The 287,619-nt window shown below is 43.0% G+C and overlaps 4 protein-coding genes across 11 annotated transcripts; 2 read left to right on the top strand and 2 right to left on the bottom strand.

The window, feature by feature from the left end:
• Positions 1-16,153: 16,153 nt before the first annotated feature.
• Adamts8 (ADAM metallopeptidase with thrombospondin type 1 motif 8) lies at positions 16,154-38,192 on the top strand. Its single transcript, XM_048340949.1, has 9 exons — positions 16,154-16,900; positions 24,327-24,566; positions 25,638-25,773; positions 26,488-26,655; positions 27,936-28,237; positions 31,351-31,534; positions 33,714-33,886; positions 33,999-34,174; positions 36,992-38,192. Exons 1-9 carry the CDS (start codon positions 16,154-16,156, stop codon positions 37,560-37,562), a joined length of 2,697 nt encoding a protein of 898 aa, XP_048196906.1. The 3' UTR covers positions 37,563-38,192.
• Positions 38,193-92,981: 54,789 nt separating this feature from the next.
• Zbtb44 (zinc finger and BTB domain containing 44) lies at positions 92,982-133,105 on the top strand. 5 transcript variants are annotated; one of them, XM_048343621.1, is made up of 6 exons: positions 92,982-93,490; positions 111,123-112,198; positions 124,683-124,767; positions 127,432-127,541; positions 129,349-129,649; positions 131,927-133,105. In XM_048343621.1, exons 2-6 carry the CDS (start codon positions 111,181-111,183, stop codon positions 132,207-132,209), a joined length of 1,797 nt encoding a protein of 598 aa, XP_048199578.1. In that variant the 5' UTR covers positions 92,982-93,490; positions 111,123-111,180; the 3' UTR covers positions 132,210-133,105. The 5 variants fall into 5 exon arrangements, with proteins under 5 accessions (XP_048199578.1, XP_048199577.1, XP_048199575.1 ...); XM_048343620.1 differs by having other exon boundaries at positions 127,429-127,541; XM_048343618.1 differs by having other exon boundaries at positions 92,984-93,490; positions 127,378-127,541.
• A 21,081-nt stretch (positions 133,106-154,186) lies between these two features.
• St14 (ST14 transmembrane serine protease matriptase) lies at positions 154,187-193,550 on the bottom strand. The gene is made up of 19 exons (XM_048343617.1): positions 193,290-193,550; positions 172,228-172,387; positions 171,820-171,947; positions 171,529-171,599; positions 170,403-170,560; positions 170,190-170,225; positions 169,693-169,933; positions 165,600-165,739; positions 164,900-164,997; positions 163,025-163,134; positions 162,776-162,906; positions 161,517-161,621; positions 160,799-160,909; positions 160,585-160,698; positions 160,091-160,213; positions 158,758-158,944; positions 156,220-156,494; positions 155,107-155,243; positions 154,187-154,815 (listed from the first exon to the last, which is right to left on the bottom strand). Exons 1-19 carry the CDS (start codon positions 193,368-193,370, stop codon positions 154,654-154,656), a joined length of 2,568 nt encoding a protein of 855 aa, XP_048199574.1. The 5' UTR covers positions 193,371-193,550; the 3' UTR covers positions 154,187-154,653.
• A 20,557-nt stretch (positions 193,551-214,107) lies between these two features.
• On the bottom strand, positions 214,108-285,406 carry Aplp2 (amyloid beta precursor like protein 2). 4 transcript variants are annotated; one of them, XM_048343612.1, is made up of 18 exons: positions 285,182-285,405; positions 251,256-251,429; positions 249,756-249,879; positions 241,995-242,107; positions 240,368-240,573; positions 239,763-239,998; positions 238,387-238,554; positions 234,046-234,176; positions 233,266-233,340; positions 230,768-230,926; positions 229,400-229,528; positions 225,820-225,919; positions 223,601-223,753; positions 221,758-221,793; positions 218,070-218,155; positions 217,228-217,302; positions 216,724-216,879; positions 214,108-215,517 (listed from the first exon to the last, which is right to left on the bottom strand). In XM_048343612.1, exons 1-18 carry the CDS (start codon positions 285,284-285,286, stop codon positions 215,416-215,418), a joined length of 2,328 nt encoding a protein of 775 aa, XP_048199569.1. In that variant the 5' UTR covers positions 285,287-285,405; the 3' UTR covers positions 214,108-215,415. The 4 variants fall into 4 exon arrangements, with proteins under 4 accessions (XP_048199569.1, XP_048199571.1, XP_048199570.1 ...); XM_048343614.1 differs by lacking the exon at positions 238,387-238,554 and having other exon boundaries at positions 285,182-285,406; XM_048343613.1 differs by lacking the exon at positions 221,758-221,793.
• Positions 285,407-287,619: the final 2,213 nt, after the last annotated feature.

Below are 287,619 nucleotides of genomic sequence, written 5' to 3'. Positions count from 1 at the left end.
GAATCCCCAGTTCAGGCAATTATTTTCTAGTTTTACATATATGTACCTCAATGACTGTCTGGCATAGAACCGCACTTTCAGCCTTTGGCTGGTGGAGGAGGAATGCCTATAATGGAGATTAAATGAAAGCTAAACCCTTAACTCCTACCTAGAGATTTAGGAAACAATTCAGTGTTTCTGCCAAACAAATTTCTATCTCTTTCCATTATCATCAGCATCCCCAATAGTGTCTTTGAGATTGAACTTGCCCTTGAGCCTCCATTCCACCTCAGTCAATAATCAAGGATCACCTCCAGACTCCAACATAAAATTCATCGTTTTCCCCATAGCATGGCTTCTTCCATAGGTTCATTCTCCTTCCTAATAAAAAAAACACCTGGCACATACAGATTTTCCTATAATTTGTACACGAGTTTGTTCATACTGTCTCATCTTGTCCCCATGAATATTCTTGGTGAGAGGACTGGTGGGACAATTATTAACACCTCTACCATGAAAATGGTAGGTGCTTGTGGTTCACACCTGTAACCCTAGCTACTCAAAAAGAAGAAATCTGAGTATCTGAGGATCATGGTTTGAAGCCAATCCGGGCAGAAAAGTCTGTGAGACTCTTATCTTCAATTAATCACCAAAAACCCCGAAGTGGTGGATTGGCTCCAGGGGTAGAACACCAGTGTGAGACAAAAAGACAAATGAGAATACAAAGCCCTGAGTTCAAGCCCCACTACTAACACAAAAATACATGAATTTAAAAAAATGAACTAAGACTCCAAGAGTTTGAATGACCAGACAACATCCTGTGAGCGAGCAGCAAGATGAAGGTTAAGCCACCCATCCATATTAAGATCTATCCCTGCCTAGGAATTTCTCAGCACAATCAACCTATTTCCCTTTCAGTTCCTCACTATCCATCCTATTGTATTATCCTAGCCATAAACAGATTTTGGGGGGGTCGGGGGGTCATGGGGCTTGAATCCGCAGCCTGGGTTCAAGAGCTGTCCTGAGCTCTTTTTGCTCAAGGCTAGGATTCTACCACTTTTGAGTCACAACACCATTTCTGATTTTCTGGTGGTTAATTAGAGATATGAGTGATGGACTTTCCTGCCTGGTCTGGTTTTGAACCGCAATGCTCAGATCTCAGACTCCTGCATAGCTAGGATAATAGATATGAGCCACCAGCAGCTGACTATACACAGATCTTCATATTCCACAGTCTCTCCACACATTCTGAACTCATGCCAACTAATTTAAATAGAATTTGTAAGAATTCTGTGAGTTCCCTTTCATAGGCCTTCTCCCGGTCCTCAATTAATGTGGCAGCCCTGAAGTAATTCAATCTATTCCTGTCTTTGGATAAATCTACACAAATCAGAGAATCTCCTAGCAGAGTAGCCAACTTACTTTGTATTAAAAAATACGTGCTATGGTATATAATACTGCAATAAACATGGCTGTGCTGGTAGCTTTAGTATGGCCTTGTTTGTGATCATTTGAGTAAATGCCCAGAAGTGGGGTTGCTGGGTCTTAGGGGAGCTCTATGTTTAGTCCTTTGAACAACCTCCATACTGCTTTCCAGAGTGGTTGAACAAGTTTGCACTCCCACCAACTGTGTAGTAGCATTCATTTTTGGCCACATCCCCACCAGCACCTGTTGTTGTTTGTTTTCTTGATAATGGCCATTCTAACTGGGATGAGGTGGAATCTCAATGTTGTTTTGATTTGCACTTCTTTTATGGCCAAAGATGTTGAGCATTTCTTCATGGGTCTATTGGCCCTTCTTATTTCCTCTTCAGAGAAGTCTCTCTTTAAGTTGTTAACCCACTTACTAATAGGGCAGTTGTTTCTTTGAGATTTTTTGAAGGGATTTAGCATATCTTAGACCATCAGTAGATGAATGGATCAAGAAAAATGTGGTATATATACACAATGGAATTCCGTGCTTCCATCAGAAAGAATGATGGTACCTCAGTCTTAAGGAAATGGAATGACTTGGAAAAAACCATATTAAGTGAAGTAAGCCAGACCCAAAGAAACATAGAGTACATGGTTCCCCTCTTTGGTAATAATTAGTATATGTCTAGGATAGTCCTAGCAGAGGATCAGAATAGCTCAATAGCTATGTACATATGATCATATAAGATAATGCTAAGCAAAATGAACTCCAAGATGTGGAAACAAGAGGTTTTTTATTGTTGTTGTTATTTTTAGTGTACTATGTGAGATCATTTCTTTTTTTCTTTCATTTGTCTTTCCTATGGTTTATCCCCCATTGTCACTGCATTTGATTTTGGTGCCCTAAGTATTGCATATATATTTGTCTGAATTAAGGAAGGGAAGGAGAACATCAAAATGGCGAGACAAAGGACAAAGGGCAAACCAATTGCAACAGCAATACTCACAAGATACTATGTTGGAAATTCACTGTATAACTTGGAAGGAGGAGGGACAGTGGGAGAAAAATGAGGGAGAGGGTAACAAGTTTGACAAGAAATGTACTCACTACCTTACATATGTAACTGTAATCCCTCTGTATATCACCTTGACAATAAAATTAATTTTTTTAAGTGCATGCTTCCTGAGGCAGTGACTTTTCTTTCCCTTCCCTATGAGCTGTGGTGCTGAGCCGCTGAACTCGCTGGAGACCAGCATAGATCACCTGAGCTCTTGTGAAATGATTCTTAGTCAATGTTATAAACCCCAGGGAGCCCCTAATCAAGAAACACCAAGATAGACACACAAAACCTTGCTCATAGCTTTGAGAGTTGTGTGACATCTCAGAGGCCCAGGCTTCAACATCTAGAAGGTTAGCCACCCCTGCCAATTCCAAAAGAAAAAGAAAGGTCTCTTCCCCCAAGTGAATAAGTTGGTTTGTTTGTTTGTTTGTTTAAAAAAAAAAGGAAAGTCATCTGAGTGCTGGTGGCTCATATCTGTAACTCTAGCTACTCAAGAGGCTAAGAAGGGAGGATAGAGTTTTGAAACCCATCTGGGCTGGAAAAATGCTTATCTACAGTTAACCACCAAAAGGCCAAAAGTGGAGGTATGGCTCAAGTGGTAGAGGGCCAGCCTTGAGAAAAAAAATAGCTAAGGGACAGCACCCAGTACCAGCATAAAGAAAAGAGGAATTGGAAGAGGAAGCGGAGAAGGTAGTGAAGGAGGAAGAAAGGAAAAGGACAAGAAGAAAGGGAAGGAAAAGGGACAGGGGAAGGAGAAGAAAGAAGAGGAGAAGGAGAAGAAGAAACTTGAAAGTCACAAAGGACACTTCCAGGCCCAAGGTGGACACTCCAACCACTCCACAATGTCACAAACAAGAGCAGACAGCAGACCAACCCATTGTCTAACTGCAGGTTAGCAAGCTGGGGCTCAGTCCACTCTGATGTTAGGATGCCAACTAAACCACCAAGACTTCTAGAGTTTTGAAACCTTTATTCATTTGAGAGGAAGAGTATTTTAATTATTGTGAATAATGACACATGGAGCCTGAGAGTGAATGCCATCATTTGGGACGCTTGTAATTAGGAAGCATGGTACAATTCTCACTTCAGGAGTTTGCAATTTATTTGATTTGTTCCGCCAAGAACATCTGAAGTTGAGTTGCAAGCTCCATGCTCTTCATTTAGGAGGAATTAAGAGATAGGCAGATAGCTTATACAAACCCAGAGGTAGTAAGGCCTTCCTGTCCTTACCTCCTTCCTCCACTCTTGTCTCCCCCTAGCACTCCCCTCCCCTCTCCATCAACACCATGCTTTTTGCTCTTCTGCAAAATTCTTCCCCCACAGCCTCACTCCCTGCCCTCAATACTTGTTGCCAGCATTTCCTTCACACCAAGATGAAAGTAACTGATAACAGCTCTAAAATGTTTCCCATCGGTGCATATTTACACCTTCAAAAGACCAAAAACTTTTTTCAAAACTAAGTTCCAGGATGGTAGACTTTGAGGGAGAAGCCAGCAAAGGTAGTCTTAACAGAGAGTAGGAGGACCAGGAATCTGTGGCTCATACCTATAATCCTAGCTACTCATGAGGTTAAGATGGAGGTTTGAAGCTGGATAAGTCCTTGAAACTCTCAGCTGCAGTTAACAAGCAAAAAGGCAGAACCAGAAGTGTGTCTCAAGTGGTAGAAAACAGCCATGAGCAAAAAACAAAAAGCTCAAGGACCTGAGTTCAAGTCCCAGTACCCCTTCTCCCAAAAAAATATCCTAAAAGGAGAGGAGAGAGAAAAAAAATTCTCCCAGCAGGGTTGCCATTGAAAGGTATATGTGTTGTGCAGAGCTCAGCCCTAAGGGCCACAATTCTCATCCATGAGGACCCCCAGAAACACAACACATGCAACGGCAACTGAGTGCATGTGCTAACCCTGCTCCCATCCACCAGGCCTTTCCCTGACCCCAACACGGTTAGGATGCAAGGCTTTCCTCTCCGTGAGCTGCTGGCTTCATACTGTTGTGGTGTGGCCACCCCTCAGTTTGAATAGCTTAGTCACATTGTGTCTTCAGGCTTCTCCATTTATCCTGGAAGCAGGGCTTGTGGGCATGAGTCCTCTCTGGTCCTCAGAGAAATCAAGGGCTGTCCACCTAGAGTGTTTCCAAGAAAATATAGAACTAGCCACTGGATCGAGCTAGTCAAGGGAAAACATCTGCTTCTGTCCACCTGGTTCCTCCCCTACGTTCAGGGCCCCCACATAGAGCTCTGGGTGGCCAACATGCTCAGCTCTTCTTCCATGGTGGGCTCCCCAGCTCTGCTGCAAAGCAAGATGTCATCTGCTCCAGTGCAGGCTGTATGCTCTGCCATCCCTGCTTCTTCCCTGCCCCGCCCCCACCCTGCTGAGCAGCCTCCCAGTCCTGGTGGACTCAATAATCTTACCTCTTCACAAACATGGCAGAAACAGCCTAGCAACTTCTCTTCAGGGCTTTCAAGTCATGGTGGGTGAGATTCCAAACTTCCAGTCACCCTAAGTAAAGATTCTTCCCTCCCTGCCTCTCCTGTTCCTCCTCAAACTAGCCAGGCGTCTCCTCCTTCCCCTCTGAATGTCCAGGGTCTGACAAGTGGTCTCAACTGACAGAACAACAGGAAGACAGCATAGGGATCACAGAGCCCAGCTGCCAGGGACAAGCACTGCGTTCCACAAAGGAATCAGGGTAGCTACTGGCCCTGGAAGGACTCTAGGTATGGGGTAAGAAGAGACAGCCAAAAATGTGACTGGATGGGCAGATCTCAAATGTGCTCTTGGAAATGTGACAACAAAGGAAAAGCAGAGACATGGAGAACACTGAGAAGATAAGGAGATGTTTGGTTGTTTTGGTTGTGCTGGTCCTGGGGCTTGAACTCTGATACCTGGGTGCTAGCCTTTAGCTTTTTTGCTCAAGGCTAGTGCTCTACCACTTATGCCACAGCTCCACTTCTGGCTTTTTGCTGGTTAATTGGAGATAAGAATCTCCTGGACTTCCTTGCCCAGGCTGGTTTGGAGCCCCATTCTACAGATCTCAGCCCCTTCATAGCTACAATTACAGGAGTGAGCCACCAGAACCCAGTTCAGGGCCAGTTTTTGAAGAACACAAATAGAAGCCCAAATTTCAACTTTCTCCTTGCCAGCACTTGGCTCCCAAAGCCCCATGTCTAGCCCTCACCATTGCCTGGGCTTCATTGTATATAGTCATCTCCACCTAGACATCCTAGGGGGGTCCCTAAGCATCTCCCTACGTCCCCCTGTGCACCTACCCCAAACCACACACAGATATGAATAGACATATCTTCCCCATCCTGTTTAACCCATGGAGCCACCAGTACATCTCTTCTCCACACGCCTCAACTCTGCTCTTGGCTCCATAATAGATCACCAGGTGTCAGCAGTGCTAACTCCAAGGTGCGCTGGTGTGTTTCTCTCCTCCATTGCTATCTTGTCAGTTCAAGCTAGTGTTCTCTCCTGCAGTCATGATCCAGTAGGTCTCGGTCACCAATCTGTTCCTTCATGGAGTCCCTAGCCAATATATTGCTAGAGTTGACAAGGATGAATGTCATCATGTCACTTCTTATCTAATTGGGCATATGAGTATCATAGGCTTTCCCGGCCCGGGCTCGCTTTAAACCTTGATCCTCAGATCTCAGCATCCTGAATAGTAAGGACTACAGGCTTACGTGAGCCACTGGTGCCTGGCATGTCATATAGTTTTGGCACACCATGCCAACTAGCTTTTTCAGCTAGGTTGCTGCCACTCTTCAGAAGCTACTGAATCCCTTTCTTTTCTTTTCCCTAAGATGTCTTCTCTCTGTGCTCAGGTATGCTTGTGTATATGCATGTGTATATATCTCTGCCTTACTTTTTTTCCCTCCTGTGCCTGATGAACTCCTTCCTAGTCATTCGTTAAAGTCCAACAAAAACACCAGTCTAGTGGAATCCTTCCCAATCTTCTCCCTGCCCATCAAAACACAGCTATTACTACTTTCCCTGGGCTTTCATGCCTTACTACTTAATTCAATTAACACGTTTGTTGAACAACTCTAAACACCAGGCTCTTCTCAGATAGCTTTGTTCTTACACTGGCAATCCCCTGTGATAGTTTTGCAGGTATTCCACTTGCTCTTGCACCAGACTAGGAACTGTCTTGATGGGCCATTGATTAGGACATAAGAACTGCCTTTTGCATTTCTTTGTTTGTGTTTCCAGGGCTATCTCTGGCCCATAGTAAATTTACAAAACACCTAAAGGTGATGTGACAGGAAATGGAGGAGGGAGAGGCATGAGAAAGGGGAAGGGCACAGGGGAGGGGAGTGAGAAAGGAAAGGAAAAAAAAATTGAGGAAACAATGTTCATCGCAGCACAATTTGTAATAGCTAGAATCTGGAACCAACCCAGATGCCCCTCAGTAGACGAATGGATCAGGAAAATGTGGTACATATACACAATGAAATTTTATGCCTCTATCAGAAAGAATGACATTGCCCCATTCATAAGGAAATGGAAGGACTTGGAAAAACTTATACTAAGTGAAGTGAGCCAGACCCAAAGAAACATGGACTCTATGGTCTCCCTTATAGGAAATAATTAGCACAGGTTTAGACAAGTCACAGCAGAGGATCACAAGAGCCCAATAGCTATACCCTTCTGAACACATAAGATGATGCTAAGTGAAATGAACTTCATGTTATGGAAATGATTGTTATATCACAGTTGTAACTACTTTCAATGCGCTATGTGTAACTGTAGCTTCTATTACTGATGATCTTCTTGTATCCGCTTCCTGTGGTTGTACCTCCACTATCTCTGTATCTTATCTGAATATACTGGAAACCGTGTATACTGGTATTAGAACTAGGAAATTGAAAGGGAATACCAAATTTGAGAGACACAGGGTAAAAAAAAGACAAACAACTACAAAAGCAATACTTGCAAAACTGTTTGGTGTAAATGAACTGAACAACTCATGGGGGGGAGGAAAAAGGGGAGGGGGAACGAGGGATGAGATAACAAACAGTACAAGAAATGTATCCAATGCCTAAGGTATAAAACTGTAACCTCCCTGTAATTCAGTGTGATAATAAAAAAAAAATTTGAAGAAGAAAGAAAATGAGTAAATCCAAGGGAAAAAAGAGAGAGGACTGCAGTGAGAACAGGAGAGATAGAGCAAAGGAAGAGCATGAGAAAGAAGAGAAGCAGAAAAGTAGGCCATATTGTCTATTATCACCAGAACAAGTATGTGTAGGTGGGTGGGTGAGATACGGAGCAAAGCCTTCAACATTTGAAACCTCAGTACTAATGAAAACAGATGTGCCACCTCTGTCCCCACCTCCTCCTTCCTCTGCCACTGGCTGGTCTAAATGTCACTCTTTCCTAAGTTGTCAGGCCTTCTTTCTTAGCATTAGAGCTAAATGGACGATATATTTACATTCTTAAATCAGTTCGCCCAAGGTAAAACAAACAGTCCTTCATAAGTCTCTAAATGTGACTAGATTCCGAGTACTTTGAATTCTTCCATAATGTAAAATTGTCTTACTGAAGGAAAGGGAACATCCGAAGAAAGAGGTCTGAATAAAAACAGCATGATCTATTGTGTTAGGGAACAGGCTGGAGTATGCCAGTCACCCAGACTCTACTGCCTGGAGACAGCCGGGCGTCCTCAGCCGTCCCATGTTCAGATCTAGTTCCATCAGGAGACAGAGAAACTAGACGTGACACAGCGAGAACCCTGGGCCAAGAACTCAAGGTCTAACCCAGAGTCTCCCGTCACCTAGCTACATGGATCTGGTTGAAGGACGTCCACATTATCTTAATTCCACATCTATAAAGCCAAAAGTCAGAGAAGAGGGATCTCTAAGATCTCATTTCTATCGAATATCTATGTCCTTCTTTAAAGTTCTCTAATGACAAGACACAAAATGGGACTCCAAAGTGGGCAATTGGGGGGGGGGGGATGAAAGAATCCATGTAATCTAAGCAAAGGGAGTAGACAAGCTGAAAATTTTGCTCTAAGCGTGTGAGTGCGTGCACACACACACACACACACACACACACACACACACCTGAGTTTCTTATCCCGAATTTTTTTTTAATCCTCCATTACTCAAAGATATTTGAAAATTAGAACAGATAAGGACTCAAAAGCTTTGTAGAATCATCTCTCTTCCACTCCAGGAATCTTCTTTTCTTAACTCCAAGTCATTTTTCTCAAACACTTCCACTGACAGAAAGTTCTACCTGCTGAGTTCAACAGGGTGAAGGAAATATGGTAGCATATTTCTGAGAGTCTTGCATGTGGCCCTGGCCTCTCTTGTTCTAGAGTCATGGAGTTTAAAGTTATTTAATTCTCTTAGTTCTTCTTCCTCTGGTCTCACATTTTGAACATTCTTTGTAGTAACTGACATTAAGCCCAAAGTACTCATGATTTATTGGATTCCCTCCTGCTTCTGAAAGCTGAAGTCAGATGAGAGCCTTAGGCAACCCTAGAAGATGATAAACTTCGTGGGTAGAGTGACTGATGATAATGACAATGAAGACTGCGAAGACGACCACTACCACGACAATGACAATGAGTCTACAGACCACAATGACAGGAAACATCAAACATCTATAAATGCTTACCTATGCCAGGCACTGTGCTTAGCACTTCACATCCTAACTCATTTGTACCTTTACAAAGACTAGAACATTTTCACATCAAGTCCCTGGTGACCTTCCCAGTGCCTTGTCTGCTCTGAGAAATCACTCTCAATCTGAAAGAGCTCTGCCTTTCTTCTATCTATTTTTCCTTCTAATAAAAGAATAACTAAGAGCGATTTTGCACACTGATTTTGTGTGTGTATGAATATATGTTCACATAAATGGAATAGTTAAATGGCAATGAGGCCCATTACCAGTGAGATTGTGCACCCTTTTTTGTATCTGCTATGGAAAGTAAATGCGACAAGACCTCCATCTGGTGGTTAGAATCAATAGTGAAGATTTGGGCAGCAATGTAAAGTTTGCATTAATAATTAACGGACTGTACAGAATCCAAGGCATTCTCATGATTGAAGAGGTCCCAGATGATAAGGACATGTAGATTTAGCCAGCTCTCTTAGGCTGCCTGAAAGTTGAGTGAAGAGGCTAGTCTTATGAAAACCAGAAATCAAGGTAGAAGAAGTTGCATAATTTTACGCGCAATGATGACATAATACCATCTTCAATGACTGGCTGTAAGAGCCTAATGAACACTCAACTTTTTATCTGCATAAACTGAATGACTGTTTTCTTTTTTATTGTTATTATAAAGGTGATACACAGAGGGGTTACAGTTACATAAGTCAGGTAAAGAGTACATTTCTTTTGAACAATGTCACCCCTTCCCTCGCTCTCTCCCAGTTTTTCCCTCCCATCTCCATTCACAATTTGTATAGTTCATTTTCAACATAATATCTAGCGAGTACCACTGTTGGATTAGTTCACCCTTTGTCCTACCATTTCTGTGCCCCCTTTCTTTAGCCTCCCAAAGACAGATAAAAGAACAAACAAGACAAAAAGAAAACAATAACAAAAAAAAAAAGAACTTGTTTTCATTTCCTGGAGTTCATTTCAGTAACTATTATTTTATGTGATCAGAGACACATAAGCATTACGCCTTTGTGTTCCTCTCCTAAGAGTATCCTCCTTTGATCTTGCTATGTATAAATGCCTAGCGTCCTGTATAATTTATCATGCCCCAGTGTATTTTAGATGAAGTTTCTGCATTTGAGAGATAACATGCACCATTTGTCTCTAAATTTGGCTTACCTCACTTAACATGGTTTGTTCTAAGCCCATCCATTTCCCTACAAATGACATCATCTTATTCTTTCTAATGGCTATGTAAATTTTCATTGTGTACACTTATTGGATCTACTCATCTATTATAGTGTATCTTGACTGTTTCCACAACTTGACTATTGTGAATAGTACAGCAATGAACCTAAATGTGCAAGTGTGTTTATGATATCCTGGCTTGTGATGTTCTAGGTAGATGCCCAGGAGTGGTATGGATGAGTTGTTCAAAGGTCTGTGTTTACTCTTTTGAGGAGCCTCCAGCTGCTATCTGGAGTGTTTGTACTAGTTTACATTCCCATCCACAGGGCAATAGGGTTCCCTTTTCCTCACATCCCCACTAACATTTGTTGTTCAAATTCACTATGTTGGCCAATTTAACTAGGGTGAGATAGAATCTCAGAGTTGTTTTTGATTTGCATTTCCTTTATGGCTAGGTATGGTAAGCATTTCCTCAAGTTTCTGTGTCATTCTTATTCCTTCTGAAGCTCCACTGCCCATTTAATGATTGGTTTGTTAGTTTTGAGAGCGGTTTGTTGAGCTCCTTGTATATTTTGGATATTAAACCTCTGTCCAGTGTATTGCTGGTAAAGATCTTCTTCCAATCTGTTGGCTGTTTTTCTAGTCTAAGAACTGTTTTCTTACATGACATGCTACATTGAGTTTATGGGAAAGTTGCCTTGGAGATAAATACCAAGTTCCAAACAGTGTCCCCTTCTGGCTGCATGTGGAATGACAAGTAGGATCTACCTTCTCACTATATTATCTCATAACAGTCAAATATAAGTAACCCATTTACATGGTAATAGTAGATTGTAACCACAGATTCATTCCACATAAAATCCAGGCAACTTTTTCTCTTGCCCATATACTCTTCCGTTCCTCCATTAGACTGTAACTTGGAAGGCCTGAATCATCTCTTATGATACTTTGGGTACCCTGTGCTAGACAATCACTACAAATGAAAATTGAAGAGCAAAAGGGATTGCTGGTGCTTTTGCTTGTCAGTGCCTTAAAATTAGTCAAAATCTTGTTAGCAAACAAGTCAATGTCAATATTATAGTAAAGTCTTCACTCAATCTGCTTCACAGTGATACAGGCAACAAGTTTGAGAGCGTGCCCCACCCGGGCTAGATCTATAAACACCAGAACAACCATGTGATGTTAAAGTTAAGATGACCTCAAGAAGATGAATGAATAGTTTTCTCAATACAAAGTGATGTTCCAACGGCTTGAATAAAGAGACTATTTAGGACTAGGGAGGAAGTAAACAGATTTTTTAAATGCACAGGAAAGCTTGCATGTGCACAGGTGGCTATCACAGAAAAGCTGTGTGTCCAAGAGAATAGAAAATGAATGTTAGTACAAAAGTGATGCTAAGAATCGAACTCCATCTGCCTGGGATATGTGCTCAGTAATCTGATAGAGAAGAACCAGGAGATCTTTTTCTGTTATAAATAATGCAGTTTTCTGTTATAAATAATGCAGAGTGGTGGTCATTGCACAACCAGTAAGATTACAGAAAATGGCCATGAGTTGTGACACAAAAGGGTCAGATTTTGTTTTAAAAGGAAGAATTCTGTGTATAGTCAAATGCCATAAGACTGAGGGGGGTGCAAGAGCAGATGCTTATTTATTTCTTGAGACTTTTGGTTTTTTTTATTTGTTTGTTTTGTGTGTGTGTGTGTGTGTGTGAGAGAGAGAGAGAGAGAGAGAGAGAGAAAGAGAGAGAGAGAGAGAGAGAGAGAGAGAGAGAGAGAGAGAGAGAGAGAGAGAGAGCTGGTCCTGGGGCTTGACCTCAGAGCCTGAGCACTGTCCCTGAGCTCTTTTGCTCAAGGCCAGGGCTCTGTGCTCTACCACTAGAGCCACAGCTCCACTTCTGGCTTTTTTTCTAGTTAATTGGAGAAAAGAGTGTCATGGAAGTTCCTGCCTAATTTGGCTTCAAACTATGGTCCTCAGATCTCAGCCTCCTGAGTAGCTAGGATTACAGGTGTGAGCCATCAGTGCCTGGCTTCCTTCTCAAGACTTAAGGAAGAGTCCATCTTCTCTGGAAGAAAGTGACTTCTTAGCCTCCTTCCAAAGAAGGAGACTGACCCAATGAATTCCTATGCTATGTTCTAGTTCGGCAATACCATGGCTTAATCCTTGGTTCTGCTCAAAGAACACAAATTCCTTATAGGACATTCTCTGAAAAAGAAATTATATTTAATTAGCAGTTTATGCATTTGATTTTGGTTAAGAATCCTCCCTCTGAAGAGACAAATCGAAAGAGGAAGGGTGGGCAACTATTGTAATCATATTCTACGTACATATGTCAAAATAGAACCAGGTAACTTGAGCAGATAGGTGGGGTTGGGACAGATGGGGGAGAATGATAAAAGGGGTAATGTTGATCAAGATGCATTGTATTCATAAATTGATAAGGTGAGAATAACATACACTGTGCCTAACTAGCTCTATATGCCAAATTTGAGGAATCCAAATTAAAGCGTCTTTATATTTAGACAAATAACTTTTTTTTAGAAGAGCCAGGCAGTAATTACCATAGGCTCCCTCAGCTCTGCCCTCCCAGCTCACAAGCCGCCTGAGTGACCTGCCACATGCCAGTAAGACTTCTTTGTGGACACTGAAATTTGAATTTCATGCCATTTCCAAGTTATCTTGAAATAGCAATAACCATTCCAATCATTTTTAGTTTACCACTTAAAAATGTGTAGCACATGTGCGTGCACATATACACATATAGTATTTAGCGTATGGGCTATAGTTTGCCAGCTCCTTGTTAGTGTATATTTGGGTAAAGAGGGTAGTGATATAGGAAATCCAGAATTGTCAAGATGCCCATTTGGAATTTTACTGGCTAGCATGTTTATATTGGTGTTTGTATCACAGTGATGGTTCCTTTCCTTTTTTCATGTGTGTGTTACATACACACTCATGCTTTGGTTATGGAGTTTGAACCCAGTACCTTGGATTTTTTTTCTTTTTTTTCTTTTTTTTTTTTTTTTTTTTTTGCTCGAGAGTCTACTCCACCACTGGAGCCACAGCTCCATTTCTGTCTTTTTGCTGGTTAATTGGAAGTAAGAAGACTCAAAGACATTTTTGCCCATGGCTGGGTTTGGAACATGATCCTCAGATCTCAACCTCCTGTGTAGTTAAAATGATAGGCATGAGCTCCCAGCTGATGCTGGTTTCAGCTGTTTCATCTCTTAAAGAGCTTCCGCTAAAAATTCACGTCTTTGGGGCATCAAAGGGCTACGGCTAAGCATAGCTAAGGTAAGCCTGACACCTTGTGGTCACATTTCAAATGACAGGTGTTTCCCTGAAAGTTACAGGCTGACATCCTCTGAGGAAGGAGGAGGATAGCACTGAGGGACAGCTTGCCAGGCAATAGTTGGATACAAATGTTGTTTGTGTGGTTGTGGTTATAGTATAGGCTGTTGAAATGAGGCAAGATGAAACCCACTATCTAATTCTCCCATAATGAACTCCCAAAGGTTGTGCTTGGGTGCATTTCTATTTAAAAAAAAAAAAAAAAAAAAAAAAACAGCAGCAACTTTCCGAGCCTTCACAACTGAGGTTTCAGGAGCATTCAAGATGTTCCCTGGTCTGATTAAATCTCTCACTTCTAGCCATGTATAGACATCCAGGAGGAGGGGAGGGGGGAACTGAGGACTCTACAAAAATAATCACAAAGGAGAAAGGAGATAATCCAGAGGTCCTAACAGCTAATAAAACCCCAGAGTTTAAAGCCTGGTGGGGTGATGCATGCCTGTCATCCTAGAAATTAGGAGGCTGAAGGGCAAGGATGGCAAGTTTGAGAGCAGCCTGGGCAACACAGCATTTCCAGGCTAGCCTAGACTTTATAGCAAGGTGCAATGTCAAGAAAGAACCAAAAAGAGTGAGAGTTATAGACAGAGACTTGTGATTGAAGTGTTCACAACCACCCTGAAACAAAAAGAGATTACTCATCATAGGGTCAAGCTATCCTAAGATTATTGACTGTTGTAGGACAAAGGCTTTTGCTCATTTTTGGAAAAGAATTGAAAGAGACAATTCTGTCCATCCCCTGCCTCTAGGAAGTATCTCCCCCAAACAACCTATCTTGTAAGAGATTCTGCATCATGCTAAATTGGGAAGTTCAGCTTCCCATCTATTCCCCAACCATCCCTTTTGTGTTGCTGGGAAAGCAGAAACAGAAGGCACTTGGCGCAGTGGGTTAACGATGTTTCTCTGGGTTTTATGGTCCCCAGAGTAGTTATATCACTGCAGAAGCCTCCTGCCTGCTGATCTTTCATAGCTACAGAAAGGAATTGGTGGGCTAAAATAAGCAGGGATAGCTTCCATTGTTGCTATGCCCAATGTAAGCAGAAAGGAGGAGAGGTATTAGGTGAGATGGCCAAGGATTATAAGGCCTGATTCTGAGCATCCCAATAGGTCCTCCATCGTCAAACCCTGAAAAGGGGCATAAAGTGGTGGAATCCAGAGCTGATTGAATAAAATAATAAAATAAATCAACCTCCTTTACAACTGTACTCGGAGCTGAGTGGGGGGGGTTGGGAGGAGGGAGGGACAGCCACCTTTCCTTGAGTCTCTAAGTCAACTAGCTGTGTACTATTGCACCGCAAAAGACCAGATTCCCTTCTGAGGAAACGTTGCCTCTCCCTCCGGGGTGAGTCTAGTTAGCTGGTAATTTCCCATGGAACTAGGATGTACCCCACTATCCCCGGAACAGCAGTAGCAGAGGCCTTGGTGACTCGTAGGTCAGTGGTCTTCTCTCTACCGGAGAGGAGGATCTTAGCGGCCTTTCCCGCCTCCCTCTTGTCATTTTACAATGAAGAAGCCCAGGAGCCGCCTCCAAAGACCTCTCTTCTTGCACAATCGGATCTTTGCAAGGACTTGAGCACTATCTCTGAGACCGGTGCAGGAGCTTCTCGCTATGATGTGATCTGGCGCGGGGCCCTGGCACGGAGGAGGGCGAGGCTGGGGTTCTCCTGAGGACTGCGCCGCCGCCGCCACCGCCGCCACCGCCGGCCGGGGTGTGGGGGGGGGGCGGGGAGGGAGGCCAGCTTTACAGGAGTTAACACGGAGCTCACATGGGCCCGCGTGAAAAGGGAAGGTGAGGGGGGGAAGTGCAGTTGACACTTCACTTGGGAGGAGGGGCTCACTGATTCCTGATTGGTTTTGCATTTCATCCAATCCCCCCCCCGTTTCTCCCTCCTCCCCCCCCGTTTCTCCCTCCTCCCCCCCGTTTCTCCCTCCTCCCCCCCGTTTCTCCCTCCTTCCCCCCTTCCTCTCTCTCCCTCTCCCTCTCTCCTCTCTCTCTCTCTCTCTCCTCTCTCTCTCCTCTCTTCTCTCTCTCTCTCCTCTCTCTCTCTCTCTCTCTCTCTCTCTCTCTCTCTCTCTCTCTCTCTCTCTCTCTCTCTCTGACCCCAGGGGAGGGGAAACGGGAATAGTGAGCGATCAAAAATAAACCTCTTATGTCAAAGCTGGGGAGGAAGTATAAATACGAAGGGCTCAGCAACCCACTCGGTGCTTCCCAGGGCACGGAGGAGACCGGAGCCGGCTGCGCTGCGAGCGGGCGCGGGGAGCGCGCGGAGGGCGAGCGCACGCGGGCCGGGACGCCAGCTGCTCGCGCTCGGCGTGGAGGGGCGGGCGGGCGCCGGCGGCGCGGGCTGCGGGAACCCGAGGGGCCGCCAGGGGAGCGCCGTCGCCTGCGGCCGCTGGTGCAGCGAGCCCTGCATCTGACTCTGATCTTTTTCTTTTTTTTTTTTTCCTGGAGAGAGGAGAGAGAGTCCGGGCTGCGCTCGAGTCGCTAGCACCTGCCCGCGCCGGGCGAGCGAGCTTCTTCCCGGTTCCCGCGCGCCCCGCCCGCCTCGAAGCCCCCATGCACCCGGTCCTCGCCGCCACCCGGTGGCCGCCGCTCCTGCTGCTGCTCCTGCTGCGGCCGCCGCTGGCTGGCGGCGCCCCGGCGGGGCCGGGAAGTGGGGGGCAGGCCTCGGACGTGGTGGTGCCCACGCGGTTGCCGGGCAGCAACGCAGGCGAGCTCGTGCTCCACCTGTCCGCCTTCGGCGAGGGCTTCGAGCTGCGCCTGGCGCCCGACGCCAGCTTCCTGGCTCCCGAGTTCAAGATCGAGCACGTCGGGGGCTCCGGCGGGGAGGCCGGGGGCGAGCAGGGACTGCGCGGCTGCTTCTTCTCGGGCACCGTGAACGGGGAGCCCGAATCGCTGGCCGCCGTCAGCCTGTGTCGCGGGCTGAGCGGCTCCTTCTTGGTGGCCGGCGAGGAGTTCGCCATCCACCCGCGGGGCGCAGGGGACTCCCTGGACCAGCCGCACGTCCTGCAGCGCTGGGGGCTCGCGGGGCGCCGCGGGGATCCCGAGCTCGCCCTGGACGAAGCCCTTCCCCTCCCTCAAGGACCCGACTGGGAGGTGGAGATGGGGAAGGAACAGAGTCAGGAGAGAGGAGACGGCGAGGACGAAGAGGAGGAGCGCAAAGGGGCAGAAGGCGCCAGGGAACGGCCGCCACCCTTGCGAAGCACCAGTAGGACCAAGCGCTTCGTGTCGGAGGCGCGCTTCGTGGAAACCCTGCTGGTGGCCGATGCGTCCATGGCTTCCTTCTATGGGGCCGATCTGCAGGTAGGATCCGAGTCTGTGTGAAGGCCCCTCGACGCCTCCCAGCCCCAGCCTCTCCATTCTTTCCCAATCCCTCCGAGGAAAACCCCTTGCTCTCCCAAGCCTACTGCCAAGCAGGATTCTCTCTCCTTTCTTCACTTCTGTTCTGCCTTCCTCATTCTCCAACACTTGCCCAAAATCCCTTCCAGTTTTTAAGACTGGAAGCTGTTTCTCCCATCCCCGATCTCTCACAGCCAATGACTAATGGAACTGAATTGAGGGTTGGAGCACACCCCACTAAGCACCTACCTCTCCCAACAGATAAAAATTGAACATCCTGCAAGAGTAACACACACACACACACACACACACACACACACACACACACACACACTTCCCTCCCTCCCTCAGCTGGCTACTGCCTCCTGATCTGAGAGATTTCCAGGGAAAGGCAGCCGAGCTGGAAAGAAGTGTAGGTTTGACTCCTTTGGGTACAGAACTGAGGTTGCAGTAAGTAGAAGACATTGTCTGGAGGGAACTGAACCTGGAAAGGGGTTGCTTAACTTCTGTGCGCCCAGCTGGTTCTGATCAAGGGGGCATAGACTACCTTGCCAACCTGGCTCTCAGCCCTGGCAGAACTTGGCAATGCCAGTATCCAGCCCAAGAAGGGAGGAGAATAGAATTTCTGCCTCGGGACTCAGCCTGGATATCTGAAGTATCATGAAAAGGGGGGGGGGGGGTAGGTGAAGATGAACCTGTACAGTTTAATGTCTCTGGAGGAGCCTGAGCTGGACTCCATCCACCCAGTGGAGCCTAGACTCAGCTTTCAATTCAGGGGGACAGAAAAACTGAGCCCAAGAGATTGCTACTGTCACTGGACTATTTCTAAGCAGATGGAAAGATGGTAGTTGACTTGGCATGAGGTGCCAAAATACCTCCCTGCAATGACTGCACAAAGGTCTTCCCAAAAGGAAAAAGGATGCTGGTATGAGGGGAGAGCTGTATTCTCTCTCTCTCTCTCTCTCTCTCTCTCTCTCTCTCTCTCTCTCTCTCTCTCTCTCTCTCTCTTCTTTCTTTCTAGGGAGCTAGAAATGTGCCAGCTAGACAACTGCCCTGCTTAAAGGTCACTGCTTCCTGAAACAGGGATCTTGGCAGCACAGAAGCTCAGTTAATTTTTGAAGTGATGGCATCCTGGGCCAGGAACCTCAATCTAGATTGAGGCTTGCACAGTTGAGTGTAGTAAGGGCATCAGCACCACCTTTGCAGAACATGTCACGCCAACGGCAAAAGGCCTGATCTTCCCACCTTCTGTGACTGGGAATGAAAGTTTCATGAAAAATCGATGGAGAAGCACTGTGGGAGAGAGATCTGTCTCATTGTTCCTCCAGCTACTGCAGATTCCCCTGCTTGCTTTTGTGGTACTGGTTTTCCCAGAGCATGGCAAGGCAACGCTGAGCTATCAGGGCAGTCAGAGGACTGAGGTGTGAATCTGCTTTGATTTCCTACGTGCTTCTCTGCCCTAGCCTGCGAGCAGAAAAAGGCACCAGCTGACTCCATTTCCCCCAGAAAAGTGCTAGAGAGAGGGTGTGGGAGAAGAGTGAGGAAAGATTGCACCTGTCTTATTAGGACCACCACACCCAGCTCCAGGAGGCTCCTCCAAAAAGAAGTGGAGATCCATGCATTGTGAACCCAGGGATGAAATCTGTGTTTGTTTCCCTGGCATAGACAAGTTTCTGGCAGCTACATAAGACCCAAGAGGTAGGAAAGCCACCAAGAACGTGGGGAAGTGGCAGGACAAGTCAGCTTTCCAAGCTTCAGAGCCAACATGTCCTCCCTAACATCTCACTCTGTCAGCTCATCACCTACACTCCAGAGATGCCAAGCATGTCCCTCAGGGACATCCCAGCTGTCCACTGGCAGCCAAGCTCCAGACCCAGGCTCCAGCATTCCCAAGCCACTGAAACAGGACAGATGGTCCATGGACCTTATTTAGTTCACTTCTTGAGACCCAGGTTTGCGGCTCCATGGTAGACTTCTATCTTCATGGAACACCTAGTTGGACAGCTTGGTTCATGCTTGTCCCATCCACTCCCCTTCCATATAGGTAGGCTTCTGGACCACCTAACTGGCCAGCTTGGAAAGAGAGAATATCAGAACAGATACCAGACATATGAGACTCCTGTGTTCTTCCCCCAGAAGATCTCCTCTTCACTCAGGTGGACCATTTTGAATTCCTTCCCTTTGGTCTCATTATGTCCCAGCCCATCTGCACTCCAGTTTATGCCTACGTGGAAAAGGGAGCAGCTAAGGCACAGCTATTTCTATAATTATTTGCTGGCCCCTTGGACCAGCCATTGAGATTCTCCTGTCCCCTGGGCTTCCTAAAAGGGGTCCATGAGTTCAACAGAGAAAAGAGTGAAAATCAAATCTTGGTGCCCCAAGACCTGGCCAGCTCTTTCCACATAACTTGCAGAGTCTCCTGGGGATTCCATTCACACAGATGGAAGGTACTTTGGGGGTGTCTTAGACTAATCAGGAAAGGGGGTAATTAGAGCAAAAAGGGACTCTAACCATCTAAGGAGTAGCAAATCACCCAGACCAGGTAACTGTGAGGTTGCTTCATGATGAGTTCATATGCTGGATGGTGTAGACACTATTTGAGGATGTTCAATGCACAGAATAGTTTTACTTGCATAAAGTCAATGGAAATGCCTGAGAGGGAAGCAGAGGGAAAACACACAGCTCACAGAAGACATGTGACTTCCCCTGCTAGTCACATAGCTAGTAATTGATGGGCTGTATTTGCAACTCAACGATTGAGTCCAACATTCTTTGTTATTGTACCATGATGCGTCTTGGCACAGGAGGGTTTGCGACTATTTACCCTCTTGCATCTGTCTATGTTGTGGGATAGGTCCTTAAATCCAGCAGTTCCAAAATGCCCAACCAAAGTGTAAAGCCCTATTCTGGGAAGAAACTATCTTTGCCTTCAAAGCTGCAAGAAAGAATTAGCTATGCTTGAGGCAGGTGTCACTGCTAAGCAACAGTGAAGTTTTCCAGAACTCTATACAATTGAGTTCACTTAATCCCTTGACAAAAGAGGCCTCTGCCTTCCACCTTCTTATCGGGTGTCACAGTTAAGGAGTTCAGACAAAGGGGGCTTTTCTGAAAGGAGAGACCACCTTGGAAGAGTCTATTAACTCTGTCTACATCTGGCCTCTGCTAATTGTCCTCTGAGTGAACCTGGAGCAAGACAGAATGTCAGGCTGAACAGTTCCCCAGGTTTGGTTTACTCCCAATATCTCAGCAGTAAGCAGAGCTTTGAATTTCTTAGCACAGAGGGTCTAGGGATGGCACTCATCTTCTCCAAAGCAGACTGGAGCATTCCCAGATGTCAGGCTCCTAGGGGCTCATTTCAGGGAACAGCTGTCATAGTAACCTCATTTCCCCCTTATCTCTGTCCTCTGGGACAAATACCAGTTAAAAGCTTTATGACTACAGTGATCCTATAGCCTGGTACTCCTAGCATTGTCCCAATTCATGACTAGTGAAACATTAGTATTGTCATTTTTCAATGCCAAGAGTGTCCTGGTTTGGGTGATAAACAGATACAGGCCCCACTAGTTGTATAGTTATGATAAAAGACAGGGTTACATGTGCCTTAATTCCATTCATCTCTCCAGCAAATGAATGAGACCTTTCCCTCCTTTGTCTCCCACAATCAGGATGACCAAAGACATTGAATATTCCCAAAGAATATATCCAAATATCCAGAAGTGGGGATGTGCATAGACAATAAACAGGAGGAGCGGCCTTACTTGCATGCTTTGGGTTTGTTTTGGCTCCACTTCACAGATATATCAGCAAAGATGGGGGATAGTGTGATGACTTTGAAGTGAAATAGAGGAGAGAGAGAGAGAGAGAGAGAGAGAGAGAGAGAGAGATTTATATATCACTTTATACCTCAGTTTCCTCACCAACAAAATAGAAGTTACACCCAAGTTATAGCACTGTGTTGAAGATTTAGCAAAGTACGGAAAGCACCTGACTCAGTACCTGGTACAAAGTAGGCAGCTTTTAAATGCAGTTCCCTTTGGTGATGGAATCCATTTGTTAGAATGAATGGGACTAATGATGTCACCACACAAACTGAAATGACAGCTATTGCTTTTTGGCTTTGTTGTCTTATGTAGCAGAGAGACCTTCTTTTTTGTTTTTGTTGGCAGTATGATGGTTGTGGGGCTTGAACTCAGGGCCTGAGCGCTGTCCCTAACCTCTTTTGCTCAAGGATAACATGGTACCACTTTGAGTTACAGCTTCACTTCCAGTTTTTGAGTAGTTAATTGGAGATAAGAATCTCATGGGGATTTTTCTACCTTGGCTGGCTTCAACCTGTGATCCTCACATCTCAGCCTCTGAGTAGCTAGGATTACAGGCGTGAGCCACCAGTGCCACACAAGACCTTTTTCATCTTTCTCAGTTCCAAGTGTTTAAGGCTGAGTTCTTGTAGTTCGATGTAAGGGAATGCATTAGAGAGGTGGCATTGCCCTTTGCTGTGTGGAGAACTGGACAAGGTAAAGCATTGCCTAGTCCTTCTGGCGCTTTCCTCCTCTCACTTCTGTCCTTTCCTTTGCTTCTGCCTCCACCTCCTCCCTGTCACTGTCCCAGGCTCTAAAGCAATTCCAGGAGTGAGGGTGGCTGTGCAGATCCTGGGTTCCCACCAAAACTGATGTCACTTCGGGAGGTTGCCTACTGTATGAGGTTCCATTCACATGCTGGAGCACACAGCCTGTCCTTGCGTAATGAGCAGAGAGGTAAAAATAGGTACCAAGTGGTGGAGCAAGCCATCTGACCTTTCCCTTGGCTGGCTTCTAGTCCTGCTATCCAGATGACTACAAGCCCAAGGAACAAGTGGGGAAGTCAGTGTTTAGAGGACTCAAGTTTGCATGCCTTGTCCCCACTCCCTGGTCCTCCCCACTGCAGAACTGAGTATCGCTCCAATGCAAAGTTCCTATATTTCTATTTCTCAGAAGAGCTAATGAGGAGCAGGAGAGGTTGAAGATAGCAGGGCTTCTGATCAAGACTACTAGAGTTAAGGGGAGGTCAACTGGAGTGAGGTTCTGAAAGGAGCATGGGACACAGAATACTTGTAGCTCTTACCACATAGATTATCTCCTGAGATAGTTGGCGGCCAGGGAAAAATTCAGATGTCTTCATATCTAATCATCACCTTGAAAGAAAATTGGCTGTCCAGCCAGCTTAGCCTGACAGCTGTGCAGTATCTAAAGAAAATCATATGAGTTCCCTAAACTGTGAATGGAGGAGGCTCCCTAGAAACCTTAGTGCTGGAAACTCCTAAGGTTAGACTGCCTCAGCCTGGCCTTAATGAGCAATCCATACCAGTTCTTGCTTTCCTCTGAGTGACCATCCCCTGGTCGTTCACTCAGCCTTAGTCTGACCTGGTCAGTGTGGGCCTACAGAACACTCTCAAACCTCAAGTCTTCACTTCTCGTGATGAGCTCTCTCAGTCCAGTGCCTCCAGGCTGGCATCTCTTGGTTTTACAGTCTTTGAGAAGACTTCATTCATCCCAATTTTCAGATTGTAGAATTGGGACTCAACAGGAAGAAGTCAAGTCCTGTGAGAATAGGGTTGGTTGTTCTGATTGTAGGCTTGCAAGTAGACCTCAGGAGAAATTCCAGGGGTTGGTTTTCTTTCTGTCTGCCCTGGCCCTTCCTAGACAGACCAAAAGACTCTAGCCTATGGAAACAGTTAAAGAAAAAAAGAAAAAGAAAAAAACCTAGCCAGGAATTTGCCTCCCAAGCTTCTGTTCCTCAGGGCTCACCCCTAGTTGCATAATGATGTGATTGCTTTTGTTCCCCCTTAGGAATCCAACTCCAGGAGCAAATGCCAAGTTTCAGCTTTGCTGATAAGAAGTGTAACATCAGCCTAAACATGGCTGGAGTTCAGGATGTGCCAAGTAGCCTGGGCTTAGTAACCCTACAACTTCTGTTTGTAAGACTAACAAAATACCTGGCTTGTTGCCTGTGAGATAAACAATCAGGTCCCATTCACAAATAATGGGATTCATCTGGAACTCCCACACAAGGCCTCCTCCAATGGAATGTCCCCACCCCCAGTCTTTCCTTCCATTCCCACCTTCCAGACTACTGGAGGACAGAGAGAGGCTGAAGGAGGTGGTGTACCCCAGGGAACAGAGACAGAGGGGGCAAATAGCAGCTCAGCTAGCCATGTTGTAGGCACAAGACTAGCTTGTCTCTGCACCTTTGTCTTTGCCTCTGCAAAAGAATCCAGGAAGGCAACTTCGTGAGGACCCAAGGCAGGAGTGTGAGCTCCCATCTGGCCTCCCGTCAAGGCCTAGGAATCTATCAGGGGAACTGTTGGCAGCCTAAGGACAGAACAGATGCCAAACAGTGAGGTAGGCTTCTTTAGCAGGCCTGGGTGGAACTGAAAACAGGTGGGACCCCAAGCTTATGGATCTTATTAGCCCTGCTATACATCCAAGCCCCAGGCAGAAGGGAATTATACCCTCCGGGGCTATCCAGGAAACCAAACTCTGGGAGACTTGATGAGAAGAATGTAGACCTCAAGTAGACGCTTGGGCTGGCATCCTGGCTTGAAGAACAATATGACCTTTGACAAGTTATTGAACTCACATGACCCTCCATTTCCTCCTTGATGAAACAGGGATTGCAATGCCTGCTTCATAGGGTTATTGTGAGAATTTAATGATGTGTCAAATGTGTCCAGTAGCTGGTACAGAATAGCTATTGCTAAGAATGGTTATGAGTGTGAAATTTCCAGGGTTAACCTTTCCCACCCTGGAAAGGAAAAGCTACCCCAGCAGACACATCAGGAACAGGAGTAATTCTAAAGGAATATTTCTCTAACTTAAGCATTCAGAACACTACTTCTGGGCTCAAGCTAGGCAAGGAAGGGGTAGTGAGAAGGGAGAGAAATGGTGTCCAATTAAGGCAGAAATAACCCATGTAGCTCCAAAAGAACTTTCTGTCTGTTTCTAGTACAGAAGCCACAAGCCATATATGGCTACTGGTGGCCAGTATGACAGAAGAACTGTCTATTCTAATGGGATTCAAATTCAAAAGCATTAGAGTAGAATTCCGATAGCCACATGTAGTGTGTCAAATACACATGCTTTAGAGGCAGGCAGATCTGGGTTCCTGTGCTCATAGTACACTCATTAGCTCTATGATCCTGGGCCCGTTACTGAACCTTGGGTTTCTTCTGTAGGAAAGGAAGGGAAATACCACCAAGCCCCTGAGGGATTTCCTGAGGCCTTGGTAAGATGCTTCAGAGCTAGGGCTCAGCCTGGAGCCTGGTATGAACAAACCAAACGCCTCATAAGAAGAGACGTTGATAGCGGAAAGTCCGGAGCCCTGAGAATGATCGCTTTGCTCTTCCTCCAAACAGAACCATGTCCTCACCCTGATGTCCATGGCAGCCCACATCTACAAGCACCCCAGCATCAGGAATTCCATCAGCCTCATGGTGGTCAAAGTACTGATTGTGGAAGATGAGAAACAGGGCCCAGAGGTGTCTGATAATGGTGGGCTTACGTTGCGTAACTTCTGCAGCTGGCAGCGACACTTCAACAAACCCAGTGACCGACACCCAGAGCACTATGACACAGCCATCCTGCTCACCAGACAGGTGTGTGCACTGGGTGCTGAAGCCAGGAAGGAGACAGGGGATAGAATAAGTAGCTCCAAGGGAAGGCCACGAGGCCTGCCCAAACATGGGAACTGTCTCCCTGCTGGCCTCAGCTGGAATGAGGAGGAGGAGGTCATGTGGGAGGACAAGTGTGAGGTATTTGTAAGGGAAGGAGAAGAATCCCATAAGGGCTCTTTTCCAAAAGTTTGTGACCAGCTGTCTGCTGAGGTCATCGTGAGAGGAAACAGCTTGAACCATCCAGTGAGAGAACAGGGAGTTGGAAGTGGGAGATAGGTTCTGTCTCCAGTCATGGTTAAAGGGGCAAGTAAGCAGGGGATCTCTGGAGTTTCTTCCACAACAAGAGGATGTCTCTCCTATCTGGTGCAATTCATTCAGACAACTTCCTAAAGGCAAGGGCATATCGTAAAGCAATCCAGGCCCTGTCCACCCCTTGAGTCTCACAGGCAACAAGAGCCCCACAGGGAATCGTGACATGATTTCCACTTTACAACTGAGACACAGGAAGCCACACAGTGACAGAGCCCAGAGTCAATCCCAGATATTCTCCTGTGGGGCTGTAGGGTTGTGCACTGTAAAGTCCTGGCCAGCCTGGGATACTACAGTCCAATAAGGAAAAGGCTTCATTGCATGAGCAGCCTGTAGGAAGTCACAGGGAGATTTTTAAGTTCAATTAATCTGGAAGGGAGGGGGGCTCATGCCTGTAATCTTGGCTACTCAGAATACTGAGATATGAGAATGTTGGTTCAAAGCCAGCCTGAGCAATAAAGTCAGTGAGACTCTTATATTCAGTTAACCAGCAAAAAGCTAGAAGTAGAAGTGTGACTCAAGTGGCAGAATGCCAGCCTTGAGTTCAGAAGCTAAGGGAGAGTGTTCTGGCCCTGAGTTCAAGCCACAGTACTGGCACAAGAAAAGAAAAGAGAAACTCAGTAAGCACAGGCCAGCAGTTGGTGTCTCACAGAAGATTCGATGGAGAAATGTCATATAGGAGAGGACATCTCCTTCTCATCCTGATGTTGGTCCTCAAAATGGTGTTCTCTCTCTACCAAACAGAACTTCTGTGGGAAAGAGGGGCAATGTGACACACTGGGTGTGGCAGACATCGGCACCATCTGTGACCCCAGCAAGAGCTGCTCTGTGATCAAGGATGAAGGGCTCCAAGCGGCCTACACGCTGGCCCATGAACTAGGTAAGACTGGCCATGCCAAAGCCTGTTTCATGGCCTCAAAGGAAACTAGCTGCCTCTTCCTCATCCAAAATGCCCTAAGCCTAAAATGAGATAGAGGGGAGAAAGAGAGGTCACACTTAACCATTATCTGCTCATAGCTTTAACTGAGCAGTTATATGCAAATATGGTACTTGGTATTGCTAACTGTACTTCCCTGAGCACATGAACAAAACACAGAAGTACTGTCCTGGCCAGAAGTGTGGTCCTGCAGAGTACTCTGGTAGCATGATGCTATACAAGCCCAGCAGTAAGGACCTGGGAGAGATGGATTATGGAGAGAATACCATATTAGTGATATTAGTGAATAGGAGAGGTATGAGTTTCAGACTGACAGGACAGAAAATAGAGGCATATTGGCGTTCCTCTCTCACCTGAGAAGACATCCTGGAAGGGAAAAGCCCAAGATGGGGCCAGAAACAAAAGTCTCAGCGATTCTGAGGCAAATATGGTTCTTACATAGTGGTATTCTACTTGTATCCAAAATACTGTATTAATTAAAATTTTATTATGTTCAAAAAAAAAGTCTCAGCGAGTCAAAGTGTCTGTACCCAGAGCTGGTGATGGGGCAAGCACCACCTAGGCCATAACACCATTGGCCATGTGAGGAGCACTGGAGCAGGACAGGTGGCTAGAGGGAGGAGAGAGGAGATAAAGCAGGGCTCTTTGTTTCCACAGGGCACGTTCTCAGCATGCCCCATGATGACTCTAAGCCCTGTGCAAGGCTCTTTGGGCCCATGAGTAAGCACCACATGATGGCACCGCTCTTCGTCCACCTGAATCAGACGATACCCTGGTCTCCCTGCAGTGCCATGTACCTCACGGAGCTCCTGGATGATGGCCACGGTAGGCCCCACTCTGTCCCTCCCAGCCAGCTGCCCATGGGGCCTCCTCGGCAGTTCTTGGCACCTGCTCTGACCAGGGGACTCCCTGCAGCTGTGCTTCCTCACAAAGCTTGGGGTGGGGAAAGACTTCAGAGACATGTCATTCTAGAAAGGCATTCCAAACATCCGCCCCACAGTACCCGTCTGTGCCCCATCTGCTCTGGGCTCGTTTAGATTTATTCATCAGAAAGCAGGTGGAATTAGTCCCGAGAAGGTTGTCTGGAAGAAGGTGAGTTTGAACAGAGCTTAACAGAATGGAAGAATGTAGTGTTTGGGGAGAGAAGAGAATGTTCCAGGCTGGAGTGATGGATCCTTGATAGCTCTGAAATAGCAAAGAGGCACTGAACAGGCCATGTGAGAACAAGAAGTGAGTGGTGGGGGCTGGGGATGCTCCGTTAAGGCAGTTAAACTGCTGGACAGCGAAGTGATATGGATTCTTCTTCGTTAAAGAAAGCAGAGACATGAGCAATTATGCCAATGTAATTCTTACGATTTTGAAGTGTAACTGTACATCTCCCTAAATGTATATTGTGATGAGATTTATTAGCTGGCATACTCAGTACACACTGAAGTTCACAGAGATTGCATCCTAGATGTTCTGGGCAGAAAAGTAAAATCAGACCAGAGGAAAACAATGCTATTATTAGTCAAAATTAAATACTTATCTAGGTTGCTGATTGGGTGTTGACAGTGTTTAGACTGAGATCAAGAAAGTCATGATGTCTGTATCTGAAATTGTTTCCTGGCCAGGCACAGGTGGCTCAGGTCTATAATCCTGGCTACTCACGAGGATGAGATTTGAGGATCATAGTTCAAAACCACCCAGGAACGAAAATTTTTAATTCTAATTGTGCACCAAAAAGCCAGAAGTGAAACTGGGGGAAAGTGAAGGAGGAATGGCATAGTCCAAAAAGAATTATACTCCTTACCTGACTTATGAAATGGTAACCGCTCTGTACCACACCTTAATAATAACAACAAAATTATATATTTTTAAAAAGCCAGAAGTAGAGCTGTGGCTCAAATGGTAGAGCACCAGCTTTGAGCAAAGAAAAAAGCCAAGGGACAGCACCAAGGCCCTGAGCTTAAGTCCGACTACCAGCACACACATGCACGCAAACACACACACACACACACACACACACACACACACACAATCATGTGCTGCAGAATTGGAGCACAATGTAGGAGGCTAGGGAGGTCTTGTTTCTTGTTTTTATTCCTCTTCTTCTCCATTCTTAGGAGACTGCCTCCTGGATGCTCCCACCTCAGTTCTGCCCCTTCCTACGGACCTACCAGGCAGCAAGGGGCTCTATGCACTGGACCAACAGTGTAAGCAGATGTTTGGGCCTGGTTTCCGCCATTGCCCCAACACTCCTCCACAGGACATCTGTGCCCAGCTCTGGTGCAACACCGAGACTGATGAGCCCCTTTGCCACACGAAGAATGGCAGCCTACCATGGGCTGATGGCACACCCTGCGGACCTGAGCACCTCTGCTTAGATGGCAGCTGTCTGCCCAAGGAGGAAGTAGAGAAGCCCAAGGTGAGGAAGATGGAAGAAAGAGAAGGGGAAGGGAGGGAAACAGGAAAAGGAAGAAGAGGGCTTAGTCAGGGATTAAGTCATACTGCAATGTGTGGCTTCTAAGTTTTATTTACATTTACGTGTGTGTGTGTGTGTGTGTGTGTGTGTGTGTTAATACTAGGTATAAACTCAGGGCCTTGTATTCTCCCTTAGCTTTTTTGCTCACAACTGGCACTTTACCACTTGAACCATACTTCTACTTATGGCTTCTTGGCTGGTTAATCGGAGACAAGAGTTGTGGGAATTTAAGTGCCTAGACTGGTTTTGAATGACAATCCTCAGATATCGGCCTTCCTGAGTACTTAGTATGAGCTACCTGTGCCTGGCTTACATTCATCTTTTAAAACAAACCAACTACACAGTGCAGTCTATACCAGCTATACTCAGACAATCAGATACTGCCATTGCTCCAGATTCTTCTGTAACTTTTTTTTAAATTTTTTTTTATTGTTGTTGGATGTGGGGCTTGAACTTAGGGCATGGGCACTGTTGCTGAGCTCTTTTGCTAAAGGTTAGCACTCTACCACTTTGAGCTACTGCACCACTTCTGGTTTTTGAGTGGTTAATTGGAGATAAGAGTCTCATAGTGACTTTTTTGCCTGGGCTGGCTTCGAACCACGACCCTCAGATATCAGCTTCCTGAGTAGCTAGGATTGCAGGCATGAGCTACCGGCACCCAGCTGTAACTCCCTTTTTGAACTTATTTGGAGCTGACTGAAGGCTTGCACAAACTAATAAGTCTGAAGACCAGTCTGAAATCCTCTATTAATAGAGTGATATGAGATCAGAACATTTCATCAAGGATTGAGTGAGAAATATTCACAGCCTACCTACATCTGAGATGAATTCCCAATTAGAGATCAGGGAATGAGAGTAATAGGAATCCCAGACTACTCCAAGAGGAGGAGGAGAGAAGGCATCAGAGCTGCCTCTGTCCAGGCAGAGAAAACTTGGCCCAGTACAGAGGAAACTTGCACGAAACTCCAAGGCAATGCCAGCACGAGTTTTTAAGTGACTCACTTCTTTGCCCTGCTCTTAGTATGTGCAAACTTCAAGGCTGATCACATTTCCCTTATTGCAAGTCACAGAGCCATTGGAATGAAATGGCATCTACTGAGTTCCACAGCCTGGTCCCTACCCAACACTGAGTTGTGCTCCATAAAGCTGACCTTGGTGGTATGTCTTTTGCATTGAGCCTCAGGAATCTCCTTAGGCAGGATAAGGCATACACTGTCATCCAAAGTTGAACTGGCACAGGATTCATAGATTCCTGCTCAGCCAACTCCCAATCTCTTCATTCATTCTCTTCCCTCATAATTCAGGGGCAAGGAGAAGGGTCCATGTGCTCATTCACTTAGGAGTGGCAAGACCAAGCTAGCTTCAGGGAGAGAAGAATGTGAGTTGATCATGAGATAATAGTGTTTCATCTTTTTGTTTGTTTGTTTGTTTTTTATGCCAGGACTGGGGCTTGAACTGAGGGCCTGGGCTCTGTCCCTTAGCCTTTTCACTCAGGCTATTAACGCTAGCACTCTACCACTTGATTGACTGTTTCATTCCCAGCATTTTGGTGGTTAACTGAAAATGAAAGTCTCCTAGACGTTCCTGCCTGGGCTGGCTCTGATCCATAATCTTTAGATCTCAGCCTTTTGAGTAGCTATGGTTACAGACATGAGCCAATGGCACCTGGCTTCTTGGGTATTTTTAAGGGGAAAAAAAGGAAGGACATGATTTTTATATACAGAATCATTGCTTGGTAAACTGAGAAAGCTCCACATCGTTATCCTAGCAATGATTTTAACTAGGCATAGTATATTTGAAAAGCATTACTTCTTTTTTCTTAATACTGTTCCATCATTTTATTTTTATAGGAATTAAGGTTGCTTTTATAATTCTTTTTTTTTCCAGTCCTGGGGCTTGAACTCAGGGCCTGAGCACTATCCCTGTCTTCGTTTTGCTCAAGGCTAGCACTCTACCACTTGAGCCACAGCACCACTTCTGGCTTTTTCTATATATGTGGTACTGAGGAATCAAACCCAGGGCTTCATGTATGCATGGCAAGAACTCTACCACTAGGCCATATTCCCAGCCCCTTATAATTATTGAAGTTCATCTTGAACCCTTCTCAATAAAGCAATCAAAGGAAAAGATTTATTCTTTTAAGTCAAGTGGTAAACTTGAGCTTCTGCTTGTTTCCCAGCATTATTTTAGCCATGAACCAAGAGTTGCTAACGCTGGTAATACCTCTTGGTGGGTTGTAGTTTTTTTGTCTGGTTTTTTGGTTTTTTTGGTTTTGTTTTAGTTGGTCGTGAGGCTTGAACTAAGGGCCTAGCCACTGTTCCTGAGTTCTTTGATCAAGGCTAACGCTCTACCACCTTGAACCACAACACCACTTCTGTTTTTCTGATGGTTTATTGGAGATAAGAGTGTCATAGACTTTCCTGCCTGGGCTGCCTTTGAACCATGATCCTCAGATCTCAGCCTCCTGAGTAGCTATGATTACAGGCATGAGCCACCAGCCCCTGACACCTCTTGGTGATTTTTAGAATAAGGTTTCTCAACACTGGCACTAGTGACTTGGGGGTGAGGAGAGGAACTAGAAAAAGGCTTTCTTGAGGGCCTGTGTGCTCTTGAATATTTAGTATCATTTGTGATCTCTACATACTAGATACGGGTAGTAAAGACCCTCCCAGCTGAACAATCACAGTCTCTCCAAACATTGCCAAATGTCCCATAGAGGACAGCATATGATACCAATGGAGAGCCACTGTATTCAACCCAACCTTATTGTGATGAGAGACTCATTCATTGAGCAGGTTGTCTATTGAGCATCTCAGTAGGTAAAGACACTATTTTAAACATCAACTAGTCAGCAGTGAAGGACCCTAACACAGCCTCTGGGCTCACAAAGCTACTGCCAAGCAGACCACATCATCATTATGCCACTGATTAGGTGAACTCTGTGCCCCTAGATAAGAGTAACTAGATGAGGAAGTCAGGCCCACAGTCACCAGGTGGCACAGACAACTGAAGCCCCATCCCCTTCCCTCCTGATTGAGTGCCATTATGTGTTTCAGGCTGTGGTAGATGGAGGCTGGGGCTTGTGGGGACCCTGGGGTGAATGCTCTCGGACCTGTGGAGGAGGAGTCCAGTTTTCATACCGTGAATGCAACAACCCCGAGCCTCAGAATGGAGGAAGATACTGCCTGGGTCGGAGAGCCAAGTACCAGTCGTGCCACACAGAGGAATGTCCCTATAATGGTAATCACCACTTAGGGCCACGCCTGCCAGAACAGCTGCTATTTGTTGCAATAGATCCATAAAGCAGGAGAAGGGTGGGTCTCCTGAGATGCCAGAGATTCAAACTTAAATGAGCACTGCAAGACACCAAGCTTGGAAACAGTCCTCAGGGACCCGGGGTAGCTCTCACATGTAAAGAGATGAGCCTAGTCCTTAGAGATGGAGAGACACAGCCTGTCACTTTCAGCCAAACCTACCTCCACACAGGGATTCACTTCTAGATAGTAATCCTCCCAGAGGCATCCGAACCCTTGTCCGTGTGCAGAATGAAAAGTGTTTTCTGAAGCTAGTGTCAGCACCAAACCTCCAAGGTCTTTTTAGCCAACATTTGGCCCGGGGAGAAGGGAGAACTTCTGACTCTGATTCCTGCACATTCCTTCCACGAAGAGTTGCCCTTCTTCCCTCGAGGCTTGACAACAGAAACTTCCAAGAAAACAGTGTCACTCTTACCTCACTTTGTCCTAGTCCTATTCCCTAGGACAAGCTAGAAAGCAACACATTAATGTGAAGGTGATAAGGGCCAGTAGCAACCTTATGAAAAAAATCTTTAGAGGGGTATTTTTTTGTTTTCGTTATTGTTGTTCCCCTTTTTCCATCCCACCCAGCTCCCCTTGGTCAGCTCAAGGAAGTATTGGCGATATGAAATGACAAGCAAAACTTTAGGAGAAATTCATCCATGCGCCCAGGTGGCCTGGCATTGGATTGACATCTAATAGGGAAATCTGTAGCTCTGCAGGTTTGCACAATAGGAAGGATCAGCAATGGCACGAGGCTCTAGAAACTTTGCTTTGGAATTGTAAGTTTGCCAGTCATCCAGGCTGAGACACTCCAGGGAAAGGAAGACAGAGATGATATAAGGTACAAGGTAGGCATGGATGAGAGCTGATACAATGATTTCAGCTACATCAAGACCTGCCATTTCCATCAAGTATTAGTACCTCTGTGTAACTAGAGGTAGAATAGATGTTAATAAGGACATAAAAGATGCCCAAGGGATGGTCCCTGTCCTCAAGGATCTTGCAGTCTCTCAATCTTTTACACAGCAGTTAGGGCTTAATATATAAGGCACAGATCCTGGGCTAGTGAGTTGCTTAGAGAAGGAAAAACCCTAGACAAGGCAGGGAGTTGAACCAAGGAGATCTCAAAGGCCTGAGATGATACGGGTATGAGAAGCACTATCATTGCTTAGGTGAAGTCATTCCCAACATACTAGCAAGCCAGTTCCAGACCGTCATTGTCCTTGAAAGCTGAAATAATATCTAAAGTTTATGACAAATTTTCCACCAAGTTTAAAGAAGCTTCCCCAAACAGGCCTGAACTCTCAGCTTACTGACTCAGAATCTCATCTGTGACTATAGGTCATTCAAATACACAGCTAGAGTAGAGAAGCATGGTAGAAAGAGAAAGTCTGGGGTTCTGTGTAGTAAGAGGGAAGAGGAAACCATTGCATATAGGAGGCCAGTATTGGGCATTGGGTCCCCAGGGGTGCTACAAGGCCTTAGCATAGAATGGCGAGAGTGGCATGCAGTCATTGAAAATCACAAAATATAGTGGATAACTTGATTCCAGACTAGAATAATGGGAAGTGACACTCAAATATTCAGGAGATATGAGGATACACAGTAAGGTCACCAAGGGAAAATCTTATCAACTGTTAGAAGGACTGGATGGTACTTGGCATTGCTAAGTTGGAGGCAATTCTGGTATATGCAAATAGAGATTTCCATAGACATTTAGAATTGTAGAAAATGAGATATAGAGGCAAGATCAGAGATAGAAATAGAAGTTTGAAACTCTTTGGCCACATGTCTAGTGTCACTGAGGAAATTATGATAAAACATAATTAGCAGAATTCTGATTCTATGCTTTCCACAGTGTCTGAATTTTCTCTATTTCACCTAAGTTTATCTGTCAGATAGAATTAGTATCTTCCCCCAATGTTTATCCCAGAATGCTCAACATAGAGACAATTAACACTTTTCCTTGTTATTTTAAGTAAGACTCCCACATGTACCCAGGTGAGTCTAGAAATGTTGGGCTCCAATGCCACTGTGCCTTGGCTCTAGGTCCAGGAATTCTCAAGCTATGGCATCCCTGCTTTAGCAATGTGTTACCTCGATGCTATTTCTTACTCTTTCAGAAAAAAGCTTCAGGGAGCAGCAGTGTGAGAAATACAATGCCTACAATTACACTGACCTAGATGGGAATCCTTTGCAGTGGGTCCCTAAATATTCAGGGGTGTCTCCTCGAGACCGCTGCAAGTTGTTCTGCCGAGCCCGGGGGAGGAGTGAATTCAAAGTGTTTGAAGCCAAGGTAAGAATCCCCCTGGCTATAGATCAGAAAGTGGGGGAATGCAGCCTGTGGCCACCTCACCTAGGGGTTGCTTCTGTCCTCCACAAGCCCTTTTTTATGTTTCCTTCCCCAGGTGATCGATGGCACTCTATGTGGCCCTGAGACCCTGTCCATCTGTGTCAAGGGCCAGTGTGCCAAGGCTGGCTGTGACCACGTGGTGGACTCCCCTAGGAAGGTGGACAAATGTGGGGTGTGTGGGGGCAAAGGCACTTCATGCAGAAAGGTCTCCGGTTCATTCATCCCCACCAGGTGAGTGTCTCCAGTAGTAGAATATAGACTAAAGAGTGTAAAAGGCTTTGGACTCCACTTAGCCCCAGCTTGAATTGTGGCTGCTACTTCATGATTCAGAAGATTGTGCAAGTTATATAAGTGTTCTGAGCTTCTGTTTGTCTGTTTTTGTTTTGTTTTGTTTTTGTTTTGTTTTGTTTTGTTTGGCCAGTCCTGGGCCTTGGACTCAGGGCCTGAGCACTGTCCCTGGCTTCCTTTTTGCTCAAGGCTAGCACTCTGCCACTTGAGCCACAGCGCCACTTCTGGCCATTTTCTGTATATGTGGTGCTGGGGAATCGAACCCATACGAGGCAAGCTCTTTCGCCACTAGGCCATATCCCCAGCCCCGCTTCTGTTTGTCTGAAGTAGTCATCTCCAACTCAATCATTGTAAGGATTTCCTAGGATGTGTGGTACATTTTGCACAGGATCTGGCCATAGGAAGGATAGTACCTAAGGAACCAGCTTTGTGTTATTAGAGCTGGAAGCCACATGGATAGGGATGTATCAGCTCTGAGTCAATCAGCAGAAGCGCTACTCTGAATAGTCAGGACCTTTGCCAGTAAACAGTTTGTCTAGGACCCATATGTCTAGCTCCTAGTGAGATAAGACTGAAAGACCAGGATCTGAATAGCAGGTGATATATATATGCACATATACAATATTTTATATATATATATACATATTTCACATCCTTTGAGCTTAAAGTTGAAAAGACTCCAAAGTTGCCTGTTATGGGCTAGTTCTGTTCATTGAAATTAGTAAGATGAGAGATATATACATGTGTGCATATACATTTATATAAATATTTAATATATGTTTTACACATATGGTATATAAAAGAAAGGAAATAAATGAATGAATGTGGGGTAGGGCAGAGCAAACTTCCTTACATAGAATACTAAGAAGACAAACTGAGGATAGGGGTAGTGGGAGCAGGTTTAGATGCTCATATAGGTACCAGAAAAAATAGGTATATATTATACTAGATTCCAGAGTGACAAAAAAGAAAAACCCCGACCTTGCCCTTCCTCTACAAGAAGCACAAGAAATGGCAGAAAATTAGCAATGCTTTAGTACTTAAAAACTCGTTTCTCTTTCTGGTTACCATTAACTGTCAATAGAATCTTCAAGAGTCAATCATTGTGTGCTTTAGTGTCTTCATCTGTAACATAAGGTATAACAGTACTGGTTTTGCTCAGCTTTTATTTTATGAATGGAGACCATGGAAGTGAAGCACTTTGGAAAATACTAGGAGCTCTATGAATGTAGGCACTTGGACATGAGAAGAAAGGTCCTTAGTCCTCAGATTCATGAGGCTGCTGAGACCACTCCTGTATATTCCCTTCCCTGAATATCCATCTGCAGAAAGGACAAGGTTCACTGGCCTTAAGAGTAAGATGCTCTTCCCATAACAGACCTGGCACTGTCCACTGGCAAAGGCCTTGAATGCTCAGAGAGCTCTCCTGCTGATTGACTTAGAGCTAAGGCATCCCCATCCATATGGCCTCCAGCTTGAATAAAACAGCAGCTGCTCTTGGGTTCCATCCTTTCTATGGCCAGAGTAGCAACTACCCTTAGTTTAGTATACAACACAGGTAGCAAAGAACCCAACTGACTGTCCCCTTCAATCATCTTCACTATTTCCCCAGCCTGTGAAACCTAGATTCCTGCCAGAGATCGGAGGACTAAACTTTCTCCATTCTATACAAACCTTTATGCCTATGTAATAGACTTGAAACTTTTTTTTTGCCCATCTTGGGGCTTGAACTCAGGGCCTGGGCACTATCCCTGAGCCTCTTTGTGCTCAAGGGTAGTACTCTACCACTTGACCACAGCACCACTTCTAGTTTTTAAGTGGTTAATTAGAGGTCAGAATCTCATGGGGACTTTTCTGCCTGGGTTGACTTCAAACTGAAATCCTCAGTTCTCAGCCTCCTGAGTAACTAGGATTATAGCCATGAACCACCAGCGCCTGGCTGACCTGAAACATTTTAAAAACAGTATCCATCATGGGCTGGGGATATAGCCTAGTGGCAAGAGTGCCTGCCTCGGATACACGAGGCCCTAGGTTCGATTCCCCAGCACCACATATACAGAAAACGGCCAGAAGTGGCGCTGTGGCTCAAGTGGCAGAGTGCTGGCCTTGAGCGGGAAGAAGCCAGGGACAGTGCTCAGGCCCTGAGTCCAAGGCCCAGGACTGGCCAAAAAAAAAAAAAAAACAGTATCCATCAGAAGCTCAGCACTCTTGCTGTCTGGGCACACTTGGAAGGTGGCTCCAAAGAGGTAACATTTAATTCCTAGTCCTTTCTTGAGTCCATATCAATGCACAATATTGCTTGACTCAAAGAGGTAGTGTGAGACTTCCCTCCTAGGTGGTTCTGGAATGGGTGAGGAAATCATATTTTCCATGGAGTTTGAGCTCTGGCTGTGGAGACTGAAAAGCTTAGTTTGAACACAGTAAATGGGAACTAATGTATTGGATATCTTACTTGAGCCAAGAGATACCAAGTTTGGCTGCACCAGCGCAGCTTTTCAACTTCCCTGTGAGCTCTTCTGGCTGTGCTGTTGTTAAAATCCACTCAGACTTGTGCAATAGAAATGCCAGATAAAGCAGAAACCCTTGGAAATGAATCCCAATGTTCAAGACAGTTCTGTTTCATTCATACATTACTTGCTTGTTAATTTGTCGGCCCACCACAAGCACCTGAACTGCCTACTCTGTCTCTCAAACACCTATGGTACCTAGGCTATATAACCACTCTCTAGCTCTAACAGTGTCTTTCTGTCTCTATCATAGTTATGGCTACAATGACATTGTCACCATCCCTGCTGGTGCCACAAACATTGATGTGAAACAACGAAGTCACCCAGGGGTTCGGAATGATGGCAGCTACCTGGCATTGAAGACAGTTGATGGGCAGTACCTGCTTAATGGCAATCTGGCTATCTCTGCCATGGAGCAGGACATCTTGGTGAAAGGGACCATCCTAAAGTACAGTGGCTCCATCGCTACCCTAGAGAGGCTTCAAAGCTTCCGGGCCCTGCCTGAACCTCTGACAGTGCAGCTTCTGACTGTCCCTGGTGAGGTCTTCCCTCCCAAAGTCAGATATACCTTCTTTGTTCCCAATGACACGGACTTCGGCAAGCAGAACAACAAAGAGAGAGCAACCACCAACTTCATACAGCCACTGCTCCATGCACACTGGGTGCTGGGGGACTGGTCCGAGTGCTCAGTCACGTGCGGAGCTGGCTGGCAGAGGCGGACCGTGGAATGCAGAGACTCCTCTAGCCAGGCCTCCACCACCTGTGACAAGGATTTGAAACCTGAGGATGCCAAACCCTGTGAAAGCCAGCCATGTCCCCTGTGATCCTATGGTGGGACAGTCTTGTGCTCATGAACTTCGGGTGCTGGGTTATAGACAAAGGTCCCCTCTGGGGTGACCCTGGGGATCGAAGTGGCATGGTTTGCCTGGGTCTCCCATTGAGCAGCCCTTGGGTACTGCCTGAGTGCATAAGGAGGAAGAAAAGGAGGGAAGAGAAAGACAAATGCTAATGTTGACTGTCTAGCAGACTGGACCTTGCTCAGGTTCAAGTAGAGGACATAGGTTAAAAGGTAAAAGTGCACTTATTGACTCAAAAGGGAGATGTCAGAGCCAGCCTTATTTTCAAAGGACTAGTAAAGTTAAATGAGAAAAAGAAAAGTTCTTTTCTATTTGGTTTCCCTGATAAATAATCTACCTCACAGGGGGAAAAAAATTAGTTCAGGAGAGATATGGGGCCTGAGTCAATAGTAGATAGCAAAGCAAGTTGCTCTCAGAGCTGGCTTTGGAAATGATCACAACTATCTTCAGTGTTAAAATCCATTGTCTAAAGGGTCACAGTGTCTGTCACAGGGTTGTAGAGAGCCACATGTTCTCAGGCTGCCACCTCCTGAGGTAGACCCATTTCAAGTATTTATGCAAATGTGTCTCTGAACTAAAGTGTGATCTTGTGCCCATCAAGTGATCTAGTCTGGTTCATTATTCCTTAAAAAAATAAAAAAAGGTTGGGCTGGTAGGGGCGGGGAGGCACCCAAAGCCCAAAGATGAAAGCTAGAACTAAGTTAGCTCACCTCAAACACACACGTGCAGTTGTGAGGTCTCTTTAGACCTCTATAAGATGGCAACGGCTGGGGTTCTAGCAATCCTACTGAACCCACCTCATGCAGAGGACGAATCGTGTGTATTATCTACACCAGTGTTTCTCAAACCAGTATGCAGTGGGAGCATCATCTAAAAGGACATAGTCAAACCTAGATTTCTGGGTCCAGTGGATAGAGTGCAGCCCAAGAATCTACATTTCTAACAATTACCCAGGAGCTGTGGAGGCTGTTGATCTGGGGACCCACATAGAGAAACCTTGTGGTAGAGGAAATTGCAATTCAGAGGTAAGAGAAGTATATAGTGACTCTGGATTCATCATTCTTAAGAAAGATTATCCCATTCTGCTTATAAGCTGTCTCATCATTGCACTTACACACTGGCCTGCCTCATTTAAGCCAATCACAAAAGATCTGGGGATCTTAGAATCCCAGATATTCTTGCCCTGTGTTTAGGTAACCCAGTAACTTCAGAGCCAGCTGGTCATCTGCCACATATCACAACCCTTTTGGCCTAAGAAACATACAACAGTCCCACTGAGCCCTGTTAGTCTAGAATGGGATTTCCCACCAGATGCCTAAAATCTCCCCAGTAACTTCCAAAATCCCCTCCTTTGTTCTATATCTCCTCATCTCTCTTGTGGCTCCAAACACTTCAGTCTCCCACACAGGAAACTCAGTCCTTGGTCATAAATGGGTGAGGAGAACTGGAGAACAAGAAGAAATGATATTTTAGCAATAGGAGGACAATACCTCAACTTGCATCTCCTTGCTTTTACCTCCTGCCAGTTTCTTTCAAAATGTGGAGATATGCCCCTACTGGACTTCTACCCTAGCAGAGATAGGATTCTAGATGGAGCATGGGTGGGGCATAAGGTAAAGCCAATAGGATGGAGAATCTGTTCTTCCACTTAGCTGCTCTCTATATGACAGTTGATGGCTTTTCTGTATTTGCCTTGCCTCTGCAGTGAGTGGGAGGCCAGGCTTACCTAAACATAAGCAAATACATGCAGGCATGTTGTTGACAAGTAGAACAGACTTCCCCTTGGTGTGCCCTAGTTTGTTGAAACTGATCGATGTTTGAAGCAAGTCTTCATCTCCTTCCATTTCTCATTCTCCCCCAAATAATCAAGGCAAAGTCTTTCCCCATTAGCTGCCCATGTCAGGCCAGCTGTGCCATCCCAACTGCCTGCATCATTACTAGGCCCAGCGTTTGCCCTGGAGTTCAGTTGGCAATAGAGCTACTGATGTGCAAAGCAGAAAGGAATCCAGCTTGGCCCTCCCTTACTGTGTGGGCTCGGCAAGGCTCATAGAATACATACTTGTTTGTGTCTGGAAATTCAACAGCTGCAGCTCTGGGACTCAGGAAACAGAGCTGCAGTGGGAGACCACACCACTATTTGCCCCAGCCAACCACAACCACCCATTTCGTCCAGTGAAGTAAAGGCTAGGTTTCCTCTGCTCAGAGCTTGCGTTACTGTCCAGTTATGGCTCCTGATGGAAACTAGTACTGGTACCTCTGAATGGAAGTCCCTCCACCCTCACTACACAGGTAACTTGGTCGTTAATCTGAATACTCAGGGCAGCTTCCTGAGTATTTAAAGTTGGTACGTGAGCATGAAGGTTCCTGTCCAATTTTACATCCTTAAGTGAATTCTTTTTTCTTTTTTCTTTTTTTTTTTTTTTTTTTTTTGGCCAGTCCTGGGCCTTGGACTCAGGGCCTGAGCACTGTCCCTGGCTTCTTCCCGCTCAAGACTAGCACTCTGCCACCTGAGCCACAGCGCCCCTGCTGGCCGTTTTCCATATATGTGGTGCTTAGGGAATCGAACCAAGAGCTTCATGTGTAGGAGGCAAGTGCTCTTGCCACTAGGCCATATTCCCAGCCCCTTAAGTGAATTCTTGTCTAGAGTTTACTCTCCACCTTTTATTCCCCTATAACTGACCAGAGGATTTGGTGAATTGGGGGAGGGAATTCTCTAAATAAGAGAAGTATATCCCTGCCTAGAAATCCTCACTCACAGCTCTACCACTGGCTCGACTGTCAGCCACCTCCAAGGCCCCAAGCACACACCACCCAGGGTGCTTGTGTCCTTGAGGAAGATAATCAGGAGTCTGCTCTTCTTTGGTGGCCTGGGACAGGAGCTCAGTATGTCTCTATGAGGAAAGAGTTCCCCTAGTAAAGCACATTTTCCCATCTGTGGTCCTCCTCCCAGCTTACAACCCCACATGGGGGGAGAGAAATTCTAAGAACTACAACATAATAGAGACGGGCAGTGGGGCTGGGAATATGGCCTAGTGGCAAAAGTGCTTGCCTCGTATATATGAAGCCCTGGGTTCGATTCCCAAGCACCACATATATAGAAAACAGGCAGAAATGGCGCTGTGGCTCAAGTGGCAGAGTACTAGCCTTGAGCAAAAAGAAGCCAGGGACAGTGCTCAGGCCCTGAGTCCAAGGCCCAGGACTGGCAAAAGAGAGAGAGGGGGGGGCACTAAACATTGGAGGATTGAGTGAGCTAAGTGCCTGAATTGGGATTCCCGTGCTTTGTATCTACTCCGCCCCCTGCCAGACACCTGTCTGCCTTCTAGACAGACCAACACCTTGAATGGCCTAGAAGCCTTACCAAAGTAGATGTGTCCCGTGACAATTTGCCTCGTTATGTTTCTTCAAAGGGGGAGATTCTCTAACATTTGAATTAGGAAGAAGTGGAAAATCCAGACACATCCAACCAAACAAGATAAAGGGGCTCCTCACAGCCATGACTCAAGTGTAGGGAAGAGATGTCACCCCACATATAAGTACAGCCCAGGCTGCAAAGCTAATGTTGGTGGGGGGTGGGGGGAGGCACCTCTCTCACTCAGAACATACTGTCCCTCAGACCTTGGGCTCAGCAAGGAGGGACAGGAACATTCCAGCTAGTCTTCCAGCCCCAAGGGTTGCCCAGCATACCCGTGGCAAAAGCACAATTGCCCCAGGAAAGGAGAAAGCAAACACGCCTTCCTCAGACCTCACCGTTCCTCATTCCAAGCATCTTGTAAGTCTCAGGGGTATATTGAACAAGTTCGTCCTCCGCCAAACACAACTTCCTGCTTCTAAGAAAGGGAAGGGGGAAAAAAAAAAGTTGAAAGGATTTTTGGACAGTCGGACATTCTGAGTTTCCGTAAACGCAAATGAATCAGACACATGTGGAATAAATTTCTCCGGAAGTAAGAAAAGATGCTGAGTTCCTCCTCTTGCTGGACCAAAAACTGGGAAAAGAGGAAGGCAGATTCATCAGATGCTGGAAGGAGAAAGAGAAGCCATGTAAATGTTGGATCAAAGAAAGGGTCCCCGTGATGACAAGGGTCAACGAGGCCCCTCCCGAGACCACTTCCTGGCTTGCTGATTACTCAGAACTTCTCCACCTCTGAAGTCATAAATTCAAGACGGCTACTCCTGACCACAACTTCCCATCCTTCCAGATCTTTCACTAGTTCCCACTAAACATCTTGCCTCATCCTCAAGGTCCCTAGGTCCTTGACTACCCCCACATAAGTATTTTCCCCACCTGCCTTGACTTTTTCCTCTGCTTCTACTCCTTCCTCTAAGCTATTCAGACTCCATGTTCTAGCCCCACACCTCCATCTGATCCTTGCCAATACTATTAACATCCTTGCCCACTGAATTTCCACCCCAGCTCAGTCTTTATCCCAAATGACCCACTCCCCTGACCTACATGGTCCCCACAAGTGAGAGGTTGTTCCCCTTGGAGACCGGCGGTAGATCTGAGTAAAACCCAAGGTAAGATTCACATTCTGTCCTCTAGATTTCCTTTTATTATCTTTGAGTAGTTGGGCAAAGGGATTTCAATTCAACATATCAATTTATGAGCAAAATGCGTCTTTATCAATATCACCCCTTTCCTCTAGATTTTCAAGGTTCAGTGAACTTTCTAGATGCTGCTGGAACTCAAGTGCTTACTAAGCATGGCCTTATCTCTCACAACAAATCCATTTCAGAGTACTCACCTTACCCACATACTCAAAGAGTGTCCCTCTTCTCGGTCGTCTGTTGTATTTCCAAAAGCCAAATTCTGCTTTCTTAGTCTATAAATGTGCTATATCTCAGGAATCGGGATAAGGTAGAAAAAAGAAAAGTGCCTGACCCACAAGAAAATAAAAGTCATCATAGAACTCTGCTCATTTCTTGCCATCAGGCCTAGCATCTTGCCTATGAATATACCCATCCACTCTAAATTTTACTGTTTCCCCCTCTGATTCTACTTGTCAAACCTAGTCCCTTCTATATACCAGACCTCCTACCTTCACAAGGTCCTCAGGCCATCAAGCACCACTTCCTCCCTGAGGATGTTGCTCTTCCTCCCTCCCAATACCTCCTATCACAGTGCTACCCCACCCTCTCACCCCTGTCCTTTTACCGTCATCACTCCCTACTCTGCCCCCACAGTCCTACAAAGTACATGCTTTTTCACCCTCCAGTTATTCATGTATGTTCCTACCTCCTCCCAGAATATTCCTTGTTCTCTTTTTCCTCTGTCAGCTTCAACACACCTCTAATTATTCTTTAAGTCCCAGATTAAAGGCTAATGTCATCCTTCAGCACTACCCCCAGGATAGGCCATGAATTGTAGAACATGCTTGTAATTCCAGCTGCACAGGAGGTGGAGCTGGGAAGATCACGGTCAGAGGCCAAACCTAGGGAAAACATGAGGACTTACAAGAAGAATAAATTATAGGCAAAATGAAGCCTGGTGCCAGTGACTCACACCTATAATCTTAGCTTCTCAAGAGGCTGAGATCTAAGGATCAAGAGTCAAAGCCACCCCGGTAAAGAAAGTCCATGAAACTTTCATCTCTAGTTAACCAGCTAAAAGCCAGAAGTGGAGCTGCGATTTAAGTGATAAAGTATTAACCTTGAGGAAAAAGCTAAGGAATAGTCCCCAGACCCTGAGTTCAAGCCCCAGGACCAGCACAATACATTTATTGATTTAATTGATTTTTTTTAAATAAAACAAAAGCAAAAAAGGGCAGGGATGACTGCTTGGCTAGTTTGAATCCCAGTTCCACCAAGAAAAAAAGAAAGAAAGAAAAAAGAAACAGACCAGAATAGGTTAAACACCCCCGCGTTGGTGTGCATTGTTTTTTAAACATTCAGCCCAGGGCTGGGAATGTGGCTTGGGGGTAGAATACTTGCCTAGCATGCATGAAGGCCTGAGTTTGATTCCTCAGCTCCACATAAACAGAAAAGGCCAGAAGTGGCACTGTGGGTTAAGTGGTAGAGTGCTAGCCTTCAGCCAAAGAAGCCAGGAACAATGTTCAGGCCCTGAGTTCAAGCCCCAGGACTGGCAAAATAAATAAATAAACAAACACTCAGCACATTGGGTTCTTTTTGGTCTTTACTACTACATCATACAGTCTGTGAGTTGTGGTCTGCAGCTCATGTTCATTTGCATTACTGACTCTAGCTTAGAACTTGTCATTCAGAGAAAACAAATGATGTTTGTTTCCTTCCATCTTTAAAAATATGTGAACACTTCCCCTGAATCCCTCTGCTACCTCTCTGCTCCTCCCACAGCCCACTGAGAGAAGTTTCCCCTCTCAGAACCCCTAATGAGCCAGTTCTTGCAACTGCCCACAGAGCTTGCTTGCCAGCTGTCAATGACCTTGTGCTAAATCCAGCAGACATTCCTCAGTCTTATAGCCTAAGTCTTGGCCCTCCTTCTTATGTTGTGTCCGTCTTATTATCCCTCAGCCCAGGCATTCCTCCAGGTTCCACCTCACCTTTCCTGGTGGATCTCATCTGCCCCCCGGGTTTCTACTTTTCCTTCAGTTTAAATCCTGAGACGGAGTGGCAATAGCTCCCAGGAACACCTCATCACTTAGTCGCTAAAACGACTCTAGAATGTAGTTACTCTCTGGGTAGAATTTGTTATAGTAATACAGTAAGCACAAGCGGCTGCCTCATAAGAGACAATGCAGCCTTCCTTTATGATACTCCCCTCTCATAAAGGGCATTTCAGAGCTTACTCTTCACAGTCACAAAAGGACAATTAAGCCAGGTGCCAATGGCTCACGCCTGTAATCCTATCTGCTCAGGAGGCTGAGATCTGACAATTCAGGTTCAAAGCCAGCCGGGGGGAAGGAAAGTCTGTGAGACTCTTATCTCCAATTAACCACCAGAAAACTGGAGGTGGTGCTGTGGCACAAAGTGGTAGAGCGCTAGCCTTGAGCACAAAGAGCTCAGGGACAGTGCCCAAGCCCCAAGTTCAAGCCCCCACAACTGCTGAAAAAAGACAGCAGCACATGTGTAATGTCTCTGCCTAAGAGACCTACTACAGACTCAGGGCCCAAGGTCTCAATGAGGGTTCATGTTGTCCCCTTCTGTTTAGTGCCACCAACAGTCTAGATTTCCAGAAGGAAAGTAGGCTGTTAGCACCTGCTTTCAGTCATATGTTTACTCGAATAATCTAGCTATGGGCACCCCCACCTTTTTAGTTAACTACTAACTTGTTGACCCTCTGAGAACCCTGTTCTCCCTTTGCAGGAAAGTGATTCTGAGGACAGCAGAACTGCTGGGTTGACTCCTTTCTTCACAAGCCCGGTATGTTTCCAACTTCCCACCAGACTCAAAGCGCTCAGTCAAACTCACCTCTTCCTCCCAGCACTGGTACCTACAGCCAATCTTCTGTTTTCCTCTCCCACCCATCCTGCTCAGTGGCTATCAAATGCCAGCCTTTCTTTCCATTCCCACCACTGTCACCTTCAGAAAATTTTGGCTGCACCTCTCTGTTCTCATTCCCATGACATCCCTTCAAACCCATTCTCACCTTACTTAGAGTGATTTTACGAATATTAAAATCAGCTCATTCCACTTCCAGCCCAAAACACTTTAATAGCTAATGAAATAAGAATAACAATCCAACTTCTTAGCAAGAACAAGTCCTCATGGGAACTTGTCTGCCAGCTTCCAGTCTCACTTTGCATCCCTTTCTTCCTCTGGTGACATATTCTCTTGTCAGTTTTCCAGGCCTTGCTGATTTAAGAGCTCTTCACACCTGCTATATGTCCCAAGCCTGGGATTCTTCTTCCCCTATGTATGGCCTGTCTTCCTTTAGCTCTGGTCCTGTGATGACCCAGCCACCAATTCTCTCTCTAAGGTCACTAGGCAGCACCTCTATTGTTCATCTTCCTCTGCAGGAGCTTGCTATTGTTTCCCTCTTCTTGATAGCACCTACTTCTATGGGACTCTCAGCAGCTCTCTTCAGCACAAATGGCAGCTACAGAATCAGTGCATGCTAGAAGACACGTTAAAGAAAAATAGCAAGACCACTACAAATTTGTGACCAGAAGCTGAGGAAGCAAATCCATCCTGACAGAGTAAAGAGCCACATGTATAGAGCTTTTTTATCTAAGTCTTCAGAGAGAAGTCCCAGAACCTATGTATCACTCAGCCCTGGCCTTACTGATCTTGAGTCCCTTGCCTGCCCCTGGGAATTCCTCCCATCTCCCTGGTAGAGCATCACAAGACCTTGTGTGAACCAGCACAGCCTCGTTATAGCTCTGTGAGTACCTGACCCAAGTTCTGTGGGCAATTTGTAGCAAAGCCTAATAATGAACAGTAGGCTTTCTGAATGTATACATTCTATTCTTCTCTTCCTGTTGCCCTAATTTCAAGCCCATCCCATGACTTCCATATTAGACATAAGCCTCCTGGCCAGAGGCTTCCAGCCTGGCTCTTGCCCCAGGATAACTGAAAATCAATTCAATGAAATACTATGCAGCTATAAAAAGAGGTTAAAAAACCCAGTAAGGTGTTGAACAAAACCTATACATGCTAGTAATGGTAGAAAAATCTAATATTGTCCTAATTGTATACTGCCACTACCCCAGGAGATCACTGTGGATAGCAGACCCAGACTTCCTCTTGTCTGAGTAGCTTCATCTTATAGGTTGATGAGAATGAAATCTGGAAAAGAATGTGCTAGAATTTCAACCCTCGTACTAGAGGTGCCGCTCAGGAGTAGAGCACTTGCCTAGCAAACCTGAAGCTCTGAGTTCACATTCCAGTGCTGTCCAAAAGTTAAAATGAAGCATTTCAGCCTTTCACCCACTTCCAAATGGAATTCTGACTTTGCTGTCATACATGACAAAAGAAACATGGTAGATGAAAAGGTAGATAGGCAAGTTTCAAGTTTTGGCTGATATTTATCAACTGGATTGGTCTTAGGCAAACTACACGATCTCAGTTAATTCATCCAGAAAATATTCCAGTAGTCTCAAAAAGTCTGTGTGAAAAGAGAGAGAGAAAAAAAAGACAGGAGGGAGGGAGGGAGGGAGGGAGGGAGGGAGGGAGAGAAGAAGGGAAGGAAGGAAGGAAGAAAGAAAGGAAGGAAGGAAGGAAGGAAGGAAGGAAGGAAGGAAGGAAGGAAGGAAGGAAGGTTGCACTGGTGGTTCACATCGATAATCTTAGCTACTCAGAAGGCTGAGATCTAAGGATCATAATTCGAAGCCAGCCCAGGCAGAAAAGTCCACACGACTCATCTCCAATTAACCACCAAAAAACCAGAAGTGGAGCTGTGGCTCAAAGTGGTTGAGCACTAGCCTTAAACAAAAGAAGCTCAGGGACAGAGCCTGGGCCAGAGTTCAAGCCCCAGGACTGGCAGGAAATAAAGAAAACAAAACAAAACAAATATAAAACTGTTATACAAAGCTACTCTACAGATCACAACACATGACACAATGGAGGGAATTCCATACTTGACATCAGAGATTGGCAGAATTACTTACCACAACAGAATCTTAGCCTAAAAAAAAAAAAAAAAGTACAGGTTGTAGGCAGGGGAGGAGATAAAGGAGTATAATTGTACCTAATTTAGTAAGCTAAACTGGTCACATAAATTCTGTTCCTGACAGCAAAAGTAGGGGCACAGAAAGCATACTTGCATGTGTCTGACCCAGTAGTATAGAATCTGAATCCAGTTCCTTAAACTTAGGGCTGTGTACTTGCCCAGCATACACTCTGCATGTAAGCCATGCCTCCAGCCATTTTGCTTTAGGGTTTTGGGGTGTTATTTTTTTAATAGAGTGTCATGTGAACCTCCTATTTATACTTCCCATGCAGTTGGGAAAACAGAAGCACACCATCATAGTCAACTTTTGGTTGAGATAGAGTCCCATTCACATTTTGCCGGGGCTGACTTCTAATCATAATCTTCCCAATCTCCGTATCTTGAATGGCTAGGATTCTAGGCATGAGCCCCTACACTCAGCCTCGGTGGTTTGTTTGTTTGTTTGTTTGTTTGTTTTTCCATCCCTCAGGGCCTGAGCACTGTCCCGGGCTTCTTTTACTCAAGGCCAGCACTCTACCATGTGAGCCACAGCACCACTTCTGGCTTTTTCTGTATATTTGATGCAGAGGAATTGAACTCAGGGCTTCATGCATGCAAGGCAAGCACTCTACCACTAAGCCACATTCCGGGCCCTCAGTGTTATTTTTTTATGATTGCAAAAGACTGGGGACAATCGGATGCCCTTCTAAGATTGGTTAATTATAGAAATTCACAATGAAATACGATGTAGCTACCGAAAAAATGATGAAATGAGGTGAAAGTACTGAATAAAATACTTAGCATGTTACTGATGCTGGGGAAAAAAAGAATGTGAGCATATGGATGCATGTATTCCCTTGTGTTCACATGAAATATGTTGGAAAAGAAGCAGAGATCCTTAAACACTGGCTACGACTACAGAGAGAAACTAAAGATGGCAGCAAGGGTGGGGGAAACTTTTCAGTGTGTGTGTGTGTGTGTGTGTGTGTTCCAGTACTGGGGCTCAGGGGCTGGGGATATGGCCTAGTGGCAAGAGCGCTTGCCTTGTATACATGAGGCCCTGGGTTCAATTCCCTAGCACCACATATACAGAAAACGGTCAGAGGTGGCGCTGTGGCTCAAGTGGCAGAGTGCTAGCCTTGAGCAAAAAGAAGCCAGGGACAGTGCTCAGGCCGAGTTCAAGCCCCAGGACTGGCCAAAAAAAAAAAAAAAACCAGTACTGGGGCTCAAATTCATAATCTTGAGATTTTGCTCTGCTTACTTGCTTACAGCTCAACCACTCATACCTAGCATCTTGCTGTTTGGTTGGAGATGAAATCTCATAGACTTTGCTTTTTGCCTGGGCTGGTTTCAAACCACAGGCCTCCAGGTCTCAGCCTCCTGAATAGCTGAGGTTATAGGGGTGAGCTACCAGGACTTCACAACTTTCTTTTGTTGTTGGAGGTAGACTGGGATTTTAACTAAGACCCTTGTGCTTACAAGTTGAACCTATCACTTGAGCCAATCCCCCAGTCCCACTATATGACATTTTGCACCTTTTGGGTAGAAACTGTATGACTTTAAGACCTATGAATTTCCTATTTATACCTCCCACACAGTTGGAATAACAGATGTGCACCACCAGACTCAGTTTTCTTAGAAACAGAGAGAGGCACGCAGAGAGAGAGAGAGACAGACAGAGACAGAGACAGAGACAGACAGAGAGACAGAGAGACAGACAGAGAGATTGAGGTTGTTGGGCTAGATAACATTTGGACCTACTTGCTAATATTTAGATCTGTCCCCCAAAATTCAGGCCCTGAGGTTTGCACAATGGGCTAGAAAAGCCAGACAGTGAAGAAGGATCAGAGCCACAGAACACATGCTGTCCACCCAAGAGAAATACAACAGAGGGCCTGAAGAGCAGCAAGCTCCCTTTCCTATCCATCCATGGGAAGAGAGGAAATGGCAGGCCATCCAAACAGACCCTGTTTATATTGTAGCAATGTGCAGAACAGGACAATAAGCCTCCTCCTGAAAGCACGAGACAAGTTAATGTCCAGTGCAGATGTAAAAGCTGGAGCCCATGTGTGGACCATGGTGCTGGGGAGGTGAGAAGAAGCCAAGAGTCTGGGAGGCTGAGCTCCAGGCTTATAAGAAGGAATAGTACTGTCCAGATCTCATGGATCACACACTTTTGTAAAGACCAGAAAATGAGAGGGTGGAACCCAGTGGGACCCAGACATTTTATATGGTGTTCATTAGTGAGATTGAAGTGGAAAGGGGACATAACCTTTGGTCTTGCACAATTAGCAAGGATGCTGATGGTGGGGAGACAATGACAGACCTTCACCAGAGCATGATTCAGTCCAGTTTTAAGGAAGCCCCTCCCTTTCCTGATCCCTCACCATCCTCCTCTGCATTCCCTGCCCCCACATTTAGAAAATTCCCTTCGTTTGCCTTTCCAGTGTTCTGTTTTACATTTGGCTTTGTTCAACAGCAGCCTCTGCTTAGCCAAATTTCTGCTGAGGAGCCAAAGCGCCAAGAAACTACACAAGAAGACAGGGTCTGGACAGGATCAGCAAATGCCAGAGGTTTTGCCACCAAGCCCCATCCACCAAGACTGCCAGGAGAGCTTTGCAAATGGAATCAATCTGAATGTGGCTGATGAGAAACATCTGAATGAAAGAAGCCAGGACAAACAGAGATCGCTGAGTTTCCCACTGCCTTGGGCTGAAATGGCTTCCCCAGAGTTCCTATGTGTAGTGTTTGGCCTCCCTATCACAAGAAAGGGGATTCCTGGGAATAGATGGTGCTGGTGGATCCCGGCCTCTGAAATCAAATTTCCCTCCATTCCCTGCTAGTCATTTGTGTCCCAGTCTGCCCAGTGCTCATGGGGACTTGTGTTGGATACATTTTAATGAGAGACAGGTGGAAGGGAGAGTGTAACCACAATGTGATGCCTTCTTTTTCTTAGAATCTGAAAAGATCAAAAGCTTCATGCACTGATCCCAAACAAATGACCAGATACCTTCCCAAGGCAGTCAGAGTTTGGGACATTGTACCATGATTTTCTCAGGGAAGCATGCATGATAGCAAACAGACTATCATTCATCCTAGTTCATCTCCAAGTACATTGTAATAAAGGATGAGGATTCTCTGTTTTCAACTGAAGAAAAAAGGAGTTAGATAGAATTTTTTTTCCTAGTCCTGGAGCTTGGGACTCAGGGCCTGAGCACTGTCCCTGGCTTCTTTTTGCTCAAGGCTAGCACGCTACCTCTTAAGCCACAGCACCACTTCTAGTTGTTTTCTGTATATGTGGTGCTGAGCAATTGAACCCAGGGCTTCATTCATGCTAGACAAGCACTCTACCACTAAGCCACCTTCTCAGCCCCTAGGCAGGAAATCTTGAATGATAATCATCTTGCAAATCCCAAGGGAGAAACACCTTCTAACTAATAACTGCTACTGGACTCTAGGCTGCCGTGTTTCATAGTTTAAAAAAAAAATCTCTAAGCAATACTAACTTTAGGTAAGATTACCTGTGTCCAATTTCTTCTTCCTTATTGTATTTTAACCACATGAGATTTTTCTATTTTTCTTCAGATGAGTTATCCAGCAGCAAGCACCCAGGCACAGAGCGGCAGTTAGCTGTCATGAGCCTGCGTGAATCTGGGCAAATGTCATCAAGAGGTCTGGCATCTGCAAAGCTTTGGTTCAGTCCTGGGAGCAATGGTGATTGATGGTTCTGTGATTTGATAGTTCGGAACTGCCAAGCCACTCGGCCAGAAACAATTAAGCTGTTGGTCAAAGAGTTGCCCTGCTTCTAAGTTTCTTTGAAGGATAATGTAGCTTTGTGTTACAGTGAGCATAAACATTATACTGACCTTGATCCAGGAATTTAAACAGTGTCATTTAATGTAAACGCTAACAAATACCTTCTTGCTGAAGTGATCCATTTTCAGGATGGGTTACAGTTTCTTCTCTACCAAAGTACTTTGGATTTTTTTCCTTTGGCTTGACAGATAATAATTGTACATTTTTATAGGGGTACAATGTGATGTTGTGGTACATTTATACATTGTATAATGAACAACTCAGTATATTTAAATTATCTATCATCTCAAGCATTTATCATTTCTTTCTGATGAGAACATTCGAAATCCTCTCCTAGCTATTTTGAATTATAGGATACAACATTGTTGACTGTAGTTCCCCTTCTGTGTAACAGAACACCAGCACTTATTCCTCCTATCTGGCTAGGACATGTACCATTAACCAGTCTCTCGCATCCACCCTACACCCTGCACCCCTTCCTCAGCCTCAGTAACCTCTATTCTGTTCTATTCTTCTATGAGTTCAGCATTTCAAGATTCCACATATGAGTGAAATCATATGGTATTTATCTTTCTGTGTCTGGCTTATTTCACTTAACATTATGATCTTCAAGATCTAGAACAAGAATACCCACATTTGCTACTTCTGTTCAACACAATACTAGAAGCCCTAGATTGAGAGTGATTAGGCAAAAGAAAAAAAATGAAAGGCATGCAAATTTGCTTGTATGAAAAAGATATAATAAATGAAGAGAAAAATCTTAAAGACTCAGGCCAAAAAAAAAAATCTGTTCAAATTCAGTAAATTTGCAGCATTGAAAACATGTAAAGCCATGTGCCAGTGGCTCATTCCTGTAATTATAGCTACTCAGGAGTTTGAGATCTGAGGACTGAAGTTTGAAGCTAGCTCAAGCAGGAAAGTTCATGAGACTGTTTAATTAGCCAGCACAAAGCCAGAAGTAAACTGTGTCTCAAGTGGTAGGGCACCAGCCTTGAACAACAAGGCTAAGGTACAGTGCCCAAGCCCTGAGGAGTTCAAGCCCTAGCACGCACACGCGCGCGCGCACGCGCGCGCACACACACACACACACACAGAGAACTAACATGTAAAATCAGTGGTGTTTCTATAAACAATAGCAAACTGTTAGCCAAGAAAAAAAAAAAAACACTAATAGCAAAGAAAAGAAAAACCACCCCAAAGATAAAATACTAAGAAATAAATTTAACCAAGCAAGTAAAAAAAACCTCTACAATGCAAACAATAAAACATTGACAGAAGAAACTGAAGAGGACACAAAAATAGAAAGATATTCTGTGGTTTATGCATTGGAAGAATTAATACTGTTAAAATGCCTGCACTGCCAAAAGTGATGTGCACATTTAGTACAATCCTTCTCAAAATACTAGTATCAGACTTCACTGAAACAGAAAGAACCATCCTAAAATTCATATAGCCATTGGATTTTAAATTCACAGTCATATCTGCAAACTTCCATTTACTTTGGTTAGCTGTCCCTACTCTATGAGGTTCTAAGGTTGAGGGAGCCCTCTGCTGATGGCTCAGCTGTAACTTCTTAGCACATAGTGAGGAAGCTAAAGGACTCTTGAATCAGAGATCTGTAATCTATCTCTAGACCTAGAGCTGTCATCTGTGAAAAGCCAGGCTCTTGAAATGGTAAATGAAAAGTGAAATGAAAGTATCCACATTTCTTCAGATGTATTCCTTCAGATAAGAGGAAGGAGGTTTCAGATTTGGAAAGAAGTTTATATACCATTCATTAAAATGCCACATGTCTGTATACATACATATGTGTATAGTTACGTTCCTGTAGTCACACACATGCCTATATACACAGGTACCTGTTTGGGTTTTTTTGTTTTTGTTTTTTGGGTTGTTTTTGTAAATTCTCTCCACCACCACCCTACTCTCTCTCTGTAACATCAGCATCATTGAACATGTCCCATCACAGAACACTGCTCTATGTGTACATGTCCTGGAATTAAGGATAAAAGTGAGATAGCAGCTGATACCTGTAACCCCAGCTACACAAGAGGCTAATAGGCTCGTAGTTCAGACTCAGCCTAGGCAGGAAAATCTGTGAGACTAATTGCCAATTAACCACCAAAAAGCTGGATGTGGAGACATGGCTCAATTGATAGAGGACAAATCTTGTTCAAAAAAAGCTAGTTGGCATCTGGGTGCTGGTGGCTCGTGCCTATAAATCTCACTACTCAGAAGGCTGAGATTTGAGAATTGGGGTTCAAAGGCAGCACAGGTAGAAAAGCCCAAGAGACTTTTATCTCCAGTTAACTACCAGGAAGCCAGAAATGAAGCTCTCTCAAAGTGGCAGAGCACAAAGTGAGCACAAAAGTTCAGGAATAGTACCCCCAGGCTCTGAGGTCAAACAGGATTGGCACACAAAAAAATAAAAAATGCTAAGGGACAGCACCAAGGTACTGGCACAAATTATAATAGGAATCACAACAACAACAACAAAATAAAGAAGAGGAAGTAGTCACCAAGTTACATAACTGATTTCCATAATCATGGAACTAAAGAACCATTTACCCTTTGTGGTTTGTCCAGCAGAAGGACTCTGATGTGGCCACAGGTTGAGAGAGAGAAATTCTCCCTAGCAGCTATGGCCTTGATACTAGAGGTTAACAGCTTAACACCAAGGTGTGGTGCCAGATTCTGAACTCTGGAAATTAATGATGATAAGGGTGGGCTGCCTGCCAAGACCTATGGTGTGAATCCCAAGAGAAACACCTTCTATTTTGAGATCTCTCAATCCACGCATGGCGAGCTGTTCTGTGCTTTGATGCATGTCCCTCCTCTCCATCTGTATGCTTTCTTTTTCCAACTATTTTATTCCTAAACTCCCTTGGGTGTTCAATCCATGGACCATCCTAACAACTTATTCTATCCTTTCTGACTCACCAAAAAGAAAGTTATGTGTGGTCATCTGGATCAAATACTTGACCCAGGCACCAATAAAAAGGATTAATGGCATAACCTTCCCTTCTCTTGCCAAAAGTGTCCAATGGAAGGGGAAAAAACAGAAAATGGGAAGGTCATTTTCCTTGAGCACACTCTCCTGGAAAGGCAAAATAAAAGTGCTATAGCATACTGCAGCGCACAGCCAACACTGCCAAATGGCTCCATATGCACAAGGAACCATCAGCATTTCTACTCCCTTGTTCAAAAACCTTCCTTGAGAGCTGGGAATGTGGTTTAGTGGTAGAGTGCTTGCCTAGCATGCACAAAGCCCTGGGTTCAATTCCTCAGCACCACATAAACAGAAAAAGCCAGAAAGTGGCGCTGTGGTTCAAGATGTACAATGCTATCCTTGAGCAAAAAGAAGCCAGGGACAGTGCTCAAGCCCTGGGTCCAAGCCCCAGGACTAGCAAAAAGAAAAAGCAAAAGCCTTCCTTGACTGCCAGTGCCCTTAGGAAATCTAAAGTCTTTAAGAGGGCACTCAAAGGTCTTTACCCCTCTTGCCACAATCCCTTCCTCTGTTCCTACCAGTTTCATCCTACTGTGAATTGAGACCTCCCTCTCACCTTAACTATTAGCTTCCAGCTTTAGCTCCAACTCCTTCAGATAGAATTAATTCTTCTCCCAACTTCCCAAGTACCCAAAAGGGCTTACTTATGTACCCTACCATTGTAATTTGAACTCTTCTAGTTTAGAAATCTAACTTAGAAATCAATTTAGAGATCAAGGCCTACATCTTACTCAGGTTTTTTTTTGTTTCCTTTGGATTCCTACCTCTCCATCCTTTATTCCCCATTTCTCATAACTATCCCTCACGTTGAGAGTCTACCAAATATCTTCCAGGAAATGCAGGCATCATTCTATTAAGCTAAATTAATACCTAAGATTAGATGAGAATACAATTCACCCAAGAGAAAGGATGTCAGCACCAAAATACAAGGCAAATTGGGGCATCATACCCAATCTTAAATAATGAATTGTCACTGTCAGTTCCAATATGGCACATCTAGAAGCTTCTCAACCCTTTTAATCCCTTTAGTTTAATGTTCTTGCCTTATACATGAAACCAAGGAGCTTCAAGAATTACAACATGCCCTCCTCAAGATATATTACTTTGCCAAGTGCTGTTGGCTCAATCCTATCATCTTAGCGACTCAGAAGTCTGAGACCTGAGTATCATGGTTTGAAGCCATTTATCCAGTCCAGCTAACATTTTGAATATTGAGTGCTTAAATGGCTCACTCATAACAAATGCTCAGATGTAGCAACTGTTATTGGCAGAAAGCTTCTAAAATATGTTAATATATTTTGGCAGGTTTTCTTTTAGACTTACTTTGAAAGTCCTTTTAGAAACCATAAACAAAAATTATGGGATTTTTGTTTTTATTTGTTATTTTGTGCTAATGTGATAATGCCATATTTGAGTTTCTATTTTATTAGTCAGATGTAGCTAAAAATAATATTATGATGTTCACAAAAATCAAATCCAGTGTTTAATAAAATAGTTTTTCAACCACTGTCTAGATGTGTCAGGTACTTAGGGAAATTCAAAGGTATTGCTCAAAAACTATGTTTGAGGGGGTTGAAGATGTCTAGCCTTAGTGAGGCCTTGGGTTCAATCCTTAGCAACACACACAAACACACACACACACACACACACACACACACACACAAAACTGAATTTCATTTTAAAAAAAAAAACCTTTGCATCTTACACAAATATTCCAGACAATATTTAAAAAACCAATAAAAGACCATTGTTCTTTCCATTCAAGTCATCAAAAGTGCAATAAACATGAAAATGACTAAAAGATGATCCATTGAAGAGACTCTATAAGAAGCTTAACTCTAAAGAAACCTAAATCTCTGGAAACAATCCAACCCAGAAGCTAAATTATCTGAGTTTTACTAGCATTGTGGATGGCTCATGGTGTTTCAGTATAGCCATACTCTCTTGGATCTCTTCTGGCCCTGAGAATGACTTTAATTATTGCTTCTAATACCAATTTTCCAGTGCTTATGCAGAGAATGTCCCTGAAAGGTCACTGGATTCCCTAATAAGTGCTGTAGATTCTGCTTTGTTCAAGAGTGGATTGCCATTCAATTTAATCAACAAGCATTTTCTGGCTCCTCTCATGCATACAACATAAATATTCATCACTTTAGGAATTATGGAAATAACACAGTCCACTGACCTTATTGGGAGAATACTAGACTTCCAATCTAAAGTCAGTCTACCAGAATCAGTATATAAGATGATAAAGAATGTATAATAAGTAATAAGATTATTCATTGAGAGAAGAAGAAGAAGAAGAAGAAGAAGAAGAAGAAGAAGAAGAAGAAGAAGAAGAAGAAGAAGAAGAAGAGAAGAAGACAATATATGGTATAGAAAGAAAGACACGTGTGAATAGGAATGGTGGAGACCTGGAATAACTTCAGCCTTAATGGGTGGAAAAGCTCTCACTAGGCAGAGAGAAGGGAAAATAATCTATAAGAGATGACTATAATAATGATATGATATACATAATCTTGGAAAACAGAAAGTAGACCAATCTTCATTTACATAAAAGCTGAAGTAGGGGTGCAGTTGCTTATAAAATCAGATAGTTCAGGATCAGACAATTAAGTCATACTTCACACTTTATTCTACATACTTCTCCAAGATATAACTCTCAAATGGCACTTGGTAGGAGCTGGACAAGGGATACAGAAGTGCAGATTTTTTTTTTCTTCAGTGGATACCTTTCACATCACCTCTATATTTCAAGAGGTCACAGGGGAGCCAAGTCTGAATCTCCTGTATTAAAAAGAAGTCAGCTGAGCACGAGTGGCTCAAGCCTGTAATCCTAGCTACTCAGGAGGCTGAGACCTGAGGATCATAGTTTGAAGCCAGCCCAGACTAGCTTAATTACAGAAAAAGCCAGAGGTGAAGATGTGGCTCAAGTGGTAGAGTGCTAGCCTTGAGCAAAAGGAGCTCAGGTACCTCACTCAGGCCCAGAGTTCAAGCCCTAGGAGTGACAAAAAAAGAAAAAAGAAAAAGTCAGTGATGTTCAGTCTTCCATGCTCACCTGGCCTGGCTGAACATGGGTCTTCAAGAGCAGACAGTTGAAGCAGGAAAGGCAAAGCTCAGACCTGCTGGTGGCTGGAAAGTTGTTCCTGGCAGGGAAACCTGCCTGTCTGTGGCTGGGATCAAGCAGTGGGATTAGGTGGCTTGCTGGGCCCCATGGCATGGTCTGTAGGGCTGTCAGCAGCTTTTAATCAAAACATGACAGTGTAGCACACAGTGGTGGCTGGTTTATGTTCTGGATATTAAATGCAGGCTTACGTGTCCCTCTATTTATACATACACCCAGGCCTGCTGGATGACTGCCATTCCATTCAAAGGAGGTAAAATAAAACCCTCCTGTGTAGCACGCGGAGACACACGCCACACATTCCTGGAAGCATCAGGCAAGAAAAGGGTTGACCTCCAACCACAAAAGGGAGTCCAGTGGGGGAAACCACACAGTGGCCTCAAAGACCACAAAGAGAAATCCATCTCCAGAGTGTGGAGAGCTGAGTTTGGTAAAGTAATGGCTGGGATTTTCAAATAAACCACATCAGTTTTGAAAGATGGTAAGGCAACACAAAGGGCTCTGGGAGCCACCTGCCTGCCTTCGCATCAGCTTTATTGTCAAATTTGTCAAAAACCCAAACCACTTGGGGAACCACTCGCTTCATTTCTAATTCACCGAGCACACCTTTCAGCAGTTACTCCCTGGAGACTAAGACAGTTCCAACCCAAGGAAAGAAGATTACATGAGTTCACATGACTAGTCGGGAACTTGAGAATTTGTCAAGCTGAGTTTTGAGGCCCATATAGAAACCACGGGTAGGCCAGGCACCCAGTGGCTCACACCTTAATCCTAGCTACTCAGAAGGAAGATCACAATTCAAAGCCAGGCTAGGGGGAAAAAAAGTCTGTTAGTCTCCATCTCCAATTAAGCAGCAAATGCTGGACTGGGGGTATGGCTCAAGTGGTGGTGCACCTGCCACAAGCAGGATAATTGGAGACCGAGTTTAAGCTGAGTAGTGGCACAGAGAGAGAGAGAGACAGAGAGACAGAGAGAGAAAGAGAGACAGAGAGACAGAGAGATAGTGGGCTGCTTTTACTGCCATCCTCTACTCCTCAGATCTTTCCTTGGGTACTACCAGGCTCCTGTTGCTCCTATGCCACTCCCTTGAGCATTTATAGACAGACCCATATGTTGTTTTCTTGGCCGCCTCCTTTCTAACACTTCTCCAGATTACTAGAACTGAATGCTGCTTCTTTAAAACTTTTTAAAATCTCATAGCATCACACTTTCTCTGGTTATTCACAGACACAGCCATCTCCCAACATCTCCTAAACATCAGTGATATGCCCACAAAGTCTGTTAAAAAACATATAAGAAAGTTTTTCAAAGCTCAGTAGATATTCAATAAATGTTACTGACTCTATTTGTTGACTTTTAGAGCAAGGTGGCACATTTCACCAAAGCACAAAGCTCCCCAAAGTAGGATCATGATGTACATATAGTTATGCCCCCCCTTACACATAGAAAATATTGTCTAAGACCCCTTAGGAGGTCCTTGAAAACTTGTCTACTACCAAGCCTTATACTGCTTTTTTTCCAAAGCATAGATATCTGTGATAAAGTTAAATTTATAAATTTAGCACAACAATTGATCAATAATAACTAAGAATACAATGGAAGAATCATGACAATATACTGTAATACAACTTATGTGACTGTGAGACCCCCAATATCTCCCACACTGTGAAGCTAAGGACGGAACTGTACCATTGGCCTATATCCCCAGCCCTTGGTACTTTGTAGCCTAAGCCTGGCTCCTGCCTTTGCCTCTAGAGTGCTGGGATGATAGGCATGCCCCACCACACCTGGCCATTAACATCTGCCTGTTCTCTTCTTGTGATGACATGAGATGATACAAGGCCCATGTGATACGATGAAGTGAGGTGAATTCCTAGGCACTGTGATGTAGCATTAGGTGACTCTATAATCACTTAATAATTGAAACATCTACTAAGTGCTAATGGGTGGGCAGTGTCTAAAGGATAGAAAGGCTAAACAGATAGGATGCTTCATGTTCTAAGTAGGACAACGGAGATCTCATTATTTTACTCAGAAGGGTGCATAATTTAAAGTTGATGAGTTGTTTCTAGAATTTTCCATTTAATGTTCAGATCATAGTTGTCCATGGATGAATGAAACCTCAGGGAATAAAACTGGACAAGGGAAGGCTACTATAGCATCATTGTTTAGTCAACCTCTGACTTGCTCTGAAAAGATAATCAAATGTTAAAAAGTGGCTGACTGACTAGTGGCAGTCAGGCTTTTGAGAAGTAGCCACCAACCTTAAGGAAGGAGAAAAGCATGAGGTTTCTTCCTCCAGCTTCCTTCACCTCACCCCTTCCAGTTCACCGCCACCACCACTCCCAGTCATATTCCTGGCCATAAAGGAAACGCAGATCAAAACAACATGGAGATTCCATCTCACTCCATGCAAAATGGTCTTCATACAGAATATAAACAAGTGGTAGCAAGGCAGCAGGGGACAAAGAACCCCCCCCCCCAATACACGATTGTTGTGATAATACAACCACAAGGCAATACAGAGATTCCTCAAAAAACTAAAACTAGAACCACCTTAGGATCCAGTGATACCACTCTTGAGCATTTATCCAAAATTGAGTCAGGATCCAATAAAGATGCCTACACACCCATGTTCATAAAAAACAGCAGATAAATGGATAGACAAAGTATAGTATACACAAATATATATGAATTGTATTCACCTATCAGTAAGAATACTGTGTCATTTTCTGGGAAATGTATGGACCTGGAAAAGAATCATGTTGAGTGAAGTAAGCCAGATTAAGAGAGATAGAGAGCACATGTTGTCTTCATAAGTAGAAGTTAGACATAAAATATAAACATATGAAAATACACACAGGGCCATAGGTATATATACACAATCAATCTGACTAAAATGTAATATGCACAAGAGTGGGTTTCCATGGCATAACCCCTTTGAATAACTAATAAATGCAAATATAAGGGAAAATGGAACTAGGAAGCTTTAGGAGACAGGAATGAGATAAATGGGTGGGGGAGATGATGGAAGGGGTAAATGATGGCCACAAGATGGTCAAGGCATGTTGGACACATAAATAGACATGTTAAATTGAAATCTCTTCATACAAATATTTGAAGATACAAATAATATTTTGTTAAAGTAGATCCCAGAAAGTAGCAGTGTGCCAATGTCCTTCTGCCTACTAGCCATAATGCTGGGATCTCTTTAGTTGGTGGCTCCCTGGTCTTGGCTCAGAACCTACAAATGGTAATTCTGAGGACAAGCTTCATCTTTTTGTCTCTGGCAAATGACCACTGAAACACTGCAAGTCCCTGGGCTCCACTGGAGAGGCCGGCAACAGGTGAAAAGACCCGAAGGTCCTAGCTTCTAGGGACAGCTGGACCCAGGCTTAGGAGTGGCCTGAGGCTCAATCAATAGAATGACCATGACTAAACAAGAGGATTCTAATACAAGCCTACTCTCAGGAAAGTTCTGACAAATGTTTTCACAATTTGATTTGTGAGAATGGCAGTTGCTGATGAAAAGCCTAGGGAGAAGATAATAGCTATTAACACCTCTTGGGCTGAACCCTACAATTCTTTTGGCAGTCTTTTCCTGTATGTTAGACAAGAAAGCTTTACAAACTGATACTGATCAGACAGCAGTGGGGGAATAAGGAGGCAGTTCTCATGCACCCTCTTTAATAGGTAATAAGCTAAATTAGTTTGCACCATTGTCTCCCTAATTGTAGAGTGAGGGAGTTCCAGAATTGGGACTGCTGTGCTTCTGCAAAATAGCAGATCTATAATCTGGCTGCAGGCCAGAAATCCTCAAGCCACAGTGGCCTGGTTGGAACCCTACAAAGAGAACATGTGAATCCCCCTCCCTGGATAAGAGACTACCTTCTCTCACCACACCTGGCTTCCTCAGTAGCCCCAGGGCATATAATCAATGGTTGCTCCCCTCTCACAGTGCCCACCAGGACATTAGGTTCTCCTGCTGGCTGCCCCACTGAGCTCTTGCTCCAGGCCTCACAATCGCTTGGCTATAGACAAACAGGAAACCTATTCTTCCCAGTCTCTCTGGCTGTCCTTTGATATCCAAGGGGATGGATTCCAACACCTCCAACACAAAATCCATGCATACTCAAGTCCCTTACCTAAAATGGCCTATAGCCCGGTGGTGGCTCACACCTGTAAACCTAGCTGCTCAGGAGGCTGAGATCTGAGGATCAATGTTCAAAGCTAGCCCAAACAGAAAAATCCCCATGAGACTCTTATCTCCAATACACTACTCAAAACAGCCAGAAGGGGCACTGTGGCTCAAGTGGTTGAGCACTATGCTTGAGCATAAAGAGGTTCAGAGACAGTGCCCAGCCCCTGAGTTCAAACCCCAGGACCAGCAAAAAAAAAAAAAAGGGGGGGGTGGGGGGGGCTATTATCGCATATAACTTATGCCCAACCTTCCTTGCACTTAAAACCATCTCTAGATTGTTTATAATACCCAAAATAATGGAAATGCTAGGTAAAGAGGTGACATGTGCATGTATGCAGAGAATAATGATAGGAAAAAGTCTATGCGTTCAGTACAGACTCAATTTTTAAAACGTATTTCAGTCTACAGTTGGTTGAATCCATGGTTATAGAACCTAAAGATACTCAGAACCAACTTACTACATTCTCAAGTCAAATCTCATCCTAGGACATTGATCAACCTAGCATTCATGTTATACACACCCTTGATTGACAACTTCAATTGACTGATTGCTATAACTCATTAAAGTTTCCTATAAGATTGGGGTAAAAGACCACTTGAAAAACCTTTTACAATGTCATAATATGACTAAGGTGTTGTTATCTTGATGATAAATAAAACTGATGGCACAGGAGTTTTGAACTCAGGTCCTTACTCTACCACTTCCTTCTGCTTTTATTTTTCACATAGAATCTCACTTTTTTTCCCATGACTAAACTCAGATCAGAATCCTTTAACCTCTCTACCTTTCATATAGCTGGCATTACATTTATGTGCCACCACATTTGGCAATGATGAAGAAATTTGTTTTATGTGTTCTGATACTGGGACTTCAATTCAGGGCCTGGGTGCTTAGCTTTTTTGCTCAAGGCTGGAGCTGTACTACTTGAGACAGATCAATTCCCAGGGCGGGGTGTTGGTGGTTAATTAGAGGTAAGAGTTTCATGAACTTTCCTGCCAGGGCTGGCTTTGAACGTCAATCCTCAAATCTCAGCCTCCTGAGTAGCATAGACGTAAGCCACCAACACCCAGACAATATAGAAATTTTTAAAATACAACTGCCATGCATTCATTATGCATGCATTCATTACCAATCGACCTATATTTCCTTGGCCTTCTCAAATGTATCTTTTTATTGGTGATTTGTTTCAAAGCTGGATCTAAATAAGGTTCTCACATAGTATTTGGTTGTTACCTCTTCTCATTCTATTTTGTCCTTGAAAAATCACTCCTTCCTTTTTCTGTAATGTCAGTTTAGTCAGAGAATAATGGATAATTGTTGCAGAGATTGGGTCATTTTTCCTGTAGAATGGCTCACATTTTTAATGTAGCTGAACACATCCTTATCACTTAAATAACTCTTCTATTTTTTTTTTGTATTCCCTGTATACTAATAGCAAGTTCTAAAGACTTGAAACCATCAGTTATAATTTCTAAAGGCAAAAGAAAGTCCTAAGTGATGTTTCTTATTAAATTACCCCCTGTGGCACAAAGTGTTTAGAATGTCCTACTTGTAAGAAGGCTAAGATTGATCATGGGGTACATGGTCAGCCCAGTGGTTCCATTATGAAGTCTCCCAATGACATCCCAACTAATGATTTTAGATTCCTTAATGAATATTATCTGAATCAATTATTTCATTACAATCAAAATGAAAATGATGCAGGTGTTTTTTAAAGTCTATCATGCCTTCTGCATTTAGTAATTACAATTCTTCTACATAGACAGGGCCTGCTTTTCTCACCTACTTTTCTTGAAATACAGATGGCAAAGAAGCACAAAGTAAATGCCTTTTCATTATTTGGTATTTTCAGAATGATAAATTATTATTCTAGGAATGAGGATAATAATTTATCCTAAAAGCTTGCCTCCAGTGGCGAGCCATTAGTCTTCTTAGAGTTTGTTGTTGTTGTTTTAAGTATCATTATAAAGTCATTATTTTTATATGTCTGGTATTTTATAATCTATTGCATTACTGTTCTTTTTTATTCACAAATCAGATCATTTTGGTCTTTGGGAGTTCCCTCAAAGTGGTTCCTAGGTTGTTTGGACATAACTCCAAATAGTCTTAAAGGCCTTCCTTGCCTCCTATCCAAAATTCATTGTTAGAGTTTAGATCTGGGATAGCCCCCAAAGCCCTTATATTAATGGATTGGTCTCCAGTCCATGATGCTTTGGATGCTTTAAAAAGAGAAATATCATGGAAGAAAGTGAGGTCACCACAAGCATCCTTTGGAGGGAATCTCAGGACCCCGTCCTCTTGCTATCTCTCTTTGCTTAATGGCATCGGTGAGGTGAACAGGGCTCCTCCACCATGCTATCTTATCAAAATGAACTGTGCTGCCATGAGGCCAAAGGTTTTTTTTCATGGAGACAGCTTAATACAAACATCATATGTACTTATTCCTCCAGACTCAGTATCAGCCATTTCACCAATTTAAGTGATCTTTAGAGATCTGTTTCAGGTTTGTTGATGTTGTTGTGGTTGTTTTGTGCCAGTTCTGGGGCTTGAACTCAGGGACTGGGCCCTATCTCTGAGCTTCTGTGCTCAAGGCTAGCACTCTACCACTTGAACCACAGCTCCACTTTGGCTTTTTTGGTGTTTGATTGGAGTCTCATGGACTTCCTTGCCTAGGCTGGCTTTGAACTTCAAGCCTCAGACCTCAGTCTCCTGAGAAGCTAAGATTATAGAGTGAGCCATTGGTGTTTTTTTTTTTTTTTATAAAGTATTTTTGGCTTTTCTTTTCCTTAATTTAGTTTTATTGTCAATGTGATGCCCAGAGGGGTTACAGCTACATATGTAAGGTAATGAGTACATTTCTTGTCCAACATTTTCACCCCCTCCCTTGTTTTTTTCCCACTTCCCCACCCCCAAGTTGTAAAGTTCATTTCCAACATAGTGTCTTGTATCACTGTTGCATTGGTTCCCCCTTTGTCCTTTGTCTCATCATTTTGTTGCTCCCCTTCCCTTCTCCAATTCAGATAAACGTATATATAAGACACAAGGTACCAAAATCAAATACAGAGATGAGAGACGATAAACCAAAGGAAAAATAAATGAAAGAAAAAAGAAATAACTTCACACAGAACATTAAAAACAAAAAAAAAATCTCTTGGAGCTGGGGATATGGCCTAGTGGCAAGAGTGCTTGCCTTGTATACATGAGGCCCTGGGTTCAATTCCCCAGCACCACATATACAGAAAACAGCCAGAAGTGGCGCTGTAGCTCAAGTGGCAGAGGGCTAGCCTTGAGCAAAAAGAAGCCAGGGACAGTGCTCAGGCCCTGAGTTCAAGCCCCACGACTGGCCAAAAAAAAAAAAATCTCTTGTTTCCATATCTTGGAGTTAATTTCACTTAGCATCATCTTATATGGTCATATGTACATAGCTATTGGGCTACTGTGATCTTGTTCTAGGACTATCCTAGACATACCAATTTTACAAATTAGGGAAACCATAGAGTCTGTGCTTCTTTGGGTCTGGCTTACTTCACTTAATATGATTTTTTTCAAGTCTTTCCATTTCCTTATGAATGGGGCAATGCCATTCTTTCTGATGGAAGCATAGAATTCCACTGTGTATATATACAACATTTTTGTGATCCATTCATCTACTGAGGGGCATCTGGTTTGGTATCTTAGCTTTGGTAAATAATGTTGCAATGAACATGGTTGTGCTGGTAGTTTTCATATGGCCTTGTTTGTAGTCATTTGAGTAAGTGCCCAGGAGTGGAATTGCTGGGTTATAGGGGAGCTCTATGTTTAGTCTTTTGAAAAGCCTCCATACTACTTTCCAGAGTGGTTGAACAAGTTCGCATTCTCATCAGCAGGATTGTAGCCTTCCCTTTTGGCCACAACCCGCCAGCATCTGTTATTAGATTTCTTGATAATGGCCATTCTAACTGGGGTGGCATCTCAATATTGTTTTGGTTTGCATTTCCTTTGTGGCCAGAGATATTGAGCATTTCTTCATGTGTCTACTGATCATTCTTATATCCTCCTCAGAGGAGCCTCTCTTTAAGTCTTTAGCCCACTTATTAATGGGGTGGTTGTTTCTACCCTGAAAATAGTACAGAAAGGAATAGGAGAAACACTGGGGCTCCTTAGCACAAGTTGAAACTTTCTTAATAATGACCCAGAAACACAACAAATCAAAGAAAGGTTGGACAAATGGGATTGCATTAAACTGCAGAGCTTCTACATGGCAAAAGACACAGCTAGCAAGATAAATAGAAAGTCCACAGATTGGGAGATCTTCACTAGCCATATAATAGACAAGAGCTTCATATCTAAAATATATTTAGAACTCAAAAAACTTAAATCCCCCAAAAACAAATCCTCAAAGAAACAACCACCCCAGTCAGGTTGTTTAAATTAAGCATTCTAATCAATTGAGACTTCCTGTTGAGACATATCTCTGATTTCATTGCCTTCCATTTACTGATTAAGCCTCCTCATGAACATATTATTCATCATCCTTCTTCCTTTTTTATTCTTTTGCTATATATTTTGTATATATGCATTGAAATTGTATTGTTTTGCAGATGTTTGATCATTATGAAGTTGTATTATTTTCTATATAACTTATTACTACCAGAGTTTTTGCCATACAATACTATTTCATACTTCCCTGCAGAGTATTGGTAGCTATATTTGCTAGTGCTTTTTTGTGTGTGTTTTTCTATGTGGTGTGCTGCATGTTATTCTACAAATATAAATGAATATACTACAAGGATTTTTTTCCTGTTGACAAATCCTATGAGTTTTCTAAGTTTTCTATTAACAAACAATTCTAATTTATTTTTGGTGGGAAAGCTGTATTGAGGACTGAACCCAGGGCCTCCACTCAAGCTGGGCAAACAGTCTAGCTTGTTTGTTGTTTGTTTGTTTGTTTGTTTGTTTAGACAGGGTCTCGCTAACTGCCAGGGCTGGCCTCAAAATCATACTCTTCCTTCTCTCCTCCAGAGTATCTGGGAGTACAGGTATAAGCCACCATTCCTAAGTGCTCTACAACTTGTCTTTTTCCTTTTTTTTTTTTTTTTGTAATGCTTGTTGTCACTGAAGAAAATAAAATGCATTTTATGGTTTGTGTTTTGATATATAGTGTAAGAAATCTTTCTATACTCCAAGCTCATAAAAATACTCTTTACCATATATTTTCTTCTCATAACATTTCTGTTTCACTTTTCACTTGTAGGGTTTTTATTCCACTTGAATGTAAGAGATTCAGTTTTGTATTTTTTCACTTGGATAACCAATTTTCCAAACACTGTTTTATTAAACAGTCTATGATTTTATTATTGATTTGTACTTATAACCTTTATCATATATGAAGAATCCAGATGTGAATGAATGTGTTTCTTGGTTTCCTGTCTTGATTCATTGATATATTTTCCAATCCTTACAACATCGATTATATCCTAGTTTCTATAGCTTTAAAATAATTCTTAGTATTTTATAAGCTAAGTCCTACTATCTTTAAAAAAGAAATAGAGTCTAGTATTCTTTTTTTTTCAAATTTTTATTATCAAACTGATATACAGAGAGGTTACAGTTTCATACGTTAGGCATTGGATACATTTCTTGTACTGTTTGTTACCCTGTCCCTCACACCCCACTCCCTCCTCCCCCTTTCCCTTCCCCCCACCCCAGGTGTTCAGTTCACTTTCACCAAACAGTTTTGTAAGTATTGCTTTTGTAGTTGTTTGTCTTTTTTTACCCTGTGTCTCTCAATTTTGGTATTCCCTTTCAATTTCCTACTTCTAATACCAGTATACACGGTTTCCAAAATACTCAGATAAGATTACAGAGATAGTGTAGGTACAACCACTGGAAGGTGATACAAGAACATTAGAGTCTAGTATTCTTTTTTTTTTTTTTTTTTTTTTGGCCAGTCCTGGGCCTTGGACTCAGGGCCTGAGCACTGTCCCTGGCTTCTTCCCGCTCAAGGCTAGCACTCTGCCACTTGAGCCACAGAGCCGCTTCTGGCCGTTTTCTGTATATGTGGTGCTGGGGAATCGAACCTAGGGCCTCGTGTATCCGAGGCAGGCACTCTTGCCACTAGGCTATATCCCCAGCCCTAGAGTCTAGTATTCTTAACTGCTCTTCTATGATCTCTTGGAGCTTGGAGACATAGAAGTCTCATAGACTTTTCTGCTTAGGCTGGCTTCAAACCATGATCCTCAGATCTCAGCTTCCTGAGTTGCTAGGATTATAGGCAGGAGCTACCCATACCTGGCCCTCATTTTATTTTGTTTGGCCAACAAATGTTATTCATTTTTACAGACTCTTGGAGAACCATCAGCACCTTCCATTTCAAATTCACATGGTTCTAATCAATAGATTTGACCGTGACATCCAAGTGCAAGGATGAAAGTTCCCCAGTCCTGGCCAGTCAGCAGGGTTAATTCTCCTCCACCATGACTGGTGAGGACAACATAAATTGGTCCAAAAAGAATCAATTTTGGTATTTCCATTTGCTGTTTACTACCAAAAGGGCAAGAAGGAGATTAATCTGAAGCTTAAGCACCCACAGAAAAAGACCACAGATATAGACAGAAGAGACCAAGTCTTGAAGATATTTTTGAGCCCTGACATGCTGAAGCAATTCTTTCCAAGATCTTTCAGTTATATGAGCCAATAAAAATTTTTGTTCAAGACAATTTGAGTTAGATTTTCTGTTACTTGCACTCAAATGAGTCTTGACAATGAATTTATAGCATTTCTTCTATTTTAGTCTCTAGCTTGCTGTGGAGTCATGCAAACCCTTTTCTTGTCTGATACATTTCCTAACTTTATTAGGAAGAAACATGGCCTAATATTTGATCAATGGCTAATGGAAATTGCTGAGACATTATCACTCTCTGGGAATATAAAACTCAAATCTTTTCTGTCAAAATGAATGGTTATTTTTTTCCCCTCTCAGAATGGGAAGGAGCTGATATTTAGGTAGGTCTCTGCTTTTGTTCTCCAAACTCTGAGAAAGGTTGCTATTCAAAAGCAACCCAACAATTGAAAGCTGTTGGATGTGAGAATGACAAGCTTGGCTGCTATGCAGTACTATACAGCTGAGATGATTATTCTCAATTAATGGACAAACATTACACAATTGCCTCTTTCAAGTTTGGCATGCTAATATATAATACACAATCAGAGGGCATTGTATATTGAAATATAATTCATTATCCCATGTCAGTTCTCTACCACCTAGAAATAAAATAGTCTGTTACCTGTGAAAGCTGCCTTTTGAGTCTTTTATATTTGTAGCTCTAGCTCAGGTAAGGATTCAAATTGGGAAAGAATTCAAATAGAATTGGAAATAGGCATTCCAGTTGGAATTCATTACTAAGACAAAAATCATTGGTTAGTAAAATAGGAGCTAGAGGAATGAGGTAGAAGGTAAACTTTGACCTCCCATACCTCTCAAGTCAAGAACCTTAGACAAATCGGGCTGAGGTGGAATCTGGCCCTTATGAGGGACATCTTAGAATGGACATGTCCCTGAGTGACTGCCCAGTGAATACCAAATGCATTGGGTCATTTTACTCAAACCTGGAGGACTTGGCTGCCCAAGCACATGCTCTGTAGATGAACTCACTTATGCTTTAGTCTCACATAGCCGCTGAAGTATGAACAGCTCAGACAGAGAAGACAAGAACACAGGGCGGATGATCAGAGAAATCTAAGGAAGGGGATTGAGTTACTGTCAGATCAGAGAGTGTGAGAGACTCTGGTCACGTTGATGGAAGAATCTAGCTGGCTGGCAGAAAACTAAGAACTGCCACAGTCTTCTATGGTAAGCCAGCTGCCTTGTGAATTCTGCATGCGAAATACAGGCTAACCGGGCAAGAGGAAATCCTAACATTCACCACAAACACCCAGCAGCACACCAGCTCAGTCAATTGGAAAAGAGCATGCCTCTGAACTCCCATACTCCTAAAGAGTTCTCTACAGTGTTATCCAGTCTATTGTTGCATAGGGCGTGTCTCTACTGGTCTCTATAAAACATTTATCAAGAGCCTTCCAAATATCAGGCACTGGATGTGAGGGCGATCTGGCTGCGACATCTGTCACCCCATTGATCGCCAGGGTTGATTCGGACGACCATCCCCGATAGAGGAGGACCGGTCTTCGGTCAAGGGTATAGGAGTAGCTGCGCTCCCCTGCTAGAACCTCCAAACAAGCTCTCAAATATCAGGCACTGTGCTAGTTATGGAGAAAATATGTGCAATATTTCCCCCTAAGGAGCTCCCATCTAGTAAACAACTACAAAAAGAGGAAAGGTGAAGTAGGAGCTGAAAGAGAGAACAAGCATAGACAAAATGGACCAAAGTTCTGGCAAGTTTACACTCTAGTGGTGGTCAGGGAGACGTTTCAAGAAAGATATTTAAGCACAGCTGTGAAAAATGTGAGGGAGGGAGCCTTGTCCGTATCTGGCATTATAGTTATAGGTTAATAGCAAACATTGTTTGCTATTCATTTGCTATTAACATTTTCCCTCAAGGAGATGACAAAACTTTACATATGTGCATACATAGCCCTATACTTGCTCCTTACTACTGCAAACTACCATAAGGTTGTGTCCTGCCTATGACATTTCTGGGAATAAAAGGTTTGAACAGAGCAAACTGTCAATGGAATAAACTTGCTCTGACCTCTAGTGACCAAGGACACAGTAGACATTTGCTAAGCTCCTGATTCAGATGCATGTGTAAACTTCTAGTCTTAGGAGCGTTATTCTCTTTCCAAATGAAGCTAAACGGTTCATAAAGTTAAAGTGCTGACCTTTCAGTAGCACATTCTACCAACCAGATTAAAACAACACACTGAAAAAGAAAAGCACCCGAGGTATAAAAACAGAAACAGAGTACAGACACAGAGAAGACATGCATTAAGTTATCACAAATCCCGAATGGCCATAGGGGAAATTGTTACCACGTTGAGGTCATGGTCAAGAGACTGGATGAGATAAGAGAAAACTATGAGGCAGGCTTGACAGAACATGTGGCATTTAAAGGGTAGTACATGTGGATAAAGACATAAACTCTTTATCTTTAGATCATCACTTCATGATTTAGTGCCTATTTCTGGGCAGCGTTCCTAGAACAGTGGCTGATACTATTTGGTGACCAGAGAGGGGTTGGACATTAGACCTAAGTAAGGAAATATAATCTTCCCGTGGAATGATATCTGAGTGAGGAGAGAAAAGGCATTTTCTGTTAAAAAATTATTAAGCTGGGAGATAAGTTTTTTAGGTCCTCTTAGTTAAAATATAAATTAAAGCTGCACGATAATAAAGCTAAAGCAAAACAAAGCAGAGCCAAGAGACAGAACAGGAGAGTTCTGATGGCTTCCTTTGGGTCTTTGGGTTCAACCTTACCCAAAAAAAGAATGCCCTTCAGATAGTCAGAAACTAAAGTTTATAAGTTCAAATGTTGTCCAGTTGGTTGGATTTTTTTTAAATTGTTGTTGTTCAGTTGAAATTTTTAGTTTGTTTTGGTAAGCTAGTTCAATGTAGACCCTTCGTAATTTACAATCAAAAGAGAAAGCAAGGGGAGGGTGATATTGTGCAAAAGGAAATGTACTCTTTACCTGACTTACATAACTGTAACTCCTCTGTAATCACCTTTATAATAACAACTCAAAATTTAAAAAAATAAATCTAGCTCTCTTTAGTGGATATTATTTTCCTCACATTATCAATGAAGAAGCAGGCTGGGAAAGATTAAATCCAGTCCCAATTGTAAATTATACACCATTCTTGTTCCTCTTAGCTCTTGCTTTCCACATTGTACCACTGGCAGCTCATCATTCCCTATACCACATAACAGTAGTGGATCAGAAGATTTGCTAATGATGATTAGGAAGAAAGGTTGGCTAAAAGCCTAGAAGCTGGTTCTTATCTCTCAAATAGCTAAGACTCTAAATTACATCCGCCCATTCCTGTTCTTCAGCCTTTCTTTCCCTGTATCCAAGTCAAAACCCCAGTTAACAATACTGTTAACAATATGGTCAAGATCGTGGCTTTATCCTCCATGTCTTTGGCTAGCAATATATTAAAAGTCATTATTCAACTGTGACCTCTCTGTACATCAGTTTGATAATAAAAATTTGAAAAAAAAAAAGTCATTCTAATGATGTCATAAGTCAGTCCCAGAACTTCTTTTCAAACTGAGAAATGTGGTTTTCTAAATTCATGTTTTAAAAAATCGCTCATAGTTACCATCTGGATTAGATTATACCTAGAAAACAAAAATATTCTAAGTCCTATAAAAATTATTTTTCCTATGGAACAGTTAACATGTAGTTTTACAATTAGACTTTTTTCCTTTTAGTTTGAAAAATAAACTTCTGTGGAAAGGCAAATAGCCCATGGGAAGGTTTACACTTAAGTTTTATTGGCCATGTCCATCTTTGTGTGAATTCACTTAGCAGATTGATTCCATGGGGCTTATTTTCACTGAGGAAGCAAGAGGTAAAAGAAGTCATAAAGAAAAAGGGGAAGAAATTGGGAAAGCATGGAAAAGAGTGCAAAAATGGTGACAATTCAAAGGCTTATTTCCCCCAAGTCACTTCAGGTATCACTGTAGACCACAGGCCTGACTGGGGAGACTGGTATAAAAAGTGCCATTTGGAATGAAGTGAATTAGACAGGTTCTCTGAACTCTGAGGGGAGACTCTAATATGGTGCCAGAACCAGTCATCTCATTCTTTTCACATATTATTCTGCTTGGTCATTCTTCTGGCATTGCTCAAGACCATTCATGAGCAGGAATTAAATTTGCATCCAGAAATCAGATCCAACCATTCATAGCATGCAGCTGTCCTACACTGTCAGCAAGCACCAGCTCCCTGAGCAATTTACTACCTGGACAGAACTGCATTTCGCAAGTCTGTTTTCAACTGTCACCAATATCTTTATAGGTTACTCTGTAAAATTTCAACTCCCCAATCAAGTTCTTATTCCAAGTCGCTTTATGGAGATTAAGATTGCTTGTGTTCCCACCATTATTGTGTGATTGCACATATACCTTCATTTAGGTTACATGTCAGGATCTCTGGTGTCCTTTGGTGACAGTTCAAGTGAAGAGGAAAGAGGCAGCACAAAGCAGCTCCAAGCACTCAGTGCCAATTCAATGTTACCATCATTTTTAGCATTATTGTAATCAATGGGGATATCATGTTTTTTTCCAAGTCTGTTCTGAGCCTATAGTGTTTGCTTTGTAAACATGTGCATTGCATATATTCTCTATAGTTACACTGTAATGAAGTACTAGCTTGATTGATATACTCTAAACTGTCACTGGATATCAAAAGCACCAACACCAAGAGTCATGTCTCTGCATTGCCTCACTCACAATCCAGGCAAGGAAAATGGCAGGTACTGCTCAGAAAGTCTTTACCCACAGATTTCTGGGACAAAATATACATGTGAGAAAATAAAGTAGATGATTTAAGGTCTGAAGGAGAAGCTTCAATGTATCTGAGAAATTTAACACACTGAAAGTAAGACATTTGAAATTAGTCGCATAGATGAGGAGATTTAGGAACCAAGAGCATTTGAAAGTAAGGTCAGAAGAGACATGAGAAGACCTTAAGTGTTTATACCTCAAGCTGATCTCTGCATGCAAAATCAGCCACTTTCTGCCATATGCATACATACCAAAACTATGACTATGAGCCAAGAAACAGGCACTGACCAGACATCAAATCTCATGGCACTAAAACTCTTGGCTGGAAAGTAGGATATATTATTTTTATTTTACTTTTCATTTATCATACCATGTTATAGTATAATGAACAGACTAAAGCAAATGATTAATACAATTAGAATATCAAAAAGTGCCAAATTTTGAAGCTCTGAAGTATAAAAATTAAAATGAACATTTCAGGAAAAGGATTCAACAGCATATCTGACCAAGCAGAAGGAAGAATCAGAAAATTTACACATAGATCTGTTAAAACTATAGATTTTGAAAAACAGAGGAAAAGTGATCAGTACCTAGGAGATATTATGGAAGTCTCAATGGTAGAACATATGATGGAGACTGGACAGTGGAACTGATTTCTGGGTAGAGTTTCAGGGGACCTGCTGTCTCACTCCAGCAACAGATCCAGAGGGTCCTGTAAACAGGGCTTTTATTCATTATCAAACAGGAGAGTACATGCAGAAAACAAGGTAGCCATCTTTAAGAGATAAGGGCACCACGGGGGGGGGGGGGGGAACAATCCTAGGATTAGTGACTTCCTGAAAACAGGACGAGAAGATGAACAGTAAACAGCCAATTTGCATAGGACACCTGCAAGCTCCAAGGTTCAGTGAAGATCTGGCAGAAACTGTGGCCATTGTACTGCTATGCACAATAGGTCTTGCTAGTGCCGCCCTCAGCATTCTGAGTGACAGAGCATGGCCTTCCAATTCTCTAAGGCCGACCTTATGGCTCTGCATTTGCGGGTTCCCACAATGAGGCCACAATGGAATGAAGTGGCCAATAATCCAATATGATTGGGATCCTAATCAAAAGGGGAATGGGGGGGGGGGGAGCACCGAAGGAGATTGCTGTATGAAGGATCGGGGTGAAAGTAGTTATCAAGGTATCATCTTCACAAGCCAAGAAATCAAAGGTTGTCAGGAGATCAAGGAACCGATTCAGAGTGGCTCAGAAGAAAACAACCTTATTGACTTCTTGATCTCCAAACAGTGAGATCACAAATTTCTCATGTTTATGTCTCCTAACTTGTGTTAGTTTGTTACAAAAGACAATATAGGAAAACTAGTACAGGCTCATAATAAATAAAGATGTAATTTACAATATCAACAACGTAAAGTGAGAAGGGAGGACAGAGTTCTATAGGGGTAGAGTTCTACACAAAGTTGATGCCAATTAAAATTAGATTGCTGTAACTTCAAGATGTTACATAAAATCACTAGAGTAGCCACAAAAATATATCTATAAAATACACACAAAAGGAAATAAATGCTTATCTGTCAAGCATTATGCTCTGGATTCAAGAGAGGGAGGATGGGAAGAACAAAGGTAAAAAGAAAGTAAGGAAAAGGGGAGAAAAGAAGGAAAGAGGGAATGGAAACATGCTGGAAAGAGCTTCAGATGGTTTCCTGTTAAATATATTTTACCACAATAAAAAAAAAACTACATAGAAGCTAAAATACTTTTCATAGCCCTCTCAAACTACCCCTTACGTATCATTTGATTTTTTCATTTATTCAACTAAAAATGTTTTACTATTAACAAAATATAAACTCTCTTATAGGTCTTTGACTTTCAGAGACACCTAAAATATAAAAGGTCTTATAAAATAAGGTCTTTTTATGAGATGTTAAAATCTTCTCAGAAAGGCATAGAAAAAATTAGCAGACAAGACCATGTGACTGGTATTATTATAACATTGGGAAGCACATAGATGGGGAATTTAGCTTAAGAAAAGAAATCTAGAACCCTTTTGAGACAATGTTAGTGACTGAGCTGAGTATGAAAGAACATGAATGAGGAAAAATGGAAAAAATAAGAGGAGCAGTGAGTAAAGAGACACAGACAACAAAGAGAACATGAGACTGGGAAAAATATGAGAATATATGAAATTGGTGGGAATGAGACAAATATTGGAGAGCTACACAAGGTTCATAAAACTAAGACCCTGTATGATATGGGATTTGTAATTTATCTTGAGGGCAAGGAGAACCCACTGCAAAAGAGCCCAAAACAGGAGTCAACCATATATTTAAAATAGGCCTCCCTACTAAGCAACTCATGGGTGGGAATGGGAAGGAAGGAATGAAGGAATAAGTAAAGGAAGGAACAGATGTTGCTAAACAAAAAGAACATAATGTACATATCATCCGAAATAAAGTGATTTTATTGTTAACGTTCATAGACTTCATTAGCTATGGAGAGTAGAACAATTTTCATCATTGTGAAAGTTAAAATATATACTGTGAAATATATGTAATAACTTAACCCCCCCCCAAAAAAATAGGCCTCCCTGAGCATATGATGAGGCCAGTGAGAACAGAAGCTCAACTCTCAAATCATGTAATTGAGAACTGATGAAGAGCAGGAGTTAAGGTATGCAATCAATCCAAGTGCCCCTCAATGGACAAATGGATCAAGAAAATGTGGTATATAATCACGATGGAATTTTAATCATCCATTGGAGTGATACTATACCTATATATTGTACTTACAAGTAAGTACACTGGGTGATATGCAATTGTATGTATTGACTGAAATATGGTACATTCAAGATCCAAGAAAGAACTCAAATAGTGTTCTCAAATAATTCCTTTCTTTTTTCTTTCTTTCTTTCTTTCTTTCTTTCTTTCTTTCTTTTTTTTTTTTTTTGCCAGTCCTGGAGCTTGAACTCAGGGCCTGAGTGCTGTCCCTGGCTTCTTTTTGCTCAAGGCTGGCACTCTATCATTTGAGCCATAGTGCCACTTTGGCTATTTCTGTATATATGGTGCTTAGGAATCAAACCCAGGGTTTCATGCATGCTAGGCAAGCACTCTACCACTAAGCATCCAAGAGTGTAATTTCTTAAAAAGGCAATGTTCAACAAAATAAGCATCCGAAAGTGCATACTTGAAAGGGCTGAGGTGGTGTCAAGAGGGAAAAGGTAGAGAAATGAAGAGGGGAAGAATGTAGTCAAAAATTCAATGTACATCCTACAAAATTAAGACAGAGGGGAGGGAAGTAAGAAGGGATAAGTGAGAGAAAATGAGGGATGGGGTAACAGTGTTTAAAAACAAATAAATGTACTCATTACCTTACTTATGTAATTGTAACTCCCCTGCTCATTACCTTTTCAATAAAGATTTTTTTTTAAAGGAGTGAGGGAAAGGGTGGGTAGAGGAGTGATAGATGAGAATGTTGAAAGGGGTGACATTGACTGATATGTATTGTATTCATAAACTGCTTTGTTAAATGGCAACTCCTTTGTACAACTACTTAAAATAATAAAAAATAATAATATATTTTTAAAGATATGGCAATGACCTAGAAAGTAGTCGAATTAAAAAATGTTAGGGATAAAAACAATGGTGAGTGATTTGATGTGGGAATACTGATGTCTAGCTGGGGAAGTTTGGTAACTGAGTGAAATAATTCACTGAAATTAGAAACTCAGAAGGAGATATTGGTCCAGGGTAGGAGAGCTAAGTTCTGTCCAATACTACTTAGGTGTAGAATGTGCAGATGTAGATTGGAGGGGTCACTGTAAAAAAAAGGAGGATTTTCCTTAAAAAGTCATTTAAAAATGAATGTTGAAATGTTAGAATTAAGGATATTCTTTCCACCTCCGTGTAATTTAAAAGATGGAACAGCTCCTCTATATAACATCAAAATCAAACCATATGGGCAGTTGCCCACTCATCTTTGCATATAATAAATCTTTTGAGAATAAATTAACTAAAGATAAATCTGGAAACCTTCCAAGATGGTTTTCATTTTGAAGCAAAAAGAGACCATATGTATATAATAATAATATATATATATATACACAGAGAGAGAGAGAGAGAGAGAGAGAGAGAGAGAGACCAAAATTATAAATCTCAACCCATACCAGTAGCTCATGCCTGTAATGCCTGTAACCTTAGCCACTCAGAAGGCTGAGATCTAAAGATCAAGTTGCAAAGCCAGCCCAGGACAGAAAGTATGTGAGACTCTTCTTTCCAATTAACCAGCAAAAAAGCCAGAAGTAGAACTGTGGCTCCAGTAGTAGAGCACTACCCTTGAGCAACAAAGCTCAGGGACAGAACCCAGGCCCTGAATTCAAGCCCCAGAACCGACACTAAAACTAAATTCTATATCTCTTTGTATTTGAGATAATCTTTTGCAATTAGAAATCTTGTCAACAACTAGAAAAGAGTAGCTAGTAAACCAAACAAAATAAAAACAAAGCAAGTGTTACCGTGATGGTATTTATTTATTTATTTGTTTGTTTATTTTAATCAGGCTGGGGCTTGAATTCTGGGCTTGGGCGCTATCCTTGAGCTCTTCAGCTCAAGGCTAGCACTCTACCACTTGAGCCACAGCACCACTTACAGCTTTCTGATGGGTAACTGGAGATGACAGTCTCAGGGACTTTCCTGCCCGGGCTGGCTTTGTATGGCAATCCTCAGACCTTAGCCTCCTGAGTAGCTAGGATTACAGGTGTGAGCCACTGGCACTCAGCTGATATGCTATATATATTATATTTTTATAAAATGGGCATTTATCATCTACTTCCTCATGTCTGTCTTTTCCCTCTGCTGCTAACATTCTTTATAGCTGTTGGATTCTATGGTCAGAATTCCTACAATGTTAGATCACATCTTATATGAAAGAAGACTGGACTTCACAGCAAGAAAATCCTGAGTTTAAATCCTGTTTCACCATTCATTGATGTGACACAGCCATGACAGTGACATTGGTCATTGACATTTAATTCACCAATTCTTTAGTCATACAAAAAACACATACAGGAACACATTCTATATGATACATCTTGTCCTATGTGCATAAACTAGTGAAACAAAAATTGCATAGTTCTTCACAGACTAGTTAGAAGGCAAATTTTCCAACAAAGAACTACTAAGGAATGTTAAGTGCTAGAAAAGGAAAAGATTGTGCATTTTAGAAGAGCTTTACTGAAAACTTGAAATAGAAGAGTACATTTCAGGTGGTAAAGGTGATCGAGATTAAAGAATCTTGAGAGACATGGCTAGCAAGATAAATAGAAACCCCACAGAGTGGGAGAAGCTATGCATCAGATAAGGGCCTCATATCTAAAATATACCTAGAGCTCAAAAAATTAAACCCCCCTCCCAAAACAAATCCTCAAAAAAACAACAACTTCATTAATAAGTGGACTAAAGACTTGAGAAACTTCTCCGAAGAAGAAATAAGAATGGGCAATAGACACATGAAAAGATGTTCAACAGCTCTGGAAATAAAAGAAATGCAAATCAAAACAACATTGAGATTCCACCTAACCCCATTTAGAATAGCCATTATCAGGAAAATAAATAACAACAGATGCTGGCAGGGATGTGGCCAAAAGAAAACATAACCAGATGGTTGGTAGGAATGTAAACTTGTTCAACCATTCTAGAAAGAATATTGAGGTTCCTCAAAAGACTAAACATAGAGTTTCCCTATGAGCCAGCAATCCCACTCCTAAAGCCACCAGCACAACTCTGTTAATTACAGCATTATTTACCACAGCTAAGATATAGAATCAACCCAGATGCCTCTCAGTGGATGAATGGACCAAGAAAATGTGGTATATATACTCAATGGAATTCCATGCTTCCCTCAGAAAGAATGGCATTGCCCCATTCATAAGAAAATGGAAGGCTTGGGAAAAGATTATATTAAGCAAAGTAAGTCAGACCCAAAGAAACATAGACTGCACACTTTCCCTCATTTGTAATAACTAGAATATGTCTAGGATATTCTTAGGAGATGAGCACGATGGCTCAATAGCTATGTTCATATGACCATTTAAATAATGCTTATCAAAATGAATTCCAAGAACTGGAAACAAAAGGAATTTTTTTATTATTATTAGACTGTTTGCAGTTATTTCTTGTTTTTCCTTTGGTCTATTCCCTGTTGTCACTGTTTTTTATTTTTGTACCTTTTGTTTTGTATGTAAGTTTACCTGCTTTGGGGAAGGGAAGGAGAAATCACAGAAATGGTAGAACTAGGGCTGGGAATATGGCCTAGTGGTAAAGTGCTCACTTCCTATACATGAAGCCCTGGGTTCGATTCCTTAGCACCACATATATAGAAAAAAGCTGGAAGTGTCACTGTGGCTCAAGAGGTAGAGTGCTAGCCTTGAGCAAAAAGAAGCCAGGGACAGTGCTCAGGCCCTTAGCCCACACCCCAGGACTGGCAACAAAAACAAATAAAACGAAAGAAATGGTAGAACTAAAGGTGGACCAATTCAACAGTGATACTCACTAGACACTATGTTGGAAATGAACTGTACAACTTGGAAGAGAGAGAGGTCAAGAGGACCAAAGTGGGAGAAAATGAGGGAGGGGGTAACACTGTTCAAAAACAAATGTACTCATTACAATATATATATATATATATATGATCCTTGGGAAACAGAACAAGGCAGTCCAGGTAGATAACCCATGAGGCATAAACAAGGCTTAACACACAGGCTGAGTCAAGCTCCTATGTGTTATATCTATTTTGTTGTCTAGAGGTGCTGTTGAGGCATTCCCTGTGTGCCCCACTCCAACTCTGGAAATTCTACTACTGTGGGTAAATGCAGACACGTGCTGCATGATGATTAAGTCATCATATATGATGGTGGTCCCCCAGCAATGTTGTAACTATATTAGTTTATGCAAGTATACTCTGATATTTGTACAGATAGGAAATCACCTAATGAGGCTTTTCTCAGAGCATACAAAGCAACCCATAGGACCTTGTATTTTTAATCTTATTGCTGTTTCCTACTGTCATTCAATATTTGGAGACTTTGACACTGTGCTCAAAGCACCCCCCCTAAATTCTGTAGCAGTCTATCCTATTAGTCAGGGTGCTCTGAAGAAAAGAGAACCAGTAAGATATATATGTACACACAGAGATTTAGTTTAAGGAATGACCTCATATAATTGTGGAGGCTGTCAAGTCTGAAATCTGTAGGGTATGCCAGCAGGCAGGAAACTAAGGCAGGATTTCTATGTTTCAGTCTTTACAAAGAATTTCTTCCTTGGGAAGCCTATTTTTTCCCTTAAAGCCTTCAACTAATTGTGTGAAGCCCACACACATTATGAGGATAATCTGCTTTAATTAGCTTATGTAAAAATGAAATTATAAATGTTAACCACATCTAAAATATATCTTTGATGCTTATCTACATGAACTCCAAGAAATGGGAACAAGAGGCTTTTTATTGTACTGTTTTCAGTTCTTTTTTTTCCTTCTTCCCTTTTTTCTTTTAGTTAATTCTCTTTTGTCGCTGTTGTTGATTTCTGTACCCTTTGTCTTGTATATAAGTTTATCTAATTTGAGGAGGGGAAGGAGAAACACAGAAATGGTGAGTCCAAGGGTGAACCTATCCATTAGGCACTATGTTGGAAATAAACTATACAATTTGGGAGTGGGGGATGAAAGGGGAAAAACTGGGAATAAGGGAAGGGGTGACATTGTTCAAAATGAAATATACTCATTACCTGACTTATGTAATTGCAGCCACTCTTTTTATCACCTTTACAATAAAATAAAAAAGCCAAGGTTAGCTACAGAAAAAAAATCTTTACAGAAACATCTAGACTGCTGTTTGATCAAATAACTCAGCATCACAGTGAATTTAAGTTGACACATGTAATTAACTTATATGTCCCTTGAGGCTTCAAAATGTCTGGATAGCTCAGGGAGGAGTCCAGTTGGAAGCAGAATTCACTTAGATAGATTTTATGAAAGGACTATTTCTAGATATATTGTCAGGCTTGGGGGAAAAAATAAAAATTAGACATGATAAAGTACCTCTCAAGAACAGTGAAGAATGTGAGATTTTATTCTACTTGAGAACAAGATAACCTGTTCCATGGATATTGGTAGAAGATTCATGTCCAGGTCAAAGGTGAAAGACAATTTATTATTCACAATATTATCAGTAACTAGAGCATCAGCACTTTTAAAATGTTTTGTTAGCCTGTATTAGTTATATAAACTGTGTTTTATTATATTTCCATACACACACATACACACAATGTACTTTTACCATCAGCACTTTGGTGGTACTGGGATTTGAACTCAGGGCCTCACACTTGTTGGTAGGCACTCCACCACTTAAGCTATGTCTTCATTTATTTCTTCGGCTTATAAGACAGCTTTTTCAATTTAAGAAATCAAGGTATTTATAATTACTGGGAAATCCTCAGCCCTTATGGAGCCCTGCCTCCATTTTTTTTCTATTCTATTCTCCTAGGAACTACTAATAATTTGCTTTGGATATCAATTTCAGTTTTCCTTCATATTTTCTCTCTCTTCTGCTTGTATATTCCTCGGAATAGTTGTCTTATAGCTGTGTTCTCATTCACTAACCATTATATTATATACTATATTATATATTATAACCATTATATTAGTCTATGTTAGATATAGTTGTTCACTTTCAGCTTCACTAAATATGTGTTTCATTCCTGGAAATTCTGTTATATATTCCTTTTCCTGGTATACCTTTACAAAATATTGTATTGTTCTCCCTTCTCTTTCCTTTTCCCTCCCTTTCCTCTTTTTATTTATTTATTTATTTTTATATGTTTTGAGTCAAAGTTTCATTAAGTTGCCCAGACAAGCCTTAAACTTCCCATCCTTCTACCTTAGCCCCAATACCTAGGATATCACATACACATGGCCCTGATTTTATCTCTTTAGTCATTTTTCAAGCTACTTTATTTTATAATCTTTTAAAGAGTATTCTGTAGAAATGAAGGTTTTAGCTCCTATGTAGTTTGGAATGCAGACTTTCAAAAAAAAAGATCTTGTTGTTTGGTATCAGCTTTTATACTAATATTTTCTTTTCCCTTAGTAACTACAGGATTTAGATGTAATAAATCTGAACACAGAGATGATATACATTTCCTCACAATTTCTCTGAAGATTTTCTCTCTCCCTTTTCCATTAAAGAGTGGCTCTTCAACACTCCCAAATTGATTTAGAGATCTCAGCTTCAACTTCTTTCCTTCTACCTGAAGACTCTAATCTGTCCCTATACAGTTGTCAGAAACCCAGCACCAAGCCTCTGGTGTACAATCTGCTTTGACATTTCCTTGATTGATGCAGGAGGTTTACAGATCCAGGTTTTAGTTCCTCTTTCACTTTTGGCCCTCAAGAGTGTCATTTCTATGTCCTTGAAGTGGAAAGGGATGACAGAGATCCTCACTAGCTTACTCTACCATGATGCTAATCATGATGCCATGATTGCCCATCCCCAAACATGCATGGGAGTGCATACCTAGGATCCCAGCTACTCTGGCTGAAGAGAAATACTGCAAATTCAAGGCCAGGCTTAAAATCCTATCTCAAAATTACATATTTATTATATAAGTATTTTCTACTTAATGATCAATTAGTTATACCAATATCTAATTAATAATTAATATGAGTTATATATCAATGTTTACCTATAATCAATAAAATTAATAATTGATATAACTGGTAACATTATATGAAGTCATTGATCATGCTAATTATATTAAGGATTACAATCATATGCCTATATACATACATATATATATACATGCATACATATACTCATATGCATATATGGCTGTGTATCTCAAAACTACATACACACACACAAATGTTATAGCTAAGTTATTATAGCTTAGGCACAGAGTGCTTGCCTGGCATATACAAAGCCCTGGGTTCAATCTACAGAACCACAAAAAAATAATAATCCAAAACTATTACTGATTTTGCATTGCTACTTCATTAATTTTCCAGTTGTTTTACCATATCCTCCCAGAAGCCTTACTATGTAGTGATACAGCTGTCCATATTATCTAGGATACACTGTAGTGGACCATCAAACACCCTACTTCTTAAAACCTGTCATTTCAGATCGCTTTCATTCTGCCTTACACATTGTTTAAACACTCAAGAATTGATCTAATGAAACACTATCTCTTGTATACTACACCCGTGATGAGTACAGCGCATACTGTAAGCATGGACTTTGGAGTAAACAGAGCTAAAGTCATCATAGGCAAGCTATTTAACTTCTTTAAGCCTCCATTTCTCCCTAGAAATCTCTGGATTGATGCTTCGTCCACAGATGTTTGTTAATTTCAGTGAGGCTTGGGAACTTTTCAGGTACTGCTTTCCAACTGCTCTTACAATGGAACACCATTCTTGCAATGCCACGTCCTACAAATCTGGCCGTTCTCACACTCAGTAGGTAAAATTGCTTCCTCCATTTTTTTTTTGGCTTGTCTTGGGGCTTGAACTCAGGGCCTGGGCACTGGCCCTTAGCTTCTTTTGCTCAAGGCTAGTGCTCTACCACTTAAACCACAGTGCCACACCCAACTTTTTCTGTTTATGTGGTACTGAGGAGTCAAACCCAGGGCTTCATGCATACTAGGCAAGCACTCTACCACTAAGCCACATTCCCAGACCAAAATTGTGTCCTCTTTTAATGAAGACCTTGAGAGTAACAGATTCTCCTAGTAGAAATGGGAAGGCCATAAAGAAAGTATTCCACTTTTTTGTTTGTTTTTGTTTTGGGGTTTTTTGTTTTTGTTTTTGTTTTTTGCCAGTCCCAGGCCTTGGACTCAGGGCCTGAGCCCTGTCCCTGGCATCTTTTTGCTCAAGGCTAGCACTCTGCCACTTGAGCCACAGCGCCACTTCTGGCCGTTTTCTATACATGTGGTGCTTGGGAATCGAACCCAGGGCTTCATATATACGAGGCAAGCACTTTTGCCTCTAGGCCATATTCCCAGCCCCCTATTCCACTTTTTCTAAAGTGAGTTATCATACAGATGCTCATAAAATTTTCTGGTCCTAATAATCACTATCATCCTCCTTCAGCAGGATATGATATAAAATCTAAACCAGCAATCACTGGATATTGACCTATTTTTCCAAAGTTTTTGTTCTGGGGTGTGTGTGTGTGTGTGTGTGTGTGTGTGTGTGTGTGTGTGTGTGTGTGTGTACTGGGCTTGAACTCAAGGGCCTCATGCTCTTGCTTAGCTCACTCAAGGCTGGCATTCTACCACTTGAGCCACAGCTCCTAGATTCTAGCTTTTTGGTGGTTAGAGATAAGAGTCTCGTGGACTTCCCTGCTTGGGCTGGCTTTGGACTGCAGTCCTCAGATGTCAGCCTCCTGAGTAGTTAGGATTACTGGCATGAGCCACTGGTGCCTGGCCAGGATTTTTGTCATAGTTGTTTGTTTTTTAATCATAGCTATGGGGCTGTATGTATATGCCTCGCATGTGCAAAGTCCTGAGTTCAAATCCTCAGTGCCACAAAAAATTGTGTATCCTATTTGTCTTTCATTATTTTATATTTCTTATTTCTTAGAAAAGTACAGCACACATGTATTTTATTCATGGGTTCAGGTGGGTTTGAGAGAGGAAAGCATAGGTATCATCTTCTCCAGTGAGTAACTTCCCCAAGCAGGCAGAAAATGCAAAACATCAAAGTCATCCCCTCAGTTGGTCTCCATTTCTAAGTGCCTCTCATAGTATGCTTACCTAGCAATGTAAGCCCAAGGCTAGAGTTTCTAAGTGCAAGCCGGTAACTTCTGTTGCTCAATAGTACTAAGGGCTGGAGGAGTAGCTTATGGCATTGTCACAGCTCAGTAAGCTCAAGGCCCCAAGTTCAAAACTCAGTATAGCAAAAAGAAGGCTAGAGGCATGGCTTAAGTGGTAAGGCACCACAGAGTAAATAAGCTGAGCAAGTGAGAGGCCCTGAGTTAAAACCCCCATACTCCAGAAGGGAAAAGATTACATTAGCCATATACCAGAGGCTCCTAATGAACCCCAGCTACTCAGGAGGCTGATCTTAAAGGATGCTAGTTTGAAGCTAGCATGGACAGAATAGTCTGCCAGATTCCATTTCCACTTAACCAGAAAAAATTCAGGTCGAAAGTGTGGCTCAAAGTAGTTGAATGCCAGCAGCCATAAGCAAGCAAGCTAAACTACAGTGCAAGCCCCACAGGTGAGTTCAAGCCATGACTGTAGCACATACAAAAACAATGAGGAAACTAGGCACTAATAGCTCATGTCTGTAATTCTACCTTCTCAGGAGGAGATCTGAGGACCTCGGTTTGAAGTCAGCAGAGGCAGACAAATCTGTAAAACTCTTATCTCTAACTAATTAACCAGCAAAAAGCTGGGCGTGGAGCTGTGGCTCAGGTGGTAGGACCAACCTTAAGCAAAAAAGGCAAGCAAAAATATGAGGGCAAGTTCAAGCCCCAGTACTGGCATTTAAAAGAAAATAATAATGATAATGACCAATCTATTCTAACACAGGAGGAAAAATCTAATTATGAATGGTGTTAAACTTATTGAGAGATAGCTTGTCAGCCTCCAACATGGCTCAAAAAGTAAAATATGTCATGCTTTTATGGTGATTGAGAGATCTTTAAAGATAGTTTTTACTATAAATGATTATTTTGTGATAGGCTATTTGTTGCATTATGCCAGAACTTTCTATTTAAGGAGTAGAAAATAAAATAAAAATAAGGAAGCTAGAAGAACCTGATTAGCAAACAGCATGTGAGGCATATTGAAGAGATAAAAAAATCATGAGGCATATATGTTCTGACCTACATAGACAGAGAAGGAAGGAGGTGTGCCTCAAGTGGTTGCATGCCAGCCATGGACTAGCAAGCCGAACTAGAATGTAGAAAATCGTCATAATTCAGTAAATATACATGAGACAGATTAATTTATAAGGTCTTAAGTCAGCTACTCCTATTTGATGCCACTCTGACTCCACTTACCTTTTGCCCAAAAGTACAGCTGAAACCCAGAGCTACTCATGAGGATGATTAACAAAATAGAGCTATTGGCCAGGCATACTAGTCCCCATGTGGTTCCAGTATACAAGTTTTGTGAACCTTTAATATGTTGGATTCTCTCACTCAAATGTCAACTTGGATCTTCCTAGCCATACCATGAGAGAGAAACCCTGACATAAAGGGGGGAGAAAAGAAATATAAACTTTGCATAATTTGTATTCTGGTATTTTGTTCCTTCCATCTTGCTTATATCCTACCAATGTGTGTTAAGCTACCTCTCTTTTCTCCTGCTACTTCTCACTATGTCATAAATTGTTTAATAAACTGCAACTCAAGCTCATTTTTGTATGGTTTTCCATGACTCTTACAGGATACCATTGCCCTGAGTTAATATCTCATATAAAATGAGCTGACTTCAGAATCTCTGCAAAAGAAGAAAATGTGACTGCACTATTACAGAGGTTAGTAAATTGTCTATTATCCTGTAGGCTACAAAAATATGTACAACCACATTTAAACCCAATCAACAGATTTAGGAAAACAGAGATAAATATGTTAGTAATGAAGGACGTGCCTCTCCCCTCTAGGCCCATTCTTTCTATGTATTCAAAGATGGAATATGAAGGATTGGCTCCCACCCTATTGTCCCAGGGGCATACAGATATCAGGCAAAACCTCAGGTATGTGTGAACCTGCTTTGATGTGCAGGCAGGGCAATTCTCCTAGGCCCAGCTGTAAACAATCCATTGTGGGCCCAAGGAAAAGCCACCAACTTCCTAGACCCAGTGGTGCTTTCAATAACCTCTGCCGCCATGCTCAGACCCCTTATAAGCCTGGTCCCAAATTTACCCCCTCGCACAACCTCCCAACCTATGGCGAGGTCTGTTCCCTCACTGTTCCTCAATAAACAGTCCTTCTCTGTTGATGATCGAGTCCAGCCTATTCCTTTTCTGTTCTCCAATTTCCTAACAAGTAATGTCTTTTCATTGTTTCCCATTGAGAATGCATGGTATCTGTGGTTCTCTTTGTAGAAAGAGTATTGTGTTAGACAAGAAAATTTATGAAATTAGATATAGGGAAAGAAATATGCACATGGTCAGGCATACTGGCATATGAATGTAGTTCCAGCTACTTTGGGAGATAAGGCAGGAGGATCATTTTAGGCTAGGATTTGAGACTGACTTGACAACATAGCAAGGATCCATTTCCAAAAACAAAGGGGGGGGGGTGGAAGGAAAGGAAAGAGGGTAGGGAAAGCATAAAGAATGAAGAAATACCTGTATGCTCTAGAATGAAATTGTTCACCTGCTATATGAGGCCTCTGAAAAATGCTCCTCCCTCTTCTTAGATCTGGCTTGGTAGGTGTAGCTTTTTATGATACCGCATTGTTTTGATTTCAGTTAATTAACCTGATGATCTATAGCCAACCTCAGCTAAGACAATAAAGTTTCTCTGTGATGTAGAAATCAAGTAATTAAAATCATCTCCTCTGCATTCTGTATATCTTACTTTTCCTGTGGATTGAAGTATAGAGGGATTGTTAGGATTTTTAACCTGATATCTAGGGTTTTTAAAGCCAAATTTCTTAAATCTGAATCCTAATTCTAACATTTACTACCATGTCATCCAGGAAAATATGTTCAGTTCTCTTCAGTTTATGTATCTATTAGCGATAATTGTAAAAAATCACTTTAGATGATTACAATGAATAGCAGAACAGTACTTGCACTCAATGAATGTCAGCTGTTTCTCTCTCTCTCTCTTTCTCTCTCTCTCTCCCTCCCTCCCTCTCATAGCACTAGGGTTTGAACTCACACCTTCACACTTACTAGACAGGGTGCTGTCTTTATTATTTATTAATGAGACAAAGTATTTCATTTTCCCCAAATCTGACCTCAACTCAGTGTGCACACACTTGGAATACTATATCCCAAGTATTAACTTCAGCTTAGGGGGAAAAGAATCCAAAGTAAGTGATCTTTGTGTTCATAGAAATTATAGTTCAGTGAGAAAGGAGACATTCAATGAATAATCACACAAATAAGTATAAATACACACATATATATATATGAACTATAACAAGTACTACAAATTACATGTAGGGTGATATGAGAGGATATAATTAGAATACCAACACAATCTTCTTTAGGAAGTCTGTGATTGAAAGATAATTATGAGTTAAGGGAAAGTAAGAAGAAGAAAAGGAAGGGAAAGTTGGAAAAATATTTCTGAGCAGAGGGCTTATATGCAAATATTCTGAGATGCAAAAGACCTGGGTAATTTAGAAAATGAAAACAGGCCAATATGGGAAATACAGTGGCCTGAAATAAAGCTGAAGAAATAGACAGGGACCAGTTCACACAGAACTATGCAAAGATGAGAAGGATATCAAAGAATCAAGGTCATAAATGTCAGGTTAAGAACTTTTTGTCTCTGTTGCAGCATCTGGAAATGAAGAGAACGAGTTTTAAAAAATCTTTGGTGATAAGGAAAGAATCAAGTATGTCCTATATACCATCCCACTAGGCAATCAAATGGGGGAAGAACACAATTTCCTTCTGTAGAAAGACAGAACTCCATGACCATTTAAAACTAACAAATGAATGTACCATCAATGGTAGTTGATATCACAAAAAGAAGCCAAATTTAAAATGAAAGCCAGTTTTTAATCAGTTTTTTTTTTGTTTCTTTATTTTGTGGTTTTGTGTTCTACTGCTTGTTTGCAGTACTTGGTCTACCTCTTGAACTATGCCTCTGGCCTGGATGTGATAAAACATCTATATCCTACACTCGCTTTATAGAAAAATGCAGAGAACAAGGAAGATGTTTACTGGACCACAGAGATGCAATCAAGCAACTCTGGACAGTGGTAAACACAATAAGACCAACAACCTAGTCCTTTAAAAATACTGGGGGTAAGGGGAGAAAAATAGAGAGGACTTAGCAGATATGCAAACTATGCATAGTATAGTTCCTTAACAAACTAAAATCTGACCAGGTAGATAGGTTAGTGGTGGCTTGGGGCTTAAAGATTGGTAGGAAATGGGTACATTTCTTGTACTGTTTGCTACCTCCTCCCTCATTCCCCCATCCCCCTTCACCCTTTCCTTCTCCTCCCATGAGTTGTTCAGTCGGTTTACAACAAATGGTTTTGCAAGTATTGCTTTTGGAGTTGTTTGCCTTTTTATCCTTTGTTTCTCGATTTTGATATGCCCTTTCACTTCCCTAGTTCTAACACCAGTATACAGTTTCCAGTGTACTCAGATAAGATATAGTGATAGCATGGATACAACCACAGGAAGGGGATACAAGAGGATCATCAACAAAAGAAGCTACTGTTTCACATGGCATGTTGAAAGTAATTAAAACAGTGATATAACAACAACAAAAAAAAAGATTGGTAGGAAATAGAGAAATAACTGCTAATGGGTATGGGTTTCTGTGATGGGAAAGTTTAAAAATAAAAGTAGCAATTATACACTTCATAAGGGTGAACTGGGTGGTAATTGAGTTATATAGCTCAAAAAAACGGCCACATGCATATTATATGTACATGATATACAGTATATACATTAGACATTATGCACTATAATGTGCTTTATATACAAAAATAGTATGGGCATATTATAGATGTAAGAGACCTAAGGATGGAGAGAAAATTAGCCAAAGAAAAGATTATAATGTAAGCAATGTGAGAAAGAGCATGGTATTTTACAAGTGAAGAAAATCTAGCTGCAACTGGCATTTCCTTGAAAAAAACATCAAGAGAAGCTGAAGATTTGGAAGATCTCAGATCCCAGAGTGCAGAATAGGAAGCCATTGTTGGGTCTGATGATTGCTATGCATTACAATTCTGCCTACTATGTGGAGAATAAAGAGAAGAGTTTATTTAGGAACAAGATGAGTGGTACTTTAACTCTCTAGACACAAATGATCTCATCTTATTCTAGCATGGTGCCCACACTCAGGATGGACAGATTCACCAAGACTGGTTGATGGAATTGAAATTCAGTAGAGAGTAGCAAAGCTGACCTGCCCAACTGAGAAATGGGTGAAATAGGAACACTGGAAGAGGAGCAAGTTTCAGTGTAAGACAATGAGATTAATCTTGTTTATATTGTTGAAATGATCTAATAAGGAAACAGGGTTTACTTGTGCAATAATGGACTCTCTTTGGAATGATTCAAGTCAGTCTGGAGATCTTCCTGATGAAAGCATTGCTCCTTTTGAGGTATGTTTTGAACTAAATAAGTTCTTATTCAAATGTAATGACCACAAGGAAGTGACATCCTGCCAGAATTTGGTCCCCCAAACAGCTCATGGTAAAACAAAACCCCTGAATTCTGCCTGGAGTTTGAATTCCTTAGAATCATCTGCTCCAGGTTAATAATTAAAGGTTCCTCATACTGTCTAGTTTGTTTCACCTGTGTACAGTGTTCTGATTTCACAAAAATTCTCCCAGCGTTATTATTTAGCCTAGTGGCAAAGAAAGGTGTATATATTCCTGCAACCCAAAGGCAAGTCTCTGCTAGCTCAGAAAGAAAAGACGTGGGAGGTTGCAGAAGCTACAGAAACTGTCCCTGCCCAAAGCCCAAACAGAGAAGAGGGTTCCTGCAACAGTTAATCTTCCATATATATTTTCTCACACTTTCTCCAAGCATCTAGTAAAGTGCATAAGGACCCATTTGTTGGTTAATGAATTTTTTATACCTAGGGTAGGGATGATGGACAGATAAAAATTGTTGAACTGGATGTGATAAGAGATCTATAGCCTATGATATAGAGGAATAAGAAAGGGGAGAGCAGACAAATAAGGAAAGCAATTTTTGTGTATGTGTCAGCTCTGCCTGTCTTATAATAAACGGCAGCTGCCACTGCAGTCCCCTAAGACACAATTAGTAAAGACATGCCTAATGGTCTTTTATTGACTGTCCTATTAAATGCCCTAGGATAGGTAGGCTGGATTCATTTGCTACTTTATTCCCACCAGCTTCTTCTCCAGTTGTTTACCTTGTACATTTTCACAAACACCCCAAACCTTACTAGAGCCTGGAGCTCAGGCACATCTTCCTGAGCCTTGCTTGACAGCTGTCATTCTCTCTGGGGTAAGTGTTGGCATTTCCCCTGCCTCAGGTCCTCAGCTCCTCCCATTAGCCCCCAGATCCACCCATATCTAGTGGGCCACTCCTACTCACTATTCAGACCTACCTACTTCCCCTTTAGCCCTAGAGAAGCTGCCACCTAGATACCTTGCGGCAACCATGTTGCTCCCTCTCCCTTGGGACATAGGGCCCCACTAATAAACCTCCTTATGAACCTTCTCCTCCTGTCTGTGACTATCTCCACATGGTCCCCTGGGATGGCCAGGGCATATCCTTTCAGTAAGCATTCTCCTTCAAAAATTTGGCACAAACCAGGCCTAATTTGCAACTTTCTGATTGTGATCATCATTGAAATGGGAAGAATGAAAATGGTGGTGGGAATGCATCTTATGGGTTAGGTTGCTGCAAGGATGAGAATACGTGCTAGAAAACGTTCTAGAAACTGCAAAGACTACACGAATAGAAACCAGTTTTATTGCCTTTATTTCTAAAGTAGATTTTATTGGTTAGAATTAGAAACACAGCGCTGGCTGCTTATACCTGTAATCACAGCTACCCAGAAGGCTGAGATCTTAGGATCAAGGTTGGAAGCCAGCTTGGATAAGTCGAAGAGACTCTTAACTCCAATTAACCGACCAAAAAGTTGGAAGTGGGGCTGGGGTTAAGTGCTAGAATGGTAGCCTTGAGTGGAAAAAGCTAAGGGAAAGCACCCAGGCCCTGAGTTCAAATCTCAGTACCGGCACAGGCGCGGGCCTGCACATACATTAGGGTACAGGGCATTTGGCTTCTTGTTTCTCTGGAAGAAGATTAATGAGAGATGTTGCCAAGTATTTCAGAAGAAAAATCTAATCTACAGTCTCACCCGACATCAAGCCAACTTGCACAAATTCCGTTGAACAGTTAGGCGGTTTAAAAACTGGAGGGGTAGGAAAACAAAGTAGGCAAATGCGGAGCTTACCGTCACTAAGGGCACCTTGCTGACCACCACCTTGGGGAGTACTGACAGATGCCTCCCCTCCCAGGCCCACCCCCACCCCCCAGGGTCTCACCCAAGCCTTTTGTTGTTGTTGTTGTTCTTGTTTTTAACATTTTACATGGTTTAACTTTGTAGGTGACCAAGAACTCCCCTCTAGGGCAGGCCGGGGTGACCTGCACACCCACTCCCTGAAGGCCCATGAAGTGACAGTGTACCAAAAACTACAGCCTCAAAGAGGAAAAGGGGGGAGGGGTAGCTTTATGCAATCGTCCCCAGGTTACCCCTGTGGGGAAGCCAAAGGGACAGGGGGTTGATTTTTTTCTAGTCATCTCACAATTGCATTTCCTGCCAGGTCAACCAGGAAAATGCTAGAACAATCTTAGAGCGCTTCAAGGAGGGCAGAGGAGCCGAGGCGGTAGGGAATCTGAGACACCTGGGGGGGAAGGAGGGGTTGGTGCCCGCCAAGGCAGCAGGCACCATCCCCGGCGTGTCAGCCCCTTGGGCAGGCCTCAGTTTCCACGTGTGAAAAGTGTTCATGCTATCGACTAACCTCTCTCTGAGAATGGGGTTGGGGTGTTGCAGTTTCAGGCACCGCTGCAGAAACCACACGAGGAAACCGAGTTTCTGGTCTTTAGTTCAAAGAAAGAAAGAAAAAAAAAAACACCCGTGTAGTAACACTTCCCCTGGATGCAAGAGAGGAGCAGGCTGAGACGACGGCTAGAGGAAGGACGAACTGGACAGGGCTGGTCCACCTGCATGTGTGCACGGAGGCCGAACGCTGTCAAGGCCCGCAGGATTTCCCAGTCCGGCTGCCTGCACCTTCAGCAAGACCCGGAATCGCCCCAGCGGCGAACCCAGGGCCAGGAGAGCTTGTTCTACGCTTGCGCAATAGCCGAGGTTCCGCCCCTCCTTCCCGCTCACCTCGGGCCCCGCCCCTGAGCACGCGCCGCCCCGCCCACTTCCCCTCCTCTTCCACCCAGCCCGGCCGTCCGCGCAGAGCACTGTGGGACACAAACAAAGTGCCCCCCAAACAGGCAGGAGTGAGCCGAGCGGCAACGGCGGCGGCGCCGGCCCGCACGCGCGCGCGGCGGCGGCGGCGGCGGCGGCTCCCTCCCAGCCTCCCCTCCCCTCCCCTCACTCCCCTTCCCCTTCTTCCCATCCCGCCCCGCCAGGGAAAAACGGTGAGCCGTCGCCGCGCTCCCAAAACGGCTGCCTGCCCTCGGCCTACTGGCCCCAACGGCCGCCTGCGCGCGGCTCCCCGAGCCCCCCTCGCTCCTCCCCTCAGGGCCCTCCGGACCCCGGAGGCGCCCTCCTCCCCGCGTCGCGCATCCTTCCCACCTCTCGGGCACGCCGGTGGGTTGTGCTGCCATGCCCCAGCCGCCGGCGGCTCCCGGGCCTAGGCGCGGCGGCCCGAGATAGGGTCCCTGAGCCTCCCGGGGGAGGAGAGGGAGCCCGGCGCGCGCTCCGCCCCCTCCCCCCGGGCCGCCGCCGCCGCCGCCGCCGCCGCCCCGCCGCCGCCACCGCAGCCTGGCGGGGAGGAGAAGGAGCAGCAGCAGGCCTCCGGGCCCCGGCACCGCCGCCCGCCCGCAGGTAACGGGGAGGGGAAGACAGGGAGAGCGGGGAAGGAGGGGGGTCGCCCGCCCCGGCGCGCCGCCGCCGCCGGTGCACTCGGGGCGCGCCCGCCTGGGCACGGACACCACGCGTCGCCCACCTGGCCGCTGGCGGGAGAGGAAGAGCCCGGCGTGTCACCCACCCCCGCCTCGGGAGGCCGCCCCCCCGCGGGGTCCCCCCTCACCCCCGGTGGTGGTTAAGCCTTCCGTGAGTGCCCCGCCGCGGGTCCCCCCCCGCCGTCCGGGAGCCATCGTCCGGATCTCCCCGGGGTGCTTCATTTGCACGTCTGTAACACCCGCACCGAAACCCTGGGCTTGGCGGAGGGGCTACCCACTTGGTGTTTCCGCGAGCCCAGGTGTTTGTTCAAACCTCCCCTCGCTGCTTTTTCCTCTCTGCCAGTGGAAAGGAAAAAAGATGGCACTTTTTTTTTTTTTTGTAATTTATCATTATTTTTCATTGTAAACACCCTCTTTCTTCCCTACCTGAGGATTGTTCTGCATCTAAATCCGTTTTGTTGCCTGCCTAATCCGGAAAAGGGGATGAAATGGCAAGCAGGTTAGACCTGAAGAAAGGAATTAACCTGTGTTTGAATCAATTTAGTATGAAGCCCAGTGATCCTGGACTTTCTTAGAATGTAAAGAAGATAAAAAGCTTAATTTTCTTGTTTGGCATACAAACCGACTCCTGAGATTGGGAAAATACTCACCTTAACTTCTGCTTATTTCCTAAGTGCTTTATTTGGAGACAAGCTAATACCAAAAGCAAGCTACACCGCATGTTAGATATGAAATAGTTTGGCCAGCTAAATATTTTCATGATTTTCCTTTGCCTAGAGTTTTAGTTGTAATTCCTGGATTTAAATGTATGTATGTATGTGTGTATTCATTTTTCTCCTTTTACTTCACTTTGACCTCTAATTAGGAATATCTTTCCCTTATGGAATGTGCAAATAACTCGATTACATATACACAAATTATGAAAACCAGGTTTACTTATTTTGTGCAACACTGCTAGACATTTTACACATGCAATCTTAATTCTATTACTACTTGAGTTTTATAGATGGCACAAAGTTTGTGATATTAAATAGCTTGCCTTTAGTTATGCAACTAGAGTGAAATTTGAACCCAAATATAATTCCAGTGTAGGTGTACTTTATGCTGTATTTCTCCATGGTGCAATTCTTTTACGTTAAGAAAATTTTCAGTCTTAAAGAAATTAGGGGAGAAAAATAATAAAGAATACCCCCTTATTTATTAGCCCCATGTGATTAAAGTTTTTGCTAGTTTGTTTATAGCTCTTAGGGAATTTTTGTTTTGTTTGTTCTGTTTTTTGAGGCTTGCTCACCGATCTCTGCCTCTCAAATGCTAGAATTACAGGCGTGGGCCCCTACCTTTCGTGCCTCTTAAATATTTCAGCATATGTTTACTAAAAATATATTCTGCCAATTCCAATATCAATTACAGTACTTAGGAAAATTAACATATTCAGATTTTCTGTGTCCCAAAGTGTCTTTGAAACCCTCCCCTCAGGATGTAGTCAATGGAAATGCATGCCTTTGGTGATTGCAGTAGTTACTTCCTTTTATTGCCCAGAACCCCCTGACTTTTTCCAGTACCTGATGGACCAAACCTGTAGTCTTAAAGAATACACCCACATTCTGATTTTGCTTTACCTTCCTAGTCTCCTTTACATTTCCTTCTTTCCCATTGAATTCCAAAGGAATACTTAATAGGTGGTGTTCTGTACCTCATATTTGTTGCATCAAATAGGAGATAAGTAATGCCAAGATTGCCTTACTAATAACAGTGCTAAATGTAACCAACTGGTTAAAGTGACTACCAGACCTTTAATAAAGTTTTTTTTTTTTTTGGAGGGGGGGTGTTTTTTTTTTTTTTTTGCATAAAGTTGGCTCTATCACTTAAGCCACACTTTCACTTTTAGCTTTTATGCTGGTTAGTTGGAGATGGTTCTTAGGGATATTTCCAAGAGGAGACAACTAAGAAATGGTTTTTGATTGATCATGAATTTATAGTGATGTCTTCAATTCAAATTTGGGAGAGCAGGCTTTTTCTTCTTTGATTCTATGTTTGTCTCTTGTCTCAAATGAAAATCTTGCTATGAAATATAATTAAGATGCTTATTTGCTTTCTGTCATGTACATAAATACTTTTTAAATTATGATACCAGCATTATTGCTTGAGTTGGAGATTTACTTCCTTGTATTTATTTTCATCCCTAGAATATTACACAAAAGATATATAATCAGTACTATGTTCAGAAGTTACTTAGAATGCTTATTACACTAACAATTTGATTATAGTTTGCTAGCTTCATACTTTTAAGTGCAAAAAGATTAGTTGTGTATAAGGTGTGTTACTTAGCACAGCACTACTTAGAAGTTTTACATTTAGATCTGATTCCCTTGGCAAAGAGAATGTGCTAAGTTTAATCTTCAAAAATTACCAAAAACATAGATTTTAAGCTTGTTTTGCAGATGTCATATTCTTAAATAAAACTTACATAAAAGTAGAACTGCAACTTTTATTGGAAATTGTGTTTTTAAAGAGGCATGTTGCTGGTAGAGTTTTTATGAATCCATCTAGTTTTATGCCATATAACAAAACTGGCATACATATGCTCTCTGCAGATAGAAAGGCATTTGAATGTGTGATCAGGTAAAGATAGCATGTCACATTTGAATTGGACCAATTTGATAGAAATTCCTGTGTGATCTTAGTACTGTGTTGACATGGCTTAGGAGGTTTGTAAGGTAGAGGACAGTTTATTGGCTTCATATCAACTAGTTGTGAAAAGTAAAAATTGTATGCAGATTGTACACTCTTGTCTTCAGACCATTACTGCTTTTGGTAACAACAGCAAATATCTATTTCCTTCAGAATAAATAGAGTGGGATGATAGAGGGTATATGTGCTTTGGGCCCTTACCCTTCATTCTGTCTTTAATCCTGGTATCACTGACCACCCAACATTATTAGAAAAATTAGATAATGAAAAAGAATGCTTCAAACAGTTACTAGACATGCAGGTAGCCATACTGTAGAAACAGACTATTGTAAACTGTACAGACTAAAATGACAGTTGTTAACATTTTTGTGCCCTTTCTGTATATCAGCATGCAAGTAATTTTGTACATTACCTCAGGTAAATCTCACACGGATCATTTGATGTTGCTACTAGTATCTCATTTTGCAAGTAAGGACTCTGGTATCTAGGATTAAATGACTAAGCCTAAAATGTCAAGCTAGTTAGTAGTAGACCAAGATTTCCAACTCAAGTTTGTCTTCAGAGTTAGCTTTTCTCTGCTTGCTAAACCACAATTAACTGAAACTAGTCATAAAATTTATAAGTAGTCATAAATAAACTTTCAATCGTGGCTTATTCAGTCATCCTGAATAAGGAACTACATGAGTAATGTTTATCCTACAGGGACACTGGAGTTGTGTGCCAAGAGTCACATGTGCTTGTCGTGTCTATTACACATCCTTAGATTTCCCCTTCTAAGAAATATGGGAATTACACACACACACACCTCTGTGTGTGTAAAGAACTACATTTAGATAATACTTTCAGATTGATAAGTGGCTCTTGGTAGAACAGCTAACTTAACACCCACTAGGTCCTCAATCCTCCCCCCAAACAAATAATTCTTTAAAAATCATTTTAAAAGTATCAAAATTCAAGCTGGATTGGATAGATAAGAGAAAGAATATGAATACAGGGTCATAAAATAGTAATGTTAGAAAATATAGCTATCTAGGCATTTAACTGTAATTTTTTTAAAAATTTTTTTGCCAGTCCTGGGCCTTGAACTCAGAGCCTGAGCACTGTCCCTGGCTTCTTTTTGCTCACTAGCACTCCACCATGTGAGCCACAGCGCCACTTCTGGCCTTTTCTACATATATGGTGCTGAGAAATAGAACCTAGGGCTTGACGTATAGGCAAGCACTCTTGCCACTAGGCCATATTCCCAGCCCTAACTATAAATTTCTTTAGATATTGTGACTCCAAAAATTTTCACAGTAAAATATTGAAGGGGAGTGATTTAAAATATACTTTTATTAAAAACAATATGCACAACTGTATAAAAACCAATAAAATGCAAAGTCTTATGTCCCTTCCCCATGGTGATCCTTTTAAGCTTCTAGCCTTGTAAAGAATAAAATCCCTGTATTAATAAAAATGGTCAGGTGGGTTGGGAATGTGGCTTAGCAGTAGAGTGCTTGCCTACCATGCATGAAGCCCTGGGTTCAATTCCACAGCACCACGTAAACAGAAAAAGCTAGAAGTGGTGATGTGGCTCAAGAGGTAGAGTGCTAGCCTTGAGCAAAAAGAAGCTAGGGACAGTGACCAGGCACTGAGTCCCAAGCCCAAAGATGACTGGCAAAAAATAAAAATAAAAAGATCAGGTATCAAAAAAGACTTTTAAAGGGGGCACCCTCATTATTTAGGAGATACTTAATAAGGCTTCTTCCACCTATTATTTGTAATACCCTTATAAATATTAAGTGTCAAAAATAACTCCTCATAGGGCTGGGAATATGCCTAGTGGTAAAGTGCTCACCTCATGTACACGAAGCCCTGGGTTCAATTCCTCAGTACCACATACACAGAAAAGTCTAGAAGTGGCACTGTGGACTCAAGTGGTAAAGTGCTAGCCTTGGGCAAAAAGCAGCCAGGAACAGTGCTCAGGCCCTGAGTTCAAGCCCCACGATTGGCAAAAAAAAAAAACCTCCTCATAGTTTTCTAACATTTTATAAACTGCTATTGAATATTCTTTACACATTTTTAAAAATCTTTGTGTAGTTGTACAAAAAAGTTTCAGTTTAACAACATGTCAGTTCATGAGTACAGAGCATCTTGATGTCACTCCTTTTATTTCCCAGTCTCTCCCAACACTGACCATATATGAGCCTTAAAGATTTTCTGTTTAAAATACCACTACGTTCACTAGTTGTCATACCTCACAATAACTGTTTAAAATCTTTATCTCCTGTTAAGCTGAAAATCACAATGGGCTTACCTTTTGTTTCTTTTTCTCTTTTACTAGTATTTACATGTATGTAAAGGTGTATTTGTTTTTTTCCCTTTTTCTTTTCTTTTTGCATTTCATCTACTTAGTAGTAGATTGTGTTTTCTTAAGACTGTTTTTCTTTCATTCTGATTTAAATCTCCACTGCTCGTTTCCTTTTTTTCTTTTTTCTTTTTTTCCTCTACTAGGGCTTGAACCCAAGGCCCTTAGGCTTTCCTGCTCACAGATGACTGACTCTCTAGCACCTCCAGTCTAGCTTTTATGCTACCTAATTGGATATGGAGTCTCTTCTACTATTTGACCCAGTCTGGCTTTGGACTGCAATCCTCAGATCTCAACCTCTGAGTAGCTAAAATTACAGTGAGCCAAACTTTGTTTCCTTTTTGTGACTTTTCATTACTATATGAAGGCAGTTGCTTTTCTTTGATACCTTTCCCACTCTGTATGAAACTAATCAAACCTTTTATAAGAATTATTTACAGGAATCATTGCCTCTTTTTGGCTCACTTTAGTTCTTGACTGTTAATAGTCCTGTCTGGGGATAATTTAAGCTTCTCTTTCTCTTCATTTTCCTCACTGCTAAAATAAAGATTCCAAGTGATACCTATCTCAAATGATTATGTAAAAATCAAGTCATTTAATATATAAAATATGAACAATAGCTGGATGCTGCTCGCTCATGCCTCTAATTCTTGCTATTCAGGAGCCTGAGATCTGAGGATTACTGTTAAAAGCCATCCCAGACAGGAAAGGCCATCTTATTTCCAGTTAACCAACAGAAAACTGGAAATGGTGCTATGACTCAAAGTGGTAGTGATAGCCTTGAGTTGAAAAAAAGCTCAGGGACAATGTCCAGGCCCTGAGTTCAAGCTCCATGACTGACAAAAAAAAAAAGAAAGATCACATCATTTTTCATATAAAAATACTTAGAACAATGCCTGACACATAGTATATAAGGGAGTTTGAGAAAAACATTCTCTAGTTTCTCTATTCTCTAACAATATTAATATATTATTTTGAATTCTAAGATAACTTCCACAGCCCTCTGTTGAATTCATTTCCTTCCAGCTAAGCCTTTTGCTGTCTTTAGAATGAAACTACTTCAGATTGAATTGTATGTATTCAAGTTTTCATTTACATATTTCTGTATATTCTTTCTCTGCCTATTTCAGTCTTGTTTCTAACTCTTAATACTACCTATATGCTTTTATAAGGTCTTTTGGTCTATATCTTTTATTTGTATGTGGAATTTGACATTGTCACTTGCTCCTTGAAATATATTTACACCCTTAGTTTCTGAAATATCCTATCTTCACAGTATTTTATGTATTACATATATAGTATATATACATATATATATCTTTCCTTACCTCATTTCCCCTCCTTATTCATCTTTAGCTAAAGGTTTATCAATTTTGCTTATGTTTCTCAACCAAATTTTGGTTGTATGTCGTGTTTCATTCTTTAAGTTAATTTTGTCCTTTTTCTAGCTTTGTAAGATAGAAATTTGAAATTTTGATTTAGTGAAATACATATGACAAACTTTCTCATAACTTATTAATATAATTCAGTGGCTTTAAGTACATTCAATTTTTTATACAACCATGAGTAGACTAATCTCCATAGCTCTGCATCTTTCAAAACTATCCCCACTTTTAAAAAAAACCTTCTCTAATTGGCTTACTACTTCACTTAGCATAATATCATCTGTGTTGTAGCATAGATCATAATTTCCTATTTAAAGGTGGGAAATATTTCATTGTATATATGTCTTGTGTTTCATTTCTTTATTTCCATGGAAATTCAGGTCGCTTTTGTGTTTTGACTATTTTGAATAGTGCCATTTTCAACATTAATTTACAAAGGTTTCTTCTCAATTTTTTTTTGTATATACTTAGTGAAATTGCTGGATCCTCCATCCTTCTTTTTTTTATGCTGGAGATTAAACAAGCTGTGTTCCCAGCCCTTGGGGTTTCTTTCTTTTTCTTTTTCTTGTTCTTTTTTTTTTTTTTCCAGTCCTGGGGCTTGAACTCAGGGCCTGAGCACTGTTCCTGGCTTCTTTTTGCTCAAGGCCAGCACTCTGCCAACTTGAGCCACAGCGCCACTTCTGGCTTTTTGTATATATGTGGTGCTGAAGAATCAAACCTAGGGCTTCATGTATATGAGTCAAGCACTCTTGCCACCAGGCCATATTCCTAGCCCTTAGGGTTTCTTTTGAGACAAGGTCTCACTATGTTCCTCAGGCTAATTGATCTATTTGGTTAACTCTAGATAAATCTTAATCTCTCCTTTCCCAAAGCTCTTGATCTAGAAATAGGTTGTTTATTTCAGAAGAGTATCGAAATCTTTGATTAAAAAATGACTAGTTATGGTAGAATACTAAGTACTAGCATGTCCAAAGCCCAGGATTCAATCCCTGGTACAAAAAAAGAAAAAGAAAAAACACTGTTTATTAAAGCTACAAGGTATTTTAAAACTCAGGTAAGGCAATGCACTTGAATTTCTTTATCTCTGAAAACTTAGTAAACGCTTCAGGAAGACCCTTGGGAAATAAACAGTCACCAAATAAAACTCATATGCAGGGCTGGGAATGTGGCCTAGTGGTAGTGTGCTTGTCTTACATACATGAAGCCTTGGGTTCGATTCCACAGCACCACACATATGGGGGGAAAAAACTTCATATGCACTTTATTATTGAAAAAACATTCTCAAATATGAGCTCTCTGAGAATTCATTCTAAAAAGTTCCTTTTGTGGAGTATAGGCATTTGCTTTTACTTGGACTGACAAGAGAAGGTCAAGATAAGAATAAAATTTCAAGTAGAAGATTCTGCTATGTTTGTTAAAGAACAAAACCAAATTCTAAAGAAAACGTTGAGAAACATTTTAACCACCTTCTGGAGAAGGGGATTATGGTTGATTTATAACGTCCACTGGTTTCAGTTCACTAACACAAACTTTTTGTGAGTTTTGTTTTGTAGGGCTTCAACTCCGGGCTTATGTGCTGACTCTGAGCTCATTTGCTCAGGGTTAGTGCACTACTACCCCTTTCAGCCATTTGCCAGTGGCTCAGGCCTTTTAATCCTAGTTACACAGGAGGCTGAGATCTGAGGATTGTGGTTGGAAGCCAGCCCTCCAATAGTAGTTTATCTCCAATAAACTACACAAAAAAGCTGGAAGTGGTGCTGTGACTCAAGTGATAGAGCCCTAGCCTTGAGCACAAAGGGGCTCCGGATAGTGCCTAGGCCCCAAGTTCAAGCCCCAGGATTGGCCAAAAAAGAGTGATGGGTTTTTCCTGTCTGGGCTGGCTAGCATTGAACTACACTCCTCAGATCTCAGCCTTCTGAGTAGCTAGAATTACAGGTGTGAATTTTTTTTATTTTTTTATTTTTGCCATTCCTGGGGCTTGGACTCAGGGCCTGAGCACTGTCCCTGGCTTCTTTTTGCTCAAGGCTAGCACTCTGCCGCTTGAGCCACAGCGCTACTTCTGGCCATTTTCTGTATATGTGGTGCTGGGGAAATTGAACCCAGGGTCTCATGTATAGGAGGCAAGCACTCTTGCCACTAGGCCATATTCCCCAGCCCCACAGGTGTGAATTGTTTTTTTGTTTTTTTTTTTTGGCCAGTCCTGGGCCTTGGACTCAGGGCCTGAGCACTGTCCCTGGCTTCTTCCCGCTCAAGGCTAGCACTCTGCCACTTGAGCCACAGCGCCGCTTCTGGCCGTTTTCTGTATATGTAGTGCTGGGGAATCGAACCTAGGGCCTCGTGTATCCGAGGCAGGCACTCTTGCCACTAGGCTATATCCCCAGCCCCACAGGTGTGAATTTTTAAAGCTTGTGTGGTTTGTTTACACAAAGCCTTGCATGTTCATAGCAGCTTTTACAATAAGTAGTTCAAACTATTTATAATAAATAGTCTTGTGGCTGGGAATGTGGCTTAGTGGTTAGAGCATGGTGGTTAGCATGCATGAAGCCCTGGATTTGACTCCTCAGTACCACATAACAAAAGCCCAGAAGTGGAGCTGTGGCTCAGTAGGCAGAATGCTAGCCTTGAGCACAAAGAAGCCTGGGACAGTACTTAGGCGCTGAGTCCCAATCCCCAGGACTGGGCTAAAATGAATGAATGAATGACTCAACGGTCTGTCAGTAGTTATATGACAAATGACTTATGGTACATATATGTTATGGAACAAAAATTCTCCCTTATGTTGATTGATATTAACATGAATGAATCTCAGCATTACACCAAGTGAAAGAAGCTATAATTATATCAACTTAGATCATATGTAGGATTCCATTTATATAAAACTAGAAAAATACAGCTAATCCAATGTGAAAAAAATAAAATTGGTCCTGAGGAGGGGCAAGAAGAATACAAAAGAATATAAACTTAGAATTATGGGAAAGTTTCTTGTTGGTGATGCCCTATATGTCATAATTCATCAGATTGTACACTTCAAATATGAGGCGTTTATTAATATCAGTTATATCCTAATAGAACACTTAATTTTTTAAAAAAAATCTATGCTGGGAGCACAAACATTGTTGATTGTCTAAATGTATTGAAATTACCTTTGGAGAATGTAACCTGGTAAACCTAAGTTCGTAATACTGGATCAGTACTCCAAATACAAGTCCCAACAAGAGTTCCTTGGAAGGAAAGGCAGCACAGCTTAGTGATAAAATGAGAACAGGGTTTAATTAAAAGACAGAAGTTCTGAATTAGAGTTGGTAAAGCCACCTATTTTTTTCTGATCTTTATTTTCCTTGATCTTTAGTTTTCTAATCTATGTTGAAGTTTTAAGTTCCCCCCCTAAATATGTTTGAAAATACATTGTGATTTGAAAGTGACATACAAATGGAGACATTGCTGACATCAAGAGTGGAGAAAAAAAGCAAATTAGAGTATGGAGAAGGGAAAGTAGAGAGGTGGGTAAAGGCAACCTAAGCATCTGAAACCAGAATGCACACACATCACCATGTATTTTGTATTTATTAAACATGCTGAACTTAGTAATATTCATATGCATCTTAGTACTAAATAAGATATTGAATAATACTAAATAAGAGAATTAAATGAAGAACAGCGCAAACCACTCTTGCTTCTGAAAATTATTTTATCAATAAATATGTTGTTTTTAAGTAGAAGATCTGTAGTTCCAAATTTGGCTATAAAAGGACCTTTATCCACAGTTTGGCTTTCTGTGGTTTCAGCTGCTTGTGATCAACTGTGATCAGAAAATACCTTTGTGGGGGGGTGATACTAGGGTTTGAACTCAAGCCCTGTACTTGCTTACTCACCTGGCTAGTGCTCTACCACTTGAGTCTTGTTTCCAGTCCTGCTTTTTGCTGATTAATTACAGTTGAGAGTTCCATGTGCTTTTATCCCCCTAGGCAGCCCTGAATTTCTGTCCTCCAGAATTCATTCAGCCATGTGAGTAGCTAGATTACAAGCATTAGCCACCAGCATCTGGCCTTTTGTTATAATATATTGTTCTACTTTATTGTTAATCTTTTACTGTCTTTGTAAGAAATATGCATTCTTTAAAATATATATAGGTATATATCTATAGACATAAAATTTCAGCCAGTCTCTTTTACTTGGTTTGATTTAAACTACATTCTGTGTGAGCATTTATACATAAGATTTAAAGCTTCTGTTTTCTGTTCCTTTCCTTCTGTTTTTGTTGTTGTTTTCTTTTTGGTGAAACTGGGAGTTAAACTTAGATATTTTTGCTTGCAAGTCATGTGCTCTAGCACCAGAACCAAACCCTCCACCCCCATCATTCCATTTGCTGTAGTTATTTTGGGGCTCATATCTGGAATTTTTGCCTAGGCCAGCATAGACCATGATTCTCAGATTTTTGATTCATGTAGCTGGGATGACAGACATATACTACCTTGTCAAGCTACCAGTAGAGAATGGGTCTCACTGATTTATTTTTTTCCCAAACTGACTTTGACCATTCTGATCTCTTGAGTAGCTAGGATTATAGACATGAGCCATCACACTCTGCCTGTTTCTGTTTGCCTTATCCTTCCTTCCTATGTATTACCTATACCTTTCTTAGAAACCTGTACCCTTTTTAGAATTTTTATCCATGGTGTTTTGAGTGTTCCTCTTGCATAGATTATTTGGAATTTGCCCTAGATATTGTTCATAAGTAACTTACCACCATCTACTGATACCAACATTTTACATTGATCATTCCTTAAAATTCCTTTTACCCTTTAGTCCTTTTAATTTTTTATTTTATTTATTTTTTTTTTTGGCCAGTCTTGGGCCTTGGACTCAGGCCTGAGCACTGTCCCTGGCTTCTTTTTGCTCAAGTCTAGCACTCTGCCACTTGAGCCACAGCGCCACTTCTGGCCGTTTTCTATATATGTGGTGCTGGGGAATCAAACCCAGGGTTTCATGTATATGAGGCAAGCACTCTTGCCACTAGGCCATATTCCCAGCCCTTCTTTAGTGTTTTTTATAATTGTCTTAAATATTTCCTCTACACATTTGAGAGCCACATCAAAGTGTGTTACAGCTTTTGCTTTAATTAATTCAAACATAATTTAGAAAAGTTGACCGTAGTATTTTTTGTTTCATCTTTCTTCCATTGCTGAAATTTCTCTAGCCATTTTTTTCTAGGGTAGGCCTAGCAACAAATTTTCTAGTATTTATTCATTTGCAGATGTCTTAATTTCCCTTTGATTCCTGTAGGGCATTCTTGCTGGGTATAGAATTCTGTGTTGGTATTTCCCCTCTTGAAGTACTTATGTGCCAGCTCCTAGTATCCATTAGTGTCTTTAGGCCTCACCAGTTTGGCTATAATGTGTCCAAGCACATTGTTTGGTTGGGTGATTTGGTGAGTTAGGATGGTTGGCCAGCCCAGTTCCTTTCTGCTTTCACTGGGTACTTGCATCTCACTACAACTGGATAAAGGATACAATCTTTTTCAGCTCCCTGTTTGATCCTCTACTTTGAATGAACTATTACTTACCATTGAGTTTTAGGAGTTTGTTATATTGTGTATTCTGGATAGGAGTTCCTTGACAGATGTGTGATTTGCAAATAATTTCTCACAGGCTATAGCATATCTTTTCCTTCACACAGCAAATGTTCCTAATTTTGAGGAGCTCTTTTTTTCTTTGATTATGGTTTTTGTTAATGACTAATAGCTCGTTACCTATTCTGATCTGAGGTTACAAAGGTTTTTGCCAATAATTTAGCTTATAGTTTTGGAATGAAGTATGTGATTTTAGTCAAAGTTTTTTTTTGGAGGTTGGTTTGTTGGGTTTTTGTTTTTCTAATGTGTTTGCACTGTGCACACTTGCCAGCTTGAACTCAGGGCTTCAGGCTCTCTGGCGCTCTATCACTGAGCCTTTCCTCCAGTTTCAAGTCTTTGCTTGTTAATCAGAGATGTATCTCAAAGATTTGTCTACCCATAGATTCAACAAGATCCTCAGGTCTCAGCCTCCTGAATAGCTAGGATTATAGGCTTGAGCCACCAGCACTTGGTCTTATCCGTGTTCTACACTTTTATGCTTATAGTTAAATTTGTAAACATTTTTTGAGCTGTTATAATTAAAAGCATGCATCCCAGATGGCCATACAGAGACAGTCACCTACAGAAGGGAGGTTTATGGGAGAGGGAGCAAACTGGTACCTGTCCCTATCAAGGGGATCCTTTTCTCGTTTTATTTTTCTTTGGCAGAGCTTGTTTGAAATCAGGGCTGCAGCTGCTAGGCACTCACTCTAGCACTTAAGCCATGTCTCTGGGCCTTTTTGCTTGCTCTTGATTATTTTTGAGGTAGTGTCTTGCTTTTTGGCCAAGGTAGGGTGAATGTTGATCCTGTTTATGCTTCCTGCTCTATCTGAGATAGCAGACACATACTTAAAACATCCAGCTTTTTATTGGATGAGATGAGGTCTTAAGAAATATTTGTTCAACTTGGCCTCAAACTGTATTCCTCCTGATCTCTGCCTCCTGAACTATTAGGATTACAGATGTGTTCTGACTAGCCAGCAGAAAAAGCCAAGGGGAGTAGGAGCTCGCAGAGCCCTGTTGTTTGGCCTGAGCAAACATCAGTCTGACCTTTGAGATTATTCCTTCAAAGGAACCACAACTTGAATGGATTAACTTGTAAAACAGTTTATGCCCAGGAAATGGCTGCAAAGGAGTAGAATAGTCAGTAGAGTTAAATTCCTGAGTGTAGTAAAGGACGACAGCCATAGTGTTTCACTATAAATCCAGAGTGACCATGGCATATCCAAACACACACAACACACCTTCCTAAGAAGCACCATTTTAGATGTTTAGTATTGTTAAGGATTGGGAAATAGATGACTGAATTCCAGCTAGTCATTGAGAAGTAAACAAGCAAATAACAATATTAAGCACTGGGAAAGAGGTGGGGGGGAGGGAGTTGCCATTAGCATTATCAGAAATGTCTAGCTTCCAACAAAAAATTATAAGGTATTCACAGAAGCAAGCTATGACCCAAGTAGTAGAGGGAAAACAGCACCTCCCCAAAAGGAAAATAGTACCTGTGTGAGAGAGATGAGGTGTCAGATTTAACCAAAAAAGACTTGTAAAATATTTACATAATTTCTTTCATAGAACTAGAGAAAATCATGAAGTAAAAAACTAAAAGAAGGGAACTGGTGGTTAACATCTATAATCCTATCTACTCAGGAGGCTGAGATCTGAGAATTAAGCTTCAGGGTCCAGCCAAGGCAGGCAAATCTGTAAACTCTTACCTCCAATTTAACCAGCAAAAATACCAGGAGACATGACTCAAATATTAGAAAACCCACCCTGAGGAAAAAAAAATAGCAAAAGCTCATGGCCCTGAATTCAAGCCCCAGTACAGCAAAATAAATATATTGATAATATTTCACAAATAGAAAATATCAGTAAGGAGATCTAAGTAATCCAAAGGGACCAAATGGAAAACTGTACAGCTGAACTGATAGCACACATGAAAGCAGATTTTCCCAGATTCAAAAAGAAAAAAAAAAAACCAAACCCAAAATTTGTTGTTAGCAACCCCATCATACAAGATAATGAAGAAGAAGACATTTTTTTTCTTCATTATTTTATGGTAAGAAATAATAATTTCATTTTCTCTGTGACTTTTAAGGTACTTAGGATTAAAGGCCTTGCACTTCCCAAGCAAATGGAGTCACTTGAGTCACACCTCCACCTCTTCTTTTGTTTTAGTTGTTTAGAGTCTCATACTTTCTACTAGGGGTTGGTCTCAGACTATACACCTCTTGCATAGATAGCATGATAAACATGACCTTGTGCTGTGAATATGGCCTAATGGTAAAGTGTTCACCTTGTGTACATGAAGCCCTGGCTTCGATTCAAAGCCGGAAGTGGCACTGTGGCTCAAGTGGTAGAGTGCTATCCTTGAGCAGAAAGGAGCCAGGAACAGTGCTCAGGCCCTGAGGTCAAGCCCCAGGACTGGCAAAAAAAAAAACAAAAACATGAGCTTGTAATCACATCAGATTTTTTTATTTTTTGAGATAGAGTCTCACTAGCTTTCTTTCCCCAGCTGACCTCAAACTTAAACTCTTACAGGTGCGAACCATTATTTCTAGCTATAAATGACCCATAGAGTTCATTCAGATGCATATGTACAAAGCAGCACCAGGCAAGATAATGATGTAATTGAAAAAAAAACGGGAAAAAATGAATATTTTTTCTGTTTAATAAAACATAATTATTGAAATATGTATGTGATGTTGATCTATATCAGAAATACAATTAACATATTTGCCAATAAATGCACAAAGAAAAGCTGGGTAGAAGCAAAGGATTAAGGAATGTGACTACAAATAGGAAATATAATAAGGTATTATGTTTGTAATAACATTATTTGTATAACAATACTGTTAGAAGTAGGGAAAAATTCTATTTACTGGTGGAATCAAGCTGCTATTGATAGTTAAGCTGTGTATGGTAAATACTAGAAAATCATAAATGTAAATAAAAATGAAAAAGATCATTTAAGATGCAAGGCTGGTAAGTTCACTGATGGACCACCTATTTAACATATACATGGTCCTGGGTTTAATCCCCAGCACTGCAGAAAAGAAAGAAAAAAAAAACTCATTAGAAAATACTCAATGCCAAAAGAAGGCTAGAATAAAAAAAAAGACTCAAGAAAGAAACAAATAGAATAACAATTCTCAATTTATACAAACAACAATAACTGGGTTTAGTGGCACACATCCATAATCCCAGCATTTAGGAGGTCAAGAAAGAAGGATTCCAAGTTTGAGGCCAGGCTGGACTACACAGCAAGTCCTTTTCTTAAACAACAGCTAGTATAATATCAAATGTTAATAAAACAGGCATAGTTGTCAAAATGGGTTAAAAAAAAGTCAAAGAAAGATTGAAAACAAAAGGTTGGAATCTGTAGAAACATAATATAAACCATAATTACAATAAAACTAGAGTACTTGTACCAACAAAAGTATGTCATAACTGAGACATTTTATAATGATAAAAGCTCATTCTGCCAGAAGATAATTATAGGCATAACAGAGCACTAGGGAACATGCAGCAAAGAACCAATAAAAATAGAGACTTGACAATTCCACAGTACTGTCTTCAGTATACTACTTTTAGTCACCTATAGAACAATTAGATGACCAAAAAGAAAACCAAACTGGCATTGATAGAACATTCTACCCAACAGCAGTAACCTATACATTTTTCTCAAGGCATTGAGACCGTATGTTCTCTCTTCAGCTCTCTGAAAGGCAAGCCTTAATAATTGTATTTTGGTCACTTTCAGGAAATAAAAATAATTTCCAAGAACTAATAAACTTAATTCAGAGTTAACGTTTCCCTGCTTTTTTACCTCAGCCTACTGCAGCCTGCAGTGGAAGTATAAAGTTTGGTTTCTTTTTCTTCTGCCTTCTCACACTTACCCCTTTTACTTCTACTGCCTACATGCTGGTTGTGGTCTTGATCCTTCCCAGAAAGATTAAGAGAGGGAGGCTAAGGAAAAAGAAAAGATCTACAATAGTACTAATAGCAGTGAAACCACAGCTACTGATGTTGCTATAGTATTATTTTGCTGGTAACTATTTGAAGCACATAACAAATACTATATTACCAAGTTCTCAGAACTCTATGAGGTAGATTCTATTATCCATGTTTTGCTGCTGATGAAATTAAGGCATAGAGAGTTTAGACTTGAAATTTAAACAGCTATAAATGAAATGCCAATGCACAAATATAGCATTCTGACTTCAGTGTCTATGCACTCAACCACTTCACTATATTACTTTTATTTACTGTTGGAAGACACAGTAAGCATACTTCATTATTCTGGCCGGTGTTTAAATCAGACTCAAGTCCTGTAGACTTTTATCAAGTGTGATAGACTAAGACAAAAGACAAACATGGCTTCATGCGTTTTCCTTGCAGTAGAGTAGAGAGTGGGGTAGAGTTTGAAATTCACAACTGTTCTAATCTTTAACACCCCATTGCATTTCTTTTCAAATATGCTGTTTAATTTCATGCCTTAATACCTTTGTTTAGATTGTCCCTGGATTGCTTTTAAGGCATGTTTCTTCCCTCAACTGCATTATCCCAGTAAGCACTGACAGCTTTGCTTTAAAAGCCCAAGCTAGTTTTCTGGGATACAGCAAATGATCAACAGCCTCCCATTTCCTTGAGAAACTTGGAGAATCGTGAGATGATCATTTTCCTAGACCAATCCTTTCCATACCAGTCGTGAGAAATTGGTCTTCTCAGACCAGTTGTCTTATGGCTATTTCTTGTCTTCAGAGAGAAAATAGGGAGTTGAGGCATTGTCTTTAGCTGCCTGTATTGACTTTCATTCTACAATTGGGCCAAGTTTCAATCCATTCGATTTTACAATTGGGCCAAATTTTAATCCATTCAATAGTAAAGTTCCTAGGGGTTTGTATTTATGCCATTAAATCACTGATCATTATCAAGGTAACTATTTCCATGGCCTCACTTCTCTGTCTTGGCATAGTACTTATGCCCATTATCCTTTTTATCCTACTGTCAAACAGGGACCAATCTCACCTTCCATTATGAATTTTTTTTAAATCTTGAACTCTTCCTTTTTTTCCCCCTCCCTCTTTATTCTTTTCCCCTGTACATTTATCTGAATATAACATTTGTGGAGTGATTATGTCATGGATTGTTTAATTTTTCATTGGCATCTCTTACTCCACTCACACATTTAGAAGCAGAGATAATATACCTATTGACAGATATTTTGACAATTAGTAGATTATCAGATATGAAACTTAAAATAGTGTCAGGCACATAGAAAATATTCTTTGTAATTTGTGAGCTATTTGTTCAAACTCTGCAGCCTACTAGATCTATAATTTATAGACTCCACTGGTTTAAACAATTAGGAAAATGAATTTTAGTACATTCCATCATTGAAGTTTTTCACTACTGTCTTTTAGCCACCTCATTGAGCACTGTGGCCAAATGAGAATGTAAATCACCTATTTAAACTACTAAACCATCACCTAATGCTTTATTTTATGTGTTTTTTAGGACATTTCTGATTCATTTACATCCTTGAAAAGCATCTGTAGAAGAGGAAGGAAAAGATGGGTGTGAAAACATTTACTCATAGCTCCTCTTCCCACAGCCAGGAAATGCTTGGAAAACTAAATATGCTGCGAAATGATGGACATTTTTGTGATATCACTATTCGTGTCCAGGACAAAATCTTCCGGGCACATAAGGTGGTACTAGCAGCTTGCAGTGATTTCTTTCGCACAAAACTTGTAGGCCAAGCAGAAGATGAGAACAAAAATGTGTTGGATCTGCATCATGTTACAGTGACTGGCTTTATACCTCTTTTAGAATATGCTTATACAGCCACTCTGTCAATTAACACAGAAAATATTATTGATGTTCTGGCTGCAGCCAGCTATATGCAAATGTTTAGTGTTGCTAGCACCTGCTCAGAGTTCATGAAATCAAGTATTTTATGGAATACACCTAATAGCCAACCAGAAAAGGGTCTGGATGCTGGACAAGAAAATAATTCTAACTGCAATTTTACTTCACGAGATGGAAGCATTTCTCCCGTGTCTTCTGAGTGCAGTATGGTGGAAAGAAGCATTCCTGTCTGCCGAGAATCTCGGAGAAAGCGTAAAAGCTACATCGTTATGTCTCCTGAGAGTCCTGTAAAGTGTAGCACACAAACAAGTTCACCCCAGGTATTGAATTCTTCGGCTTCCTACACCGAAAATAGAAATCAGCCAGTTGACTCGTCTTTAGCTTTCCCTTGGACTTTTCCTTTTGGAATTGATCGCAGAGTTCAGCCTGAAAAAGCTAAGCAGCCAGAGAATACCCGGACTTCAGAATTACCTGGCCCATCTGAGGCAGGTAGAAGAATGTCTGATTATGTGACTTGTGAAAGCACAAAAACCAGCTTGCCTCTGGGTACTGAAGAAGATATCCAGGTCAAAGTAGAAAGGTTAAGTGATGAGGAGGTCCATGAGGAAGTATCCCAACCTGTCAGTGCATCTCTGAGTTCGCTGAGTGATCAGCAAACAGTGCCCGGAAGTGAGCAAGTCCAAGAGGACCTTCTGATTAGTCCACAGTCTTCCTCTATAGGTACAATTCCTTTTGTGTTATTCATGATATTACTATAATTGATTCGAACATTTTGAGTTTACTAGATATAAAAAAAAATTGAAAAAAAATTTGTGCTCAGTCACAGGGCCTGAACACTGTCCTTGGCTTCTTTTTTAAAAGATGGGGTTGGGAATGTGGCTTAGTAGTAGAGTGCTTCCTAGCATACATGAAGACCTGGGTTTGGTTCCTCAGTACTACATATCTAGAAAAAGCCAGAAGTAGCTCTGTGGCCCAAGTGGTAGAGTGCTGGCCTTGAGCAAAAAGAAGCCAAGGATAGTGCTTAGACCCTGAGTCAAGCCTCAGGACTGGCAAAAAGAAAAAAAAAATAGCAAGGTCAATGCAATGTTTATACTATATAAGTTTCCATGGGCTACTATAACAGTAGTGATTTACAACAATAGAAAATCTATCTTATTAGTTCAGGAGGGCAGAAATTCAAAAGCAAGGTGTCAGCTAGGCTTTGTTCCCTTTAAAGCTTTTCAGGGAATGATCTATCCTCTTTGTTCTCTAGCAGTTGCCAACAATCCTTGATATTCCTTGGATTATAGTTCTGTTACTCTTAATTTCTACCTGCAGCTTCAGGGGACCTTTGTGTGTCCATGGCTCTGTGTCTAAGTCTCTCCTTTATAAACATATCAGTCATTGTATAAATTTATCTTTATTCTTTATTTTTTTCTTTTTTTCAGTGCTGGTTCTGAATCTTGAACTCAGGGCTTGGACACTGTCCCTGAGCTTTTTTTACTCAAGGCTAGCATTCTACCACTTGTTTGCTTTTCCTGGAGTTCATGTCAGTAAATATTACTTTGTAAGATCAGACAGAACCCAAATATTAATCTACCTATGTTGTTAGCTAGACATATGAAATACTCCTGTTTATCGTTCATGTATAATCACTTAATATATTACTTTTATGGTCTTATTAACATTCTATAGAGAATTTATTAACATAGTAGAACAGAAGACTTCAGTTATATAAATAATGGTGGATTCTCTTTTAACATGGATGTAGGAATAACTGATCTGACTATAATATAATCAGCTATTTGAAATGGTTTTTTTTCTTTGTTTTCATGTACTAATCACCCTCAGTAAACTATCTTAACTCCTAATTTCTGCACTAAAATAAAGCCATCCAAAAGATACCGGAGACATAGTGTCATTCCAATGACTGATTATTGATAATAAATTCGTCTTCCTGAAATTCTCAACTAATTTGTTTACTCTGGAAATTAAAATTGACTTATTCCTGTAGTTTTAAGATCTTTGTTTCTAATCAGTGGCCCAGAAAAGGATTATAAAATCTTTCTTTTTTCTTTTTTTTTTGGCCAGTCCTGGGCCTTGGACTCAGGGCCTGAGCCCTGTCCCTGGCTTCTTCCGGCTCAAGGCTAGCACTCTGCCACCTGAGCCACAGCGCCCCTTCTGGCCGTTTTCCATATATGTGGTGCTGGGGAATCGAACCGAGAGCTTCATGTGTAGGAGGCAAGTGCTCTTGCCACTAGGCCATATTCCCAGCCCCGGATTATAAAATCTTAACACTCTCAACATAGAGCAAATAAAAATAATAAGTACTGAAAATGCAAAAGAGGAAAAAGAAGAAAAAAACCTACCCAGTGTATATTAGATCTTGTTACTCAAAAGAAGAAGCATCACTGTTTGGTTGTTTTTTGGGTTTTTTTTTTTTGTCAGTCCTGAGACTTGAACTCAGGGCCTGGGTAATGTCCTTGAGCCTCTTTCTGCTCAGGGCTAGCACTCTACTTCTTGAGCCACAGTGCCACTTCTGGCTTCTCTGAGTAATTTATTGGAGATAGGAGTGTCACGGACTTTTCTGCTCAGGCTGGCTTCAAACTTCAATCCTCAGGTGTTAGTCTCTCAGTAGCTAGGATTGCAGGCGTGAACCACTGACACTTCCAGTTTTCTGGTGGTTAATTGGAGATAAAAATGTGATGGACTTTCCTGCCTGGGCTGGTTTTGAACCTTGACTGATAATGATAGGTAAAGGTATTAAGGAAATTCCTCAGCAGTAGCAACTACATGAAGTTTTTGCAATAGCTAGGATAATGGTGGAGTTGTAACATTATATGGAAAGGCAATGTAGCATCATAATTAAAAGTTCAGAATGTAGGCTCAAATATGGATTTTGCTGTGATACTGCCACTTAAGAAATGTGTGATTTTTAATAAGTTACCCATTTCCATAACCACAACGTGAGGAGAACAATACAGGAATCCCTTCTTACCCCTAGTTTTACTTTCTACTTGTCTAGTTCACTGCTGTCAATATATAAAGTAGAAAATTAATAAGTTTATATTTCTGAGTAGTAGGATCTTAAGAGTAACATGAGAAAAACCTTACACCATCTCTTTCCATTAAGCCTGGGGTTTGAGTCACCCCTCTGTTCACATATCCGGGGTGTATATGGTAGCCTGATGGGCACTTGGTTGGTTATCACACAAACTGACACAGTATTATCGTGTTTGTTTTCCAATAACCCCTTTTGAAAGACAACAAGAGATTATATTTATAACTTTGGTTGCCATGTATTGTTATTATTCTATTTTGTTAACCTTTTACTGTGCTTAATTTATAACTTAAACGTTACTGTAGGCATGTAAATTAGGAGAAAGTATATACCATGAGTTTGGTACCGTAGTCATGGAGGAGGGGAGGGCATGTATCAATTACACTAGAAAGGAGTGAATTTTGTGCTCTTTAAGGTAGACAAACTCCCTGAGTTAAACGCTCCTGTGTAGCAAAATCTAGATAGCCTTATTTTATTTATTTATTTATTTATTTATTTATTTTTGCCAGTCCTGGGCGTTGGACTCAGGGCCTGAGCACTGTCCCTGGCTTCTTCCCACTCAAGGCTAGCACTCCACCACCTGAGCCACAGCGCCCCTTCTGGCTGTTTTCCATATATGTGGTGCTGGGGAATCGAACTGAGAGCTTCATGTGTAGGAGGCAAGCACTCTTGCCACTAGGCCATATTCCCAGCCCCTAGATAGCCTTATTATTAATGTCTTTCTGATTGGATGGATTTTGGTGGTAGGACTGAAGTGATTTTAGCAGAAGCATTTTGATAATGTGAGACCAAGGTCTAGGGTCTGGAGATATGGGCTACTGGCAAGAGTGCTTGCCTTATATACATGAAGCCGTGGGTTCAATTCCCCAGTACCACATATACAGAAAACGGCCAGAAGTGGTGCTGTGGTTCAAGTGGCAGAATGCTAGACTTGAGCAAAAAGAAGCCAGGGACAGTACTCAGGCCCTGAGTCTAAGCCCCAGGACTTGCCAAAAAACAAAAAAAACAAAAAAAAACAGGATATTTTTGTAGGGCTGGGGATATGGCCTAGTGGCAAGAGTGCTTGCCTTGCTTGCATCCATGAAGCCCTGGGTTCAATTCCCCAGCACCACATATACAGAAAATGACCAGAAGTGGCGCTGTGGCTTTAGTGGCAGAGTGCTAGCCTTGAGCAAAAAGAAGCTAGGGACAGTGCTCAGGCCCTGAGTCCAAGCCCCAGGACTGGCAAAAAAAACAAAACAAAAGACCAAAGTCTAATTTTTGCAGAACTAGGGTTGGAATTAATGTTAGAGAAACTTAAATACCAAAGGAACCCATGAAAGGGCATTTACCTTCTGAAGTGTTGAAGGAACAGCTAATAAGTTTTTGTCCAATACATCAGATGGGAGATGATGGAGCCAGCCATCTGTTAAATTCAGAACAGTAGCTATAGTCTGGAGAAAACAAATTGTTTTTCCTTGAGTGATGGGCAATCTTGAACAGTTAAAAACAGTAGGGTAGGCTGGGAATCTGGCTCAACAGTAGAGTACTTGCTTCGCATTCATAGAGCCCTGGGTTCAATCCCTCAGTACCACATAAACAGAAAAGGCCAGAGTGGTGCTATGGGTCAAGTGGTAGAGTACTAGCCTTGAGCAGAAGAAGCTCAGGGACAATGCCCAAACCCTGAGTTCAAGCTCCAGGACACAAAAAAGAAAGGAAGAAAGGAAAGACAGACAGGCAGACCAGTAGGGTAGTGCTGAAAGATCCTATTAACTAATTGGAGGGTGTAGTAGTAAAGCAGAGGACCAGAAGAGTATTGAAAAATCAGAATATCAATCTGGTTTCATTGTCTTCAATGAAAGCTGCCCATTTTTATTGTTTTTGTTTAATTTTATTGTAAGGATGATGTCAGAGGGGTTGTAAGGTAAGAGTACATTTGTCAAACATTGTTACCCTCCCTTGTTTTCTCCTAGTTTCCCTCTCCAAGTTGTAAAGTTCATTTCCAGCACAAATGTCTGTGAGTATAGCTGTTGCATTGGTTCTGCCTTTGTCCTTTTTCTCACCATTTTTGTGATTCCCCTTCCCTTCCCCAAATAAGATAAACATACACAAGACATAGGGTACCAAGACCAAAAACCGTGACAACAGGAAATAAACCAAAGGAAAAGAAAAAAGTCAAAGAAGAAAGAAATCACTTCACAGTACATAAAAAACAAAAAACCCTCTTGTTTCCATATCTTGGAGTCATTTCTTTAGCATCATTTTATATGGCCATACGTATATAGCTATTGAGCTATTTTGGTCCTCTGCTAGGACTATCCTAGGCATATACTAATTATTACAAATGAGGGAAACCATGGAGTAGGCCTATGTTTCTTTGGGTCTCACTTCACTTAATATGATTTTTTTCCAAGTCCTTCTATTTCCTTACAAATGGGGTGATGTCATTCTCTCTAATGGAAACACAGAATTCCATTGTGCATATCACATTTTCTTGTTCCACTCACCTACTGAGGGGCATCTGGGTTGGTTCTGTATCTTAGCTATGGTGAATAATGTTGGCAATGAACATAACTGTGCTGGTAGCTTTAGTGTGTCCTTCTTTTGTGATCATAGGGTAAATGCCCAGCAGTGGGATTGCTGGATCATAGGGGAGAAAGCTGGAGAATCCTCAGAACACAGTTTAAATTAAGTCCTGCTTGGGAAATGTGAGTCTGGTAACCCAGGTCTTGGAATTTTACTACTCAGTTGATTGTTAGCAGAACCTGATCTTTCCTTATCCTCGAGGCGTATTTCCTTTGGTACTTTTTCCAGAAGACCAAATCATACTTTAAATCACTGGAAAGCTGCTTAAGTGAAAATTTTTTAAATGGCAGCTTACTTGATGGTAGTAAAGTTTGAGACATAGAAATCTCTTGAAGTATTTAATCAGCTTGAAAAAGGGGAAATTTTAAGGTTTACAGTAAGATCTGTAATTATAACAGGCAAATTATTCTTAATGTATGAGGAGTTGATTGTCAGTGCTACAGAAGATACTATGAAGGCTCTTGGTGTAATACTTGTAGTTGTGGAAGTCTGGAGAATTTTAATGCTTTAATAATTACAGTCTTAGATTTCATTTGCTCCTGTTTTTCTTGATATTTGTGGGTGATATGGAAAATGGAGTATGAGTAAAAAATAAAGCTTATGGAATTATTTAATAAGAATACTAGTAAAGGACTGGGGATATAGCCTAGTGGCAAGAGTGCCTGCCTCGGATACACGAGGCCCTAGGTTCGATTCCCCAGCACCACATATACAGAAAACGGCCAGAAGCGGCACTGTGGCTCAAGTGGCAGAGTGCTAGCCTTGAGCGGGAAGAAGCCAGGGACAGTGCTCAGGCACTGAGTCCAAGGCCCAGGACTGGCCAAAAAAAAAAAAAAAGAATACTAGTAAAGGGGCTGGGAATATGGCTTGGTTGAGGGCTTGCCTAGTATGCACAAAGCCTTGGGTTTGGCTCCTCTTTACCACATAAACAAACAAAAAAAAAGAATACTAGTAAAATGTAAGTTTCCATTCTAGAGAAAGAAATTTTAATTCTCTTGTCACGAGTTCAAAACCAAGTAATTTTTCCTACCATTGTGGCATAGTTGTACAGCATAGAAAATCCTCAGTCCATAAACAGTAACAGGAGGGCTGGGGATATAGCCTAGTGGCAAGAGTGCCTGCCTCGGATACACGAGGCCCTAGGTTCGATTCCCCAGCACCACATATGCAGAAAACGGCCAGAAGTGGCGCTGTGGCTCAAGTGGCAGAGTGCTAGCCTTGAGCGGGAAGAAGCCAGGGACAGTGCTCAGGCCCTGAGTCCAAGGCCCAGGACTGGCCAAAAAAAAAAAAAACAGTAACAGGAAAACTCACAGTTCATTAGAATATGCTAAGAAATTCACAGTGAATCATTCCTGTCCACGTCTTCCTATTACAGTTTTAAATAAGGTTGTGTCATTCACAGGAAGACCATAAATGGAAATATCCACAGCAGAACACAATAACTACCATTATTGGTGCACTGTTGTTGCTTCTTTAGTGGACAATCTCATTCTCCCCAAAATCTGCACCCAGTTTCAAATTGTCCTTGGTGAAATTGTGCCTGTTGAGGGCTAAGTGTACAGGTGGTACTACAGTGAGGGAAAAGCTGAAGGAACCAGATGAATTTATCTCTCCTAGAAGAATTACTGTCTCTATAGGTAAGTCTGCTGTGAATATTTCACATAGATGGTTTTATGGATGGTATTCTTTCTGACCAGCTTCTGCCCTTAACCATGCTGCTTTTCTTAGTTTATCCATGGAATACTCTGTAAAACCTTCAAATGGTTCTGTCAGCCTCTAGAGCTAGTTCAAATGAACTATATATAATGAGGAAACTTTATATATAGTTTATTAGTCTTACAGGTTAGAGTCAACATACTCAATAAACAGACCATAAGAATAGGTATTAAAGGCTTGAAAATTTTCACTTAAGGGACAATGCAAACCTGAATAATTAGAATACTTCTAAAAGACTTATTTCTGTGGAAGTGAAATATAACAAGAGTTTCATTGAAATACTTGAGCTCAGTTTAGCAACGATTTAGCCTCCAGCCAAGGGCAAGTTGCATCTCAAAAGATCTGCTCTCTGTTATAAAGAGTCCTAGTGCAGAGCAGCAAGGACTTTAGCTAAATCCGGTTGAGGTGGCAATTTCTGTCAAGTGCCCTGTCACCAGAGAGACACCCCCCCCCCCCCCAGTATTTGAGCAAGTTGATTACTCCTTTGCCTGAAAGGAGATTATACTCAGACTCCATGAGGTTTTTAGGACTTCATAGTCTGAGTGGCTTTTATTTCCACTTCACTGAGATGTTACCCCTTCGTGAAAATAATATAGCCTACCTGATGGTAAGATAAAAATTCCAACTAGAGCCAGGCACTGATGGCTCACACCTGTAATCTTAGCTATTCAGGAGGCTGAGATCTGAGAATCATAGTCTAAAGCCAGCCTGGGCAGAAAAGTCTGTGAAACTCTTCAATTAACCACCAGAAAACCAGAAAGTGGAGCTGTGGCTCAGAGTGCTAGTCTTTCGTGAAAGATTGATTTAGTGTTAGAATCTTTTACTTCAGTGGAAAGGTCAGCTAATTCAAATGTTCCAAAGAGGGAAAAAGCTAAAGTATTAGATTCTAAGTTTTCTTGGGGAGGAATTTCATCTTATGTATGTTAACAGATGATATTAATTATATGTTCACATGTTTATACTTTTATGCAGATTGTTGCAGTTAATATATTTAAGCTTTCATTAAAATAGTCTAAGCAAAAGCTTGTTTGCTATTAAGAACAGAGACCATTGCAAAGGCTCAGATTTATTCATTTGGTGCATCACAGCTTATTCGCAAATTGTAAAGAAATGAGTATATTGAACATAATGAAGTTGTTGGGATCCATTGTCTCATTACAGATTCTAGATTCTGAAAAGATCACCACAAATATTCAAAAACCTGAAAAAAATTGACAAAGAATTGCCAGGTTGAATTGGGTGTGGTGAAAAGACTGATCCAGAGAAGTAAACAGCATCAGAGCACTGAAACCAATTTTGCTTTTTAGGTATTTGCTAAACACAGATGGGCTCTGTTTCATCAACAGGAGAATGGATACCCCAGACAGCCCATGAAAATTCTAGTAAAGTTGTAGAGGAGTTGTCCACAAATAAGTGGATACTTTGAAGGACTATATTGAAAGCTACCTTGGCAGTGGGCAAAATAGATTAGGAAGAAGGGAAGAGATCACATCCCTAAGAAAACGTGATCACTGCCCAGCCCACTTACACATATGCATCCTTGTTATATATACTTGGTGTAATTTGGCCACGAAGTGTCAAGTGTGGTTTAAGTCGAACAGAAACAAACATTTAAACCTGTGGAAAAGGACATATTCTCAACTTTAGCAAATCTATCCCCTACAAATGATTTTATTTTAAAGGACAGAAAATCACTGTCAGTAAATAAGCAGGGCAAGGAAACAAGGCATAGAGAGAACCTCCAATAGGGAAAGTAAGGAAAATAGGCAACAGAAATTATTGGCAAAGCCAGTTGGCATAATTTTCCGACAAAGATAAAACATACTTACTCTATTTAGCAAAATGAACAAGTTTGAATAATTGTAAATAACAGTAAACTGTGTAGAAAGTAACAACGAATTGGTAGGAAGGACTAATTAGGACTTCTGGGAAAGAAGAAAATAACCAAGATGAAAATCACAGTGAGGACCTGGGAATGTGGCTTAGTGGTAGATTGCTTGCCTACCATGCGTGAAGCCCTGAGTTTGAATCCTCAGCACCACATAAACAGAAACGGCCAGAAATGGCTCTGTGGCTCAAGTGGTAAAATGCTATCTTTGAGTAAAAAGCCAGGGACAGTGCTTAGGCCCTGAGTTCAAGCCTCAAAACTGACAAAGCAAAAAGAAAAATCTTGGTGAACATTTTGGCAGCAGATTGAATTTAGCAGAAAAAGGAATTGAGGATTAGGAGATAATTTAAAAAACTATTTGAATTTTACCCAGGAGCAGATGAAGTAGAGGAAACTGCCCTGGAGAAGAGAAGGATATCTAAGGTGTAAATTTAGGTTTGATGAAAGTCCTGATGAGAGAAAAGAAAATGGCTGAGAAATTTCACAAATAAATGAGTCCACAAGAGGCCAGAAAAATCTCAAACAGAATAATAAACCAGGCTGGGGATATGGTCTAGTGGCAAGAGAGCTTGCCTCGTATTCATGAGGCCCTGGGTTCGATTCCCCAGCACCACATATACAGAAAACGGCCAGAAGTGGCGCTGTGGCTCAAGTGGCAGAGTGCTAGCCTTGAGCAAAAAGAAGCCAGGGACAGTGCTCAGGCCCTGAGTCCAAGGCCCAGGACTGGCCAAAAAAAAAGAAAAGAAAAGAAATCTAGAATAGGGGCTGGGGATATAGCCTAGTGGCAAGAGTGCCTGCCTCGGATACACGAGGCCCTAGGTTCGATTCCCCAGCACCACATATACAGAAAACGGCCAGAAGTGGCGCTGTGGCTCAAGTGGCAGAGTGCTAGCCTTGAGCGGGAAGAAGCCAGGGACAGTGCTCAGGCCCGGAGTCCAAGGCCCAGGACTGGCCAAAAAGAAATCTAGAATAATAAACCACAAACCTACACGTCATAGAGAAAACAAAAAAGACCTACTAATGACAGATTACCTTCAAAATGTCCAACTTCAGCCAGGTGTATGTGGCTCAGGCCTGTAATCCTAGCTACTCTTAGATCTGAGGATCACAGTTCGAAGCCAACCTGGAGAGAAAAGTCCCTGTGAGACTGTCATCTCCAACTGACAATTCAAAAAACTAGAAATGGAGCTGTGGCCCTAAGTGGTAGAGAGCTAGCCTTGAGCAAAAGAGCTCAGGGACAGCACCCAATGCCCTAAAGCAACCAAAAAAAAATAAAAAACAATATCCAACTTCAATGTTAGGCATCACTGGGATGATCTAAGTGTACTGAAAGAAAATAGTCTAGATTTCTACACAGAATAACTTTGAAGAATGGAAGCAGAAATGGTTTTCAAACTAAAAGAGTTAACCTACAAGTAACTAAAATTCTTATACTATTGACTTAAGGCAGAAGTAAATGTAACCATGGATGGAAAGTCTTCTAAACAATGAATGAAAAACAAAAGAGGTAAATAACTTGTAAAATGAGAGCAAGAGGAACATGAAGGTGAAGCTGCCAAGGTCCTTGTGTTATTAGGAAAATGCAATGGTTTCAATTAACTTTAACTGGTAATATATCTCCCCATGTCCCAAGTATAAAACCATCACTACACCAAGCTATATTCTTTGCCTAATACATGTCTAAGTCCTAAGACAGTCACTGAAGAAAAGAATAGGAAAATATTGTGAATCCAAACAGTGGTATGATTTTAAGCACCATTATCCAACAAACCAATTCTGAAATACGTAAGGAATGGAAAGGGTCAAGAGCAGCCAGAAGCAAGTAGACAGGAAGAAACAAGTGGACAAGGTAAGAAGACTTGCTCTTCTTAAGATCAGAATTTAATATAGAGCTACTATAATGATTGTCATTAATGCAAGGACAGTCACAGAAGTAGATGAGAATGTGAAATCAGACCCAAGCACTTAACTTTATATTAACAGAGAAAAGAGACTTTTTAATAACTAAATGGAAGGTGAAAACTCTTTGTAATATAAAAATCACTGGCTTGTGCCTGAAATAGAAAAAGACCCTTACAGTGAAAAGGCAGACGACTCAATAAGATTTGAGCAAGCCTATGGAGAGGTTTAATAAATTAAACAGTTCTTAACCTCAATACTAAAAAAATGTACAAATCCATCAATAGGTTTTGATGCAGGCCAGAACAGCACAGGTGTTACCCACTGCTAGTGCTGAGGTAAAACTTAGTGCCATTAACTGCTGGAATTTGCCATTTTCCAATAAATACTAAGTACCCCAGCCATAAGCATGCACATGTGCATTAAGTTATATCTATAAGAATATTCACAGTATTGGTGATGATAGCATGAAAGTGCCCATCAAGAGGAATGTGGACAGAATATTAATAATCCACGACAACAAAAATAAACTATATAAACAACATGAATGAATCTTCCACGTTGAAGGAAACAAGCTGTAAGAGTATAGACTTCAAAATTGAACTTATATAAGTTTATGACCAGACAACACTGAGCTGTATTGTTAACAGCAAGGATTGAGAAGCTTTCCTACACTGGCCAGATAGTAAATAGTTTTAGACTTAACTAGCATAATGGCATTGAATATAGTGGGAAAGCAACACTGTTCATGACTGTGTTCCAGAAAGAACCAATGACTAGGTACCCTATGGGAGTGTACTAGAGATAAAACTACTTTTGAGAAACAAGCAGTAATCAGGGCTTCTCTACTAGCTTGGTGCTCTACAACTTTGTTTTAGGTTCTTCATAGAGAGGGTCAGACTCCCAAAGCTGGAATGTGATACTCCTATGTACTCCTTATATAAGTGATATTGCAAATCATACCACTATGTTCACTTGTGATTGAGATGAGGTCTTAGTAACATTTTGCCTGGGGGCTTGGAATATGGCCTAGTGGTAGAGTGCTTGCTTTGTATATACGAAGCCCTAGGTTCGATTCCACAGCACCACCACATATATAGAAAATGGCCAGAAGTGGCGCTGTGGCTTAAGTGGCAGAGTGCTAGTCTTGAGCAAAAAGAAGTCAGGGACAGTGCTCAGGTTCATGCCCCAGGACTGGCAAAATAAAAAAACACACAAAAATAATGTTTTGCCTGGCCTTAAACCTTGATTCTCTGCCTCCTGAATACAGCCGTGCCCAACCCTGTGGTCAAATCACTTTTCAAGGATGAGATAGAATGATATCCACTAAAATAAAAACAAAACCAAAAAACAACAGGCTGTTGCAGGAAAGAGGATTTATGATCAGGGAAGAATGAAAGAGACTTCCACTAGAATGTGGACAATGTTCTGTGTGGCTTGTGTGGAGATTGCCCAATTACTTTGTCTTGCAAATAGTATGTAAAAGTTGTATAAGTTGTCTGTCACATTTAAGGAGGTTTTAAAAGTAAAAATTGACAATACTGGGCTAGGAATAATGGCTTAGTAGTAGAGTGCTTGCCTAGCATTCATGAAGCCCTGGGTTCGAATCCTCAGTATCACAAAAACAGAAAAGGCCAGAAGTGGTACTGTGGCTCAAGTGGTAGAGTGCTAGCCTTGAGCCAAAAAAAGCCACGGACAGTGCTCAGGCCCTGAGTTCAAGCCCCAGGACTGGCAAAAACAAAAACAAAAAAACCATCAGTGCTGCTTTTTCTGTTTATGTGGTACTGAGGAATTGAACCCAGGGCTTCATGTATATGAGGCAAGCACTTTACCACTAGGCCATATTCCCAGCCCTTATCATTGCTTCTTTAAATGATCTTTCTATTTTCTACGTGTTTTCTGGAATATATATATCAAATATTGTCAAAAGAATTTAATATAAGCATGTGTTACTTACAATTTTTTTAATTACATAGACCTTTAGCTTAACTAATGTAAAATATAGAACACTAGCTGTTAGATTAGGGGTGTGGTTATATTGGTTGGCTTATTGGATATCTTGGCTTATTGACACCACAACTATCATATTTTCACAGGTTCTGTAGATGAAGGCGTTACTGAAGGGCTACCTACACTTCAGAGCACTTCTAGCACTAATACTCATGCAGATGAAGATGACCGGTTAGTATTAACATAGTGTGTAATTTTTTTTTTTGTAAGGGTTGTTTACAGCTCTAAATTCAAGCACTTTGTCTCAGAGCTTTCTAATAAAGTGGTTGAGAATAATGAGATGGCTTCATCACATTTGACCATCGCTTTTTTTTCTTGCATTCCAAAACTAGTCCTTTTTTTTTTTTTTTTCCAGTCCTGGAGCTTGAACTCAGGGCTTGAGCACTGTCCCTGGGTTTTTTTTGCTCAAGGCTAGCACTCTGCCACTTGAGCCACAGCGCCACTTCTGGCCATTTTCTATATATGTGGTGCTCAGGAATCGAACCCAGGGCTTCAGGTATGCAAGGCAAGCACTCTTGCCACTAGACCATATTCCCAGCCCCAGTCCTATTTCCTTAAAAATACTATCTATTATATTAGAGGTTGGCAAACTATGGACCAAAGCCTACTACCTTTGTAAGTAAACTACTGGAATACAGCCATGCTTATTTATGTACACATTGTTAGTGAAGTAACAAAGCCAAAATAATGTGCCTGCCACAGAAAATGTTTTGTTGAGTCCTAATGTGTATACTCACAATTCCTAAGTCATTGTCTTCACTCAACCCTTCCTGCTTGACATTTCCACATAGATATGTATGGAGAATTTCAGAGTCAACAGGGCCTAGCGAGAGCTCTTAATTTATAACTATGTCCTTTCACCAGTCCTGTCCCATTCCATCCCCCAGCTTCGCAAGCTCAAGCACAGTCTCTGGAAGCTATTTTTTTTTCCCTCTCCACTCATTACTTTCTGCATTTTTAATCCTTAAGTCTTTTTATCAACTGTGCCTGCAGAATATGTCCCCAACCCCTGGTCTCTACTTTTCCTCTGTGTACTATAGCCACCCTTGTTTAAGTCACCATCATGTTTTGTTGCCTTAACTACTCCAACAGCCTTCCAACTGATTCCTGACCTCATTCTTCCACTACTCAAGTACATTCTTCATGTAGTAGCCCTGATCATCTTTTTTTTTTTTTTACTTGACATTGAATTCTGGTTTTCAGCTATAAAATTTGACATTCTGGATTTACTCATACATGAAATCTGAATCTACTCTGGCTAAAAGCCTTATTTGAAAGGACTTTTTCCCAGCTCCCATCAGACTACTTCTTTCTGTTGCATACTGCCTTCTAGCCACCTCAGCCTTCTGTCAGTTCCTGAAATCCTTCAGGTTTGTTCTTGCCTTTGGGCTCCCCCGCCACCCGCCGGTTGGTCGTGGAGCTTGAACTCCAGGCCTGGGTGCTGTCCCTGAGCTCTTCAGCTCAAGGCTAGCCCTCTACCACTTGAGCCACAGTGCCACTTAGGGGTTTCTGGTGGATAACTGGAGATGAGTCTCACAGACTTTCCTGCCTGGGCTGGCTTTGAACCATGATCTTCACCTCTCAGCCTCCTGAGTAGCTAGGATTACAGGTGTGAGCCACCAGCACCCTTTGGGCTTTTTTTTTTTTTTTAACCACATTGTGACATTTGCCTGAAATGCTTTCTCCCCTGATTTCTACTTACTTGACCTTCAGATCCTTGTCTCTGTATCAGTTCTCAAGGAGGCTCCTATTCACCATCAGTCTCAGCCAGCATCCAGTCATTGTCATTTTGTTGATTGTTTTTTTCTTACAATTGAATATAGACTCCATGAAATGATTGAATCCTCCTCCTTAGCAACCTTGAAAACTCCTTTTTGATGACAACATGAAGGATTCAAGGGAATTGGCAAAGTTTATCATTATTGAATGGCTAAAACTGAGGTCAAAATCATGGACATTAAATATATAAGTGAATTAATAAAAACCAGAGTACACTTACTTAGATTTCTTATTGCAAATATTAATCAGGTAAAAGTCTTGTGCTAAGTGGTAGGAGTATGGGACTGAAATGCGTAACCTTTTCCTTCAAGAACCTCAATCCATTCTCAGGGAGGAGGGAGATTGCTTAAAGATAAACAGATGAGCACATCATAAGTCATAAACAGTGTGATTGCCATGTGTGGAGGAAGCCTACCTAAGCTGCTCACAAATCAGTGAAGACTTCCGAGAAGATGAAGTGGCAATTCAGCTACATTTTATTAAATGAATTGGCATTATTTAGGCAGAGAAGGTAATAAGTTAGTTCAAATGTACCCCAGAGATTATGGTACACTGGAGAAATTAATTGGTACAGGATATATTTGGACAATACGAAAAGAAATGAAGTTGGAAAGGCAACAGTTAACTGTGAGGTTTAAAAAATAACAAGCAGGGCATGTTTTATGAGGAGAGAATACTTGTGATTTAGCAAGAAGGATATTTTAGAAAGTTAGAGCTGAAAAGAGGAATTGAAGTTTATATTGAAGGCCTAAAGGTTAAAGCAGTAGCAAGAAAGAAGGGAATTGATGAAGGAAATCTAAGGGTAAGGAAGTTTATGTAAATGCTCTATGGGTTGTATGCCTGCTTATTTGAAGATGTTATCTTTATAGTTGTTATCTTTATAGTTGAGCAAGTGTTTCTTCCCTTCCCTCCATATTTATTTAAAATCAAAAATTGATCTGCAAAAATGCATATTCAGTTTAAAAATCAGAATCTGGTTGCCGTCTTTGGTTTATTTTTTAGATTGGAAAATGTTCAATATCCCTACCAACTCTACATTGCTCCTTCCACCAGCAGTACAGAACGACCGAGTCCAAATGGTCCAGACAGACCTTTTCAGTGTCCAACCTGTGGGGTACGATTCACCCGTATTCAGAACCTAAAACAGCACATGCTTATCCACTCAGGTAATGTCGTCTTCCTGTTGTTACATAATTGAGCACACTAAAGCATTTTTATTTTGGAATCAAAAAGTAGAGAACAGAGGTTGGGAATATGGCCTAGTGGTAGAGCGCTCGCCTCGTATACATGAAGCCCTGGGTTCGATTCCCCAGCACCACATATATAGAAAATGGCCAGAAGTGGCGCTGTGGCTCAAGTGGTAGAGTGCTAGCCTTGAGCAAAAAGAAGCCAGGGACAGTGCTCAGGCCGAGTTCAAACCCCAGGACTGGCCAAAAAAAAAAGTAGAGAACAGATGGCCCGAAGGCATTGTTCAAGTGGTAGAACATCTGCCTAACAAGTGTGAAACCCAGAACTCAAATCCCATATCACAGTGGGAGAATTAGAAGAAGAAATTCTTTGGAACATATATGGTATTTTACACCTGTAATCCCAGCCTTCCAGAGGTAGAGCCAGGGGGATTATAGGTTCAAAGCCTGACTGAGCTACATAGTAATCACTGATGCTATCTCAAAAACAAACTAAAAGCAAGCATTTTAGAAAACAAGAAAAACTTGGGAAGTGAGAAGACTTTGTTATTGAAATAGGTAGTGACAGCTACTTAATGCACTTAACACAGGCAATATGCACTGTGAAATATGAAAGTTAAGACACTGAACATACTAGGAGTGTGCATCTATTAGAGAAACAAACACCTAGAAAAGCAGATGAGGCTAAAAGAACTTGTGTAAGTTTGAAATTATTTCCAGATAAGTGCTGTGAAAGATTTAAGGTTTTATTTTACTGTCTTCATTCTCTGAGCTCTGATTAGTCACTTTTATAGGGTTTGGGGGGTGGGCATGGGACGAGTTTTTGTTTTAGTATATGATACTTTGGGTACATGTATAGATTCTGTTTTGGTGAAACTTAAGTTCAGGGGTTGCAAAAAGGCGATTCTTTTGAGTACATTTCTAACCTCCCATTGGTAAGGAATTCTATAAAGGTTTTCAACTATGTTAGTATCTTCTTTCCCTTTATATGTCTTAAAGTTGCTGTCCCAACATTAATTCCCTTTGATTTTGTTATATCAAGTTAATACTTTATAGCACCTTTTAGCCTTTAATCTTATTTCTAACAATTATATATCATAATAAATAATTATAATAATTACCAAAAAGGTAGTTTGCCATCTGATGGTGCTATTATAATTACATACAGAAATGCTAGAACTTCCTTTTTTTCTTCTCATTATTTTTTCTGAGCTAGATAATATTTTAATTATAAACTCGTAATGAAATCAAGTAAGTGCTGTTACATGGGGATTTAGGTTCTGTGTAAATACTCTTGTTAAAATACATTTTGGTGCTGGAGATGTCGCTTAGAGATGAAGTGCTTGCCTAGCAATGCAGAAGGCCATATGTTCTATCCTTTGCACAGCAAAAAATAAAATAGACTAGAAAAGTGACTCAAATAGTATAGAACACCTGCTTAGTAAGTACAGCCCAGAATGAAATCCCAATACTACCTAAGAAAGTATTTTTAATAAGAAAAAATGTTCTCTGAAGTATACAAAATAGATGATTTAGAAGTGCTTTCAGCAACCACCTTTAATATGTATTACTTAGTTTGCCTTTCTCCATCTTACCTTTTTTTAATCTTAAGCACTAGTGACTTTTCAAGTACTCTGTATATTTTCTGATATGCTATGAATACAATTAGCTGATAGTTCTTGTTTTTAACTTATTATAAAGTTGTAGTTCAGAACACTTGTGGAGGTTACAACCTGTCAGTTTATTTTGTTTTCAAGTACTAATTTTGCTTTACTTTCTTCCATAGGAATTAAACCATTTCAGTGTGACTGCTGTGGGAAAAAGTTCACCAGGGCTTACTCGCTAAAGATGCATCGCCTAAAGCATGAAGGTAAACGCTGTTTCCGGTGCCAGATATGTAGTGCCACTTTCACTTCCTTCGGGGAATATAAACACCATATGAGGGTTTCCCGGCACATTATCCGCAAGCCTCGGATTTACGAGTGCAAAACATGTGGCGCCATGTTCACCAACTCTGGAAATTTAATCGTGCACCTGAGGAGTCTGAACCATGAAGCATCAGAGCTAGCAAACTACTTCCAGAGCAGGTGAGGTGCACAAGGAAAACCCAACCGGGAAAACTGCTTTCTGAACTCTCTTCCTGCTTTTAGGGCAGCCTGCTGTGGTTTTCTTTTTGTCAGGTTGCCAGCTAATCAATGACATTCACTTTTAATTCCCACTATACATACTTTGATCTCCTGATCAGAAAACCACTTTGCTCTCCTCTAAGTATTTAAAGTTATACATATCTAGTAATAATTTCCCACAAAAATGAGAAAGTATATACATATATTCCTACAGAAATAAACTACTTCTCTTGAATCTTAAAAATTATATAAGGTTAAACAAAATGTAGATTTTATTGGAAAGTATAACATGATCAGCTATTTAAACCCTGGATGATATTAAAATTCTTCACCATTTCCCTTTTTTAATCCTGTATAAAGGAATATCCACTTACTAATAAGGAAGATACTTGAATAGCATTTATAATGAATATAATTGCATTGATCCAGTGAGTCTCTCCTATTTTTTTCCCCTTTGGTGTAAATCTCCATTAACATGAATAGTTTATAAATAGTTTGTGATTTATAGGTTATCCCAAAACTATTAGGGATAGTTTTAACTAGCTCTGTTACTAACTGTTGATTGAGCCTGGTCAGTTTGCAGGTGAGGTTTAATCCTTTGTAAGAATCATATCTTTGTAGAAATCCTTGGTTTCTCATAAAATGAATTTTTTTCTAAATCCTTACTTTGTAATTTACCTTTGTTTTTAAAGCCTTCTTTTTCAATAACCTTCTAATTATTCCTGCATAGATTTTCTCATCAAACCAAGCATTCATTTTGTTTACTCATATCTAATTCTGAATGTGTGGTTGTCCCATATTAAGTGTAGTTGTTCAGGACTAAGATAATCTTCAGTTAACAACTTCAGTTTTTGTGTCTTTCCTGTGCAGAGCTCTGTAGCCTGTATTATTTTTGCTTAATTCTTGAAGACATTTTAGAAAAATGAACACAGGGCATTTCAAAAATTGCTTTGCAAATGAGCAGAATTTAATGTATTAGTTACAGAAGGTCCCAATATGATAACCTATTTTAGATTAGTAGTAAAGATTTTAATAAGCACATAAGACTTATTTCATAATGCTCATCGTTTTAACAATCAAAAAGATTATAGTAGAAAATTGAGAAAATTAAGAAGGTAAAAGAAGAAAATTTTTCGGGTGTTACCAATCAGAAAACATCCACTGTTGAAATGTTAGTATATTTTATTGTTCACATTTCCTATAGAAATCAGTAACTAAATACTTTTTGAAGACTAACATAACCAATATTAAGCAACTGATTTTCAAATTCTAATTCAAATTATATCCAAAAGCTGAACCTAGTCGCAAGACAGACAGATTACCTTCTACATTTTCAACTTTATGTTTAAGGTCATCTTGCATAAAGACTTAGTTTCTTAGCTAACATATCTAGATAGTAATAGAGATGGGTTTATTGTGTACTTCTTATTCAGTGTCTAATCCAAGAAAAAACAAGCATTTAAATTACACAATTGAGGGCTGGGAGTGTGGCTTAGTGGTAAGTGCTTGCCTAGCGTGCATGAAGCCCAGGGTTCGATTCCTCAGTACCACCTAAACACTAAAGGCCAGAAGTGTCATTGTGGCTCAAGTGGTAGAGTGCTAGACTTAAGCAAAAAAAGAAGCTCAAGGGACAGTGCCCAGGCCCTGAGTTCTGAGGCCTGGCAAAAACAAAGGAATATATATATTACACGATCGTTGCTTAAGTGAACATGCCACTTAGACTTGTATTCTATTCTCTACATAGCAGAAAGGCCATTGAAGTGTTCAAAGGGTCACTGAAGGGGGGGATCATTAATCTTACTTATTGTTAGTAGGGAGACTTGCACTTTGGTTCATATTGAGGAATGTTTATTTTTTATTTTTGTTTTGTTTTGTTTTTTTCTTGGCCAGTCCTGGGGCTTGAACTCAGGGCTTGAGCACTGTCCCTGGCTTCTTTTTGCTCAAGGCTAGCACTCTGCCACTTGAGCCACAATGACACTTCTGGCCGTTTTCTATATATGTGGTGCTGGGAAATCAAACCCAGGGCTTCATGTATATGAGTCGAGCACTCTTGCCACGAGGCCATATTTCCAGCCAGAATGTTTATTTTTTAAAAGCTGCAAGTTCCTGAGTTTTAATGCTTAAGAATTAATGAAATGAAAAGTCCCAGTCTTGTTTACAGATAGCATCTTTTTACTGTAGCTTATCTAGTACAGGTTTGAAGATTAACTCCATATTTCATCTTTGCCTCTTATCTAGTGATTTCCTAGTACCGGACTACTTAAACCAAGAACAAGAAGAGAACCTTGTTCAGTATGATCTTGGAGAACACAGTTTTGAAAGCAACTCCTCTGTTCAAATGCCTGTAATTTCACAGGTCTCCTCAACCCAGAATTGTGAAAGCACTTTCCCTCTGGGGTCTCTTGGTGGGCTGGCAGAAAAAGAGGAAGAAGTGCCAGGGCAACCAAAGACCAGTGCTTGTGCTGAGGCTCCCAGAGATGATCCCCCCAAATCAGAGCTGTCATCTGTAACTATCGAGTAATTTGTCATTTGGTTCTAGTTTTGGTTTTTGGAAAGTGCCTGTGCTTGGTCTTGTATATTTAAATTTAATTTAATTTTTTAAATATTGGAAGGGTTTGGGAAAGTCTCCCATTTCTCTTTGTAAGCCCTACAACTGATATTTTATTTTTCATAATTGAGAAATTGCTTCTGTAAGTATACCACATGATGTTGAAACAATAGAAACTAGACTTAAGGAGAATGAGTTGACTTAACATACACCAGTTTTCCCTTCTGTTGTTAAAAGTAAGTTAACAACAGATCAGCAGGTAAAGAAATCAAATGGTTGTTGGTCTTCTGGAGATTAAAGGTACATGATAAATTATCACGCAAAATTTGATACATTAACTGGATAGATGTTTATTCCTATATGCAGGATGTTGTAAAAATCCTGTTTTAGAAGTATTAATGGAAAGCTTTCTTAAAAATTATTAAGTTAAATATTTTGAAATCCAGAATACCTTTTTTTTAAAGCATTTTTCATTTTGATTATGATTTTTATAGCAAAAAAAAAATGATATTAGATAGGCATTCCCTTTATAGTACCACTCCAAAGGCAAAGAACCATGGTTGAAAAAAAGTCAGGCTGTGGATGGAACGGCCCAGGAGTACAGAATGAATACTGTAAATCCCAGCTTCACAGGAACTCCTTTAATACTGCTTTTTCTACTAAAGTTGTTGTTTACCTGGTCTTTGAATGTTAATGCCTGGCTAGCCTAACTTCCCTTTACTCCCCATCGGCTATATTATCTTGCTACCATGTAAAGAAACGCTGTGGGACATAGTCTATATTTTATATACTTAGAGGTTTATGTACTATTGGGGATGTTTTTTCTGTGCTGTTTTGGACAAAATAAAGACTTCTGTGTTGAGGCCACATTCTTAAACCAAGTAAGATTGTTTACAAAAAAAGGACAGTAAGCGATACAGCAATGCGTTATCCTTGTTCTTAAAATATTGTTACACATTGCCAAGCTTATTAAGAGCAGTTACAATAGTTTTTACAGAATGTAAGCAATAATGTAAAACATGAAAATAGACTATAAAAAATGATAACTTTTGACCCACAAATCGGGGAAGAGGGAATTAAGACTAACAAAAACTAAAATCCTTAATAACCTTTTTTGCTGCTAGAAAGATGTTTTATGATGGACTGGGCTATACTTTTCTTCTGGTACCATCAAAGCTGCTCTGATTTTGATCTAAAATATTTATGAGTCCATGAAAAACTTGGGTAATTTTTTCTTTATATAAAATACCTGTTTTGGCTGGATGCCAGTGGTTCACGCCCATAATCCTAGCTATTTGGAGGCTGATATCTAAGAATAGCGGTTTGAATGAAGCCAGCACATGCAGGTGAGTTCATGACACTCATCTCCCACTTCACCATCAGAAAAGGCTAGAAGTGGAACTGTGACTCAAATGGTGGAGTGACTAGCCTTGAGCCAAAAAAATTTTTTTGAAAGTACGCAATTGGATTAGAAAAGAAAACCCCGTTGAGTTTGCTTATTGAAGCAAGGTCTCCTCTTACAGTCTAATCCTTCCCTTGGCCTTCCATATGCTGGGATTACAAGCATGTACCACCACTCCTTGCTCAAAATACAATTATTTACTCAAATATGAGATCTGAATTTTATTCAGTTGCTAGACCTTACTAAACGTGTTTTTAATTATAGTAACGTAATTGGTTTGGTTTGTTTTTTTATTACTGGTCAGTTGTGGGGCTTGAACCCCAGGCCTGGGAGGTATCCCTGAGTTTTTTTACTAAGGTTAGTGCTCTACCACTTCGAGCCACAGCTCCATTTCTGGTTTTCTGGTGTTAATTTCCTGCCCCAGCAGGCTTCAAACCATGATCCTCAGACTTCCACTTCCTGAGGAGCTAGGATTACTGTCATGAGCCACTGGTGTCTGGCTAAGTAATTTGATTTTTAAATAGATAATTCTATAATTTATTCCACCTACTCAAAGTAAACTCTAGATTATTTTAGAATAAGATTTTTTTTCTATCTTTGTCCATATTCTGCTGTCTTTAACTTACTCCAACTGTCTTCTTGGTACCAAGGATTAAACCCAAGACCTGTGTACGTGTTAGACGCACACATACTCCCCAGCCCTTACTTCCAGTTCTTACTGTCCTGCTTTGGTCCATTTCCTCCCAAACATAGGTGTATGAATTACCTTCACAAAAATCAGCATACATAGACAATGATGGGCTTGTATCACTTATGTCTCCTTAATGATAGGGTTGAATTGCTTCCACAACAGATTACAGTATTTTAATATGGTCCTGCTTTGTTTTACCTTGGAAAGGTTGGTAGTTTCTTTGTTAATCATCTTTGAAAACTATGCTGCTTAGCAAGCTTGAGGTACTGAGTTCAAACCCTACTACCAAAAAAGAAAGCTGTCAATTCTTACTAATTTATTTTAAAACTCTGTTTTAGCAAAACCAAGATTTTGACCAGAAAATCATTGCCCTTCAAAAAAAAAAATGGGGGGGGGGTTGATTTGGTTTGTTGTTGTTGTGTGTGTGTGCTGATAATAGTGCTTAAACTCAAAATCTCCGCTTTTTGAGCCACACCTTTAGAGTCTCACAGATTTGTCTGCCTGGGTTGGCTTGGCTGGCTTCAAACTTTGGTCTTCAGATCTCAGCCTCCTTGAGTAGCTAGGATTTATAGGTGAGCCACTAGCACCTGGCCTTTTTCTTTCTTTTTTTTTCTTAGAGGAAGAATAAAGGAGAAAAGAAATAAAGATAAACTATGTGGAACATTTACCAATTCATTGGTGGGAATTGTTTCAGTATATCCCCTATCTAGAATAGTGTATTGAAAGCACTGTTGTGGATTAGGAGGTGTGACGTGCATGGTAGGTTGTCTAGCAAACTTGAGGCCCCAAATTCAGTACCCACATGCATACACAAAAAAAGGAATGAAAGGGAAAGGAAAAAAGAGAGGGAGGAGGAGCCTGGAGGAGCTTGGCAGCTCCTAGGAGATCTTGTGTTCTCCAAGTGAAGGGCAGTTTTCACTGGGTATTCTTTCCCAGATAAAAACTTTAGATTTTTACTGATAATTATAAATTGCATAGATTTCTAAGTTGGATGGGAAAACTGAATGTACTGTGAAAACAGCTGGTTAGTTGTATACTACCCAAACCTCATTAATACAGGTAACTGACGAGTGTTTTAGCACAGAAAGATGGAAAGGCCTCTTATTTCACTGAAGTTCCATTTTTCTTGATATGTGCTTTAAGGATGTTTAATTTGTAGCTCTTTTAGGAAATAAACCTTCAAGAGATACTTGGATGTATTTAAAATTTGTTTAAGAGGGGAATACCCAGATGGATAGTAGTTAGCAGAACATACAGAAAACACTGCAGAGGTGAAAGCCAGTTCTATTCTGCCATTTGCGGAAATCACCAGTATAACTTAAAGGTAACGCTCCAGTGTAGAATATTTTAAGGACAGCTACCACCTACCTAAGCCCAAGGGTAATTTTGTGATATTTAAAGGGCTTCAATTTTAGAATGCAAGATAAATTGCTTTTTTAAAACCAAAACATTTTATATGAGGAAAACTTTTATTTTCTATTTTTTAAACTACCAAGTAGGTATGACATACTTTAGAGGTAAACCAAGGTGAATACCCATGACACTAGATACGTAGCTCTGGTTGTTCATTCCTAAAGGTTGGAACCATCTGGCCTGTCAGTGATTGTGCTAATGCAGAGACAACATCAACACCTGTTTCTCTTCTGCCTTTTATGTTTTTCTGTAAATGGGTGTAGGTGGAAGTTACCACCTATGAAATATGTTAGTGAATTGTTCTTTATTGGGGTTTCAAGTACTCTTCAATTTTATTTCAACTAATTATATATTTAGCTATGTTGCCAGTTATATTTAAGTTTGAAATTTTAGTGAAACAAAATAGCTAGAATGTTGAAATAACCTCATTCAGTCTTACATTTTGAGTTTTCAACTAAGAGTGATTAGGTTCTATATTACAACATATATCATTTGATATTGAAAACAAACAGATTCTATTCAGATAGCTTACCAAAAAGGAATGGACTTGTCAGTATATTTGATTATGGATTTAATTATTGGCATCCTAGTTATCTTCTAACTATGGAGCCAGGAGCTCCCCGTATATAAATGGTTCCATAGGAGCCTTATATCATTTATTTTTGTCCTTTTATTCTCAGTATTAGTAGGAGCCAGTTGTCTGATTTAATAGCATTTACCTAGAAGATTCTCAGATTGTGTTTTGGAGTCTTAACTTTATAGTCCCTAAAAAAAAAAAAAAAAAAATTAGCGGCAGTTCTGTACTACTATACCATGCAGAAAAAATTATTCTATTTCATGAATGAGTAGTCCTAAAATTCACATATTACCATGGAAAGATTAACATTTGTGGAACCATTAGGCAAGAGAATTAGAAACTCATGTTTCACTCATCTACAAAGTGAAGTTGTAAGTCTGAAATGCACACCCAAGAATGAATAATTTTGTAGTTATTGATACTATGGGGAAAAACAATTCACATTACAAATAAACACACCCAAAATTGCTAAAAGGTAATTTGGTTTTCAATGTAAGTTACTGCATAAGATGCTTTATCATATTGAGATCTCAAAAGTGATTAAGAGAAGAATATATAGAAATTGAAATTCTCTCCTTAAGCAGTGGAACACGGCTGATGTTGGGGTAGTTACTATGGCAGATCACTCAAATACTTAATGGCTAAGCATACTCTTACAGACTTTATGCTAAAATTCTCAAAGTTTATCCTTTATTTTACTTATTTTATCTTATTGTCATCTGTTCAACATACATGTGCTGATATATAGGGTATTTTCATTTGAAAATTGTTACAAAAAAACAAAACTGGTGGTTCAGTTTAAACAATGAAGCAGAATTGACCCAGTCCTCATATCCAGCTAAAAGAGGGGGGCTCTCTGGATGTTTCACGACAGATTACATACATATATGGTGAGGTTTCCACCATTGTGTTTGTTAGGGGATGGGGACAGACTAAGGAGTCAACAGTTTTGAAAACAATACTAAATCTGCTTTTCACCAAGTCAAAATGATTCTGTAGTTACTATTTTTTAAAATAGTTCCATGTTTTCTAAAATAGTCTTCAGAGATTCAGAAGGTGTTGCTAGGGTTTGGCCATGTCTGAGAAATGGAGTTGCCCCTTGTGATTCTCTAGTGACGCTTTTCTGTATGGGCCGCAGGCCATTCCTGCCAACACTTAAGTATCATACCTCTGTACATAGTAATCTGCAAAAAAGAAAAAAGTAGTTCAGGCCATGGATTGAAAACAAAAACTGTAAGGAAATTTAAAGTACTTTTTTTTTTTTTGAGTTCAAAGTGCCTAGTTATGTGTCTTATTTCCTTTCTCTTTTAATCTTGCTCATGAAGTCTCAAGTCCTGGGCTCAGTTGTGATTATTGACAAAATCACTGCTTAATCATTTGAGGAGCTACAGTGTCATGACTTGGACTCAACTTTTCTTGGTTCCCCAAACGCCAGCCCACCCACACCCAGATCCTATTAAACAAGTTGTGAATGGTCCTGTGAATGGACATTGAGCTCAACAAAGTCCACCACCTGCTGAGGAAGATGTCTTCCTGCCCAAGGAGAAGGCTGGTCACCAGCTCCTCCTACTGCCGCGTCTGCTTGCTGTCGGCCAAGGATGTTCATTGCAAGAGGGAAGCTTTCCATGTCCTTCTCAGAAACACACTTGCTTTCTAGAGAGCCTAAGATTGAGTGCTGTGTCAGGTATCAATTTCAAGTTGACAGGTGCTTTGTATGTCTGTCATACTGAGAGTAGTTGAGTTGTTGAAAGTTGCACTGCTTTTCTTTCAGGTCCCTGAAATGAATGACATCAGGTACTTGCAAGACATGAGATCATAAACTTGGTCTTATTTGTATAAAACGATGGCTTCTAATGCTTCTATTTCAGTGGTTTTGTTTTGTTTTAAATCTCTGGTAGAGTAAAATTTGATTTGAGCACGTGTTCCCAGTAATATATTTCCTTTTCCTGTTAGTGCTGGCGCCTCCTGTCGCCCCAGCTAGAGATTGCCTGCCTCTTTGTAGGGCACCCTTGTGGCACCTTATGTTCAACTTGGAGGATAGTGTGGCCTCTTTGTGCCTCTGCTATCTTTTCAAAAGCCATTTTATAAAAATCCTAGGTAGCCTATTTTAATATTTAAATATATATATTTGTGAAAGATACTTTTAGAACCGATTTTTTTTAACTTTCAAATTACTGTATTCCCATTTTTAAGAGTAAACTTAAGCTTTTCCAGCACTAGGAAAGAATCTCTTTTCCTAAGCAGCATAATGAGAAAGTCAGATTGAGTTAATAGACTAGAAAACTCAGTGGGAGAAAAAAAATAGATGTCAGTTATGAGGGACAGATTTGAAGGGGAAAGCTGTTCTGATGTTAACAAATAATTTTGAAGTTAGGATTTTGTTTCTATAATGTCATATTTGCTGCTATAGTAGCTCAATACTTTACAGGGCTAACGTAGAAATCTGGCTCCATTTAGACACTGGAGTTCTTCCTAGTGTGAGAAGCCTAGGAGACTCTGCACCACAGTCTTCCAGATGCTGACTGGTGGTTTTGTACTGATGCATGCTTTACTACTTGCCTATAGTGTGGCAGCGAGAAGTCTGGGGACGCACATTGCCCTAACACCTACAGCATTAGGTTTCCTTTGGGCACTGGCATGTGAACCCCTCAAGAGAAGTTAATGCTGGGGAGAAAAATGTGAATTAAGTTAGCTGGGTGGGTATTTTTATTCCTCTGCCCCTCTCCTAGAACCAGTGCAACTCCTCTACTGTGCCAGCCCCGAGTTCACCAGCTTTGTACCAGTCGTCATCTCATTCTAGTATGGCTTAACTTGGTGACAGTGGCCATAGCTATGTTACTTGGCATGTTTGACTTTTGACAATAACAAAAGTGGTCTTGGATTTTGTTTGGTATTATTTCCTAAAAATGTATACAGTGTCAGAACTTCACATTTTATATACTAGTATCTGGCTATTAGTATCTTACAGAACATAGTTCTTGGTGACTACATACATAAACACACACACACACATATATATATATTTTTGTGACCTTTTGTAAACTAAGTGCCGTTTCAACGTTACAATCATTTTTAGCGTTATTGTAATCAATGTGAATATCATGTTTTTTCAAATCTGTTCTGAGCCTATAGTGTTTGCTTTGTGAACATGTGTATTGTATATATTCTGTATAGTTACACTGTACTGAAATACTAGCTTGTTTGATATAAGGAAAGTATGTATTAGTACCTTTTTTGCTAGCCTGATTGTTTAATCTTTTTTAAAAAAGGTTTAAACTTTTTTTAAAAAAATCTTTAAGCTGGCCTTTATTACATGGTCCCAAAGTTGCAGTTAGAAGGAATGGACAGGGAAAAATTGGTTTTGAGTGTCTTTGGATGAGACTGAGATTTGTTTCTGTTTTTTTCTCATTAAAATATAATTAATACTTTATGAAATAAATGCCCTTGCTGTTGTTATTTCCAGTTAGCGAGGAGGAAGAATTAGCCTGTTATTTAGTGCATTCAGACTAGGTATTGGACAGCTCCTGTCTGCTTCCTGAAGCTCAAGTAGGACAAGTGTTGGGAACGCAGACTGCCGCATGTCAGGCCTGTTGGGGAGAGGAGACTGTGCAGGGGAGGCCCCCAAGGCCCAGAGGAGTGAAAAAAAAGTTCTTGAGTAAAGCCCTGGGTTGATTACTGGGTTGCTTCTTTTGACATTGCCTGATTGACATTGATATTTTTTTCTGAAGTTACTTGACATTTAATATTGACTATAAGAGGCCCAGCATGGTTGGCCGTGTCAGAGTAAGAAGAGGCCTACACAGGAAGCAGCTCCCTACCCAGCCCCAAAAGGCACTCAGACTTTAGATTCAGCTCACTGAAAATGGCAGTTAATGGGCAAAGAAAACTATTTTGTTGGCCTCAGGCAACACGGAGCATTTTAGTTCGTTAAGTTGAGAGAGGAAGGTAAATTTTCAAAACACCTTTTTATTCAGTCTCATAGAAAAATGTGTTGGAACATTTTTAACAAGTTTACCAAGCCATTCAGTCAGCAAGCTGTTTGATGCCTTTGCCTTTGTTAGTGCAAAAAGTGTAAATTTTTAAATAATTGTGTGTGGCAGGCGCTGGTAGCTCACATCTATAATCCTAGCTACCCAGTGGGAGCTCTGAGGATCACAGTTCAAAGCCAGCCTAGGCAGGAAAAGCCTTGAGACTCATCTCCAGTTAACTACCAGACAACGGAAGTGTCTCAAAGTGGTAGAGCAATGTCCTTGAATGAAAGCTCTGGCACAACAGCCAGGCCCTGAGTTCAAGCCCCACAACCACCACCCCACTCTCGCCAAAATCATGACGAAATGGAACATGTGGTACCTTGCTTGCCTAGCAGGTAAATTAACGGCTCTAAGTACAATCCCCCATGCGACCAAAAAATGATTTTGAATTATAAGTTTGCATAAAACTATGCAACAGATTCCGAGATTACTAAAAGTAACAACTGAAGTATGTCTTCTCAGAGTTGAAATTAATGAGAGGGTGTTTGCCCCTTTGAACAGCAAAGTTGTAAATACTAAAAGGAGGAACTTGGCAGAATTGAATCTCTGGCTGCCGGAGCTGGTGGCTGGTGCTCGTGATGCTCCTGAGGCCTAGCTGTTGAGAACCACACATATAGAGGACTGAGTGGGAGGCTTGAGGTCCCAGGTCAGCCTGGGCACAGTGTGAATCCTTACATGAACAAGCCACGGTCTAAGAGGTGGGGCTCGGCGGCCTGCATGGCAGCCACAAAGCCTTGGATTCAAACCCCGGCACTGCCAGAAATAATGATAGCAATTTTAAAATCTAGAAGCATACTACAGCTTAAAGTGGAAAACTTGTACATCAGTACCAATTCCTGAAGCTTAATGTGATTTGTTTTACTATGAGTAAAGTTTTATGCAGACAGGAAAGCAGAGTGTTCAACATGGAAAGGAATTCGTCTTAAGGAAACTCGTCTAGAAGCAGAGTTTTTAAGGAGAAAACTTTTGTTGCTGCTGCTACTCCCGTAAACTCCTACCAGAAATACTTCCTACTTAATTTTCCTATCATAAATGTTGAACTTTTCATGCTTTATAGATAGGAGTACAAGTCTGGGAACGAGCCAGCACTGCAGGAGGAGTAAAAAACCAAAAAGCTGGAATTGGAACTAGGGCTCAAATGGAGTACCAGCCTTGAGCAAAAAAGCTAAGGGAACAGCCCCTAGATCCAGAGTGCAAGCTGCAGTACTGACACCAAAAAGGAAACCTAAATCTTGAGTCTGGAGGCATAGCTCAAGTGGGTAGAGCACCTGCCTAGCAAAGCAGATTGTCTTGAGTTCAATCTCCAGTACTGCAACAAGGACAAAACTGCACATTCAATACCCAAGCGCCTTTTCCTCCAGGACTGCTGGCTGCATACGCATTGTGACTGTCTCAGAATGCATGTGTGCAGCTAGCTATGCCTCCCAGACAGGGATTCTACATTCAAAGCAAGAAGTGACTTCCCAATAATTCCCCAGCAGGTGCCCTGGGAAATATCTTTGAAGGGGAGATTGAAGCAAAAGGTAATGTGTGTCTACATGGGGGAACAAAGGACCAATTACCCCACTAGTGCTCAGCACTTGGGGATTACTGGTCCACAGTTCCTCTCCAGATGTGGAGATCCACAGCACAGTCAGGACATGTGTGTGGCTCATAAGAATTCCAGTCCAGGCCAAGTGCTGGTGACTCACACCCATAATCCTAGCTACTCGGGAGGCTGAGATGTGAGAATCAAAGTTCGAAGCCAGCCCAAGCAGGAAAGTCCTTGAGACTCTTCCAATTAAACACCAGAAAGCAGGAAGAGGAGCAGTGGCTCAGAGTGGTAGAGCATTAAGCCCTGAGTTCAAGCCCCATGACCAACAAAAGATTTCTTAAAATTTGTTTGTAACTCAGATCCACTATCCCCAAATATGCAACTAACTATACATGTACACCTAATGCTCATCCCCAGGAAGAGCTCGGGAAATGAGGGTATCCCTGGTTAAGGGGCTCTCCCTGCGGTCCTGAAGTGCTACCATGGCTGTCATGCCCACCCAAGTGCCCAGACCCTAGTGAGACTATAGAGCCTGGAGCCTCCAGCCCTGATGTCCTTGAAACCAAAGGTCCCAAGTCCAGTATGAATGCCTGCCATCCCCCACCTAAGCCCCTCCTGTATACCTCCGTTCACAAGCGTTGGGGGAGGAAGCGGTCCCTTAACCTGCTGATTGCCTCTCCACCAAGCCCTGCATTCTGTGACTGATTTTCCCCCGGCTCTGCCATGCATTCGTGGGTTCTGCAGCTCCTGCCACCTCAGTGTCCATTGGGAGCTGCTCTGCTTACCTGGTGGTGGTGTACAGTGGAATGCCAACAGCTCATTCCTCAGAACCCAATTCCTGAGCCTTGGAACGGGCCCTCCAGCAGTCCTCTGCACCTGGCACCCAGAGAGGTGCCCATAGGCATATTAAAGAAGATGTATATTAAACCAGGCACTGGTGGCTCACACCTATAATCCTGCTTGGGAGGCTGAGATCTGGGGATGGCAATTCAAAGCCAGCTCAGGCAGGAAAAGTCCATGGGATCTGTCTCCAATTAATACCAAAAAGCTAGAAGTGGAGCTGTGGCTCAAGTTGTAGAGTGCTACCCTTGAGCAGAAAAACTCAGGGACAGACTTCAGGCCCTGAGTTCAAGCCCCAGTTCTGGCACATAAATAAAAGGCCCGGCGCCAGTGGCTCACGCCTGTAATCCTAGCTAGCTATTCCGAAGGTTGAGATAGCTTTTGTATTGAGATTTTTTTACTAACGTATTAATATGTTTCCCTGTGATGTTTCCCTGAGTGCATGTACCATGCCTTGATCATATATGCCCTCTAGTTTTCCTCCCCCTCAGTGTGGCTGTCAGACCTTAATAGTCCCTCTTTTACTTTCATATCTTTTATGTTTCTGCATATGAGAAAAAAATCATGATGCATGTGTTTGTGTGCATGCATGCACATGTGTGTGTTCGTCCTGGGGCTTGAACTCAGTGCCTGGGCACTGTCCCTTGTGCTTTTCTGCTCAGGAGTCTACAGTTCTATCACTGGAGCCACCGCTTCACTGCCAGCTTTTTGATGATTATTTGGATGCGTCGCTCACAAACATTCCTGCCTAGGCTTGCTTTGAACCAAGATCCTCATAGCTCAGCCTCCTGGGTATCTAGGATTACAAGCATGATCTACTAGTACCTGGTGATAGTTATCCTTTAAAAAAAAAAACAAAACTGCCAGGTGCAGGTGGCTCATGTCTGTAATCCTAGCTACTCAGGAGGCTGAGATCTGAGAATTAAGATTCAAAGCCAGCCTGGGCAGGAAAGTCCATGCGACTCTTATCTCCAGTAACCATCAGAAAACCAGAAGTGGTGCTGTGGTTCAAGTAATAGAGTGCTAGCCTTGAGCTGAAGAGCTCAGGGACAACGCCCAGGCCCAGAATTCAAGCCCCCCGACAGGGGAAAAAAGGAAGAAGGAGAGAACAAAACAAAACAAAAACTAAGTATATTCTCTTGTCTTCATCTCTTGTTATTTCTTTATTTACTTGTATTTTGTTGCAGTGCTGGGAACAAGGTCTCAAGCATGCTAGGCCACTGAGCTATACTTCAAAGTATTTCTAAATAGGACTTATTTCACTTAATATATGTCCATCTATTCGTTCCATTTGCCTGCAAATGACAAGATTTTATTTCTCTATAGGACGCCATAATATGTATATGTAGCACATTTGTCCATTCACCTGTTAATGGGTTCCTAGGCTGATTCTACAGCTTATATAGAAATATGTATGTACAGAGAGACAGCGAATATACCCGTGCTGTGGTAACATGGAAATGTAGGCGTCTATTGCATGCTTACTTTGCTAGCTTCCCACATATCCCCAGGAGTAGTACATCTCGATCATATGGCATTTCTGGTTTTAGCTCCATACTCATAACTTAACCAATTGTGTCGATGAGTTCATTTTTCTCCACATCCTCTCCAACATTTGCTAGATTTTTTTTTTTTATAACAACCATTCTAACTGGGCTGAGATGAAATCTCAGTGTAGTTTGGATCCATGTTTTCTTGGTAGCTAAAGATACCATCTTTTCATGTATGTATCAATCATTTGTACCTTTTCTTTTGAGGAATGTCTATTTGGGTCATTTGCCTTTTTTTCCAGTCTACTCCTTCTCTCCCGCCCTCCCCCCCACCCGTCATCTCCGCCCTCAGGAATATTAAGAAGCCCCAATTCCAGGCTGGCCCACCAGGCAGTCTAGCTCTTTACAGCTCTTGTATGCTTTGTGAGGCTCCAGCATGAGAAGCGGTACCAACAAGTACTTGGTGTGACTTTAGCAGCCTCCTTCCCCACATTTTCTTCAATTTCCCTAGTACCCAATGTGTGCAACTCTGAAAACCTAGAAGAGGTTGGGCACCGATGGCTCACAACTGTTGTCCTTATTCAGGCAGAAGACACCTGGAAGATTGACGTTCAGAGCCAACTTGGGCAGAAATGTAGGCCAAGACTCCGTCTCCAATTAATAAGTAAAAATGTTGGGTGCCCGGGCGAGGCACTGGTGGCTCACACCTGTAATCCTAGATACTCGGGGCGGGCGGGGGGGGGGGGGGGCTGAGACCTGAGGATCATGGTTCAAAGGCAGCTCAGGCAGGAAAGTCCATGAGACTCATCTCCAATTAACCACCAAAAAACGCCAGAAGCGGAGCTGTGGCTCAAGGTGTTAGTGCACCAGGCTTAAGCAAAAAGGCTCAGGGACAGCATGAAGGCCCTGAGTTCAAGCCCCACAGCTGATTTAAAAAAGAAAAACTGGATGGGAGGTATGACTCATATGGTCATAGATACCAGCCATGAGCAAGAAAGCTAAGCAAGCATACACCCCCTGAGTTCAAGTCTCAGTGTACACACAGACACACACACACACACACACACACACACACAACAAAGAAATCCTGAAAGGGATTATACCTTAAGTATAGGGAAGAAATGCTTTATAGATGGAAAGGTTTCTAGATAAACATGAAATCTAAACTGTTCTGAGGAGTGTCTTGGGCATCTATACCTAAAACAGAGCACAGTACACTGTTACCTGTGACAGCAACCAGGAGCCCAAAGCCCAACTTCCCTTGGCCTCCTGTGAACCTGCTATAGCTGGCAATCAGCCAAGAAAGCTTGCTTGGCTCACTCACTCCACTGGGCCAAGTTGGCTCTCCAGGAAACACTTATGGGGCTTCCAAAGGGTCTGCCATTCTCTGCAAAGCACTAGCTCCCATTGTGGATGAAAACAGCCATTGCACTTGGAGTTTTCACACCGTGAGAGGGGTTGGGGCCAGGAAAGTCAGCAGAGCCCAGCACAGGCAGGACGCCTTCGCAGAGGCCTGCAAAGCCGACACTGCCCCCTCACGAGAGCGTAGGGGGGAACGGAATGAATGAGGGATGGGTAGCACCGATCAAAAAGAAATGTACTCATTATCTGACTTACGTACTGTAACCCCTCTGTACATCACCTTTACAATAAAATTTAAATTTAAAAAAAAAAAGACATGGCAAATTGCATGCGAGGGGGCTGTGGACAGAGGTGGGCTCCTTTCCCAGCTTCACTCACTGACCACAATGAAATGTAATATGTGGGCGCCCCCTACCGCCCCCACATGGAATAACCTGCGAGGTAGGGACTAAAGCCAAACCGTTCTGAAATTCTTAAAATCAGGCCAAGCACTGGTGGCTCATGCCTGTAATCCTAGCTACTCAGGAGGCTGAGATCTGAGGATCAAGGCTCAAAGCCAGCCTGGGCAGGGAAGTCTGTGAGATTCTTATCTCCAGTTAATCATCAGAAAACTGGAAATGCCACTTTGGCTCAAAATGGTAGAGTGCTAGCCTTAAGCATGAAGAGCTCAGAGATAGCACCCAGGCCCTAAGTTCAAGACCCATGACTGACCGAAAAAAAAAAAAAAAAGGAAGAGAGAAGAAAGAAAGAAAGACAGGAAGGGAGGGAGGGAAGATGGAAGGAAAAAAAAAAGGAAAAAATGAAAATCAAAAGGGTTTTAATATCAATACCCTATAACAAAGTTTGCTGGGGAGAGAGAGAGAGAGAGAGAGAGAGAGAGAGAGAGAGAGAGTGAGTGAGTGTGTGTGTGTGTGTGTGCTTCAACTCAGAGCCTCATACTTTTAGCTGGCCTATTTTGCCCAAGGCTGGTATACTACCACTTGAGCCATACCTCTACTCCCATTTTGCTGGTTAATAATAAGGAAGAGTCTTACTCACTTTTCTGCCCCGGCTGTCTTCAAACCAAGATTCTCAGGTCTCAGCCTCCTGAGTAGTTAGGATGACAGCCACGAAGCCACCAGCACCCGCAGCTGTTTTATCAAAACTCCCTTTAGAACAAAATGGAGCTGTCTTTTCAGCTCTGTTTGTGCCATGACAATTCTTGTCACTAATGATCCCGAAATATTTCTGCCACACTACAAAGGTTTGGTTTGTGAGTCCTTTTAGAACAGGGGAAATCTGGGCACTGGAGATGCCCCCGTAGGCTACAAGACCCCATCTTAAACCACCTCATCCCACACCTGACTCCAGGCAGAGGTGGCACATGGCTTCGAGCCTCGGTTTCCTCAGCTTCAGGCAGAGTTGTGCAGCTCCCAGCAGAAATAAAGGGCACAGGGGGAGGACAGTAAGGGGCAGGGGCTGATGCCTCTGATTCAGAAGATGGAACACTGCGTTCTGCCGCCCATGGCCAAGACCTCAAGGAAACATCTCTCCCTCCATTGCTCACTGCCCCGGGCAGAGGAGTAAGAGAAAGCAGATGCCTTGGCCCCTGAGAAAGGGGAATGCCCAGGGGCTGCTGGGGGTAGCCAGGGAAATGGGAATGGGAAAGATTTAGAAGTGTTGAAGGAATCATTTCAGAGCCCAGCTAACTAAAGTCCCTGTTGGCCATTTCCACAGAGGCCTCAGCCAGTCCATTTATGACCTGGCAAGAGAAGCCTGGACCCGCCATTGCAGAGCTCCAGGTGGAGAGGCCTCAGCTCCAGAAGGATGTGGAGCTCCCAATTTCCAAGCCTTCAGGGCACTTGCTGCCTCTTCCCTTCCTGAGGAACTTCAAGGTACCTACAGGGCCATCTCTGGGCCTGTCTCCTCACCCCTGGAAAACATGTCCATGGCCGGGTGAAGACGGAGTTGGGGTGTTGTACAAGACATAGTGCCCTGGGTGTTGGCTGAGCTCTTACTGTACCTTATTATGTGATAGGACCTTGCAAGTCAGCTACTCAGTTCCATCAGCAAGAGGAGACAGAAGGACATTTTCGGGACTGGGAATATGGCCTAGTGGTAAAGTGCTCGCCTCGTATATATGAAGCCCTAGGTTTGATTCCTCGGCACCACATATATAGAAAAGGCCAGAAGTGGCACTGTGGCTCAAGTGGCAGAGTGCAGGCCTTGAGCAAAAAGAAGCCAGGGAGAGTGCTCAGGCCCTGAGCTCAAGCCCCAGGACTGGCAAAAAAGAAAAAGGACATTTTCTAGTCTCGTTTGGCAAGAAACAGAACCCACTGGTGGTAGAAGCACAGCTAGTTCTCAGCCAATGGAAGCCTGTCTCTGCCTTCACGCTCTCTGTGTGTGTGTGTGTGTGCACATGTGCACGCCAATATCAGTACTGGGGGCTTAAACTGAGGACCTAGGTGTGATCTCTTCAAGGCTAGCACTCTTCCACTTAGAGCCACAGCTTCACTTCTGGCTTTTTGCTGGTTAGTTGGAGAGAAGAGTCACGGATCTTCCTGCTTGGGTTGGCTCCAAACCTTGATCCTCAGAGCTCAACCTCCTGAGTAGCTAGGATGACTGGCCTGTCTGCTCTTGCAAGCCCAGTCCCCACTGCAGGCAGCTGGTCACCTTGAAGTTAAGGTTCTGCAAGGTGGATTCTTCTACTTCTCAGGCAGCTGTGATCTCACTGAACTCCTCACTTCACAGAGCAACTGAAGGGTGGTGGAAAAGTCCTTGCACACACAAAGACTCCCTGGCATGCCTCTCTCCCTGCAATGGGCACCGGGTCCCCAGGGCCTGCCATATCACACATTTCTGCTACTCAGAGATGAGCAATCCTTGGCTTTGATGTGCCCCAGGGGGTCCTGCTGAGTCCTGCATAAGCCCCATGTCCTAAATCCAAAGTTTTGTCTGAGTCACAGAGACACTGAATTGATGAATTGTGAAGTAATGAATTGGTTCTTTTTTCCTTCACATGACTAGTGTGTTATCCTTCTTTTTTCTTATGTCTCAAACATCTATCTCAATGTGGGTCCAGTGGCTCACTGTACTAGCTACTCAGGGGGCTGAGATCTGAGGATTACAGTTCAAAGCCAGCTTGAGCAGGATCCGTCCATAAGACTCTTATCTCCAACTGGCCGGCAAAAAGCCAGAAGTGGAGCTGTGGCTCAAGGGATAGAGCACCAGCCTTGAGCCAAAAAGCTCAGGGACCACTCCCGGGCCCTCAAATTCAAGCCCCGTTTTAGTTTTGTTCCCTCCGCATCTCCCAGGCTTTGGGACTTAGCTGTCTGGGCAGGGCTTACTTAGGCTGTGAATTTCCAAATGGGGACAGAAGTCTTGTGTACTTGGAAAGTGGCCTCTGAATGCCCTTTTGTGTGGGGAGACCTCCGCCCTCCCCTCAGGACCTGTGCCCTCTCCTCACCTCCCCCTGCACGCCCTGTTCTTGTAGCTCTGGAAAAAGCACGGGGCTGGGGATGGAAGAACTCCCCAGCTGCCTTAAACAAGACCATCTGGAGCTCCCGAGTTCTGGCACGGAGACTGGAGCCAGGGCTATTCTTGACCACAGGGGTGTGGGCCGGGGAAGCGGTGATAACCTTCTAGGTGAAGGCGGTGTATGGAGGGAAGCGCTCCAGCCAAGGGGAAGGGAAAGTTGACTTCACATCCCAGGAAAACACAGCCCTCCTGCTGGAAGATGCTGAGACAACGGAACAAACAGACAATGGAGCGGCTTCCCCCTCCGCCTGGAAACACTGGCTTTTTAGGAAACAAAGGGAGGTGAGTGGAAAGGGTAGGATGAATACACAGCCCCCAGGCTGCAGGCAAACAGGGAACTCAGGAAAGGGGGAACAGATGGAGGGCTGGGTTTGGTGAAATCTGGAGTTGGGATGTCTATATTAGAACAGTGTTCTCGCTGGTCGCTGGTAGCTCAGGCCTGTAATCCTGACCTGGGGGCCCACTAAAGCTGCTCTCATGTCTCTCTTGGCCACAAGCTTAGAGTAGAGACAGAGGAGAGCCAAGCCAGTGTCCCCGCTGCTGTCAATGCCATGCTCTTCATCCTGTGGGAGAGCCCTTGGAGCTATCTTTCCAGCAGCCCTCAGAAATATCCCCATTCCTGCCAGCCACCAGCGGCTCACAACTATAATCCTAGCTGCTCAGGAGACTGAGATCTGAGAATCATGGTTCAAAACCAGCCCAGGCAGCAAAAGTCCATGAGACTTTATCTCCAATAAACCATCAAAGTGGTAGAGTGCTAGCCTTTAGCAGAAAAAGCTTGGGAACAGTGCCTAGGCCCTGAGTTCAAGTCCCATGACCACCACCAACAACAACAAAGATTCCTATTTCCAATTAACCAACCAAAAAAGCCAGAAGCAGAAGTGTTGAATACCGTCAGCCTTGAGCAAGAAAAAGCTAAGGGACAGAGTCCAGGCTCTGAGTTCAAACCCCAGTACACACACACACACACACACACACACACACACACACACACACACACACACACACACAGAGCTATAAAACCTGTCTCCTGAAGGAAGGGCTCAGGGCAGGGGCAGAAGGCAGACTTGTGAGATTTGTCAAACTTCTCAAAAGAACAGGGGACCAGGGCACCCGTAGAGGACCACAGCTGTCAGCCTGGCTGCTCAAGAGGGTGAGATGAGAAGGATCTTAATTTGAGGCCAGCCTGAAGAGAAATGTTCATGAGACGATCTCAAAAACAACCAGCAAGGGGCTGGGGATATGGCCTAGTGGCAAGAGTGCCTGCCTCATATACATGAGGCCCTGGGTTCGATTCCCCAGCACCACATATACAGAAAATGGCCAGAAGTGGCGCTGTGGCTCAAGTGGCAGAGTGCTAGCCTTGAGCAAAAGGAAGCCAGGGACAGTGCTCGGGCCCTGAGTCCAAGCTCCAGGACTGGCCAAAAAAAAAAAAAAAAAAAACAACCAGCAAAAGACAGGACTAGAGGTATGGCTTAAATAGTAGACAACCAAGCAAGCAGGAGGCCCTGAGTTCAAGAACCCCACCACCACCAAAAAGAACCCCAGGGTTTATGCATAAAGCAGCAATTACCAGATGCTGCCCTGAGACAATTATTTCTGGTATGCAAAAAATGAAGAGGACCTTGAGTTAAATCAATTAAAAATGTCCCATCCTGAGGATGACCTACCTTTAATCTTAACAAGCATATAATCTTCCTGTCATGGGGCAGTGATATTATGTAATTATGCATAGCACATGATAAAGTATCTCATAGCATTGACTCTGAAGCCAAAATTCCCTTAGTGCGAGACATAGGTGGGACATTCAAAGTCTTGGTTTCTGGTTTTCTATTGGTAAAGTGAGAATGACATAGGATCCTTTGAGGCTTAGGAAGCCAGACGTGGTGGCTTATGCCTTCAATCCCAACATTTGAGAGGTTGAGGCAGGAGAATCAGGAGTTCAAGGCCAGGGTGGGCTACTTAGTGAGACCCTGGTCAAAATTAAAAAATTCCTCAGCCATAGGTCATATCTCTGTTCTCCTCAACCCTAAGAACCATCTTTTGTGTTGTCCTCCAGGTCCCGATGCTGAGGACCAGCAATCTAGACAGAGATGGGTAGACAACTAAGAAGGGCTGGAGACCAACTAGAAAGGCTTTGTGCTGGGGTGACTAGGTGTCTGGAGACAGCCTTGCAAAACTAGTCCCCGCCCATCCACCCCACCCTGTGAGCAGCTCTCTCCCCCTGTAATGGTGCAACATTGCCACCCTGTGGCCAGGTGCCTAAACAACAGCCTCCCAGTTCCAGGGGCTCTGGAGCTAACAATGGAAACTTAAATGCGGGGCACAGGATTTGAAACCTTATCTCTCTTCTCTAAGATCTATCCTCACTGATACAAACTGCAGAATCTTGGTCTGGGCAGAACTCCCTGTGGATGCAACATAGACAAAATCCTGATTCCATTTGTTCAAACTTCAATGGTTCTGATTAGCAACTCATGGATATATGGAGATCAAAGGCAATTTGCAGCCAGACAACCAGTGGCTCACGCCTGTCATCCTAGCTACTCTGAAGGCTGACAGCTGAAGATTGAGGTTCAGCCTGGGCAGGAAATTCTATGACTTTCATCTCTAATTCACCACTAAAAAGCCAAAAGGAGAGCTGTGGCACAAGTTAATAGGGTGCTAGCCTTGAGGAAAAAAAAAAAAAGCTCAGGGACAGCGCTATGCTATACAGTATTGAGGGGGAAAAAAATTTAAACCTGGAGTCAGCCTGCACTGAGCTAGTGGGAGGGGACAGACAGCGAGACTCTGCAGTACCCTGCCTCTGCCTCCTCCTCAGACCTAGCTACACCTGTACGGCGGAGGAGCAGAAGATTCTAAGGCGCCCTTCACCTATGCAACAGAGCAGCACTATGGGGAGGCTGGACAAACCTGTTCCCCTTCAGTCTCTCTGCCTCTCACTCACGATCACCACCCCTTATGGCCTGCGGGGGCGCTGTCCACCACATCCTGCAACTCTCCCTTCGGCTTCCCAGAGAATGGCCCAGGCAGAAACCATGCAGAGCCAGCCACACAATTCTTGGGACCAGCGTTGAAATGTGGGGCCCCTTGATGAAGATTTCAAGCGTAGCAGCAGAACCTGCAAGCACAGAGACCTTCTGAGCATAACTTTCTGCATAACCACACAGGAGGCACCCCTGTCTGCAGGCACTTAGCTCCCATTAAAAGCCCCGATCACTGGACTTGCTACACCACAGCAGCCTGCATTATAAACTGAATTTCTTGCCACCTGCTTGGAGCTAAGAGTTCTTGAACTGAAAATGCAAATGTATGCAAAACAGTTTGAGCCCAGAGTCTCTTAGCAGCGGATCCCTCCCCTCCTGGCCATTCTTCCCAGCCTGCTGCCAGTCCCTGTGTGAACTCTAGCTATTTGAGTGCCAGGTGACTTGTCTTCATGGGCTACTTAGCGAAGAGTGTTAGAGATGAGTGTGAGCTCCCATGAGTTAAAAGTGCTTGACCTAAACTGGGCACCAATGGCTTACACCTATACTGATAGGAGGCTGAGATCTAAGGGTCCTAATTCTAAGCCAGCTGAGGTAGAAAAGCCTATGAGACTCTCACTTCCAATTAACTACCAGAAAGTTGGAAGTAGCTCAGGTGGTAGGGTATTTGTCTTAAGTGGAAACGCTAAGGGACAGCACCCATGTCCTTAATTGAAGCTCCAGTACCCACACAAAAGAATAAAAATAAATAGAAGTGCTCAGCCTTATCTCAATCAAAAGGCATATTGGATTTTGTTCCAATATGCTTGCTTGCGCATTGCTGGTATTGGTGCTCTACCACTTAAGTCACAGCTCCACTTCTGTTTTATTGCTAGCTCATTGGAGATAAGAGTCTTGAGGAATCTATCTTCCCAGGCTGCAAACCTGAATTTCCAGATCTCTAACTCTTGAGTAGCTAGGATTACAGGTGTCAACTACTGGAGCTTGGCTATCTATCGTTTTGAAGGCATTGACATTACAGTGACTTTCTAGGGATCAAACATGACTTCCAATCCAGACTGGTTTCTAAGATCTTGCCATTACATGGAACTGAGGGCCTTACTACGTCTGGGTACCTGTGGGGCACTCAGTGATGCTATTAAATGCCACGCATAGAGGGGCAAAGCCCACAGCTAAAACGTGCAGTGTGTTAGCACCTTTCCTGTTCCATGGCCACACTAGCAGAATGACCTCCAATGTCCCTTCAAAAGATCCCTGGCTCCTCCCCAGATCCTTACACTGGGCAACCTTAAGCAAGGACAGGCAATTTCAAAGGAAAAAAGGATCAACACAGGAGGGGCTCTCAAGGCAGTGGCCATTTCTCCAAGGCCTCAGATCCCATCTATCCATCCCAGACTGGTCAGCCAGCTTCTTGAACCTGTACACCTTGTGTCTGTGTGTACACGTACACATAGCAAACATAACCCCTCCACAAACAATGCAAAGCCATGCCGCTTCCTGACTTCCTCTGACAAAACTCCTCCCTCTCTCAAATTGTACCAGACCTGGGAAAGTACAACAACTCCTTCCCTACACAGGCCTTGCCCCCCAGACTCCGGGCCATTCCCTATCAGAGCACCCCTCCACTCCCAAGAGCTATGAGGGCTTTAGAATCACGGCCCCAGGATGGCCCAACAGGGCACTGTGGCCCACGCTCAACCTGACACCATAGTCTATGAGGAGGGGAATTTAAGTCCAGTTTCTTGAAAATGGAGCTAGATGTCAGGCATCAATGGCTCACACCTGTAACCCTAGCTACTCAGGAGGCTGAGATCTGAGAATCACGGTTCAAAGCCAGCCCAGGCAGGGAAGTCCATGAGACTCTTATCTCCAATTAACCACCTGAAAACTGGAAGTGGCACTGTGGGGCTCAAGTGGTAGAGTGCTAGCCTTGAGCTTTAGAGCTCAGGGACAGCGCCCAGGCCCCAAGTTCAAGCCCCACGACTGACCAAAAAAAAAGAAAGAAAGAAAATGGGGCTAGAAAGAAAGGAGGAGTAAGAGGTTGTCCATGCAAAAAGAAAAACAAAATTACCTAAAAAGAAATAAAATGTTTTACTCACACACACAAAAACACACACTGAGCCCACCTTGGGCGCTGGTAAAACAATTCCAATCTTAGGTCTGTCGGTTTTCCCAGACCTTGGGACTTGGATTTCCTAGGACCCCATCCATGCCCTGAGCCTGCAGCCTCTCTACCTCCTCCAGGGAGGTCCCAGAAGCTGCCCTGCTGAAGAGACAGAGGAAGCAAGGCTTCAGGAAAGTCCTTCCTCAGCCGGGAGCTGAAGTAGATGTCCAAAAACCTTTGTCCTCAGCTGGACCACTGGCACAAGTTCCTCCCTCCCCGCCTCCTGTCCGGCTCTGGAGACAGAAGGAGGCTACGGATTCTGCAGATGGACTTCACAGTCAGGGTTCTGGGGGGAGGCTGGAGAGGCACCTAAGCAGGAATGCAGCCAGTGGTCCTGTCCTCAGTCTGCATGTGTGCGATGGGACTGACCCATAGATGGTCATGTTGGGGTAACTGGAGGCCGGCTCCTGCCTCTATACTCCAGTCTGCTCTTTGATCCATTCTCGAAACACAGGGAGTCTTGTGTACACGCCTGGTTTATTCTTTTGGGCGCAGCCTTCGCCCCAGCTCACCACACCTGCCTGGAAGATTCGGTTATCTGCTTCCACGCTGGACAAGGGACCACCAGAGTCGCCCTGAGCAGAAACAAGACCTGTAAGGAAAACCATGGACCCCGCCCAGGCCTAGCCCTGTCCAGGACTAGCCGCGCCTCACCCAGGCATAGCTCCACCCACCAAGGCCATGCCCAGGCCTAGCCCCACCCAGGGCCGCCCCCCCAATGACTAGCCACGCCCCCTTGAGCCCTGCCCAGGACTAGCCGCGCCCCAGTGGGGCCCCGCCTGGGACTAGCCCCACCCACCCATGCCTAGCCCCACCCCTCCCTGGCTCCGCCCTACCCTGGCCCCACACACAGGCTTCCCACACACCTGGCAGGCGTCCACACCCCCGCTGAGGAAGCCCACGCACATCATGCGTGGGGTGATCAGCTGTGGCATCAGGTCCTCACAGGTTGTCTGGTTAATGACCCGGATCTCACCTTTCTGCAGGATCAGTGCCCCTGTGCCTGGGGGAGGGGAGAGGGCAGGACAAGGCTGACTCCACAAACTAAGGGAGCCATGCTGCAAAAAAATCTCAGGGATGCTCCCTGCAAGGAGTCAGCTTACCAGCCCAACTTGAAAATAACCCCAGTGCCTGTGGATGATAGGTAAATGTCACCAGCAGGTAAATATGACCTCAGCTGAACCCAGGTCAGCCCTGTGGGACATCATACAGCCGTAGGTAACACCACCAAATGCCAAATGCAGCTGTAAATTGACCTTTTACTACTCATGTTACATGTTACATGTTACAACTTTTTTCACCAATGGGTGATGTTATTATCTCAGTGGAGTTTTTTTCAACCTAACCTTTATCAGCTAACAACCTGCCTCCCACAGGTGGGGAGAGAAGGGACAGGTGGCTCATTTCTATGCAGGATCAGGTCACAGATAGAGCTTAGTGCCTCTAGCAGATAATCAGGAGCATACCTGGCATTGGTGTGCACACCTATAATCCTAACTACTGAGGAGGCTGAAGTCTGAGGAACACAGTTTGAAGCTGGCCAGAACAGAAATGTCTTTGAGACTGTTATCTCCAATTAGCCAGCAAAAACCAGAAGAGAAGGCATAGCTCAAATAGTAAACTGACAGCCTTGATCAGGAAAAAAAAAAAAAAGCTAAAAGACAGTGTTCAGACCCTGAGTTCTAGCCCCAGTACTGACACATACACACACACGTGTGTACCACACACACACACGATAGATGTGAAGCAGTTTGTCCCAGATCACTCAGGTAATTAATCGAGAACCCAGCCTACAAATCCACCAGAAGCCTCCTTCCCACCCTGAACAGCTTCATCCTGCCAAGCAGTGGGAGATCAGAACAAACCTACCAGCCCAGAAACCAGCACAACACTGTGCAGATGGATGGTGTCTTGCGAATAGAAAACACCAGAGGAAGGCCCAGGGCTCAGAAGGTCCCTCAGCCCAGGCTGAAGCTCACCTCCCTCCTGGGTGTGCCCCCAGCCTGTGACCCAGATGGCCTTGCCAGCCGGAAAAACATGGGAGGTGTCCGGCAGGCAGATGGGCCGCACCACAGTGCTGAACTTGGCTGGCTTCTCCAGCTCCAGCAGCGCAATGTCATAGTCGAAAGTGAAGTCATTGAAGGAGGGGTGGGGAATGATGCGCTTAAGCCGGTGCTCCTGTACCCCAGAGGCACTGCGATTGCTCTGGTCCAGAAGGCCCAGGTAGACCACCCACATGGTGGGGTCTGAGTACCTGGGAGGGGACAGAGGAAGAAAGGGGGTTATGGGAATGTGATGAGTGTGTGCGGCACCCCTTCAAGTGGCTACGAGGATTCAAAGGCTGCTCACGTTAAAGTCTCAAACAGAGACTGAGGAACAAGCGACAGAGGAGAATGACCCGAAATTGCAACAGCACTAATCCTTATAGACCTTTTTCCTCTTGGAATGCATTTGTCAGAAAATATGTATCTTATGGGTGTGAACTTTCATAGGACTTATACCCCAACCCAATTTTTGAACACAGACCAAAATGAATTTAAACAATCTATCTTTGCGTGCGTGCACGTGTGTGTGCGTGTGTGTGTGTGTGTGTGTGTTAGTACTGGGGCATGAACTTAGGGCCTCACACTCTTATTTAGCTTTTCATTTAAGGCTGTCATTCTACCACTTGAGCCACACCTTCACATCTAGCTTTTTGCTAGTCAAGTGAAGGTAAGAGTCTCATGTTTTTATGCCAGGGCTGGCTTCAAATTGAGATCCTCAGATCCCAGCCTCGGAGGAGCTAGGATTATTGGCATATGAACCGCCATTGCCTGGCAAGCCCAGCTTTTTAAACTCTGGGTTTTTTGTTTGTTTGTTTTTACAAATTTTGGAGTTGAGATCTCACAGGCTTCTCTGCTCTGGGCTGGCTTTGAACCCCAATCCTTGGGATCTTGGCCTTAGCTACTCAAGAAGCATAAATGGGATTGAGGTCCAGGTCAGCCTGGGCCAAACAAGAATCCTATCCTGAAAATAAACAGCCTGGGTACTAGTGGCTCACACCTATAATCCTAGCTACTCAGGAAGCTGAGATCCAAAGGATCACAATTTAAAGGCAGCCCAGGCAGAAAGTCCAAGAGACTCTGTCTCCAGAGTAACTAGCAAACAGCCAAGCCTCGCCTGGCTCCAATGGGAGGGTGCCTGACCAGCAAGTATAAGGCCCTGAGATCAAATCCCAATGTGAGGGGAAAGAGGAAAAGAAAAGGGAAGGGGAGAAAGAAGGAGAGAGGGAAGAAAAGGGAGAGAGTGAGAGACACAGACAGAGCAGGGAAAGGGAGGGAGGGAGGGAGGGAGGGAGGGAAGGAGGAAAGGGAGGAGAAAAAGAGAGACTGAGACTGAAAGAGAGAGAACTGCAGTTCATGAACCCAGAGAGGCTTGGGACAGTGAGCTAGCTCAGTTCCCTTCAGCCACTTGAGTCTCCACCACCCCACACCTGTCTATCCAGCCCCATACCAGTGCCTTTGCCTGCCTCCTGCTGAGCCTTGACTCCTCTCTGCAGGAGGGTGATGGAGGCAGCCTGGGTCACCTACTCCCAAGCTGCCTGAAGGAGGCAGAAGAACATGCTTCTGACTATGGGAATCTTCTAGAAGGCCTTGCCTACTTCCTCAGAGCAAGCTGTTCTCCTAGACTCCTTTCTGTGGCCAATGGCTGGAGAGTCAGGGAGGCCAGGAGCTAAGTAAGACATAAATGACCTTAGCCCCCCATCTAGCCACCGATCCTGACTCTGTGCCTGCCCAGTCCTGGGACACCAATGTAACCCTTCCAATGTGCCACGCACAATGATAAGTGTCTCAAGTTCATTTTTAGATTTACTTCTCACAGCTCCAAGAATAAGAACAGTATCCTATCACCAGTGAAAAACGCTGGCTCAAACCTATAATCCTAGCTACTCAGGAGCTGAGATCTGAGGATCGAAGTTCAAAGCCAGCCAGGGCAGGAAACTCTTGAGACGCCTATCTCCAAATAATCACCAGAAAACTTGAAGTGGCACTGTGGCTCAAAGTGGTAGAGCGCTAAGCCTTGAGTGCAAAAGCTCAAGGACAGTGCCCAGGCCCTGAGTTCAAGCTCCATAACCAACAACAACAAAAGTCTGAATAAAACTTGTCCAGCATTCCCTGCAAGCCACAACTGGAATACAAAAGTCAAGGCTCATCTTAAACCAATCCCAAGGAGCCAAGCCATACAGACAAATCAAACAAGCCTTGGCATCCCAACAACTGGCCTCAAGTCTGGCTCTAACACTTAGCTGTGCAGCCCTGAGCAAATGCCCTTACCTCTCTGAGTGTTTCAAGTGGGCATCTGAACAGACCCGCCTAACCAGTTAGGGTGGCACACAAATAGTGCTTGACCAGGACTGAGCGTCCAATAAAAGTGAGTTTTTATTAGCACTGTAATTAAGCTCGGTCAGAATACCTGCCCACCCCCCTGCCTTGCCCCGCCCTGGTGTGAGTCATGAACACCCATCTCCAGAGACTTACTTGAACAGTTTCTCATCCGTAAAGCAATGAGCTGCTGACACCAGCCAGGTGGAGCTGATGAGTGAAGCCCCGCACAGGTGGCCCTGGCCCAGGGCATGGAGGCTCACCTGCCAGGGCCACTCACCCTCATCTGCATTGGTGCCACCAACAACTCGAGCCTGCTTGGTGAATGACCGCAACCCACAGTCTGCAGAGGGCAGAAGACACCAAAGCACAGTGAATCGAATAGCACCCAGGAGTCAGGAGCAGCGGGACCCTGTGGCAAGGGAGCCAGCTCTACTGGGAGCCCCTTTTGAGGTACCCAACAATGCTAGGTCAAGTGGTATGAGGGACCATCTACAAGTTCCTGTTCTGTTTTGTTTTTCCCTTGGTGGTATTAAGGTATCAGGACCATGGGCTCACTAGGCAAGAACTCTACCAACTTCAGCCATGCCTCCAACCTTTTTTTGCTTTTGTTATTTTTTAATAGGGTCTAGAATTTTTGCCCAGGCCAGCCTGGAGGAGATCTTCCTATGTGTCCTTCCCTCATAGCTAGGAAACAGATATAGATGTGCGTGACCATGCTCACCTTACTGATTGAGATGGGGGTTGGGGAAGTTACACTGACTTTTTGCCTGGGCTGGTCTCACCATCCTCCCAATCTCCATCTCCCAAGTTAACTGGAATGACAAGGGTGAGCACCATGCCTAACTCCAGAAGTGTCTTCAAACTTCACAAACCTCCTGGCTCATCCCCCTCCCTTGCCTCTGTGTTTGACCCCTCACCCCCTCACCCCATGCTATGCAAATACGCTGAAGGGCTCCAGATACCTACAGGCTTGCTCAGACTCCACTTGGGTGTTATGTGCCTAGATTTCCTTGTTCAATGCTGAGGGCCGGGGCTCTCGGAAGGAAGAGTGGATGGGGGACGTGAAGGCACAGAATGGTGGCATTCAGCTCAGTGCTTCTGAAGCATGTGGCAGGGGAGAGTGTAAGTGGACGAAGGTGAAACGCTTCCTGTGCTTAGGCAAGCTGGGGCCTCTCTCCTCCAGGCCACTCACAGCGGGGTCTAGAGCAGACCCTAGGCCAGCACTTTGGCCAGTACTCCAGCCATACCACACAGGCGCTGCTATGCTAATGACCGGGCCTCACTCCAGGATGGGAGCTACCCATGGAACAGCATCTCCATGCCAACGGGCAGTCATCCTTCCCTCCAGGCAGATGTTCCCTCCCCTGGGGCTCACTGCTGTGTGAGTAAGGCACTATGGAGAGTTCCACTTTGACTCTGGATGCACCCTTTTGCAGTTATACAACCCCCATCTCCACCCCACCCCACCCCACCCTACCCCACTCACCACAGTGCTTCTCATCAGAGCCATCACTACAATCCTTCTTCCCGTCACATTCAGGGTTGCCTTTGCTCAAGCAGAGCCCATTTTGGCAACGATAGGTGTGTTTGGTACAAGGGACCACATTCACTGTTCAAGGAGGAGGACACAGGAGGAAATTAATTCCTTGGAAGCACCCAGCTAGAAGCCAGTGTCTGTGTCAGAATACCCCAGATCCTTTATAATAACAGCTTTTTAAAATGAACACCCCAGAAGGTGTACCATGATCCAGCGCCTTATACCCCACCCACCATACCCATGCACTGTTTTTTCAGTCCTGCTACAGGTTCTCCACCTTCTAGAAGATTCTCCCACTCTTCCTCACACTTTTATAGAAGGTCCATATTTATAAACTTGGGCAGGCTATGTATGAGTCAGCTGCTGGCTGTCTCCTCAGGGTGCAAATCCAACTAAAAGGAAATCTCTATCTCCACAGGAAGACAAGTAGGTACAGGCCTCACCATTGTCACAGGAGACCTCATCTGACCCGTCCCCACAGTTGTCCATCCCGTTGCACTTCTGGCTCTGTAAGATGCACTTCCCATTGGAACACTTGAAGGACCCATCTGGACAACCTGCAGAAGCCAAGTCCTTAGCAATGCAAGCTACCCAGCCTGTCCCAGCCAAGCAGGTGGCAGGGGAGTCCCACCCTGGGCTACCACCCTGGGCACTTACTGCACTTCAGCTCATCACTGTTGTCCCCGCAGTCGTTCACATTGTCACAGACCCAGTACAGGGGCTTGCACATCTTGTTCGCGCACGTGAACTGGTAGGTGGCGTTGCATTCTGCAGTGAAGGGGAGGAGAAATCAGCCCCCTCTGTGGGGGTGGCCTCATCATTGGCTGCTTCCTGAGTGACAGGTGCATGGGGCGGGCATTCAGAGCTGTCAGGAAACTTGCCTAGCTGGTGAACAGCCTGGAGTAAAATTCCCAATGGCAGAGAGAGGGAAAGGGACCCTCTCTTCATAGAGTGAGGGAGGATGATGGAGGGTGGGAACTTCCACCCACTTGTGATTTTCTACCACAGGGATCAGCGGACCAAGATATGGGGCCCAGCAAGGGCAGGAAGTGGCAAAGCCATGGAGTAGCGGAGGCGGGAGGAGACGAGGTCAGAAGGGAGCTGGACTGTGTTAAAGGCCAGAGTGGGCAAGGTCATGAACAGAGATGAAGGCAAGAGAGGGCAACAAGTGCAGGAGGTGGTGGGGTCGTGGAGGAGGCTGGAGGGCCAGTTGGGATGGGGACAGGGGTAGAGCAATGGAAGGGGGCAGGTCCTGGCGGGGGGGGGGGAGGGGGAAGGCTGTATTAGCCAGAGGGGTGGGACCGGAGTGGAGTGAGGGCAGGTGGGATAGACTGTGGAAAGAGGGCCAGGACAAGGGTTCGCCAGCTGCACTCACGGCAGTCCCGCTCATCGCTGTAGTCGGCACAGTCCACCCAACCATCACAGCGCAGCTCCTTGCGGATGCACCGTCCAGTCTTGCACATGAACATATTTGGGCATGCTGCAGGGTACAGGACAAGCCTGAAAACCAAGGCTCCCATGCACTTTCCTCCCTCCCGTCTATCTGCTGACTACAGCCCAGGAATTCCAGGGTCAGGAAGAAAGTCTGGCTGCCTTCCCAGTTCCCCCACTGCCTGCATGCCCCAGCTCCAGTGCCAGGCTAATAGCCTGTGACAGCACGGTGAGTGTGTCCTAGCCAAGTGAAAGTCACTGAGCTCACACGGGCATGCTAAATTCAGCCCCCTTTTCAATGAAACTGAGAGGCCGGGTGCCTGTGGCACACGCTTGTAATCCTATTCAGGAGGCTGAGATCTGAGGATCATAGTTCAAAAAACAGAAAAGTCTATAAGACTCTGATCTCCAATTAGCCATCAAAAAATCACAAGTGGAGCTGGGCTCCTAGTAATAGAGTAACAATCTTGAACAAAAAAAAGCTAAAAGATAGCCTCAGTACTAAGCACACACACACACACATACACACACACACACACACACACACAGATATCTCATTGTGCACGTGTAAATATTCCAAGCTCTAAAATTACCTGAAATTTGACATACTTCTGTTCTCAAGCATTTCTCTCATACACCAGTATTTTCTAATATATATGGTTTCAAAATTAGGCTGTGCTGCCAGCCCCAAAGTCAGTGATCCTGAACCATAGAGCCAGATGGCCTTAGGAACTGAAGGGAGAAGAGTCCTCAGGCTCCAGCCACTGGCCCCCCCTCAAAAACTTGGATGCAACCCTGAACAGTTTATCTTTTTTTTTTTAATTCCCATACTAGTATTTGAACCCAGGGCTTCATGCTTGCTTGGTTTGCTTGTTCAGCTGGTGCTCTACCACTTGAATAAGCCTCCAACCTAGCTTTTTGCTATTTACTTTGGAGGTGGGATCTCATGGATTTTTCTGCCTGGGCTGGCGTTGAACCATAATCCTCAGATCATTGATTCCTAAGTAGTCAAGATTACAGGCAGGAGCCACCAGCACCCAGCTTTGTCAGCCTTCTTAACAAAGGCATCTTTAGGGTAACGATTTTCTCTCAAAAGTCTGCAAGAAGGATAAGAGATATGCATCTCCCATTGTCTAGTTCAGGAAGCGGTGCTGGTAAGACAGAGTGCCTTGTGGGCTAGCCTCTCTTAGGGTATTTACTCACGGTTACGGGAGTCGTAGGACAGGTACTCAGCTAGGAACCCAGTGTCAGTGTAGGAGTGATCTGAATGAAAGTGAACTGTCATCTTGTTGTTGTTGCTGCTGACGACAAACGGGGACCTTTCACCACAAAACCTGAAAGAGAAGACTATATAAGGAAGAGATGGCCAGGGCAAGGGGGGGTGGGTACAGGGGACCCTGGCCTTTCGCATCTCCAGCACCATGCCTCTCCCCATGCCCTCCAGCAGCTCACTTCTCCCCATTGATCTCCACGTAATCCTTAGAGCAGGTGCCCGGCTGCACGTTGTGATCCAGCAGGTAAAAGAGTTTGAAGCGCACCTTCACGTTCTGGTTGTTGGGCACCTGGACAGAGAAATGGTTAACTAACTCTGGCTCCTTTCCTTCTTTCTTAAGCAAAATTATGTCATATGGTAGGGGGTGTTGGGAGGGCACAGCAGAAACACCCAGTAATGTCATTCCCTTTTCTGTGTGTGTGTGTGTGTGTGTGTGTGTGTACTATCTTGAACTCAAAGCCTTACACTCTTGCTTAGCTTTTTTGCTCAAGGCTGGCGCCCTACCACTTAGGCCATACCTCCACTTCTGGCTTTTTATAGGCTAACTGTAGATCCAAGTGTCATAGATTTTTCTGTCAAGGGTGGCTTTGAACTGTGATCTTCAGAGCTCAATTGCCTGCGAAGTGAGGATTACACCCTCTTATCCCAGTCAAGATGAATGCCTGATAGCTCAGTATGGAACCCTACATATATGAATTTTTTTTTCCTGTGTACACCTAGCTATGATAAGGGTGGGCATTTTCATTTTTAATTAATTTTAGCTGATAATACAAAAATTGTACATATTAATGGGGTATCATGTAATACCGAATAGATATACATATGCATAATATTTTAAATGTATCTTCTTGAATATTTACCAAATTTTCTTTGAACCACCATCCTCAGATCTCAGCCTTCTGAGTAGCTACGATTACAGGTATGAATCAATGGAGTCTAGCAAACAATTTCTTTTTTCTTCTTTAAAAATTTCATACAGCCAGGTGCTGGTGGCTCATGCCTGTAATCGTAGCTACTCAGGAGGCTGAGATTTGAGGATCGATGTTCAAAGCCAGCCCAGGCACTCTATCACTGGGGCCATCACGCCACTTCTGGTTTTCTGACAGTTAATTGGAGATAAAAGTCTCATGGACTTTCCTGCCTGGGCTGGCTCTGAACCGCGATCCTCAGATCTCAGTCTCCTAAGTAGCTAGGATTATAGACATGAGCCACTGGCGCCCAGCTGGCTGGAACATTTTCAACATTTTTTTCCTTTGCTTTTTTTGAGTGCCAGCACTGGAGCTGAAATCAGATTCTCAAGCTCTCAGCTGGCTTTTATTCTCTCAAAGCTGGCACTCTACCACTTGGGCCAGAGCACCACTTCTGGCTTTTTGGTGGTTAATTGAAGATAAAAGTCTCATGCACTTTCTTGCTTGGACTCTCTTTGAATCTCATTTCTCAGATCTCAGCCTCTTGAGTAGCTAGGATTATAAGCATAAGCCATTGGTGCAAGGGTCCCTTGACGTTTGTTTTTTTTTTTAACTAATTTTATTTATTTTCTGCATTTGTGTGGTACCAAGGAATTGAACCCAGGGCCTCACACATGTGAGGCAAGTACTCTACTACTAAGCCACATTCCTTGCCCTCTCTTGACATTTCTAAAGGAAGAAAAGGAACAGGCCTCAGATTGGGAAGGTACAAGGGGCACCATGCTATAATCACCGTGCTCTTGCCTCATTCCAGTCACTAGAGGCTTTCAGTTGTGTCTATGTTTTCTGAAGTCACCTGAGCATGCCTCTGAACTTACCAAAGACCCCTCCTCCTCACACAGAAAGGCTAAGCACAGGCTAGGTTCCTCAGTCAGTCACAGATAAAGGACCTAGGACTTATGTGCATGATACTCTGCTGCAAGATCCTAGCCCAGTACGGATCTCAGTTATGTGGCTCTTCAAGTTGCCAAAGATTCCTCCTCTTCCTTCCTCTGCCCTTTCCTCCGACGCTGACCTGGAATATCCGACTCTCCTCCCCTCCCCACTCTCTCTCTCTCTCTCATACATACATCACACAGCTCCTACCTCAATGTTCCACGTGCAGTCAATGTTGGGCGGGTAGTGGCCCGGGTAGTAGGGGCTGCTAAATGTTCCGTGGGCTTCACGCAAGTTGCCTCCACAGCCTGAGTGGAAAAGCAGGATGCAGCATGAGGATCAAGGTCCTTGTTGAACCACAGGGCACTTGAATGCACCCTGAGGACAGTGTCCCAAGGATGGGAGCTGCCGTCATTCCAGCAAGGTGATTGGAAAATGACTGCTTTAGGAGTCGTTGTTCCTTTTTGGGGGGATAGTCTTGGGCTTGAACTCAGGGTCTGGCTACTGTATCTGAGCTTTTTGTGTGCAAGGCTAGTACTCTACCACTTGAGCCACAGTTCTACCTCTGGGTTTTTTGGTGGTTAATTGAACATAAGAGTCTCATGGACTTTCCTGATCAGGCTGGCTTTGAACCAGATCTCAGCCAGATTCTCAGCTCCTCAGATCTCAGACCCTCAGTTCTCAGCCTTCCAAGTAGCAACAGTTACAGTCATGAGCCACCAGTGCCGGCTCAAGAGTAGCTCCTGATCTAGATATTCAGCAGAATGCCCTCTGGCTTTATATTTCTGCCACCAACCAGTGCCAGTTCACCAGCCCCTGGGCCTATGGCCTTCCTCAGGTAACCCTCTAGGGTCCTGGCCCTTTCTCACGGCCTGTGAGTATACCCTACCCCACCCCTGCCCGTCCTTACTGGCCATCTTGGGCAGCTGGAAGAAGGTGGCCTCAAAGCCAGGATGTCGCCGCTCAGTGTTGGTTCTGAGTGTGACGAGGAAAACATTCTGGGAGGAGAGGAAGGTCAGGTTGTAGGAGGGAGGGTACGTGCCACACAGCCTGTGAGGGCAAGAGGACAGAGTTAGGGAGAGAGACAAAAATCAGGCTTCACACACCTGACTCCTCAAGCAGAGACCGAGGATTCCATCACTAAGCCTGGTCCTATATTGTGTGCCAAAAGACCCTCCCCTGGCTACTCAGGAGGCTGAGATCAAAGGAAGAAGCAGGAATAGTAAGAGACTCTTATCTCTAATTACCCACCAAAAAAGTAGAAATGGAGGTATGGCTCAAGGTGGTAGAACATCAGCTTTGAGTGAAAAAAGCTACAGGACAGCACCTAGGTCTAGATATAACCATTCATCTTTTGCTTAAAATAGCAAAGCCTTAGACATATTAAAAGCCTAACAGAGAATTCATTAAGCAAATTGTGGGTTGAAGAATATTAGTAGTAGTAACAACTAATACTTAGTAAGAACATGCAAGTGGGGGGGTGGGGGGCTGTTGTGGTGGTCTACATTTATGATCCTATCCTAGCACTCAGAAGGTAGAAGTTCAAGGTCATGAGTTCAAGGTCAGCCTGGCTACATAAAAGACCCTGTTTCAAAAAAGAAAAAAAAAAGAACATTCCAACTATATAGGAATGTAGCACAGGGCTGGGAATATGGCCTACTGGCAAGAGTGCTTGCCTCATATACAAGAAGCCCAGGGTTCAATTCCCCAGCACCACATATATAGAAAATGACCAGAAGTGGCGCTGTGGCTCAAGTGGCAGAGTGTTAGCCTTGAGCAAAAAGAAGCCAGGGACAGTGCTCAGGCCCTGAGTCCAAGGCTCAGGACTGGCAAAAAAATAAAAATAAAATAAAATAGGAATGTAGCACAAAAAATGTCAGTGAGGGCTGTTGATAAATAGAGATGGGATGTGGGGGAAAAGAAACAGGTTCTGTTGAGGTAGATAATAGTTGAAGGGGGTTAGATTAATGGGGAGGATGAATGAGGACAGATATGGTTGAAATAGTTTGTTTGCACCTATGCAAAGTAGATCAATGAGACCAGTTGAGGTTGTGTTGGGAAGAGGGAAGGAGAAAGAATAAGGGAAAGTGATGAAGGGTGTGATATTGATCAGGATACATTGTATAAATATATGGAAATGTCACGATGAAATTCCTGTTGTACAACTAATGTATGCTAATAAAAAACTAAAAATAGGGCTGGGGATATAGCCTAGTGGCAAGAGTGCCTGCCTCGGACACACGAGGCCCTAGGTTCGATTCCCTAGCACCACATATACAGAAAACGGCCAGAAGCGGCGCTGTGGCTTAAGTGGCAGAGTGCTAGCCTTGAGCGGGAAGAAGCCAGGGACAGTGCTCAGGCCCTGAGTCCAAGGCCCAGGACTGGCCAAAAAAAAAAAAAAAACTAAAAATAATCTGTTGTAAAATTCACACTATGTAATTTACTTTTGTGTGTTTCATTTTTAATTTATTATTTAGTGCCCATACTGGAGCTTGAATTCAAGGCCTTGGTGCTGTCTCTTAGCTTTGTCACTCAAGACTGGTGCTCTACTACTTGAGTCACAGATCTACTTCTGGCTTTTGACTGGTTAATTGGAGAAAAGGGTCTCATGGAGTTTGTGGGCAGGGTGGAGGGGGTTGTTTTGTTTTGTTTGTCGATCATTTTTGCTCAAGACTAGCACTCTACCACTTTGAGCCACAGCTCCACTTCTGGTTTTCTGGTGGTTGATTGGAGATAAGTCTCAGGGACTTTCCTGCCTGTCTGGCTTTGAACTGCGATCCTCAGATCTCAGCCTCCTGAAAAGCTAGGATTGCAAGCTTTAAATTTCTATTTTAAGCATATTAAGTATATAAATTTACTCTGAAAAACATTTGTGTTTTTCAAACAATGTGCCAAACCAGGTATGGTAGCCTCTACCTATAATCCTAGTTATTCTGGAATTTAAGATCAGGAGGATGGCAGTTGGAGGCAGGCCAGGAGAAAATTATGAGACTATGGTTAAAACAACCAAACCACAAAAAAAAAAAAAAAAAATAGGAGTATAGCTCAAATGGTAAGAGTGCCTGCCTAGTATGCTCCAATGCCCTGAGTTCAAAGCCTCAGTACCACAAATAAAAAGAACAAAAAATGCATAGTTGGGCTGGGAATATGGCCTAGTGGCAAGAGTGCTTGCCTCCTACACATGAAGCTCTCGGTTCGATTCCCCAGCACCACATATATGGAAAACGTCCAGAAGGGGCGCTGTGGCTCCGGTGGCAGAGTGCTAGCCTTGAGCAGGAAGAAGCCAGGGAAGGTGCTCAGGCCCTGAGTCCAAGGCCCAGGACTAGCCAAAAAAAAAATAAATACATAGTTCATTCTTTTCCCTCTGCCTTCCTTCTTTTTCTTCCTCCCTTCCTTCCTTTTTTTTTTTTTTTTTACTTTTGTCTTTTGGGGTTTAAGTTTTGATTTTTTGAGTCAAGGTCTGGCTGGTCTCAAACTCTCTGTAACCCAAACTGGTCTAGAACTGTCAAATCTCCTTCAGCCCTCAAGTGCCGGGATTACAGGCACACACCACCACCACCACATTCAGCTCAGTTTTGTTTTTATAGCTATTTATTAATAATCTTCATAACAAATTGACCAACTACATTCAATTATCTCTATTTCATGGATCAGAGAATCAGGACACAAGAAGTTCAGTACCTTGCCCAAGAATATATGGTTAAAACTTTGGAACAGAAAACCAGACACTCAGGCTCCAGAGCGCATACTGCTAATAACCCTGTGATCTGCCTCTAAGCAATGCAGCATTAGGCAATCATTACAAACAAGCCGGAGAGTCAGGCTGACCGATTTGAAAGGAGGTAGTAGCAAAACTGAATGTATAATATGATCTTATTTCTGAAGAGATACATATACATACATAACAAAAATATGGGAAAATACACGTCAAAAATCTCAGATTGCCAAGCACTGGTGGTACATGCCTATAATCCTTGCTACTTAGGAGACTGACATCTGAGGCTCACTGGTCAAAAGCCAGACCAGACAGACAAATTGGCAAGTCTTATCTCCAATTAAGCAGCAAAAAGCCAGAAGTGGAGGTATGGCTCAAGTGGTAGAGAGCCAGCCTTGAGCAAAAAAGCTACTTACATACATAGAGATCTCACATAGATTATTACTAGCTAGTAAGGTCCCTGGTAGCTTATTTGCTTATTACTTTCTACTTTCTTCCCTTTTGGATTGTGTATTTCTCTGATACACAATAATAAAAGAGATGGTCAAGAAGACCTATGTGCTAAGCCATAGCAGCAAATGATGATTTTAGATTGGTTTGGGCCTGAATTTTAATGTATTTTTAATCAAGAAACACCTGCCCATTTCCACAGAGAGCAATGAAAGGCTCTGGCCCCAGTTAATCAGGGAAAGGCCTGTGCTCCATCCTGCCACGGGGCTGGCTGGGGCCCTCATCATGGGGCCAGTCTAGCCCAGCCCTAGCAGGTGTATTAATGATGTCTTTTCATTTGCTGTCACCTTGATGCGTTAATGCCATGGAGAGACTACCCTCCCAGGGTCAGCCAAGGCCTAGAGACAGTTAAGGGATCATCTGCAAAGGCAAATCACCCAACTGAGAGCCCACACACCTCCTCTCTCAGTCAGGATCCAATAGGCAGGACCACTAATTCTTGCCCTAATCATCCCAGGCAGGGATAGAGGGGGTGGGGGACAGACCTAGGCTCTGAAGCCTGCCAAAATGACTCAAATTGCCTAATCCTAACCCTGTTCACCCTGGGTCATCCTTTCCCATGGGAAGGCTCGTGTCCACTATCTTCCTTGCCAAAGGTGGGTGATCACCTGGGAGATACCTGCTGGTTCCTCTGCCAAGAGTGCGCCACCCCTGCCCTCAGTGCATTCCACAGTGAACTGTAGCTACGAATCACAAACTGGATCCCACATGTGTACCCCAGTTGCTTCAGGGGGCAGATGCTGGCAGGGAGCATCAGGGCTGCCCCCAGGATACTCACTGCACCACAGCATGGGGCTCCACGGGGCTCAGGGTGTCATACACCATGACGAGGTCACTGTTCTGTCCGGTACAGGGCGCCACGTCAAAACTGCGGAAGGTGAGGCTCAGCATGGAGTTGGCATCGCCACGCAAGGCCCACTCGCAGCGGGCATGAGCTGGGTAGGGGCTATCTGGAAAGCCTGGTGTGGTGAAACGTGTCAGCTCCCCATTTCGGGCATGCAAGGCGAAACTGCAGCTATCTGTGTAAGAAAAAAGAAGGTGGGCATGGGGGTGGGGGGCAGGGCTGAGAAGAGCTGGGAAACTTAATCTTGGCTTGATTTCCCCCTTCCCCACATCCCAGACACCCCACATCCAGAGGGAGACACGGCTGGGGGCTCTTCTGAGGGGAATGGAGGAAAAGAATGTCTAACTTCTGGGGATCCAACTGGCTCAAGGGGCATCTGGCCATATCCCCCCTTTTGTCCATCTGGGGGCGGGGGGAGGCATGATACTCACTGTCTTGGGTCCTCTGTATTGATCGGGGGTCAGAAGCTGAAGAACAAGAAAAGACATTTGCTGACACCATCTAGCTCCTCATCCTGCTTCCTGCTGTCCCCAGCCAGCAGAGCTATCTCCAGAGCACCAAGCCTGCAAGTGTGGGTCCCTAGCACCACCCCGTTCCCCTGCAGGCTGGCCGCACAAGCCCACCCCAGGCCTTCCCCGACTCACGGAAAGCCACCACGGAGGTCATCACGAAAGAGCTCAGGGCCCGTGCTCTGGGCGGCAGGGTGATCACTCGCTCCACGGCCATGGCCCGCTCCGCCTCCTCCTCCAGGTACTGGGGGATGCTGAACTCTGACCAATAGTAGGCAATGACACTGCCCTCACTGGAGAGAGGGGGGGTTGCTGAGAGAAGGGGGCTCCAGGGACCCACATTCACCCACATTTTCCTATGCAACTAGGAATGGGTACACACTGAGGCTGCACTCCAGGCCCCAGGTGGTGTCCACCCCCACCTTACAATCCCATTTGAGATCTTGCACCTTATCCTCACCCCCCACCCCCCACCAAACACACACACAGATGCATCCTGGGACAACTTAGGTTTAGGACTGAGGCAGAAATTTTGGAATTTGGCCACTAACTTGGACACATTGTATCCCAACAGTCCCCTAATGGGTCTGGTTTCTGATCTGGGAAAGATGATGGCAATGCCACCTGCCAGCCAGCATTCCTCAGGATTCAACGAAACAAGGAACATAAAAAGTTCTTTGGGGCCAGGTGTGGCACACCTGTAATCCCAGTTACTTGGGATGCTGAGGTAAGAGGACAAAGAACCTATGGCCAAACTGGCCATAGCAAAACCCTATCTCAATTTTTTTTTTAAAGTAGGGGTGAGGGTGGCTGATAAGGGCAAGTGAGAGCACTACGCCCTGAGTTCAAGCAGAATGGAATGTGTCTCGATGGTAGAACATTTGTTCTACCTATAGGAGGGTCCTGGGTTCTGGGTTCCAGTCCCAAACCAAGAAACAAATTAAACTGGGAGGAAAGAAGTACTTTGGGGGAAAAATGTTAGCATGGAAGTCTTTCTGGGCACCTCAACTTATTCAAACCCGTCTGGAAAAATAATAACCACCCTTGCTGACTGTATCTCATGTGACAGGCATTGTGCAAAAGTCCTCTCTTGCAGAAGGACAGAACAAGTATTTGCCCTTGGCTCACCAAGCCAGACTTTCCACTTCATCTCCTGAGTTATGAGGCATTTTGTCCCACACACTTCTCTGTACTGAGAAAACCTAGACAGACCAGGGACCCCCTCTCCCCCACCCTCCCCAAGCTCACCCCTAGCACCTACCTGAAGGCAGTCACAGTAGACTTCTTGTGGTAGGGGCCCAGGACAGGGACTTCACTGTATAACAGCTTCAGCTGAGGGAAAGGGACGAGGCTCACAGCAGGCCAAAGGGCAGCAATGACTGCTTCCCCAAGCCCAGGCTGCAATCTCCCATCCTGGGATGCCCTCCCTCCCTGATTCCTATACCACCCTCCCCCAGGAGGACCTTAGAGCCAAGATGAGAAGTTTCCTTCCGACTTAGTGGAGCCAGGCTGACAACAGCAGAGCAGACTTCTGTCCTGGGATTGCACTTACCGCCTCCTTCACCTTGTTGGCCAGGCTTATAAACTCACTAGAGTTAGAGTTCTCATAAGCATCTATGAAGTTCTCATTTTTGATCCTCAGGTAGCCATTGAACACCTTCTGAACCCGCACATTCCGATCTGCACCAGGCCAAGAGAAGAGTCAGGGGCACAGTCTCCACCTGTCCTCCCAGCCTGCAGCCGCCCACAGCGCCAGAGGAGGGAGTGCCCCAAGACCCAGCTCTGATTGGCTCCCCATCACTCCCCAGCATGCAAAGAGCCAGGGAGGCGGTGCCCAGGGATCCTAGCCGCCCAAGCCTTCCCCCCAAGCCCAGTACAGGTGGGCAGCAGGATCTGTCCCTGAAGGAGAAGGGACACACCCTCCCTCAACCTCCCTACAACCAATCCCAGCTGTACTCACACTGGAAGTGCCACACCAGCAAGCCAACCACGAGGGAGAGCAAGAGGAAGCTGATCAGCAGGGCGGCCAGCACCACCCAGCGCCTGGGGCCACTCTTCTCCACCTTCTTGGCATTGTTCACAGGTAGGAACTCCACACCCTCCTCCAAGCCATTCATGCTCTGCAGAGATACAGGGCCTTCAGTAACTTTCCCCACCACACCAACAGCCTCTCAGCCCCACTCAGGAAGGTTGTGAGGGCTGCTCGTGGGACAGCCAGGAGAGGAGGGGCTTCATGCCAGGACCACCCTGCCCAGATGTGGAGCCCACCACACAATCAGAGGAAAATGAAGGTGGCGGGATGGGCATGAACAGCTTAACAATTGTTTCCTGAGGCTGCACATAAACAGAAAAAGCTGGAAGTGGTGCTGTGGCTCAAGTGGTAGAGTGCTAGCCTTGAGCAAAAGAAGCTCAGGGACAGCGCCCAGGCCCTTAGTTGAAGCTCCAGGACCCACAAAAAAAAAAAAAACAAGATGAAGAAGAGGAAGACAACAATGACAACAGAACAAGGCTGGCACCAGTGGCTCACGCCTATAATCCTAGCTACTCAGAAAGCTGAAATCTGAAGGTTGCACTTTAAAGCCAGCCCAGGCTGGCTTTAATCACCAAAAAGAAAGAAATAGAGCAAAAAAAGTAAGAGATAACGCCAAGTCTCTGAGTTCAAGCCCCAGTATCAGTACAAAACAAAACAAATAAAGGAAATGACAGACTGTTGTAACCAAGTCGCTGAGGGTCTCAACTTCATCTTTGATGCAGGTGGATGCCCAGGCCATGATTGGCACTGTGGGGTCTCTGTGAGCCTCTAAGGTCAGTCCCAACCTGCAGCCCTGTTAGATTCAGTGCCAACACTCAACTGAGCCAGAGGCCTGTAGCAGCACAGGAATTGCCCACCTTGCTCTGAAGCTTTGCCCTTGCTGATGTTTAACCAGCCAAAAGGAAATAGCAGTGTGCCTGGCAAACCACTCTGCTTTTCACTATGGGGGGATGGGGGAGTCCCCCATACAGGAAGGAGTCAAGTAGAGACAGAAAAGACTGGTCACCATGGAAATCCACGCCCATTTCAGACCAAGGTGTAAAAACCAACAACACTTCAAACAGATGGCAGCTGTGCTCCAATTCCTCCCTGCAACGGGAATCCAGACGGACACCAAGATAGAGAAGGGCAGCCAGGTGCTAGTGGCTCACTCCTGTAATCCTAGCTGCTTAGGAAGCTGAGATCTGAGGATCCAGGTTTAAAGCCAGCTTGGGCAGGGAAGTCTGTGAGACTTTTATCTCCAATTAACCAACAGAAAACCAGAAGTGGAGCTGTGGCTCTAAGTCATAGAACACAAGCCTTGAGCAAAAGAGCTCAAGGACAGCATCCAGGGTCTGAGCCCAGCTCCTTGACCAAACCCCCTTCCTGCAACACCCCCCCCCCCATAAAAGATGAAGAAGGACAGGTAAGCTGTCCTTAGACTGGCGACAGATAAGCAAACTTATCTCCCATAGCACAGGCATACTCTTCTACTGTGGTGTTTTCTGTTCACCCCATAACAGACCCCATAGAACTTACAAGGAAAGCAACACCCCACCCAAATTCCACAGACTCACCCAGTTCACGCTCTCTGCTTTGTTTTATCTGGTAGTCTACTGGCATACATCATCTATTAACTCACTGTTCTCCCAGGTACTCTCACTCTGGTGGACTGAGACATTTGCATCTCTCATTTAAATGTCCTAATTGTCTGTGCTTGTACCATTGCAGTATCACGCTGAGAAGCGCCAGGCAGGCGCAGCCACTTCAAAAGCACTCTAGTTTGTTTTCAGGTTTACAAATCATATGGTAATATCACTGTCTTGATTCATCAGTTTAAAATAGACTGATTTCCTGTTTTGACAAATATAGATGATGGGGGGTTGGCTGTGACGTTCCTGAGACTTGAACTTAGGGCCTGCACACTGTCCCTCAGCTTTTTGCTCAAGACTCTCACAGATTTTCCTGCCTGGGCTGGCTTCAAGCCACTATTCTCAGATCTCAGCTTCTTGAGTAGGATTATAGGCGTGAGCCCTTGGCACCTGGTACTGGAGAAGAAGGGAAGGGATGACACTATCCCAGAAGAAATGTACTCATTACATGACTCGTGTAACTGTAACCCCTCTGTACATCACCTCTTTTTTTTTTTTTTTTGGCAGTCCTAGGCCTTGAACTCAGGGTCTGAGCACTATCCCTGGCTTCCTTTTGCTCAGGGCTAGCACTCTGCTGCTTGAGCCACAGCGCCACTTCTGGCCGTTTTCTATATATGCGGTGCTGAGGAATCGAACCTAGGGCTTCATGTATACAAGGCAAGCACTCTTGCCACTAGGCCATATTCCCAGCCCACATCACTTCTATAATAACCTTTTTTTTTTTAATTTAAACAACAACAACAAAAAGACCCTGTCTCAAAACAAAATAAAACAATATCCATACTAAGCTTCCATTTTATTAGGCTGTAAAAATCCTGTTTACTAGTATGCTTTCTTTCCTGTTTGATTTATATTTTCTTTTTCTTTCTTTCTTTCTTTCTTTTTTTTGTTTGTTTGTTTGTTTGTTTGTCCTGGGGCTTAAACTCTGGGCCTGGGCACTATCCCTGAGCTTTTGGGCTCAAAGCTAGTGCTCTACCACTTTGAGCTGCACCATTACTTCTGGTTTTCTGGTGATTAACTGGAGGTAAGAGTCTCACAGACTTTCTTGCCTAGGCTGGCTTTGAACCGAGATCCTCAGATCTCAGCCTCTTGAGTAGCTAGGTGTGAGCCATGGCTGGCCGGCCTTAAATTTATATATTTTTTTTTAAATTTTTTTTTGCCAGGCTTGGACTCAGGGCCTGAGCACTGTCCCTGGCTTCTTTTTGCTCAAGGCTAGCAGTCTGCCACTTGAGCCATAGCACCACTTTTGGCCTTTTCTATACATGTGGTGCTGAGGAATCGAACCCAGGGCTTCATGTATACAAGGCAAGCACTCTTGCCACTAGGCCATATTCCCAGCCCTTCAATTTATATTTCTTGAGACGAGTCTTCATTTGCTTGGATTTCTTAGGCAACATACAACAACTCTGTCTCTACATATAATCTCTCAGAGACCTGTCATCTTCTCAACTTACACATAATGTCTGCCAAATAACTTGCTATTTAATTTTCTTTCTGGTGGCTTCTTTCCAGAGTCTTCTGTCCTTTCTCAGAGTGAATTTCCTACACTATGACCCTGGGAGCTTGCTTCCATCTCTGTCTTGACTTGAAGCCTCATTTTCTAAAATTCCATGTCTTTATTTTCAGTAGCTTTCTTAGAAGTGTTTGTTTTTGGTTTATTTTGTTTTTGTCCAGTCCTGGGACTTGAACTCAGGGCAGTGACACTGTCCCTGAGCTTCTTTTGCTCAAGGCTGGCACTCTACCATTTGAGACACAGCTCCACTTGTGGCTTTTTCTGTTTATGTGGTGCTGAGGAATCAAACCCAGGGCTTCATGCATACTAGGTAAGCATTCTACCACTAAGCCACATCCCCAACTGGAAATGTTCTTTTGATACTTTACATATTTCTGAAAAGTACCTTAATTCTACACACACATATGTTGATAGTTTGGTTGGGTATAGAATCATAGGTTTCAAATAATTTTGACTTAAAAATTTGAAATAATTTTTGAGAAACATTATAATAGTATAAATTCATCATCTCTTCTGCTTATGATTTTTTAATTTAATGAGTCTGTTGTCTTTCTCTGAAATCCTTGAGGCAGTACTTAGAATTGGATCTTCAAATTCCATAATGCTGAATGCTATTTGAAATTTCTTCCTTTCTGGGAAACTTGCTTATTTCTTAAATATGTCATTTCCTTTGTTTTCTCTGGTCTGCTTTCTTCAGTTCCTGGTTTGTTTGCTTTTTACCCTTTCTCTGTATTAGCCACCTCATTTTCTACAACCTTTTTATTTAGGGTTCCTTTTCATTCTTACAATCAAAAATTTAGTATATAAGTATTTTCTCTGAGCTTTTCCCTTTTATGGTTTTTTTTTTTTTTTTTTTTTTTTTGCCAGTCCTGGGGCTTGGACTCAGGGCCTGAGCACTGTCCCTGGCTTCTTTTTGCTCAAGGCTAGCACTTTGCCACTTGAGCCACAGTGCCACTTCTGGCTGCTTTCTGTATATGTGGTGCTGGGGAATTGAACCCAGGGCCTCATGTATACGAGGCAAGCACTCTTGCCACTAGGCCATATCCCCAGCCCACCCTTTTATGGTATCTTGTATTCCTCTTTTTTGTTTTTGTCAGTTGTGGGGCTTGAACTCAGGGCCTGGGCACTGTCCCTGAGACCATTTGTGCCCAAGGCTAGTGCTCTACCACTTGAACCATAGCTCCATCTCTGGTTTTTGAGTGGTGAATTGAAGATAAGAGTCTTCAACCCAGGCTGGCTTCAAACTGTGATTCTCAGATCTCAGCTAGAGTTACACACATGAGACACTGGCACTCAACCCTGAATTCAACTTAAGGACGCAAAATCTGCTTGTTTTTAGTTTCCTGGCATTACCTTCCCATGTTGAAGGCCTTCCACAAATGCCTAAGGATCCTTGTCTGTTCATTCCTATTTAGGAATTAGGTCTGGCTGTCTTGAATCTCTGTGTACATGTAATACTGTATGGCACAGTGACCAGCCACATTTATTTTTTGTGTTTTTTTTGCTAGGCACTCCCAACTATTAAGCTACATGGATCTTCCTATGTTATGGTTTAATTGCTCCAGAGAATATACAGTGTTCTAATCTGCTGGATGGAGTGACCAGTCACTAGTGTTCAGGAGCAGGTAGTGGAATAAACTCAGACCCTTTCTTTCCATTCCTCACTGAAGCCTACTTGCCTGCGATCCCAAGACTGGATATCCTCTGATACTTAGTTTGTTTCAACTATTCTTCTCATCCACTAAGGCGGTATGGAGGGTAGTTTTTTTTTTCTTGCTTGGACAGAAATAAAGACTTGGGTTTTGTTATTGTTGTTTGTTTGGTTTTTGTTGGTTATGAGGCATGAACTCAGAGCTTGGTCATTGTTCCTGAGTTTTCTTGCTGAAGGATAGTGCTTTACCATTTTGGACCAGAGCTCCATTTCCGTTTTTTAAGTGGTTAATTGCAGGTAAGAGTCTCACAGACTTTCCTGCCTAGACTGGCTTCAAACTGCAATCCTGAGATCTCAGACTCTGGAATAGCTAGGATTGCCACTCCTCTACTTTCGATAATCCCTGAGCTCAACGACTAGGTAGGGATCTAGCTCAGTGGTATGTGACTTGACTTGAAGGCTCATTATAAAGGCAATGCTTTTATTAAAATTCAAGTCAGAGATTTCCCTGTTTGAGTAGCCTTTGCTAATTTTCTAAATGTACTACCTTCTTGCTCTTTCTTAGGTTCTAACTAAGCTTTTCTAGATGATCTTTGGACTTTGTCTTTGGTTTTCTCTACCTGATTGTAAGTTTTCTTAAGATGTATGATGGCCCTTGGTTGTCTATGAGCAGAAAGAAAGAGACAGAAAGGGAGAGAGGAAGGGAGGGAAGGAGGGAAAGGAAGAGAGGGAGGCCATAAGGAAAGAAATACCAGGAAATTGTTATTATATCTCAATACATTTCCAATTTGCAGAGTAATTTCCTACCTATTTTCTTCCATACTACCACCCCCAACCACCTCATGAATCACGAAGGCTGGTACTGCCTCCCTGTTACTGAAACAGCAAGGAGAAAAGATTAGGCAAAATCCTGCAAAGTCATTGCACTTGGTGGCAGATGCAGGATTTGATGGTGCTTGCATGAGTTCTGGAGCTCCACTCAACTTAAAGAATTGATTAATCAATAACCAGTCTTCTCCCTTTTATAGCCCTAACTCTGCTCCACTTTCAGGCATAACAAAGACCATCTGCATAACTCTAACTCTTCATTGATAAGGGAATGGAGGCTGAGAGAGAGAGGGAGTGGCCTGTCCAAGATTGGGAAAGTAGCAAAGCTGGGACAAAAGCCAAGCTCTTCCAACTCTGAGACTAGGTTTCCCGCATACCCATGCTTAGCTCCAGAGTCCAGTGCAGGAGGTAAAGGAGAGGAGGGAAGAGCGCGAAGGGGTCAGGGAGTCCCAATCCACCCTGGTTTATTAATCGCACTCATAACCTGTCTATGGCCTGAGTCAACCAAAGAGAAAGGATATCTGTGCCTGCTTTTGCCTGTCTGTTTCTCCTAAAAGGTAAACATCTCTGCAGGTACACATACAAAACAGTGTTATGAAGCCAGGTGCTTGCTTACTACAAACGCAGACCGAGGTCACATGACTGTGTTGGCCTCTTCCTACCTGCCAGTTCCAAATAGGTCTTGGCCAGAGTTCCCAGAAACACAACATGGTTGTTGGTCACTGAGAGAACAGAGGGAGAAATGGCTTTCAGTTAAAAAAAAAAAAAAGAAAGAAAGAAAGAAATGGCTTTCAGTATGGAAGAGAATGAAGGACTTGGGGTGTGCATTGATCTTGGCAAGGTAAAAAGGGATAACTCAGCAACAGGCTGCAGAGTTGAACTTCGATTACCTCCATTCCTATCCCACTTCCTAGAAGGAGAGGGGTGTCAGGTCCTGAAACTAAGGAAGGGAGAATGTAGATGCCCAGGAGCAATTCACTTACAGTTAATTTAAGCAAGTGTTTCCAAGGCTAGTGTTTGTCCACATAATAAACCAATTTATAGAAGGCAAGAGAGAGAGGGAGATTTAATTTCATTTGCTGATATAGGAACCAGCCTTCTCCCATTAAGTCAGGAGGATTGAAAGCTAAATGCTAAGCAAATGCAACTCTGTCTATATTAACCAAAGGATCTCCCAGGAAGGAGTCTTTCAGTTCACAGTGTACATCACTAGGATGCAAACTCTCTTAAATCCCACAATCCTCAAGCTCTGGGACCAGCAAAGCTAAAGTAAGAGTTTGTCATTGGTAACTTAGAGCATGGTACTTGTTAGAGAAAAGCCACTTAGTAACTAGCTCCATGTTTATCAACAACAAATATTATCCAAAATCCACACAGATCACAATCAGCGCAGAAAACTGCAAACAGCGCTTCCTGCTAAAGACTATGGAATCATCCAATCCTTGAAATCTGAAATGGTCACTTTGACTCCCAGAGAAGGACTGGAAAGGCCATTCACATCACAAGTAGAAGCCTGTTTCTGCTGCTGCCCATCAAGGTCCAAGGTCAGAGATGATGTCACCATCTACAGACACAAGTGAGTAGCTCAGATCCAAGTCTAGGACAAGGGTGACTAGATGAGCCACTGCCAAATGTCACTTCTCCCCTTGCACATTTTGTGACTCAGTGTACCCACCCACGAGATGGGGCGGACTTCAATTCCAGCACCACCATCCTCAGGCACATGAGAGCCATAAAATGTCTCTATGATTGTTCAAGCAAGAAGAGAAAGTACAGACTGAGTAGGGGGAAGGCTTGCAAGGTAAGGAGGCATTCTGTGCACTGTCAAATGTCTTTCCTGCTTGAGGAGAAAGGCCAAGCCAACATAAATAACCATGCCAGCCAGTTCTAGTTTCATCCTGGCCAGAGTCTCTAGAAACACTGTATGGCTGAAGACCAACTCAGACCACAAGAGTGCAGAATGTCCTCCTAAATGGAATGTTGTCTTTGTCATCTGTTGGCACAAGAGATGTGGGCAATGCCAGGCCAGATAGCAGAGGCAGAGGCAGAGAAAGTCCTCTTTCCCGAATTGCTCATTACAGGCATACCTTTCTTTATTGCACATTGCTTTATGGCACTTTGAAGCTATTGTGTTATTTAGAAACTGAAGGTGTGCTCAACCTATGGGCTCCATTTTTCCAACAGCTCTGAGGATTGCTACCATTTTATAGCAAGAGCACCTTGACTTAAGTTATATACATTGGTTGGTTTGGTTTTTGTTGTTGTTTAGATTGCATACTCGAGAGATATTACAGGGTAAATGTAACTTTTATATATACTGGGAAGCCAGGAACCTCATGTGACTGTTTGGGGGACATTCTGGTTACTAAAGGGGTTTGGAATGGGACCCATGGCAGCCCCAAGGAGTGGTCCCCAGCCAGATGGGACTGGCTTAAACTTAAGACAGATGGTCTGAAGTTAAACCAGTAGACACAGGTAAATGGAGGCAGCTGTACAGACAGACAGCAGACTGCCTATCTGTAAATTACAGAGGGCTGGATGTCACCCCACCTGCCACCCTCACCCTACCACCCAGTCCAGGGTCTAATCCAGAAAGGACACTTGAAAAAGTCATCATGAAAAGATGACAGATGCATGAGAAGGGGGCAGGGGTTGGGGGCCAGGAGTTGGGGAGAGACCCATGTTGGAAACACACAACGCACCCACCAACCCTGGGCAATTGTTCTTGGTTGGCACTGGTGTCTCATGCTGGTAATCCTAGCTACTCAGGAGGCTGAGATCTGAGGACAAAACCAGCCCAGGCAACAAAGTCCATGGAGATCCTCATCTCCAATTAACCATGAAATAGAGCCAGAAGTAGAGGTGCAGCTCAAGTAGTAGAGCATCAGCCTTGAGTGAAAAATCTGGAGCCCTGGCCCTGAGTTCAAACCCAAGTGCCTAGAAAGAAAGTGAGAAAGGCACAGACAGAGAGAGAGAGAGAGAGAGAGAGAGAGAGAGAGAGAGAGAGAGAGAGAGGAGAGAGAGAGAGAGAGAGAGGGAGAGAGAGGTTAGAAAGTTAGAAAGGAGGGGGGGGGAAGGAGGGAGGCAGACAGGCAGGTGGAAAGGGAGGAAGGGAGGGAGGGAAGAAGGAAGCAAGCAAGCAAACAGATTCTACAAAAGGTCATTGGTCACTGCACCTGTCATTCCCAAGACTTGTTTACTTGTGAAAAAACAATAAAAAAAGAAACTAAACACACACTGTACTGTTCCACACCCAGATTCCCAAGCCCCTCTCTCAGGAGGGGGGTAGAGCCTAGGCTCTAGAAGGGGTTTTTTGTTTATTTGTGTGTGTGTGTGTGTGTGTGTGTGTGTGTGTGTGTGTGTGTGCCCCGTGCACACGCGCTGGTCCTAGGGCTTGAACTCAGGGCCTGGGCACTGTCCCTGAGCTTCTTTTTGCTCAAGGCTAGCAATCTACCACATAAGTAGCCCACAGCACCACTTTTCTAAGTAGTTTATTGGTGATAAGAGTCTCATGGACTTTCCTGCCCAGGCTGGCTTCAAATCCCAATCCTCACATCTCAGCCTCCTCGGTAGCTAGCTAGGTGCTGGTGGCTCATCCCTATAACCCTAGAAGTTTTTACGAGAACTTCAGGTCATTCTTTTCTTTCATTTTTAGGTCTGAGACCCGGACTTAAACTAGGTACCTGACACTTTAGTTCACTGGCTAATGCGCTACCAACTGGGCCATGCCTCCAACTCTCAGGTGGTTCTTAGGAAGTTGCGCCTACCCTTTCCAGTTCCCAGGCAGCGGGCTCACCCACTTCCCAGCACCAGGAGAGGAGGCTGCTAGTTGGACCAGTCCCAGCCTTCTATTTTAAACGAACACTTGAGATACAACATACTTGCAGGATTGGGCTTTACTTCCTGCCCTGGTGACCCCTCCCACTAAAGATTATAGCATTACCCCAGAAGTCCCTGTGGCTGTCACCAGTTTCCTCCGAAACACGCACTCCCAGCTCCTCCTCCAGGAAGACTGGCCAGCAGGTAGGGACTACTCTCCACCCTTTGGCCTCCCAGCCTGTACACCCCTGCCCTTTAACCCTGTCACAGTCCTTTAGCTTCCCCACCAGACAGAGCTGCGGAGAAACAGATAGGGTTGTGGGACCCAAGCAGGATATAAGAAAGATCCAGATTTATATACTTGTCTATTTATTTATTATTGTCATTCCTGGAGCTCAAACTCTGGGCCTGCACCCTGACCCAAGGCCAATGGCACTCGCCAAAGAGAGTTAACAAAAAGGTTCGAGACTTATTCAGATCATAAAGGAAAGTCCCTCAGGGGACCTACGGCGGGCACTCTGTCAACACACAGGAATGGTCTCTGCCATCAAGTAGCCCAGGTTTGACAGGTGTTCTGTCCCTGATCTGTCCCAGCTCTTAGGGAGGCCTGAGGCACTGTACACACAGCCTCAGGACAGGGGCCAGGAACAGAAGACCCTGCCTCCAAGGAGACAAAGTCCACACTGCAGGAAGGACTCCCTGACACGCGGCTATTCTTGCTCTTTGTAGGGTGGGATGGATATGACCCAGATAAAGGGTCTAGCTGCAAACCCTGTGTCCTTGGGACAAATACTGCCTCAGTCTTTCCCTCTTAGAACTGGGTTAATGACCAGTTATGGGTCATTATGACTGGGTTATGGCAATCTAAGTGGAGCAACTGTGGAGCATAATTAACCAATTCCCACTAATGAAAGGGCCTACATACTGCCTCCCTTTGATTTGGACTTCCCTGCCCACCATCCAGCCATCTGCCCAAAAGCCATGCATCCAGTCCTCCCTCCAGCCTGGAGGGGAAATAGCTAGGATGCAAAGACTATAAACAAAAAACATCACGGTATAAGCCTGCTTCGGCCTCAAGGACATCAAGTAAAAGTAGGTCTTCCCAGAGGCCCAGGGTGAGTGAAGGGCTGAGTCAAGGCAAATCCATCCACCTGCCTGCCCCACAAAGGCCTCCTGGCCTGCCCTATTCCCCTCCACTCCTTCCATCTCCATCTTCCCAGAAGTAGCACTCCATTGTTGGTTTTCTGTTTTTCTTGCGGGGAAAAGAGGTACTGCGGGTGGAAACTAGAACCTCAAGTATACTAGGAGATGGATGGATGGGTGATTGATGGGTATCTATATTCAGATAGCTTTCGGTAATCTCGTACATCAGGCTGGGATGATCCAGGAGTGGCCAGTTTACAAACCTGTGTCCTTGGAAGGAAAGAGAGTGTTGTATGTATTTCCTAGGGTTCTGCCTCCCTCACAGTCTCTATATCAAGCCTTGCTAGACTCAGATTAAAGCTTGGACTCTACCTGGTCTCTTCCTCTCCTGACCCTTGGCCCTCAGTTCAGTTTGCGAAAAAATTACTTGAAGTTCACACTGACCTTATCCTAATTTGCCAAAGATCCTCTTTCCAGCTACCTTTACCCTATCCAGAGCTATCATCTGCAGTATTGGAACCCAGCAGAGCTGCCCAAAACTAAACAGGATTAATGGAGATGTGGCTAGCATGGGAGAACTTTCCATTCATTTTCTCAATTTTTCACAAAGCCTGTTTTACTCCGGGGGTAAGTGCATTTTTTATTATTGAAAGTTTTATTAAGATCATCAGAGATTCCCAACAGCTCTAAGAAATAATACTGCAAGTTTCTTTGTACCTTTTGTCCAGTCCCATCCCCCACCCCCAATGGTAACACTTAATAAAATTGTTATTGTGACTTTGACATTACACTGATGTAATCCACAGGTCTGACTCAGATTCCCTATCTTCCTGGTACTCATGTGTATATGTGTGCATGTGCAGTCAATGAATAGCTATGAATAGCTTCAACACAAGAGTCTCCCTACTGCCTTTTGTAACCAGACCCACTACCTTTGATGATCCACATTCCTCAGTCCCTAAAACACTACATTTGTTCAGTTTTAACACTGAAGTTATACAATATGTAAGATTTAGGGACTATAAGCTTTTTAAACTTACTATGCATAGATCCCTAGAAAATCATCCAAGCCATTGTGTCTATAAAAAGATGGATGATATTCCTTCCTATAGTTGCTGAGTACTTTGTGATATGTGGGTGCCATTCTGCCTTGGGGCACCAGAGAGCTGCAAAAGTTATTGAAAATGCCCAGGGTCCATCTATGGAACCTCTGAGAATTCTCTAGAGTCTACCTGTGACTCCCAGACTCCGAACTGAGCTACAATTCTAAGAAGCTTCCATGACAAAAGGATCAAAAATCAAACAAGGAACCGTGCACCCCTGGAGGCCCTCAGGTCCAAAACTGCAACACAGAACTACAGGACTCTTCCGTGAGAATCAGATTAGGACAGATTCTAGAGAGCATCTCACATCCCATCTTCCCAGAGCCATGGAAACAAGTGGCACTAATTAGCATTGCAACAGAACCAGTACAATTTGTCCTGCTCAGGGCAGTGCGGAATACTCATGTTCCTGTTCATGCACACTCTTGGTCTGCTTTCTCTGGATAACCAAAGTCAATTCCTCCTATCACAAAATGTTTTCTAAGCCTCTGGCCATCAAGGTGAACCTCAGTCTTGTGAATATAAGTTTTGGCATATTGTATTATTTATGACATAAAGACAGGAAAATAATGTATATGTTCAGTATTTTCTTTTCAACTATTTCCAGTAGGTAGTTAGCTAGAGCCACAGATGGAGAACCCATGGACAATGAGGCCTGGCGGCATACGGCTACTTCCTACCCTTCATGATTTATCAGGTACTTCCTCGACAAGTCTCCAGGAGACAACCCCCCCAGACACTCAGTGTGACGGAAAAGGGAGGAGAAGGGCTGTCTCAACTCCACAGTCCCAGCATAGATTGAGATAGTTAACAAATGTGTGATGAGTGAATCAGCTACAACCCATGTCATTGACCAAAAAGTGGATTTACATTGTAATACCATAGGGGGGCAGGGGAGGATTCCTGCACACATATAAACCATTATCCACATAGACATTTGGATATGCATAGAAGACTATAGTGGCAGACATCATTTGTGTAGCTTTCCAATATTGTTATGAAATACATGAAGTTGTTATCAAGAGAAAGGGTTTATTTGCCTCCTGGCTTTGGAGGTTTCTGTCTATGACCAATTCCTCCCAATGTTTTCATGCCTGTGCTGGGCCATCATGATAGCAACAAGTGGCAAAGCAAAGCTGTTTATCTCATGCTAGAGACAAGAGGAAAAAAAGGAAGAGGTCACAATCCCACAATCCCCTTCAAGGTCTGCCAAGGCTTAGAGACCTCCCATCAAGCCAGGCACCAATGGCTCACACCTGTAATTCTAGCTGCTCAGGAGACTGAGATCTGAGGAACGTGATTTAAAGCCAGCCTGGGCAGGAAAGTCTGATAGATTCTTATCTGCAACTAACTACAAAAACATAAATAATAAATATATAAATAAATAAGGAATTAGAACTGTAGCTCAAGTGGCAGAGTGCTAGCCCTGAGCAATAAAAGCTAAAGGACAGCACCCAGGGCCCGAGTTTGACTCCCTACTAGCACACACACACACACACACACACACACACACACACTCTTCAACCAGAGCCCACCTTAAAAAGTTCCCCTAGCCAGGCACCAGTGGCTCACCCTATAATCCTAGCTACCCAGGAGGCTGAGCTGTGAGGATCACAGTGCAAAGCCAGCCCAAGCAGGAAAGTCCATGAGCAACAAAGTTCATGGACAGCGCCCAAGCCCTGAGTTCAACCCCTAGGACTGGCATACACAAACAAAATCTAGTGAGAGAATTCCAAATTTTCTTTTTGTTTGTTTCTTTGTTTTAAGTAAACAGCGTAAGTTTATTTGAAAGTGAAAGGAAAGCTACAACAGGAAGTAGCAAGACTCCATTCAGAGTGGGGCTAAGGAGGAGTCCAGTGGAGTCCTCTTATATATTCCTCAAGAAATTCACTTTATTACATATATGTCTACATTACTTGACTTCAAATTCCCCTCTTCAACGTTTGTAATCACAAATAAAATATTTTTTTCAAGAGCATGCATAAAAATAGCAAATTGATGCAATATTTGTTACTTGTTTGTTTGTTTTGGTGCTGGTCCCCGGGCTTGAACTCAGGGCCTAGGCATATCCCTGCATTTTTGTTCTTATTTTTTTGCTCAAGTCTAGTGCCCTACCTCTTGAGCCACAGCTCCACATCTGGCTTTTTGGTGGTTAATTGGAGATATAAGGCTCATGGACTTTCTTGCCTAGGCTGGCTTTGAACCACAACTCTCAGATGTCAGCCTCCTGAGGAGCTAAGCTTATAGACATGAGCTCCTGGCACCTGGCTCCATATTCGCCTTTAGGCAATAACTTCCTAAAGCCTAGCCAAACATTAACTTACAGAAAATAACTTCAGATTTGAGGCAGCCACATTACAAGCCTGGCCTTTGTCAGGTCTGGATGTATCCTGGTGAGCGAACATCCCGACCACAGGCACCAGACAGTTCCTGTTTCCCTTGAGGAGGGTGGCGTACTGTGTGTCTTCACACTGATGGGCATGCTCTGTTCACAGCAGTGTGTGTTGTCCAGCTCTTTCTGACTGACTCATCCTGAGAGCATCCACGATATGGTCCTTTCCCTCCTGCCTCAGTGTCATCTACAAAGCAGAGAAGCAAAAGTTCCAAGTCCTCATCTCATTTGTTATCAAAGAGGAAGTGGCCCAGAAGCCAGGAGGAAATGAGGGGCAGCCTCAGGCAACCACCTGGAGGGACCCTCTGAGAGACAGTTGCTCAGTCAGACACAAACCTAATAGGCCTCAGACCCTCTAGCTATCAAGTTTTCCGCCATGCCCAGCAGACAGCAAACTGCGATGCTTTCCCCACAACACAAAGGACTTGGTGCATGCCACCATCACACACTACACAAAAAAGCATGCATTTGAACCAGGTGCCTATGGCTCACACCTGTAACCCCAGCTACTCAGGAGGCTGAGAGCTAAGGACCACAGTTTGAATCAAGCTTGGCAGGGAAGTCCTAGACTCTTCTAATTAACTACCAAAAAGCTGAAAGTGGAGGTGTGGCTCATGTGGTAGAGTGCCAGCCTCTAGTGAAAAAAACTTAAGGGCAGCATTCAGACCCTGAGTTCAAGCCCCGGGACCAGCACACAAATAAATAAATTAAAAATAAAGCACACATGTGTATGCAGTGGAATAAAGTGTGAGAAATGGAAATAACCTGATTTGTCAGCTTGAGTGGCCGAGTAGGTTTGGTTTTTTTCAGCTTAAAATACCCATCATAATTTTGTAATCATATTCTTAATAAACAAAGCTACGTTTTGTTAAAAGTCTTGTTGAAATTACACCTCCAGTGGTGCTCCTAGTCTATGACCTAAATCACCTCATCAAAAGGGAAACCAGACAAATTTGCAGCGAAGTGACTCTGGTACACTTGTGTTGGCGCCTGATGATCATTACCCTCTTATTTTTTTTTTTATATGCTCCCAACTCTGTCTAATGATGTGTTCTTGGATTTTGCTGGGAATATGCACTCATCAAACACCATTGCCTTTGGAATACACTTTTACAATAGCATTGTGGTTAAGCTCCTTGGCTTTGAAGTCCCACAGATCAAGGTCTGGATTCTTGCTCTACTTCTTACTGCCTTTGGGCCATTTACACAACAAGCCCTTTGAGCTTAAGTATTCCTGTCTATAAACCAAATAGTTCTCTCCATATCACCACTGTGAGGACTTAGATAATTATACCCATACTTGAGAAAGAGGAGAAATGGCACTCGTGTTCTTCTCTACCCTTGCTCCATCACCACAGCAGCATCAGTGGGCCACAGAGATAAAACAAATTGGAAAATTTGACCAGTTAACCAGTTATCATATCACAGGGATTGCAGAGGAAACCCCTATTTATCATTAAACCCAGACCAAAAGGGCAAAGTCAGAAAGAAGTATGCACACCTAAGACAGAATTTTTAGTAGGGATCTGCTTCTAGAAAATTCCTTAACAAAGGCTGGGCATATAACTCAAGGATAGAGCACTTATCTAGTATATGAGGGCCTGGCTTCAATCCCTAGCAACACACACACACACACACACACACACACACACACACACACGTTAACAGAGGTGCAAGGGCAATCACTGCCCACAAGCTCTGAGCCAAGGCCAAACACCCTTCTTATCACAGACATCTAGGACGATAACATTGAGAAGCCCAGAAGTTTCCATCCTCATCTCAATGCTACTTAACCGCTTTTAAAATGCAACCCATCTCATGCTTCATCTCAGTAGCAGCCGGAGAAATAATGAATAAAATGAATTCTTACCCTGAGTAATCCGTCTCTTTCTGAGCCTACTGGGCAGAGAGACCTGTTTTGCATGTCACAGTCCAGGTAGACTATAGTAGAGCCAGCACACTGGGTTCTAACCTAGATACAACTACCACCCTGCTGTCTAACTTCAAGCACATTGCTCAGCCTTTCTATCCCTCATCCTCCTCATCTATAAAAGGTTAATAATAACAGCAGTTACTACACCATTTTTGTGGGTCCTACATCTGAGAAACGAATAAAAGCTTTAATTGTGGAGCTGAGGGAGTAAGTAGCTCAGTGATACAGCACTGGCCTAGCATGCACAAGGCCCTATAAAAATGATGTCAGAAAAAAAGTTGGGCACCAGTGGCTCATGCCTGTAATCCTAGTTATTCAAAACACTGAGATCTGAGGATTGAAGTTTGAAGCCAGAAAGAAAAGTCCATGAGACTCTTATCTCCAATTAACCAGCAAAAAGCTGGAAATGGAACTGAAGTTCAAGTGGCAGAGTGCCAGCTTTGAGTGAAAAAGCTAAGGAACAGCACCCAAGCCCTGAGTTCAAGTCCCAGTTACCAGCACATTAAAAAGAAGAAAAACATAAATAGATAGATGAAAATATTACACCTGAACTGAACAGGTGCAGACGTTCTTCATATCACAATTTCCCAAACAATATAGTATAACAACTGTTTACACTTTATTAGATATTATGCAAATAATCACACACCACCTGACAATATCCAGTCAACAAGGACCACATATACAATAATGAATGCCATACAGCTTTGGTCTACAGCAGGCTACATCATAATAGTTGTGTAACAACACTGTGATATTCACACATCAACCAGATCTCCTAGTGATGAAGTTCTTAGATCTTATCCTTATTGCTACACAACACATGACTTTGCCATGACAGGAGGGACTTGAGCACGACAGATTCAGGCATTCACAAGGGGTCCTGAATATTGAAGGACAGCTATATTGACTTCTAGAAGGGCAAGAGCTCATGAATCCTGGCAGTGATACCTAGGGCTGCAGACCTCTCAGCCTTGCACACATCAGAAGCCACACTAGCTATAGGATCTGGGCTCCTCAGAGACCCTGGCACATTCTCTCTCCCATTCCAAGCAGAACCACAGACCGAAGAAGGAACAGACAACAGGGGAACTTCGGGACCACAGTGCAATGGAGGACAGAGGCCACTGACCACAGCAGCCAGGCGCAGGGAGGGAGAAAGCTGGTTCTCTTTCTGTGACCTGAGACATGATACTTTAGCCACCATGCTGGCTCTGAGAAAACCCAGTTTTGATCACTTTCACTGGCATTAAGTGATTTAGGCTTCATGCCTACTGAGTGGCAACCAGGAACCTCCACAGGTTCTCAGAATCCGAAAGAAGGAAGGGTTTCTAAGGCTCCCTGAAGAAAGCCTTGAAGAGTACTCACCTGTACAGCACTCCCAGACTCTCCTGGCTAACTGCCTGCCTGCCTCACTCGGCCCTGCACACATGCTTTAAGAAAACAAGAATGGAGCTGGCTGCTGGTGGTTCATGCTTGGAATCCTAGCTACTCAAGAGGCTAAGAGCTGAGAGGATTGTAGTTCAATGTCAGCCCAGGCAGAAAAGTTTTGGAGACTGTTATCTCTAACAAGCCATGAAAAAGAACAGGAAAAAAAAACAGAAGTAGAGCTATGGCTCAAGTGGTAGAGTGCTAGCCTTGAGCAAAAAAAAAAAAAAAAAAGGTCAAGCAAGATGGGCTGGGAATATGGCCTAGTAGTAGAGTGCTTGCTTCGTATACATGAAGCCCTGGGTTCGATTACTCAGCACCACATATATAGAAAAAGCCAATAGTGACGCTGTGGCTCAAGTGATAGAGTACTAGCCTTGAGCAAAAAGAAGCCAGGGACAGTGCTCAGGCCCTGAGTTCAAGCCCCAGGACTGACAAAAAAAAAAGTCAAGCAAGAGCAAGAAGCCTTGAGTTCAAACTCCAATACTCCCATACACAACACACACACACACATACACACACACACACACACACACACACACACACACACACACACGAAAGGTTAGTATTTTGTCTAGGGGAAGTAGAGAAAAGGGATGTACAGCTATCTGTCATCTCTTTCCATAGAAGCTGAAGAAAGGGAGGGAAGAGGGCATAGGACGAGCGTCTACAATGCCTAGTGCTGGAGTGTAGTTCCCCAGCATTCCTTGCAGCACTACTATGCGTTTTGTAAAGTCAGGGCATCACTGACAACTGGTATTCTCAGTGTCCTTTCTTGCACCCTGATCATATTATAACACCTTCCTGTTGGTCTCAAGATCCAGCTCGAGTTGTCTGAGCTGGAAACTGCACTGTAACTTCCAAAGAGCTTTAATGCAAAATATCCCTTTAAATCTTTGCAACAAAGCTGGAACATAGATGTCATCCACTATAGAGCTAGAAACACTGAGACTTACAAAAATTAGACAACCTAGTTAGACTTCAGCAGCTCTGGGCCTTGGCACCATGCTACCTGATTCAGGTACCTCCAGCCCAATCTGCTCTGGCACTTCCAACCTGAGTTAGACAGGTGTCCTCCTAAGTGCCTGACCTAGGCTTTGCCACAATCTTGCGCTCATGACACTGAATGTAACTCCATTATTTCACACTACATGGGGTAATCCTAAAGGCAGTGACTATGTGACTGGGGTCTTTCTTACGGCAAGTTCCCAGAACCTGGCACATGCTCACTGGGTGGGTAATGTTGTGTGATTAAGCGACTGAATGAGTAAGTGAATATTTGACCAATTAACAGAACACTCTAAATAGCTAGATTTGTGCCACCTAGACCTTGACACCATTATTGACCACACAGCCTCAGATTTCCCAACTCCCGTCTGCATAGGGTGAGAAGACACGGAGTCCTGCCTTGGGACTGATTGCCTTGGCTGATTGTATATGTAGATGTCAAAGCAGTTTCATAGACACCACCAAATGGTCCCCAGGGACTGAGCTACTCAATGAGGCAGGCTTCTCGGCTCTCATTACTGCCAAAACAAGTGGATCTGCACACCTGCTCACACACAGGCATAATCCCCAGACACTGTATATGCAGCAGCTTTGGGAAATCACAACACAATGGGACTACTTCCCACTTAATGGAAGCTGTGGGGCTGGGGTTGGGGCAAGGGCCTTGGGATAGGAGTACCAGAGATAATAACCACCAATCAGGGATGCAGGAATGGAAGCAAACAGGAAACAAAGAACTCAAAGCACCAGCATCCTTAAGTCAGGGCTGTGCTGGCAGACAGAGGCAGCATGGCTTAGCCTGGGCAGAGTCTACAGACCCCACCTGCAAACAAACACTGCCAGGCAACAGGACAGAGAGAGACACAAAAGAGACAAAGAGACAGACAGAGAGAGTGGGGGGGGGGAATTTCTGGGGAGCCTTGGAGAAATATGTGAGGACTTCCTGGAGAAATGAAAGTGAGTTGTAGTTAACTTTCTTCTGGACACACTGGCCCACCTTTGCATGGCTCCCAAGCCTCCCTTCTTTAAAGGAAACAACCACATCACATTGTTCTTTTGGGAGCCACCCCTTACCCTCCCTCTTTTCTCCCTTCTCCCCCTCCCCCTCCCACAATAGACTACATACTGGCTCAGGGAGCTCAGCAGGAGAAAAGACAGTGAGTGAGCACTGAAGGAAAATGGCAGAAGCGACATGGAAGGAACCCTTCAATAGCAGGGAGAGTGCATGAGCTTCACAGAAAAGGGAGAAATGGGCAGAGAGCAAGAGGAACAGAAAGTGAGGACTTACAGGTGATGAGTAAGAGGAGGAGGTGAGCCTCAAGCTGCGCTCCCAGAGAAAGAAGCTTGCTCCTTCCAGCCGCAGCCTCATTCACTTTTCACCAGATGCATCCCAGAAAGGGAAGTCGAGAAGCGCAAACTTCGAGGGAGGGGAGCAAAACAACCCAGAAATAACAAACACCAAACAACAGGGTGCCTGCTGAGGAGGCACGAGTCCAGAGCCCCGAGTAGGCAATTATCAAGGATTCACAAACACCCCAATTACAGAAGGGAAGAGAGTATGGCTCACAGCAGGGCAGAGGACCCAACCTCTACCAGAAAATGGAAGAGACAACCAGCCCAGCTCAACAGCTGTGTATGGTGGTAACTCACAAGTGTCCCAGAATCTGGCCCCGACTGAAGAAAAAGAATGGATTTGAGACAGATTCCAAATCTAGCCCTCGCAAACAGCCCTACCTCTAGTAGCACATTCACTTCCTTTCCTGTAAACCTAGGACAGAGTAGTAGCTAGTTGCCCTTGGACGCTGCTATCTAGGTGTGTCCTTCAATAAAGTGACTCAAGATATTTTTGAGAACTTTCAAGGGATCTCTTCCCCCCCCCCCGCCAAATAAATAAATAAATGCTTCCTGCTTCAGTATCTTCCAGAAAGAAGGACATGTGCTCCCACACGCCTAGTCATACAATCACCTTATGCGGTCTCCATTCCCTTGGGGAGAAGCTCAGGCTAATCGAACCCTGGAGACCTTAGCTCTTTACCCTCTCTGTGGGCCAGAGTTCGGGTCAACCAGTTGGTCTTTGGCAAGGATTCCTTTGTGGAACGGGAAGAGGAAAAGTTCCTTATAGAGACTGAGGATAGATTGATACTGAGCCCCTGCGCCCTACTTCCTTTCAGATGCGCGTTTAGGCAAACCCGAAGGTAGAGGAAGGCCCGACTAGGGGCCCCTATTTTGAAATCAGGGAACGAATCTAAGGGACGGGAAGGCGGGTGGTGCGGTTCCCCCACGCCCGGCGCCTTCTGGCCTCTAAGGTGGCCAGCGTGGGGGCAGATCGCGTACCAAAAGTCCAACCAGCCCCGCCCGGTCACCAGCGGCCAGGAACCCGCCAAACAGGAAATTCCACCTGTGCGCCCAGGCCTCCTGGACCACCACACCGGGCGAGGGGAGGGCAGCTGGGCGGGCACCGAGGCCCCGCGCGCCGGGCCCAGGGGGCGCAGGGAACTGGACGGTCGGCGTCCAACCGGGCACCCCTTAGCCTTCACCCACCTCCAGCCGCGAGCTGTACTTGAGTCCCGCGCCGAAGTCCTTCGGGCCCCCTCCGGCCTTGCGCGTCCGCTCGCTCCTCATGGTCGCGGTGGCCGGACGTGGGTGTCAGAAGTGTGGTCCCCCGGGGCAGCGCGCTCCCATGGCCCGCCGGGAGCGGGGGGCGCGGGGGGCAGGGGGCGCAGCGCGGATCGGATTCCCGGGCAGGCCCAGCGCGCCCGGCCAGCGGCGGCGGCTCTCGCTCTCATTCTTCCTCCCAGCGCAGGTAGTTTCAGGGTGTGGCCTGCCAGGTTTGTCCCGCCCCGCCACCCTCGCCCGCGCACCTGTCCCAGGCTACGCCGCCCCCTCGCCTCGGGCCACGCCCACCGAGGGAAGCTCCGCCTCCCCCGCCTGAAGGCTCCCCTCCTGGGGGCGGACGGGAGAGGGGGTGCAGCCACTGCGTGGGAGGTCCGTGAGCACCCCACAACAAAAGCTCAGGCTCCCACGGGTTCTCAGCCTTTTTCTCCTGGGAGACAGCCTCTCCATCCAGCTTCGCGGGGAACCGGGGAACTGTCTTTTCTCTCCCCTTCCCCACCTTGCTAATAGGGCGGCTTCTCAGGACCCCTCCAAAAGCAAACTGAAAAAGAGGGCTGTCCCCGCGTGCCTCGGGCCTCCCTCGGGCTGGAGGTCGGTAGTTGCCTCTTCTCTGCCAGAGAGGCCCGTTGCTGTGGCCGGCACCCAGCTCTCCCTGGAAAAGGTCACGAGAGACGGTCCTTCAGCCATTCGTGGCAGCAGAAACCAACTTCTAGGTCAAGCAAGAGTGCCTCAGGACTGGAATCCTAGTTGCTCCGGAGGCTGAAATCTGGAGATCGCGGTTCAAAGCCAGTCAGAGCAGAAAAGCCCTTAAGACTCTTATTTCCAAAAGCCATTTTAAACAACAACAACCAGAAGTAAAGTTGTAGTTCAAGGGGCAGAGAGCCAGCCTTGAGCAAAAAAAAAAGCTAAGGGACAGTGCCCAGATGCTGAGTTCAAGCACTAGTACCAGAACTAAAACTGGGGCGGGGGGGGGGGGGGCGGAGGAGGAATCAGAGGGAGAGAAAAGAGAAAGAAAGGGGAGAGGGAGAAAGGGAAAGAAGAAACTGAGTTCAAATGCTCACCTTCCTGGATTCTTTTTCTTTTAAATGATTTGCCATTTAACAAAGTTTATAAATTAGGTAGGTAGGTAGGTAGGTAGATAGATCAATGTCACCCCTTTCAACCTTCTTGCCTATCCCACTACCCACACCTTTCCTCATCTTAATTTTGCAGGATATGTGTTGGATCCTTCTCTGAATTCTCCCCCTCTTCTTCACTTCATTTGTCTACTCCTTTCCCCTTGACAAGACCCCACTCCACCCCTTTCCAGTACCTGCTTTCTGGTGTGTTATTTTGCTGAACTTGGAGTTTGCCTTTCTAAGGAATTACACTGAGTTCTCCCTTGAATCTACCATATTTCAGTGAATATATTCTTATACACTTGCATACCACCCAGTGTGTTTACTTATAAGTTCATAAGCTAAATTTGCTTTGACATATAAGGGAAAACATGTGTCCCTTTGTCTCTCTGTGCCTGACTTACTTCACTTAAAATAATTTTTCCAGGCCTTTCCATTTCTTTACAAATGGTACAATATCATTCTTTCTAGTGAATGAATATATAAAATTCCACCATGTATATATAACACATTTACTTGGTCCATTTGTCCACTGAGAGGCATCTGGGATGACTCCATGCCTTGACTATGGTGAATAGTGCTGTAATCATTAATAAATATGCTAATGAGCTAACAAGAGTCTTCTCAGAAGAAGAAGTAAAAATGGCCAATAGACACATGAAGAAATGCTTAACATCTCTGGCCATAAAGGGAATGCAAATCAAAACAATATTGAGATTCCACCTCACCCCAGTTAGAATGACCATTATCAAGAAGAAAATGAATGATAACAGATGCTAGAGAGGATGTGGCCAAAAGGGAACCCTAGTACACTGTTGGTGGAAATGTAAACTTGTTCACTTTGGAAAGCAGTATCGAGGTTCCTCAAAAAATTAAGGGACTGGGGATATGGCCTAGTGGCAAGAGTGCTTGCCTCCTATACAGGAGGCCCTGGGTTCAATTCCCCAGTACCACATATACAGAAAATGGCCAGAAGTGGCGCTGTGGCTCAAGTGGCAGAGTGCTAGCCTTGAGCAAAAAGAAGCCAGGGACAGTGCTCAGGCCCTGAGCCAAAGTCCCAGGACTGGCAAAAAAAAAAAAAAAAAAAAAAAAGTAAACAAGACCTACCCTATGATACAGCAATTATACACCTAGGCACTTACCCAAAAGATTAGAAACCAGGATATAGTAAAGCCACCAGCACAACCATGTTTATTTCGGCACTTCCTGGATTTTTATCCTACTTAGTGGCCATACTTCCCCGTATGAAAAGCAGAAACCTATTTGAATTGTTTTAAGAAAAAGAAGGAGGATAGGCAAGAGTAGTAAGAGTGAAGGAGGTTTATCAAGATACATTGTTCACATGTATGGAAAGGTCACACAGGACCTTGTACAAGTAATGTATACTAACTTAAATTTTTTAGATTATGCTTCCTAAAGTTCTCTCTCCAGCCTCCTCCCTTTTTTCTCTATACTTTCCTTTTTGACAACTCATCTCATCCTATGACTTCATATGGGGAAACCCAACTTCCCCACATAGAGAACATAAACAAGTACTCCCTCTGTATTAGCAATCACATCGGAAATTCTTTCCTGGTACTCTACTGGTATAACATAGTCAACCAATACTACTACATATGCTCAGTACTCCTAGGTACTAACAATCAGCAGTGAAAAAAGTTAAAATCCTTGCTTTAAAATCAAGAAGCACCAAACTTCCTTTCTGGACTTGCTGGTCTTCTAAAGCAAATAACTTCTGTGACTGAGAAGCCTAAGTGGCTACAACAAGCAAAGATCTCTACTGAATTGTATGCATATGTGATATAAGTAATGATGGATTTAGGGATTTTTGAGTCACTGAGAGCTGATAGTTGTTGTTGCAACAAGCTTAGTGTATCCTGACTGATGTTCTTCTACCACCATGAAAATTTTTCTTTCCCTCTAAACCAGAACTAGGTCTGGTTGTATTTCCAGTATGGAATTTATCACATTGTCAGTGCATTGCTGAGTTGTATTGGTTTTTGAATCCTCAGAGTCTAGGACAACACATTGTATTAACTTAAGAAATGAGAAAATGAATCAGTCACCTTCCAAAATATAAGGCACCCCAAAGCCATACAGAAAATATTGAAAAATAATTTACAATTTTGGGTTACCAATGGCATAACAACCTTCCATTAGTGAATGGTTGCAGGTCCAATATAACATAAATGAGACAGCGCTCATAGCGTGCTCTCTTGCTGTGAAAGGAATGACTCACATTCTCTCCCAGGTTTCTAGAGCTTTATAGTTTATCTCATTGAGTGAAAGAGTCTCATTGGTGGAAGTTACTCATGGTGATCATTTGAAAGCAATGCACATGCAATACATTTACTATTATTATGCAATTCATATGAAGAGGAGGAGGAGCCTGCTAACACCCTTCTGCCAGGGCAGAAAATTCCCCCAGACTTTATCTCCAATTAACCAACAAAATATAGGCTGGTGGTATGGTTCAAGTGGAAGAGCAACAGCTGCAAGCAAAGAAAGCAGAGCAAAACCCACAAGCCCCTACGTTCAAACCCCAGGAAATGATTTGTTATTGTGTCTGGGTGTATGTTTTCTCCTCTTGTATGTATAGTGTTCCTTTAAGTATCTCCTGCCCAACTGGTTTTAGTCGTCATGAATTACTTTATGCTTTTCTGGTCATGATTTTTTTTTCTTGCTCTCTGAATGTAATAATTCCTCAACCTTGTCCTCAGCCTCTGATATCCTTTCTCCCACCTAGTCTAGTAGTGATGCTTTTCTTTGGGTTAATTTGATTTTTTCATTTCCAATATTTGCTCCAGTATCTCGCTCTCTCTGCTGAATTTCTCTTCCAAGTTGTTGGCTATCTTATCCAGATCTCGAATTGATTTCTTGACTTTATTCATGTATTTGAGCTTTCTTTGAGGTCATTGATTTCCCCCCCCCCCCCCAATCCTAGTACCACAGCGCCACTTCTGGCTTGTTCTGCTTATGTGGTACTGAAGACTCAAACACAGGGCTTCATGCATGCTAGGCAAGCACTCTACACTAAGCCACATTCCCAGGCCCATCATTATTTTTTAAAATGGACTTTTGAATTTTTTTTTTTTTTTTTTGCCAGTCCTGGACCTTGGACTTAGGGCCTGAGCACTGTCCCTGGCTTCTTTTTGCTCAAGGCTAGCACTGTGCCACTTGAGCCACAGCGCCACTTCTGGTCATTTTCTATATATGTGGTGCTGGGGAATCGAACCCAGGGCTTCATGTATACGAGACAAGCGCTCTTGCCACTAGGCCATATTCCCAGCCCCGACTTTTGAATTCTTTGATGCACATTACAGTGTCTTTGGATTTAGTTGTTGAAAGGTTATTACAGCCCCGACTTTTGAATTCTTTGATGCACATTACAGTGTCTTTGGATTTAGTTGTTGAAAGGTTATTAACTTTGGAAGGAGTCATGTTGCCTTTCTTTCCCACATTTCTTGGGTACATGCATGCCAGTAACAGGGTTTGAACTCAAAGGTCTCATGTTCTCCCTCTGCTTTCTCACTCACAGTTGGTGCTCTACCAACTCTTTTTTTTTTTTTTTTTGCCAGTCCTGGAGCTTGGACTCAGGGCCTGAGCACTGTCCTTGGCTTCTTTTTGCTCAAGGCTAGGATAGCACTCTGCCACTTGAGCCATAGCGCCACTTCTGGCCATTTTCTATATATGTGGTACTGGGGAATTGAACCCAGGGCTTCATGTATACGAGGCAAGCACTCTTGCCACTAGGCCATATTCCCAGCCTCTACCAACTCTTGCCATGCTTCCAAACTCACTTTGTTTTTTGTTTTGGTAAATAAGAAATGGAGTCTCACAGACCTCTCTGTCTGGGCTGGCCTCAAACAATGATCCTAAGATCTCAGCTTCCTCAGTAGCTAGTTACAGGCATGACCCACCAGTTCCTGACTAAAACATGTGTGCATGTGTGTGTGAGAGAGTGAGTGTGTGTGTGTGTGTGTGTGTGTGTGTGTGTGTGTGTGTGTGCCAGTACTGGGGCTTGAACTGGGGGACACACATTCAGACTTGGGTTTTTGCTCAAGCCTACTACTTGAGCCATACCTCCAGTCACTTACATCAGATTTCTGTACTTGACTTAAGGCTTGTGGGAGCTGTGGGCTTATTCTGCAGCTGGATTTCTAGCTAGTATGTTGTCATCAGAGCTCCTGGACCACCACAACTTCCAGAAGCCCAGGTTGCAGCTGTGGGCTGGTTGCTACTTTGCTCCATACCTTCTGTTCTCTGTGCTTTTCAGCTGTCCTAGTGCCTCATGTGTGATTTCTGATGTTCTTCCTCTTCAGAATATAGTCTCTCCTTTGTTAATCTTCTCATTCATCGGGTCACGTGGAAGAAGCTTCTAATCTTCCATCTTACCCAGAAGCCTAAAACTGCCACTTCTAAGTACCAATTGTTCAGTATCCTCACAGTGATTCTGCATTTTCCCTGCACATTCCCTGCCTTGGCAAGTTGCTCTCTGCTTGCAGCCCTGCCCCTGGTCTAGACAGCCACTTTGCCTCCTGCTAGTAAGATCCAAGTTCAGCTAGAACATCACATGTGAAACTTTCTCTAGGCATAATCAATCACTTCTTTCAAAGATTACTCAACACCTTATAGTATAGTGTATTTTTATTTTCTCTGCTACATGCATGGTTCTCAACACATAGCAAGACAGGATGAGAGATGAAAGACCATGAAGCTAAGTATGATAACATCATTAAACCCTTTCTCAGGCTTTCTGCTGTTGAGTGTCTTCACTTACAATGAAAAAACAAAAGAAGCCAGGTGTTGGTGGCTCATGCCTGTAATTGTAGCTACACAAGAGGCTGAGAACTGAAGATCATGGTTCAAAGCCAGCCCAGGGAGGAAAGTGTGTGAGACTCTTATCTCTGGTTAACAACCAGAACACTCGAGTGGTATTGTGTCTCAAAATGGCAGAGCACTTGCCTTGAGTGAAAAAATTCAGGGACAGGTTTAGTCAAGTCATAGCAGAGCATCACAAGAGCCCAATAGCTATACCCTTATGAACACATAAGATGATGCTAAGTGAAATGAACTCCATGTTATGGAAACGATTGTTATATCACAGTTGTAACTACTTTCAACATCCCATCTGTATCTGTAGCTTCTATTATTGATGATGTTCTTGTATCACCTTCCAGTGGTTGTACCTACACTATCTCTGTAATCTTATCTGAGTATTTTGGAATCCGTGTATACTGGTATTAGAAGTAGGAAATTGAAAGGGAATACCAAAATTGAGAGACACAGGGTAAAAAAAGACAAACAACTACAAAAGCAATACTTGCAAAATTGTTTGGTGAAAGTGAACTGAACACCTCAGGGGGGGAAAGGGAAAAGGGGAGGAGGGAGGGGGATATGAGGGGCAGGGTAACAAACAGTACAAGAAATGTATCCAATGCCTAAACGTATGAAACTGTAACCTCTCTGTATATCAGTTTGATAATAAAAAATATGATCAAGAAAATCATACATCATGACCAAGTAGGCATCATCCCACAGTCACAAGGATGGTTCAACATCCGTAAATCAATCAACGTAATTCACCACATAAACAGATCTAAAATTAAGAATTACATTGTTATCTCAGTCGATGCCCAAAAAGCCTTTGACAAAATACAACATCCATACCTATTGGAGAGAACAGGAATAGATGGAACATTCCTCAAAACAATAAAAACCAGGGGCTGGGGATATGGCCTAGTGGCAAGAGAGCTTGCCTCGTATACATGAGGCCCTGGGTTCAATTTCCCAGCACCACATATACAGAAAACGGCCAGAAGTGGCACTGTGGCTCAAGTGGCAGAGTGCTAGCCTTGAGCAAAAGGAAGCCAGGGACAGTGCTCAGGCCCTGAGTCCAAGGCCCAGGACTGGCCAAAACAAACAAACAAACAAAAAAACAATAAAAGCCATATACAACAGACCAACTGCTAATATCATATTAAATGGAGAGAAACTTAAATCATTCCCCCTAAATTCAGGAACAAGACAAGGATGCCCACTCTCCCCACTTCTGTTCAACATAGTGCTGGAATCCCTAGCCATAGCAATAAGGCAAGAGGAGGACATCAAAGGGATCCACATCGGCAAGGAAGAAATCAAGTTATCCCTATTCGCAGACGACATGATCTTATATCTGAAGGATCCAAAAAACTCAGTACCCAAACTCTTACACCTAATAAACCAGTTTGGCAAAGTAGCAGGATACAAAATCAATCCACAAAAGTCAGCAGCTTTTCTGTACACCAGCAATATACAAACAGAAAAGGAAATTATGGAAACAATTCCATTTACAGTAGCCAAAAAAAGAATAAAGTACATAGGGATCAACTTAACCAAGGACGTGACGGACCTATTTAATGAAAACTACAAAAATCTAATAAGGGAAATCAAAGAAGTCACAAGAAGATGGAAAGACCTCCCATGCTCATGGGTAGGCAGAATCAATATAGTGAAAATGGCCATATTGCCCAAATTGTTATACAAATTCAATGCAATACCTATCAAAATCCCAGCCATATTCTTCACTGAAATAGAGAAAGTAATCCATAAATTCATATGGAACAGCAAAAAACCTAGAATAGCCAAAGCAATTCTAGGCAAAAAAAGCAGTGCAGGAGGTATCACAATACCAGACTTCAAGCTCTACTACAAGGCCATCATAACAAAAACAGCATGGTATTGGTATAAAAACAGACCGGAAGACCAATGGATTAAAACTGAAGACCCAGAAATAAAACCGCACTCTTACAGCCAACTGTTATTCGACAAAGGAGCTAAAGACATACAATGGAATAACATAGCCTCTTCAACTACTGGTGCTGGGAGAACTGGGCAGCCATATGCAGAAAACTCAAAGTAGACCCAAGCCTATCACCATGCACCAAGATCAACTCAAAATGGATCAAGGACCTCAATATCAGACCTGAATCCTTGAAACTACTGAAGGACAGAGTAGGAAAGACGCTAGAACTTATAGGCACAGGAAGGAACTTCCTGAATAGAGTCCCAGGGGCACAACAAATAGGGAAAAGACTCGACAAATGGGACTACTACAAATTAAAAAGTTTCTGCACAGCTAAGGACATAGCCACCAAAATAGAAAGACAGCCAACGATATGGGAAAGGATATTTACCAGCACAGCAACAGACAAAGGCCTGATATCTGTCATCTACAGAGAACTCAAAAAACTAAGCCCCTCGAAGCCCAATAAACCTATTAGGAAATGGGCAAAAGAGCTAAAGACTTCACAAGAGAAGATATAAAAATGGCAAAGAAACACACGAGGAAATGCTCAACATCCCTGGTAGTAAAGGAAATGCAAATAAAAATCCTGAGATACCACCTCACCCCAGTTAGAATGGCCTATACTCTGAACTCAGGAAACAACAAATGCTGGAGGGGGTGCAGGGAAAGAGGAACCCTTCTCCATTGTTGGTGGGAGTGCAAATTAGTACAACCACTTTGGAGAACAGTATGGAGGTTTCTCAAAAAGCTCAATATAGACCTACCCTATGACCTGGCCATACCACTCCTAGGCATCTATCCTAAACAGCAAAACCTAAGATATCAAAAAGACATTTGTACTTCCATGTTTATCGCGGCACAATTCACAATAGCCAAAATATGGAAACAACCCAGATGCCCCTCCACAGACGAATGGATCCAAAAAATATGGTACTTATACACAATGGAATACTACATAGCGATTAGGAATGGTGAAATATTGTTATTCGCAGGGAAATGGTCAGAACTTGAACAAATAATGTTGAGCGAGACAAGCCTAGAACACAGAAAACAAAGGGGCATGATCTCCCTGATATATGACTGTTAACAAAGGGAGACGGAGAGACAGTAGAGACCAAGTCTGTGAATACTATATATGTTCTTGATACATTGTATATTGTATATATGTCTACCTGACCTAGAGAAGGGATAGAAAAACAGGACATAAGATATCACAAGAAATGTACACACTGCCTTACTATGTAACTGTACCCTTTTTGCACAACACCTTGTAAAAAAATTTGTGTTCAATTAATAAACAAATTAAAAAAAATTGAAAAATAAAATAAAATAAAAAATAAAAAAAGAAAGAAAAAATTCAGGGACAGCACCCAGACTTTTTTTTTGGTGGGGGGAGGGGGCAGTCCTAGGCCGTGAACTCAGGGCCTGAGCACTGTCCCTGGCTTCATTTTTGCTCAAGGCTAGCACTCTGCCACTTGAGCCACAGCGTCACTTCGGGCCATTTTCTGTATATGTGGTGCTGAGGAATCAAACCCAGGGCCTTATGTATACGAGGCAAGCACTCTTGCCACTAGGCCATATTCCCAGCCCCAGCACCCAGACTTTGAGTTCAAGCCCCATGACTGAAAGGAAGAGGAGGAGGAGGAGGAAGAAAGAAGAAGGAGGAGGAGGAGGAGGAGGAGGAGGAGGAAGAAAGAAGAGGAGGAGGAGGAGGAGGAGGAGGAGGAGGAGGAGGAGGAGGAGGAGGAGGAGGAGGAGGAGGAGGAAGAAAGAAAGGAGGAGGAGGAGGAGGAGGAGGAGGAGGAGGAGGAGGAGGAGGAGGAGGAGGAGGAGGAAGAAGAAGAAAGAAGAAGGAGGAGGAGGAGGAGGGAGAGAGAGAGAGAGAAAGGGAAGGAAGGAAGGAAGGAAGGAAGAGAAGGAAGAGAAGGAAGGAAGGAAGGAAAGGAAGGAAGGGTGAGCAACAGTAGCTCAGAGACAGCACTGGGGTTCAAGCCCCAGGACCACCACCAAAAAAGAAAAAAGAGTTTGTGGCCTTGAGTTTAAGCCTCAGTACTGGCACTCGTGCACATGCACGCGAGCGCACACACACACACACACACACACACACACACACACAGAGAGATTCACACACCCTAATTTTATGAGGATTAAAGCAAATGGGTTTAACATAATACCATGTAATTATACTTCTTTCTCTGTCATGCATGGGACATATTCAATACACCAATACACTGACATAACACAGTAATCCTAAAGATGTTGGCAGTCACCTCCTCTTCATCTGGACCTGCAATAAATGCATGACATGTGCCTTGCTTTCAAATGGTCGCATGAGTAAGTGCCTTCCACAGACAAGACTCTAATTCTATAAGATAAACTATAAAGCTCTAGAAACCTGGGAGAAAAGGTGAATTATGCCTTTTACAGTAACAGAGCAGGTTTGAGTGATGCGTTTCTTTAGAATTGCTTCATCATTAATTCTGACAATCAATTCTAAAAGGATTCATTGACTTCTTTCTTCAATTATACCACCCATCTACAAACAACACACAAAGAAACCATTGTTTGTCTCTGTTCTAAGGGTTAGAGCCCTTGGCTCAGTTGGTAGATTGCTATCCAATGAGCAAAAATGTCAGGTAAGGGGCTGGGGATATGGCCTAGGGGCAAGAGTGCTTGCCTCGTATACATGAGGCCCTGGGTTCAAATCTCCAGCACCACATATACAGAAAATGGCCAGAAGTGGCGCTGTGGCTCAAGTGGAAGAGCGCTAGCCTTGAGAAAAAAAAGCCAGGGGACAGTGCTCAGGCCCTGAGTCCAAGCCCCAGGACTGGCAAAAAAAAAAAAGTCAGGTACCAAGTTTGAGTTCTCTTGGATCAAAAATTCAGAAATCTATTAATTCTGCTTCCAAAATACATTTGAAAACTCTTTATTCTCTACCTTCTTCTATCCCCCTATTCCAAGCCACCACTATCTATCTATTCTCTGAACTACACAGGTCCTGTAAGCTCATCTTCATCCCCTTTACTCCATTTCATCTTGTTGTACCCTTGAACTACATACATTTCCAGTCTAATCCCAATTTACTGACATCACATTGTAAGCATTTTGTCACTCCCCTTTCAAAACAGAGTTCTCTGAGGCAAGGATCAATATCTAAGCAAGTCTCCAACTCACCTTCAGTGACTTTTGTGAAATTATCGTAAGACTAAACAGCACCTATAATTACAGCTTCTTGGGAGGAAGAGATAGGAAGACGAGAAGTTTGAGGCTCCTGTCATGACGATGAGTAACTATAGATGGAAAGCTCTGAAACCATGAACCAGCATAAGCCTCCTTTCCTTTTTTTTTTTGTCAGTCCTGGACCTTGGACTCAGGGCCTGAGCACTGTCCCTGGCTTCTTCTTGCTCAAGGCTAGCACTCTGCCAACTTGAGCCACAGCGCCACTTCGGGCCATTTTCTATATATATGGTGCTGGGGAAACCCAGGGCTTCTTCATGTATGGGAGGCAAACACTCTTGCAACTAGGCCATATTCCTAGCCCCTCTCCTCCTTTTTTTTTTTTTTTGTTGGTCATGGGGCTTGAGTCAGGGCCTGTGTGCTGTCCCTGAGCTCTTTCACTCAAGGCTTGTGCTCAGCCATTGGTGCCACAGTGCCACTTCCGATTTTGTGGTGGTTAATTGGAGATAAGTCTCTTGGACTTTCCTGCCAAGCTGGCTTTGAACTGAGATCCTCAGATCTCAGCCTCCTGAGTAGCTAGGATTACAGACATGGGCCATCAGGTCCAGCTATGTAATTTTTACTACAGTAAATTATTGTAGTCGTTCTATTGTATTACTAGGTTTTGTTAATCTTACTGTACATGATTTATAAATTAATTTTTTGGTGTGTGTGTGTGTGTGTGTGTGTGTGTGTGTGTGTGTGTGTGTCCATGTCCTAGAACTTAAACTAAGGGCCTTGGTGCTGTTCCTGAACTGTTGTATTCAAGGCTAGGGCTCTACTACTTGAGCCATGGCTCTAATTCTAGCTATTTGGTGGCCAATTGAAGAGCCTCATGGACTATTCTTCCCAGTCTGACTTTGAACCTCATATCTCAGCCTCCTAAGGATGTAGGATTGCAGACCTGAGTCACCAGTACCAGCTTATAAATTAAACTTTATCATGGATGTATTACTCAGCTGTGCATCATTGTAGTACCTGAGAGGATAAGCATAAAAAAAGAGCCTAAAGGAAGAGCTGGAGGCCCATGTTCAAGCCCCAGTACAGGAACTTACACACAAGAGAAAGAAAGAACAAGGCCCACAGTTTTGTGAGTTTCAGTTCATAACGTATTGGCTCTGATGCCTTTTGGGGGCTAAGAGTGTGTGGCAGAGCAGACTTGTCACCTTATGGCCAGCAAGGAATGAGAAAGGCAAAGTTGAGAAGAAGAACCAGGACTCCAATATCCCCTCAGGGCACACCCCAATGACCTAACCTCCTTCCACTAGGGTCTACCTCTTAGAGGTTCCACTATCTCCCAACATTGCTGGGGACTAAGCCTTCAAGACAAGGTTCTTTGGGGCAACATGGAAATACAAACTATGGCAATAGGTATATATGTATGGAACAAAATAGTAATGTGCTTAACAACACTTAAAAATTAAACATCCACAGGGGCACAACAGATAAGGAAGAGACTCACCAAATGGGACTGCTACAAAATAAAAAGTTTCTGCACAGCTAAAGACACAGCCACTAAACTAGAAAGACAGCCAACCATATGGGAAAAGATTTTCACTAGCAAAGCAACAAAGGCCTAATATCCATCATCCACAGAGAGCTCAAGAAACTAACCCCTTCCAAACCCAGTAAACCAATTATTAAATGGGCAAGAGGGCTAAAGAGAGACTTCACAGGAGAAGAAATAAAAATGGCAAAGAAACATATGAGGAAATGTTCAACATCCCTGCAAATAAAAACAACCCTGAGATACCACCTCACCCCAGTTAGAATGGCCTATACTCTGAACTCAGGCAACAACAAATGCTGGAGGGGATGTGGGGAAAGAGGAACCCTTCTCCACTGTTGGTGGGAGTGTAAACTAGTACAACCACTCTGGAGAACAGTATGGAGGTCCTCAAAAAGCTCAGCATAGACATAACCTATGACTCAGCCAGACCACTCCTAGGCATCTATCCAGAACAACAGGATCCAGGATACCACAAAGACACCTGCACATCCATGTTTATCGCTGCACAATTCACAATAGCCAAAATATGGAAACAACCCAGATGCCCCACTACAGATGAATGGATCCAAAAACGGTGGTACCTGTACACAATGGAATTCTACACAGCAATTAGAAATGATAAAATAATGGCATTTTCAGGGAAATGGTCAGATCTTGAACAAATAATGTTGAGCGAGGCAAGCAGAGAACAAAGGCGCATGGTCTCCCTGATATGTGGATGTTGGGGCGGGGAGAGAGATGGTGTCTGTAAAATAACAAACTTCTTTTCAAATGGTATTTCCATATGTTTTGGTCATTATGTCTCTAAAACCAAATAATTACTAAATAAACATAAAAAGGTCTAGGATAGACCTATCAGAGGATCACAATAGCTCAACAGCTATGTACATATGATTATATAAGATGAGGCTAAGCAAAATGAACTTCAAGAGATGGAAACAGGAGGTTTATTGTTGTCATTATGTTTAATGTACTAGGTGAATTTCCTATGGCGTACCCCCTGTGGTCACTGTATATGATTTTGGTACACTGGATACTGTATATATGCTTACCTGAACTAGGGAAGGGAAAGAAAAATGAGGGAGGGTATAACAAATATGACAAGAAATGTACTCACTACCTTATTATATAACTGTACCCCGTCTGTACATCACCTTGACAATAAAATTTTTTCAAAAATTAAACATCCAGCTGGGCACTGGTGGCTCACACCTGTAATCTAGCTTACTCAGGAGGCTGAGATATGAGGATCACAGTTCAAAGCCAACTTGGGTAAAAAAGCCATAAGACTCTTATCTCCTAAGAAACCACCAGAAAACTGTAAGTGGAGTTGTAGCCTTTAGCACCATCATTGCCTCTTAAATTTTATTTATACTTCATGGGAAATAATCTCTTTTTTGGGGTGGTAGGGGAGGTTTTGGGGCTTGAACTCAAGGCCTAGGCACTGTCCCTGAACTCTTTTTTGTGCAAGACTAGCTCTTTCCCACTTTGAGCCACAGCACCATATCTCATTTTCTGGTGGTTAATTGGAGATAAGAGTCCCATAGACTTTCCTGCCAGGGCTGGCTTTGAACCATAATCCTTAGATCTCAGCCTCCCAAGTAGCTAGGATTATAGGTGTAAGCTATCAACATCCGGCTTTTACTATATTTTTAAATAATTAGCTACACTATGTTTTTCCATAGATTGAAAGAGACCAAGAAAATTTGTCTATTACACAGATTCATCTTGCAGCAAAGCATTTAAAGAGTTGTTGAACTTTATTATTTTTTTTGCCAGTCCTGGGCCTTGGACTCCAGGCCTGAGCACTGTCCCTGGCTTCTTTTTGCTCAAGGCTAGCACTCTGCCAACTTGAGCCACAGCGCTGAGGAATCGAACCCAGGGCTTCACGTATACAAGGCAAACACTCTTGCCACTAAGACACATTCCCAGCCCGAGTTGTTGAAATTAAAGAGCAATTTTTTTTGTTTCATTTTTATTATTGTCTTGTGGCTTGATCTCAGGGCCTGCGCTTCTTTTGCTCAAAGTCAATGCTCTACCACTTGAACTCTACTTCTGGCTTTTTGGTGGTTAATTGGAGATGCGAGTCTCATTGACTTTCTGGGCTGGCTTTGAACCATGATCCTCAGATCTCAGCTTCCTGAATAACTAGGATTACAGATGAGAGCCACAGGTGGACAGTTGGTTTTTTGTTTTAAACAGAAAGACAGTTGTTCCGATTTTTTTCCCCTAAAGAAATTCATGCTAGTCAGGCACTGGTGGCTCATTCCTATAATCCTAGCTACTCAGGAGGCTAAAATGGATCTGAGGATCGTGGTTTAAAACCAGCACAGGCAGGAAAGGCTGTGATACTTGTTTCTAATTAACTTTCAGAAAAACAGAAGTTGTACTGTGGCTCAAAGTGGTAGAGAGCTAGCTTTGAGCAAAAGAGCTCAGGGACAGTGCTCAGGCCCCTTGAGCTCCACAACTGAGAAAAGAAGAAAGGAAGGAAGAGAAAGAGAGAAAGAAAGCGGGGGGGGGGGGGGGGGGAGGAAGGAAGGGAGGGAGGGAGGGGGGAAACCAACTCAGGCAATGAAAAATTTTAAAGGTAGATGTCTGGAAAAATTCCATAATCTTGATGTCAAAAGTGCTGTCTCACTTAAAAGACCTAGCTATACAATCGAAATAGGATTGGTAGATAGGACCAAAAATTTACTAGGATGCTGTAGTAAGCACAGCCAATGAGTGATGTTTCTCTTCTGAGCTATTTTTGTGAGATGTCTCTTTTGGACTTAAAAAAAAACCCAAAAAACAGCTTTGCTATATGCTGGTGGCTCATGTGTGTAATCCTAGATACTCAGAAAGCTTGAGATCTGAGGATCTTGGTTCAATATCACCCTTGGCAGGAAAGTCTATGAGACTCTTATCTACAATTAATCACCAAAAAAAGCCAGAAGTAGAGCTGGGACTCAAGTGGTAGAGCACAAGCCCTGAGGGGGGAAAAAGAAAAGGCTCAGGGAAAGTGCCCAGGCTCTGAGTTCAAGCCCCAGTACCTGCACCAAAACCAAAAACCCAACTTTATTAAGGTATATTTTATATGAAATATGTTTAAGTTTTAATGTACACATGTAACTGTGGAACCATTGCCACAATCTAGAATTCTTTCAGCTTTGATAATCATAAGTACAACAATCTGACCTTAGAACCTGACTTTGTAATTGCTTTATTTCAAGGTGTTCAAATACAATTAAAAAAAGAAAAAGATAAGACTGTGTTAGTCAGTGTTCCATCACTGTTACATAATAACTGAGATCATGTAAAAGGAAGGAAAATTTCTTTCTGCTCAAGGTTTCAGTCCATGTAACTTAGTCCTGCTGTGAGACAGGACCTCTCAGATGGTGGAATAGGGGGGTGGGGGGGGGGAAGGGAGGTCAGCTTTTCTCATGACAGGCAGGAAGAGGTGAGGAAGAGGAATGGAGTTGCTCCCGTATTCCCTCCAAGGAGTCCTAAGCTCAAGGGTCCCATCGCCTCCCACCATACTGAAGGCCAAGCAGGCTACACATGGGCCTCTGGAGGATGCTCAGGACTCAAACTGAACCAAGGAGGCCTCAACCTGTGCTGTGGACCTAGTGACGTCTTCCCAAAGACCAAGATCCAGAGAAGCAATGAGATTCAAGTAGGTAAACTGGACACTGCCATGCCAACCTGTGAGCAAGGTCAACATTATCTACAGGCAGTACTGGGATTTGAACTCACAGCGTGGCTTGGCACTTGCTAGGCAGATACTGTACCACTTAGGCCATGCCCCCAGGTTTTTTTTTTGTAGGTCTCCAAGCTTGAACTCAGGGCTTGGGCGCTGTCCTTGAGCTTTTTTTGCTCAAGGTTAGCACTCTACCACTTTGAGCCACAGTGCCATTCCAGGTCTTCTGGTGGTTGATTGGAGATAAAAGTGTCATGGACTTTCCTGCAGGACTGGCTTTGAACCACGATCCTCAGTAGCTAAGATTACAGGTGTGAGCCACCAGCACCCAGTTGTTGTTGTTTTTCTTGTGCTAGTACCAGGGCTTCACTTAAGGGCTGTGTTCTCATTTGGATTCTCATCTGGATTTTTGCTGGCTAATTGAAGTTTGTTTTTTGCTCTGGCTGTTTTCAAACTGAAGGATTATAGATGTGAGCCACTATGCCTGGATGCTTTCATTATTTTTGAAGTGTCAAATTTTTGCCAAGGGAGCTGACTTGGAACCCAAATCCTTCTACTTAAAGCCTCCCACCTAGCTGGGACCCACAGGCTCATACTTACCATGCCCAGCACGCTGATTGAGATGGGGAGGGCAGTCCTTAACTTTTTACTTAGGCTAGCCTTGAACTATGATCTTCCCACTCTTCTCCTGAGACACTGCATACGACCTGAGGGGGTGTTACTTTCAAGAAATGATGCGAGTGCTTTGTATTTGCGGTCTCTCGTCCTATAAAACCAATCTGTAGGGCATGCATGGTGCAATCACCAGCAATGCAAACCAAAAATAATAAAAGACAACCCTAGGGTCCTAAGAGACAAATATTAGACACCTTCTGATATAGTAGGACATCTTACAGAATGGCTGGCCAGTGCTCCTCAAAACTGCCAAAACCATTAAACCAAGGAAAGTCTAGAAAACAAAACAAAACAAAAAATGCACTTAGGAGTAACCTGGACATGCAGCTAAACAGAATGTGAAGCTGGGTGCTAGTAGCTCACCCCTGTAGTCCTACTCAGGAGGCTAAGGTCTGGGCATCACGATTCGAAGCCAGCCTGAGCAGATAAACCTGAGGAAGATTAATCTCTAAGTAGTCAGTAAAATGCAGCAAGTAGAGGTGGTAGCCCAAGTGGTAGAGTGCCAGCCTTGAGCAAAAAAAGTTAATGGGCAACACCATGGCTCTGAGTTCACGCCCCAATACTGGCACAAAAGACAAATATATAAACACTGATGTGACATATTGATAATATTTCATTGATGGAGGTCTCTGCTCTAGTCAGTTTAACTTCAACCCAATTTGGAGTGAGTTCCACAGTACTCCAGAAGATTCCTGAAGGCCTGCCTCACCTACTTCAGGGATTGATTCCAGAAGAAAAAAACTACTTACATACATTCTTTGGACATCTGGGCTGTTCCACAGGATTCCACTACTAAAGTTTGTGATTAAGGCCTGCTAAAACCAATATTGGAGTTTGAACCCATGTTGTGCTCTCTGGGCTTTTTGGTTCATAGCTGGTAATCTACCACTTGAACTATATGCCACCAGTTCTAGTGCTTTACTGATTAACTGAAGAATAGAGTCTAGCAGATATGTAGGAAAGAAAAGGCTGGTTTCAGACGTCAGTCTTTAGATCTCAGCTTCCTAAGTAGCTAGGATTATAGGCATAAGCCACGGATACCTGGTTAGAACTTCCTATGTCATAGGTAACCAGACTGGTCTCCTTGTTGTACAAGGACCACTACTCCCCCCCCCACTTTGTCACAGAAAACAAAAGCCCATTGCTTATAAGCAGACTTTGGCCCTGTCCCTAAGCAGGTGAATAAGAAGGAAGCCCCAAGGTCCCTTCTACCTTCCTCCTCTCCATTGTCCATGCAGGTGACATCCAGTGAGAAATGCTGACAGCACAGCCCTGGAAGAGCAGTTCTCTGGGCCTCCCCAAACCCTGTGGACTCCTTACAGCAGAAAAGGAGAACCAGTTGTCACAGCAACTGAAAACAGAGGTCATTTTGGCTGGCTCAGACGTCAGCTGCGGGCTCAAGATTTGCAGCTGAGAGAGAGCAGACAGGCATGTGGAAAGACCTTCACACTAGGCCAGTAGCACTAGGCCGGTAGCAAAGGCTCCCAGCAAGGTGGGTAGGGTCACATTCCCCAGATGTTAAGCTGAGTCACCCAGGGCAGAAACCAGGAGATGAGTTTCTCTCTACTTGTGAGAGGGCTGTGCTGCCCCGGAGCAAAGTGGAGCCAGTGGAGGGTGAGACCAACAGGCAGTGGCTCACTTCTATTTCCGTGGGTGTTTCCTTACAAAATAAAATCACTATATGGCACATACACACACACACACACTTCTCTCTACAGTACAAGGAGAATTTGACTTGATGGATTCATGCCCTGTAGTGAAAAGAAAATCCAACCAGGGTAAAGGACACACACAGGGCAGGCCTGACTGCTGAGGACTCACTCCTACTCTCATCCAAGCAGCTGCCATGATCCAGTTGGGTAACATGTGTGTAAGTAGAAACCATTACTGGTAATACAGATTCTTGAGAGATGAGCACTTGGATGGTACTGGTAGGAAGGGCACACCATCACCAAGGTCTCACATACAGGAGAGGGAAGAAGAGAGGGAGGAAGGGAAGAAGACTCTGACAGAGCTGGGGTTGGAAGACCCATGCTGTATTTCCAAAGATGAGACCATTAAGCCAGAGGCAGCTTGTATAGCACACGGCAAGCACTAAAATAAATGAAGCTGGTCTTTGCAGCTTCTATGAAAGGGTTCAAGGACACTAGAGCACTCTGGCAGAAACTCAGGAAAGTTGGATCTGCAGATCAAAGTTTGAAACCAGCCCATGTAGGAATGTCCACAAGACTCTTACCTCCAATTAATGACCAAAAAAGCTAATAAAAGTGGAGCTGTAGGGGCTGGGGATATAGCCTAGTGGCAAGAGTGCCTGCCTCGGATACACGAGGCCCTAGGTTCGATTCCCCAGCACCACATATACAGAAAAAAACGGCCAGAAGCGGCGCTGTGGCTCAAGTGGCAGAGTGCTAGCCTTGAGCGGGAAGAAGCCAGGGACGGTGCTCGGGCCCTGAGTCCAAGGCCCAGGACTGGCAAAAAAAAAAAAAAGTGGAGCTGTAGCTCATGTGATAGAGCACTAACCTTGGAGAAAGCTAAGGGACAGCACGCTCAAGCTGAGTTGAAGTTCCAGTACACACACACACACACACACACACACACACACACTCTCACACTCGTGGTTCACCCAAGGTGTTTTCTGGCTACAGTTTCTAAAATGCCCACTTCCTCTAAGTGTACACTTATAGCAGGCAGATGCAAATACAACCAATAGTAAGTTAGGGTAATGGCTGATAAGATCTGTAAGATCTGTAAGTCTGTAAGAACAGTACACTAAAGATTGAGAGAAAAATTGGGGTGAGGGGTTGGGGCTGGGAGAGAATGAAGAAAGGGGTGACAGGATCAAGACACATTGTACTTAGGACTAAGTAAACCTCATTCCAGAAGGAGCAGAGATCACCAACAGCCTTTTTAATGAGAAGACAGTGCCTCCTGGTGGCAGGTTATTTTAAACTCAGAAGTGAAGACTGAATATTTCTCTAAAGATTCAACCACAAGTCCTTTCTAAAGATTCAACCACAAGTCCTACTCCATTTCTAGAAGTCTCATACTTGTTAATAAATATTGGTAGCCTAACTTAAATTTGTAGTCAGACAAACGCTGTAGGCAGAGTTTCCCCTCTTTTTTTCATGTAGCCGACTGGCCTGAAACTTGAGATCCTTCTTCCTCAGCCTGTTAGGTACAGGCATTAAACCACACTGCCTAGCTTCCTTTTTTTTTTTTTTGCCAGTCTTGGGGCTTGGACTCAGGGCCTGAGCACTGTCCCTGGCTTCTTTTTGCTCAAGGCTAGCACTCTGCCACTTGAGCCACAGCGCCCCTTCTGGCCTTTTCTATATATGTGATGCTGAGGAATCAAACCCAGGGCTTCATGTATATGAGGCAAGCACTCTTGCCACTAGGCCATATTCCCAGCCCTCCTTCTTTCTTTTGTAATGGAAAAAGGGAATTTAGTGGAACATAAGTGACTCCTGACTGTAATCTGAGCTACTCAGGAGGCTGAAACCTGGAGAATTATGGTTTGAAGCCAGCCTGGTCAGAACTAGAGCACCAGCCATTAGCAAAAAAGCTAAGCAAGATTGTGAAGGCCCCCCCATTAAGCCTTGGGACTGGCATGGAGGGGGGTGGGGAGACAAAAATTTGAGCTAAATTATTTCAGCCCCAGTGGTGCAGGAATCCCTCACAGAAAGGAGACAAGTCACCACCCAAGGCACAGAAGTAAAAAACATCCTTACTGAGCGATAGTAGTCAATAAATATTACAAGGCATTTCTTTTGGTGGAAGTTAAAGTATTTATTGATGTGTTTAAACTCTGTACATTCTCCACAGATCATATTGAGGAATCTGTAAGTGAAGTTTTATGTGTGCATAGTGGGAAAGACATAGAGCCAAAGGAGAGGAAGAAGGGAAAAAATAAAACAAAACAGTTATTATAGGGGGAAAAAAATGGAAATACACCACAGGTTACCAGAACCTCCAGATTAAAGGAAAAGAAAGCTGTGACCATCAACATCAACTATACAAGCATTACAAAAACACGTGTGAAGGAAGTAAAAGTCTTCAAAGCTCTCCACAAGGTCTAAGAGCCAGTTTCAGGTACAACCTAGAACATTTGCCTTTCACATGAACAGGCTCCCTCTGCTCTCTCCTGGGCTCTCAGCTACTTCTTGTGGTGAAGAAGAGGAGGGTGGACCTGAGTAAAGGTAAGGAGTGCAGGAGACATCCAAACGGGGAGAGGCTGCACATGGGGACATACTTCAGAAGGGAACGTGGAGAAAGCTACAGTAAATAACAACAAATGGCTGAAAAACATCATATACAAACTACAGGCTAGTTGCTGTGGAAGAACTGGATTTAGAAGGAACGCAGCAGTGAACACGCTCACCTGTATGCACTGGGCTCTCTGGAAGATTGAGAGGGAAAAGGTGTTCGCCCCCTTGGTGAGAGGGCTGGGACAGACACACCAAGGTAGCCAGCACTGCAAACGCCAGACTCCAAAACCCTTTAGCAAGTGTATCATGCTGTGCTACAGCAGAAATCATAGTTCCTGTCCACTAATGTATTTCAGCAACTTTCTATGAGTTTTAAAAGGAAATACTGCCTTCTTTTTTTTTTACCTTTTTTCTTTTTAAATAAAAATTGGGACAGTGAATGAGCTTAAAGAGTTGACTTATACAATATAACTGGAACAAACAGCCTGCATATACAATCTATCATTGAAAATCAACATTTTCCATTTATATAGCGCATGTATGTGTGAGACAATACAATAGAAGTGGGATTTCTGATTAATTTAAAAAAAGAAAACTACATCCATCAGATATCTGCAATAGATCATTTGTTTTCTCATTTCACTTAAGGTTTATATATCATATATTGTTATATTAACATTTTTTAAACCCATTTAAAAGAATGGAAATTGCAACCCTACAGTAGTACTTTATAGTCTTAATCCAGGAGGTCAGGATCTAAGAGGAGACCTGCTGGCAGCCACTAGTGGTCAGCAGTTGATCCAAAATGCTGGACCTCGCCTGGCCCACCCGCAGCACTCTGTAGCCAGGTGTCACTTCCGGCACTTAAATCTGCATCTGCTCCAGGTACTTGTAGGTTGGGTTTTCGTAACCATGGTTCTGCATCTTGTTCAGGTGACGCTCTTCTGGGGTGAGCATGGGGTCAACCTGGAGGAAAAAAGGCTGCAGGTCATAGTGGTGTACTCAGAGACACTGGTGGCAGAAGACCAAGCCATGTGCCACACAATGCCCTGGGGACCTGAGGTGGCCCAGCATCCTGTTTCCCCCGGGAAACCGAACAAGAGCTGGGATCCTGCTTTCTGAAACACAAGTTCTGGAAACTTGGTCAAGGGAGAAAACAGCCCATTGGATTTTCCTAATGCCTCAGCGACAAGCAAGTAGGTTTGCAGTTCTGCTGCTTAGTTTTGGGGATGGCAGAAGGAAGCCCATGTCATGCAACAGGAGAGGGGCGTGATGGTTTCTGGTCTTTTCCAGCTCTAAGACTTTACAGGGAGGCCAGGTTCCAGCAGAAAAGAAAAACCAGACCAATAAGGAAGTATTTTCCTTGTTGTATTCATATTCTAGAATCAAGAGATTGGACCATTCTCACTACCCACTAAAAATGAGTGGGCAAATGATCCCAATTACGAATCAGCAAAAGACAGAGCACAAATTCCCTGCTGTGGCTCTAAATTTCCGGTTGCTTTTTATCCCCCATGAAAGAGGGAAAAGGCTGGAATATCAGTGGTAGAACACCACCCACGCCTCCCCCCCAACAAGTGGCAGTCCTTCATTATTAAATATCTAATATAACTAAAAAAAAATGGGGGATATACTACAGAGATGCTTTGAGAAAACTGCTTTACTTGCTGAAGCATGTTATTACAGCTGTCTGGTAAGTACAAATAAATACAGAAAGTTGGCAAAAGCCCCTTGAACACTGACTACCAAAACTGTGACCTAATAATACAGTAAGTCAAGCAGGGTGCCACATCTGTAATCCCAGCTACTCAGGTGGCTGATGTTTGAGGATCACAGTTCAAAGCCAGCCAGGGCAGGAAAGCACATGAGGCTCTTATCTCCAATTAACTATCAGAAAACCAGAAGTGGCACTGTGGCTCAAAGTGGTAGAGCACTAGCCTTGAGCTCTTGAAGAGCTCAGGGACCGCGTCCAGGTCCAGAATTCAAGCCCCACGACCACCACCAACAAAAAACCACTAAGTCATGTTATCAATGATGGCCACATGTCCAGTACTGGAGAAATTAAGATCTTTGAATTCCATACCTCTCCCTTCTCCCCAGGGGGCTAACACTGCAGGGAAAGCCCTCAACCTTCACCAGTGTGTGCCAAGGCAGAAGCAAGTCCCTCCTCACCTCCACGATCCCGTGACTGATGGTGCCATACTGCCTCTTCCTCAGCATCACCAGGCTGATGACAATGACCGTGGCAATGGCCACTGCAATGACCAGCAGGCCAATAAGGGCACTGCTGCTCAGACTGAAGTCCTCTCGCAGAGGTCCCACGGATTCCTAAATCACGAAACAGACAGGAACAGTCTCAGTGACCACCCTGCAACTGTGAGACAGGCAACGAAAGGATGGGCATGCACCTTCAAAGTCTGGTTCCTAAAACCCAAGGTAGCAAGCACCGTATCTTGCTTTGCAGAAAACTATCTCTATACAGGGAGGAAGCCACTTTCTCCAGTCTCCATGGAGGTTTTCATTTTAGCGTTTTCACCCAGCAGTATGGGAAGGCAGGAAGGAGGGAGCCCTTGTTAACAGAGAACAGTAGACACCTCTCACTTTCTACTTGAAGGGTCAGAAAACAGGGAAACCAACCATGAAAACAGACATTAGGTTCTGGAACTAAACACCTACCGGCTCTTCCTCAAGGCTTCCAACTCTTTCAGCGTTGAAAATCATTTCCTTAACATCCAGAGTCTCATCAATGACCTGAAATAGTCACAAAAATGTCAGCAACTGCATGGGAGGGGAAATTCAATATAAATACCATCAGTTCTTCTCTACTGCATTGGTGGTTGGGAGCTGACACCTGAAGGGCACTGGCTAACAAGTCAGTTCTGTCACATGCATCCAAATCCACTCACCCAACCCCTAAGGGGAAGGGCTAACGCTGATGCAAAAGAACTGCACGGGAGGTGGTCTGGGAGGTGTTCTGAGATGATTTCCACCTGCATTTTTCTTTAGGTAACTTGTGGAGAAGTCATTCAACAGACCAGCAAGAGGTTACTGTTCAACATCAACCTCAGCTGAAGATAAGCCACAGATGTAAGTGATGGAAAACAAGTTTAGATTACATGAGGATTTGAGAAATAAACCCAACTTGATTCTATTTCACTTGAAAATGGCTCTATGTGATTCATTCAAGTTGCAAATATATTTCCTACTGTGTAGAGATTTAGTACTTCTACAGGAAGAGACTTCATTAGTCCCCATCATCTGCAAATGCTAAGCAGCAAAGCTAGTGTGTGGGAACAAGGGGAGCTCTGTTTCTACCCAACAGGAAATGGGCACACGACATGCACCCAGAACAGGAAACGGGTACACAAGACATGTATCCAGAACAGGAAATGGGCACACAAGACATGCACGCGGAACAGGAAATGGGCATGCAGATATGCTCCTAGAGGCAGTACCCATTCAGTCTAGTGAGTCTCAAAACAAACTGTACTGTGTACAAGAAAAAAAAACAGGCTCACCATATTTTCGTCCACTTTATTTTTGCTGTTAATCACTTTCTCCTCTGCACCAATCAGTCCCCCGTCTTGCTCGCCCACTCCAGACCCTGTGTGGATAAAGATAACAGCTAAGTGTCCCGACAGTCCACCTAAGGCCAACTGCATAGAAATTCCTGCTTGAGGAGGGGCCAGGAAGCCCCTCACTGAATCCCTCCCCACAATTCGCTATGCCATTGCATTCCCATGTTGGCAGATGGACTTGTGTGCTGCTCTACAGGATGAATGACAGAGACACTGTCAGAGGGCTGATGAGTTTAATGAAGGAGAAGAGAATGCTTACTTGTTACCCACTAGGAAAATGCAAGGTAAGCCTTGGGGAGAATCATTTATTATAAGACATACAGAAACGGAGTCTATGGTCATCATGGTATGGAACCCAGGAAGCATCCTTCTATCTCAATAAATAAATCCTACTGAGCTATGCCATAGCCCCATGGATGCATGTCCCAGCAAGGCTGCAGATGTGCCTTGAATATTATCGTTTACCATAGGCAATTCTTTCTGGCTCAAATACCTCCCCCAACACCTCAAGTCCTCCTATTTGGCTCTTAAACCTTGGCTCCTCTCAGACACTCCCAGGATGCAGCACTTAAAATCAGTTTGTAACAGTCTTTCTCTGTCTCCTGTTGGTCCACGCCCCTTTTTTGGTCAGATCCCTGATGGTCGCATCCTAAAAGGCCAGTCTAGAATGAGCAGCAAGAAATCAGTCCATCAACAGGAGAATTCCAACACCAGGGTAGATGGTTCTTTTCCCTACATGGAGCAAGAATAGCACTACTTTTCCTTTTCTTTTTTCTTTTTCTGTAGGTCCTGGGGCTTGAACTTGGGGGCCTGGGCACAGTCCCTGAGCTTTTCTGCTCAAGGAACAGCTCCACTTCTGGTTTTCTAGTGGTTAATTTAGAGCTAAAAGTCTCACAGACTTTCCTGCCCAGGCCCCCAGACATGAGCTACCAGTGTCTGGCCCACTTCTCCTTTTTCTAAAGTCAGATATGGACTGAGTCAGCATCACTCGTGCGTGACACTTAGAATGGTATGCGTCCAAACATTCAGTGTGATTGAACCCAGCAAAAGCAAAGGAGAGACAATCCTCTTTTAGTTTCAAAGCATGAGGTATCTGTTAGGTCTGCCTGGGAGAACAGCCCCCTGCCCCCAAGGATAGCAAGTAGCCTTCCCAGAAATAATCTGCCCCAAACCAGCAATCACCTGTAACTGTTAATCACCTGTCAATCACCTCACAAAGTCAACAAAAGGACCCCAGGCTCTGAGGTCACGTCCCCATCTGCTTCAGCCATACCTCCTCCTTGCTTTTCCTTACACAATCTCTCTCTGCCATCAGTCAGGCTGTTACACACTACACACTGCTTGCTCTCTGTACACCTACATCTGGTGCAACCCAGCAGTTTGATTCTCCCAATAAACTCTCTTCTGCCTGAACTGCGTGGTGGTCTCCTTTCCGTAACCCTTACAATATCTATCTAGCTATCCTAAGTTCCTTACGAATAACAAAACATACAGTTCTAGGCAAATCTATGTCCTGACTCTTTTATAAATAAAATAGGTCAATCTGATAACCTGATTAAAAGCTTTAGAACCTCAGGTAACTTAAAACTTGCAAGGGAAGAGATCCCAGTGAGTTTACCACAGCGCTACTGTCCCTGGGTTGTCATAGAAGGTACTGACACGAAGCCCAGCCACAGGAAAAGCTTCCTAGCTCATAACTACACTCATTCTCAACACAGAACAACAAAAGCAATTAATAACAGCTTCACAGTTGCTGAGCTTGCAGGCCAACCAATTCATTAATGCATTGCAGCCCAAAGTGATACAATTTTTTGTTTTTGAAAGCTTTCACTTTAAGAAGAATACGTGCACGATTTGATTCTGGTTAAGCGAGGGCAGGCTTTTGCAGTCTTACCACGCCAGAGAAACAGCAATCCTGAATGCTATTTGAGAAAGAAGAATCTGGAAGGGCATTACCTGTGAAAGGATGCTATGAGGAACTCTAAGATACTCTAATTCTGATCTACTTCCATTTTTCTCTCTTCATCATCATTTGAAAGGACACAAGAACAAGATCCTCTTTGAAAAATCACATAGTACTGAACGAACCCATTGAAAGACTAATTACTCAGGCTGTGCTGATACATTTTTGGTTGTAAAACCTACATGTCTCATAAACATTGATCAAATCCACTTTGGTGTTACAAAGTGCATAAAAAGATGACTGAAAGACCAAAAGTGCCTAACTACTAAATTGTCCCAATACATAAGTATGAAAGCAAGAGTCAGTTAAATTTCCAGAAACATCTTTTCTTTTGTGGTGGTGAGGTATAAAACTGAGGGTCTTACCCATGCCAGGCAAATGCTCTCCTGCCGAGCTACATCCTGAGCTAGACATTTCAGCATGAAGTGTAAATCTACAAGATGTGGGAGAGGAAAGCGAGCACATGACCTGCAGGCAGAGGCAAACCCAAGGAGAACAAAGCAAAGCACTGACAAGGAAGGAAGGAAGGTTTCAATCACTTTTGTATTTTGAGAAGGAACTGTGGCATAAACCAAATTCTGAGCCAGAGAACACAACTTGATCCATCCATATTCAATGTGTCAAATCCAAAAGAGTTCATAAAGTACACTAACAATGATAGGTACTAGGCCAGGTGCCAGTGGCTCATGCCTGTAATCCTAGCTACTCAGGATGCTGAGACCTGCGGATCAAAGTTTGAAACCAGCTCAGGTAGGAAAGTTCATGAAACTATCTTCAATTAATCACCAAAAAGCCAGAAGTGGAATATTGTGGCTTAAGTGGTAGGGCACTAGCCTTGAGCAAAACAAGCTCAGAGACAGTGCCCAGGTCCTGAGTTCAAGCCCCAAGACTGGCGAATGCACGCGCGCACACACACAAAGAAAGAAAAAGATCTCTGGTACTCCTTAAACTCACGAACATGAAACAAGTCAGAGAAGTGGAGGATTTTTCAACCCCCTAATCTATGGAATCAAGTAAAACCCCTGCCTTGCAGGATGTTCAGTGGGTTAGACAGAATCACACAACACGCTTAGCGCACAGTACTTTTGATAGCACACATAGTACTGGCTTTGAAAACTGGAGACTACACCAAGAGTTCACCCATCCCCACTGGATCCATCCGTTGGCCTCTCATATTTAAAGAGTGCTACAACTCAGGGGTCTTGAGACCAAAGGTACAGAAGGCAAGGACAGGTAAAACTAGGGAAAAGAGGTAAGTGGAACAGGAGAGAAAAAAGAGTAGGCAAAGACACTCTGCTTGGCTATAAATTAGACATGGTCTTTTACAGATGAGCAATTCTACAGTCACTTAAACAGAGTATGTGTGTGTGTGTATATACACATATGTATGTATGTATGTATGTATGTATGTATGTATGTTTTAAATCTACCCAGATTACAAAGATCTAGGAAAGCATCTGTTTAGGCTGGGACATTCCAGGAGGATAACCAATACCACCAAGTGTGAACAGCCAGGTAAGCAGGTTAGCAACACAGAGGGGGCACTACTCTGACATGAAGTGGAAAGGTCAGATGATGATATGAAACAGAAAATGAAAACTTCTAACACACTGGGGAAGTGAAAAGGAATGGAGGTCTTAAAGGAAACATCTTTGACAAACCAACCTTTTTTCATTGGGTGGTACAATTCCGGCTGAGTGTCTAAGCAGAAAGGAAAACAATTAAAAAAAAAAAAAGCACAAAAGTAGATTAAGAAAGAAAATAGCTTCCTTGAAAATTCTTGACTTAGAATTTCTCTACAGTGTGAATGCGGCATTCCCCCCCCCTTAAAAACCATGCCTGAAATGTCCCATAAACAAACTATCCCTAAGAGGCAGAGCATATTACAGAAAGTATCCTTGGTGGGAGAAGAGTAGTAGGTCTCATTCTGGCCTTTTAAGAGAAATTATTCAGCTTAGCTCACAAAATTATTTTCCTTAGAAAAAACCATGAAGTTAGTATTGATTGTGGTTTGCTGATAGACTGACAAGGACCTAGTTGAGCTATGCTTGAAATACTCTGATCCAAACAAGCACAGAGCTGTTCACGCATGGCCACCTTCCAGCCCCTCAGAGCTGAGACTTGTAAGATCAGGATTAGGAATACTCGGGTGATGGGTCTTCATCCATGGGGCTCTCTCAGTTCCTGTTTATTACTGCAAGGTCATTTACTGCACTGAGTCTAATGCTTCTTTTCTTGACAATCCTTGGGGGCTTGAACTCTGGGCCTGGGTGCTGTCTGGGTGCTGGGCTCCTTTTTGCTCAAGGCTAGCACTCTACCACTTGAGCCACAGTGCCGCTTCTGGCTACCAGTGCCCAGCTAGAGGACATTTCTGGAAGGAAATGCACGCAGCCCTAGGCCTCTGTCCCAGCACTATCTCTGGCCACAGGTGTGAGACAGCATCGCAAGGACTGCAGGACACTCTCAACTTCAGTTCAAATCCTGGCTCTCCACCTACAAACTAAGCTATATTTGACCCTAGGCAAGTCAGTGACCTGTTTAAGCCCAAGACTCACCAGAGTATCTACCTGAGAGAGTTATTCTGGAGAGTAACTGAATGCTTACCTAAAGGTAGCACATTGTCAGGGCTCCCTCTATAGTTGTGGGCCATTTGTAGGTTTTTTTGGTCATCTGTGGGACTTGAACTCAGGGCCTGGGCGCTGTCCTCGAGCCTCCCTGTGCTCAAGGCTAGCACTTGGAGCCACAGCACCACTTCTGGTTTTTGAGTGGTTAATTGGAGATAAGAGTTCTTGGGGATTTTTATGCCTAAGCTGGCTTCAAACCATGATCCTCAGCCTCTTGAGAGTAGCTAAGTAGCTAGGATTGTAGGTGTAAGCCACCAGCGCTGGGAATGTTGGCCATTTTTATCATCACCAGTAATAGCAGCAGCAGCAGCAGTAAATAGAATCTGATTACACATACTGTTTTCAGGGAACCAGCTTCTTTATTTCTAGTGCCATCTCATGGTTTTTAAAGATACTTTTAGAGGCTGAACCAGCAAGAGAACAGGGAAAGCATGCCTGACTGGGAACCAAAGGTTAAAGTTACTCACCATATCAGAGATGTGAGCTTGAGCCAGACCAGGCACATCCTCAGTCCCTCCATTATCTATCTACCTCCTAAGACTGTTATGTAAAGGTAATGGCATAGTACAACACAAAGGTCCTATTTAACCTGCAATGTGACTCCCAAGTGTAAGGGCCATCACACAAACAAGAAGAGCAGTGGCCTTGAAGCAATCCATCTGGAAAATGTGGGGGGACTTCCAGTGATCGTAAAGTCACCTACCTGATAAGACCCAGGATAGAGCAGATGATTAAGGAAATCCAGCCTCCCTTCCCCTGTCTCTCATAGGAACCCAACCTCCCCAACTCAGCTTGATTAAAAAAAAATTTATTTAAACTCCAATTTTTGAATTCCATTCTACCTTACCCCACTGCCAAGAAGTGCTACTGAAGATCATACACACCTTCATTCTCAGGTAAGGGCAGGAAGGGATGGAAGGGGTGGAACGGCGGGATCTCGTCACTCTCCTCAGAGCTCACCCGAACGTCCACAGGGCTCTCTGAGATGGAGGCAGTGAACTGGTCCATGTCTGCTCGCTGTTCCTGAAGGAGCTCATCTGACAGAAGACAGGACAAAGAAAAGTTTTCAGGACTTGGTGTCTCTGCACAGGAGTAGCAGCCTGTCACTCACAGCTCAGTATCTGCTGAGTGCTCACTGGCCTACTGCCCACTTGACCACTTCTAACTCCACTCGTTCTGGGGCTTGAACTCAGGGCTTGGGAGCTGTCCCTGAACCTTTTTGCTCAAGGCTAGCACTCTATTAACTTGAGCCACCCCTCCACTTCCAGCTTTTTGGTGGTTAATTGGGGGTAAGAATCTCATGGACTTTCCTGCCCAGGCTGGTTTTGAACTGTGATCCTCAGATCTCAGCCTCCTGAACAGCTAGGATTACAGGTGTGCGGCCCATCAAAGACCATTAGTACCACAGAGCCATAGCAGGGAGATGGCATGGTCCAGCTGAGGATCCCTTCCTCCCTCTTCCCCACCTTCTGGTTCAGTACTCCCCTCCTATGTCAGTTTGTCCAATTAAAAGTTTTCACGTGTTTAAAGTGTAGTGTGGTGTTCTGATGCACTGTATAACAATTAAAGGTGCCCAACACCTTTCAGATTCATTTCTTTTTGTTTATAGTAAAATCTCTGCTCCCAGCAAAATTTAGCCTACAATATGTAGGCTATGGTTAATACAGCACTTACACTATTGTTCATTGCGATAGACTTAGCCACTTTATGAAACTGGAATTCCATAGACTTTGGCCTACTTCTCCAATGGCAGTTTAAAAATCATCTGTTTAGGGGCTAGGGATATGACCTAGTGGCAAGAGTGCTTGCCTCATATACATGAAGCCCTGGGTTCGATTCCCCAGCACCACATATACAGAAAACGGCCAGAAGTAGCGCTGTGGCTCAAGTGGCAGAGTGCTAGCCTTGAGCAAAAAGAAGCCAGGGACAGTGCTCAGGCCCTGAGTCCAAGCCCCAGGACTGGCAAAAAAAAAAAAAAAAAAAAATCATGTTTACCATAACTCTTAGGTAACTTATGGCAACTACCCAAATATTGCTTTATCTGATAGCCTCCCTTAGATCTCTGCTTGATGTCCAGCAGAACTTCCCACTTTAGACCATACAGAGAACCCCATCCTTTCCTCCCTACTTCAGTAAACACCGTGCCAAAGCCATCCATGTTATTCCTTGGTGTTTTCCCCCCACTCACCTGTACCCTAGTCCTCATGATCACATCCCAAAGACATCTTTGATCTCTTCTTTCACAATCTTAGCACCCAATACCACCACTACTTTTCCCCTGGATTTTTAGAATCACTCCCTAGTTAGTTTATAACTTTAATCGGCTCTCCATGTGGTAGCTGAATGTTTCTTTTCTTTTTTTTTTAAAGTTCTGTTTGTTTTTAAAGTATAACCCAAGCTTAAAGCCCTCTACCAGTTTGCCATTATCTGAGAATTATCCCATTGTTTCCCATTATCTGATGCCTAGATTTTACTTAACCAAGTACAATTTTCTTGATCTGGACTCTGACTTTCTCTTATGAGCTACTTTCTACTTGCTGTGTTCTAGCTAGACTGAGCCACGCTTGATTTCAACTCCCCATCATCGTTCCCTGGTTGTAGAGCTCCATCAAGCACTTAGAACCATCCGCTTTCCTATCTGGTTCTCTCCTATGAGAACTCTAGCACACAATGCCCACTCTGTTGCATTGTATTCTGGGACACACAGTGATAAACATAATAAATCTTGCTGAATAAATGAAGAACAGTGGGAGGTGGAAATGAGGTCGGAATGTGTGTAAATACACCAGCAATTACAGAGTGGAGTGCTAACAGGAAACTTCCCAGGCTCCTACAATTTCATACCCTAGATTCTTCTGCTAACAAGAGTGAAGGTCAACAAAACCAGTGGTTCCTGTGGCTTCTGGCCAGTACATTTGCCCTTGGTGACTCCTTAACACTGTCATTCATGTAAGCTCCAGTGGAGTATAGATCTCAGAAACCATGGCGTGCTCCATACCTCACCGGCCTGGTTTTGGCTCTTATTTTTCTCATCTTGCCCTAGCCCATCACTCCTGAGCCTTAGCAAGGAATCCCACCAGGCCTTGATACAGTCAATACCCACCAATTTCCTCCTGAATTTCTTGGGCTACAAAGGGAACTTTGTAGAGCAGAGAGAGGCTTTGATTCCTTCTTTCTTCTATCACATGGAGGTGTGTCATCACCTGAAAGCACAAAGCCATGTCACTGGGAACAACCAAGTTAGGCAGCAACTCCCTGGAGGGACAGCCTCACTGGTTTCCACAAAGACTACATCCGGTTGTACATTCTACAGAGACTAGCAGAGTAGCTGACCAAAAGAAATACATCCATAATGCCATATACTGACTACTAAAATTTAAGATTTTAATTTATGGTCATGTAGAATATAATCCCCCTAAGTTAAATGAAAATTTATCTACAGAGAAGGTACCAATCAAAAGAAAATTTAGGGTGATATTGCCGCCTCCCAAATGTACTCATTTCATGACTTATGAAACGATAAACCCCTCTGTACATCACTTTAATAATAAAAAAAACTTAAAAAAAATCAACCGAGGGGGAAAAGAAAGAAAATTTAATTTAGAAAATATTTCCTAGCCTGGTATTGGCTTGATTTTCACACAAAGCACTTGCCACCAATTATATACTAAATTGAAAGCCCTAGATTGTAAAATGCTTCACATTCTTATAAGGTTTTGCTGAGGGAAAGTGTCAGTTTTAGCCATCTATTAAGAGTATATGGGGTTAAAAACAGACCCAAATCACTGGCTGAAAAGTAATTATGTGGGAAGACAAAACCATTTATGGATTTTGCTTAGTGAAGGCAACTGCTTAAAATGATGACAGTGAAGAATAGAACTAGTTTCTTTTTAGCCAAATTACTATTCACCAAAAAAAAAGAAAAAAATCATGCCGAGGTATAAAACTGATATATTTCTTTTAGAGGTACTAGATTTTGAACTCAGAGACTTGAGCTTGCTAGGGAGGTGCTCTACCAATAAGGCATATTTTTCAGCCTTTTTGCTCTGGCTATTTTTGAGTTAGATAGATAGGGTCTTGTTTTCCTGACGGCACAGTGCCTGGACCAGGATCTACCTAAAATAGGTGGAGTCCATTGCGGCTAGGATGGTTCATCACCACTGTGTCCAGCTTCTGTTGAGATGAAGTTTCAAGAATCTTTTTTTGCTTAGGCTAGTCTAGAACCACAGTCCTCCCAATTTCAGTCTCCTATATAGGTAGAATGGTGGGCATATGCTATCATGCCCAGCATTTAGTTGAGGGGGGGGGGCAGGATTCCCCCCCACACACAAAATTTTCTACCAAAGATGGCCTTGAAATGTGTGTGATCCTCTCAATCTTTGCCATCCAAGTAGCTAGGATTACAGAAGTAAGCCAACAAACTGTGATTTTAAGGGAATGTTAAAATAATTATCTACTATAGACCACTTTCTTCTTGTCTGAAAGAAAAAGGCTCAAGACTATTCTTCCACAAGAACATTTAGGGTGCAACTTGCCCCAAGGACATGACAAGGCATGTTGTGGGTCTACACAAGCTAAGCTCTGCAGTTTACTCTAAAGCTAAGCTCTCTGCCTAGTGACTTGCAATTACTGAGTCTCTCCTAAAGAGGGTGCTTAAAGCCAATGGACTAATTGTGTGGGCTGAAAGCCATTAACATGAAGGGTCAAAATGAAAGAAAAAAAAAAGTTAAATGTAAAGATGCTTTTACTGTAGATTGATATGCCTCTGACCTTTAAAAGCAAGGATGAAAGCAATTTAATTTCATATTTGCCATTCTGTCAATCAAGTAAATTGATGGAAAAGCACAAGAGTGAATGCCTAGGGGAAAGAAAAATGCAAATGGAACTACCCACAGTCTCAGCATGTGTTATACTTCCTCAGATGAATTAAGAAGCAGCTTGAGAGCAGGTGCTTCTTATACCCACTGAGGAAAGGTGAAATATTGGAAATTGCTGCCTTTACAATACCTATAGAGCATGACGGATAAAAGCAATTTCACTCATATTTCAGGCAAGCAAATATGGCCAAAAGTATACAGGCTGAGCACCTATAATCCAAAACCAGAAATGTCCCCCAAAAGTGTAACATTCATTCAATCCTGGACAAGATGCAGTGAAAAATTACACAAGCACTTGGGAAGATCAGAGTCAAAAGCACAAACACTCCAAAAATATTGCATAAAATTATTTTTAGACAATGTGTATAACATAAACGATGCATAAACTTGAGTTTGAATTTAGGATACCTCACTATGTGTATGGTGAACATTTCCAAAATTGAAGAAAAGACCCTAATTCAGAGATACTCTGGTCTCAAACATTTTGGATAAGGGATATTCGAGTTATAATAGGTAGAGTATCTTAGTTCTATCTAGTGTTCAAATCACAGAACAGGAATTAGGCAAAAAAAATCTAATTCAGTGGCTCTGCTCTGTTAGAATTAAAGGTTGATTAGCAGACAGCTCACAGGAGAGTTAGGTCTCTCTTGAGATTTCTACTCCTGTATGGCAGCTTCAGCTCTTTTATGCAGAGTCTCTAATCACTTGTTTAATATACTGATCAGGGCCAGGGATGAAGAGTAGAGCTCAATTACAGAGCATTTGCTAGCCTGATGAAATCTTAAGTTTGATCCCCAATAATACAAACACACAAACAAAATCAACACTATTTCACTGGTTATGTTTCCTTAAATACAACACAATAACCTAATTTGCTAACAAAAAGATAAGAAAATGTGAATCTTTTTGGTTTAAAAGATAAGAAAATGTGAATTTTTTTAAAGTTTAGTTTTCCTTACAAATTTTTTCTTTGGCTGGTCCTGGGGCTTTTACTCAGGGCCTGCGCTCTGCCCCTGTCTCTGTGCTCAAGGTTAACGCTCTACCACTTGGCCACAACACCACTTCTATTTTTTTCTGAGTAGTATATTGGATGGAGATAAGAGTCTCAGAATGTCCTGCCAGGGCTGGCTTTGAACCGCAGTCCTCACATCTCAGCCCTCTGAGTAGCTAGGATTATAGGTGTGAGCCACCAGTATTCAGCTTGAATTTTTTTTTTTTGGCCAGTCCTGGGCCTTGGACTCAGGGCCTGAGCACTGTCCCTGGCTTCTTCCCGCTCAAGGCTAGCACTCTGCCACTTGAGCCACAGCGCCGCTTCTGGCCGTTTTCTGTATATGTGGTGCTGGGGAATCGAACCTAGGGCCTCATTTATCCGAGGCAGGCACTCTTGCCACTAGGCTATATCCCCAGGCTCAGCTTGAATTTTTTTTTTTATTGTTATTATTAAGAGGCTATCCAGAGGTTTTGTTTAGTCATTTTTTAATCAAGACCTGAGAAAAGCCTAACTAGTCCCTGACAAGACCCATTTTTCTAGCTATCTTCCTAGAGATACTCTGGAACTTTCTTCCTATTCCATACAATCGTAATAGACAATTGTTTTCAGCAACTGTTTATATACCAAACAATATAAAGTATAGAAAATAAATTAAACTAACCAAAAACCCATCATGTACCAAATATCTTTAGAAATCAAAGACGATGTTCAGGGACAAATAACAAGCATAAGGAACAGTGCTCCCTGTCATGAGCATAGGCAGATGCCCCAGTGGAAATACTCAGGAGGCAGCGAGTTCTGTGTCCACAGTGTACCTGGGATTTCATCTGTGCCGCCTTCTCTGGGTCAACAGCCAACACGTGCTGGTAATGACGAATGGTGTGCAGGCGATCTTTGTTCTCAGCACGGACATAACGCCGCAAGGCTTGGAGAATGCGATGAGGCTGCAAGAGAGAGCAACAGTTGTATGACACCCAGAGAATTCCAATAGGTAAGGAAAACAAGAGATTAAAAGTTCATTCAAGAATGTAAAGCTGGGCTGGGGATATGACCTAGTGGCAAGAGTGCTTGCCTTCCATACATGAAGCCCTAGGTTCAATTCCCCAAGCACCACATATACAGAGAACAGCCAGAAGTGGCGCTGTGGCTCAAGTGGCAGAGTGCTAGCCTTGAGCAAAAAAAAAAAAAAAGAACAGTGCTCAGACCCTGAGTCCAAGCCCCTGGATTGGCCAAAGGGAAAAAAAAAAAAGTAAAGCTACAGATGGGAGGGGGAAAGCAAAGGAAGGGGTGACATTGTCCAAGAAGAAATGTACTCTTGACCTTACTTATGTAATGATCGTAACCACTCTGTATATCACTTTAATAATAATAAAAAACTTTAAAGTTGTTCAGAAAAAAGTGCTTATTACCAGACTTATTAACCCTGCTGTGTAACACCTTAATAACAATAATTTTTAAAAAAAGAATGTAAAGCTTAGTCAGGCACTGGTCTCTCATGCTTATAATACTAGTTACTCAGGAGGCTGAGATCTGAGGATCATGGCCCAAAGCCAGCCAGGGCAGGCAAACCTTGGAGAGTCTTAGCTCTTACTAGCTATCAAAAAAGCTAGTACTAGGGCTGGGGATATGGCCTAGTGGCAAGAGTGCCTGCCTCGTATACATGAGGCCCTGGGTTTGATTCCCCAGCACCACATATACAGAAAATGGCCAGAAGTGGCGCTGTGGCTCAAGTGGCAGAGTGCTAGCCTTGAGCAAGAAGAAGCCAGGGACAGTGCTCAGGCCCTGAGTCCAAGCCCCAGGACTGGCCAAAAAAAAAAAAAAAAAAAAAAAAGCTAGTACTAGAGCTGTGGCTCAAGTGGTAGAGCACCAGCCTTGAGTAAACAAGCTCAGGGACAGCATCCAGGGCCTGACTTCAAGCCCTAGGACCAGCAGCACCAAAAATGGAAAAAAAAAAAAAAAACCCCACAAAGCTTAGCTATGAAAGTTATATCCCTGAAGCTTTTTTAGGCTACCAAGTAACAAAAAAAACTATCTTTCTCAATAAAATATCCTTACCTTCAATCTTTGTCAAAATTTGTCATACAAAGTGTGTGCCATTCATTGAGATTCTGCAAAGTATATCGCCTTAGGGGAGGCCACATTGAAGAAGACAAACCAATGATGGAGCTCAGGTCGCAACTCACCCGAGGTGGGTCAGACTGCAGGGCAGCCAGGTAATTCTCCAGAGCCATCCGTCGGCGGTCATTCAGCATGGCTTCCACTCGAGCCAGGTGGGTTTCTACCAGCTGCTGCTTCTCACTGGCAGCTTCCTTCTCTAAAGCTTTAACCATAGCTTGGAAATGCTACATCCAGAAAGGAAGAACACTGGTTTATAGTAGCTGGAGGGGGTGAGCTAAGTAAGCACCCTTCTCCCAAACTCCTCTTTGCCCAGTGCCTGTGCAAGGCAGTCACAAGTTCAGAGAATGAAACAGGGAGGGATGAAGGTGTGCTTTACCTGATTTCTATCAGGATCAGTACTTCCTTACACTAGAAAAACCACTTACATCTCAGTGTGAAAAGAACTCTTTATCATTTCCCAAACTCAGTGCCTGGGTTTTCAATGTATATTACAATAAATGAAATACTGTGGGCTGGGGATATGGCCTAGTGGCAAGAGTGCTTGCCTCGTATACATGAGGCCCTGGGTTCAATTCCCCAGCACCACATATACAGAAAATGGCCAGAAGTGGCGCTGTGGCTCAAGTGGCAGAGTGCTAGCCTTGAGCAAAAAGAAGCCAGGGACAGTGTTCAGGCCCTGAGTCCAAGCCCCAGGATTGGCCAAAAAAAAAAAAAAAAGATAAATGAAATACTGTCCTTTCTATGCTATAAGCAAGGTGCCAGCCCCAAAATAAGTGCTAATAGATGAGGCATAATGAAACACAGTCCAGTAAAATGTGATAGGTTACACGGAATCGTGTTAAAAGTTGTGAAGGTCTGAGTTACTGAGGAGGCAGACAGGATTGTGGTTTGAGGAGAGCCAAAGCTAAAATCCTGTATCACTGTATTACTGAAATCCTGTATCAAAAAAGTCTGCGGCAGGCTGGGCCCCAGTGGCTAACATCTGTAGCTATTCAAGAGGCTGAGATCTGAGGATCACAGTTCAAAGCCAGCCTGGGCAGAAACTCCTGAGACTCTTATCTCCAATTAACCATCAGAAAGCTGAAAGTGGCGCTGTGGCTCAAGTGGTAGAGCACTAGCCTTGAGCTGAAGAGCTCAGGGACAGCTCCCAGGCTCAGAGTTCAAGCCCCACGATGGACAACAAAAAAGTCTATGGTCCCAGATACTCAAGAAATAGAGGTAGAAAAATCCAGTTTGATACAACCCCAGAGATAGTAAAAGACCCCATTTGACAAATTAAAAAACCATAGGAGAAGGCATAATACAAAAAGAGTGCTCGTGCTGGCCAAGTAAACTCAGACCGAGTTCAATTTCTAGTACTAAAAAAATAAAATATAGGGCTGGGAATATGGCCTAGTGGTAGAGTGCTTGCCTAGCATGCATGAAGCCCTGGGTTCAATTCCTCAGTACCACATAAACAGAAAAACCCAGAAGTGGTGCTGTGGCTCAAGTGGGAGAGCATTAGCCTTAATCACAGACAGGCTCAGGGACAGAGCCCAGGCCCTGAGTTCAAGCTCTAGGACTGGCACAAAAAAAGAAAATATAACACAACATAACATAATGCAAATTGTAAAAGGCAAGTAATCTGCGAAGTAGAGCTTAGGGACTCGTGATAGAGAAGTAAATTTCCCTGCACAACATCCATTCAGATTTTTTAGGTGACAAATAAAGAAAAGGTCTTCTTCAGAAAAGAATTAGTATTCTTGCTTTTTCTGTTTTCTTTTGGTCAGTCGTGGGCTTGAACTCAGGGCCTGGGTGTTGTTGCTCTTTTGATCAAGGCTTAGTGCTCTACTACTTTGAGCCACAGCTCCACTTCATTTTTCAGTGGTTAATTAGACATAAGAGTCTCATGGGGACTTTTCTGCCTGGGCTGGCTTCAAACCACCATCCTCAGATCTCAGTCTCCTGAGTAGCAGCTATAGGATTACAGGCATGAGCTATCAGTGCCGGCAAGAATTAATATTTTCATTTGAAGAACTAGGTGCAATAATTCCAGGAGGAAGTAATAGTTAACCAAACTTTTTCCAAAACCAATCTTACGATTTGCTATCAGTGTGTCTAGCAATCTCTTCTACAGAAGAGAAATATACCCTGTTGCTATGATTTTAATGTTGTATTTTTATGAAGTCTGAGATGAGCTTGAATTAGAAATTTTTTTTTGTACTTTTGATGTAGTCTGGGGAGAAAAAGAATCGAGTACTGATGAAAAACAAGTCATAGCCCAAGAACAAAGATGACAGAGGACTTTTGCCAGGAAGCAGAATTAACAAGCAGCAGCTGAGCTAAGGTTACTTCCTGGCGTGAATTGGGTGTGCTCTGGGAGAGGGTTTGGTTTCCTTCTGCCATAGGTGAGCAACACTAGAGGTGAAAAAGAAAAAATAGGTCAGCTACAACTTCCTTGTAACTTAAGCTCTTGACTCAAAGGAGGTGTCAAATTCAAATTCTCTGGGAGTTTGGCTCCAACCATATTTTCAACTGGCCAGACTGGATGTTTTGTCTCTTGTCCCTGGGGAACACATCTTACCTGAATAAGGGTCTGTCTCTCTGCTTTGGGGAGATTCTTGGCTTGAAGCTCTGCCTCTTCCCATTCCTTCTTTACCTACAAAGGTCAAAAACACCCACCACAGCATGATACTCTGAAACAACTTCCTCATTTTCTAAAAATACAGCCAGGCGCTGAATCCAATGTCGGCGGAAACTGTGCAAATGGAAACCGATGATCATATGATCCCTTGTGAGGCTCAGAGGATTCTAGATCTCAGCTATCCCTAGATGAAAGCCTCAATTCCATGACCTCCTTGCTACATAACCTTGGGCAAGTTATTAAAAAGTCTCTGTGCCTTTGTCCTCTCGTAAAATAAATAAAATTTAAAAATGATGTTAGTGGCTAGTTCTCAGAACTAATATGGATAAAATAAAATAACGAGCACTTGCCAATGGATAAGCCCAGTGAAGGTGATGTATGATTGTCTGGTCAACATATGTTGACATCATAAGGCATTCCTGTGCCAACCTCCTTTCAATCTAGAATGAGTCAAGGGGGGAGCTGCACTCTGGGCACCCACTGCTCTGATGCTTAAGACAGAATCACCTTCCACTCCCAATGGTATATACTAGAATGTATTAATATGTTTATTTCATCTAACATGTTTTTATGTTTCATGTTTTCTCATGGCTAATAAAATTCATCTATTTGTAAATTACAGTGATATAGACCCTGGGTTGGATCTCTACAACCATACATTAAAGAGTACCATGCTATCAAATACCAAATACCACGAAGATAGGAAGTGAGCAAGTTTACCCTGTCCATTCGGTTGCGATGCCGAATTTCCAGCTGTTCCTTAGCCTTCTGGAAGCGAGCGTGCTCATTATCATCTGCTGAAGTCTCAAAATACACATCAACATCATTGGTTGGCAGAGGAGTTGGGGGAACTGAAACCAAATTGCAGAGAGAATTAATTATCTTTTTGGTTCAGGAATAATGTTAAAAGTGCACAGTGCTCTAGGAAGAAAACTCAGCTCAGGACCTGCAGGATGGACTCAATTTGTCTTGTAGCTTGCTAAAAGGGCAGGGTGTTGCTGTCTGCCAAGATTTCACTTTGTTGGATTACAGTGGGCAATCCTCTTTACATAATATTCATCAACCATGTCAGTCCATGCTAATATAGCAATTTATTGGTAGCTCAACCTCCCCGTATCTTCAACACCCAAGAGGCATCTCCACTTAAGCAGAAAAAAGAAATAGCTGCTTCTACACCTTCCCTTTAGTGCTTAAAATTCTAAAAGCCTAAATACAACTACTGTTCTGTTACTAATGGCATCTAAACGGGGCTCAAATTAGACCCTGAGGAGGCACTTCCATAAAGTGCCCACTTTTTAAGCAACTTAATACTTAGGCCCCTTTCTTCTTCTACAACCTTTAGGTCTTAACTTACTTTGGAAAACTATTTCATTAAATATTCTTTGCATGTAGGCCAGATAGAGACCAATCCATCCTATCTATAATTCTGAGTCTTCAATATCACTGAAAGATTCACATTCCCCCCGCCCCCCTGCAATAGCAGAGCTAATGAAGGGAAAACTGAGCTTCTTTCTATCTTTCCACTGATGTAAAGACACCTTGGGCATGGCTGATTTGTGACACTGTGGGAGAGACCTCTCCAGGTATTCTCCATAGCTCAAGCCCATTGGAACGGACAGCCCTGGCCTCACTGCTCATCAGGCAACTGAGTATGAACACAATGGAATTTACCCTCCAAAAGGGAAAGGACAGAGAGAGGGAAGGTTTACTCAGTCATTTTTCAAGAAAGACCCATGGAGACACTTATTAGTAATTTGATTCACCAGAGATTTCCCAAACAGGGGAGGAATGATGTATATTTACTCAGTATATGAGGACAATTTTGGCAGCTAAGCAGAAAGCAAACACCAAGATTCAACTATATTTAAACTTAGAAACAAATCCACCTAATTTCCACAACTGGACATTTTTAATCCTTTAAATAATTGTATAACTGATCAACAAAAGTAGAAATTAGCCAGTCACCCAAAAGTTTCTCTATCAGAAGATTTCTGCTTTGTTCCCTTTCATTTAATTAGCTTAAAAGCTACAACTAAAATCTTTTTTTGGGGGGGGGGCAGTCCTGGGGCTTGGACTCAGGGCCTGAGCACTGTCCCTGGCTTCCTTTTGCTCAAGTCTAGCACTCTACCACTTGAGCCACAGCACCACTCCTGGCCTTATCTATCTATATATGTTGTGCTGAGGAATCAAACCCAGGGCTTCATGTATACAAGGCAAGCACTCTTGCCACTAAGCCATATTCCCAGTCTCTACAACTAAAATCTAAAGAGTGTGTGAGCCCTATGTAAGTTTATAAGGATCTTGATATCCAACTTTCAGATGAACTGAATTAGACCCTATCATTTAGCAAAATTACGTTCTCTAAGAAACTCTAAGCTCAGTAAAGGAGAATTTCAACTCTATCAGCGCCAATATGCACAGGGTCCACGATACATGCCTGTAATAGAAACACCATGGAGGGCTGGGGATATGGCCTAGTGGCAAGAGTGCTTGCCTTGTATACATGAGGCCCTGGGTTCGATTCCCCAGCACCACATATATAGAAAACAGCCAGAAGTGGTGCTGTGGCTCAAGTGGCAGAGTGCTAGCCTTGAGCAAAAAGAAGCCAGGGACAGTGCTCAGGCCCTGAGTTCAAGGCCCAGGACCGGCCAAAAACAATTAAAAAAAAGAAACACCATGGAATGGAAGGTGCCTATCCATGGGCTTCACACTCCCTGGGGACAAAAGAGGAAAAGAACAGCATGTCTACAGCTGTGATGGGTGCAGAGCAGAACTCACAACAGGTTCATGAAGCTGCTGCTTCCAGTTGCTTCACTCCCTTTTGAAGAGGGATACAAACGTGACCATTGGAAATCCAAGGCTTCCAGACCTTGAAAGCCCTCCAAGGACTGAACTACCTGTTTCTTTCTCCTCAGTCAATCTCCCCAAAGCTGTAGGAAACAACCCATAATTCGAGTTATTCCTTATGTCTCAAGAGTACTATGTGTCAGAGATTTTGGGTAGAGATTGCCACCTCCATTTCCAGTGAGACCTTTAAAGGACTTTAATTTCTCAAGCTTCAATCCAAAACTGTTTTTGATGATCCTTTGTTTGACAAACTAATACACATCACAATAACAGTTATCTCTAAATCTTTCCAGAGGGCTGGGGATATGGCCTAGTGGCAAGACTGCTTACCTTGTATACACGAAGCCCTGAGTTCAACTCCTCACCTCAGCACCACATATACAGAAAATGGCCAGAAGTGGCGCTGTGGCAAGTGGCAGAGTGCTAGCCTTGAGCAAAAAGAAGCTAGGGACAGTGCTCAGGCCCTGAGTGCAAGGCCTAGGACTGGCAAAAAAAAAAAAAATAATAATAATAGTAATAAATCTTTCCTAAACAATGATTTATGCACCAAAGATCCCTAGGGATCATCATCCTATACCTTTCCCAGTCTGTCAAAAACAGCCTTTCCTGCTGGCTGACAGTGGTTCATGCCTATAATCCTTGCTGAAATCTGAGGATCACAGGTCAAAGCCAGTCTGGAAAGGTAAGTATATGAGACTCCTATCTCCATTAAACATCAAAAAGCAAGAAGTGTAGCTGTGGCTCAAGTGGCAAAGCATCAGCCTTGAGTGAAAATGTTAAGGGACAGGGCCCAGGCCCTGAGTTCAAGCCCAGTACCAGCACAAAAATAAAACAACACAACCCCTCCCACCCCCAGCCACACAACACAGCAGTTCCCTAGAGCAGCAGCTGGGGAAGAAGCCCGGATAGTGTGCTGCATCAGATTAAGATGTTAAGCCTCTTTGGGGAGAGGAAGAAGAGGGATTTTGAAAAGTATTTCATTCAATGAAAAACCATCAGAAGCTACAGTCTAAAACCAATACAGCAATTACAAGGAGGCAGTAATACTCATTACTCTGATGAATTTAGAACCAGGGATAAGGAAATATGCCAGGCCTGAGGACTTTCTAAACACAGTTGATTCACCAAGGATAGACAGGGTCATAAAAAAGAAATAGAGAAAAACTATTTTCCTACATATGTTAACACCAACTCAAATAAAGCACTGTGTATCATCTGAGACCAAAACAACACACAGACTGAATTCTCACAACTCCTTGCCCAAATACTAGAGAACAGTCATGACCTCTTAGGGCTAAAGAGCTCTCTCCTCAGAGTGCATAAAGCAAGGTTATTTCAACATTCTGGAATCCCACAAGTATTTCTATTGTTAGTCCTTTCAAGAACAAGCATCCCAACAGGCAGCATGAAGCACAATAGTCAGTGACAGGGTGGAAAGAAGAGCTGGATAAGAAGTGGCTTATGGCTTACGCCTGTAACCCTAACTACTCAGGAGGCTGAGATCTGAGGATTGCAGTTCAAAAACAGCCCGGTGCAGGAAAGTCCTTGACACTCTTTATCTCTATGCCACCAGAAAACTGGAGGAGGTGCTGTGGCTCAAAGTGGTAGAGCACTACTAGTATTGCACAAAAGAGCTCAGGGACAGAGCCCAGGCTCTCTCTGAGTTCACGCCCATGACTGACCCCAAAGGAAGGGAGGAAGGGAGGAAGGGAGGGAGGGAGGGAGGGAGGGAGGAAGAGAGGGAGGGAGGGAGGGAGGGAAAAAGAGCAGGAAAAGTGAAGCCTAGGGCACAAGCCTGTATAGAACACAGGGTTATCCAGTTACCTATGGTGTCTTCCAACTAGATAGACAAGGGTTCACCTCCCTTCCCAACCAACACTGACTACAGTGTCCTGGGGAGCAGAAAAGGATCTGAAGGCCAATGAGAAAGAAGCCCTTGGGTGTGCCTCCTACTACAAACAGGCAAAGGACATACCACCAACAACCAACTAGCAGACACACGAGAAGCAGGGGACACGGAAAACTGAACTCAAACTGCCAACAGGAAAGCAAAGCCTCACTTTAGAAAGCACAAAGATGAGGAGAAAACAACTGACGGCAAATACCTAAGTCAGCGGAAACATGACACAGATGCGGTCACAAGGACAGCTGGGAAAGACAGAACGCTGGACAGGACAGCGCTGCTTCGAGGGGCCAGCACAAGGCGGGACTTACTCATCGCTTTACACACAGCCATACAATAATCCTCAGACTCAAAATTGTTCCTGTTGCCTCCGCAGCCGCCATATATAAAGCGCACGCACTTTCCCTTGGAGAGGTCGAAGTACCAACGAGGCATCACAGCCCGGCAGGGCCCCGTCATCGCCTCCTGGGAGCAGACAGCTGTGTGAAAATGGTCAGAGTGTCAGCAGAGCAGAGGCAGAGCTTCAAATGCTTCTTCACAGTGCTACAGGCCAGCAGGGGTGGGCAGAGACCACGACTGGACCTGAGTGCTTCGCTAACCTAACTCGCCAATAGGTGAGGTCAGGTGTGCAGTAGGTACAGTCACATTCTACATGATGAAGATATTTAGGGACAGAGATTTTTTTTTTTTAATGCCAGTCTTGGAGCTTGAACTCAAGGGCTTGGGTACCATTCTCTGACCTTTTAGGCTCAAGGATAATGCTCTACCTCTTGAGCCACAGCTCTACGTCTAGATTTTTGGTAGTTAATTGGAGATAAGAGTGTCGTGGACTTCCCTGCCCAGGTTGGCTTTGAGCTGTGATCCTCAAGTCTCAGCCTCCTGAGTAGCTAGGGATTACAGGTGGTAAGCCACCAACACACAGCAAATGGAACTATTAATTTTTGCATCAAGTCTAAACTGATGTGTAGGGTGACTGAGTAATTTCTTGTGTCATAGCTCCCCACATTTCTGATCTGTGCAGTAAAGATAGTGGCTTCATGGTTTCCTATTTTCATGGTTTCTAGGACCAAAGGCATCAATGCTAGTAGAAGGCCATTTAAAATGGACCTAAAGCAAAGACTGCACTTGCAAAGGAGAAGTGTTCTTATTTGCAAGTTCCCCACAGCAAATAATAAAGTTCTAGATCAAGTAATTTCACCCTTGTTGGGTGAAACTCCTATTTTCAATCTTAGTTGGTTTCAAATATACAGCAGATGCTATGTGTTACAGGTTCTGCAACCACCACAATCTAATGATCTTCAATTGGTAAGATCATTCAACTTCACCCTTCCAGCTGCAAACACCAGGACAGATAAGGTAAGCCTATTGACTGGCACACATGCAGGGGAAGAAAAACATATTCCAATTCGAAAAAACTGGTGCTCCAAGATATGGAAGGATCCTATCTGTTTGGCTTTTATTTGCTAATGCAAACTATTTCTCTGGCTTAGCTCTGCATGTCTCCCGTGCCTGCCTGCTCACTGCTAACATAGCTCCACCGCTACCTTGGACAGTTTGATTTTCTCCTTCAGTGCAGACACCACCTTTCCTTCTAACACTTACCTGTGATGCATGATGAAAGCAATATCATTCCTAAGTGAATAATGACCACGTGGACTTTGAAAGCCATGGCTTTAGCACTGGTTACCTTTAACATCGTGGGCAATTTCCTTGTCTGAGATAGAGCCCTCGCTGCTAGGTTCAGTTGGGTTCTCCTCATTATAGTCATCTCCTTTAAAGGTGTCATAGTAGTAATCTCGGTCTTCTACCACTTCCTCCCCTTCCTCCTCCTCATCGTCATCATCGTCCTCCTCTTCCTCATCATCATCTTCATCCACAGCTGCTTCTGTGAAGTCTTCCAAATCTGTTTCAGTAGGAAATTCACTACAAATCAAACACACACACAAAAAAATGGTTAATACCAATTCTTATGCACAAAGCATAACAACTGCTCCCTTCACTACTTTGAAATGTAAACAGAGACAGGAAATAGTTACACACGTAAGAGTGCCACTAAAGCCCTTAGTCTAGTCACATCAGCAAAAGGGAAGAGTTAGTGAGCACAGATTGAGTTAACTTACAGGGTTCTCATATGATCAGGTATGGCTAGAATGAAAGGTAGCCTAAATTCAAAGCAGCATAATAAGGGGAAGCCTACCTTACCCAGCAGTGAGGGGCCAATTTACCAACAGCCACTTTACAGAAGGGCTGAAAAACAGGCTCGCAATTTCAGAGTTCTGGATAAGAGTTTACCTTTTATAAACATCATAGTCTTCCTCTTCATCTTCTTCTTCCTCATCATCATCCTCTTCTTCCTCTTCTTTAGACACAGTAGAATCAACAGAGTCACTAATCTTTGTCTGAGGGCAGCATACATATTCCGTGCCATGAAACTGGTCTACGCCACAGGGGAGCAGCATGCCATAGCTATATAAAGTCATCCCCTGAGTGAGACATGCCTAGAAGAGATCCACAGCTCTACATCACAACACAGTCCACTAACACTCTGATCCTTGGATTTAAAAAAACAAAAACAAAAACAAAAAAAAAACAGGGGGCTGGGGATATGGCCTAGTAGTAGAGTGCTTGCTTCGTATACATGAAGCCCTGGGTTCAATTCCCCAGCACCACATACACAGAAAACGGCCAGAAGTGGCGCTGTGGCTCAAGTGGCAGAGTGCTAACCTTGAGCAAAAAGAAGCCAGGGATTCAGGCCCTGAGTCCAAGCCCCAGGACTGGCAAAAAAAAAAAAAAAAAAGTAGCAACAAAAAACAAAAAAACACACTTATGAAATCACTATGTAATACCTTTCTCTTCTATCATTTTTCTTTTAAAAAGTTAAGATCTTGGGCTGAGAATGTGCCTTAGTGGTAGAGTGCTTTCCTAGCATACATGAAGCCCTGGGTTCAATTGCTCAGCACCACATAAACAGAAAAAGCCAGAAGTGGCACTGTGGCTCAAGAGATATGAGTGCCAGCCTTGAGCAAAAAAGAAGCCAGGGACAGTGCTCAGGCCCTGAGTCCCAAGCCCTCAGGACTGGCCAAAAAACAAAACAAAACAAAAAATTAGGATCCTATTAAGATTTGTAAATTTTACTTAACTTACAACACCTTATGAGATCAAAAACATTACAAGCTCAAACTTGGGGGGGAAAAAAGACAAGAAAGGGGAAATTTCTTCCAGGAAGTATCAATATCAGCTAAAGATGGCTAATGCCAATTTCTATTATCATGGGTACAGTCACTACTTCAGAATTTGGCCAAAGAAAATATTGACTAGAAAACCAATCACAGACAAGTGTAAGAAAGGGTGTTTCTCTCCACAAAGTCTGACTGTGCCAAAGTTCAGAGCCACATTTTTTCAAGTTGGCTATTCGCACTTGAGTTTGTTCTTCGGGTCTAGGATGCTTTTGGGGAGTCCTGACAAGTATATAAAAGCCTTTATGTTTTCCTTTCTTTTTTGTTTCTCCTTTTTAGGGGAGAGGTGGCACAGTACTGGTAGAATATCTTTTTCTTTATTCTGATGAAACTCTTGCATATGCTACACAATCAATCCATTACGTAATCTATACCCCAACCCAAATGAAGGAGGAAATGCCATTGAAGTTTTGTTTCCTCTTGTTCATTGGTGTGTGGGGGGGGCGGGTGAGTAAGGTCAGTGATAAGGATGCTCTCAAGGGCTCCAACACTGAGCAAAATCCCTGGCTCCATAATAGCTTTAACTTTAGGAGGTGGGTGGCCCATGCTCTACTTTCCCTACAAAAACATCTATCCCAAAGATATAAGTAATTACATGAAATTAATGAAAAGTATGCCAAGATCAGAGACCAATGCGATTTTCTCTTCTAAAAGATGCAACATGTCTTGGTCCACATTCTCACCTCTTTGACTACAGTATGCCAGTGCTGGTGATTTTCGCACACATCCATCCGTTCTTTGTGGAAAAACTGGCATTTTTCTGGAACTAGCAGAACATCACTTACAAATTCACCCACTGGGGGGAAAAATAAAAAAGAATCCTTGTCAAAAGCAAATCTGATTAGGATTCAAGGTGCAAACAACTTTTCCAACTGCAGAATAACATGGCAGTTACATATCTACGTGAATAGAACAGTCTCTAACGCAAATAAGTACATGTGACTACCACAAAAACTCATTCTGTCAGGGACACAAGTTAGAAAGCTACTTTCCTAATGTTTCTCTGGGTGCAATCCCTTGCAGGACTATAGCAATACCCAACTGAGGAGACACAAGTAGCCTCAAATAAACAGCCATTGAGCTCACGTGAACAAGAGTTCCAGCCTCTTCCCTATTTTGACCCACACATGTTCCAGTAACAAAATGCCCAGGAAACCAATATGACTGCAATGGATTCCAGTAAAATTCATCAATCAATGACTAATTGACAAAGGGGGGCAAAGGTGTGTTTTCAATGGGAAACTAGAAAAACTATCCTAATTAAGTGACCAAATTAATAGCATGATAATGGGGAAGCTGACATATGCAATGTGCTAAGAAGTGTATGTCAATATCATTTACACAGTATGTTTGCCAAAATGAACCATTTCAGTTTAATCATGATAAAGTATTAAGAAAAATCCTAAGTAAGGAATAATCTATTAAACAAATGGTCCACACCCTTCAAACACATCACTAAAAAACTTGGCAACAGTTTAACAAAATGAATACCAGGAAGCTGAAACACGCTTTTAGAGAGGGATTAAGGAGAAAGGACAGGCAAAAGGATGGGTAAATATAATCCCCTGTAAGAATGGAACCACCTAACTTGAAGGTGTGGGTGATGTTGGGAAAGATGGGAGAACAAGGGAAAGGGTAACATGGGTCAAGATGAATTGTACTTATAAACTGACTTGTTGAAATGAAACCCCTTCATACGACTACTCAGAATTTTTTAAAAATGGGAGCTATTCTAGATCAGATGTAATGTGTAATCCATTTTTGAAGGGAGCTATAAAGACCATTATTTGAACATTTTTAGGGGTATTTTTTAAGTGTCTTAATTATTATACAGGAGATTGTTACTACATCTAGATAGATGGTTTAACAAGTCCCTCCTTCGCGCCACACAAGAAATGGGGGGTAAGGAGCAGGGGAAGAGAAGGGAAGAATCCAGATGTACCATCGTATTTCCTTTTTCTTTTTGGTCAAATTGTGGGGCTTTAACTCAGGGCCTGGGTGCTGTCCCTGAGTTTTTGTGCTCAAAGCTAGCACTCTACCACTTTGAGCCAAAGCGCCACTTCTGGTTTTCTGGTGGTTAACTAGAGATATGAGTCTCATGGGCTTTCCTGCATGGGCTGGCTTCATACCCTGATCCTCAGATCTCAGCCACCCGAGTAGCTAGGATTACAGGTGTGAGTGAGCCACCAGTATACAGCCATATATATTTTTTTCTTTTGCCAGTCCTGGGGCTTAAACTCTGGAACTAGGTGCTGTCCCTGAGCCTTTGTGCTCATGGCTAATGCTCTACCACTTGAGCCACAGTGAGACTTTCAGCTTTTTCTGAGCAGTTTATTAAAGATAAGTCTCAGATTTTTTTTTGCCTGGGCCAGCTTCAAACCACAATCCTAAGATCTCAGTCTCCCAAGTAGTTAGGATTACAGGTGTGTGCCATTGGCGTCTAGCAATATATTTTTTCTTTAAGTCTAAAATTTTCCAAGAAAGAAGAGGTATCTGATTTGTTTCCAGGCCATCATGGTGTGTGGGGATAGGGTTTGGGAATGCTGGTGCAGTGGTAGAATGACTCCGGAATTGAGTGTTAAAACAGTTGTGTTACAGCGACATCAGGTTTAATTGTTCATCCATCATGTTTAGTATTTGTAATTTTCCACATGATTTTTCCATGGTAGTTTGATCATTAAAACAAAAGTAATAAACATACTCTCTATCCTTAAGTGTTTCTCTTTCAAGCTGCTGCTTGTTGTGGTTTTTTTGTACCTGTACTGGGGCTTGACCTCAGGGCCTGGGCACCTTTCAGTAAAGGCTGGTGCTCCACCATTGGAGTCACACCTCCACTTCCTTTTGGTGGCTAACTGGAGATTAGAGTCTAATGGACTTTCCTGCCCAGGGCAGCTCCAAACAAGGGTCTTCAGATCTCAGACTCCTGAGTAGCTAGGACTACTACACCATCCCCCAGCTCAGATTAACAGCTTCAAAGTCCAGTTTGCCTCTTATTTGAAGATGCATGTATTCCTTAAACAGTTGTCCAGTAATTTTCAAGTGTGCGTGTAGCTGTGTACCTCAGACCTTGAACTCAAGGTCTGAGCACTGTCCCTGAAGTTGTTTTTTTCCCTTTGTTCAAGGCTAGCACTTTACCACCTGAGCCACAGCTCCACGTCCAGGTTTTTTTGGTAGTTAATTGGAGACACAAGTCTCATGCATTTTCCTGCCTGGGCTGACTTCTAACTGCAACCCTCAGATCTCAGCTTCTTGAGTAGCTAGGATTTTTATAGGTGTGAGCCAATGACACCCAGCTCAATTTCTTATTTATTATTATTATTTTACTAAACAAAAGAACATCAGAATGATCCCATTTAGGGGAAAAAAAGTATACACATTTCTACATGTATCCAAAGAAAATTATTCTCATATATACAAAATTTATCTAACCATCGTTAACTAAATGCAGAAACCAGAAATGACTACTTTCACTCCCTACCTCCCCTGCAAACTTCTTTCACTGAAAAATAAAACTTTTGCCAAAAAGTAAACTGAAAGAGGAAGCACATTGGAATCTCAGCATCCGCTCAGTCATTTCATTGCTCTGTTTTGTCTTGATTATCGGAGAGTTTATGGAAAACATGTACAAAATGGCAGATATATATTTTCTAGTTTTAGACAACAGTGAAAATGGTTTGGTCCCATTTTGAAAGTTTATATCCAAGTTTGTAATGTCAGTCCTCAATTTTTAACCAAACTAGAGAATAATTGCCATAATTTACTACACATTACTGCACAAAGATAAAGCTATATTGTTTTGCTATTGAATACGGCAATACTGCAAACCTAACCTACATGATTCCAGAACAGCTGCCGTTTATTTATCGCCCACCTGTATAAATTCCCTGAGATTAGTTTTCCTTTCATGCTACCTCACTCCAGCAGAGCCAACAAGCCAGCCTTCTAAGTTTTAAAGTCTTTTTTAGAGTTGGTTGAATTCCTTTCAGAATAACAAAAGCCATTTACCAATTCGGAAGGCCCCAATTCCATATACCCACACATATACAAATAAACCTACTGCCAAAAGTGCTGCCAGCTGCAAACAAGAACACTAAGTCATTTATGGAGCTTTTGGAGGATATAAAACAGACCAAAGCAGTGCAATCTAGTAGCCATCCCTAACTGAGGTAAACAGGGCCCTGACAAGTCAACAATTTAGCAAAACTAGCGAGAACATTCACCCTGACTGAGTCTATACTGGCAGAAGGGTGGCATTTGGGGGCTATAAACTCTGAGGCTAGAACACCTGCAACGATAAGCAAGCTGTTCCAACATACCAATCCACAACTGCTGAATCTTAAAGCCCGAGACTAGTTGTGATTTAAATTTTGTTTAAAAGGGGAATATTTTGGTAATTTTCTCATTACAATAACACTTCCTGTAAAACAAAACAACAGCAACAAAGAACCCTCCATCCCCAAATGACTGGAAACAAAAATCAGTCATGGACTTGTAAAGCTTTCTTTTTTAGTATGGAAGGAAGCCAGTCTATATTATACATCTTCCCATATCACCATTTCTGACCTACTTGGTCATCATTTAACATATATGTAAATTTTTACAGGAGGCAGTAGTAATCTAACATACAGGGTTCATTTAGAAGAGGGAGAAGATTGAACTATATCTTTTTACCAAATATACAAATGCCATTTAAGAGACACAAACTGGGGCTGGGGATATGGCTTGCCTCATATACATGAAGCCCTGGGTTCAAGTCCCCAGCACCACATATACAGAAAACAAGTGGCGCTGTGGCTCAAGTGGCAGAGTGCTAGCCTTGAGCAAAAGGAAGCCAGGGACAGTGCTCAGGCCCTGAGTCCAAGGCCCAGGACTGGCAAAAAATAAAAATAAAAAAAATAAAAGAGACACAGTGATGGGCAGTGACATGCTCTCAGGGCAGGGCAAGGCTGAACAATGGGTAGACACAGACATCTATGGACAGTGCAATACAAGACTTGATGAAAGTACTACTAACAACTAATGCTCAATTTGTGATCAAGATATTACCCCTGCCCTCCACCTAGCAACAACAACAGGAAAACAGTCACATCAGGAGCATTCTGCAGGATTGGTGACCCAGAAGCTTGCATGTGTCCCACCTCTGGCCTCTTGAATTCTAAGGCACATCAAACACTCAAACCCCAACCCCACCACCCAAAACAAGGAACAGAAATAATGACCGCCTGTAATCCTAGCTACTCAGGAGGCTGAGATCTGAAGATAACAGTACAAAGCCACCCAGGCAGGAAAGTCTGAGACTCTTTTTTTTTCAACTTTTTATTATCAAACTGATGTACAGAGAGGTTACAGTTTCATATGTTAGGCATTGGATACATTACTTGTACTGTTTGTTACCTCGTCCCTCATACGCCCCCCCCACTCCTCCCCAGTCTGAGACTCTTATCTCCAATTCATCACCAGAAAACCAGAAGTGGTGCTGTGGCTCAAGTAGTAGAACCCTAGCCTTGAGCTGAAGAGCTCAGGGACGGCGTGCACAGGCCCAGAGTTCAAGCCTCACGACCAACAACAACAGCAACAAAAAAAAGCCCAAGAACAAAAGTAAAAACTCTGGGACATCCAAATCAAATTACGAGGCACCTATAACATACACATAACCTATTTTTCCCATCTCTTCTCCCTTCCTCTGGCTGGCCTATACTTTGGGTTTAGACTTGAAGCTACACTACCACCATCTCTTTATTCCAACAATGCAATTATTCATCAAATACAGATAAAGATTCTGTGGTTGCTTATTTTTAGTGTAGTATGTATGTTAAAAAGAATAACCTATGGTTCCATTAGCAAAGTGAATTATTATAAAATCTTAATTGCACATTTAAAGTGGGCAGATTGTATAGTATGCCAATTATATCTCTTCAAATTTTTTATGCACAGACTGATTATTTATGGTTAGTACCAAGTAAATAAATATATTGGAAATACTAGAAATGGAGATAGCACTTTTTAATGAAATGAAGATTTGCATGCATATGCAATATATGCATAGATTTCTTAGCTCTGCTTACTGAATGGATCTAGAAGACTCATCTCCAATTAACCAGCAAAACACTGGAAAGTAGAGCTATAGCTCAAGTAGTAGAGTGCTAGCCTTGAGCAAAAAAAGCTAAGGGACAGCATGCATGCCCTAAATTCAAGCCCCAGTTCTGACACGTACTCATAGGCACTAAATAAATACATATACACAATATTCCTTTTTTTTAGGTAAAGAGTTTTATGCACAGGAAGCACATAATTGGTTTTTACTTTAGATCACCTGATTAGACAACAGACTTGAGAAATATGCATGGATGTTGCTGTATAGTCACGGCTGACCTACAGCTGTGAGGAGCCAATAGAGAAGGATATAAGCCAAATATATGCAATTTTTCTTAATTCACAGCACCTGGAGTGACTCAATTTTTTTAGCAGCCCCCAGAGGGTGAAGAAAAAGACAAATTTAAAATGTAAGCTAAGAAGTTGAGTGCAACAACTTGATGTTTAAAATGTAAGCTAAGAAGTTGAGTGCAACAACTTGATGTATGTGTTCTATCACCTTTGTGCATACCCAAGTATCTCCACAACACAATCAAATTCAATATGATCCTCATTTCTTCTATAGGATTTTCATTTTCATAGGGTATTTGCTTTTTATCACAGGAATCACTGAAAAGAGTATCACAAAGAGGACACTGAAAGGTACAGACTGCTGACACTGCAAATCATCTCCAGCTACTAGTTTATAGAACATGTGACAGATTGTGACTATGTTCCTCTTGCAAATAATATATATCCCATAGTGCCCTTTGAGTTCACAGTACCCTGGGTTGCCTAAGTGTGCAATATGTGAATCATAGATACAAGCCATGTGTAAGAAGTAAAAATTAGGCTGACATGAAAACTGCATGTGGGAAGATACAGGATAATAGAAGAGCCATAGGGACCTCTCATGTACCACTGAAATGTCTATGTCCACAGAAGAGCTTGAAAAGTGACAAAAATAAACAGGAGGAAAAAGATGAGGCGGTGAAGTATTTAGGCAATTGGATGAAAAAGAAACAGTTTTAAGTACTTTCGATTTATTGTCTAGAACTGTTCAAAAACAATCTTTTTGGCTGAGGATGCAGCTCGTGGTAAAGAACATTCCTAGCAGACATGTGGGAGGTCCTGGGTTCAAAACTTAGTAATGTGGGGGCTGGGAATATAGCCTAGAGGCAAGCGTGCTTGCCTCCTACACATAAAGCTCTTGGTTCAATTCCCCAGCACCACATATATGGGAAACGGCCAGAAGGGGCACTGTGGCTCAGGTGGCAGAGTGCTAGCCTAGAGCGGAAAGAAGCCAGGGAAGGTGCTCAGGCCCTGAGTCCAAGGCCCGCCCAGGACTGGCAAAAAAAAAAAAAACAAAACCAAACTTAGTAATGCGGGGAGAGGGGTAGGGATATCTCATTTTCACTTACAGTTTAAGAATTTCATAGAAAACAAAATTTCATAGACAGAAGTTTTAAAAGTAAACAGTGTTGATTGAGTACACACAGCGTCCCTCTTTCCCCCTGCCAAATGCTTTAAAGGCAAAGTTGCTGCATATTTTCCAGACAATTCTTCAGGCATCTTTTCTTGCTCCAAATGAGACTAAGAAAAGGTTTTAGTGAAGGAAGGGAGGTTATGAATAAGTTTAGATGACTAACAAATATCACAGTGCTACAAAACTACTCAGGATGTTGATGTTAATGCTAAAATCGATTGTTTTGCCCTTTCAAGCATCTGTGACCGAATCTGTTCCTGAATCACCCAGACTCCAGACATGTGAGTATAATTAGAGTGTGTCAGCTAAGGAATAGTTGGTATGATTTTATTCACTAAGAAACAGGCCTATTTCCAAGTAATACATTGTCACAGTTTTCTTCAAGCTGGCCTCTAAATGTTAACACCAACAATAGAGTCCCAACACCTGGGTAAGTCCCAAGACACCCAGAATGGCAGGTCCTACCACATCTGGTCCTGGCCTCTGTCCACACACTGCTGTGAGTCACTTTCCCTTCTCCCGAACACTACCGCAGTCTGACAATGCAAATGTGTGTGACATGAATTCCAGGAACAAAAGACCCTTTCCTTTGAGCTGCTTTCTTTAGTACCTCTTCTCTACTACTGCTGTCAACATTAACTTCAAGCTGCTCATATGAGGGCAAAAGCTAGATGGCTCTGTGGACAACACTACTACCTAATCCCCTCAAAAATAGCTTGTCCTCAGGACACAATGGAAGAGGCAGAATTAGTAATACTAAGTAGTCACCACTGATGCCAGAAAGAAAGAGTCACAGAAGATATTCCCCCAATAAATTCGTCTTAATATATGTAGATACTTTATTAAGGGGAGAAGCACGTCCTGAAAAGCAACCAAGACCACTTACCTAGACACTTGAAAGGTATAACGAAGTGACTCTTGCATTGTTTTTTGTCCTTCCGACACCAACTGTCAATATTGACTCGCTGGTTTGCTTCCATCACATTTGTGATCTGTAGGTCTGGATACATCTGTGAGAGAAAACAGCCACACACACTAAATCAACCCACAGATGGACATGCACTTTCAAGTAAGAATAAGTATCTACATCTACCCAACCTCCCCTTTTATCCCATATGAACCTTAAGTCCCACTCTGCTGCCCCTGGCTTCCCCTCTACTCATCAAGTAAAAGACACTGAACTATGGGTTTTTCTTTTCTTTTTGTCAGTTGTAGGGCTTGAACTCTGGGCCTATATGCTGTTCCTGAGCTCTTCAGTTCAAGACCAGCACTCTACCACCACTTGAGCCAAAGCATCACTTCCAGTTTTCTGATGGTAAATTGGAGATAAAGAGTCTCATGGCTGACTTTCCTGCCCAGGCTGGCTTTGACCCTCGATCCTCAGATCTCAGCCTCCTGAGTAGCTAGGATTATAAGTGTGAGTCACTGGTGCTGGCTATGGGTTATCTTTTGACTGGTTAGACTTATGACTGCTTCCATACATTCTATTTTTTAAAATAGTATGTATTTAACAACAAACTAAAGTAGCAGGTTCTCAAACCCAAGCAAATCTGATTGGGTATCCAGTTTGCTTCAAGATTTGTGTAAAACATCTAGGAGAAAAGCCTTTGGGAGGTTCTGTTAGCAAAATTACAGAATAAAATACTTCATTGTTAACCTGTATGTTAATCCTGATAAGTTGTTAAAACATTATATTCTATTCTTTTGTTCTGAACCAAAAGCTAAGTTGAATCAGACCTTAGGTTATCATCTAAAATCCTGATGGCTTTTTATCTACAAGTAGAAAATACAAGAATAGCATAAAGGCCAGCCAGGTGCTGGTGGCTCACACTTGTAACCCTAGCTACTCAGGAGGCTGAGATCTGAGGATCACAGTTCCAAGCCAGACCAGGTAGCAAAATCTGTGAGTCTCTTTATCTTCAGTAAGCTACCAAAAAAAGCTGGAAGTGGAGCTGTGGCTCAAGTGATAGAGTGCCAGCCTTGAGCAAAAGCAGCTCAAGGATAGCACCCAGGCCCTGAATTCAAGCCCCAAGACTGGGAAGGGAGGAAGGGAGGGAGGGAGGGAGGGAGGGAGGGAGGGAGGGAGGGAGGGAGGGAGGAATATACAGGACATATTTTGCTTTTCTCTTTTCTAAGACAAGTGGGAAAACAAAAGAACCAGGCTTGGACTCCACTGTTACTTCTTCCAAGTTGCTGGAGTATTCCTTCTGGAACTGAGAGAAGGATCTCAATCATACCATACCTTGAGAAACAAAAGGCCCAGGCACCATCATTAGCTCCCTGGGCTTGGTCAAGAGAACAGAATGACAGAATATTTCCAAAGTATATAGATGCAACTCTGGTCCAGGAAAAAAAAATGGTTTTAGCTTCCTGGCAACAATCTTACCTCCTGACAGTACTGAAGAACTTCTTCTTTTGTTCCAAAGCAGCTCTTGGTGCCTGTTGGGTCTGGTTCCCATTTTCCAGTCTGAATGTTCACATGCATATTTAACTTCCCACAAAACATTGCAATCTGAGGCTCAGCAACAGCAAATCCTGTTCCAGCATTGGCTGCAAGAGCCTATCAAAGGAAAAAAATTCCACGTTTAGTCCAAAAAAGCTGGCAGAATAACTTACTCAATAGTTTGTGACAGAATTTATCACTTGACAATTTTTGTTATTAACTATTTTTACAAAATAGTTCTTCATAAAAGAATCCTTGTCCCTGAGGCAGGCAGAATTTTAAAGTAACCTTTAGGATACAAGTGATCAAAATGAGAGGTTAATAGGAAAGCTAACACCCCCTCTCCCCTATCTCAGATACTTACACGTTCAGACAGCAGTCTATCCTAATATAAACAAGTTTACTCTTTACTTCACATACTAACAATCATTCTTTTGTTTTTGTTTTGTGTTTTGTTATTTTTTTAGCCAGTCCTAGGGCTTGGACTCAGGGCCTGAGCACTGTCCCTGGCTTCTTCTTGCTCATGGCTAGCACTGTGCCACTTGAGCCACAGCGCCACTTCTGGCCATTTTCTGTATATGTGGTGCTGGGGAATCAAACCCAGGGCCTCATGTATACGAGGCAAGCACTCTTGCCACTAGGCCATATCCCCAGCCCCCTAACAATCATTCTTAATTCATTCACACACCACCAACAATGAAATTTTATCAAGTCACTGTTTTGCCAAGCAATGGGCTAAGGAAGTGCCTAGGACACAAGAGTAAGGAAAATATCGTGGCCCACAATCCCAGGCTTCCAGTCCAATGCCAAATCAAAATCCACACCCAAGTACATGATAACATTCCCAGTTCTAAGGAGAAAAAGAACACAGTGCTGAGAAAATACATTAAAAGGAATCTAACCAAGCTTGAGTAAAAGATAATTGGGGAAGTTTCTTGAAGAGAATGATGCTTGAGTTGGGCCTTGGGCTTACAATGGACACAGAATGTAGATAATGAGATGGAAAAAAGATGGAGAGACACAATGTAGATCAAAAGAAAGAATTTTAGTCTATCACTGGATGTTTTTGAGAGATTTAAGCACAATACCATTTTCAAGATGCATTTCTGATATTTTTCCTGGTCTACAAGAATGGACTTGACCAATGAGCAGTGCATGAGCATGGATACATTGTAGATGGATTTTTTTTTTGGGGGGGGGGCAGTCCTGGGGCTTGGACTCAGGGCCTGAGCACTGTCCCTGGCTTCTTTTTGCTCAGGGCTAGCACTCTACTACCTCTCGAGCCACAGTGCCCAGTTCCAGCTTTTTCTGTATATGTGATGCTAAGGAATCGAACCCAGAGCTTCATGCATGCTAGGCGAGCATTCTGCCACTAAGCCACATTCCCAGCCCGTAGATGGTTTTGTGGGTTTTTTTTTAACTGATTCTAGACAGACAGGAGAGATATATGGATCTGAACCTGTTAGTACAAGCTAGGTGAGAGTTTCTCAACCTCAGTACTTTTGACATTTCGACCCAGATAATTGTGTGATGCTCTCTCCTCTGCATTGGAGATTGCTTAATAGCATACTTGGCCTTTACCAATTAAAATTCTAGTAACATTACACAATGGTGTCAACTAAAACTGTATCCAGGTATTGCAAAAAATGTTTCATGGAAGAAAATTTATCCAGTTAAGAGCCATCAGACTAGACCAGTTCTCCTAGTAAATAATTCCCAAAATGATTTTCAGCAATAAAAAGTTCCCATTCATGCTTAACAAAAAAAAAAAAGAATGGACTGAAAGAATACAAGGGTGCACACAGGAAAATGGCTCAGAAAGAGGGAAGCTCTAATACCGGAGCAGAGAGGAAGGAGGGAGGGAAGAAGGAGGGAAAGAGGAAGGAAAAGAAGGGTGATGGGGAGATAATGTTTTAAGCTTGTGCTGAGTAAAAATAATCAACTATTCCATGAAGTCATTCTTTGGTCAATATCCTCTTGTTTTGAGAAATTTAGGTAAGAGCAAGGGAAGGAGTGACATTATCCAAAAAGAATTATGTAACTGTAACAGCTCTATATATCACCTTTATAATAACAATAGAAAAGAATTCAGGTGATACAAAGCAGTTAAGAACTACAGTGGTAAGACTACCAAACATTGTTTCAGAAGCCCACAGGCATTCTAGTTGTCCTCCTTCATCTGTGAGGCCACCGATATACTTAAGCCCAATACATAGTTTTCCTATACATTCATAACATGATAAAAGTTAACTTATATATTAGACAAAATAAGAAATAAGCACCAATAACTTTTAATAATCAACCAGAATTGTGCTTAGTGAAATAAGCTATTAGTACAAGAGACGCACAAACATTTGTTACATGGCTAGGAGAAAGTTCATTTGAAATTAAAATGTCAATATCTATCACTGCTGGAAAACACCTCAATTAAATCCAACAAACAATTAGCACCTTTATTAACTAAAACTGATTGTAGTCCTGCTGTGAGAAAGAATCATTTATTAAAGGAGAAAGGTCCTATGCCTTCAAGTAAATGAAATATGAAGTCCCAGACTGATGTAAATTCCCAACTACTCCAAGATACCTGGCGAAAGGAATCCATATGTACTTATTCACAAGTTATACTCTAATGATGATTAATATATACAATAATTAACACAACAACAAATAATAATTAATATAACAAATTATATGCACAAGACAAATGTACTTATTTTTCATACTAAAAAAGTACAAGATGTGTACGAAAGAAACTCTTGTAACCAGTATCTAGGGAATGTAGCTAGAAATTTGGATTCTAATACAGAGGAAAACAAGTTATACTTCCATAGGTAGAGAAAACCCAGAAGCAGTGGTGTGTGTATGTATGTGTACAGAAATTAGCACGCTTCCCAGATCTCTGCTTCATACCTCAAAAGCCTAGACAGAAATAAACAAAGAAAAAATCCAGTAAAACAGGACAGCCCCAGCCTTCAAGTGGTCAATTCTAGGTCAACTCTAGGGCAAGCAGCCATTCATCAGCACCAATGTTTCTTGTGTTACTCATTATCACTGTTGGCTAAAAGACCACAAGAGTTCCAACTGTATAAACGCTCAGTTTATGGGTCAACCACGAAGGTCACCACATCAGTGTGAGTGCATTTGATCTCTGTGCTGAGATGGTCAACCTTACCTTCCCTAAAGAGAATCTAAAATACCAGAGGTTAAAGCAACAGGAAGAGGAGTGAAGCAGCAACAGATCCTCACATCAGTTACCACCAAGAAAAAGGAGAGTAACTGGAATCAATCCAGACAGCTAATAGGCTACAGTGATTCACTTCTGAGTTCAGAAAGATTAATCCTTGTGGTCATGACAGACTTTCAAGAAGGTATCATCTGAAATATAAAAAGCCTCTGTGGACCTTGTCTTGGAATCAACTAATCAAACAAAGCCCCAAAGCTCACCTAATACATGATAGGGTCAGGTCTCCTATAATGTTCTTACTCCTTTACTTTGAAAATGTTCCTATTCAATGTGCTCTCCATTTTCTTATGCACAGACCATGCCTTGATCCATTACATCAACATATAAATCAATCCTGTTTCCTAATCTAACTTGTTACAAATGGGATTTCACCGCCCAGTCAGCACTTCTGATATCCTGTGAACCTGGAATCCTCTATGAAAGAAAATTAATGCCCCATGTGCTGGCACTTAAGCCAGGCCTTGTGATCTATGCACACTGCAGCACTTTCAAGGCTCTAAAAACAAACTGCATCAATTGCTTTCCTAGCATCCACTTCACTCAATAATTCATCCTTAATAAGAAATTCCATTTTATTAATTTGGCTCAGGAAGAGTTTAGCTATCCAAGGAGAGAAATTCAACTTGGTTAAAAAAAAAAAAGTGCATCTAATAACTTGGTTGAAACTCTGAAATGGCAAGAAACAATAAATACAATAAATCTGAACATATGCTAAATCAAGTCCTTTAATCACTAGTTCAAGATTCTTAACTCCGGGACAACCAATGCCTTAATCCACCTTCACAAAGCTGCTCAGGACCAACCCCTGGAATCCCAAAGCCAGTGTATAAGTTCAGTCAGCTCTTTCCTCACTAAAACAAAACCAAACCTGGCTCCTGGGTTTTTATCAGTGCCTGCTAGAAGTAGCATCATCCCCAAGGAAGGGTTTTGTTCTACTTCTGGAAATCACATTTCCTCAGATGGAAAGGTCCTGTGTTACAACCACATCCCAGCACGGGGAGGCAAAGTCAACAGGCTTCCACTCCTAGCAGGCATCTACAGCATCTAGCTACCACCTGGTGGCTACGACAGCAAAAGACATGATTTACTTGAACATCTTTTTTTTTTAAGGAAAAAAAGTCAGCAAAATGACAATCTATTAAAATTTTTGAAGGGCCTCTATGTCATTTTCATTCCTGTTTATTCAAGTGCTGAATGACACTTCATGATTCATAAGTTATAAAATGGCTTAAATCAGTGCTTACAAGTCTTCACGAAAGATTTACTTAACTGAACAAGGTGAAATAAATCTTGTCCTCAGCCTACTCAAGGTTATATTGCTCAAGATATTTATTATCTACGCGCGCGCGCGAGAGAGAGAGAGAGAGAGAGAGAGAGAGAAAGAGAGAGAGATTACTTTAAGAGTCAGGCTGGAAATGTGGCTTAGTGGTAGAGTGCTTGCCTAGCATGCATGATCTCTGGGTTCGATTCCTCAGTACCACATGAACAGAAAAGACTGGAAGTGGTGCTGTGGGGCTCAAGTGGTAGAGTGCTAGCCCTAAGCAAAAGAAGCTCTGGGATAGTGCCCAGGCCCTGAGTTCAAGCCCCAGGACTAGCAACAACAACAACAAAAAAGAGTTGAGACACCTAAGATACCAGCATTAAGATACTGATTGGGAAAAATGGTTACAGATTGGAAATAACTAAACAGGAATGACAAGTAAGGGAGGCTAGACCAGATCCTGGAGCAGTAAAACAAAAACTGAAGCAATTATTTGTATAAATTGTACCAAAGTGAATCTTCTGGTTTTGATGACTGCTTTTATAGGTTAACAGTATTGGAAGGTATAGAGGATCTCAGTATTTTTGCAACTTTTATTTAAAGTCTAAAATTAGTTCAAAAGAAACTTGTTTTGGGGGGCTGATATAGTTCAGTGGTAGAGCGCTTGCCTGGCGTGTAGGAAACCCCAGGTTCAAGCTCCAGCACCATCAAAATAGGAAGTGTTTTGCAGGGCCACACTGGTGGCTCATATCTGTAATCTTAGCTATTCAAGAGGCTGAGATTTGAGATTCATGGTAAAGTCAGCTCAAAGCTGTGAGACTCATTTATCTCCAATTAACCACCCCCCCCCCAAAAAAAAAACGCCCCAAACAAACAAAAACTCACCCCAGAAGTGGTAGAGCACTAGTCTTCAGCAAAAAAAAAAGCTCAGGGGGGCTGGGAATATGGCCTAATGGCAAGAGTGCTTGCCTGGTATACATGAAGCTCTGGGTTCGATTCCCCAGCACCACACATATAGAAAACAGCCAGAAGTGGCACTGTGGCTCAAGTGACAGAGTGCTAGCCTTGAGAAAAAAAGAAGCCAGGGACAGTGCTCAGGCCCTGAGTCCAAGGTCCACGACTGGCCAAAAAAAAAAAAAAAAGCTCAGGAACAAAGCCCAGGCCCTAAAGTTCAAGCCCCCAGGACAGAAAAGGGAAGGGGGAAAAAAAAAAAAAAAGGAAATGTCTTTGTTTTTAATTTTTACTGGCCTGGATTTCATCCTGGAAGGCATGTTTCAACTTCAAGAGACTCTCAAAAAAGGATGACAAGTTGGGCATGGTGTTATACACCTGTAGTCCCAGCTGCCCTGGAGGTTAGAACCTGGAGGCTGAAGCAAGAGACCATGCTGAGTGGAAGAGAGGAAGGAAGAGGTGGGAGAGGAGGGCAGAGGAGAAGAGAGGGGAGGGAAAAAGGAAGAAAGAAAAAGAAAGGGTGAAGGGGAGAGAGAACAAGAGTACATTTTTATGTTGGGCAACTTGTTAAGAATAATCAGAAATCTATATGCATCTGACCACATAAAATAATATTTATCAAAATGAATTCTAGGAAATGGGAAGGTTTTTTTTATTTTACAGCTTTTTTTTTCTTTTATCTCATTTGTCCATGTTTTTTTCTTTTATCTCATTTGTCCATGTTTTTTTCTTTTATCTCATTTGTCCATGTTTTTCTTTTGGGGGGAGTATAAAGGAGGGGCACAGAAAATGGAAGGACAAAGGGTGAAAAAATGTAACAGTGACACTAGACACGGTTGAAAATGAACAATATAACTTGTGGTGGAGAGGAGAAGGAGAAAGAGAGAGCAAAGGAAGGGGTGACAATGGTTCAAAAGGAAATGTACTCTTGCTGGGCACTGATGGCTCACACCTGTCATCCTAGTTACTCGGGAGGCTGAGATCTGAAGATCGTGATTCAAAGCCACCCTGGGCAGGAAAGTCTGTGGACTCTTATCTCCATTAACCACCAGAAAACAGAAAGTGATATTGTGGCTCACAGTGGTAGCGTGCTAGCCCTGAGCCAAAGAGTTCAGGGACAGTGCCCAACCCCCACCAAAAAAAAAAATTGTACTCCTTATCTGACTTATATAACTGTAACCCCTCTGTACATCGATGTTGGGGAACCCTTGGCCTTGTGGGGGATGGGCATTGGAGAGCCGCCCGAGACGCCGCCCTTCCCCCAGCCCTGGGGAATGCGGAAGCAGGCCACAATTCTCTGGGTCCGCTATGCGAACAGCCCCCAAACTTTCTAGCCAGCCCATGCGCCCCTAGTCTCCCCCTGGCCTGGCGCTTTCCGAGTGATGTTAGCTCATGGGCGGGTCCTATGGCAAGCTCGCCAGCCTATCAGCGTCCTGGCTGATCAGCCCTCTCTCCTCCCTTCCTACCATTAGCCTTTACTCCCGCCCTAATAAATCAGATTGCTCACGAAGCATCTCCGAGGTCCATGTACGCCTGGCTTTCTTCACGGGTAAGGAGGGAGGTAAAGTTATCTTGTAAGACGGCCTGCACCTGAGGTCTTTCCTGAGCCCCCCCCCCCCACTCCACCCTGGCCTTACCTGCGGGTCGGGTGACCAGGGCCGAGGGTGAGAAAGGGAGCTGTTAGAAGCATAGCAGAGCCTTAAGTCCCCGAGCCAGGGGAGGCGCACAGAGCCCGGCACATCACCTTTACAATAACAATTTTTAAAAAGAATAATCAGATCTCCCTGATATATGACTGTTAAGATGGGGTGACGGAGAGACAGTAGAGACCAGGTCTGTGAAACCAAAAACCTCTTGTCAAATGGTATTTCCCACAGATTTGGGTCAGCGACCCTACATTATGCAACTAAAACCAAACAACTCCTCAACATATAAAGGTCAAAAATTGACCTCTCAGTGGATCACAATAGCTCAAAAGCTATGTATGTACATTCAAATAAGACTATTGTCGACATACTGTCTATTGTAGACATTACATTTAAAGACCTAGGCGAATTTTCTTTGGCGTAGGCCACGTGGCTACTGTATATGTTCTTGGTACATTGTGTATTGTATATATGTCTACCTGACCTAGAGAAGGGAAAGAAAAACACAGTGTAAGAGAGCACAAGAAATGTACATACTGTCCTACTATGTAACTGTACCCCTTTTGCACAACACCTTGTCAAAAAATTTTTGTTTAATAAATAAATTTTAAAAAAAGAATAATCAGAAAAGGCCCATTTGAAAACCCTGTTACTTATTCCAAATACATACGGATATATTAGGATGTAGTAAAACCCTAGCTGCACATATATTAAATTTTATTTCCCTGCAATGAGAGGGCTATTATAGTTCTGACCCAGAGCTAACATACTGAAATTCCACTTTGCTTGCTGTCAAAGACTACAGGTTGGAACCTTGTTCGCCATCAGTGAACCAAAGCTTTGAACACTTTAAAAAATGCCATGATTCAACCTACTACTTGAAAACATAGCAACATTCTTGTGAAAAGTTTGAGGGTCAATATGAAGATATCTGTTCTTTAAAAATGACATACTGAACAAAAATTCCTGGCTTTTATAGTTGAACTTAATTCCAATTAGAAACTGGTAAATTAGTTGTAGGGGAAAATTCCCAAGTGTTAAAGGCCATTATTCTTATACTGGCATACACCAGCTGTTAGGCATTATTTTCAGAGGCCATAATGTATACAAATAACCCCTGCTTTCATTAGAGCATTAAATATTAAAGTATAAATGAGATATCATTTCCCAAATTGAAAATGGCTTAGCTTGTCTCCAAGGCTTTTATAGGAACATGGTAATTTATTCATCTGGATTACACTGGTGATAATCCCAGCACTATGGTATTAATAGAGATCTATCGTTCACTATGTGTAAGATGAGAGCAGAGAGTCTTTTATAAAGGAAGTGCTTATTAAAATTCTCACAAATAGTTCTTCACTGGTTCCTAAGTTTCTCCCTAAATGCCATTATAAAACAGGAAGTCTAGGACACTGATTTCCAGGTGGTAAGGAAGCTCTAGGCCTTCAGTATTCTCATTGTGCTCTGGGCCTCAGATGAATTAGTTGGTGGCTAAGGACATGGCTTTCAAGCACAAAGCGTCATATGACTTCAATCCTCTATTAAAATGACAGTTTCAAACACTGCTTGTTGGGCTGGGGATATAGCCTAGTGGCAAGAGTGCCTGCCTCGGATACACGAGGCCCTAGGTTCGATTCCCCAGCACCACATATACAGAAAACGGCCAGAAGCGGCGCTGTGGCTCAAGTGGCGGAGTGCTAGCCTTGAGCGGGAAGAAGCCAGGGACAGTGCTCAGGCCCTGAGTCCAAGGCCCAGGACTGGCCAAAAAAAAAAAAAAAAAATCAAACACTGCTTGTCACATTGAAGGAGCTCCTATCTCAATGCTGGTGCTTTAAATTTACACCCACGTGTACAAGGGCTACTAACATACTCCTCTCAAGCCTGTTGTAGAGATTAAATTAAAACAATGCACAGAAGCACTAAGTGCAATGCCTGGCTCCCTAAGATTTAATTCTCTCTGACTGAAATTACACAGAACTGTGCTTAAATTGGGGGTACTCAAGGGAAGACTGACCATCTTTCCAAATGCAGGGTGGCATGAAATGGCTTTAAACGACTATGCATTCCTCCTTTACCTATTAAATCTGGACAAAGATACAGCAGGTGGCATTACTGCTCCATATTTCATTTGGTGGGAATTCAGTCACCACATGTTTACATGAACAATTTAAATGTAGTTCTGCTATTTAAAAGAAAATCACCAGTTTGCAGGTGTCCTGGCCCTGGTTCGCCTTCCAGCTGACTTTGAAGTGAGGTCAAGATGAATCTGCAATTGGTAACTACTCACACACTTCTATGATCAAAAGATCACTATATACATTATTCCTGTAACTGTTTTCCTGGTTGATATCCCATCTGTTCACTAGCTATGGAACAACCTCATGGAAGTTATTTAATTGCTCTACCATAGTTTTTACTTTTGTGCAATATTACATGCCCAATTTTAGCTTATTACAAGAAACAGAGCTTCCTCACTAAGTTATATTTCACTATGACTCCACAGCAAAGCAGTCTTTCATCATACTTTGGCATGCCAGGAGGATAAAGTATTCATATAAAATGATTTGCAATGGTGTTAACTTGTGTTAATCTTTAAACTCACTGCCCAATATTACTTGGGCAGTTATTTATTAAGTTTGTATAATTAGCATGTGCAGGATATCAAAAAGGCACAATGCTGAATTTGCCTAAACCTTAAAAGAGTCAAAGGACTTCCTAAGTAATACCTAGAAAGTTCTACTAATAAAAAATCCATAATGAAATTCACTCATCTCAAATCATTCTTATTGATTCACAGATTACAGAATTAGAACCAATGATGGAAAGTTTCTACAACATATCCATGCACAAACTGATATCCACGCACAAAGTTGACAGCACTCTCTAATGAAAGTATAAGTACCCTTCTGGCCAATATGATACTCTATGATCATTTGTTTATATGCATTAAGAAAGTTAATTTAAGTCATTTTAAGCACATTTTGAGTATTTCATGTACTCACATCAAAGTTCTCTCTCTCTCTCTCTCTCTCTCAATGTACCAGTTTTGGGGCTTAAACTTGGGTCCTGAGCTTTTTAGCTCAAAGCCAGTTTTCTACCACTTAAGCCAGAGCTCTACTTCCAGATTTTTGGAGATGAGTCTCACCACCTTTCCTGGCTGGGCTGGCTTTGAACCACAATCCTCATGTCTCAGCTTCCCAAGGAATTATGACTACAGTTGTGAGCCACTGGCAGCTTGCAAAATACTCTGTTCTTTAGGCAGACTATTTTACTAAAAGTAATAAATACTTAATTTAGGAATTTTACTAACATGTTAGGCTTGGCTGAAACACTACATAACTGACTTCAAGAAGTTAAAAACTGCTGGACACCGGTGGCTCACATCTGTGATCCTAGCTACTCAGGAGGGCTGAGATCTGAGGATTGCAGTTCAAAGCCAGCTGGGGGAGGAAAAGTCTGTGAGATTCTTATCTCCAATTAACCATCAGAAAACCAGAGGTGGTGCTGTGGCTCAAGTAGTAGAAAGAGCTAGCCTTAAGCTGAAGAGCTCAGGGACAGTGCCTGGGCCCTGAGTTCAAACCCCAGGACTAGCCCCCTCCCCCCCCAAAAAAATGAGTCTCTAAGATTTGAAACTTACTCCACTGGATCTCTTTTCCTTTAATATAGCTCAGAAAAGGTAAGAAAACTAATCCGTGAAACACAGTTTCATATTCTGAATGATTTTTGTTTCTTTTTGTTTTATTTCTTCGTGGGCTTAAATTCAGATGATTTTTACTAATGTTTTTGTTTTGTTTTGTTTTTTGCCAGTCCTGGGGCTTGGACTCAGAGCCTGAGCACTGTCCCTGGCTTCTTTTTGCTCAAGGCTAGCACTCTACCACTTGAGCTTTTTCTGTTTATGTGGTATTGAGGAATCCCAGGGCTTTGTGCATGCCAGGCAAGCACTCTACCTCTAAACCACATTCCCAGACTCAATTTTTACTAATGTTTTAAAGCAGAGAGAATCTAATAAAAGGACTAATATGGTCTACAAGTTTTGGGTGGCATCCTGAAAAATAAGAAATATAAGGCTGGGATTGGTGATGTAACTCAATAGTAGAGCACTTGCCTTGCACATATGAGGCCCTGAGTTTGATCTCCAAGGTAGTGAAAACAGACAGACAAAAGTCTGGTGTAGGGCTGTAAATGTGGCCTAGTGGTAAAATGCTCGCCTCATATATATGAAGCCCTGGGTTCAATTCCTCAGCACCACATATACATAGAAAAAAGCCGGAAGTGGTGCTGTGGCTCAAGTGGTAGGGTACTAGCCTTGAGCAAAAAGAAGCCAGGGACAGTGCTCAGGGCCTGAGTTCAAGCCCCAGGACTGGCAAAAAACAAAAAGTCTGGTGTAGTGTGCAGGTGCACACTGATGAAGGGTATGACTGTTCTGACTTCTATGACTGTTTTTCTTTTACCTTCATAGTTCTACTATTGTCTGAAAATCAAACTTTGGGAGCCACACACTGAGCTCTTTATAAGCGTTTGTAATGCAGAAAGCAAGAAATTCTTAAGATGAATAACCTGTAGCTGTGTCTGTAAATGGAACAGAAAGTCAACAATTTGCCAATATAAGTTTTACAGGCAAGAGAAAGAGGGACTTTACACTTTCAAACACAAATGGCAGTTTATAAAGTCATTCTGCTAAGCATACTGTAATAAATAGGCTCTCCAAGAACCATGGGAGTCACAACAATATAGACACAAAAATAAAGAACTGTTGCATCAAGGCAGAATTTACTTCTGCAGAAGGGTGTGGCACCGTCAGCTGAAAATCTGTATCACAAGCACAGAGAGCAGGCAGGCTGCCCCTCCATCCTTAAAGTAGCTCTTGCCCCTTTGCTCAGACTGGGCTCAAGTTCATAATTTGCTCGAGATTGGATAGTTTATCAGGGTAAAACTGATTTACATAAGATGATTTTTAAATAAGATTCACAGTACACAAGTAATTTCAAAATAGACCCACTCCCAACTGCCAGTTCTAGAACAATCTGAGGTGTGTCAACTCCATCTGGAGAAGAAACCAGATTAAGACAAAAGCTTATGTTTCAAAACCCTTCCTTATCCCAAAGCAGTTCCTCTTTTCCTTACATAAGAGGCTAGCCACCAGGCCAAAGCAACACCCCGACAGAAGACAGTTTTGCTCACAATATTCAGATACAAAACTTAATGTAGCAAATCACTTTAACTTCCATTGCCCATTAAAATTGTAAAAATAAGAAAAACAATGATAGTAATCCACCTTTTTCAGGTTCAAAGCAACTGAAAAGACATCTTTCCTATAATTTATGTCCTATTTTAAATTTAAAAGTAAATACACTGCATTATCAGCCTGCACCAGATTTGCTTTCAGACAATAATTCTTCCTGTCTTGGATTCATGCCCATGTGCATTATTGTAATTATCAGCATTTTTTTAAGTAATAAAGCTAGTGTACTCCACAAAGTTAGTATGTTTACTGCTTGCTCCACTGGCCATTAATTAGCCTTCCTGGGTTCAAGCCACCTAACTACTAAATAAGTACACAAAGGACAGCAGGAGAAGCTACACTTAAGTAAAAAACAGAAGATGTAAATATGCATGACTACCTCCCACGCCAAGAAAAGCCTAACAGCACAGATTCATCAGGTGCCCCTCTCATAGACAAACCAGCCCCCCACCCCCCCAGCAGATCCACCCCATCCGCTCTAGCCCTCCAGAACCCAGACTACACCCAGCACAATGAGTCACCTCTAGCCAGCCCCATCAGGCTTCCTCTTCCCAGGATTCAAAGTTAATTACATGGCCTAGAAGGTCCATCATGGGGCAGTTCCTGCCTGACTCCTCATCCCAAGCCAAGGCACCCAGCCTCTAGGCTCCCCATTCACAATTCCTACAGCTCCTATGCCAGTGTGTCCTCAGCCTTCAGGACTCAACTCTCGTGGGCAGAACCTTATGACCCTATCCTTTTTGGGGCCTCTGGACACATTCCAGGTTTTCTGTCCCTCAAGCAATCTGAAACTAACTTGCTCATTTCTCTGCAGCTTCTGACTCATTGCTAGAATGTTAAGTTCACAACTTTCAAACCTGCAGACAGTTTCTAAAGTCAGAGCTCATAGTGTTTTTCAAGACACTACTAACATCAACTGTGATTTCTAAATCAACATTGTATGGGTGCCTACATATAAACATATCTATAAAAAATGCCAAATGAGCCAGGTGCCAGTGGCTCACACCTGTAGTATTAGCTACTCAGGAGGCTGAGCTCTGAAGATTGTAGCTCAAAGCCAGTCCAGGCAGGAAGGCCCGTGAGACTCATTAAATTACCCAAAAGCTGAAGGCGGAGCTGGTGGCTCATGTGGTAAAGTGCTAGCTTTGTGCAAAAAAGCTCAGGGACCAAGTCCCAGGACCAGCATTAAAAAGAAAAAAGCTAATGAGAAAAAGAAGCTTAGCAGGACAGCATGTCTCAATTTTTCAAACGTCCATCTTTGTCAAAGGACTCCAGGCACACAGTCTGAAAAGCCACCAAATCCAAGGCAGGAACCATGCTAGCACAGCCCCCCAAACCAACACAGTACAGTCCTTCAACGACAGAGCACAGCCTTCCCTCAGGGGCGGTCTCCATGCCAATAGGCCTTCCAGCTGCTGTTTACCTCAACATTTTTAAACAACACTGAGTATTTCTGTATCTTTTAATCCAGACATTATCAACCAACTTTCTATGTAAAAATGGCTTTAAAAAAAATTTTTTAGGGGCTGGGGATATAGCCTAGTGGCAAGAGTGCCTGCCTCGGACACACGAGGCCCTAGGTTCGATTCCCCAGCACCACATATACAGAAAACGGCCAGAAGCGGCGCTGTGGCTCAAGTGGCAGAGGAAGAAGCCAGGGACAGTGCTCAGGCCCTGAGTCCAAGGCCCAGGACTGGCCAAAAAAAAAAAAAAAAAAAATTTTTAAAGGCTTCAACTCTTAGGAACACCTACAGCCATCTACACCTATACTGTTGGCCAAATCAATACTCCCTATTTCTATTACATGTACAAGTGCACTGTGGCTATAATTGCTTCTTTAAAAAAAAAAAAAAACCATGCAACTCTCCTTTATTAGAACAACTTAAGTAGAGTTATAATTGCTTCTTAAGCAAGCAATTCCCTCTAAGAATAGATCACTGTGTCTATTCTCTACTTGCTAGGTATCACATGTACTGATTTGTTAATTCCATGAGATTGTCAAAAACATCCACAGTACAGATACAGTAAGGATCTTATTTCCTTCTTTCCTTTACAACCAGTTTCAGCTTCTCTCTAGCTCCATCTGAACTGATTATTCCCTGCACCGGAAGTCATTTATCCTGAAAATCCCGCCCCTCTTTTCTTTGGATTCCTCTGGTATCCTCTTTTTTTTTTTTTTTTTTCTTCAAACTTCCTTCCTTTTGGCTTCAGTGGTTCATAGCTTCCTCAGGAAGGGAATTATGAATGGTAAATTTCAACCATAACAGATCTCAAAAGGATTTCATCTTGGGCACACACTTTTATTGGTAATTTTGCGCACACACTTTTATTGGTAATTTTGCACAAACACTCAATTCTAGCTTCTAGTGCAGCTGCTGATAAATCTAAAGCCAATTTGATTCCTACCTTTGTTTAGAGCAGGTTTTGCCCTCTTCCTTGGTATCCTAAAATTTCAATCCAAGTGCACTTTGACCCTTGGCACCACAAGAAAAAAAGAAAGAAAACTAAAAAGCTCTAAAGAACCTACCTCTAATTTATCTAGTCAGGATGGGCACTAACTACACAAGCTACAACATGCCTCATTATTCCATTCCCAAGAGCCAGCTTCTTCATTCACCCTCTACACATGGGATATAAACATGCATTAGACACAAGACTACACCTAATGGCTGTTTGGCTAAGCGCTTATTAGGTTTGTGTCTGTGCTTTGTATTTAATCTTTTAAAAGCAATACTTAAAATATTTTAATCTGATTTTAATCTGTACTGAATATTATTCGTATTGTTTTAAAACAACACAAACCAGCATTCAGTCTAGGACTTGTATCAGCTCACAAGATTAATCTTTCAAAACAACAGCCCAAAAGGGTATTTACTAATGTAGATGCTGAGTTAGCTAACAAAGCCTCAAATAATATTCTTTTAGAGCTACTAAGAAAGGGGAAGGAAGAGGCTAAATATAAGGAGGGGGGGGGGAGAGGCAAGAAATATCCTGTTGAAAGAGAATGGAAGAGAGCATAAGCAAAGATCCTGCTATGAAATATCATTGTTAGTTTGCTTATAGATGCCATGAGGCTGAGGAGTATGGTACGTGCTCGTGTTCCATGTGCTCAGAGCAGCTGTCTAGCGTGTCCAAGGCCCTGGGTTCAATCCCTACCGAAAGAAGAAAAAGGAAGGAAGGAAGGCAGGGAGGCCATAGGTAATAATAATGGTTCCCCATTATTTGAAGTAGCTTTACTGTCCATGGTTTCAGTTACCCACATGTAGCATGTTAAATGGATTATTCCTGACATTAAAAAAAATTACAAGTTTTGAGTTATATACCATTCTTAGTTCCATGATGAAATCTTATATTATCTTGGTTGTGAAACATCCTTTTGTCCACTATGTTCACACCATGTATGCTGTTTGGTCAAACTGCTCCAGTGGCACACTGCTAGTGTTCCAGGAATCCAGTAATGTTGGCAACTCCAGCATGCCGAAGACATAACATAGTTCTTTTACTCATTACAAGGTGAGTGTACTTCAGTCAATTATTTTGAGAGAAACTACATCTGTAAAACTTTAATTACAGTATACTGGTACAACTGTTCTATTATTCCTTACTGTTCTTCTTGCTACGCTAATCTATAAATTAAACTAATCCATGTTATCATGGATTCAGGGATCCACTAGAGGTTTTAGAACATTATCCTTTGCAGATAACAAGATTCCTGTATACATTTATTCCAAGAAGTTATTTCAAATGAGCTTTCTCTTTTCTTCCTTATAAAGGGTTGAAAGCTCAACTGTCTGTACACGGCACACCGGGACAGGAGTAGATGTGGTACAAGGCCACCATAGCAATCCCTAGTCAGACTCCTGCAGGTCTTTTCACCAACTAAAAGGAGTCTCTGCTGTCCCGGTTTCCCATCTCTTCAAAGCCCGAAGAGGAACTTTTCTATTATTATTTGGACATGGAACTATGCACTTTGAATTTAAAACTAAGTGACAACAAAATAAAAGAGAGACAAGACACATTATATTGAAAAGCTGTACATTTTCTGCATCAACTTTAGATTATGTACTATGTAGCTCAGTGAAGGTTATATAACTGTAGTTGGGTGCTGGTAGCTCATGCTACTCAGATCCTAGCTACTCATGAGCCTGAGATCTGGGGATAGCTGTTCAAAGCCAGCCCAGGCAGCAAAATCTGGGAGACTCTTACCTCCAATTAATCACCAGAAAACCAGAAGTGGTGCTATGCTCAAAGTGGTAGAGTGCCGGCCTTGAGCAAAAGAGCTCAGGCACAGTGCCCAGGCCGCCCTGAGTTCAAGCCCCATGGCTGACCAAAAAAAATTTAATTGTATCCTGGAAGAGAGTTGGCAGTTAACCTAAAAGAAAAAATTTCAAACACACCCAAAAAGTGCAGAATTTAAAAAAAAAGACTGTATCCTGTCAATGAATTTTATTACAATAATTAACTTTAAAGATCCTAAAGGTTCAGTTAAATCCCCATCAGAATTCCAGTAAGGTTTATTACAGAAACAGAAAAGGGCATCGTATTGCATATGCATATGTAGTATCTCACAATCCTGAGAAAGGAACAAACATGGAAGACCCACACTTTTTCATTGCAGTAATCAAAAAAGTATACTGCCTGCCTATGATCTCACCAGTCCTGTCCTCCTGAGACAGGAGGACTGAGAGTTCTAGGCCAGCCTGGCTACAAAGAGCCAAAGAAAAAACTCAAAATCAAAAAACTCAAAAATCTCAAAGAGCCAAAGAAAAAAACACAGACATATACAACAGATAGTTCAGAAATATACCTTATATATGGCCAGCTAGTTTTTGACACAGTAGTCAACACCTTACAATCAGGAAAAATAAGAGGAGGGAAGGCAGAGGAGGAAGACAGAATAAAATGGCATACTGTTCAGTCTTTTGTTTTTTGGGAGTGTGGGGGAGTAATGCTCCTGGGGCTTGAAGGCAGGGCCTGGGCACTGTCCTTGCCCTTTTTTGCTCAAGGCTAGAGTTCTACCACTTGAGCTACGGCTCTACTTATAAGCAATTGAATCTTAGGTAATAAGAATCTTACAGGGCTGGAAATATGGCCTAGTGGCAAGAGTGCTTGCCTCGTATACGTGAGGCCCTGGGTTCGATTCCTCAGCACCACATATACAGAAAATGGCCAGAAGTGGCGCTGTGGCTCAAGTGGCAGAGTGCTAGCCTTGAGCAAAAAAGAAGCCAGGGACAGTGCTCAGGCCCTGAGTTCACGGCCTAGGACAGGCCAAAAAAAAAAAGAATCTTACAGACTTTTCTGCCCATGCTGGCTTCAAACTGTGATCCTCAGATTGCAGCCTCTGCAGTAGCTAGTGGCTCCTGTGAGCCATTGGTGCCCTGTATACTGTTTTGTTTTAAAGAGATGGCTATACAGTAAGACCCTGTTTCAAACAAAACCAACAAAAAAGGTACTAACGACTTAAGCTTATAATCCTTGCTACTCAGGATGCTGAGATCTGGAGGATAGAAGTTTGAAGCCAGTCAGTGCAAAAGTCTATCTCGATCTCAGGTAGTAAGCATAGCATCAGCCAAGCAAGCCGAGTAAGCATGAGGCTAAGAGTGCAAATCCTGATACGAGGAGAGGAAAAAACAAACAAACTAGAAATCCTGCTATAGGTAAATGGACAGCCCTGGAGGAGTTATACAAACAAGACACATAGGTTAAACAAATACAGCAGGCTCTCACTAATATGGGCTATCTAAAATAATCAAATTCATATAAAGCAGAGTGTGGTTGCCAGAGAGGTGAAGAAGAAAAAGGGAGCTATACAAGATATCTATACAAGATAAATAAGTTCTAGACATTTGTTGTACAACCATGAGCCTGTGGTAAATGATAATGTATTATGCTACTTACCACAATAAAAAAAACTTTTAACAGGAAAAAAAAGTCTGTGGATTTAGAATTCTTATTTGCAGTTGACATAACTTAAGCTATCTGGACATAAATTATATAAACCAGTATTATGTTAAAATAATGGAAAACGTTGACTATCACTTTGCCAACAACATAAAAAGCTTCTCTAATTTATATGTTGAGAACTATAAGCACCTTCAGCTCTGGTGTTATTTGTTCTATCACATGCCTTCTACACAATTCTGTTAAATGTTTACCAGTAAGTATAACCATAAAGAACTTCAACAAACCAATTAACATGTGTTATATACTCTCCAAGAACCACCAGAGTCACAACGTAAACATGAAAACAAAGAAATGTCTCAGCAAAGCAAAATTTACTCCTACAGATGGGGGGGGGGGGCGAAATCAACCAAAAGTCTGGCAAGCAAGCACCCAGAGCAGGCAGGCTGATCCCTATTTATCTCTAACACAGCAGGCCCTGCCCCTCAGCTCAGATTGGATGAGCTCAGGTTCTCATCATGATTTGCTAGTTTGCAGAGGGTAAGATATATTTATATAGAGTGACCATTAAAAGACTTTGAAATAAGATTAACAGTACATATACAGCAATCTCAAAACATACCCACTTCCTTTTCTATTTCTTTTTTCTTGCCAGTCCTGGGGCTTGAACTCAGGGCCTGAGCACTGTCCCTGGCTTCTTCCCGCTCAAGGCTAGCACTCTGCCACTTGAGCCAGAGCGCCACTTCTGGCCTTTTCTGTATATGTGGTTGCTGAAGAATTGAACCCAGGGCTTCATGTATGATGAGAGGCAAGCACTCTTGCCACTAGGCCATATTCCCAGCCCTCCGTTTGCTATTTCTTGAACAATCTGAAGTGTGTCTTAATTACATCTAGAGACAACCAGTTAAGACAAAATGTTACTTTTCAAAAACCCTTCCTTGGCCAGGCGCTGGTGGCTTATGCCTGTAATCCTCAAAATTTAGGAGGCTGAGATCTGAGGATTATGGTTCAAAACCAGCCCAGGCAGAAAAGAGCCCAAGAGACTCTTATCTCCAAATAACCACCAGAACTCTGGTAGCTCCAAGTGGTAGAGCCTAGAGCAAAAGAGCTCCAGAACAGTGACTAGGCCCCGAGTTCCAGCTCCGTGAAGAACAACAAGAAAAATTCCTTCCTTACCCCAAAGCAGTTCTTTTTCTTTTATCACTTGCTGATATTGTCTTAGAATAATCAACAAGGGAAAAGCCATTAGACTAAAGCAGGAACTTTTTTTTAAATCTAATTTTACTGTCAAGGTGATGTACAAAGAGGTTATAGTTATGTAACATACATAGGGTAGTGAGTACATTTCTTATCAAACTTGTTACCCTCTCCCTCATTTTTCTCCCCCTACCCCCAGCCACAAACAGGAACTTTTATTTTAAGCAGCCCATTTTGATAAAAAAAAAAAAGTAGGTTTTCTCACAAAGGGAGCACCTTCAACTTCTGAACCAGTTACATCCAGATGCCAACTTTAAATGTTAATTTAGGGTACAGTTAAAAAGGATTTTTTAAAATCTGCTGCACACTGTTTATATTAGAGAAATATTAGAAATGCATGTCAAGTTATAATATAATAAAATGCAGACTAGAGCTGGGTGTTAGTGGCTCATGCCTGTAATCCAAGCTACTCAGGAAGCTGAGATCTGAGGACCGAGGTTCAGAGCCAGCTCAGGCAGGAAATTCCCGTGAGACTCTTATCTCCAATAAACTACTCAGAAAAGGCCAGAAGTGGAGTTGTGGCTCAAGTGGTAGAGTGCTAGCCTTGTGCAAAAAGAAGCTCAGGGACAGTGCCCAGGCCAAGTTGAATAATGATAATAATAATAATAATAATGATGATAATAATGAGTTTGACCTGGAAAGTGATTCAATATAAATCAAAGAAAATGGATTGCTCTACTTTTAAGGATAATGATGTACAGAAAGCTGGTAAGAGAAAACAGCACCTGGAATGGTGGTTCACACCTATAATCCCAGCACGAAGGAGGCTGAGGCAGGAGCATCATGAGTTCTAAGGCCAGCCTGGGCTATACAAGGAACCTGTCTTAAAGAGGGGAGAAATATGGGGCTGGGGATATGGCCTAGTGGCAAGAGTGCTTGCCTCGTATACATATGAGGCCCTGGGTTCAATTCCCCAGCACCACGTATACAGAAAATGGCCAGAAGTGACGCTGTGGCTCAAGTAACAGAGTGCTAGCCTTGAGCAAGAAGAAGCCAGGGACGGTGCTCAGGCCCTGAGCCCAAGCCCCAGGACTGGCAAAAAAAAAGACTGGAAGAGCTCACTGGTCCTTTTGGCAATATAAAAGGACTAACAGAGAAAGGACCTGGGTCATGCATGGGCTGAAGAGAAAGGGAGGTTTGTCTTAAAGACATAAGGGTTAAGACTTGATACCAAATGCTAGCGGAATCTGGAAGTGTAAATTAGAAACTGACAGGACTCCACAGAGACAGAGGCGTAGCTCCCGGTAATCCCAATCCAGAAAATTAGGGTAAGAGTCTGTATTACTAGTGTCCTGAAGCTCTGGAAACAAATGAAAATTGGTCTCTGGAGCATAACATTAGCTTAGGCCTTGAATTAATCTAGGAGCATCCATATGAATAAAATGCCTGACATACAATGTTTTAAGAACTGACAAAAAAAATTAAATGAATGAAAACCAGCAGAATTGAGAACAGGGAGGATTCAGAGACTCTAGCTGCTATTCTTACCATGTTCCAAGACACCAAATACAAGATTGAGAATTATAGCTGAGATCCAGAAAATATAAAACCCAATTTTAAATTATAGAATTCAAAACCACAATAACAGAAAACAAAGTCAACTGATAGATTGCTAGATTAGATATAGCTGGAGAAATTGTCAGTAAGTGGAAAGATGAGCCAGATGAAAATCATTAAATGAGGGAAAGATACAGAGGATAGAGTGACAATGCCTTAAGACTTTTTTCAAGTACTACAGAAAAGAAAAACTGGGCAAAATCATTATTAGTTATTTTAACATTTAAAGACTGGAAACTCTCTAATAAAACTGACATAAGAAATCGAAGTACAGATTCAATGAGTTCCAAATGCAGAATAAATTTTAAACACTCATTTAACAGCAGGTACTGGTGGCTCACACCTGTAATCTTAGCTACTCATGGAGCTGAGAGCTGCAGATCATGGTTTAAAAAGTCTGTCAGCAAGAGCAGGAAAATCCCTGAGACTTTCATCTCCAATAAAGCACCAAAAGCTGAAAGGGAGGCTGGGAATGTGGCTTAGCAGTAGAATGTTTGCCTAGCATGTGTGAAGCCTTGGGTTCGATTCCTCAGCACCACAATAAACAGAAAAGGCCAGAAGTGGCACTGTGGCTCAAGTGGTAGAGTGCTAGCAATGAGCAAAAGAAGCCAGGGATAGTGCTCAGGCCCTGAGTTCAAGCCCCAGGACTGGCAAAAAAAAACAAACAAAAATGCTGAAAGTGGAGGGCTGAAAATGTGGTTTCGTGGTAGAGTGCTGCCATGCATGTATGAAACCCTGGGTTCCATTCCTCAGTACCACATATACATAAAAAGCCAGGAGTGGCGCTGTAGCTCAAGTGGTAGAGTGCTAGCCTTGAGCAAAAGAAGCCAGGGACAGTGCCCAGGCCCTGAGTTTAAAAAAAAAAACAAAAAAACAAAAGTGGACCTCTGGCTAGCTTTCAGCAAAAGTAAAATTTTGAAAAGCTCAAGGATAATGCTTAGGCCCGGAGTTCAAGCCTCAGGCCTGGCACACACACACACACAAAAAAATTCACACTTAAGTGCATAATAAAATTGTTGAAAACCAGATTCAACAAGAAAAGCTCAAAAGTAATCAGAAAAAAATGGACTCATTACATCTTCAGTGGAGTAACAACTATAGTGACACTAACTCCAATGTTATTTGCAACATTCAGTATCAGGAATGGGATATGATCTCTAAAACTATGAAAGAAACTACTATCAGTGGGCCTATCACATACAACATTTAAAAAAAGTTGAGCTGGGTATGCTGTTGGTTCACACTTGCAATCCTAGCTACTCAGGAGGCTGAGATCTGACAATTGGGGTTCAAAACCAGACTGGGCAGCCACGTCCCTGTGAGACTCCCATCTCCAATTAACAACTCAAAAACTGGAAGTGGAGCTGTAGCTCAAAGTAGTAGAGTGCTATGCCTATGCCTTGACCAAAAGAGGTGAGGGACAGTGCTCAGACCCTGAGTTCAAGTCCCATGACTAACAACAACAAAAAAAATTGACACTGAGTACAGCGGTGGTGCATGTCTGTAATCTTAACATGGAAGCAGAGGCAGGATGATTCCAACTTCAAAGCCTGCAAAAACCTCGTGAATAGCTAGGTGCCAGTGGCTTATGCTTGTAATCCTAGCTGTTCACGAGGCTGAGATCCAAAGATCACAGTTCAAAACTAGCCGGGGCAGGAATGTCTTTGAGACTCTAATATCCAATTAACTACTAAATAACAAAAACAAAACAAAAAAAGCCCAAAGTGGTGCTATGGCTCAGGTAACAGACTGCTAGCCTTGAGCAAAAAAGACTGGGGGCAGCACCCAGGTCCTAAATTCAAGCTCCAGGACGGACACACACGGACACACACGGACACACACACACACACACACACACACACACACACACACGAATGAATAAACTCATTTTCTATTTAGACCATAAACCTCAAATATATTAGTTGTATTAAGTATAAATGGATTAAATATTCCAATTAAAAGATGTTTTACTAAACTAAAACACACATCCAGTATATATGGGTGACAAACTAAGTAAAATGTTGCTAGAAATAAAGAAAGTGTAACATTTCACAAAGATACAGCAAATTCAAAAATTATTAACTACAAAGAGAAAAAAATATCAGAAATCACAGTGGTATGTGTTTGTGTGTGCACGCATGTATTTCCACATAGATGTGCCTGTACTGGACCTTTCACCTGTCAGGGCCTTAAGCTCTCATGCAGCTTTTTCTACTCATAGTTGGCACTCTGCCACTAACTAGAACACACCTCTACTTTTGGTATTTTACTGGGTCATCAGAGATAGAGTCTGCATGGGCAGGCTTCAAACTGCAATTCTCAGATCTGAGACTCCTGATCCTCTTAATACTAAGAGAAAAATAATACTTAAAAAAAAACATTAAGGCTAAATATCTAATTAACATGGAAACAAAATCGGAACATACATAAGAATGTCAGAAACCAATGCTGAATACACATTTCTTTTACACACAATGAACACTATGAACAGAACCATACTGCATGTTTTGAATTTCTAGTGGGAGAGTTCAACAGCGGATCACATGGATAGATAGATGTAGATACAGATATGTATGATGTCAAGGGTTAGGATGAAGGAGGGAGAAATAAAGGAAGAGCAAAAGGAAACAAGGGAAGGGGAAGCAAGTAAAACACTACTAAAGGCAACCAACTTAAAAGGAATTAAATAAATCTAGAAGGTGTGGAATCTTATTACCTGACCAAATACAGACAGATATCAATAGAAGAGAGAATATATAAGAATGTAAGAGAGAAATTCACAGATTCATGCACAGAAGTACTTGATTTCAATAAAAGAGTCAAGCAGAAGGGAAAAAGACAACCTTTGATAACAGAGGAGACTGGATATCAATATAGAAAAAACAGCGCATTTTTCAAAAGACATCAGTAAATAGAGTAAGAGGTTAGGAATGTGGTTCTGAGGAGAGCATGTGCATAGCATGCTAGGGGCACTGGGGTCCGTCCTCAGTGCCCAAGAAAACAAATAGCCAAAGCAGTGCAAAGGCAATCCACACACAGAGCATTATCTTAATAACCTCAATCAAACTGGAAAGAACTCAAATATCAATGGGAAGAACAGGTTGTAATTTATTCTCAAATACAGCAATGGAAACAAATTGCAGCTATATTCAACACCAACAGGGCTGGGAATATGGCCTAGTGGCAAGAGTGCTTGCCTCATATACATGAAGCCCTAGGTTCGATTCCCCAGCACCACATATATAGAAAATGATGGCCACAACTGGCGCTGTGGCTCAAGTGGCAGAGTGCTAGCCTTGAGCAAAAAGAAGCCAGGGACAGTGCTCAGGCCCTGAGTCCAAGGCCCAGGACTGGCAAAAAAAAATTCAACACAAACAACTCTCAAAAACATGTTCGGGCTGGACACTGGTAGCTCACGCCAGTAATCCTAGCTACTCAAAAAGTTGACAATTAAGGAGCAGAGTTTGAAGCCAGCCCAGGCAGGAAAGTCCATGAGACTCTTATTTGCAATTAACTACAAAAAAGCCAAAGGTGGAGGTATGGCTCAAGTAGTAGAACACTAGTCCAGAGGTTCTAGGCCCCAAGTGCAGACCCCAGGACCAGGGACTTATTGAAGCAGAGCAAATACTAAAGAATGCATACTGAATGACCTCATTTGCAAGATTTAAAAAACAAAACAGGAAAGTGAGGAAATCTGGTTGGCAAAACTATAAAGGCAAGGAGTAATTCCTTTAAGTCAAGCCAATAGATACTTGTGGAGAAGAGAAAGGAGACACTGGCCGTGTTCTGTTTCTTGACCTTGATGGTGGTTGTACAAGAGTTTGGTTTATGAAAAAAGAGTATGCTATTTTCTTCTGTTAATTTAAATTGTAAAAGGCTTGCCAGATGTTGATGGCTCATGACTATAATCCTAGCTACTCAGGAGGCTGAGATCGGAGGATCACAGTTCAAAGTCAGACCAGACATAAATAAAGTCCAGCTATCTCCAATTAACCAGCAAAAAGCCAAAGTAGAGATATGGCTCCAGTTGTACAACTCTGATATTGAGCAAAGCCAAGTCCTGGCCCAAACAACAATAACAAAAAAAAAAAAACAACCCTACAGACAGGGTGCTGTCCCTGAGCTCTTCAGCTCAAGGCTAGCACTCTACCATTTGAGCCACAGCACCACTTCCAGCTTTCTGTTGGTTAACTGGAGATAAGAGTCTCATGGATTTTCCTGCCTGGGCTGACTTTGAACCACGATCCTCAGATCTCAGCCTCCTGAGTAGCTAGGATGACAAGTGTGAGCCACCAGCCCCCATCAAGGATGGACTCAAAGCACCAATGGATGAGCACGCACATTGTGCAAAAAGGCATAAGGGGCTGGGGATATGGCCTAGTGGCAAGAGTGCCTGCCCCGTATACATGAGGCCCTGGGTTCGATTCCCCAGTACCACATATACAGAAAACGGCCAGAAGTGGCGCTGTGGTGGCTCAAGTGGCAGACTGCTAGCCTTGAGCAAAAAGGAAGCCAGGGACAGTGCTCAGGCCCTGAGTCCAAGGCCCAGGACTGGCCAAAAAAAAAAAAAAAAAAAAAGCTGCTATGTCTTTTTTAAAAAGTAGAATATGTAAAATGGCAAAGTCTCTGCAGTTACATCCTACATTGTTAGGTTTGATACACACTGGTTCACAATAATCTACACAAAACCACCTCCTTCTAAAGAAAAAATATTCATATTAGGCTTTATATGTATGTGCATTGCACGCGCACCCCGGTACTGAAACTTTTAACTTGTTTTTCCTCCATTTCCCAATCTCCCTTGGCATTTCCCATTCAAGGGTAGCACTCTACCACTTGAGCCACAGCTTTACTTTCAGCTTCTGTTGAGTAGTTTACTGGAGATAGAGAGTCTTGTAGACTTTCCTGCCTGGGCCGACTCCAAACCATGATCCTCAGGTCTCAGCCTCCTGAGTAGCTAGGATTACAGGCGTGAGCCACCAGTGCCTGGCTTTTCAAAAAAAATTTTTTAATAGTAATGCAGCCAACAGTAAGGAGGCAAACAATGAATATTAGAAAACACCATGACACAGGAAGGAAAAAGCAATGGACTTACAATAGCCCTTGCCAATCCCTGTGACCTTCAATCCTTGGTCTCGGCTGACTCCCTTTTCAGGTGAGGATAAGAGTGTCTACTTTACCAGACTGTTGCTACAGTTTTGTTGCGTTCCATTTTTCCTCTACTTGCCTATTAAGAGAGTCACTTGGGGAGCCTCTGAAACTTGGCATCACAGGTGAGGGCACTTTGTTAAGAGTACTTTTTTGTGTTTACTGCTCCGATTTTAGTGTCTAGCACAGATAAGTCTAGGTGAATGAACAAATAAAAAGCCAGCGAGTTTTCTAACCTTTTCATTAAAAAATAATTAGTTATGTCTAAATGACTTCATTTACAAAAAGAAATCAGCTAGAAGTATATAGCTCATTGGTAGAGGGTTTCTTTACCACTAATGTGTATAGCTCAGGGCTCAATCTCTAGCACAGCAAAATAAATAATTAAAACAAAATCCCTGGGGCTGGGAATATGGCCTAGTGGTAAAGTGCTCGCCTCATGTACATGAAGCCCTGGGTTCGATTCCTCAGCCACACATATAGAAAAGTCCAGAAGTGGCGCTGTGGCTCAAGTGACAGAGTGTTAGCCTTGGGCAAAAAGAAGCCAGGGACAGTGCTCAGGCCCTGAGTTCAAGCCCCAGGACTGGCAAAAAACCAAAACTATCAAAAAAAAAATCCCATGGCAGAAGTAATTGACCTGTACTAGATACAAATAACTGGAGCCTATTCCTACCTCAATGCAGCTCCACCGTCCGCTTTCCACCTTACGCCATAAACCAAGGTACAGTATACCAAATTCAATTATGTTTCAGAGTAATCTAGTTTATCTCACTAAAGAACATTCACAAAAATTGAATTACTGGCAATTTAGAATTCCCTCTCAACTGGTCCCTCCACAGCAACTGCAATCACTGTACAAATGTACCTGTAACTTTTGTTACTTAGAAAAAGAGTACCTTTTCCCCCATAGGTCCTTTGAAGACAATTCAAAATAGTACCAGCTTCAAAAGGCAGTACCTGCTTTTTGTGTTTGTGTTTGTGTGCTGGTCCTGGAGCTTGAACAGGGCCTGGATGCTGTCCCTGGGCCCTTCTGCTCAAAACTAGTGCTCTACAGCTAATCAAGAAACACCCTCAGGGGCTGGGAATATGGCCTAGTGGCAAGAGTGCTTGCCTCCTACACATGAAGCCCTGGGTTCGATTCCTCAGCACCACATATATCAAAAGCACCACATATATCAGAAGTGGCGCTATGGCTCAAGTGGCAGAGTGCAGGCCTTGAGCAAAAAGAAGCCAGGAACAGTGCTCAGGCCCTGAGTTCAAGCTCCAGGACTGGCAAAAAAAAAAAAAAAAAAGTCCTCTTCTCACCCAAAAAAATGCCACCTACCTTTCCTCACCAACCAGTCAGTGACATAGGATCCCTTATAATTGATTCAGCTGGAGCAGAGAACTTTCCAGAATTGGAGAGGGTTTTCCAGTTTTCTTTAAGTAGTCTGTAAGCTTGAACAACTGCCCTTGTCCCTCTCCAAATAAACGCTTTGTGTGCAAAAGAGGGAGTGGGGGGGAGATAGTACTCTACTACTTGAGCCACAACTACACTTTTGGTGGTTAACTGGAGGTACAATCTCTGAGATTTGTCTGCCTGGGCTGGCTTTGAACCATGATCCTCAGATCTCAGTCTGAGTAGCTAGGATTACAAGTATGAGTTATGGGCACCAGGTAGTGTGTCTTGTGTTTTTGGTTTTATTTTTAAATATAGTATGTGCTACTTTAAAAAATTCTGTACATGGACTGGGGATATGGCCTAGTGGCAAGAGTGCTTGCCTCCTATACATGAGGCCCTGGGTTCAATTCCCCAGCACCACATATACAGAAAATGGCCAGAAGCGGCGCTGTGGCTCAAGTGGTAGAGTGCTAGCCTTGAGCAAAAAGAAGCCAGGGACAGTGCTCAGGCCCTGAGTCCAGGCCCCAGGACTGGCCAAAAAAAAAAAAATTCTGTACATATCTAGAAGGATGTACACCATGAAAATGTTTACAATGACATTTCCCTAGATGATATGTCTTTGGCCTAACTTTCATTTGTATTTTTAAAATTTCATACCATGACTATGCAGGACTATGCAGACCTACAGACGTTTTCTGTTATTCTAAAAAGGAAAGTGCAAGCTAGGTACCAGGGCACACACTTGTAATCTCAGCACTCAGGAGATTGAAACAAGAAGATCACAAGTTTAAAGTCAGCCTGAGCTACTCTGTGAGTATAGTTTGTTTTGAGATAGAATATCAGAAAAACAAAAATGAGAAAGCTTGAGAATTCAGTGAATAACAGACTACCTTGAAAAATTACATATCGCTTTTCCATAAATATCAGATAAGTAAAAAATTTAATTTTTGTATTTAGAAAAAAATAGAGAACCAAGCTGGAAGCATATATAAAAGTGGAGCACTTGCCTTGCAAGTATGAGGCTCTAAGTTCAAACCCAATTACCACAAAAAATGCTAAAAACAAAAACCTCATATATTACTGCCAAGTATTCAAAAGCTTAATAGCTTTACAAATAGCTAGCTGGGCACCAGTGGCTCACCCTAATAATCCTAGCTACTCAGGAAGAGCTGAGAATCCCGGTTCCAAACCAGCCCAAACAGGAAAAGTCCATAAGACTCATTAACCAGCAAAAGCTCTAAGTAGAGGTATGGCTCAAGAGGAGAGTGCCAGACGTAAGTGAAAAAGCTAAAGAATAGGGCCTGGGTCCAGAGTTCAAGCCCCCATTGTGGCATTAAAAAAAAAAAAAAATCCATGCTTACGTAGGACAAAACACTTACGTCTGACTCAAGTATTTTATCAATGTTAAATTTCTAGCTAAGATCTAAGGCTCAAGATTCAAAGCCAACCCAGACAAACAAATCCCAGAGAATCTTATCTCCAATGAGCTAGCAAAAAGCTGTAAGTAGAGGAAGTGGTCAGCTGAAGTGGAAGAATGTCAACTTTGAAAAAATAAAAGCTAAGGAATATTAAGCCCCAAGTTCAAGTGTGCGTGCGCACACACACCAAGAGAACTGTACAAACTGTACTAAGGTTGTGTAAGAAAATACCGTTTATTCTTAGGAAATTTACTAAAGTTTTCAGTGTAAAGGGAATAATGTTCATAACCTACTTTTACATCCATTAGCAAAAAAACACAATGATAGAAGACGAAATTACACAGCAACTTATTTTTAGCATAGTAATGGGGATTGAACCCAGGGCTCTGTAATACCATCTCCCAATCCATCTCCCCCAACTTTGCCATCCTGAACCTGTGAAAGCAAATCATGAATGTGGGACATGTTAATGGTGAATGTGGGTAACTGCTATCAGAACTGTTTGCACAAATTTGGCATTATTTATAAGCTTTGCTATTTCTAAATAAAGGAGATTAACTGAAAAGAGTAATGGGAAAAAATTAGCATTTTGAGAATTCACAGTGAATAACAGACTATCTTGAAAAATTACATTCACCTTTTCCATAAATATCAGATAAAAAATGTAACTTTTGCATTTAGAAAAAAATAGATAACCAAGATAGAAGCATATATAAAAGAACACTTACATTTTTTCCTTAAAAAAACACTGAAGATGGGCTGGGAATATGGCCTAGTGGCAAGAGAGCTTGTCTCGTATACATGAAGCCCTGGGTTCGATTCTTCAGCACCACATATACAGGAAATGGCCAGAAGTGGCGCTGTGGCTTAAGTGGCAGAGTGCTGGCCTTGAGCAAAAAGAAGCCAGGGACAGTGCTCAGGCCCTGAGTTCAAGCCCCAGGACTGGCAAAAATAAATAAATAAATAAATAAAACACTGAAGATGATGCTTGACCAACTACAAGCTAGGCTTTATTGGAAAACATATCACCATCTATTTCTTTGTAACAGCAATGTTATTAACACAGGAAAGACTTGAGGTCAATACTGTCTAGCAGAAATGTAATGTGAGCACATATGTGTGATTAAACATTCTAGTAGCCATGTTGACTTACAAATAAACTGGAGGATTTCACACATACTATTTAGTCAAATGTTTAAAATATTATCTTTTCAATGTATATTTAGGAGGCTGACATCTGAAGAACTCAGTTTGAAGTCAGCTCAGGCACAAAAGTCTGAGATTTTTATCTCCAATTAACCAGGAAAAAGATACAAGTGGAAGCATGACTCAAGTGGTAGAGCACCAGCCTTGAACAACAAAGCCAAGCAAGAGGAAAAGTCCTGAGTTCAAGCCTCAGTACCAGCTTTATTTATTTATTTATATAGTATATGTAATATATATATAAAGCAGATTCAAAAAACAGTCGCTTCAAAGTTAAAAGTTTTCCAACTTCTTAGATTTTAAATGTAAATTATGTGAATTAAAATTAAATCAAAGCTGGGTGCCAGTGGTTCATGCTTGAATCCTGGATACTCAGGAGGTTGAGATCTGAGAATTAAGGTTTGAAGTCTGCCTGAGCAGACTCTTATCTGAGACTCTTATCTCTATTAAACTAAAAATAAAAAATAAAAAAATAAAAAGAAAGAAAACACCACAGTGGAGCTATTTATTGCTCAAGTGGTAGAGCACTAGCCTTGAGCACAAAAGCCCTGGGACAGGGCTTAAACCATGAATTCAAGCCTTAGAACTGGCATTAAAACAAACAAACAAAAAAAAAAAACCTAAGCAAAAACAAAAACATCAGGTAGCAAGCAAAACTGCCACGTGCAGCTAGTTGTTAATAGTATGAGAAACCCCAGCTTTAGATGGGAACAGAACAAATTCCCTCTACAAAGGAGGATATAAGGGCCTTTATACAACTACAAGACAAATTAAAAAAAGAACAAAAACCTGGAACTTGGAAAGTGGCTTAGTGGTAGAGTGCTTGCCACCAAGCCCTGGGTTCGATTCCTCAGCACCACATAAACAGAAAAAAACTGGAAGCGGCACTGTGGCTCAAGAGGTAGAGTGCTAGCCTTAAGCAAAAAGAAGCCAGGCTCTGAGCCCCAAGTTCTAGGACTGGCGCAAAAAAACAAAACAAAAACCTTCAAAACTCAAGTTAATCCCACCACCAGACAGACTTTTTTCTTCTTTTTTGTCTGTTGTGGGGGTTTGAACTTGGTCTACACACTGTCCTTGCGCTTTTCATTTTCAGCTCAAGGCTAGCACTCTACCACTTGAGCCACAGTGCCAATTCTGTTTTTCTGGTGGTAAATTGGAGAGAAGAGTGACATGGACTTTGTGCTTGGACTGGCTTTGAACCTCAATTCTCAGATCTCAGTTTCCTGAGTAGCTCAGATTACAAGTGTGAGCCACTGGCACCTGGCCCCAAAAGACTTTTAAACAGAGGACAGAAGCATTGCCAAGGTATTTCCCCCAGGTACAGTTAGACCCCTCCCCCATCACCTTTCAGAAATACCAACCAACACAAGGACTTGTCCCACTTTGCCTCAGTTGCCATACTTAATTTGGGTTTCCTGATATTGGCAAACAAATGGCTCCCTTACTTTCAGATGTGGCAGAATAAATTCAAGCTCTGGCTCAGAATACACTATGGAGGTGAAGGATTTCTGCACCCAGTTCTTGTGATTGCAAAATGGGAGAAAGCACATATGAGAACTTGCCTTGGAGTGAAGAACGGAAGTGACTGAGTAGAGAGGTGGGGTTTTCTTTTTAAACAGGTGTAAGAGATTAATTCAGTCAACACCAAACAACACTAAAGATCCTCCAATCAATAATTCTGTGCCAAGCAGCTTGACAGGGATTTGGCCAGAATCCCTTTGGCTAATCTCAATAAGGGCCTTCCCAAAGATGTCCTGATTTAGGCCATTCTCATCTAAATTAAGGCTTAAGCAATCCCTTGCCTGACAACAAATAAGCAAAATTGAATTATATACTGTGAATTCTGTCAATTGAGAAAAGGAAAAGCCTCTTGAAAAATAACTTAGTAATACAAAAACATGCTTTCAAAGAACAGACATTACTTACCATAAAATAGGATCTTAAAAGCTGTGTGTAGAAATGTTTTAATTCTTATTTTGTTCAACAGAAGAGCGTGTGGCTATCAAATTTAATCCACAACAACTAATTGATACTGCTTTCTGTAGGCGTGTGCATTAACACATCCTTTAAAACTAATAAATCCTTTATTATGAGCAAAAGATTAAGGTCTGTCCTTTTCCAAAACCTTCTCCCCGCCCCCGCCCTCGCCCCCCCCCCCCCCCCCCCATCCCATCCTACAGACATAGCCGTTTTCCAGCGGCGTCTTATCAGGGATCACAAATACAGCCCTACCCACTGCGTGGAGCCTGAAATAATCTAAGTCTAAAAGCCCGCGTATATAAACATTAACTACTTCCACTGAAAATTTAACCCTTCCACCACCCCCACTCTCAAGATGAATACAAAGATTTTTAAGGAATTTCACCAGAGAGGTGTTTTTCTTTTTTAATTCTTTCCCCCCTCATCAGGTTTATTTTACCAGTGGAAACATTTATCCATTTTGTAGAAATGAACACCATCCTAAACCGGGTTTTATTATTTTTTTTCATGGTAAAGTTCTCAGGCAAATGCTATTTAATCAAATCCAGACTCTGGTCTCCCTGAAAATTGGCTCAACACGCAGGCCGGCAGAGATTTTTAAATATAGCGAATCGACGCAAGAAATAAACTACCCCAGAAACACACATTCCTGGCCGACAATCCAAACACTATTTCGAGACGGCAGGCTTAAAAAATAAAATAAAAAAGTCCCAGGTCTCCCGGGGCCCCCACCCGGAGGGCGAATTGCGGTGCCGACCCGGATCCCGCGCCCGATGCCCGGGCCACCCAAGCCTTTCCCAGCCGCCTGAACTCCCGCCAACCGCCCGGGCGCCGGGCCACCTCGCCACCCCGCGGCACAAAGATGTTTACCGGGGGGCCACCGCCGCAGAGATCCGGACGCCGAGAAAGTACGGCAGAGAAGGCACTTCTTACAACGGATTTGGGGGGATACCTGTCCTCCGGGAGCCCCCCTGCCCCCCAAGAAAGGATTAGCCCCAACACCGGAGACGCCGTTGCCTGGTTCATCGGACTCGGGCCGTAGCCCAGGCGGAGGCGGGGAGGCAGGCACCCCGAGGTCGGGCTCGCGGCGGGTCGGAGCTACGGCTGCACACACACCGCCCCCACCCCCCGCCACAGCCCCGGCCCACCTGGCCCCCTTTGCCGCCGGCAGGTGGGAGCCCGGGAAGCAAGGCCTTGCCGCCGCGGGGAGGCAGCGAGAGGGTCTCGGCGGGGCCGGCCTCCGGCCCCCCAGGAGGACAGGCAGCACCCCAAACGCCCGCGGGGCCGCAGGGCGCACCGGGCAGCCTTGTCCCGGGGGAGGGCGGGGCGGGAGCCCGGGAGGCTCGGGGTCCCCGGAGGATGCGGCGGCGCCTGCGGGCGGGCTGGGGGCCGGATCGGCCGAGCCTGCCCGCCTCCCTCCCCACCCCCCGCGCCCCATCACAGCCCGCAGCCCCCGACGCCTTTCATTTGGCCTCTGCGGCGGAGGAGGCAGCCCGACCTCCAGCGCTAAGCACTGCGCCAAGCAGGGGCGGGAGGGGGAGGGCGCGCCGGCCCAGCCGCAGCGCCGGACCCCGCCGCGCCGCGCCCCCAGCCCCGCCGGCCGCAGATCCCGCGGATCACGGGCCGCGCTCCCCCGGCGGTTGGAGGAGACGGGCGCTCCGGCGTCCGCCGGGTCCTCACCTCGATGTAGCCCGCCAGCGCCGCAGCAGGCGCCGTGAGTCCGAGAAGCAGCAGGATCAGGAGTTTGCCCGTGGCCGCAGCGGCCGCGGTCCCAGTGGCCCCCATCCCTAGCCGGGTCGTTCTAATGCTGGGATCCGAAGCTCACTCCACCGCACACACACATACACTGACACCGAGACACGGCTCCCAACGCGACCCAGAAGCATCTGAAGCCCGTTCACCGCCGCCCCGGGGGTTTTACACCAACCGGAACTGACTTCACAAAACCACGCCCTCTTTCTGAGACGCCCAATGCCGACCCCTAGAACTGTCCCAAGACACCGCCCATCCATCGGCCGAGATCCAATCGGAACGCGGAAGAGCTTTCCCCGCCCGCTGGTCTGGCCGCGCGCCCCCCTCCCGGCCCGCCCCCAGCCGCCGCCGACCCCGCCCCCCGCTCTGGACCCCGCGGTCGCGGGGCGCGGGGTGCTGCGGGGTGGGCGGTGGGCCCCCGCACCGTGGGGGCGGACGCACACGCGCAGTTATCTGTCAGATTGGCGCTGGTGCCACCGCCTGCAGCCTCCAGATTCTGGCACACCCCGTCTTCCCGCCCCTGCGGGATATTTTTTCACCATCCTTTGGGTCCCGCCCTTTTGGGGGTTCAGGGGCGGGGGGGGGGGGAGGGCAGGAGAAGAAAACGGGTCTTATTAAAAAACAAGATAAATCGTTAGGCGTCTAGGACAGTTTGCTGAGGGCCGTCCCGAATCAGGAGGATTAATCAGGCAGCTTTTGGGCTCCGGAGATCCCAGAGTGGGGCGCTCCCCACCCCCAAAACTGCTTCGCCCTTTCCTCGGCCCCGAACCTGCGCTCTGGACCTCTGATCCTTAGGTTTCATCCTTACCCATCCTCCGCGGGAGCCCAGGCCAGAGAGAGCTGCTTCCCCTGGAAATCAGGGGTGTGAGACCCAGGGCTGAAAGGCCAGGCTCACTTCCTCCCGTGTTTTAGGAAACACATCCTGATTCCCCCCACCCCCTTCCATTTAAGATAACTAGCAAAGAGACCTGCTTTTCCTCTCTCTTTTTTTCTGGCTACACTGTATTTCCGCTCACTGAGAAAGCCTTCTGCTGCCCATGTCACAACTGGCACCACAGCCTGGCTATCACGAGGGCTTCCCTGGCGTTCCTTTCAGAGGCTTGTGGGCTGTGTACACCTGCAGAGACCTGGACTAGCTCCTTTGGGTTCAACTAATAAGAGAATAGGGTCTTTATCACCAGGAAACTTGACACGGACCATTCAGTGAGCCGAGCGGGAGACATTGAGATGAGCCCCAGAATTTTCCTATCATATTCTAGGCCCCACTCCTATGTGAGCAGTTCCCTGTGGTTAAACTGGCTCGGCCTCATTCTCTCAGAGACTATGGGCACCTTTCCATCGCTCAGCCTTTCCTAATGCTGTTCCATGCCTGCAGAGCCAGACTTCACTATCTACCTAGGGCAAACATTTTCGCGGCTCCTCTCCTCACGCAGATATCCTTCCATCCACTTCAGAACACTCAGAGGGCTGTTTCTCTCGGTGACACTCGCTCCCTGTTTATTATTGTTTATTATGCCACTGATCAGACTTGGGTGTGTCATGCTTCAGCACCTCTCACAGTGGAGGCCTCAGCAAATGTTTGTTCAGTGTCCTGGCTGCTAGGCCTAGTTCTGAAACTGGTTTGACTTTAGCTTTGAATTTTGACACCTCCCACCGGCAGATTTTTGTTTGTGTGTTTGTTGAACAAATGTCATGAAGTTATTAGGTTTAGATGAGGTCACAGGCTCATCATGAAATTAATGTCTTAATAAGTAGAGACAAAGACAACACCAGAGAAGTATTCTTTGTCCCTTTGCTCTCCCTTTCTTCTTGTTCTTTCACCCATTCTCTCTCCTCTATCTCTCCATTCTCTCTCCCTTCTTCTGCTCACAAGTCAGATAGTGTGCTATCACTGAGCAACCAAAGTGGCACCTTGATCTTGAACTTCCATCCTTCAGAACTTTGAGAAATGAAATCCTATTGTTCAAACCACCTGATATATAGTATTTTGTTACAGTAAATGGGGCTGGTTAACACAGTCATATAACAATAGCCAAATTTCTTCCTTGCTTAGGACTTCCTTCTGTATCAAACATGACAGTAGGGGCTGGGAATATGGCCTAGTGGCAAGAGTGCTTGCCTCATATACATGAAGCCCTGGGTTTGATTCCCCAGCACCACATATATAGAAAATGGCCAGAAGTGGTGCTGTGGCTCAAGTGGCAGAGTGCTAGCCTTGAGCAAAAAGGAAGCCAGGGACAGTGCTCAGGCCCTGAGTCCAAGCCCCAGGACTGGCCAAAACACACACACACACACACACACACACACACTCAAACGTGACAGTAGAAGCATATTTCACCAAGTTATATGAGTCAATGAATTTGCAA

Source organism: Perognathus longimembris, chromosome 3, assembly GCF_023159225.1.
Source record: "Perognathus longimembris pacificus isolate PPM17 chromosome 3, ASM2315922v1, whole genome shotgun sequence".
NCBI lineage: Eukaryota > Metazoa > Chordata > Mammalia > Rodentia > Heteromyidae > Perognathus > Perognathus longimembris.
The sequence above is the reverse complement of the archived record's forward strand: the minus strand, read 5'-3'. Positions and strand labels throughout refer to the sequence as shown.

Excerpts from the sequence above, each read along its gene's own strand:
- Adamts8 (XM_048340949.1), top strand. The coding sequence starts at position 16,154 with ATGCACCCGGTCCTCGCCGCCACCCGGTGGCCGCCGCTCCTGCTGCTG. Across the intron at positions 24,567-25,637 it reads CCATCCTGCTCACCAGACAG|AACTTCTGTGGGAAAGAGGG; the intron begins GTGTGTGCACTG and ends TCTACCAAACAG. Across the intron at positions 34,175-36,991 it reads GGTTCATTCATCCCCACCAG|TTATGGCTACAATGACATTG; the intron begins GTGAGTGTCTCC and ends TCTCTATCATAG.
- Zbtb44 (XM_048343618.1), top strand. The coding sequence starts at position 111,181 with ATGGGTGTGAAAACATTTACTCATAGCTCCTCTTCCCACAGCCAGGAA. Across the intron at positions 127,542-129,348 it reads GCACATGCTTATCCACTCAG|GAATTAAACCATTTCAGTGT; the intron begins GTAATGTCGTCT and ends TTTCTTCCATAG. Across the intron at positions 129,650-131,926 it reads GCAAACTACTTCCAGAGCAG|TGATTTCCTAGTACCGGACT; the intron begins GTGAGGTGCACA and ends CCTCTTATCTAG.
- St14 (XM_048343617.1), bottom strand. The coding sequence starts at position 193,370 with ATGAGGAGCGAGCGGACGCGCAAGGCCGGAGGGGGCCCGAAGGACTTC. Across the intron at positions 172,388-193,289 it reads AGTACAGCTCGCGGCTGGAG|AGCATGAATGGCTTGGAGGA; the intron begins GTGGGTGAAGGC and ends GTATCTCTGCAG. Across the intron at positions 154,816-155,106 it reads GGGGTGTGGACGCCTGCCAG|GGCGACTCTGGTGGTCCCTT; the intron begins GTGTGTGGGAAG and ends GTTTCTGCTCAG.
- Aplp2 (XM_048343612.1), bottom strand. The coding sequence starts at position 285,286 with ATGGGGGCCACTGGGACCGCGGCCGCTGCGGCCACGGGCAAACTCCTG. Across the intron at positions 221,794-223,600 it reads GCCCTTACCTGAGAATGAAG|ACACTCAGCCGGAATTGTAC; the intron begins GTGTGTATGATC and ends CTTTCTGCTTAG. Across the intron at positions 218,156-221,757 it reads GTACCACCCAATGAAAAAAG|GGTCTGGAGTGGGCGAGCAA; the intron begins GTTGGTTTGTCA and ends TTATCCACACAG.